We start from the raw sequence: 288358 nt of genomic DNA, 5'->3' as shown, positions 1-288358 counted from the left end.
TAGCAGAGGGCTTGAAGAGGAGGAGAAAGAAGGGGTGGGTGAGTGCATCCATAACCAGCACCTAAGCAAGCTATTTCCATCTCTCCAATGCCACAGCAGATAAAGCAAATTGCAGTTATTTAATTTGTGCTTGGACAAAGAAGAATGGATTTTTTTAATTCCTGTTTTCCATCTGAGAATCAACTACAGAAGTAAATGCACCATAAGGGGCAGTAGAAACCACAGCCTCTGCTTGCCTCTACAGGAGGGGCAACAAGGGTTTTCCATCACACACCTGACTCCTTTCTGCAACAAGATACAGCCAAAGCTCTCATTCATCTTCCTAAATCATATTTGTGTTGGATAGTTTCTAACAGCACTATTTCCATTCCTATTCTCTACTACATTAATGTAAGACAAGCATGAAAAATTATTTGTCTGTCTTTCATCCTGTCTCCTTCTCCACATTATATTTTACCTTCACTAGAGATGTACCTGATCTGAAAATCCCAGTTGAAGACACTGAAGCCCACACTGGCTGGAAGTTTTAACTCTGATGCTGACTTAAAATATGAAGCCATGGTGCAAAAAACTGCTGACTTTTAACAAGTTTAATACCTGTCATAATGTTCTGATCTAACCCTGCTGCTCACATTATTTAACGACAAGTGAACACTATGCTGAACCAGAATGCGTGCATCACCTGAAAACAGACTAAGTTCGATATCCAGAACTGACCTTCCAGCTCTATTTCTATACACAATAAAAGGAAACCCAGAATCCCAAATAATATAAACTTTTAAGAGACTCCAATATGAATTCAGTTTAAATTCAAGTGTATCAGAAAGAAAGAAATACATCTAAAAGAGCAAACTACCCTCTCTTCTCTATCCTGGTTGCTTCTCTGAGTTTGCTTTGATTTTGATCCTTAGCTTCACATTTCACATTGATTTTCATGTTCAAACAAAGGCATAATCCTACCAAGTTCCTCTGCAGATGATGTTAAAACAGAAACCATGTAAATAATTTAATTTTTTTCGTTCAGTAGCCAACAGAAAAAAAAAAAAGTTAGTGGTTATTGTTTTGGATCCATCCCAAACTGAAATGTTTCCACATACTCAGCCAATTAAGACAGATCATTTGAGATTAAACAAAACATTTCATTCAAGCAGAAACAAATCAGGCAGACTTAATAATGCCAGCAAGCCAGAGTCAGAAACCAATCAAGAAAAAAACAAAATTTCATGTCCCTGACCCTGTGTACCAAAGGTGGTGATCCTTTTGCTCTTGGATTGCAGATGACTTGCAAGCGGTCCAAGAACGGCTCCCATGCCAGGCCTGGGTATGTGATGGAGCAGGACTGGCTTTTGCGGGAATGTGCTGGCTCTGTCCTCCAAACCCTTCTCTAGGAGAAGAAAGGAGCCAGCTGTGACCAACACTGCTTGCCTGGATCAGTGACAAGTGACATGTTCAGCCTCAGGGAACTGTTGTCAGCTCCTGCCTGTGAACTTCTTTCAGAATTTCCTCTCCTCAGCTTTTCAGTTACAGAGTTTTGCTCCTTGATTATGTGAAACAAAAAACATAGCTCATAACAACGTTTCACCTTTTCTGTTGGAAAATCATCCAAAATATAGGTTACCTGAGCATTAGCACTGCCCTGTTCACTCCAAGAAGAAGTTTTACTCTAGGTCTTCATCCCATGAGTAGACCAAAGCAGTAGGCCAGGACATCGTGAGACCAAACCCAGTTCAGCAGACTTTGGTTTTATGACTAGCATCCAAATCACTTTGTTAATCAAATTCAGATATCAAATGTTTTTTGGAAATATTACAATAGTTTCCTAGGCCATATTTTTTTTTATCTTGTACTGTCTGAAATAGTACATTTTGAGAAGTAAATTCTTCACCAAAAAAAAACCAATGTTAGTTAGATATTTAAATTTCTAAATAATTTCATGCTTTTACTTTTTATGAAAAAAAAATTGGATGATCATGTTGAAACTCCTTCTGAAAAAACAAAGTAAAACAATCTTTAAGCTTAAGTATAACTATGGGACTGGTCCTCATTTTTCCTCTTCCTATACAACTTTTTCTTGAGAAGAAAAGCCTTGAATTTTAACATATAAATTAATGACCACATAGACAAAAAGTAAACACAGTTAGTAAGACCGGTAATGGAACCACCATCCACATGAAGTGTACGTGTGTGAGCCACCAAAAAAAGAAAAAGGTTAGTACATCTGGTTTTTTAATACAATAAAAGACACCATTCTTTATTGGTCATTCCTTTCAGAAGTGCTTCTGACAGCCAAGTTTTGTCAAACTGTTGAATTTAATAAAAACAGGGGAAATTGCATTTTTAAAGTTCACTTAACGCTCAAAGTGCAACGCAGATGTTTAACTCACTGCAAACATCAACATTTTGTTTATTTAACAAAGAGCTTGAGGGGTTCGTGTGCCTCTGCGTACGCTCCTTTCTGAGACTACTCCCACTGATGTCAAACTCTCCTGGCTTGTAAATTTGGCTTGACACTGACTGCACTGCATCAATTGAAAGGAGGAGTGTGAGGCTGCAGGCCTGTGAATAAAACAAGGTATGCTTCCACATCCGCAGATAGCAGTTGCCTAAAAAATAACAGCAGAGAGATGAAGGAGAGAACTAGAATTTCTGCAGGAGGTTAAACCTTCTTTTGCTGGTACAAAGAATATATTCATTTTTCCCCTTCTAAAATAAAATTCAGTAGCAATTCAGAGTTGTATAATTAGAATTATCCAATATCAGGGTAAGTCAAAAGGCACAAAAAAAGGTGACAGTTGTAAAAAAGGCAGGCAAATTTTCCATCGCGTTTCACCTATCAGAGTCTTTGTGACCCTCTTCTCCTATACCTTTTCTCTTAAAACCTTATGTAGGAAAAAGCACGGCCTACTCACCCTGCTTCCTTTGGACAAACTGCTTCTGTTCTGAAGCCAAAAGTATATGCACAAGCACATTGTACTTGTTTCTTCTATTTATTCCCCAGGTCCATCTTCAGCCTGGAACCTTGAGCTACCAAAAATAATTACTAAGTCAGAGGAGAATCCTAGTGGGATGTTCATCATTTAAAATAAATGAATAAATGGTCCTTGACCAGGACAGCCTTCAACTGCCCAAAATGTTTCTGCAGCGGTGTACCACACTGGTTGAATATCAGGAATTAGTCCTGCTGAAATATATGAAAAACATTAACAAGGTGATAACATCACTTCACAACTGTGCAGATCAGTTACCAGGATTATGTTCCTAATTCAGATTCACCTTACAAAGGAGCTGAGAGAAAAGCAGCCTAAGAACAGACTCTTAGTTACGGCAGCAAGCGAATGCATGCTGGAACGCTACAAGCTTTTGGTTTTGCTTTGCACATAATGGAAATGTTGCTTAAGAGTTGTTGAGCAATCTCCTGTAAGGAAATTCGTGATTATGAGAAACCTTTTCCTAAGGGATTTTCGATGTTTTGGAAGATGTTATATGCTTTGATTTGTGAGGTGTTTGAACTTGAAAATGTTTGGGGGTGGGGGTAAAAGCTTTTTTGTTTGAGTGCTTGTTTGTTTTGGTTTTGTTTGGGAAATTTTCTGCACTGTAAGACCAATAAACAGTTATTTCTCTAACTTTTTTCCCCCCCAAGAGAGGTAGCTTCTGTTTTGCTATGACCTCCTTGACTGCACTGATAATCCAAAACCCAGCATAAGATGCCTATTTGTACATTGCACAATTTCAGGCACTTTTGGGATGCCACCAGACTGCAGCTGATTCGGAAACAAATGAAGTCACTGGGAACCTTTTCCCTGACCTCACAGGGCTTTGGGAAAGCCTGTGAAGATCATTTCATTAATCTAGTAATTTCTCTTTTGAACGTCACCAGGAAAGTTGAAGCACACAGGTATTAAGATCTCAGGTATTAAGATCTCACTCTAGAAATAATGACAGGTTCACTGTTAAAGGGTAAGGTAACATGCCTCAGTCAGTCTTTCTGGTCCCCTCTCCAGTTCCTCATGTTTTGGGAATCTAATTCTTTTTTGGGGCTCTGGTTGTGTCTTTTTGTCACTATAGGGCGAAGTCCCATGTGGGAGTTGTCCAGCATGAAAGTGTTTAAATGAACACACTTCTACTTGGTCTGAAAAGTGCCTCCTCTCAATGTGGTTTATTCTCTGCTTGCGGTAGTGTCTAATTAATAGAGGACACTATATTGGACTACCAATAGAGGTAGCGTCCAATTAATAGCAATTTAACAAAAGTAAGTTTGCAGTTATGTTTACACAAAAACGGCAAAGTATTTTTTACCTCTCAAATTGTTTTAATCACTTCCTTTCCAATAGGAAATAGGATCCATAGCATTCTTCCTTTCCAATAACACAGTAGAGCTCATAAAACAGTAAATAAACTGTCTCTTGTCTACTTGGTAGAAAAAAAATATTGGACTGCTGCCATCTTTCGGTTACACTCTACGATAATTGCCATAAATTAGAGGTTGTTTTCTAAACCACACACAGGAATAAAGTATTCTCAAGACATTTATGAGTTTGTTGTGGTAAAGGGAATTCTCTAAATAAATACAAATCCAGGAACATTTTCTCTGTAGCCACTAGAGTTTCAGAATCAACTTTGGTGTATTTGTACAAAGATCTATAGGAAGACCTGCTTGAGGCAACAGAATTTCAGGACACTTGAAAACAAACAATAGATTTTAGATTTTTTTTTAATTACAGACTCATCACTAGATGACTTGTGATCCTTGGTTTTGCATTTCGTTCTTCACTTTGTAAAACTATTTTGTATTTCACCACTTCCATGAATATATAGCTGTATTTTCTGAAGTCTTTACCAATCTGTCCTTATGATGTTTGGGACTTAATATGCTCTCACAGACCTGAATTATCAGAAGCCTTGAATGCTGACTTTTCTGATGCATCCAAGTTAAATGGCAACACGTGGGCAGAGTTAGAGACCATAGAGAGAGTAAGCACATGCTCCCCATTGGTTTTGCCTTTACGTCAGCCGATGAGCAATGACTAAAACTGCAAGCTTCTATCACTGGTCCAGCTCTCTCGGACTGGAAATACATCCAACAGCTGTTTCATTTAGGAGACGAGTACACAGTCAATGCAAGGAATACAGTTTACAAACAATTTAGCAGCTGAATGAGTATAGGTTGCAAATCATCGTGTCAGCTGGAGTGTTTCAGAAAGTGTTCAGGAAGATGTATACAAAGCTACTTTTCTTAATTTCAGTGAGAAATCAAGATGAGAGCCTCCTACTTCTTGGCAGTCCTTTGATAAACAGCAGAAGAGATAAAAAAAGAAATTATTGCAACAAAGCTGTGGTTTCCTGAGATTCTGTGATAATTCCTCTAGTCCACACTATCTGCAGCTGGAATTTCACAATATAGGGACAGAACATGCCTTTTCATGCTCAAGGTGCAGAATATTTACCACTTAGCCTTTAGCAATATATAGTCTACCATGCACCCAGCAGGTATCTCTGATTCACCTAGAAAGATATGTGTATGTGGTACATATATCCTAGTTAGCTAGCTAAGACAGTATTGACCCCAGTTAAACGTAGACAGATGTGGACACCTGATACATCTTTTGCACTCAAAATCAGCAGGAGGACAAGTAAGTTAGCATCATTCAGTGCATAAAACCATTTATATCATTATGGGGCGGTTGAAAAGAACTGATCAATGCCAAAAGCATTTCAAAGCTACATTTTTAGTGTGCCTGGAATATGATGGGACTAGTTTTATTACTGTTATTAAATATATATGTTAAGTTAGTGCTCAAAAGTACTAATCTAATCAGTTGTGGAGATGCTTGGGCTTGGTAGTGCATAACCACAGGTTACCTATATCCTGCCAGGCTTACAGTCCATTTGATCAAGACATTTTTGTTTCATTCATGAAGCTATAAAATGCAGTATATTAACTAAACCCTTATGTCACTGATGAGGAACCTGTGGCACCCAGGTCAGAAACGACAAACGGTGCTACAGTCAATGGTATGCAAGCACAAATAAAATGGCCATAGCTGCGGAACAGCCTCTGGATGCCAAAAGAAGCAAAGGTACAGAGAGTGACCTGGAGGAATTAGGGTAAGAGGCAGGGGAATATTTTGTGCAGACGTAAAAAGTCTTATCCATCACCGATTAATTCTTTTCCATCTATCTGGAAGCTTTCCCAAAACTGACATTTAATTTCAAGGCTCAGAAAATATGTTTCTTTCTAGGTAATTACTTTCTCTAGTAATAAATTTAATAGTAATAAAGTTAAATACAGCAAAACATCTTCAAATATCCCCCAAAATTAGTAGGAAGCAGGCTTTCATATATGGCTCTAGATACAAAGCACTGGCCTATCCCGGCCTGTGTAGAGATACAGAACTCACTCAAAGATAGGTGTTGCACAGAAAATGCTAGCATGTCTTTAGGAAAACACAGATTGAAAATATCTGTAATATATATTGCAGTCCTATAATATGCTAGTTGTACTTATTTCAGTGTATATAAACTCACGTATTTAAAATATATAATCTACCTGACCCATTTGATGGCTGCACCAAGTACACGTGCAACTTGCCCCAGCCAGACCAAGGTGGTTGTTGATGACATGCAAACAGGAGAGAATTCCAGATCCAGACGTCCATGCCCAGTAGTGACACCAGCTGTTAGAAAATAACATCTTTACCCTTTTTGAACTGGGCAAAATATGTTGTATAACAAACAAGGACATGAAATACAGATATTTGCAGTGGAGTTTTCAGTGTCACTTCTCAGGGAATAACTGTGCTTTATATAGTTGAAGAGTTCTACCAGTGAAAGAACAGAAGTTTGATATAGCAGCTTGTGACTCTACAAAGGAATAAACAGTCTGCACTCGCTGTCAAGCTGTGATGTTATTATAGCACACCACATTGAAAGAGCAAAAAGCAGACTTGCTATTAATTTCAAACTTAAAGAAGGACAAGTTGAATTTCTATCAATAAGGAATGAATGCTTTAGTGATGATTTTCCTCTTTAATTTCAAGGTTCTGGGAAAGACTTCTATGAATTTTCATAGAAAACAGAAGAGGCCTTTTGATATGAGAGTGGCCAAATTTAAAGTATTTTTCAGTTTAAAGTATTACTCAGCCAGCACTGCAGAGACTACCTTTGCTTTAATTATAGAATCATAGAATCGTTAAGGTTGGAAAAGACCCTTAAGATCATCGAGTCCAACCGTTAACCTAGCACTGCCAAGTCCACCACTAAACCATGTCCTCAAGCACCATGTCTACCCTTCTTTTAAATACCTCCAGGGATGGAGACTCAACTACTTCCCTGGGCAGCCTGTTCCAATGCCTGACAACCCTTTCGGTGAAGAAGTTTTTCCTAATATCCAACCTAAACTTCCCCTGGCACAGCTTGAGGCCGTTTCCTCTTGTCCTATCGCTTGTTACTAGGGAGAAGAGACCGACCCCCACCTCACTACAACCTCCTTTCAGGTAGTTTGAGAGAGCAATAAGGTCTCCCCTCAGCCTCCTCTTCTCCAGACTAAACCACCCCAGCTCCCTCAGCCGCTCCTCATAAGACTTGTTCTCTAGACCCTTCACCAACTTCATTGCCCTTCTTTGGACACGCTCCAGCACCTCGATGTCCTTCTTGGAGTGAGGGGCCCAAAGCTGAACACAGTACTCGAGGTGCAGCCTCACCAGTGCCGAGTACAGGGGGATGATCATTTCCACGGTCCTGCTGGCCACACTATTCTTGATACAAGCCAGGATGCCATTGGCCCTCTTGGCCACCTGAGCACACTACTGGCTCATGTTCAGGCGACTGCCAACCAACACCCCCAGGTCCTTTTCTGCCAGGCAGCTTTCCAGTCACTCCTCCCCAAGCCTGTAGCGTTGCATGGGGTTGTTGTGACCCAAATACAGGACCCAGCACTGAGCCTTGTTGAATCTCATACAGTTGGCCCCGGCCCAATGATCCAGCCTGTTCAGGTCCCTCTGCAGGGCCTTCCTACCCTCCAGCAGATCGACACTTCCACCCAACTTGGTGTCATCTGCAAACTTACTGAGGGTGCACTCAATCCCCTCATCCAGATCATCAATGAAGATATTGAATAGGACCGGCCCCTGGGGAACACCACTCGTGACCGGCCGCCAACTGGATTTGACTCTGTTAACCACCAGTCTCTGGGCTCGGTCGTCCAGCCAGTTTTTAACCCAGCGCAGAGTGCACCCATCCAAGCCGTGAGCAGCCAGCTTCTCCAGGAGAATGCTGGGGGAAACAGTGTCAAAGGCCTTACTAAATTCCAAGTAGACAACATCCACAGCCTTCCCCTCATCCACTAAGCAGGTCACCTTGTCATAGAAGGAGACCAGGTCAGTGAAGCAGGACCTCCCTTTCATAAACCCATGCTGGCTGAGCCTGATCCCCCAGTTGTCCTGCACTTGCTGCATAATGGCACTCAAGATGATTTGTTCCATGACCTTCCCCGGCATCAAGGTCAGGCTGACAGGCCTGTAGTTCCTCAGATCCTCCTTCCAACCCTTCTTGTAGAGGGGCATCATGTTTGTTAGTTTCCAGTCATCTGGGACCTCCCCAGTTGACCAGGACCGCTGATAAATGATGGAGAGAATATAAGACTCTGTGTGAATTTACCAGGTTGTGTTGTGGATTTCCTTGTAGTGCACACCCGCGAGGCTCACGCTGGCCATAACTGATGCAATGGACTATGCTTTCAGCGTGGACATGAGCTTGATGTATGTTGAATACTAGAAATTAGACAGTTCATAATACAATTTACACTACTTCAGACTGTTCAAGTGGTGCCTACAACGTCTCTTCTCCATAGGTCTATAACCGGTCACTGAGCCGAGAAAAAAAAAATGGCTTTGTGGCACATTTCTGAACATGGCAGTCTTAACCACTTTGTTTCAAGTAACCACAGCTGACGTTGATGAACTGGCATTACTGCTGAGGAAAAGCTGCCCAGATGCACAGCTGCAGGAAACGCTGAACACAGCTTGGGATGAAATGGGGAAAACAAAAGAGCCATTTGCAGCTCTCAAATCTTTAATGTGGTCTACAGCGTGATTTGAAGTAGTGGCCACATTTCTCTCCCTTACTCACAGACCCCAACTGGGATGAGGAAAAATATGGTTTAGGGCAAATTATTTTTGTCATTATTGGGTTAACTACCTGTTACCCCAGCTGAGAGGACCTGTCAACTTTCCAAACATCAGTGGTACAAAAGGACTGACTGGGGCTCTCAAGCACATCTCAGGACTTTATAAAACAAACAAACAAAAGCAAAGAAAAATATACAAATACACAACATTATCCTTCTCAGTATCTCCCATATTCGTATCAGCTCGACCAAAAATAAAGATCTAGACACACATACACTCCTGCAAGTAGACAGTGCTTTTTGGTCTACTGCTACTCATGGTTTTCCTGCCAGTGACTGATCTAATATAGTCTGCTTAGCTGGCACATAAGCACTAGTTCAGCTCCTTCCCCACCTACTTTCCTCCATCTACATCTACAATTCACAGATGCCCTTGAAGATTTTGGCTCATTTGCCTGCATGTATAACAGAGCAAATACAACTGTGCATGGGTTATATGTATTTCATATGAGAAGTTCTCTTGCAAAGGGCATTTAAACCTGTAAAGTTTGAGTTCCTAGTAGAAACTCTCTTCTTAGATAAAGGAAGTTCAAAGTAAGAGCAAGGTTTGACTCTTTGTAGGTTAGGATACTGGAGACGGTTTCTTTCTGTTTTACTCTCTCCCACTGACCTGAGACAAATAAAAAGCAGGTTCAGAATCTAACCCAACCTGCAACAGTGTACAGCTGCAGAGCAAAACTGCTCATGTTGATTGGTGGCCAAGAATAAACAGGAAAATGGAAATTACTCCACCTATGTCCCTCAGAGTACTTAGTTTTTTGGAAGCCTTTTCCTGTAGGAGACGCTTTCTTCTGCTGATTTACTGAGAGTAAACTACAAGCATCAGCAAAGTGATTTGTGCCATGCTATGAAATCACAGTGATATATAATGGTCTAGGAACAAAAAATTGTCTAGGAACAAAAAGCATTATACAAACTTCAGAGCTCTTTCTGACCACAAGTGAAAACCCACATTTCTTCCTGGTGACAGCAGTGTTATGCATCTGTACTTACAGAAATGTGTAAGAAATAACTGTCAAATTTGGCTGACATTGAAGCAAATACCTCCAAATATAGGGGGTGGGAGGAAAGAGAGGGGAAGAACACCAAAACATCTTTAACTGTTGAAAGTACCAAAAAACCTCAGTTCTACATCTTCCTGAAATATATGTCTGGTCTCAGTTGATATAAGAATGACAGGAAATGGAGCTTGGGAGGACCACAAGCAGTCGTCCAGACCTTCACCCTGTGCACCACCTCCATGCTGTCTTGGAGTAGTGTGTCTCATCTAGCAATGCTTTCCTAGCACATCCTAGAACAGATAGCTGCTTCCTAAAGATATCCCAGTCATGACCTAATTAGTTTTGAACTTCTTAATTCTAAGATATTTTTGACTGAATTAATGAGCTATAAAGAGCTGAATTGCAGCCATGAGCTGAATTATACCAACCTCCACCAAACAATTCTCTTCAATCCTCCATCTTTCAAAGGATGAGGGCGTGCCAACCTCTAGAAACCAGTTATGTCAGAAAAAATAGGAATGAAGCCCCAAGAATGCTAGTGAGCACAGTATGCAGCCCTTTCACAGAGTCAGGGTTGTTTCTTGCATCAACTTGAATGAACGAGAGGGGGTTTTAACATAATCTTGTAAGCAAACGATACAAATTCAAAATATCACAGAGAATGCCACTGTATCTAAAGGATACCATTAATACGGCACTATGAGAGTAAAGGAAAAGAAAGAAAATTAAGAAATAAAACTGCAAAACAAACAACAAAGGAATATGGAAGAAAATTACTGTCAGAGGAGGAAGCATTTTGTATTAGTAGGTCACGTTCATTCCCACTTGCTTCTGAGCAAAGCAAGGTCTTCTGTGCTCTTTTCCAGCAGTGCCTGCAGAACTGCAATGCATCTGCCAGAGCCAGGCTGCTTGGAGTCGTTCAGTATTTTGAGTGGGAACACAACGCAGCAGAAAGCAAATGGGGGGATCACGGGAACTGACCAAGCATCCTGCACTACAGCAGTTCAAGGCCTCTGAGCAAACCCAGGCTGAGCCTTCGTTTAACTCAGATCGAAGGCTGCAGCAGCCTCTGGAGCAGAATAGAGACAGTCAGAAACACCATGATTTTATCATTACAGCAAAGGATTATCCCACATCTTCCAAAAGCACATTTGGGGATGCTGCTCCCTCACGCGCGCTTTCTCTCAGCACTCTGTAGCAGACCTTACTGGTAATGCACCGGGAAAGGAAACTGCTCCAAAGACAGAACATTACACAACAACATTCCACTTATGTGGTATTGATCAGATGCCAATTATGTATCATTAAGTATTGTGTTTGGATAGTAAATCGGGCAGACTCAGCTAAAATAACACAGCTTGTTTTACTAAGTCTTTATGTAAATAAAACTATTGTACTCTTCCTATTCCATACTTACTGCTTCTCCCTATGGGCCAGATTCTGCCCTTCCTCTACTCAGTAGAAACCAATTTCATAAGTTTTTCATTAGTTTCACAATGTACATTTCACAACATACAATAGTCACAAATTTGACCTTTCTCCAGCCATTTTCTGCAAAACATCTCTCATTCTCTGTGAGATACAACCATTTCTTCATCACTTTCCCTGAAGGCAGAATAAAAAAGACACAGATGATATGTCATTTACTTCCAGATATACAAAATGTTTCCCCAACTCCTAAATGCAATGCCATGACACATCAAGGATCCAGAAGGACTAGTGATGCTGTTGTGGTCTATCAAAGTGCAAATGGAGTCCAAAGTCAGTGCAAGCTGTAGATAAGTATACCAACCATCTTTGTAACTGAACAATTAGACATCAATGGTAAATGAAATCCAAATAAACTTAAATTAGGAAGTCATTCACTAGCAACTATTACCAAACCAAGAAGGTTCTCATATATTCCCCAAAAATCAACAGGCATGGATATCTAATGTCTGTACTAACCACTTTCTCCACATTGTGACTGAAAAAATGAGCATAGCTGGCTTTTTGGAGGGGCTGCCTGTATTTACACAGGTCAGTAGGTTGAATCAGCCAACTAGCACAGAACATATCTTTTGACCAGGAGACTTACCTGTGCAGATTTCAGTAAGTACTGCCAACAACCAGTTAAGAAGGTAGGCATTATCTTGCAGAATTACGAAAGTCTTCAAGGAACACAGTGTAAAGAAATCTAATATCAACTGACTGCAAACACCGTAACTCAGATCACATAGTTTGCACGCCCAATAACTGTGAAGAACTTGCAAGAGCAAATATTTCAAAAATATGTGTTGAAGAGACAGAGGAAAAATAAATAAACATTGGAGAAACTCTTTGCATCTGTCTTATAGCATACAGAGCGTTACTGAACATGGTCCTACCTAGTGACTTTGTTAACTGTTCATTTTTGTGCACTGTTGTGACAATAGGTAATTAGTTTCTCACTGCATGGGCACTGCTTTCCAAAGTGAAAGTTTGCTTTAGGGAGTTTGGTGATGGAAATGAAGGAGACTGATCACGACACATACAGCAAAATCCTGCAGCCCAAGCATAAACTCAAAATTGCGAACAAAGTGACCAGTCTAGGAAATGAATGGGACTTGGCAAGAGTGACATTTATAGCACTGACGTAAAATTAGACCTCAGGCCGACTCTGCTTTATATCAAGAATCATTTGTCCCATTTGTCCACTGACAAAAATTGGAACATAAGCATTGCATTAGACTCACTCATTCTACTCGTAAATCTCATGATATATGAAAAACTGAAACAATATCACATTTAGTAAAAATACTTGCCATTTGAGAGGTATATTGAGGTGTCTTCAATACACCCTTGGATGTACTCTTCAAGCAGAAATGTGCATATACATCCTGTGTAAATATTGGTAGTGAACAGTAGTGGAATCCCCCAAAAAACAGCCAATACACAGAGTTGGTCAGACTCATTGGAGGTGCATGCAGAAAAGGAAGAGATGAAGAAAATAAATGTTCATATGCTTTAAAATACCTATTTCCAGATCATCGTGCATCAGTTCAGACTGACCGTTACTGAGATGAAAGGTAAAGTTACTTTAACACCTATTTCCTTCTGTCTGTCTCAAACACTTCCCCCTTTCCTGACGACCAAATCTCCACTTATTTCACTTTAAAGCTCCTCCACATAATTAATTTTCAATTCATTTTCCATATATTTTTTTTACTTCTATTCACCACTAACCAGCCTTTGATTTCTTTTTTCCGTGCACCTCCTTTTTTTTGTCTTCCATTACAAAAGAATGTCACACTATGCCACTTGTAAGACAGTAAACACCTCTGCCAAATGCAGCTTGAAAAGGAATAAAAAAATTCCAGCACATTTTAGAATTAAACTTTTGGACAGAACAATCTTTCCTGAGAATGCTTTGCATTATGAGTCAGGTCTTTAGGTCTCAGTCAAAGACCTAAAAATGTGTGACTGTCTTCAAGACAAATTTATATCAAGCTAGGATCTTGCATCAGGCTCGGGTGCACTTTTTGCTACATTTTTTGTATAGACAGCAATATTGACACAGGAAGTGTAATGATTCCCAATTTCACTCATGCTATGTCAGGTAAAGAGACTGTCTTCTGGACAGCTGCTCACAGTCCTAGAACAATTACAACAGTTCATAATGAGCAATAATTTTATTTCAAACTGTTCTCAGTGCCATTTGGCAGTTAGGAAATATTTCCAGGTCATTTCAGGGATTTCAGATAGACCCATTTAATTCTGGGTTGCTGCTAGAGATTTCAGCGTATCCCATGCACAGATGTAGTATTTCTAGCAGAGATGATGAAAACCTTCCATTTTAAAATATGATATTTCTGCATTTTGGATATTACTTGGTAATCTGAACCACATTAAAGTAGAATATATGTTTTATACAGAATTTTATTGACATGCTTGTCTCAAGAAGGGTAAATACTCATACATCTTTTGAAATCTTTTCATGGACAATGAAGAAAATGGTTGTTCCAAACTGCAGGATGAAAAATGAGGAAAAAAAGGATGAAATAAAATAACAGAAAGGTCAAATTTAAATGTATCTAAAAAGAAGTCAAAAGAAACTTTTAGGAGCCATTTATGGCTACTAGATGTAAGTGATAAAGATGGCAAAGCATAGGATACATTGGTAGATGCTAGAGAATAATTTTTCCCTGTAAATACTCACCTATATACAACTGGAATTACACTCGTTTCCTGATACAGCATTCTGATCATCATCCTGAGTAGATATAGCAAATAGCTTCTATCTAAAGTTTAATCAAAAGCATGCTACATATTACCAAGGGTTAAACATCTGGAAATTTCTGTTGTATCCCATATGCTATATCACAAATTTTATTCCAGAAGCCTACAGAGCACTGGAGAAGTCACCTGAGAGCAGAGCCAACATTTGCTGCAGGTAGCTACAGTATTTCTATCGACCTTAGTGGGCACCACATCTGCTTGCAAAGAAGCCAGCTGCTGCTGGCTACATTGCTCAGAAACCTGGTAGCCAAGACTTTCTGGAGGTGTGAGCAGGGGTGAAGAAATAATGTTGGCAGCTTTATCTATAAGTTGGAGGTAATGGTACACACTGAGACTTACTATGAAGGAACTTGTGAAGACACATTGGCAGGTGGTGGTAAAACAGTTGAACAGGAAGGCAGTAAAAAAATTACAGGGCATTACTATATTGCCCAACTTCCAGAGAATTTTACCAAGCTTCTGCAGTGGTTAAAAACTCTTATTGTAGACCTAGGCAAAGAACCCTGTTAGTGTTTGGAAAGAATATCTGTCCTTTAAATATGTTTTCATTTCGTTTGACAAATGTAATCCTCCTGCACTGTTTTGTTGTAATGCACAAATGAAACTGGTGAAGCAGAAGGAGACTTTTTTCATTAGGAAACATGAAAAAAAATTCAGCTGAAAACAGTCATTCAGACAGCATAGTCAAAACCCGTATTTCAAAGGACAAATAAAACCAAGAAACAGAAAAGGCTAAAGTGGAGTTAAAACCTAGCAGAAAAATTCAGCGTCTCTGCCTTTAGGACATGTATTAAATATAGATGATATTCAAATGCATTTTTTTTTTTTAATGGCTTATACTAACTGTATGTGGGGAAATTGTTTGGGGGTTTTTGTAGAGTGGAAGCATTTGTAAACAAAATCCCAGACTCAGCAAAAACATCCATCTGGATCCCATGCTGCACAAAGCTGAAGCTGGATGTTCATGGTTGTGTAGGTTTGCGCAGAAGAGAAGACAGGGCCAGGCAACAATTGTATTCCTGAATTGGCCTTCTCAAATTAGACATTTGCTTCTAATCACAATTGTCAAGCTGTAATAAAAGGAGAAAAATAAGAACTTTTAAACAATGCAGTACAGCCATGTAAAAATTTTCTTTTACTTATAGAACCTTGCCCCCAAATCCTCCCAGGTAAGGAAAAAGAACCAGAACATCTGGAGTTTCTAGCTGCCTCTGAGAATGACCAGTTGTGCAATTTTTCTACCATGCAAGTAAATTTTTAATTTGTGCCTCTGTTCTCCAAGTTGTAACATTCCCACATAATATTTGTGACAGATCTGATGGGTTTCATTAGCTTTGTGTTCTCATGTGCTGAAAAGTTTAGAGAGTTAGACTTGAACAACAGAGATAAGGCACAAGAGCAACAAGCTCTATCCATACCCAGCAAGAGCAGGATGCAGCAGTAAATGGAGCTCTTTCACGGCCATAAAGAAGTACAGACCAATTAAAAGGAAATTGTAACTTCAAACTGAGCTACACTTTTCCTTTGCACATCTCTTGCCATGAAAAGAATGAGTGTAGCTTGGGACCTTGCCATTCTGTCACCCTCTAGGAAGAAAAAAAAAAAAGGCGCAAAATTATGTAAACGTAATTCAAGTATCAGGTGCAGGACTGAGAAAGAGCATGGTGATATTCTGAAGAAAGGCACTTGTAGCAGAGGAGAAGCCAGACTGCAGATCATTTGCTTTGCCTTGTGCTGCTCAGTTGCATGGCTTGTAACGGTAGAAGAATTCATTCCACCGGGCACGTGTCCTAGTACACACAACTTCTCACAATATCCTCACTGTACCCACTTGAGGAATAAGAAACAACTTACTTGAACATGGAACAATTGTAAATTAACATATAGTAGCCAAGCACAGCAGTAACACACTATCTGTTTCCCTGTCTCAGTTACAGAATTCCTGAGGGCAAGCAAAATAGCTTACAGCTGATGGAGGTCTGAAGGCTGCATATGAATCATTCCCTGTCTCTTGAGCGTCCTGAGTCATCTTCATTGTGAACAAAACAATGTTATTTATTTATTGCCCATCACTGTAGCATCTGGGTGCCATGCAGAGTCTAAAATCAATATGCTGGCAGGCAGAGCAGTACAGCAGAGGCTCTAGACTATGTCAGATGGTTGTTAGATGTCATTGTTGTTCGCACCAGATTTTTTTGCTTTGCTTTGTCTTTTCCTTCTGCTGCTGTCACTCTGGCAGTTACAGTAAGTTGTTGAATTTGTCCTTGCTTTCCCATTGTTTGAGATTCTGGATGAAGTCAGTGACTATGCAGAGCTGAGAGCTCAGCCTTGCAGATAAGCAAAAAGAGCTGGGGAAAATGGTATGGGATTTGTTGGTAACATAGCTCCAAATGCTGTCATGTTATCAGCTACCATTTTCATATCATCAAAGCCAGTTTCTAGTTTCTGTTGTTTCTAGGTGTATCATTCACATGTATTTTAATGGAAAGTGAGTTTTCAGACAGTGATTTCCAATGCGTTTACCTTTCACCAGATAAACCCGTTATGCCTTTAGTCATTCACATGATTATGTGAGTAGTTAGAGAGCTGCTTTTTCTCTAAACAAATCTTTCTGCATTTCCTTTGGCAATGATTCTCTCCTCCATAAACAAAGAAAACCATGTAGAGAACTTTACTAAAAAAGGGAACACACCATACCAAGAATGGATTTCAGGACTTTTCCCCAACTTGACATCTTATTAATTTTTATTTGTTGGATTTAATCTTCTCAGCCTTCAGATTTCAAGTCAGTTGAGATATATACTTCAAGGTAGAGATGTCTTTAAAAAACGTGCTAAGTATCTGTAAAAAAACAGGCAGGACAGAACAATAGGACGGACAGTAACCTTTACAACATTTCTAATAGTTCTTGCTTCTAGCAAGTCTGAAACTTAATAATCTCACCAACTTTCAGTAGCTCTCATACTTGGGATATCTGAATTTTGGAGTGCTCTACATGAATATTTATGATTTGTTTCCAGAACTACTCAATCCTGCTGAGTTTAATGGAAATCCCTAAGTATTACATTCAAACATGTCAACAGATATCCCAGTTAATCACACATACACACATTAAAAAACTCAATACGCTCCATACTGGAGGACACTCAAAAAATTTGGACATAAAATCATCCAGTCCTCAGAACAGACACTGACAACCCACAAGTATGAGGCCATTGGAAATGCTATATATGCAAGTAATGATTCCCCACATAGAAAGTGCAAGAAATCTTACTGACTATTCTCTGTGATTTTGAAGCCTGGAAGTCAAACAACTATTTAAAATCATTGAGCAAAACCAACATTTCAACAACAGAAGAAATAATCCTATGAGATTCACAACGGGAATTTTTTGCATTTTTTCTTTTAATTTTCTTTTCTCCTTACTTCCTTGCTTTAAACAGCATGGCCCCCATTCTCATATGATTTATTACAAAAACCTAAGAGGCAAAAGGTTATTCTGGTTATCTTGGTTAAGAGCTTTAAAAGGGCACCCAGAAAAATCACAGCTGGAGGAGCCCTGAAATTCCTGCGGAGAAACGGCAGCAATTTGGAAAGGGACTGCATTGGCAGATAGCTCCATTAAATCTCTAATTTCTGTTCCCCCATGAATACATCATTGTCTAACTTCTCCCACAGAGGGGAGTACAGGGCCCTAGTTGTAGGATTTAATTATTTTAACAATGGCTTCTCTCTGCATTTAATTACATTAGCACACAAAATGTACTATCACCTGAAGCAACTGTCACCCTATCTGTTGGTCCTAAAGGCAACGTAGGGATAACTGGTTGGAAATAAATTTTTCTGTAACAAGCTATTAGGCAAGGATGTGAGAAATAGAGATTTCTCAAGAATACAGTTACATTATACAGTCTCTTCCATCCTTTCATCAATGTGTCTCACAGGAAGGTAAAATGATACACAGAAAGCACATCAAATGAATATAATTTCAGAAGAGCCTTCTGACTTAAAACCAGCTATTTCATGCAGTGTGTTCTCACTTATTGACAGGCATCAAAGCAAGGGATACCACTGCGACCCTAATGCCAGATGAGTAATGTCAGCAAGAAGAGCTTTGTCAGTATGTCAAAAAAATTAAGCCGTTCAAACTTCCATCAAGGGAGATAGAGGGGAAAAAATTCTCTGATCTTTTTGCTTAAGATGCAACCACTCCATGTTCCTGCACTCCAAAGGTTGTCTAAGGAACTGGGGGAAATGGAACAAGTTAGAAAACATGGTAACAGAATATGTATTTAAAGAAAGAATAAGCTACATTTTCCTTAATGATTCCCACCAACTCTATTCTGCATTCCCTTTCTACACACAGCAGAGCACTGTTCCTCTGCACATCTCCATCCACCAGCTCCCCCTGGGTGCTCGCAACTTGGATCAGCAGTGACCAACACAGTTCAAGGGCTTCTCTGCACCTCGTAGATCCAGGTCACAGGGGGCTGCATGGATTGGTGCTACCACATCATCCAGTTTCAAAGTTCATTAAGGAGCTGTGCAGACACAAAATCCCTAGAATATTCTCATTTCTGCGGCTCTCTCATCCATTATATCTCAGGCTGAAGTGGGTCTAAACCATTCCTCCCCCAGTACAAAAAAAAAAAAAAAAAAAAAATCAAACATGCTTAGGGTCCTTCTGCAGAATCTGACCGTTCCAAAATGACTACTTCATCATCTCCTTCAGCCTCTGTAGTGCTCCAAGGGAACATTATCCTCAAAATCCAAGTACATTAGATGATCCCACCAGAGGACTGTGCCTAGGCATGCGCAGCTCACCATGGCTATGCCTTGCTGCCAGCCATTAACACTGGTAGCCCATACAACACAGCTGTAGTAAGGTTTAAGGTCAGTCCTTGAAACCTACCATGAAGACAGGATCCAAAACCAGCCAGCCATCCTGGGCAAACTTCAGCTCCTTGTATGTGGTGGGTAGATTGACAGAGGCAAAGGAAAAGCTCAGGATGAACACCTAATATCTGAGCAGCAGTAAAGAATTGCTTCCTGGATGACCTCTCAGCCAGACCTGTCTCTGCAAGGGCTGCCCTCTGTGCTCCTGCAAAGTCAACCATTACCCACAGTTCAAGCCAGAGGCAAGAATTTACACAGCCAATTTCTTTGCAGCCTTTCAGCTATGATTCAATGCCTCCTAACTGAGACATATGCCCAATCTATGCCTGATACTTTGGACCAAACAACAACTGGCCAGAAAGCTTTCTGACCACAATTCATGGTCACAATTCACAATTCAGTTTAAAGGCAGTCTTGCAATGGAAGTTTAACTTATAGCTATGCTTTGCCCTTTTCAATAGGAAGAAGACTGAATTCTCTCCCATTCAAGCCACTAGCAAAATTCAGAAGAAATCTGACAGATTAGATATTGTTTGCTGGACTGCCATTTTTCTCCTCTTTAATACACCTTGAATTTTTTCTTGACTATTTTTACATCATATTTTGAGTATAAAAACACCACAGTGCACAGAAAAAATTTACAGATACTACAATTTAAATTTATCTTTTCAGTTATTGTAGTTTCAGAGCTATATCACACTCTATTATACACACAGCAGCAGACAAAAATTGAACCCACTGATTCTGTGTAGTCTTCAGCCATCTAAAAGAAGTAGATACTTGAACCAACAATTCAAAATTTATTTTCCATTTGGTTTCAAGTTCAGGTTAAGGAAACCTCCTTTTAGGGACATTGCAAAGTAAATTTTATTCTTTCTGAGAAAAGAACTTCCTGTGCATGTTAAAATATGCCAAACCTCTAGCAACTCATATATTCTGTTCCCACAATGTGGGGAAATTTTTCCTTACTGTCATTTAGGAATGTATTTTCTTTCAATTGTTTAATTATATTCAGAGGAACCACATTTTGGCAATTTTAATTCCTTGGTTTCTGGAGCAATTTCTCATAGGGCATACCAAAGGAGAGGAAAAAATGAAAATTTAAAATACCGCAAAGCACACCATTACCTGACAGAAGTTAATGCATAGTAAAGGGAAAGAGTTGCTGCTGTGCATGTGTATAAGTGAACTCAACCAAAGGCACAGATAGGGAAGTTAATGTAATGAGACATTATTAAAAAAGGCAGATGATCCTCAAGAGCTTAAAGACAATTGGTGGCTCTTACTGATCTGAGGTGACTCTTCAAATGAAGCTTTCCAGGGCAGTTTCTCTGTGAAAAATTTCAAATGGCCAGATAAGGTAAGGCTTTCATGCCAATTTGTGGAGATAAATCAAAGATTGACCAGAAAAGTAATTTTGCAATCATACAAAACATGCTAAAGTATCCTAAGAAGAGACAAAACAATTATATTCTGCAGAACAGTATTTTACTGTTTTGGGTTGATCTAAAATTTTCAGTTTCGTTTTTTACCTATTTATACTTGGTAATACATTCTATTCCTCTTAACTGACAAAAACAAATCTAGAATTTCCATTTCAAAAATGTTAAAGAAGGTGGCAAGCGGCTACATTTCAAACTGTGAGTGCCACTGGATTTTTAATTACATGTAAATAAATGCAAAAATACCTCATTATCTGCATCTCTGAATAGAGCATGCAGTTTCTGGGATTGCATATGTATGGTAACTGCATGCAGAAATGATCAAAGAGCTAAACAGCTCTACAGTAGGGTGCTCAATTACTCACTGGAAAAGCGTGATGTAAATTGGGCTGCATGAGCCACAAGTGCTAAGAGCTTGGCTCAGACCACATCTCCTGTTCAGGCACTGTTTGTACTGAAACATAATTAGTTTGTTATATTGCTCATCTTCTAAACACTGTGTGTCCGTTACAGAGTTATGCCCTCTACACTCAATGTTCTCTTATCTGTTGTGCTCTTGTTCTTTATTACCAAGTCCTGAGCACTCTATTCCATCTGTCAACACCAAATATTATTTGTGTTATGTAAACCATAAAAGCAGGTTCAGTCCTTTCTGCATTCACTGTCTGTATTCACCTCGTGATCTATGGATCCACTCAGAAGTGAATTACTACTGAATAGATTAGTGGTTTGTGCTATAGTACCTATGCTACCTTTCAGGGTATCTGGATGGATATCTCAGTGTGTAATTTGCATACATTATGACAAATTATGTAAGATAAATACTTTTTTTTAAAAAGGAATTTAAAGGAAGGGTATTCAAATAAAAAAAGAATATAAACAGGCTATTTATATTTTAGCCATTAATGGACAAATAAAAAAAATTAAGCATATAGTTCTGAAAATGTTTTATACATAGAATTTTAGTATTTTATGTAAGATGTCATGTTATTATAGGATGTAACTTTAAATTGCTTAGAAAGTTTAAAACTTTTTTAAAAAAAAAATCACTGAGTAATTTCAATATTATTGTCCTTTGCTTTTATATGAAAAAGACAAAAAGTTTGACATAGTACCACATCAAAAACTTGATGGACAGCTTAGTAATGTGAAGGAAAGCATGCTTAGGAGTTTGTAATTCTTCTTCATCTTTAATACTATAGATCTGAAAGTGCCAGATCACCTAAAACAAAACCTCAGCAAACAAAATAGAGTAGTGTGTATGGAAAAAAAAGTAATACAAAGTCACATTTCCACTTGATTTATTCAGAACATCTTTAAAATCACTTGACTTCCAGTTAACAAGAGCAGGCTGTGTATGGTCAATTACTTGCACAGAAACTAAGTAGATTACCATTGGCAGTATTTGATTGTGAAATCGAGTCATGAAATAGCATTAACCCTTGTTATGTGTTCTTAAAGAAGAACAGTGGAAAAACAGGTAGTTTAGCAACAACGCAGATGCTGCCAGACAGAACTCAGACAAAAATTTCAGTAGTGCACTATCAGCCTTTATAATACAAGGGCTGTGCTATCTGGGAAGAGTAACTAGTATTAGAAAGAAACGGTAAGTAAACGTATACATCCCTATATAAGGCTGTTCTGCAGCATCTGTTTAGATATCTGCAAACGAAAGCCAAATAGTCATGAAAAGATGCTGCAAGGATATTTATGAAGTTTGCCTGGACCTGGTTCCTCAGTAACTGACGTGACAAAGGCAACTAAGAAAGCAATGAAAAAGGCAATGAACGCATTTAGAAAGTGTATTAAAATTAAAATTATTAATTGAAAACCTGAGGCTTCGCTATACATTTCCTAATTCAATCAGAAGAATTTATAATAAAGAGCAATTTTCTGTATTACCATTCCCTGGCAGTTAAAGGTTGCAAATAACACTGTGATACTGTTTTCCATCCTCTGCTTCATTTTTCATTATTGTTTCGGTTTAAACACACAAGCCATTACTATATGGAGTAATAATAAAAGGATGTCTCTAAATTGTAAGATAAGTTTTCCTTTAATAGAAAAATTCTATCTTCAACTCTAGCAAACCACACTACGAAGGCCACCTGCCCTGCAGCACCCTCTCCAGCCAATCAGCACACTTGCTCTTACTCATGCTTGGTGGTTATTGATTAAGCTTTTTTTTTTAATCTGGTTAAAAGACTGCTCCAGCACTCGGCAGGCATCCCCCCAAACATACTTCTGTTAGAAGAAAGGGACCAAGCTTTGCTTTTTGTGCTAATCTTCTTCCACCACCGTGTCACGGTGTCCAGGGTGTTCTAAGATCAGTGTGCACCAGCTCTCCCTCTCTCCACTGACGGATGCTGCTGCACTGCACCACCAAGCCCTTCCTCAGGGCTAGTTCCCCAAATTCTGGCACTACCTTGGCACAAGCAAGTACAGCAAACCAGTGCTGACTACTACAGTGACCAGAGAATTAGACACAGCCCAGATGAATATACCTGAGACGCCTGCAAAGATAGCTACATGCAGAAAAGAATAAATCTACAGCTGAGGATCCAGAGGAGGGCCTGTACTAACAGTATCCTGTGACTCCCAGCTCCCAGTACTGTTAGGACCAGTATGGTATATCTTACAGGATGCCTACAGCATTATACTGCACTGCCGGCCACTCTCAATCTACAAGGACTTCTCCCTCACAAGTACCAACTCACAGCCAAACATTTCGATTTGGGCAGACCTTCGAAAGGAATTAAATCCAGAGACTATGCAGAATGAACAATTACAGATTTCTTGGCTATTCACACTATTCTGCATCCAGGAATTCTCAGCAGGAATAGATGATTTAAAGCAGGGTTTTCATGAATAACACTGAACACAACAAGGAAAGCAAAACAAAACCATAAGATGGATAGAAATCCTTTGCTAGCTTAAAAACGCATGTGTCCCAGATTGATTGGTTAAAGCTTCTTTTTCTTAGCTTCTGGTATATTTTTAAATGACAAGACATCAGTCTTTTTGGGTCATAAGCAGGATTGTCAGCAGGACAAGCCAACCTCAGATTCATTCTTTTAATCACTTTTGGACAGAGTACATTTCTGTAGCATGTTCTAACAGCTTTGAGTACAGCTGGGTAAATGCCAGGATGCTTGCTAATGAAAATTAATTTCGTACTGTATTCTGTACTTATAGCATCATTTCACTTGGAGAAAATGTTTTCAATCAAGATATCAACTTCTACAGAATCTTTTCTAACACAATTTCAGCAACTGCATTTCAGCGGTTTGTTATGGGCTTGAGTTTTTCTTTCCTGACTTGAGGAGATATAATCTCTTCTAGCTTTCAGTGCTGGACTATGGAACCTGCAATAAAGTGCTCAGACCATTTTTTTCCAGAAAGACGTAACTTCAACCCAAATGAGCCAAGCAAATTGTGGACATAAATTTTTTCACTTGCACCAACTCATGCGGCACTTACCTGTAATCATGCCAGAGAAGAAAAGCAGTGCAAATGCAGAGAGCTGAGCAGCATAGTTAGCGCTGCACCAAACCATTATAGAATCAGCCTAGTGGAGAAGCTAAAGATGGGCTTATACTTTATTTCAGATCCAGCCAGGCCAATATGAGAGACAATTACCCCAGCTGCCTGTTGGGGCACTGGGTTCTGCAGTGAGGGAGAAGCTTGCCTCCGGGTGCTCCATGATTAGTGTCAAGCAAAATCAGCAGTGGTTAGAGTTATCTTGGCACGTTTGCTTTAATAAAATAGGAGAGCAATCACATTACCTGCATGACTGGCAGAGAAGTCAAATCAAGAATGAAGAGTTAGGGGCCAGAGAGTTCTTTCATTGGCCCAGCTGAACCAAGATTGTCTAAGCAGTAGAGATGCCCTTGGATCCTTTCATCAGTGTTCCTTTTGAGTTAGACAGATCATAAGTCTCGTTTAAACTTAACATTTACAACTTTACCACTATTCAAACTGAAGGCTGAAATCCCCTGCCTGAAGTCGAGTAGTAGGCTGCACGTGTATCACAAGGGGAACTAGGGTTCAACAAGCAGATGAGGTTGTGTCAGCCCTGGAAATTGCACTTGTTCTACCTGTGACAAATATGGAATTAGTGAAGTAGCAATGGACAATCAACCATATATAAATGTATTTATAATATATGTAAATATATTACAAATATTTATGTGTGCACAGTTATTATTTTGATAACACATTTTTTTATCATAAAGATCCTTTTTTAAAAATGTCTTTTTGGCCAACTTTCAAATACTGTTTATGGTAAATAACTCATCATTTCTTTTTATCAACTATATTAATTTTAATTTATTTTTATAAATAGCTCTCTAATATATTACTAACCTACTACTTAGCTGGTAATAAGAAAACACTGTGTTCTGCAGCCCTTTCCCACAGAGTAAAATGGACTTTAAATATGAAAAAAATAGTTGAAAATAGTGAATGCGAGCCAAGAAAAATATTACTGCTATGGAGAGAAATACAGACTTATCATTTTGCTTTTTAAAATCCTTTTTCTCAAACTTAAAATATATTGGAAAAAGGGAATATGCTAAACTAATCAAGAATTCACAGTGAGATACCAAATGACAGAAGCAATTCTTTCTATTCCCAGAAGGGACTGGGTATGAGACAAAACTGGATGTAGTAAGAAATTTAGGCAGGACATACAGCAGGAGAATTAATACGCATTTAAAACAAAGTTTAGGGGTAGACTGTATTTTCAAAAAGAGGAAGAATAATTCATCTCATTTATTCTTTGCTAAGAATTAGAGTAATCAGAGTAATAACTACACATTTTTAGTAGAAGCAAAGAATAGGTATTGTGTGCAAAAGGGATAATGTCCTGGAGACTTTTGTACCATGGGTGACAGCATTAAAAATAATTGCCCAAGCCTGCCGTTCCAAAGCAAACTTCCAAAATGCAAATAATAATGTGGACCTGAAACAATGATTCAGGACCAGTTCCTCATACGAGTCTCAGCAGAGAAATTATTTCTTTCTTGCGAGTAAAACATACATAAAAGGAGAGGAACAACCCCTTTATGTTTGTCTGTCCTGCCTACTGTGACTAGAATCCCACAATGGTGTCAAGAGTAGAGAAAGCTCAGTTTGTTTGGAGCAGAAGAGTACCGTTGGTTTTACTATTTCAAAGTTGTTCCATGGTCAGAGCAGTAGAAAATTGCATTGTCCCTACCTGTCATGTGTTTATAGGGAGTCTAGAACTGGGAATCAGGGGGGTTTTAGCCTAACACCTCAAATCACAAAAGCATAACCCTTTTAATTCAGTTGGTGACTCGTACCTTTTATCATGGCAAGTGAGTGCCTGTCTTTGCTTGAAACTAAGTGATAAACATAGTTTTAAGCATATTTCAAAATGGTAGAAACAAGATGGAGTGCTATGATGATTATGGAAAAAAGCCACTGACTGGATCTTCACTCACACATTATAGCAAAAATGGGCATCACACAATCATTCCAAAATACTAGCATAAAACCCACACAGCAATGAAATATAATTCAAGCCATGTGAAATCACAGGAACAAACCACAATAGATCATACAGCATATAAAAAACTTCAAACCATTCTATTGGCTTCATCACTACTCAGAAAAACATAGCTGACTTTCTTAGAGTTGCTCAACCTAACTGTCACATCCCTGAAGATGTAGCCACAGACATCAACATGTGCTGGCAACTCTTAGACAACATAAGCTCTCCAAGAGTAGTGAATCCATAACCTTGGTACTGACACATGGCAAGACATGGGTTACCACATCTCTGCTCTTCTTTTGTAAGCCACGTTAATTAAACTACTTTGTGTACACAAAGTCCTTTTAACCTCACACCATTGTTTTACTGGGTGGACAGCTCCTCAGACTGATTACCTGTGGTTACACTGCCTGAAACAGTCACACCATTGGGTACTCCTTCCTTTTTGCCTATAACAGATCCCAGGTATACTCCTGGTATTATTAACATTGCCCCTGCTATCAAGTACAAGGAGGACAGCGTTTGGAGGATGAGTAAGGACAGCAGAAAATGACCAAGTTGTTTACTGTTGTATCTTAACAAGGACTTGTTGGCTCTATTGTGGTTGTAAAAAAGATAATTGCCTGGTCCAACCATGAGATGTCACTATTTTATTTTATGCACAAGCTGTGGATGCCAGGAAATCAAGAAGGTTTGCAGTCCCCAACCAGAACTACCATCTGATCAGAGCAGCCTAGTCCTTCTGGACAACTTACTTCACAACACTTAGCACAAAGACAATAAAGGATAAGGATTTTACATGCCACATTTTGGTCATACTAACAGGTCTTTTAAGTAACAGATTCAGCTTCCACCTGCAAATGATATTCTGGAAACAGAACATGTGTAGTTTTACCACTTTATAATGTCTCTGGGAGGAGGATTATAATAGAGACATTTGCTTTGCATAGATGCCACCTCCTGTAACAGAAGGACAATGATGGGATGGTAATCACTAGGCTAATATATGTTCCATGAAGTCCATTAACAGCTAAACAGCTACCAGTGCAGGCATCTTTAGGAGGCACTGCACTTGTTTCTGGAATGGGCCCTAATGTCCGCACATAGCTTTATTAACAAATGGAGCCACATATAAACTGTGGAGTGAATTCAACAGCTGAGAACACTGTCCTCAGAGTAACATGAAATATTATATACTTCAGCTTTCTAGCAATATCATTCAACATTTCTTATTCTTTCCTCACCTTTGCAGTTGATTCTTTTAATCTCCGGACAATTTGCCAGTCTAGGTAAAAACCAGATTACATCTCACTTCCACGTTAGGTTCCCATCCCCTATCTGAAGGAAAGTATTCATCTCTAATTTGAAAACACAAATATTTCTCTTAGTATTTAAAACTTTTAGAGAAACATCTGCCTTTGATGCCTGAAAATTCATGTTATATAGCACAGTGCCCACCTTTTCCCAACAAAGATGAAGTTATTGTCCAAAAAGAAACCCTGCAAAACTGATGCTTAGGAAATACCCAATATTAACTTCTCCAGCAACTGGGTCAATGAGTTGCAGAAAAATAATGCTTTCTTAAGGTCATAAACTTCAGCACATTCCCAGCAATCACTCCGGGATGCACTGTGACTCAGAGATGTGCCTAGGACTCAGATCACTTCCTTGGCTTCCTTTGGCTCAGGCATGTGGCCATTTGCTTTTAACCCATCACTACCATCCTGCATTTTCTCAGTTCTTTGGTCCATGAATTAAAAAACAGGGGTCAACTCAGATCACATCTTTGACAGGCAGCTGTGTTCTTTAGCCCACACATCATCACCTTATTAAAGAGTTAATAGTATAAATACTAAATCTTATCAAGAGCACACTGAATTTAACAAGACTGTAGCTATTGGTTTATCTGGATCTTGGGTACAACTCCGAGATCTGTGGAACTCCCCAGTATAGTAACTCAGTACTACACGTGGGAGACTATAGAGTCAGTACAATTACTGCGGGGTCCCAAAATCAATGAGTAAGTCTTTTCAGGAGGAAGCAACACTATGGGAGCTGTTCCACAACCCAGGGTGGGATTGGTTCTGTAAGGCTAATAGATGTTAAACACACTGAAAACTTCACTTGCTCATTAAAATAAGCATCTGTTACTGGGAATGCTCACTGCAAGTAGAAAAATCATGTATTGTTTCCACAGAGATACTTTTCAGAGCAGATGAAAAATCATGGAGTTCATACTCTTTCTTATTCTACTCTTACACAGCAGTACTCTACAATACTTTCCCATGTCTGGGAAAATCCATACCTACTATAGCAACAGAGACATATCTTGTGATACTTGCTGTCCTCATAGATTTTCTTTCTTTTGTCTCTGACAAAAGGCATTTTTTGACCAATATGAATGATGACTTAAATGATCTGGTCGGCTGATTTGCCACCATTTCAATTTCTTTCCTCATACCAGTGAATGAAAACTGGTGGTGTTCCTTTTCAGAGGTTCATACAATTTTTCTGTTTCCCAGTGTAAGTTAGGCAGTAGGTTATGTAACACGAATTCACATTTCAGAGAGAATACAGTCAGAAATTTGAAATGCAAGATAAGGACACCAGATCAAACTATAAGTTACTACACAGCTTTAGTGAGCTGTACACAGTTTAGATGTATACGCAGCAAACCCTAAGTAATTCTGAACTGGGTCCAGATTAATTTCCCTATTTTGTAAGCCAAGATGATCTTTTCAACAATTGTGATCTGACTTTGGAGATAATTTAAAAAAAAAATAAATATCCACCTTCTTGCTTCATTAAAAACATTTTGACACAGTTGTTCATACTAAAATATGAATAGTATTCTCATGTCATGTTAGACATTCAAGCCAGCATTAAAGTCTCCAACCAAAATCTCTGCATTCCCAGTAGATTAAACTCCATTATGTTGCAAAGTCTTTGTAATGAAATTATATTGAATAATTCTACTGTTTGCCAATTATCAGCATTTCCTGTAAGCATGTTGTTTGTGTCTACTGAAGCTCCCTCAGTGTAGACCATATCCTGTAGCCAGGCATCTCCACCTGAAATTCCAGTTAGAAAAAAATAAAATAAAATAAAGAGTTTACAGATCTGGATTCTGACAGACCGAGGACAGAAGCTGTGGGGACTCTGTGGAAAGTTTTTGACCAGCTGCTTTCTTTCTCAGACCAAGGAAGTTCCAAATCTCCATTTCCTGTTGTCAGTGGATCACTCCTGCCATTATTTCAATGAACATATCCTACATGACTATTGGAAATACTGTATGCCAGGTTTCCTAAGTAATTCCTGAAGCCTCATTCTCATTTCTTCCTCAGTCCCTCCCTTTTCTCATAGTAAGGGAAGTGCTTAGCCTCTTTTGGGTTATGATTCATATTGCATGTTGCAATAACTTTTTTTCTTTTTTCTAAATATAATGGCCCCTTGAATCCATAGTCAAAATATACCTTATCACTGGTCTAAAGCATTCCCCACAAAAGCCAAGTATGGTCACTTGCAACTTCCTCCTACTTCATTTTGCCATCAAATTCATTAATGATTCAACAATGATTTCTGTGGCACTCCTTGAATTATGTCCTCTCCCCTCTATTCTTCTTCAAAATGCCTCATTCTATGCAAAATTTAGAGACCCTACTTTTCCCCCTCCTTGACACCTTTGATGCCGTGAACAATGGAAAAAGTCCTTTATGGAAGCCTTGTCACCGCTTGTATTTCATAGCTTGATCTTCTCTTGTTTCTGCTCTTCCTTTTGTTCCATCAATTCCTCTTTCCATAGATCTTTCGTATTTCAGACCCTTTTGATTTGAGATCTTGGTAAATCATTCAAACTCTAAGCTGGTAACTTCTCTTTCCGCCTCCTGTCCCACCCCCACCCCAATTCTGTGCTAACAGTAACAGCAGAATAAAGCAACTAGGTAACATGCTAATGTTAAGAATATAATTAAAAGCCATTAAGAGGTTTCGGTTGGCTTTCTTCCCAGTTTTTAACAGTAAATCAGTACATTTTAATCATGAAAATAATATATTGCCAGTTTTCAAGAGAAGTGCTTAGCTAAAATAAAACCATAGCCACAAGGATATTAGCACAACAATTTGACTATGCACAACATGTTTGTTATTCACAAACTTGTCATACCATAAAAGACACAGTGGATGAATAACACAAGAAATTTAATATCTTCTGTATGGTAACACAGGTACTAAGAATTATTTGATCATTGTGTATAATAAAAGTATAATATATTACAAATCTTTTTTTTTTTTTTCCTAAAGATTTTTTTTTTAACTGTTGAAAAACTGATTTAGACTAGAAAATGAAGAGCAGCATCACATTAAGATGTAAGCACAGAGCATTCTTAGTTGTATTAATACTTATCATCTTACAACAGTGCTTTGAAACTTAAATTTTGACAGAGCTCTCTGACTACTTCGATACCAATAAACAAACAGGTCAGGGAAGAGCATTAAGCCCTCACCCACAACCACTCATGCTGTTAAATTCCTAGCATGCCCCCTGGCAGAGTTTTGACCTTCAGAAATCAGCACCTTCCCAGGCAGCGCCTGAGCGCAAGACCAGCCACAGCCCATGTTGAGGACTACTCCCAAAATGCAATTTGGATGGTGCCACCCTGTTTTGAGAAGGAAGTCAAATTAAACACATGATATGATCTGTGCCACTCCAGTTGGTCTCAGAGAGTGGCCTAATTTTCCTTTTTGGAAAGACAGTCTATTGTAGTAGGTAAGATACATGCATAGACCAAGAGACCACTAGGAAAGTTTACAACTTAAATACAGAAACCTCAGAATTAATTAGAAAGAAGCATAACCATCCATTTTAATGATCTCCTAATTTCTGGTCCAAGGTTTTAATGGCAGAGCCATCTTCTTTGATTTGTCTAATACTTTCCATTGTTTGCAACTCTGCCAACATACAAGATTTTCCTATTTCTATGTTTGACTCGGGCTTTTATATTTTTTTATGTATATCTATATGCCTATACACACACATATGCATATATTTCCTTTATACATAATATATTCATGCTTGATCCTACCAAGCACAAATCAAAAAAACAATCCATGAAATCAAGGTTATTGCAAAACATCATTGAAATAAATAGAGGTACGATATCTGGAACTAAATCTCATACTTTGTGTGAAATAGATTTGGCTGCGAGGGTTTGATTTTTGTTTTCTGTGCCACTGAAATACAAATAAAACAAAGTGCTGGAAATAGCTTCATCTCCTTTGATTGTACCTGTCATTAATACATTATTTAACCTTTTTCAACTTTTTTTCAACATTAATGAGGACATCTTAGGTAAAAGGAGACAGGGAATACATAATCAGAAGACTCAACTGCTCCCCTCATATGAGATGAGCTGTAATTAAATAATGTTCTATATTAAATTGAACTAAATTTAAAGAACAATATTCTATTGCCAAGACTTTGATATACAAGGGGTGGCTCTGAATTTGCTATGAGCCATTACCTTGCATATCTGCACAAGGAGAAACTCAGATACTAAGATCTATTTAATTTATTTTTGTAGGAAATTATTAAAATATGAATTTCCCTGTTGTTTAATTCACTCTAGGATATACCATTCTTTAGATATGGCCCAGTTATTACCATGCCTGCCTCACAGCATTCCTTTATAAATAATTTTTTAAGCTCACCAAGCTTATATCATAGAATTATTTTAATGTGTGGTATTATTGTGGAAGTTTTGCCACGAAAAATAACTATAATAGGACTGCCCTCCTCTATAGCCGCAGCGGGAAATACATTTAGCAGAAGCCATGACTTTTAAACATAAAAGCATAGCAATGGACATTGAACAAAACTAATTGTTAATTATTTATCAACACAGGACTATCAAACTGAGTATGTAAATTTACACTATACTGATAAAGAATTATCAACGTTTCAAATTTAGCAATACTATAAAAAAAAAAATGTTATGAAAATAACTGATATTTTGGTTCACTGGCTAAAGCAAAGAGAAAAAAGCTATTTTTCAGAATCAGTCTGATGATAAAAAGTTTTTTAGAGGTTAATCAAAACATTTAATTCTGTTCAAAGTGTTTCTTTTTCTTGTGTTTAAGCTACTATTAAGTTTTGCAATTTTTCAAATAGTATGCCATTTCAAAAGTAATAAATACTGAAACATTTTGACACGTCTTAGCTAGGGTTTCTTCCCACACACACTTGAAGAAAACTATTCATAACATTCAACCCCAAACCATAAATAACTGTGAATCTTACAAAACTGTGACAATTCAAAGGATCTGGGAAATTCCTGATAGGGCTGGAAAGTTAAATGGTGACATGGGTTTATTAACAGTGGAGAGTTTCAGAGAGAAGCTTCTAAATTGAAGGAGGCAGAGAAATTTTTAGGAGCAGTGACCTGTTCCTGTGTCTCCCACTACCAGGTGGTACCTTAACTACTAAACTATAATTTTTGCTTCTTTGCTACATGAATCTTTTTATTTTTTTTTCCAAAAAAAAAAAAAAAAAAAAAAAAAAAAAAAGCTTATCTTTATAGAAAAACTAACTTTCTTCAACCTTTTCCCTCGGAAGCTGTTAGTTCAATTCCCTTTAGTCAAGGGAAAGAACTACACCTAGGCTTCTTATTTTTTTATTAGCTGTTTGATGCTGTACTAAAGTACATTTTCAGTACCAGCAGTAGCAGGATGCACTGTACATACTCAGAAGAGGCAAGTCAGCAATTCAAATAGCATTTATATACTGTTTTTTAGGTAGCTGGCATTACAGAACAGCACTTTGTTGCAATCCTGCACAATCTTTGCATGCAGGATATTTTCAAACAAAGACTGTTATTAAGAAAGCCTCAGAAATTATGTTAGCTTTCATCAGTTGATAACTTCACTTATATAGCTAGTTTATCTTGCATGATGTGATAATAATAGCCTTAAATTAACACAAAAGCAGGTTAAAGTGAAATATCAGACCGTATGTGGAATATGGACAGAATATATTTATTACCACAGACTGGAAGTCTAGATAGCAGTATAGATTAAAATAGTACCGCTCTCAAAGAATGAAAATAACAGTGTGGTCATAAAACCTCTGCAAGCAAGGAACAAGAGTCTTTGAACGAGTTACAGAAGATAGCAACCAATGAATTTCACAGGAACTGCAAAAAAGAACATGATTTCAAACCACTATAATCACTGAAAGTAACGAAATAAAGAATTGCAACTACATTCTCTTCTAAAGCAAAATTGCCACATAGATCAGCGAAAACTTTCTCTAGGGAAAAACTTGAAGTACTGGAACAAATTGAGTACATATTTTTGAAAAGCTTGTTGAGAAAGCAAGAAGAAATTATTTGATATTTTCAAGGTACCAACAAAATCCTTACACCCAATTGTTTTGAAAGCTTCAAATTACTTCCCCCACCTCCCCCTTTGCACAGTTTGCATAAGGACTTAGCAAAGTGAAGGCCATAATGACTAATTAAGTGAAGATGGAAGAAAAATAGGCCTCAAAAACCTTTTATTCCCCAGTCTAAATAGTATTTTAAATTAAGGAATCACATTCAAATTCAAGTGTTGTTCAGGTAAAGTGAGGGCATTCCCTTTAATAAGAGCTTTAAAATAAATTTGGCCCTGAAAAAGCATTGGGAAAGTAAACTGAGTATTTCTGCGGAATCCAGGCTGCTGGAGCGTGAGTGCAGGGACAGCAGGCAGCCGGTGCTGGGACACTTCTCTCGTTCTATGCCCAAGTCAGCCTCATGTCTCAGTGGCCTCGGATAACCCATCTCATCATTACTACGTGGAGGCAAAGCAAAGGCTTCCATCCATCTTTTGAGGAAAGTGACTGTTATCAAGCTATGCCAGAAGTAGAGAATTAACTATAGGTAGTTACATATTCATGCCTACTTTAAGCCTCTCCCCCAGCTAGGCATGCAGCAACAGATCCCGTCTCATCCCCAGACTAGCCAGCTGTGCTTCTTTCAGCCTACATGCTGGAAAGTTCAAGTTTTTAAGCTGCGCAGACTATAAAGAGCAAGATGTTTGTCATACATGGCTAAGGCAGTCTACAGAAAGGGGCAGTGTCCTAACTCCTTTTATTTTCTTGATTCACAGGCAACTCCAGTGATGACTAACAAACACACTCATTTAGATTCTGTCCTAAAGAGCACAGTTATTTACATTGCTCTTTATCCACTCACTCCAACAACAGCTGTGGTAGAATTCCCACTTTAATACAGACAGACAGTTGCCCTGCATGTTGTCTCTCTTTTCCCTTTATGGCTTGACCTTCAAGAGAATCACTAGACTGCAAAAGGAGAGGCCAGCACAATAATTTGTAGTTAATAATTTTGTTCCAAATTCATATTCTTGACACAAAGCAGCAAAATGAGATCTAAATGCCTGGCACTAATTTTCTATTGAATACACAGGAAACCTAACAAAGAAAAATGTAATTCTCTGATATCTTGCTGACCTCTCCATATGTCTTCTCCAAGACTGAACCATTGCCACAAACCCGGGTAAATCCAAAGCTAAATAAGTGCAACCAATAATAAATTCAAGCAATAAAAGGGGACCATTCCCTCTCGATTCAACATGTATAGATATGAAAATAGGGGATTTACGTTTATGCGTATGTTAAAGAAAAAACAAAAGAGAAAATCCTGCAAGGCTAAAACAAGGTGGTAGGATATGTAATGCAGAGAATCCACTTCTAACTTACTGCTACTCATAGCCTAACCTCAAAATGAGCTCCAACTTTTATTTTACGCATGGCACAATTATCTTGTGCAACTAACCTCTGTAAGGCATCATAAATATAAAGAGATGAGTAAGGCACACCAGTACTTTAGTAAGGTACGTGAAGTCAAAGTTTCAAGAACAGCCACTGCCAAAGAGAATAAAAAGATTTTCAAAGTCATCCCTAAGTCTTCAAGGCATACCTTGAATGAAATGTCCGATGTGCAGCTCTTGACTCTTACAGGATCTCAGTGTGATGAAACAATGATTCTTCATTTGCTTCAATAAGTCATTTTTTTTGTTGAAGTCTCTCCTACTTTTCCATTAAAATCCCCTTGGAAAAAAAACTGTAAGAGTGTTTACAAACTCACTTATCTTCAAGCTGTTAAAAGCAGTTCCTTATATGCCTGAGTTTAAACACACACAAAATATTTGCAGGATTAGGGATTTAGAGAACTGCTGGATAGCTATAAAAATTGTTTTAGCACTTAGTGAAAAGTGAGCTTTAACAATAAGGTGAAAAGGAACATTCTAGATAATGGCTTGCTCTTTTGAAATAAGAGATGATAATTCCTACTATCATTTTATGAGGCAATGATCTGATTTTTGAGAGCATAGTCTTGACATTCTAAATCTGCATCATAAAGCCTCGCTGCTACAGCTGCGAATTTGCTTTCACTTCTTCTCCATTCCCATGTTTTTTAAAAAGAAAAGATTCTTACTTTACTGAAATGACTACGATATAAAACCAAAAATGTTTAGCTATTAGACCATGCAACCAACAAGTCATTTTTTATCTTTTAATATTTCTATGGAACTGCAGTTTGATGGATGCAGAATTTTTCTCCTGGGACATTTCAGAAGTGCCAGTGAAAAGTATTACTGAATTCTTCAAGGACTTTGTGAATTCAGTTTTTAAATGGTGACCTATCCAAACCATCTGCTCCAGCTGAGGCAAATGGCATCTTCTTGGTCTAGTTATGAACACTCAAAATTACATTTGAACTCATTATAATCACCCAATATTTCAGCTGTAAAATTCATAGTCTCATCCTCATTACTTACCATGAACAAATTTTTCATCAATCCATTACTTTAAATGGATACAGCTCACATGCAGAGACATTTTAATGATGAACAGCTGTGAAACTATATACACAGTAGACAAGTCCATAAATTAATAAAAGGTATATGCACCCATTTTAAAAAATTAAATATCTGATAGCTTTGTATATACATTACACAAGTATAGCTACAATTAAAACATACTTCTGTAGCCAATGATAAAAAACAAACAAACAAACAAAAAAACAAACAAACAAACAAACACAGACCAAAAACCAGTCAAGTATCTGTCTATGGAGCTAGTTAAAACAATTGAAGATATTTCCCCAAGCTAGTCTCCCACCTAGCGCCTCCTGACCTGCAATAGCAGGCTGGGTGAGTATTTCTTATCTGCTTCCCTGCAAAGACACCACAGCTTAAACAACCTTCAGCTGAACTTTAAAGGCTGATGAAAGGAAATTTAAGCAAAGCCAACTAAATTGGTAACAGTAACAGGTGAGAAGCTTTCACATGATCCCCTTGTCGAGGTCCAGTTAATAAGTGTGGTGATCTCCATCTGGCCATTTTATACCACAGCAGATGCTTCTAAGCAACTGGTTTTTGTAGTTCCCCTTTACAAGCTTACATCAAAATACTGTAACTACAGCAGTTATAATTTGCACATTCTATTTTCCCAATGCAAGTTTGCAGATAAAAATTTAGTTCAGGTTAAACTTTTCCAGTCCTTGTCCAGTTTAGTTTAGTACATTTAGTTTAGCACATTCGAAAACTAAATTATTATAGGATCAGATAGTACACACAAACTTAGCCCAAACCAAGAAAATGTATGAATAATAACTGAATACATTCATCTAGTAGAACTTTTTAAGGAGGACAATTACAAACTTGTTAGTGATGATGAGAACAGCAAAACCAGCAACTGCTTCAAGATACCACCCTACCCCTTCTTCAGCCATTAATCTCCTTCTCTTGGAGTTCATCATCCCCACTGAAGATCTGCCAGACAAGGAGTGCTCACACAAAGCACCCTTCTTCAGTACAGCCAGTAAAATTAGATAGCTTAGGCTGATCATCTGTTCCACTCTCAGCTATTGCTGCAGCAATCCTGCTTCTCCGTCTCACTTGGACAAATTCTAAGCTTTGCATATCATTCTTGCAAAAAGTCATTCTACGCTGTAATGGTGCAAAGCAGTACAAAAATATCTACATATTGACTAATGTACTGAATCCATAGCTAGCACTAACTGCATGCAAAGCTAAGTATTAATATGTTGTAATTATGTTCACTATCCCAGATAAGACACATACTAGGATCACTGCCTTGTCAGCAAACACTGCCAGGTGGGGAAGGACAGGACACTGACTTTCCTTAGGACAGGCTGGTCCTCCAAGTTGCAGAATCATTGTTCTCATTCTCTGCTTTCTTCCTAAAAAGGAAGAAAGCAGAGAATTCTTCCTTTCTTCTTAAAAATAAGTTTTATTTCATTTTCATGTCAGACCTTTTCCTCTTGAATCCTTGACCTGCTATCTGTGATATCTCCAAAATTACACTTACAAATTTTTACTTTTCTTACTTTGTGTGGCTTTATCTCAAGTACTTTCTCACTCCTTAACAAGAATTTTCCCATTGTAACTGATCCGAGTCCCCACAGTTTAGCTGGACTAAAAAGCTTTGAATCCCAGCTGAACCCCAAGGCTGAGGGTGGAGGAGCTGGGAAGCTGCTCCCACAGCTTTGTATATACATTACACAAGTATAGCTACAATTAAAACATACTTCTGTAGCCAATGATAAAAAACAAACAAACAAACAAAACAAACAAACAAACAAACACAGACAGGACCCACAAACCTTTCTAGGAGGCAGCCTAAAAGCTAGTCCAGATCTCTGAAATATTTATGTCCCTTGCTGGTATCACCTGTGACTTTAGCAAGACCTTTTCAGCTCCCCTAGCCTCCGTATCACAATGAATCGGTGTAATGATATTTAAGATCTCGAGCTGGAAAGCACAACTGAAGTCCTGTAACTGACATGTGCCACTCTTCACAACATGAGTTCAAAGTTTCCTGGAGTATCTCCATCTTCAAATATTTGTTTTTATACACACCAGTGAAAAATCCATTATATTACTGAAACTGAAAGCCTTGATGAACATAGGCATCGCTAATTATCTCTGAGCTTTTTCAAGATCAAATGAACTTTTATTAGAAGAAAGCTCTTTCTCAGAACTGAAAAGTGCAATTATACTTGTAGGAAACAGGAGTTGTTTCAACATCATTCACCTCCTCCTATCTGTTTGCAATACCAGATGGAGATTTATTGGAGATGAAGGTACAGGGAGAGCAAGGGACAAGCTAAGGAGAAAGCAGGTAAAATTCAGTACATTTTTTAATACTGATAACATAGCTCCAGGCTGAACAGCTTATAGCAAACAACAGTATAGCAGTAGAAGTAGAATACAGTAGAAAAATAGGCAACATGCGTTTCTCCACATAACAGCTTTGCTGTTGAAAAGAAACTAAAAATGTTTCAGAAGAGTGTTTCCCCTCAATGGAGTTTAATTCAAACTTCCAGAATACACAGACCACAACTGCAGGCCTGATCCAGCCAGAAGTATGCAATTAATCATTGCAGTAATAACTGTACCATTGAATCTCCTTTACAGGGTTTATTAAGTTCTAAAAACTGGGGTCTGATAGTGTTTTAAATAATGCTAGTAATAAAACTTCTGCTTCATTTGTATTAACCATAGGCTAACTTTTTTTCTTACTCAACCTTATAGCCAAGACAAACAAAAAAAACCTAACAACTAATACTCTCACTGATAGCAGTTGTACCTCTGACATCTTCCTGCCCATCCCAGCATTGTGAGGCTCTCATCATTTCACACTCAGCACCTGTGATAGCCAAGCTGTCTTTCTGTGGCTACAGAGGCGTAGGAAGGCAGGGGATGGATGGCTTGATGTACGCCCAGAGTGTCCCTCAACACAGGGGCAGAGGCAAAATGGTGCCCACCCAAGCCCAGGAAATAAGTAAACACAGCAGATGGGGGGACCAAACCACATCTAACCATAGCTAATATGTGCTTTCATGGGCCTTTCTCCATCAAAGCATCAAGTATATATTCATTTTAACACACAGTCAAAAGTAATCATGATGCTTTGCTGAATTAAGTTCATAATACATAGAACAAGACTTTGGGACACTGTCCCCCAAGTTATCTGTCAAAGCTCCTTCCATAGTCATGGAAAGAATTAAGCCCATCAGAGTGGATCCAAAACAACCAGCAAACTGTGAAACTGGCTTCTTGTGTAGCCAGGAGGAGTTCCAGGAAAGAGCCTCCAGAAAACCTCCCCACTTATGGGCTGGATAATAAAATCCATTCAAAGGAAAGAAATTCCTAGGAACTTACGGTGTTAAGAGCTCAAAGACTCAGACCTTTGGAAAACAGAATAAGGAGATGCAGACGCATCCATCTCCTTTCAGAACGCCCCTGTCTCTCCTCCAGCATTGTCGCTGAGGGCAAGGCATAACCAGGAGCGCTGTGTCAGGGCTCTGCACAGGCAGTCACCGTGAAGGAATAAATTGTGTTGAGAAAGCAGAGACTGTCGCACGCTGGGGAGGACAAGAGGAACAAGAGGTGCAGCAGGTGAAGGCAGAGGTGGCTGCTGGTCTGAGAACAGCACATGAGGTGCATACTCCTTTTACACAGACTCAATTTTCTGTCAGACATCAGCTTTGGTAAATTCTCCCAGAAGCTGCCCTAAATTAAATTCCAGGACACATCAGTAATGTCCTGCACTTCATGCAGCCAAGGTCCCTTGGAACCATGCCCTGAAGTTACTCCACATGTTATCTAACGTATTTCGTATCCTGGAGGAGAAACCGTGCTACTTTATCTGTGGCTAATCAAACAAATTGGTTCCAGAAATGATGGTCACCAGAAATGCATCTAGTACAGAGTGACCGATGCCTCCTGTCTGATAAACAAACCTGTGAAAAGAGGAAATCAAAAGATGCAGATATAAACATCTGCAGGGTTCTGAAGTAAGCACCTAGATTCCACTTCAGTCCCATTTTAGGAAGACAAACCTCTATGGGGACTCGTCCGTATTCCCTAACAGATCATAAAATTTACATGATATTCCCCAGCACCAGCTGACTCAGTAGGAATGTTCAGTCAAGCTTCTCCCAGACAAAAGCCAGCCATCCTCATTTAGCAGGATGAAAACACTGAACACATTTGTGCAGAGAGTCTTCCCTCCAAATCAGTACACTCCAGACCCAGGCAGCATGTGAGCCTTGGCCAGATGTGTGAAAATGTTAGGTATTTGACACACCACCATCGTATTTCTGCATCCTAAACAGTGCTTTATAAAATCACTGGGTTTATACATTTTCTTTCAGCAGAGCTTAGATGTAAGCTGTACTGCAGCAGGACAACATGCATACTAACTTGGGACTTGTTTCCAATAGGCCATGAAATTACCAGAAATACTATCATTCATCTCAAAGAAAGTGGAATCATGATCTTAAAACACTATTTTAAACTGAAAGGCTCTAGGGGAAATTTTTCCAGAAATGCTTTATTGAACCTTGAAGTTTTCCTGTGCAAACATACACAGTACTTGTAACATGGGCCATCTACAGCTTCTTGAAGTTAAACCCAGGCTCTCTCAGGCACCGGACCACAGCAGCGCTCTCTCTCTCTCACAATAGCTCTTGGCCTAGATCAAGTTCCAGCAGTGCCGAGCTTCTCAGATTACAACATGGTGGCTAAGAAAATGCATCGCTGTACCTCATTCCAGGAAGTCAGGGGTTGCCCCATTTAATTACTCAACAATTTGGCTAAACTGTTCTTCTCCAGACAACTTTAGTCTTTCCCTACTGCTCAGATGTATTTATCACCTAAGATAGCATCTGGATTTTACATCAGGAATGTTGCAACATCACTGAGGTCATAGCTGATAGAAACCCCTGCTTGCTCATTGAAGTTCTCTATGCTGGCTTGAAACAGTGTGTAAGTCCAGAAATGTATTTTAATCATGAATTTAAAATAATTTTACAAACACAAAGGTTGTTCTGAAACAGCTACATCTCAAGAATAACTTGTCTGCCTTCATTCATCAATGTATTTTCTTTCCAAAGTAGACCTCCAGATTAAAGAAGTAATGCAGTAAAATTCAATTCATGGTGGGGGAAGCAGGTTTTACTAATTTTTGCTAAGATCTGAAAAAAAAAAAAATTAAATGGAAAAATTCTCATCACAGTAATTTTAATAATTTACCTTGCTCAGAGGTACTGACAGGGACCAGCCACCTCTGTTGTAACTCCTTTGTTGTGTGAAGCTTACTATTCAGTGACATGAAAATGGTATTTAACAACTGTTATGGTAATGCAGTGATGGAGAGCCACTACAAATAGTCTTTCATTTTTCTGATTGTTAAACTTTTGAGTTTTACAGTGTTGTCTGTTTGCTGCTGTCTTTATTAGCTCAGCTGAACTGATTTTACATTCAGTTGTTAGAAATTTATTATGACTCATCTTATACATCTGTCCTGGTTTTGGCTGGGATAGAGTTAATTTTCTTCCTAGTAGGTGGTATAGTGCTGTGGATTGGATTTAGGATGAGAATAACGTCGATAACACACTGATGTTTTACTTGTTGCTAAGTAGTGTTTACACTAGTCAAGGACTTTTCAGCTTCCCGTGCTCTGCCCGGTGCACAAGAAGCTGGGAGGGGGCACAGCCAGGGCGGCTGACCCAGACTGGCCAAAGGGCTATGCCATACCGTATGGTGTCATGCTCAATGTATAAACTGGGGGGAGTTGGCTGGGGGCCAGTGATCGCTGCTCAGGGACAGGCTGGGCATCGGTCAGCAGGTGGTGAGCAATTGCATTGTGCATCACTTGTTTTGTATATTATTATTATTATTATTATCATCATTACTATTATTATTATCATTATTATTATTATTTTCCCTTCCTTTTCTGTCCTATAAACTGTCTTTATCTCAACCCACGAATTTTACTTTTTTTTTCCTGATTCTGATTAAGTAAATGCAGTTTCACATGGGCAGCAGAAGAGAAGTCTTTTAAGTGACGTACTATTCTTTCTCTACTATCATCTGAGGAAAAAAGCACCCCACCACGTTTAACAACATCACTCCAAAGAAATTCAAACTGTTGAACCACAGAGGGCTGGCGTTTACAAAACCAGATAAAAATCCAAATACGTGTGTTGCAGAGCAGCTTTGCAGCACTAATCACTCACTAAGGGGTGAACAAGTCTGTCTTTCTTCTCCCCCTGAAATGCAAACATTCTTTTCCATTTAGAGAGAGACACACCAATAAAAAAATAACAAACCCTCCATTTTTAAAAAAATATTTCCCTTTCTTATCAGCAGTATGTCAGCACTAGTTAGCTTTTGCCAGCTGTCATAGGCTGCCTTTGAAACAGGTACCTCCTCTCATGATGATTTGGAAATGCCAAAACAGAATCCTAAATGTAAAACCCAACAAGAATATATATGAAACCAGAGGTAGCAGAATACCTGCTTTTCTACTGTATTTTTGTTCAAGAAAAAATATTAGTCTTCCATGACTGGGGAAATAGAAGAGCTCTATCTTCCAGTGATCACTAAAGAGATAAAAAGTCTCTTCCCTACAGAGATACTGGAGAATGAAGGGAATAATCCACCCATGAAGCTGCAGCACTGACTTCACCATAGCCCTTAGCTCTGCTGATCCCTTCTTCAGCTCCTGCTGGCTAACCCACAGCCACAGGGAGGGCATTTCCTAAGCGCTGGACTCTGGCACACCTGAACATGAATACCAGAAAGCCTTTATCTCTATTCTCTCTTACTCATCTCTGTCCTACAAGGGACTTGGTTCTCTGGATGCAGACTAGGCCTCTAGAGGATAAGAGGAAAAAATTTCCCTTGTGATTACACTTTCTGCAAGTTGTTATCTTGCTGAAAAATTTAAAGCTGAAAACATGCCCCTTTCTTCATTCTCAGATGCCTCAGATGCACAATTTAATGAAAAAAATCAACAACCTACTACATTTCATATTTGTGATCTGTTTTTTCTTAAAAGAAAGTAAAAGGCACATACTGCGGCTTTCAGGAACAAAGGAAGCTGTCAGTAATAACCATGCACGGTATTATATCCAAGGATTAGCCTATTTGAGGCTTTATCAGGAAACTACACGATAATTAATTGGCCACAACACTGAGTTTTGAAACAGAGGTTGAGTCATGTTACAAGAAGGAAAGCAGAGTTAGTTACTGCTCCAGAGAGCTCTTAAGTCAGTAGGAGACTTTAGATCCTTATCCCTTTAACATAAAACTGATTTCCCACAAGTTGTATATAAAGACTGTTCTGTGAAATTAGCGGTCAGACAGGATTTGTATGTCACCCTGATATTTTCCAGATGTAGACTTTGATATTACCAAGAAAAAAAAAATCAGCTGATTCAGGGGATCCTCAAACTAAACCTCAGTGCTGCTTAATTTCTAATGTTGTATTCCTTTTGGCAATGCTAACTTAAACTCATAAACAATAGGGTTGTATCCCAGAGAATGCAGCGTGCCCTCAGCCACAACTGAAAGCAATAGGAGCAGAGCATGCTGAGCACCTGGCAGGAAAAGTCCTTAATTAGCACCATTTGGAAAGCTGTAATATGAGATCACTCACTCTTGGCTCTTAAGAAAGAATATGAGGTGGTCCAGAAGAGAAAATGTACCCAAATCAAACACATGTGTTGACATATACCATTACCTTGCTGATTTAAATAAAAAGGGTAAGAATTTATTCTTAAAACTATTCTAGAATTGTCCTGTGTTTTAGGTATAATTCATGTTTACGCATTAACACAAGTTCTGTGCAAACTACTTGTGTTCTGTTGTATGGATTAGAACCATGATAAACATTGGTAACTGTGTCTCATTCTAAAAAAGCCATACTTAATTTGACATGACCGTTCTTTTTTTCTTTTTTCTTCAAAACTCTTTATGCTCTTATGCGAATAACAGCAACAAATACAGAATCATTTGCAGAGTCACTCCTTGCATAAATGAAATGACCCTTTCTTGTTAAAAAGAGGAAAAACAATTTGAAAGGAAGAAACAGTTTGAGGTAAACCATAAACAGACAATGGCTAGAATTTCTTCCTTGTAATCAGTTTGTAATTGAAAACTCCACAAACATGACAGGCTGCTTATATTCTGAAGAAACCTCCTTCTCCTCTCTAGTGCATGGTATATAATTCAGTGAAAGAAAATACCTTCGACAGTCTCAGACCCTCTCTTCTACCACTTCATCTTTGATTGTATTTCATTTGCATTGAGTAACCACTTTCCATCCTTTTGCTGAGACCATTTATCTCTCCTTTAGTTGGAGCTCAACTTCTTCCTCAGGAATGCAGCACACCACAGCACAGAAGTTACATGCAAGCATTCGTCATGCCAGTTTAAGTGTCCAGTGTTCAGTTCTGGCTGGGAAATTCCTACATTTCATTCAACTTATTAATGCATGTATGTTGTATGAAAAACAGTTAATATTTCTTCAAGGCTAAGAAAACTTACATGATTCTAAAATCAAGCAACAGAAAGAAAACCTGCTGTGATTGCCTATGGCTCTTAAAAAATTGATCCGTAGTACTTGTAATTAATAACACCTCTCACTGACATGAAAGAGGGGAGATTTTTTAGAAAAAAGTTTCACATAGTTTTTTCAAATTACATTTTCTAAGAGGAAATAGAGGACAAAACAAAGCGACTCTAGTTGCAATTTTGTCTCCCTCAAACCTTCAATACAACCGTTCTCCTGTGCCATGTTCCTGATTTCTACAATGACCACCACCATCATGTGGATAATAAAGCAATCTTACTTGAAGTAATATGGTAATTTTTTCAGTATGCTGCTTATTTTGACCAACAGACTGCAGTAGAGCCAGCTTCTTTATAGGCTAGGTGATGGCTGGTTTTGTGCAATGATTAAATGATTTATGGGGTCTCTCTTCCTGAAGCAGTTAAATTAAAAAAAAAAAAAAGTTCATTTGCCAAAATAGATTTTTCTGTGCCATATATTATGTTTCACATTACCAACTTAAGATTATAAATCTGGCAAAGGTCATTGGCCATCTTGTCTAGATGCAGCCAAATCCTCCTGCTTAGAAATGTTTTCTTACAACTTCACACGCTGCAGTGCAATCAGCAGATCCAACCTCACACCTAAGCTAGTATCAGTTCTTCTCATTAATGTTGCACAGTGTCCATTTTGATGCTAATACTATGAAAAGACAATGTAAATGCATACAGGGTCATCTTTTAAAATAAAAATGCAAGTACAGATAAGTCAGTTCAGCAAAGCATAATTTCAAGGTATAAAATGTAACAATCTTAACAAGCAGCCTGCTCCTATAAAACCTGGATTCTATTCAACCTCCAGGACAATGCCACTAAAAAATGCCATCTTAAGGACCCCAGCAAGAGGCTACACACTCCTATTTAGAGGGGTTTTTGTTTCATTTTGTGTTTGGTTTGGGGTTTTTTTGAAAAAATTATCAATAACCAAATATGGCATGATTCCAATTCCAATCAGCAATACTGTTGTCATTGAATCCAATCTGGGAATGTACTTTTCATAAAAATACTTTCAACCTTATTTATCATTGCCTTACTCACTAACTCAGTTGACATCTATTGCATCAACTACTGCAAAAGCAAGAATAAAGCAGGACTCTCAATATCACCATCATCATCATCATCTTGGAAATCTCAATACTGCTTCATTGACTTACTACCATGAGCTAGTCACAGACCTACCTAATAGTCAGCTAAATACTGAGCATCCTAGAGACAGCACTAACAAACCAGATTTAATTCTGAAGACTATGTAAGGATGAGTAAAAGGGGGAGAATGGTACATATCAAAACTTATGTCGTGAAAGAAAACAGTTACCAGATCTATAAAGTGGTCTTACTAGACAAGCAGGGACACAATGTATTCACTTGCTCTCTTCCACAGGAAGGGTATGTAGGAAACAAAGTAACTAATTGGTTTATAAGAATTCTTCACATTACTCTTGAAGTATGTGCTGGTTTTGGTTGGGGTAGAGTTAATTTTCTTCGTAGTACTTAGTATGGGGCTGTGTTTTGGATTTGTGCTGGAAACAGTGTTGATAGTACAGGAATGTTTTAGTTACTGCTGAGCAGTGCTTACACAAGAAGCTGGGAGGGGACACAGCTGGGACAAGTGACCAAAGGGATATTCCATACCATATGACGTCATGCTCAGCATAGAAAGCTGGGGGAAGAATAAGGAAGGGGGAGATGTTTGAAGTGATGGCATTTGTCTTCCCAAGTAACCGTTACACTTGATGGAGCCCTGCTTTCCTGGGGATGGCTGAACACCTGCCTGCCAATGGGAACTAGTGAATGAATTCCTTATTTTGCTTTGCTTGCATGCATGGCTTTTGCTTTATTTATTAAACTGTCTTTATCTCAACTCATTAATTTTCTCACTTTTACTCTTCCAAATCTCTTCCCCATCCCACCGGGGGGGGGGGATTGAGCGAGCGGCTGTGTGGTGCTTAGTTGCCAGCTTGCAAATAAATCATTTTCCTATATAAAACAGGGAGACAATTGTGCTTAGCACTGGGAAGACTGACACACGCACACACCAGTTGGCTCTGTTAGTGTTTTAATTACATGACCCACATGATCCTGATATTACTGTCATGATAGAGCTCTATCAACCCCATACGAGGACCTCCCCAGATTGTTTCCACCCTCGCACTCATAGTATTCCACTCTCAGTCATTGCAACGGGGCTTTTCCCAGTAGGGGAAGGGAGAATTATCGCACCATGAGATCATGGTAACACAGCCACAAAGCAATGCCAGTACTCCTCCACTGTTATGACATCTTAGGCTAGGATGGATGTTTCAGATTTCAGAACTATGGACACTCAAGTCAACTGGCCAGATGTTTCATGACTCCTTTTGGATAAGCTCCCAGATCAAACCTAAGCAGCCTAAAAGAAGAAACTTTTTTTCTTTTTCTCTTTTTTTTTCTTTTTTTCTTCTTTTTCTTTCTTTTTATTTTTTTTCAACTGGAATGTCCTTTATCAGTGTATCCCTTTTCCTAATTGGCTTTCTAACTATAAAAGCATTTGATCATAGTGCATATAAACTGGTTTAAAACATTCCCACTATTTTAACCAAGTTGAACTTTATGAGAACTCTTTACAAAGTTGGCTTATATTTTTATTGACAAGGTAGTTATTGATCAGCCTTGTGTGTCAGAACACACATATTATGCTAAAAATTGAAACACTTGGAGCTGTAGCAAGAATGACAAGTTGCTGCACAACAGCATTGTTGTAAAGTCAAACAGCCCACAAAGCCACAAGCAACTTGCAAGTTTGTAAGGATATGAAATCAAAAACATCAGAAAAATTCAATGTCAAAATAAACCTCCAGAGCTTGTTTTTGCTGAATGCAAAGGCAAAACTCGAAAATACAACTAAAAGGGTCATAAGAGAGAATACCTCAGATGGCATAGGATGGGCTTTTCTCTCAGCTGAGTGCAGACACAAAATACAGTGCACTGGAACCTGTAGATCAGACAGTTCTTGTCTCCAAAGAAAAAAGCAAGCAGAAGAGAACCAAAAACATCTCTAGAGTTTTACCCAAAAGGCAGCAGGAGCACATCTTGAATTTTCTGCTTCATTTGAATGATCTTTTGTTTAGTTTGAGAGAAAACACATTAGAGAGGTAACGTAATAGGAATAAACAGAACACTATTGCATGAATGCTAGAGAGGAGAAAAGATTCAAAGAGCAATTTAAAACTAAATTAATTAGCAAAAATTTTCATCTTCAAACCTTCTTTCACTTAGTTCTTGACTCCATAAATATTTTTTTCACTTGATTATAAATAGACAAAGTTGTTATAGAGATAGAAATCAAGCAAATGCATCTTTTAGCACATTCATAACACTTTGAAAATCACATGCTTCAAAGTGAGAAAATCTTTGTCAGGAGCTGCCAGGTAAGCCTGAAATTATAGCAAACAGCACTGGCAAAAAAAATATGCATAACTTAAGTGGAAAGGAAAATAATGGTTTTAGATGCTAAAATGTGAAATAATTCTGTGACTTCATATTTAATTTCCATCTACTGACCTTTTCCTATGAAGGGAATACAATCCAGTTTCTCTTTATCTCAAGAACTATCTTCAGACACTCTATTTTTAGTGTCTGTCTTGTAGAGATCTTTTCCAATTGGAATAATTTCATTAGAGAGGACATTCAGCTTATGGCCAGGAAACCAAGACACTACGCCTTAACTTTGGTTTGGTCTTTGGCAAATAATGAAAACTTGACAGCTTCAGTTATCCAGCTGTAAAAAAGAATTTTTTCGAGGCCTTAGAGGAGAAGTGCAAGACATTGATTGTGTATATTGATTTATATCAACTAAAAATAGGATTAGAACCTCTCCATTGAGCAAAATAAGTTGTTTCCCCTACCTATTGAAAGGGCGATTGTCTCCTCTCCATCAATTCTCTCTTTCCCTCCTTTACCTCTTCATGATCTGGAGGACTCATCCTTTCTCAGTTTTGCTCATTCTTCTGCCCTCCTTTCTGTAATAGTGAATAGTGATGATGACGTTTGCCTCTTGAAATGAGGAGCAAAGGAAGGTGCCTGCTGGGAATAATCTAGTCCTTATCTGCGTGCATAGTAGTTGTACCCTCAGTTTTCATCTGAAAATTATTTTGTCTGAAAACTCAGTCATCTTCCACGGGTGCTGCTGACATTTGTGCCTTCCTCCAGAGAAGAAATAATTCTTTTCAAAATATTCAGACAATCTCATGAAACAAATTGGAACCTGCCATGTTTCATAACACAAGACAAATGTATTTTCACTAACCATACGGGAATCTCTGCTTAAGGTGCTTGGAGTGAGCCTTCCTAAGACAAACAGAAGGTTCTGTGAAAAATTAACAAATTGACCTTTAAAATCATATTTAGAAAACAAGACAGCTGTTGAAATAAATTCAGTCTAGTTACACTGTGATTTATTTAGCTGTATAACCTTGCAGTATTGCACTGTAACCACTAGAATTGTCTATATCTTTTCAGATATAATTGATAGGCCTTTTCCTTCACTTTGCTGATGAATGTCCACTTTACAGCAGCTTTGCACTAATGCCTTATTGATATAAATCAGGTCTTCTTTCTTTGTCTTTATTAAAATTTCCAAATTCCAGACCACTTTTCTGTAAAAATAGCTGCAAAACAAAGCAACCTCTCCTGTTATACAAGTCATCTAACACGACTCAGGCTCTCTTAAGTCTTCAGGTCACCTTCCATGGTCCATTCTTCCTAAGTCTGTTTGGCCTCATCCATTGTTTTCACTGTGTCCAGAAATATACTGGACAGTCAGTAGACTGTCTATTGAAAAAATTTCACCACAGTTCACTTTACTCTCAAAACATTATACCACTTCTCTTTTCCTCCAATCTCAGGCACAAAGCAGTGGGAGGAAGCACAACAGTGAAGCCTCCTCAACGGCACAGTGTAAGAATTTTGCACTTTGGTATTTTTTGTTCACACAGGTTTTCTGCTGTCATTGTAAAGATGAGCAGGTGTCAGTCAAGAGAGCACGTGAAGAAAGGATGGAGCCTCAGAGAAGTGATGTTTTCCCCTTAAACCAAAGATCCTAGGGAAATCCTCAGGATCCATTTCTTTCTACTACTTGTGAAGTAAACTGAGAGATGCTGTGGCAGAAACCAGTCTTTCCAGGCTTCCTCCAGCTCTAAAGTATATGGTACTCAAACATCTTTGCAAGCAGCAAAGCATAGCAAATGATACAAAGAGAATTAATCTCCACCACTGCTAAAAATGTCATGTCTTTGTTGCTATGGTTTTAATGCCTTAATAATGATGCCTCCTCATCTCCTCTAGTAACAGATTTGCCGTTATGTATAGTACAGCACTTTTAGTTCTGAGTACAGACCACCTGATTCCTCCACAATACAGACGTGATTTCCATACAACAGAGTTAGAGCTGCTGTATGACCTCGGCTGCAGCTGTGAGCTGGTATGCTGTGCAAAGCAAAACTTTCTCCCAAGGCATCCAGCCACCATATCAACTCTTCCAAAATCATTGCATTAAGCTCCCCACAGTTTTTGACCTGGACAATATTGTCTATCAAACTTTTGCATATATGAACAGCAGAAAAACAACCTAATGACCTCAGTAAAATTTCCATTGCTCTTAGAGAGCAAGAGACTGTGCACGTGAGGCAGAATAAGCGCGTTTACAATAACATATTAAAATATAAGGTGCATTTCAGAATAGGACTAAAAATACAGATCAGTCAATAAGCTGCAAAACACCACAGACAGAAGAAATTCCCAAAAAGTCAGGATCAATAATAATTGTAATACCTAGTATTTATAAGACTTTCCTCAAGATGTGCAAGCATTTTAAAATAAGAATTTACTTTTATTTAATATTGTTATTCCTAAGTGGCAGAGAAATAGGCACCATATAGATTATCAAATAGGATATAATTTGTAGAGCTAGAAACCTAGTTCCATGCCTCAAAAACAAGCTCAGTGAAAACAGTTCATATAAAATTAAGTTTTTTCCCATAATCAAAACACATTTTACTTCTACTCATAGGAAAGTTAAGTTTATTTCTGGATTATTTTCATTTTCTTCAGTCTTACTGACAGAGCCTTTGTGGTACCTGCTGTAAACAGATAATCACATAACAAAATCCTGTTCATGAATTCAAACTCTGTCTCCAAAGCTGGTCCCCATATTCCCGCTCTGGAACCTCAGTCAATGTCTCATTGTTGATTACCTACCTCCCTGCACCCAGGAGGAGGTTTCAGCCATCTTTTCCTGCATGGATTTTTTTTTTAATTTTGTTTCAGGTGTTCTCCCATCCTGGAACTGAAACTATTCTGAAACGTTTGAACAGAGCAGTCATATCTCCACTTTATCCTCACTTGCTATCTAAACAACTTGAAATCTTTTAGTATAACTCATCAAATATTATCTCTTTTCCTGTAATCCAGTCCCAGTTCAAATGAATCTTTCTTAAGCAACAATAATAAAAGCAGCAGGTACCATTATTGTGTATTACCTGACATGTACAACAACTTGAATATTTCCTTGCCTTAATCAGCAATGCCTCCCTTGGTATTTCCAAGAAAGACTTTTGCTTTTTCATGCCTGTATTACATTCTTGGTTGAGTAACTTTGTGAGTGAGGAATAGTCAAGTTTTCCTTTTTGTCTGCCGTGAGTGTGTCTGGCTATTCCCACTTTATAGAGAAAAATCAAGTACACAAACTTTTGCTTTGCTCTATTAGATTTCTTCCTGTCTGTATTATGCCCATGCTAAAGGACCACCAGTTCTTCTTTCATAATATTAGTACTCTCTTATACATCTTTTATCTCTTTCTGACTTCCCTTGGCTTTCAAAAGTAATTTTAAATCATGCATTAAAATAACAGAAATGTGTCAGTAGTTGTTTTAGGTACCTTCTAGCCTTCTAGACCATAGGTCATATCTTTGCTGTATTTTAGCTCTAGTTTAGCAGATTTGAGAACCAGCAGATGTGCACCTTAACATGGCAGTTTTTCCTGTGTGCTGGGGAAGAGCTGGAATCACTATGCCTTTCCTATAGGTGACCCTAAGGTTAGGGTTAGGAGAAAGAGAGTGTGTAGTTAGAAAGTACAACTCAAAGCAAACTAAGGGATGATGCTACTATTACCTCTGAGCAGTATTTAATCTCTCAGCAGAATGTGGTCCCTGGCCTATAAATCACCTTAGAGTTCAGGCTGAAAAAAAAATGAAAGTCCAGAGCTACATTTGCAACTGGGGATGAAAATGTGCTGCAAAATGAAACTGAGCTGCAAAAGTAATTCTGCAAAAAGAGACTGTCTGTTCCCTTTGAATACATTAGCTCTGTATATTAAATTTATACCTTGCTTCCAGCTGCAGCAGCATCTGTACTCTTATTTTTGTCTTTCTCAACAACCGCATTCAGCAGGGCTAACATAACTATCCCATCTTTATGAATTATGACCATGCCTAAGTATTAAGTCCCTTAGTCACATCCTAAATGGATTCAAACAATGCAATTTACTTGGGCATAAAGCCATCACTGTTAGCAAACTCTAGCTAGTACAGGACACTCCAGCTGGTCTCCTCAACAACTGAAGCAATAGCAACCATTCTTCACAATCTACATTCATTTGTCATAGAACAGAGAGACAAATTCTAGACCTGAGCTCTTCTACTCCAGGCACTCGGTTTCCCAAAATAGCACAATTAAAAGATGACTGAACATCTTTGAAAAGATGTTTGAAAGACGGTACTCCAGCTCCTCATTTTAAGATATTCCTTAGAAATAAATGACCTTTTCCTAAGGCCAGTCCATGCCTGTAACCAAAAGACGTCACAAGCCTCACCATTCCTTACTCCATTGCAAAGTATACATCTCCAGCTCACATTCTCTAAGAAATACTCAGCAAAGTTATATTAAAAAACTATAGATATTATCCCTCAAGGGGATGGCAGGAGAGAAAGATAAAAACTACACACCAGCTTAGCCATTTCATTTAACAGGCTACTAGAAGTATTTGGTTACAGTGGTAGACACCTATTCAGTTACACAGCTGAAAAGAGTCATTGTTCTTCCTCAAAAGGATGTAGCCAAATTTAAGTGTGTATGCACAAAATTAGCTTCACCTTTTTGAACTACAGTGGTCCAGTCCAAATCCTTTAAAGCCAGTGGAAAGGATCCCACTCACTTTAATCAATTTAACTTGTCCCTGGACTTCTCTTCCACAGTTTGTAAGTGAGTGGAAAAGAAAAATAGATTAATACAAATCACATGCTTGTACTAAGTAGACTTCCAAGTCAAAATAAAAAGCTGTCTGTAATTAAAGAAAAACAAGAGATAAACTGGAACTTTTTTGGAGTCTAGAGGCTCCAAAATAGCAGGACAAAGACTCCTGGGGCATTAGAGAAAGAACAGCCTAAACAGACTTAGGGAAACTGTTCTTTCTGGACCAAGAATGCTAGATAGAGTTTATAAATCTGTCCAAGTCATTTTCTCATGGGACTACAAGTGCAGGCTAAGAGTTTTGGTTCAGTTGTGTTTTTCAACTGTAGGCAGATTAAGAAAAACCTTTCTCTCAATGTATTTTATTGAAGGAAAATTAAACAATTCTTCTTAACACATGAACTTATGGTATTTCAGAAACAAATGAGTAATTTTAGAAATAAAGTAAGAAATCTTAGTTCATATTACAAAAGTGCAGAGTAATAAAACTGTGCAGAAGTTCTGGGATACGGTCTTCATGAAGCGACTTGCTTTCAGAAGCAACTCAACTACGGTGACGTGCTGAATAGATTTTTGTCTCTGGAAACAATCTTGCATGAAACAGGTTAAACCCATCCCTTGCCCTAACGCATTTCTCCTTCTCATACTTCTGTGTATGACATTACTAATACAGCTACCAAACAACTGAGGCAAGGCAGTGCCCAAATGTTTTGTTTGGATTAGGCAATGGTAAGGTCTGAAAGTTTCCAATATCATGCATGTTCTCCACTGGTATTCACGTAAACCTTAACTTAAAAATGGACAGATAGCAATTTATCTGACTGAGAATTCAGACATGTTAGTTTGCATTTAATCTTCAGAACATGTTGGTTAACAGAAACATCAAGACAGAAACTAGCATTGGAAGGAAATCAGCAAACACGAAGTATAGATATGAAAGAGGACAATATAGACACAAGCATTTTATGTTGCGTGTTATTGTAACTTAGTTCTTCTTTACTTCAGTTAGATTTACTGGAAAGAACCCTGAACTTCATTCAGGATAAACATCTGTTGTACCACAATTACCTTCTTTGTTAGGTGACAACCGTAGATGAACTACACACAGAGAAAAAACGACATTACTGAGGTTGCAAAGCCAAACTCTCAAAAGTTAAGAAATGCCAGATTTAAGGTTGCCTAATGCAGCTTCTGTATGATGATACAAGCTTTAACTATGCAATTGCATTTTTTTCCCAGACCTCGTGCACTGCACAGGAAAGATAGCTCTTCTGTCAGAATTTCTTCAATATTATGTTTTCTACATATTTTTTCCGACATTTTTCCTCATGACTTTACTTGATTATAAAGCCTTCAAATGTTTCATGAAATAACCGTTACTGCACTCTAAAAAGAAAGATGTCATCTTACAATGACAGACACATTAAGAAAGGAAAGCAGAAAGGTTAAACAGCAAGAGCCAGACCTGCAAAGCGATTTCACTCATTTAAATAAATAGGAATTTAAGCACGTAAAGTAGGCAGCTCAAAATTAAATTAAAAAATTATTTATAAAAAAACCACCAACAACAACAAACACCCAACTAACATCATAGGATTTGGGAACTTAAAAAATTAAAGTGGAAATCTATGCTATTACTTAAAGTTATTTATTCTAGCACATTTCTGGAAGAGAAACCATGTTATCTTGTTTTTAAAAGAGATGTATAAGAACTGCTGTCCCAGCACGATTCAGTGCACAGGAGCAACATCATCAGTTTTGTCTGTGCCCTGCTTCTGAGGGCTGCTTCCCCTCTGTTTTGTCAGAAAAGTGACAGGTCTGAAGTATCAGGCAAGTTTAACAAGTGGTTTTCAGGCAGATCAAATGACCCTGCGACAGAGTAGAAACCACGCTGCTTTTTAGTTGAGATTTTGAATTTCCTTTTTTTCTTTTTCCAATGATCAAATGTAGCCATATCTTGAACAATACTTTGTACCTTTGACATTTAAATCTCTGTAGCCTTTAAAGACAAAGCCCAATGAGGCAGGAAGGAGTCAATAGTAGCCATTTGTTGATCTAGTGCTTCTGACTGAGAACAGCCCAGCTGATCAAACACTGCAGAAAGTGGAGCCAGAGTGAGTGAGGGTGAAGCAGAATGCGTTTGTCTCCTGAAAAAGCACATTAGACCCTGTTTCCATCCATCATTTTGAGACCCATCTTACTTTTCACTTAAAAAAGCTTAGCAGAAGCAATTAAATACTATTATGTTAAGTATTTACAGTGAAACAATAAGCCTTCAGAAAGTTACACCACCTGCCAAGTTCTGATCTTTTCACTGGTCATACAAGGTGAAATAATGAAAGAAGTCGGTGTTCTTGGGAAGGTAAACAGCCCTTTTGCAGTAGACACTCCCAAGGTAACCATACCTGAATTTTTGCTCTCAGTTCTAAAAGCCTTACATCTTATCAATAAATCAAGTGAAAGGAATAAAGCAAGAAAATGTAACTGGAAAAATTATAACTTGGAAGCATATCAGACAATAATTTGTGGGTATGCTCAGCTCTTGCAGGAATAAAATCAGAGGTAGTTCCGCCATTGCAGTACTGCATGAATGGGGGAAAAAAATAAGAAAAATATCTTCTCCTGTTCTAAACAGTCAGCAGCTTTATTGGTTATTGGTTACTGATCTGATATTGACTGATCAGTCCATTGACTGTAAATGAGAGCCAAATGGGGCTAGAAGAATGCTGCAGCACTGTGCCTGCACATAGCAAGCAATGTACTTTTCAGTCAAGAGGTCACAAGGCAGGGCAGCAGGCAGTTGACAACTTTTTACAGGGTCTGAAGTGTGGTGAGCTGTAATGACCACAGCTCTGAAGGGAAGGAAAAAGATCCACTAAGGCTGGGGGATATTAAATGGCTGTTATACAAAGCATTCTCAAAGCATTCAGGTCCCACCATTTCTGCCAAGCTACTGAGATTTTTGAACTGGACTATGACCAGTCTGGATGGCAGAGGTCACTCTTCTTTCTCAAGACTGCCATATACAAGTGGTAGTAAAGTAAGATCTTTTTCTTCAACCCAATATTAAATACACTACTAAGCACCACAGCAAAAAGAAAGGCTATCTCAGCCTTCATTCTGCAGAGCTCCCCATCCATCCAAGCACACTCTGCGCCTTCTGAAGTTCAGCAATTCTGCAATGTTGCTCAACTGCCTTATGCTGAAGAACTGGAAGAGAATTTCCTGAGGGTAATATGTCTCATTAAAGGTCCCACCTCGACACACACAGCCTCTTGAAGAGGGGGAGCTGGCGCTGATGGGGAGCAGGGTGAGCACACTCGGTGCTGCTCGCTAGGGCCACCTGCAGCTGCAGCAGCTCCTCCAGGATGCTGCGGGAGCAAAACACAGAAGTGTCATGAAGATAGCCAAATGGAGAACTTGGCTCTTCCAAGTAAATGAGTTAATCTCATGATAATGATTTCTTACTGTATCTGCATGGATAAAGACAGATATGAAAAAAATAGCCTGCCAAGTCACATTTACACAGACAATGTTGCTTGTCAGTTCATACTGTTCAGAGGGCTAAATGTGACAGCCATTTAGCTTGACTAATTAGCAATGAGATCTTACCTGAGTACCAAGTTGGCCTTGCGCTTCCTTGGAAAAGTTTCAAAACCATATCTACATGAAATGAGATGATAACCACCAGTGCAAAGACGATGCTTTTCATTTTTTCTGGTAGCAAAAATAATTTAAAACCACCGAAGCAATGAACAAAAATAATGTGGCTTTGCCAAGTCTCAGCGAAAAACCAAGAAATCCACTGATAAAAATCTCATTGAAGTAAAGCCCCTCCAGTGAGGGCAAGAGGGCCTCACAGACCTATAAAACAAAATTTTATAACCCTCAATTTATATCCCTCCATTTAGAAATGCTCTTCCTGCTAATTGTAGTGAGTCAGCCTGCCTCTCTGTGTCACTTTAATTATTTATATTGTAAATAATTGTTTTCTTTGCTCTTCAGATAAGTAAAGTATATTTGCACCCCTGACTAAATAGGAAGGTCTGATTTATTGACTTTGTTGCTACATTAATATGTAGCAGCATTAGAAGAGGGAACGAAGAAAATTAAAAACAGAAGAGCTATAAGATGACCAAGGAAGTTTCAGAGATATAAGCAAGACCATATTCTTTATACTAGCAAATTTTGTGCTGTATTTAAAGGATGTGACACTATGATTCAATATCATTGCCAAATTGGAATGATTATGCCTGTGAATCACTCATTTCAAAACATAATTCCTACTTACCTTGAAATGCAAAGAATGGAAAATCTAAACAAATAAGGGCATGTGGTTTCCTGGTATTTTTCCATAACATGCAATGCATTGGCAATCAAAGACATGACAAAGCACAAGGGACACAGAATTTAACACCGCCAAGGAGAACTAAATTTCAAACAGGTGTGGAGGGTGCAGAGTCTGCCGGCTATAATGACTTAGGAGAACACGTCCTTAACGCAAGGCCTCTGAAACCCCAATATAATGGGATAAAAACAAACTATAAGAAAACTCTCTTGCTCTGCAAGAGAATAGGCTGTTGTTCAGAAGGAAGGAAAGGCTGTTCGTTTTGTCACTCAGAAGAGATGGACTAAGAGCTGGCAGAGGACTATTTTAAGGCAACACCTCAACAGATGTAAGAATTGTGGAAGCCACCCTGAGACTGTTTCTGCTTTTGCTCAGCAGAGCAAAAAATGTTGCTCAGCCTAGTGTTAAAAAAATTCTGCACAGCAGGAGTGGTTTGTTCATCATATATTTCCTGATTCTGCTTGGATATTTTTTAATTATTATTTTATCAACTGGATGTCCAATTTGAAATTTATAAATAGTCCCAGGAGATAAGCCAGGACTCCTACTTTTCCCTTGTCATCATCCCTAATCACTAGTGAGCTAGACTCCTTTTTTTTCCTTAAAAGTTGAGAAAAAAAATAATTCAACAATTGTTCTTCATAAAACAAGTCACCTTCTAACATAAAAAAGATTTCTTCACAAAAAAGAATCCACTAAAAAAATACATTGAGAGTAATTTTAAGAGGTTTGACTCTATTTTTAAAGACTAATTTCTGCATCTCCTTGATGCACCAGGGTGAGGTTCTTTTCCAAGTTGTTTTTTTTTTGCCCACAGTTAACTTTCCATAAGTTATCCTTATATCCACTTGAAAATTCATTTTCAATGCCTTCATGTAATTCAAAATCAAAGTTGGGGGGTTTTAGTTTTGTTTTTTTTTAAAACAAAACAAGAACAAAAACAACAAAACAAAAAGAGAACTGCATCTGGTGTCAGAAGGGAAATCTGCTCAAAACATTTATCATACCAAAATAAAAAAATTGTGCAAAAATTATTTCTGCTAAATCTAAGCACAGCTGAATAGAGGCACAACATGAAGACAAATGAAAGTCAATAATGGTAAATGCAAAGAGCTGTAGGTGAGGAGGAATTCTCTCAATTACTTCTGCACATTGTCAAGTTCTGTACTGATCATAAGTGCATAGGCAGAAGATGAGGTAATCACTGTGCACAGATTAGAGTATCATCTGCTCAGCTTATACCAGGTATAGAAAGCAAAAAAAAAGTAGGGTTCATAAGAAATGAGATAGCAAATACTGGTTTTAATATTATAGTACTGTTATGTAATCTTTATATTCGTTATATACACCACTATGTGAAATATTAGGAGGCACTGTCACCTAGCATCTAAGCTGGGTTGCTCAAATTAGATCAGGTTCTCTAAGTCAGTTCTCTGTTTGAAATGGGTCTTCATAAGGTCTAGAAAGAATAGATGTTTACCAAGAGCACAGGAACATACAGAGTAATATAAGACAGGATGGAAAACAGAAAAGATAACAATCCCTCACCTCTTGTTCAAATTGCAGTGAAAGTAGTGAACAAAGTTCTTTCATTTCAGTGACATTGTGATCAAGATGCGAAGCATAGATGAGTCACCACTAATTGACAGCAGACAGGAAGAACATCCCTGACTTCCCCCCAGCCCTGCCCAAAACCAAAGTCACCTGTTATTCATTATCGGTTTCTTGTACAAAACTTATGCATAGCTTTTAAAAAACAAACACAGGGCAAATTATGGTATTTGTCTGATCTGGTAAATCAATACTGTGTTTCACATGACTGATTCTGTCTACTGATAAATAAAAACTTCAACCCACATTCAAGACTAACGCTTTTATTTGAGCTTGTGATTAACTAACCACATTGTTCAGTCTGTCTCTATGTCCTGGGTCTACCCAGAAATAATCTACAGAAATGTTATAATAAAGGTTATCCCCATTGATTATCTTTAAATCTAGTTGATGGAAAATGCAATGTCCTAAGGGGAAAAAAACCAAAAACCCTCTCTAGGGAATGCCATTTAAAGAATTTCAGTCAAATGTTGACTGCTGCTCCACTCCCCCAAAAGAAAGTACGTACCCAGGACATGTTCACATAGCATATCCTCTGCCAGTTTGGTCATGTCAGAAAGTTCCCTGGGAAAGATAGAGCATACATGGCCATACCACCTCCCTTAGTGAGCCAAAAATAAAAATCTGAATAACTGCAGCTCCAGCACAAGCGTCAATAACAAAATATTTCAAACTGATCTTTTCAGTTCTGGACATTATCTGATTGCAGATTGAAATAATTTTTCAGTACTGTATAAACCTGCAATGAATATCTTGCAATTTTCTTCAATTTTTTGTTCTATCAATCAGACGTATGAAGTCTGAAAAGGATCAATATGCAGGACTTCAATATTGTCACTGTCTGGCCTGCTCCACTTAGGAAAAACAAGCAAGCCCCAAATTTCTCAAATTAAATCTCTGCTCCAAGTAAGAAAAAATTATAATCTGTAAGAAACATAAATGAAATGCAACACTCCTTGACAATGTGCGAACAAATTACTGGGAACAATTTTACTAAACTCTTTCATCTTCCCATGTTTTCTTTTGTTTGTCTTAATGTCTAACAGCTTTTATTAAATTCACCTCTAACTGCTGCGCTTTCCATGATAGCATTTGTTTTCACTTGAAGCTAGCTTAAATGAAATTAGCAAATATCAAGCATTTCTAACCAAACCACATGTATGACAATCACACTTACTAAGCAAAGGGCCAAGTGGCAGATCCTACAGTCTGGTGCCATTAAAACCGTGACTCAGGCATGCTGATCCAGTCTAATTCCAGAACGTTTTGCTTTCTAAAATTAGTGATGTTAAATCCATGTTTCAGATATTGCCTCAACTCACTAAGGAGGCATACAATTATTTTTATTGACTATAAACCTTGCTAAAAGAGGTCAGGAATTGCTTTTTCCTTGTTATTGCCAGATATCTAAGTTAAGATGTATGTGCAACATTAAAAAACATTATTATCCATTGGATTTATTAACTAATTCATATGAACCACAATTAAAATAAACTGAATATATTTCTAGAAATCTAAGTTAGGATTCCTGCTGCTTTTCATTATGAAAACTAGAGTAACAGTTTGAAGGTTCAAAAGATTCATATTAAAACTTACATATCTTATGTCTACTAAATAAACTACTTCGTAAGTACTACCAGAGACCAGTTGCAAAGCAATCTCTGTAAAGGGACAAGAAGATGTCTCTGCACTTATTTTTGTTTGACCCAGAATATTTCTTTTAAAGCATCAGTTTTAAAATCCAATCTTGATTTTAAAATACAGAAGAGAGAATCCACCAATGTTTTTTATGTCATAAGTGGTTAATTAACCTCAAAACTGGCAAGATACATTTTTCTTTGAATCTGAATTGACTTTGATAAACTTTATCCTTCTCTCATTAAAAACTTTTTTGTATGTTTTATCAAAACTAGACTAGCAAATCTGTTTTCTTTGTGATCAAATTAAAGGGGTCTTCACTTCCTCTTTGATCTGCTGAGTAGGAGTTCCTAAACCCTTCAAACAGAGTAATGGAAGACAGACAATCTCTTCTCAGATATTTGCCAATCTCTAAAGTATTGAGAAAAATAAACATGTAGTCCATGAATAATTTAACATTTCTTTTCAAAAGGAGCTAAAGATTACCTAAATAGAAATAAATTATTCAATGAAAAATTTCTTATTGCCAGCAATTGCAAATACTGCAAACCTACAGCATGTGCATGCATTTGGTTCTCGGAAAACCTGTGACTTTATGGTAAAGTGAGCAGTTAGATCAAAACAGGCAGCATTATACTAAACTCATGAAAAACATACCTCTTCAAGCACTCACACTCTGTAGCCATTATAGGTCATGGATTTACAAGCAACTAGTATAACAATGATCTAAGAAATCTGTGTGCATTTCATATCAGATAAAATGGAAACAACTAGATCACTATCATGTTTTGTGTGATTCCAATATACACAGCAATTGCTTCTGCTGCTTAATTAGGACAGACAAAATTTAAGGGTCAGGTGGGTACTCCGGTGTTGATAAAGGACACCCAGAAAAACTAGGCAGTTTCAATGTTAGACTGGACCTGACTTCACAGAACACCATAGGACTGACCTTTCAACCCAGTTCAAGAAAATGAAACTAAAAGAGACACTGGATGAAAAGTTAATGAAGAGTACAGTCACACAATCCGTCTAGGTATATCAGCACCCAGGGTTAGCAGTCTGCCTCTTTATTGAGGGAGTACAGGCTCCAAGCTTTGGTGGGTACCAAAATTAGCTATGGAAAGATGGACAATCAAACCAATGACTTCATAAGGAGCAGGCATGGAATAGCTGGACTGTTATATATTCACATCTGAGATTATTCCTATATTCTTTACAAGATGTTTACATTTAGGTCTAAATAAATGTTACAAAACCAAAGCGGCAGGTAGGGAATGTACCTACTCAAGGACAAAGCCTGTAGTCAGGAATAAAGAAACAGGGCATCTAGTTGCAATAAACCAGAAAGCAGCAGTATTTCCAGCAGCTGCAGAAAAAAGTAATCTTCATTTGAAGGAATTCAAGGGTGCAGAGAAGACAACAGTCTCCTGGTACTAAAACTGCAGAACAATGAGCAGGAAGGAAACTTTTCTTGAGGAAGAAATGAAGAGAATTCCCTCTAGTTGTGAAATGCCTGGCAGCATCATCTCCTGCATGCTGAAACATGTCTAACTCAGAAAGTCTAGGAATATGCAAATGAGTGAGAGCCATTAAGATTAAGTACCAGTTCTTAAGGCAACACAGGATAATGCTAATCTTTAAGAATTGCACTATACTGTGCTTGGAGTATCAAATGGAAGATATTTCAAGTAACTAAATTATGTGTATTTTTAACCATTAATTAACCTGTTCTAAATGACATTTCTCCAATTAAATTGTTTTTAACATTTATTTAGCATAACCATCTCTTTTCCAAATTTGCCACGGGTTTTTGAGGAAGTTTCTCTTAATATCATTTTCATTTGCACTCTGTGATAGCATGGCTTTTTTCTAGTAGCGATCTAATTTTGATATTCCAATAGAGCAGAGCAACCAAGCAGAGAGGAGCAGCAACGCATTAATGAAGGGTGAAATATTGTGTACATTTGCATTCTGCTAGATAACCCACGGCAGCAACCTATACTTTCCCTGTTACTTAGCAGTATCTGGAGGTAGCTTGTTGTTCTGGTTTCAGCTGGGATAGAGTTGATTTTCTTCCTAGTAGGTGGTATAGTGCTGTGGATTGGATTTAGGATGAGAATAATGTTGATGATAACACACTGATGTTTTACTTGTTGCTAAGTAGTGCTTACACTAGTCAAGGACTTTTCAGCTTCCCATGCTCGGCCCGGTGAACAAGAAGCTGGGAGGGAGCACAGCCAGGGCGGCTGGCCCAGACTGGCCAAAGGGCTATGCCATACCATATGGCGTCATGCTCAGTATATAAACTGGGGGGAGTTGGCCGGGGGGGCAGTGATCGCTGCTTGGGGAAAGGCTGGGCATCGGTCAGCAGGTGGTGAGCAATTGCATTGTGCATCACTTGCTTTGTATATTATTATTATTATTATTATTATTATTATTACTACTACTACTACTACTACTACTACTACTACTACTACTATTTTACTTTATTTTAATTCAGTTATTAAACTCTTTCTATCTCAACCCACGAGTTTTCTCACTTTTACTCTTCCGATTCTCTCCCCCATCCCACCGGGGCAGGGGGGAGTGAGCGAGTGGCTGTGTGGTGCTTAGTTGCTGGCTGGGGTTAAACCACGACATTTGCACAGGAAGAGTTCGCAGACCAACACTTACCATTACTCAGAAATCAGCTGTATGAAGCCACGTTTTTACTGCCTCGAGTCAAAAGCACACTAATCCCACTGACGTGGATTTTTGAAATTGCAAAATGAATCTAGTAATCGCCTTTTTCATTATTGCCTCATACTGGTTCAAGGTATATGAGCAACATTAAACACATTATCGGCTCTTAGCCTTATTAACCAATTCAATGCAATAAAAACAAAAGAGTTAGGACCACCATTGCTTTTAGTAAAAAAGCTAGAATCACAAAAGAGAACTTGAGAGCTCTTCGTTAAATTGATATACTTTGCGTCTGCTAAAGAAATAATCCTTTCACATGACGAAAGCGCACAGACCAACCACTGAGCAATTTTTTTCACAACAGAAGGATAGAATGGATCATTACAATCTTCCAGTCTGACCTCCTGAATAAATTGGGCCATAAGACTTTTATGTATTCATCTTGTTTGAATTGGAGCATTTCCTTCAGAAAAGCATCCAGTTCAGGTTTTAAAATGTCCAATAAGGGGGAATTTATTACAGTCTTTATTAAATCATTCCACTGGCAGATCAGTCACACTGTTTAAGATGTGCCTGCTTGGAATCTAAATCACCTAGACTTAAATTTAATTGCACAGATCTCATTATACCTCTGCCAGCCAGACAGGAGAGCTGCTTGTATCAAATCTCTGCTTCACATACAGTCAAGCTGCTCCTTTATCTTCTCCTTAATAAACTTTGCTGGATCCCACTGCAACGTTTCCAAAAGAAACGTTTCCAAATCTCAGAGTTCCTCTCTTAGACCTCCCTGATTAATAAACTTCCAGACCTGCATGTGATATTCCAGTAACCATTGTACTGTGGGTAATTACAGGTTGAACAATTTCCTATTCCTCTGTTCAGACAGCAAAAAAATCACCTTTATAATGTTGCAGTGGAAGCTCCCTCTCCCCCAGAGGCCTTTTCTGAGTCATTGCTTCCCAAGACAGCCTTCCCTCATAGAAAAAACACTTTCCTGTTTTGTTTCCAGCAGCATGATTTTAGCTCTAACCATATCAAAACACATATTGTTTGCCTATGCCCAGGGCAAAATGCAATCATTATGTGGCTGTGAGGTTGCGATAGGCCCGGCTGTACAGCCACATACACATTACCCTATACCTGGGAGCACATGTCACATCGTGCTATGGAGAAGCTTCTCAGGGAAGCCATGCAAGAAAAAAGCCATGTCACCAAACAGACCACATCATCCCAAAAACCCACCTCTTCAGAATCCACTGTACTTTCAATCTTAGTGTAACCTCTGTTCATTATTTGTAATGTTTTCTACTTAATCACTCCTGAAATGTTAGACCCAAGGACTAAGAAGCATCTTTGGACTCACACAGCCGCTCACTGGCAGTAACCCACTACCAAGCACACACTGAGAGCAGCCAGCCAGCTCTTCATCTCCTAGTCCATGCTGTGCTGATTTCTCCTTTTGCTCCTACGGAAGGGGTGACCATATTACATCAGTTAGTTTTCCCTTGATCAGATTTAGAGATGTAAATCTGCTGCACAAGAAAAGCAAGGAATACACCAAAAATTACTTGAGAAGCACATCCTCTGTTTGCTCATCCCATGCCAGGTCAGACCTGCAGCTTCATAACTCTGCACCCAGGGGCCCAGCAATGTGCTCGGGAGAAGAGGGGAGCTCCTGGGGAGCAGGGCAGGGGAGCAGGAGGGGGCAGGGAAGGCAGCAGGCTCTGACATGTTTATGGCTGTGGAAAACACACTTCTCCCAGTCCTTTCCCTAATGCTTTGGTGGAAACCCAGGAGAAGGGCAAGTTCAGAGGGTTGGAAATCTCCCTGATGAGTATAAAGAGCACATGAGTGTAATTCATGACTGGAAACAGTATCTTATACAATTCTTGTATCTTATACAACAATTCCTAAGCAGAATTTATTGTCTTGACAATGTTGCACTGATACAAGATGATTTGGAAACAGCTGCAAAGCATTTGCTAAGGATAAAGCCAAAACAAATAATTAACGAAAGCATGAGCTCACAAAGCTTTGTCTTCACAATTACAACCTTTAAAATGTAGTAGTCAACTGAAATATATTTCTGCAAATATGGGAAAATTTATGGGGGCCTGAGAGGAAGAATTTAGAATGAAACTGAAGTTTCTGCAGTACATACTGGCTGGCACTTTTGTTAGTTACTTACTAAATCTCAACTTAACTTACTTATTTCAGAGTTTCAAATGTGTTCTGATCAATGAATTAGCACAAAGAACATAGTCCTGGTGTATTTATGAAATAGCTAAGTACCCAGTCTTTCCATTTAATTAATGGTCAGTATACTTGCAGTTAAAGGTAAACCTGCACTGCATGTTAATGTATTTATATGTAGTTTTGCCTATGAACACATCTTTTAAAAAGAGGAGAAAAAAGATTGAAAATAGAAAATACAAGATTTATTGCCTTTAAACATAAAGGAGAGATATATAAAATGGGCTTAAGAAGTAATCAGAAATTTCTGCAGATTAAAATGCCTGAAACATGAAGAGACGCTCACTCTCTGCTACCATTTAAACTAGCTTTTATATGTATTCACTGTGTTGTAGATATCCATAACATAATTTTAATGCCTGACAAATACTGAGACCTAAAAGACCCTGCATAAGTAATGGAAATCATTCTATGGAACAGAAATACGGCTCTAATAGTATTTTTAATGTTCTTTAAATTCTTTAAGTGTTGATTCTGAGAGAAAATATTTAAAATATTTTAAAATATTTTAAATCTTCAGTCTTTCAAATAATTTCCAGCTTTTACATATATAATCTTGGGAAAAATTAACAAGGATATGCATATCTCTGAGTATTTCTGGTGAGGACAAGGAGGGGGGTTAATATCCATAGTAAACAGAACAGCTGTGGCCTTGAAACCGTCACGTGAAAATGTACATCAGGACATGCATCCTCCAGCAAAAGAGTCTCCAGATCGCAAGGAGGCTGTGCAATAACTAAGCAGCACTGTATTCCAGCATACTGCTTTCCAGCTCTCCTGACTCTCCCAGTACGCATCCCTCAGATGCAGGGCACCGTTTTGACACTCCTGCTTTCCTCAGTGCTGGGGGAATAAAGGGAAACGTTCAGAATGAGCATCAGTCATTTTTCCCAAGTATAATCTCACAGCCAGCACAAGAGAAGATGAGATCCATTCGCTTCGACTCTCCAGAGACATAAACCCCATTTTGCCAGAGAAATGTATTGACTAAAGACAATAAACAAAGAGGATCTGAACTTATTCAAAGTAAACTGCTGTTTAGCCGCCACACCTGAATCAAGAGCTTCCTCGAAGAATCACTTGGCTGTTTTCCTTCTGATTTTTAATTTAGATTTGGATTAGTACATCTGATCTTGTTTTATTTAAACAAGGCCAAGAACAAAGGGATAACATAACCATCACAGATTAAGTCAGAAACATTCAGTTCACATATTCTGTTGAAAGCAGTTGTAGTTATACTTCTGGGATACAGGAACAAGTATACATAAATGCAAGGCACCAAAATAGAAGCACTATTACCTTTAAATCATGAGACTTACACCATCTTACATAGGAAGAAGACATTTCTCATAATAGAAAGAGCCACCAGGAAGCTTACAGATAGGTCAAGAAATGGCACTTTTGTTGTTTGAGTTCTTTTTTTTAACTGAAGAGAATTGACCCATTAAAGCACCTTACCCAGCAAAATAGTAGAGCCTTCATTTCCTGAAGCCCTTTATATCGCTATCCACACATTTCAGAGATATGCTAAGAGCTCAGACAGAAATTACGAGATGGATGCCAGAATTACCAGATCAGTACTAAGGTGTTATGCAAGAGGCTAGAATTGCCCAACTTTCAAAAATGACTGAAAGTTATTTTATTGCTCTGACTGGATCCTTGATAGTATTTCTGTTAAGTTGGCACATTCAATGAACCAAATTGGAAAAATGGACTTTTTTTCCATTTCTTTTTTCTTTACATTTTGGCAAGCTCTCTGCTCTAATAAAAAACACACCTTTTTACAAACATTTCTCTCTCAGAGGCTAATAACGATTACCTTGTATGGCAGTTGTTCAACTTATCCAGCCCTGCTATTAAATTTCTATGTGGTTCACTTTCACACATTTGGCAGATTGTCCTTTTTCCAGACCATATTTTTCTAATCGTCTTTTGTGCTTTTGATGCTTCATATCTTTCTAATCTTTCTCCTATTTTCCTTTTCCTTTGTCGATGGTTTGGGTCCCAGCCTTTGGCTGCAGCATGTTCCGAAAGCTGTTTCTCGGAAGATGTCCTGATATAATCCTGGGCTTTTGCCCACATAGTCTGCTCACATGGCTTTATAACAAGAGCCGGGTATGAAACTGTGTCCAAAAAAAAGAGAAAGAAAATAAAAATTTTGGTAGTATTTCTACTCTAAATTGAAACAACCCCAAGATCTTATAAGGGAGACAATCACATATTCTACCAACTTGCTGGAGGGTATTTGCCAGGGATATGACCAACCTGCCTCCAGACCCTCTTTTCGACAATTATGATTAGGGAACTGAACCTCATTTTTCCACTTCGGTTAAGTGCACGTCTTAAGTCATTAGGCCTTCTAGGTAGATTGAGCTATTCTGCTTTTTACAAGTAATAAAATATTTATTTCATCTTCTTGACTGTGCGCCTTGCAATGAAGTGATTGGCTGTTCTCTGGCTGAAGGAGTGCATAACTCCCTGTATAAACAGAACATCTTCAGCTATCAAACTGAATCAAATGGTTTTAGAAAAAGTTTTGATTTTGACAAATCAGATTCTTCAGTTTAAAAAAAAAAGTCTCTCAGACCAGATTTATCAAAAGAATAAATCTAGCTTACCCGTAACCATCTCAACCATTATCATTTCAGATAGGGTGCACTGCAGCACTTAAGCATGTTTCAGATATCTTTCTAAATAGGCATTGCCACTTAAGAATATGGGGAATTTCACTTACAGTACACAGTAGTTATCTGCATGCATTTTAAATATTCTGCTGCCTTCACATTTATAATCCATTATAACTCATTTTATTTTCCTATTTCTAGCAATATATTAATAATTTGGCAGTTAAAATTCCCGTCTTACCCACACAGAGTAAAATTGCCTTTTCCTCTGATTCAGTCTGATTGCCTCTGTGAGATTGTTACTAGGCCATTTACCCCATCACTGCCTCAGCTGCATGATGTGTAGAAAAATGATAGCGTATAGCAAGATTTACTATGGAAAAGGACTGTAAGATTTAATAGAGAAAACATTTTAGAGGGCCAATTGTACAGGGTATGAATTTACATAACCCACTGTTAAATGATGCATTTGTATACAGCATGCAAAAGTTTGATTGATACTGCATTCATTCAATGATAAGAGAGGTGAATGAGAAAGCATTCCCCACCACACCAAAAAATGCTTTTTTGAACTTGAGTTGAAAAATCCTGTTCCTCTACTGCCAGAGAGCAGGCATGCACCAGAAAGGACTGACACAAAGATGACAGGGAGTACCTCAGCCTTTCCCGCATCCTCCATCAGCAGGCACTCCCGCAGCCCTGTCCTCCCTTCATGAGCAAGTGCAAGGTGTGCAAGCCAGTCACTCCAGTGATGCAAGGTACCATCTTCTGGAGCTCACCATCACCACCACCTCCCTGAGGCAATTGGTCCCAAAGTGGTGCCCCTGGGTTCCCAGCATGCCTTTTCACATCAGTTGCTGCATTAGCTGCCTAGTCCCTGTTTGCACACCCCATGCACAGCTCTCTGGTGAACAGTAAGCCGGACCCAAGCCTCTTCTCTACCGGTCCCACACCCTGATTGCCTTCCCAGCTGGCTTTCAGTTCCCAGATGGAATAGACCCACCACATGAACAGTGATTTGGCTGCACGCTCCTTTGTCCAACGCCATGCTCCAAGCAGGAAACCTAGGCAGAAGCCCCACATGGATGCAGAAGCCCAACATTCGCCCTGGTTTTGCCATGTTAACATTTTCACTCAAAAACTTCAAGGAGAATCAAATATATTAAATATTTTTATCAGAAGCTGGCCCTCCTTGCCCCCCCTCTAAGATCCTTGCAAGAGAGACTGCTAGAATTGACCGAAACACAGGAGTCACTGAAAAACTTCAGAGTGCTGCTGGCTATACCCCATCTGCACAACAGCACCTTTCCTCAGGCACTCTGGACAAGGCCTTATAATGCTACTTCATGCTTTTCAGGCCACATGAGAGCTGCAACCATGTCATTTGGGACTTTCCTTGGGGGGGGGGGGAAGTACTCCAAAAGATCTCCATAGTGCAGATCAACCTAGTATAGAAGACTTGAGATTTTTTTTTCCCCTCCAGAAAAAACGATGTCATCATTGTTGTTTCAGTTTCATCAGCCATACTTAAAACAGATTCAGGCAAAGAGGTAAAAAAGTTTTACTCTTATGAGCATGAACTCTTAAAGAAATAAGTAAATCCACAGAGAAACTAGAAGTAGGACTGATCTCTAGGAAAGGCAAGTAAGTACAGATCAGGACACCGTGGAAGACACTGATGCCTCTTGCACTGAGACTAAAGCTCAGAGGAAATATTCATACAGTGGCATACCTTATTTTAGCCATTTTTATACTTTGTCATATGGTCTTGTTGAAAAATGAAAGGCCTACATTTTTAATTTTTTTATTTGCTTTTAATAATGTTGTTCTACTCCTTTGCTCTGCCTGGAAGCAAGACACATATTCCACTGTGAAAAAAGGTCATTAAAAAAAAAAAAAAAAGAGGTGAGATACCAGATCAAGGTTAAAATAAATGAGGCCCAGTGGAGATATTAGCCAAGTGATAACTGCTCTAATGAGCTGAGATTTTTTCCTGCAGGGTATGAGTTACTCTGTGAGTCAAAGGAATATTTTTAAGTGACAAATAAAATGCCACAGAGGAATTAATTGTTGCATTGTTAACTACTGATTACTCATACATATCACAATATGTGGCTGAGTGATGTCATCTTTTAAACTCCCATCCCATATGAACATAATGAGGAGGTAATTATAAGAAGCTGGCTGGAAGTAATCTGAGGGAAGAGGCATGAAGCAGAAACTGCTGAAAAGTTGTTTTAATCTTGTCAGAGAAGGAAGTGTCCTTCCACATTTTCCAGGAGAAATTATCTTACCTGCATCTCCATGAACTCTGACAAAGCAGAGCTCGTTTCTTTGTTCCCATATGTTTGTAAGTAAATATAACACTATTTTTTCTTGTAAATCATACTGACTAAGAGCTGATCATACAGATCAACTGAGGGAAAACAGAGCCTAGGGGAAAAACCACTCAGGGTGAAGGCAGATCTGAGTCGTGCAGCTCACTCTGTCCAACATGTTCTGTGAGACACAGGCAAAATGTTGAAAATCCTCATTCCCTGTGGCATTTGGAAAAAATCTACTGTTAATCCCTAGTTTTCAGTTTCCTGGTTATATTGCATTACGCTTTTGTCTATACATAGCTAATCCTGGCTTAGATTAGATGCTTTTCAGGACAGATGCATCAGAGTAGATTAATATACTTCCTCAGACAGTGGAAACCTGATATGAAAATCCAGGTTTACTACACTACAAACAATAAAGAAGAATTCTTTTGCCAGAGAAAGTAAATATATTTCTGTTCCATAAATTGAAGTGTTTAAATAGAAACATTTTTTGCTGCCTACTTAACCCTGTCATCAATCATCACCCCCTTATAAACAATTCATGGTGATGGGCTGTAGAAAATAAACTTCTCAAATTCATAAAACCTGCATTGTCTGTCCATTTAAATGTATCACAGGACCTGTTTTCTGTCTGCACAGTGACAGTATCAGGTATAAATAATTTCAGTTTGTTTTTTAATGTTTTTGAGCCAGTTGCCATGGATTCTAAAGTACTTTCTGTGATGATTTTTGAGGGTAATATTTTGAGAAATGTTTATGACAGACGAGGATCTCTTGCAACAATTCAACACTCTAGCTTAATTTTTTTGGCAATTTTTTCTACATGATGAGATTTAAGAAGATAACAATTTCAGAAGATACATAAAGAAACAGTATGAAATCCTAATTAATTATAATAAACAAGTTTTTGATACCCACCTCTGTTTCTGTGTAAACTAGCAAACACCAATTTGGTAAACAGGAAAGCCAAGGGATCTTGGATGTGAGATCGTGGGAGATGGAGTGGCACTGGGAAGAAAGAAGATTGCAATCCTGCTATCAAGTTCACAGTCCAAATGGTTCAAGGTTATTCATTATTTTATTCATTCATTTATTCTAGTGCTCTCAGTAACAGAAGATTCAATTCTTTCTGCAGTAAAACAATTCAATAAAAGGAGTTTAGTGCTAAGAGTAAAATGGCTGAATTGCATACATAACGCTACCTGTCTCATACTAATCCTAGCTGGCTTTCTTGCTAACTATTAGGCCTTATTACTTACTCTGGATATGGGAGTGAAGATTTAATAAAACACTTCCCAGACTGCTACTTGCCTTAGAGCTGAAGCATATAATGTGGCAGGATGGTAATTATTATTTTTTTAATCAGCCAACTTCCATGCTCCGATATCGAGATGACTTTTGCAGTTGCATTTATTATGGTGGAAACATAATAGATACTAGGCAGTCTGTCGTTCACATACAAGGAATAAGAGACCTGTAAAAACAGTGTGATAAGACCATTCTTTCAGACTCAGGAACAGTGAGGCCTCAAATACAAGATGTGGCTCGGAAGAATAGGAAAACGGGCTGTAGTGCAAAGTCTGACAAAGGCTAAGCTGGGTGGACAAAGAGACTCCCTTATTGTTCAGTGTTGTTTGGCAAGCTTATATGCACAAAGGAGAAGAATGAAAACTGTAAGCAAACAAAACTGTCAAAGGCTTGATTCTGACATGGAGTGAAGATGAAGAAAATAAAGCATGTTGGAGAAAGCAGTTTGGAAACAATGAGCAAAGCAACTATCCCCCGCCCTCAAACCATTGAAATAAACCAGGAATTTACACGCTTCACTCGTGCCATCAATAGCTCTCTTAAAAATAATGCAGCAAAGCTGTAAATACACATTCAAGCCCTTCTGTGAACATTAACCACCTTCTTATGAAAACCAGCAGTGACTGCAGTTCTTGTTCATCAAGCTTACGAAGCCATATTTTTATGCAATGAAAATTGTTGTCATTAAGAAATATTGCAAAGTGATCAGGCTGATTATCACACATTCCACCTGCAAGTAATAAAGCAGCACACTTGCAACTCCACTTTCACATTTCCAAATGCCAGATAAATAAGACATAATAATGATTTGCAACAAATCTTGAAAAATATTCTCTTCTCTATAAATACTATTGAGACAGGCTATTTTCTTGCATATGTATTAATGCATTTAATTGAAAACCCAAGGCAGCTGTTACACTGCTATTCATTTTATTATGGCCATAAAAATAATGGATGTTCAACACAGAGCTGAATACAGATTACAGCCAAAGCTATTTACTAATTCCTTTTCCCCTGATCACTCAGCAGACTAACCACAAATCTGAACGGCCAGAAATACAGCGGAAGAGCATACTGTAGTGAGTCTAGCAGGGTACAAATCTCAGACATTTTTGTATTTACTGGGGATTAGAAATCTAGAAAATGGAGAAAATGGTGTCCCAAGCAACACTCTGCAGCATGACCAATGGACACTACATTGTCTGTACCCTTTCTTCATTCAACCATAGCTAGATGCGAAACAGAACTTAGCTCTTCCCCCTCATATGTCCTGGGCAATTCAGTGCCTACACCTGAATATTGCTGAAGACCAGAACTTCTCTCAGAACTTCCCTCAGCTCTTCCTGGGGGTAGGATGAAACCTTGGCAGACTCCTCCTCTGCATTCAAAAGTGGTAGTGCTGGCTTTAAGCATAGGCCTAAGACAGGAAAGTTACTGAAGTGCGCACACAAAAATCAGGATCCAGCTGCTATGACCAAAGGAAAAGTCAATAACCCTTGGTGGAAGCGATCATCCCAAGCCACAGCAGGAGTAGCAAGCTTAACTCTCCAGAAGCATTTCCTTCCCTTCCCTGATACCTCTCCCCCTTCTTTTGACACACAGTAGGAAAGCCTTGGCTTAGCCATCTCCCTTCACACCTTTGGAGCAGCAAAATCCAAAATCGCCTACGCTGCTGAGAGACCTCAAGAGGACTTTGGCATTGTCAGCCAAAAAGGTAAGTTCCTTCACTCTTTATAATCCTATCAGACTTTTCAAAATCAGTGCATGTTTAAATGAGCCTGGGAAAGTTTGAAGCACCTGGTAATTCAACACAGTCAACGCAATTCTTGGGACTGGAAGGAATCTGCTGGGGGATCACATCTTGTTTGCTGGTACTCCAGCAACTATATCATACAAACTCTCTTCATAAAGGTTGAAGTTCTGCCCTAAAACCAGCCTGGTTTTTGTCCCCAAGCAACCACTGTTCCATTTGTGGTTAGAAATCCTCCTTAGCGTTTCCAGACTGAAGGCAGTTCATGGCCACGTAATAGGCACATGTATTTCTGGCAATGCGGTTGGTTATCTCGAAGAACTCTTCCTTCTTCAAGGTTTTTACCATCCTAACACCCTTTTTTATTGTTTTTACTGTGCCAAAGAATGCAGGTTCTTCAGTTTGATCTTTAAAGATTCTTGTGATCATCTTATTAGGCCTTTTTTTCTAAATCTGTCCAATGTTTAAATAAAGAGGGGAAGCCTGCAGTGGGCATATTGTTGTGGATAAAAATCTCATCAATGGCCTGGATAACAACATTACCTCCCAGCTTCTTCTGGATTTCCTCCCTGTGACGCACACCACAGTCATTTTTTCCCCAGATGCAGCCCTCTAGTGGCTTACAGTCATTCTATGAATGACTAGTGCATCAAGATATTTTTCATCTGTCATCTCAAATGAAGATCTTCCCTCAGTTATTAGTCCCTGAAGTTATGACCTTTCATTTTAAACTATTAAAATTCTATTAGCAAAATTTTAAAGGCCATCTTCTTGGATAATATTCCACTATTCTTTTTAGTCATGTTGTCTTTCCCAGTTTGTGTCATCAGCAATCTCATTAACCTAAGCCTATTCTTTGTACCAAGGTCTTTTTTTTTTTCTTATTTTAAAAAAAGAGGTCAGTCCCAAGATCAATTCTTGAGAAAGTCTTCTGGTAAACTTTCTAGCTCAATAGTTTGACCATTAGCACAACTCAAGAGAAGAGTTGTTTACCTCTCAGGCAATGCTTTAGCTGCCTTGGACATTATGGACCAAACCATCAATCTGAGCTGAGTTTCATGAATCTTTCCTTAGTTGCAATTCACTCCAGCCAAGAACCTTGCCAAGAAAGTCGCACATTCAATAGATAGTACACAGTTCACTATATTTGAACAGGTAAGTAACATTAAAGTTATATTCACTTATCTGAGGTAAGTATTACCTCATTCTTTACTAAATGAGAAAACATTTGTATTGGTATCGTGTTTATCTAGAGCTTCACCTAGATTCACAATGCTTCTGGTCCTGGAAAGAAGTCATACTTGTAACTTTATAACATGTTTTGATCATAGTTGGTCCCTTTCTTTCCTGGTTCACTTTGTAGACAATGAAAACATATCAACCACGAAACATTCATTTTGTTTTGTTAACATAGGAAAGACAAGGTCAACCTCAATTTTGTAGTCCTACAATTAGAATGTGTTCACTACCATGCTGTTCATGCTAATGACAAACACCCATTGGACATTTCAGGTATTCTTACCAACAGAGTTGAAATGTATGTCATTCCGTGGATCAGTTTCTGTACCTGATAATTAAAAATTTAGCCTACCTAGAGATACTTCAAAAAAGACTTACTGGTTTCAAAACTTAAGCTCAGCAATTAAAATTACCTGTAAATATACTCATTGGAAACAAAATCCACATTGTGAAAATGTGGATGTTTGGAATCAATCTGTGAAGGGTCTTGATAGAGATTTCAATATTATGAATGCCTGGAGAATATGACTTGCAACGGATTTACCGTGCTTTCTTTCCTGTTTCAAGCCAGAGATAGTTTATATGTATGAAGGACAAATTGGTGCCTTTACTGGAAGAGTTGTCAAGTGAAAGGATTAGACAAATCGTTGTTAGATCATCTGTGTTACAAGCACAACTTGTAACCGTAAGTCTGTAGTTAAAAGCTTTTTCCACTAAACTAAAAGTTTTCCTCCCTGGCTGTTCACCATTCTGTAAACTTTTTTCCTTATTAAAAGGACAAAGAAAAAGATTTGGGAATACTTAATAAAATAATCTTTTTAGTAAGCAGAAACTTGCGTTCTTAGATATTGCCAAGTATCGTGGTGCAAGATGTTTCTCCAATTAGAGCTCATCTGAAATTCAAATACCTTATTTCTTTTAAGTTGTTAATTAATGCAGTTCATGCTCCAAAAAGAAACATTAATAATAAAATATTTAACTATTCATCCCAAAAGAAGACAGGAAAAAAACAAGTCAATATAAAGCACATTTAGTAATCAAAAATTGGAATATTATAGTGAATCTTGTTTTCATGCTCCCTGCCTCTGTGAAAAGTTCAGACATGCAATGGTTAGAGAAACACAACAGAAAAGCTTTGGGGACTGTTGTTTGTAGCCTTTAGGTTCAGACAAACCTATCTATCTCCCTCCAAAGATAAAAAAAATACAGTTAATTTCCAAGATAAAACACCCAGGCTTACAAAACTTATTAGGCCTATAATTTATATGCTACAGTCATGAGCCCCCATTCCTAGTAAACATTAACAGGGCAGGATAGCAGGTGCACCTTAGGAAGCAGTCAAGGAACCATAGAAGCAGGTCTGCTGACCAAAACTGCTGGGGCCGAGTACTCAACATCCACACTAATCCTGTGTCAGGGATTTACTTTGAACTAGCTCTAGTGTGACCTGCTTAGTGGATCAGGGAAAGGCTGTGGATGTTGTCTACCTAGACTTTAGTAAAGCCTTTGACACCATTTCCCACAGCATTTTCCTGGAGAAACTGGCTGCTCATGGCTTCGACAGGCATACTCTTCACTGGGTAAAAAACTGGCTGGATGGCCGGGCCCAAAGAGTTGGGGTGAATGGATTTAAATCCAGTTGGTGGCCAGTCACAAGTGGTGTTGCCCAGGGCTCAGTATTGGGGCCAGTCCTGCTTAATGTCTTTATCAACAATCTGGATGAGGGGATCGAGTGCACCCTCCGTAAGTTTGTAGATGACACCAAGTTGGGTGGAAGTGTTGATCTGCTGGAGGGTAGGAGGGCTCTACAGAGGGATCTGGACAGGCTGGATCATTGGGCCGGGGCCAATTGTATGAGGTTCAACAAGACTCGGTGCCGGGTCCTGCACTTGGGTCACAACAACCCCATACAATGCTACAGGCTTGGGGAGGAGTGGCTGGAAATCTGCCCGGTGGAAAAGGACCTGGGGGTGTTGGTCAACAGCTGGCTGAGTAGGAGCCAGCAGTGTGCCCAGGTAGCCAAGAGGGCCAATGGCATCCTGGCTTGTATCAAGAATAGTGTGGCCAGCAGGACCGTGGAAATGATCGTCCCCCTGTACTCGGCAATGGTGAGGCTGCACCTCAAATACTGTGTTCAGCTTTGGGCCCCTCACTACAAGAAGGACATCGAGGTGCTGGAGCGTGTCCAAAGAAGGGCAATGAAGTTGGTGAAGGGTCTAGAGAACAAGTCTTATGAGGAGCGGCTGAGGGAGCTGGGGTTGTTTAGTCTGGAGAAGAGGAGGCTGAGGGGAGACCTTATTGCTCTCTCCAACTGCCTGAAAGGAGGCTGTAGCGAGGTGGGGGTCGGTCTCTTCTCCCAAGTAACAAGCGATAGGACAAGAGGAAACAGCCTCAAGTTGTGCCTGGGGACGTTTAGATTGGATATTAGGAAAAATTTCTTCAGCAAAAGGGTAGTCAGACATTGGAACAGGCTGCCCAGGGAAGTGGTTGAGTCTCCATCTCATCAAAGACGGGTAGACATGGTGCTTAGGGACATGGTTTAGCAGTGGACTTGGCAGTGCTAGGGTAACAGTTGGACTTGATGATTGTAAAGGTCTTTTCCAACCTAAACAAAAGAATTCTAGTCTGACCCATAGACTCAAACCCCCCTTAGCGGTTGGAAAGGTTAGAAGCTAAAGTATCCAGCCAGTGCTCTCCTGTCTTTACTCATTGATTTATACCCCAGCCAGTCTGGTGGGTATGTTAGGAAACTGGGGAGAAGGAAGATAGGACCAGTTCCTCACATGTAGCAAGTGATTACCCTTATAAGTGCAATGGCATAGCACTTCATCTTATGAGAAGAAGCTCACTTTCCTTTTCTGATCCACTGCCCTGTCTGCCCTTCTGTGAGCCCCTGTGCTATGCACGGTTTTATGTATCAGTTTTCAGAGACTACGCTCAGCAAACACGACTGGGACAGCAAGATTAAAGGAAGAGAGACAAGGATTTGGGAAGAAAGGTTTGGATTTGTTCCCGTGGTCAGTCATGTTCTTCATCTGAGCTCTTGGAAAACTTCTACCTTATGCCACAAGCTGGGGTTACCTGTTGAGCTTTTGAACAGCAGTTACTCTTTTTTCCACAGTGATGGTCTCCTAATAACTTACAAAGCATTCTTACTACGTGGTGATTGTTTTGGCATGACTTTCAGACAAAAAAATTTACTAGATATCATCTTCTCTGTTACTCTTCAGCATCCTACACACAGGTCACTGCAGCAGAAGTACTGCAGTAATGACTCTAAAAAGTGGAACTGCCAGATATCCTTTCATTTCAAAGAAAAGTAGACATTTATTTCTCCCTGATTTTTTGCTCTTTCAAATACTATATAGTAAAATTAAGTTTATGACAACTTGAAAATCTGCATTAGTTCTCAGGGAACTGGGAGAACCCCACAGACTAATGAATAAGCTACAAAACCAACAGCTACATTTTTCTGAAAGACCTCTGACATAGCAATAGAGATTTAGGTAAGGATTGCCATTATTTAAAGAAAACTGAAAGAGCTGTTCACAACCTCTCTGTTTACAAGCAACAAGAGTTGAGAGAAACGGCAGCCTAAACACATCGGGAGGTTGCTTCTGTTCAATCTACAGACCTTGTGGTGTTCTACTGAAAACCAGTGCATGTGTTTCAATAAGAGAGATGTATTTTCTTTACATTTATGCTGTCTCAATCTTTTTCTTCTTTTTAGCTGTCGTTCCCTGAATCTTACATATACCTTTCCTGAGGACAAAGTCTGTACTGCAGGCTGCATATTTTTTAATCAAAAGATTGTTACTATTTACAAGTATCTCCAAGAATTGCTGAAGATTTTCCCTATCTTTGACCTCCAAGCCTATAAATTTGTTCAGATTTTCATAAACTCAATCACAAATCTTTCAAAGTATAACAACATCTAAAGGCAAAATGCCTCACAAACATAGAGAGTCAGAGAACTGGAAAAGAAAACAATACTGAATATAAATTTCACATTAAGCTCTTATTGCTAGAGTTGAGTTCTGAAGTTCCTGGCAAACATGCATTTGATTTCAAAAGGACAAATAGTCACCACCTTGACTTCTAATTGTTCTGAAATATCTCCTGGCAGAAAGAAAAGTAAGAGCAATATATCATTTTACTACAATATTCAGACTTTGGAATACAAATTCTCAGAGCTGTTTTCATGAAAAACGATATGCAATTTCAAAAGTAGCAGAAGTTCACATTAAAAAGCAGAAAAAAAAAAAATCTACAATTTGCTTTTTTGTCATCACAGATGGCACTTTAAAAACTTTATACCTTGCTTTACATCTTGCCTGATAGCATTTTCTTAACAAAATATGATAAATTAGCTTAACTTTAAGATTAATATTTCACTCTCAAATACAAAGAACAAGATTTTCAAAGCTTTGTTACATTTATCTAAAAAAAAAAAGGAAATAGACAAATCGTGAAGAAAATCATATACAGCAATAAGAATAGATGCATTATTCAAATCAAGGTGCAAATCTGAATAGCAGACAAGATTTTCCCAAATACAGTGATTATATTAATAGCTATTTGAATAACAACTGTATTATGAATAAGGTTGCATAAAATCAAATTTAACTGAAGCAACATCTGGCATACTAAAGACGTCACAAAAGATATAGCTGTAATTTGCAAAATTATTTCCTTTAAAAGTGTGAAATATTCATCGCTCATCATATTTCTAAGATTATGAGCTCAGAACTTTATGAACACCAGATTTCATTAAATCCCCTTGTTGCAGCTAAAGGCTATTGCTTACAGAGAAATAGTGGTGTATTTTCCGTCATCTTGACTATAGCAGTAAGTCTGGAAGTAAAGGCACAAACAATTGCATATATTTGCCAACTCCCTGCAAGCTGTGCACCAAATTATAAGAAGGAGGAATCAGTTACTTTTAGAATAGCATTCAGGCTGAGCTACTACCTTGTCTCATTCCTCCTCAGATTTTGAGAGGACTATTCACCAACATTCACCTCCACCTGCAAAATGCACCAACAAGATGTTTATAGTCCTACTCTGATCAACATTTATATTAACTAGAACTAGTACTTCAAATGAATTTGGGAGAGTTTTGTAGTGACATTTAATGACATTTTCACCCTACAAAGCATGCAAAGGCTTTAGTGTCGTTATTGACTAGGTTTTAAAGGGATCTGCAGGCTGTATTTCCATAGTAAAACAACATTAATTTATTACACAAATCATTACAAAGAGCAAGCAGTATTTATCATACTTTATAAGGTAGTGTGATTTTCATGTGACAACTTATACATGCATAGCTGGAAAATGCAAATAATTTAGTGGTATCATATCTTATGTGCTGGAAATAGTGCATGCATAAATAAGAACGCAGAAAAATTATTAAGATATATCAACATACTTTATTGCAGTAAATGCTAGTAAAATTGCAATCACTATTTAAATCTTAGTTTAAAATTTAACCACATCCTTACAAAGTTTCTTTAATTTTATTTTCAAATTTTACTAAAATTCAAATTTTCTTATAGAAATTGATAATGATCACACCTGTTTGAAGATACAGATAGATTTCATCCCACACTGGTGATATGAGGCACTAGTACAATTAAGAGAAATTTTGACACCTTTGAACTTCTTAAATACAATAAAATGCATGACCTCCATACCGCTCTATACTACTCATTTCATAAAAAGGAATAGCTATATTATGAGAAAGCCTATCCTTAAATCAGAGATACAAGAGCAAAATATTCAGAACAGCATTTATAAAATTGGAGACTATCCCCATTGAAAGACCACTGAACAGTATTTATAAGACTTCATGCAATATTTCATAACAATAAGAAATATTCACTTATTGTAACACGGGCAAAAGACTGAAGTGGAGTTTAGGAGCCTTCCTAAATAACATAGTAAAGAGAATGAGGACCTGTTCTCTCAATGATACTTCAAATGTTATGGTTTTAGGAAAAAAAAAAAAAAAAAAAAATCAGTGACATAGAACATGTAAAATTATTGGCATAGTCTTTATTTTACAGAGATCTCTGCAAGACCATGAAAGACATTTTCCTCAGAAGTAACTAGGTAGTGATTTAGAAAAAACTTTTGTAATACCCATTATTTCATATGCTTCTGCGAATATAAAAATACTAAAAAGCTCTGACACGTTCCCATGTCAGGCCCCACATTCTTGTTCAATTTCATTTTCCAGGACACTCGTGGCATGTTATTTGGCTATAGTAATCACTTGAAAGTAGCTTTTTCTAAACATATGAGCAACTATCTGTCTTGATTAAAACAAAGCACAGTAAAAACAGATAAAGAATCTAGTTAAGAGTAAAAACAAAACTTATTGCATTGCTCTTCACTAAATACAGTGTGAACAGGAGGATAAATGCAGGCATAGCAGATATGTTAAAAGAGACAGTTCATTTTTAATAATCTGAGACTTATTAGTAAAATATTATCCGTTAAAATAAATGTTTATGTACAATATAGTTGGAAATCCTAACATCTAAAATTAGCTTAATGTATTTTTCAGGGTTTAGGCATGCATTTTCATCCAAACTGTGATTGTTTGTGACTTTACAATACCATCTTCCAGATTTGAACACCTTCAGTGTGTCTCCTTTGTTGCCATGTTGAAAAAAAACAGACAACAGGGGAACTCCTTAGGATCTCAACAAATCATTTAGCATATGCAAAGATCAGTTAAGCACTTAGTCATACACTAGTCTCCAGTGCCAGATTACAGATATTATTCAAATATATGAATAGTAATCAAAATTAACGTTTATTTCTTCCTATACGGTTCCTATTGCAATAATATGGCATATGAATAAAGCAGTAGCTTCCTGGTTTAAGCATTTCTACTATACTTACTCATCTCAGTAATACCCAGACAGCGTCTATTGTGACTCAAATGAAAGCAAGTCTTTTTCATTCGAAGACCTGAGTTCTCATGTTTCAGAAGAATATTTTTTTTTCCTGAACTCAGGTTCTTCAGAAACAGGGTAGCTTTTTCTCAGCTCTGTCTACAGAAAAGACTACGTCCAGGCCAAACCGTAAGAAAACCTAAGGCTTCCGGTTTTCCACAGCGCTGTGTATGTGAATACATAAGGACAACAGAAGACCAGGGAACTGCAGCGCGTAGCTAGGTAGTGTTTCAACGAGTTTATAAACCTTTCTAAAGAAGAGATAAAATAATCCAAACTCTTTGTTGCATTTGTCTAATACTCTTCAGAATATTGATATCAAAGTGTATGTACAATAAAAAATACCTAATTTTCATAAAATGTCTGTATAAATATATCTCCTTGACACACGCCTCACAGTGATTTCTACATGTAAATTAAATGTTTGTTTTAAATGTGTAGTTGTCAGAACTTTGGGTTTATCTTCATATTTCCATTAGAAACCTTCCTTTGCAAAAGAAAGTTGCAGATAACAATATTTATACAGAGCACCCTGGATTCATATCAATAAAAGTATTGAAATTCTGATGTACATATTTGAAAATAATTTTTTTATTTTCAAATAGGAATTGATAAACTGCACAGTTCTCATTCTAGGCGTCCTTGCTTAGCATCACCTATTGCTCCCCACACATCAAAGACAAACTCATCTGGAAATGCAAAGTCTCCAAGAGTTTCATCCAATGCCACTGCAAATTCATCTGGGTTTTTCTTGTCTCTTCCAGCTTCCACCATTGTTGCAGCTAAAAAGCAACAAAACAAAATAATGTAATTATCATGAAAGTGACATCTAACATATATGGCCAAGATAGTTTTTGAATGTCTATTTTCAAAACCAGGTAAGGTCATCTTAGGGAGATGTAAAGCTTACCTACTGAATTTAGAATTCAATAGGAATTATGTACTTAAATCCCCCCACACTAGCTACATTCTGCTCTGATAAACAGGAGAGCTTCCTTGGAGTGCTCTTTATATATTCTTCTGTTTGTTTGGCAGAAGTTTAATTTTTAATTTAACGAACCTTCATTTTACTCTTATTAAATTGTATTCTGTATTCATTACTGGAGGCACATGAAGTATGGGTCTAAAAACAAGGTTAAGCACAACTCTTCTGCAATAACAAGACCCATGCCAGTTCATCACCAACAGTAAGTTTGATATGAGCTTGCTGATGTAAACCAGAAGATCAAAAGGCAAACCTGAATGTTCTTCTCCCCTAAACAACGAAGAAAAGATCTCAACAAGTCAGAGTTTAAAGTGGCCACGTTTTTCATAGAAAGCCAAAAGGCACAGGGTTTGAACATGGAAAATAACATACAGCCTGCATAATAGATACATGCGACCAAGCTAGTATGGGTTTGCTAGCAACAACCCATGTTTTACGAGTTCACATGCTGAGCATGACCTGCATTTAGAAAGGAGTGATGATAAATGGGCCTAGAGAAAACACCCGAATACCCTACTTTAGAAAACAAGAATTCAAATACTAGGCTCAACTTATGTGCTGTGTAAAATACAGAGAAAAATAAAATCTGATTTGTTAGGTATTGGACACAGTATGTTTGCAATTGCCTGAAAGAAGTTGTGCTCTCAAAAAATTACCATATGACATCAAACAAATTTCTTTATTTTTTCAGCTTGATTTTATTTCATTTTAATTAACTTTAGCTTAATTTTTTAACCCAAAACACACCTCCAGGTAGTAAAGAGACTGAGGCCTTTATTGTGAGCCACACTGTTTTCAATACCATCCAAACTAAAGAGTAACTAATTTCAGTGCATGAGTGTGCTTCAGTTATTATTACCTCCAGCTCCGAAAAGCAAATCTTTAATTTATAGCACCCTCAAGGCTGGGAAAGTTTGTGCTTATGCCACTATGAAGTGAAAAAAAATCAAAAATTTCTGGAAGTCTCAGCCAGGTGTTTTGAATTGTCCAAAAGCATGGGAAAGGCATTGCTGCTGTGCACAATAAACTGGAGCCACCAAAGACTAGGAACATCTTTGTAACCAGGAAAGTTAAAGCAGAGAGGTCTGATATAACAGAGTTAGACTCTTGATATCTTGTATACCCATGCTCTATGGCATTTTCTCTTATTTAACACCCAAGTATCAGAATTTATCAAGTTCTAGACTTTAGTTTGGAAATGGCTACACTGGAGTTGCTGCTTAGGGGTCAGTCCTTAGCTGCTGTGCTCATCCCTCACCTTTAGCCACTGCGTAGCTTCTCAGATTCTAAAACAAATTACAAGTCTATCCCAAACAACACTGGATGCTGGCAATCCAGGGACATTAGAGCAAATGAAAACTGTGAGGGCTCAAACCTCTCAGTCATGGCACCTGCACCTCCCTGAAGGACGAAAAGTGTCAGCACAGGAGTTTCTCCTGGTTAAGCTAGGCCAGGGGAACTACTAGCAGCAGGCTATCATGGTTTGAGGGATGCAGAAGACTCTGTAAAATAGGCTCAGCACAAACAGCACTGCTGAATACAGTTTATTTTCTGAGCTGTATCTCTGCTCCACAGCCTCTGTTCACATTCGCAAGAAATTATGGTGGTGTACAATAGATGAAACCCTCAAAGTCTGCTTAATTTTGTGGTTACTTTACACACCTGCCTTATTCTGCAAGGTGTCCTCCATCTTTTGTTATACATCAAGTAACCACCACTTTCTTCATGAACATATCAAATTCAAGTCTCGCATTGAAGGATTTGATAGCTTCCAGCCTTTTCTCAGAGGGATATCTGAGCAGAAAACTTGTATTACAGTGCCTGAGAAAGGGAAGGAAGTTTTGAAGCCACAGCAGACCATCTTCACTGGAACAGTCTGCCATCTACTTCATGCACTGTGTTGTATCAACATGGCAAAATCTCTCTGATAGAAAGGAAAAGAAACTTCCCCTGCTCTGAAGGTTTATTAAACATATTTAATATTATTTTGACTGAAACTCAGCTCAAGTTTATTGACAGTTATGAACTTCTGGCAAACAGTGTTTGCTGTTATGCAAACTTATAACAAGCTGTGAGCAAACTTGAGCCATATTCCACATTGTAGACGTCAGCAACAGTAATTCAGAAGAAATTTGACGTTTTGGTTTTAACTATGTTCAGACGTGAGGCTTCAAACTGAATCGCAGCATGCCAAACTACACAAAACAGTCCAAGGAAAATTTACATAAAACTTGACAAATTAAATGCTGTGATTGAGACAGTTCAAGTGTAACCAAGCTTCCCAGGCACCACTAGTGGTTCTCAAGGACTCTCAAGACCTGTTTCCCTGCCAGAAGAAACCCTATCCCTGTTGTGTTGATTCTTTCTGTGTCCCCTGTGAAGTTCATGGGACACTGACTCAGAGAAGTCTGGATGGGAAACAGGCGTTAAACAGGGGACTTTTCCCAACAAGCGAAAGACAAATATTTATCCTGTCAACACCACCCTATATCCCCTGACACCATGGCATAAGAAGGTACTCACAGAGGAGCCACCCTGAAGGTAATGAGGTGAAGGGTGTAATTTAAATTTCACAGATTTCTGGATATGAACCAGGATATGAAGTTACTCTATATAGACACTGGGAGAGGGTTGGAGAGAGAAGAGCTGTGCAAGGTGACACAAGAGCAAACGTGTCTAGATATAGTTACTCAAGATACTAAACAAAAACTGCCATCAACAGAGTGAGGATCTAGACAAGCATTCCAGCAGAACGAGTGGGATCAAGGAATTTAGCCAGTTTTAAGATAAATTGGTCAAGACATATGAAAGAGCCATAAGACACAGACAGCAGCGATAAAACAAGACAACACAGCATTATATTACAGTTCAACTGCCCTACTTGAAACCTCAGAATTACACAATAATAAACTGTCATTAACAAAAAATGTTACTTCAAACACAATTTTCTTTAAAGATTGAGCTGCCCACATTATGAAATAGAACCTTAAAAATAGTTTATTATAGATTTACCAAACTTGAAACCAAAATCTACTAAACTTAGATAATCAAGACAACTTTTAACCCCATCAAGCAGGAGTCAGAATGTCACCACCATGCAAAAGCAGCAGCCTCAAATCAAAGTGTTTTCAACTGCATTGAGCAACTGTAATCAGCACTACCAGGGTACATTTAATGTACTATATTTATGAAAGCACATTCCCCTTTGCAGATTCACCTGATGTAATGAAATACGCTTCTGTGGAGAGACTGCAGGATCCTGCCTGCGGGGGTGCACGTTTTCGACAGCTTGGTGCTGACCTCTAGTGTGAGCAGCCTCGTATTACCGCGCAGCAAATCCTAATGCGAGATGCCAGCCATCCTTCCCGACTGTCACACACAAGTTGTACCACTGATGTACGCGAATGTGCAAAGCTGAACCCTGCTTCGCTAGCTTCATACACACAGGAACGCTACAGCTGACCAGTCTTCTCGATCACCCAGTGTACGTATTTTTATTTCCCCAGACAGTTAACACAGACATGGGATGGCATCCCCTGGTCGGCACAGCTGTGCAGAACACGCATGTTTACACAATGACATTTGCAATGCGTAATTCCCAAGGCAAATCAAAAACTACTGCTTGCCAAGGCATTTAGCAGATACTTGCCAACTTGAAGAAAACTTTACTGGTTCTCGGAGGGTGACAGCTCCGTGCCAAATTGCCTTCATCCCCCTCCCTTACCCCCACTGCTTCTTGTAACAGCTGCACAATAAGTGATTACAAGAATTTTATTCCAATAGAATATTTTTCCACACTCCAGATAGCCCCAATTGTTTTCAGATTTTTTTTTTTTTTTATAAATCTCACTTCAGGCGATGCTCAAACCTGAGAAATTTTTACATAAAATGTGAAAAGTTCAGCAAACTTAAAAGTGATGAAGTCTTTTCAACTTCAACTGAGAAGCCCAATATCAGGCTTCCCAGAATATGAACAAAGTAGTATGTTGGCTTTTTAAACCTCGCCCCTTTAAAATAACTTCAAAGATCTTTCACAAAATCCTTATTTTCACTTTTGATAGACACATGCAGCACAAGCCATGAAAGCTACGATCTGCCTGCTATTGTTACAACCCACCTTACATAGTGGTTTTGCTACCTATACCCTATCCTGTAACTTCTAAAAAAACTTTTTCACAAGTCTTAACAGAAACTTGAATATTTATTTAGCTGTAATGCTATCAGAAGCTTTGCCTTCATCAAAAGCTAACTATTATTATTATTCTGGCCTGACACTTTAAAAGAGCTAGAATTCACATTCAACTTCCTTAAAACACGACAGAAAATGAAGCATGTCATTGCAGTTTCCAGTGTTTAACATTACTTGGATTTAGTTTCATGTTGAACATTGTCAGATCTGGCTCTCAAGGAACCATTAGAAATATCCTTTCTTCTTGTTTCTTTTTATTAAGCACTAATTCTTCTTGAAGTGGAGAAGTTTTCTAGTTTAACTAGACTTGCTACCTTTCCCTTTTTCACAAAACTCCCATTATTGTCTCAGAGTAAACGAACAGTCATAAACAATATACCCCAGAGTGTATACAATAAAATCCTTTGAGAAAGGAAGCCTGGCAACAGAAGGAGCAGAAAACAACAGATTCGGGGAGAATATCACTTTAGTCGAAGCATTTCAAGATAAAAACATCTATCCAATATTGCTGGGTTGGATTAGTGAGCCAAGAGAAGAAGCTTGGGTGACAAAAAGTTTAAACCTGTTAGGACACTTTGACTAGACGGTAAGTTTGAAAAATAAAGTCAAGAGTGGAGAAGTAGATTTGAAATTTTTCTAAACAGAGATGGAGAATATGCGAAGATATGTAATGTCTGACAATATTATAGGGAACAACAAAAAGGAAATAATCATCCAAAAGCATAAAAACAGAACAAAATATCAGTGGAAGAAGAGCTAGCCAAAAGATGCTGAAAGAAAAAATTTGGAAGGGAAGCCCTTTTTGCCATTATTTTTCCATCAGTAGCATTCTGGGGTTGGATCCCATAGATCCAGGCTTCTTCCCACCCAGAATCTTTGGGATCAACTACAGTCTGTAACAATTCAAGCCTCACTGATTTAAAAAATAAATGCCAGCAGTATTTTTCACTAACACTGTTTCCTGAACCCCTCCTATTAATCGACTGTTCACATTCCTTTACCAGAAAGCACTGACAGGGTTTAAAATAACCTGAATTATCTCTCAATGGCGCATTTATGTTCTAAAGAAGGCTGAAGTCAAGCCTTGGCCCAATTTCTAATGTGCCCATAAAATAGCTGAGCAATATATTTCCAGAGCCAAGTGTCCCTTATGCAGATTAAGTCCAGTTTTCAGTAAAATAAAGAGGTAAAAAGGTAAAAGTGCATTCAAACGGCAGGTATGTAAATCTCAACAGCATTTAGATCTCTGAAAATAAAAAACTGTGCCAAAAAAAAAAAAAAGTGTATGCATTTCCATTAAATGTTTTCCAAGCATTTTGCTCCAGCTTAGGGATTTGTGTGTAGATTTAGTCAGCCATTCTTGAAACTGTCAAGATACTCAACTATGCAAAAATTAAGGGCTTTATCTCATCTTTAATTCTGTCTGCAATTTTACATTATTTTTTCTTTCCTTTCTTTCTAACTTCTGGCTTAAAACTGGGGCACTGTCTTAGAATTCAATCACACCGTGGAAGTGTCATTTTAATGGAGATGAAAGAGCAATATTAACTGACATCCAAAGCTTCTGACAAACAGAACTGCATGGGAGCGAGCAATGATTGAGATCTTAATCACTTGTCGGCTGTCGCATTGTGATGACTTGCATTTTCAACTAATCTGGCTTGAGTAATGAGTGAAATTTCTAGCTGAGTGGTGATTGGCATTCTCTGAATGAATCCTTTCCTCATATTTCATTTTCATGGGTGACTGATCACATCCAGTATATGAAAAACTGACATATGTTAATTGAACAGATTTGTGACAGGTGATTAGCTCTCCTTTCCTAAAGAGTCCTAGAGCTGTTTAATTGTTGAAAAGTGATAAAACTTTTTTTTTGTCATCACTGTTGGCCCTCGACTCCAAGATTTGAACTTTAGGAAATGGCTTCAAAGGTGCAAACTAAAGCTATGTGAACCCTGTAGTCTTTGATTCCTGACAGTTTCTCTTTGTTTCACTGCCTTTTTGAGAGGAAGAAAAGGAAGAGGTGAAGGGCAAAACAACAACCCAGTTGGGAAGAAGAGCCTATCTTTGAGGACAAAGACCTCTTCCTTCTTTGAGTATTCTTTTAAGGCATTCTTTGAAACTTTCCAAACTACATATTGAAAGATGAAGGACATTAGACCTTTGGGGGAGAAAAAAAAAAAAAAAAAAAAAAAAAATCAGGGAATTCATGGGAAAACTCTATCAGGTGCTTGGCAATCAGCTCAGCCACATGTGCTGAAAGCTGAACTCCTCAGTCTGCTGTACAAGAGCCATCCCATTACAGTACTGAGAGCCAAAACCACAGGGAACACCAGTTCCCACAGGAACTTGGAACTTGCTTCCCTGTCCCAGAGCAGGACATAGCACACCTCAACATCCCAAGAAACCATGCTCTGGCCTAGGATCTCAGGGTTCTGGGCTATGGACACCAAAACCATAACACCTATAGCTGCTTATTCCTGTAGGGCCAGGAGCCTGGGGACCTTGGAGGTAACCTGCAAGGACAGGAGCCTCCAGAAGCACCAGCTTGAGCTGGGACTGTGATAACTGCAGGACAAAAACAGCTCCCCGAGGGACGGCTGGCACGAGACTTGGAACTTTGAACCCTGAGCCAGAGACGAACCGAGCAGCAGAGGCTCTAGAAGAGCAACAGGACATGGGACCCTCCCTAACCTAAACAGAAGGTCAGCACCACACAGGGCTCCTGGGAGCGTATTACATGGCAGAGGCATCACATATTAGAGTTACCAGGAAGAGAATTTTTGAGATTTTTTCATTTTCTGGGAACTGGAAAGTTTAGATATTACCTACAAAACAGAATTCACAAGTTTTGAGCAGCTCTGCTCTCTCTTCTATGCCAGGAAGCCCACCTCTACCTTAGGATGGGGGACAAATAATACTTTACCCACAATTTTTCCTGTGAGAAAACTAGTAGAAGCTGCCAATCAGATGCTTGCCGGTAGAGGCAGCCAACAAAGGACTTTTGGCTAATCAGATAATCTCCTATTGTTCTCATTCCTCTGTGCTAACTGCTGCCTGTCCAACCCTCCTGCTTTGCCCTTAGCTTCATGCCAGACCTATTTTCTCTTCTGCATTGCCTCCTCTACTTCTCTCATAAAGCTTTCTTTTCAAGATCGCTTTCCATTTAGCTTTATCCTTTCCTAATTCTTGGCTGATTTTTTTGGATATTACCATAACAATAAATACATTCCTCTTTGTCTCAGCAGTTCCACAAGATCATATGAGGACTACACCCAGCCACAGCTGGATACAGAGGCACTTCTTACTCAGCTATACTGCAGCTTCTTCCCATACAAACAGAAGTTCCTATTTAGTTCTTGTCAGATTAACAGAGAGAAGCAACAGCTCCAAGGACAAGTTTGGTGTTTTAAGGAACTTATGACACCGGTATTAAATAGTTTCTTTCATTATATATTGACGATCATGACAGCTAGTAAATATTCTGGAAAATTTCCCATGTTCTTCAGAACACAGCCTTTAGAGAATTTGATAAAATTTGTGCAATTAGTCTGTCAGTTCCCTTGCTATGAGGAAGATTTCAGATTCAAACTTCAGTGATCAACTTTGATGTGTCTAAGCCAAGGGGCAGAAGAGCAAAAAAGCAAAATAGACATGCTTATCCTTAACAATCCTTAAATGTGGTACACACAAGCTCCACTAGAAAATATATGCCAGAAAGAATACAATGATGACATTTAATGGCTAGCAGCTAAATAATTTGTGCAATAGTGTATAAATAATGTGCAGGAAGAAGAGAGGATTAATTAATTACATCATAAAGCTTGTAGTGAGAGATTCTTTTATCAGAGACACATTTGCAGAAATACAGGCAAGTTTTTGAGACTGCATGCTGGACAAATTTTGCTTCACTTACATTGAGAGACTAGTCAATAAATTTCAGACTACAGAAAATGAGAAACGGTTTAATCTTGTAGTAATGTATCTATTAAAAACTCACCTAATTCAAGATCTCTTATCCCCATGTATGTTTCAAGAAGCTCATCCACTTTTTTAATTGCTTTTTCTTCAACTTCAGTTGGCTTCATTGAAATAAAGGGAGAAAAAGAGCTAAAGTATGATTATATCCATGCAGATTTCAAAATAACCAGCAATTCGCCACTGATTATCCTTACTCCCATCCTAGTCACCTAGACTTACAAAGCCTACAAGTAAAACACGTTATTCCACTCTTCCGCTCTTCTCACAAACCTGAGCTTTCCTCTTAATGTCAAGCCACACAGCTCTCACATTCAAACTAAACAAGGGCTTTACATCTCCTGACAATACGGATCTTCATCAAATCGTCATCAGCTTTAGAGGAACCCAGAATAAATAACATTTCTTCTTCCAAACCCTAGTCCTGGTTTTACACATATTCATGTCAACGTATGTTATTAGCCTCTCCTAATGACGGCCCTTACACCAGCCCAGTACACTTTGCAGTGTCAGAAACAGAACCAACTCTTCAACCGTCCCCTCCTTTTTTTCCCCTTCTTCCCTCTTTTCAACACTCCTCAGTCTAATCTACCTTAAATTCATCCATGTAATCAATGACATCTAAATATAAGCTCTCTGTTTCCAGATTGCTCAGCCCCATCCTATCCCTGCTAGTCTTCAACTTTATATAAGCATTTCTCCCTGCAGAAGGCTGTTGTCATCTTAAATCCCGCAAGCTTTGTAACATCTAGATTTCCCCTTCCTACTTTACCTTATCAACCTTGGGGAAGAATAAATCAGGTGCTAAACGATTAAACTATTGAAGGGCCTCAAGATAACCATACCATTTCCTCCACAGTAGCAGGGCCTTTGGTTCTCAGCCGAAGTGTTTCTCTCCCTCTGGAGATTTTAGCCTCTGGCAGAGTTCCACCTTTGGATCTTGGTTCCAGCTTTTCTAAAGACGAAATAAACAACAACAACAAAAAGAAAAGAATACAAAACAAAACTAAGTATATGGTATGTCAGAATATGATGTATCTGCTTCGGCTATTACATTACCTTCACTTTTTATTCTAAACAAGATCTAGACATATGTAAAAATTTAATTATAAATTAACTGTATTCTAAGTATAGCTTTGCTGACAATTTCTTGTCTTGTAGTACTTCAGACCAAATCTCTCTGGCCATGACAGAAACTATTTTTCATATTCACGTAATTTAAATCTAGAGTTTGTGTTATGAAGTCTTTACTTTGTTTCTATTAATTTTTCACCAATTCATAGAGGGCTAGCTTGTGACTGGTAAGGACCAAGTCTTTAATTCTATGCTACACGCCTTGCCTAGAGTAGCTGAGGCAGCCTGTGTGCACATGGTAGAAAGATATCCAACCAGTAAATTATACTTATTTCACATTCTGCTGAGAGGAAGAAAAATAAATTTAGTAATTTCGCACAGAGGCTTGTCTCTTATTTCTACAGCCTCACAAACTTGTGTTGAAACTAACAGGAATTCAGCCCCTACTTGTCTAGCAGGATCTGGATCTTGCTTGTCATCTCCTCTGGGGCTATTCTCAGCATGCTGCAGCTTAAACACTATCTTGAATAAATTTGTGCCTAAAGCCTAACTGCACCTAAGGCTAGAGGCAGGATATTCTAACCTACTGGGCACTGCAACTTGTAAAGTAATTTCTGTGGGGTAAAAAAATAACATACATCTTCCAAAAATCTGTCCAAAAAGCTCTGATTGCCTCTTAATTCAACGTCAGATAAAAGGTATTGCCATGGAATTAGCAGGTTTCCTCCGCTACATCATAGGCAGACTAAAAGGTATCTTAATCACCTGACTAAAGTAATTACTATTAAATAATGGCTGAAGTCATCAATCAAATCAATTCTGATTTATCCTGGTCTTTACAAATAGACTATGTAACACATTCAGCATTGAATACAAATTATAGACCCATATTAAATAGGTATTCCTATATTACTAATTGCTATACTACATGTATGCAGTACTACTTTAGTGTAATGTATAACATACACATTTTCTTAACAAGAACATCAACTTATATCCAAATGCATTAGAGATTAACTCACAACCCTCATTGTTCACAGAAGCACTAAAAGCAAAAAGAAATCTCAAATTTCTCTCATTTTCAATTTCTGCTGCTATTCTGACACCAAGTGTCAAGACTGGTGTATGACAGCAGTTGTAAGCTACTAACAGATAAAAAAAGATTTGAAAAATAAACATTTTGTACTTTTGCTGCTGTGGTGAAGATGGTGATTTTGAACTTGCTATTAGTGCAGATGTGCACAAGGACACATACACACTTATAATTTAGCAGTATTTTTAAGTTTTTATTACAGAAAAATGCTACATGGTTCAGGGGGGCTTATAAAAAATTGAGGGAATAAAAATTAAACCTCAGTCTCTAGTTTGACTCCTGAGCTAAACCTACCTTTTTTTTTTTTTTTTTTTTTTGAAGTTTACCACATTGATAAAATTAATATACATAAGGATTAGCAGTAGGTATGCATTCCTCCTATGTAAGTATAACTTTCTCATAGCATGCAGGTGGTAGGTACAGAGCTTTGCCATACTGCTTTCTTCCAATTCTGAGTATACCTGCTGTATGATTAGAGATCCACAAAAAAGTTGGAGAGAGCAGGCAGGCACGCAGCAAAGGAGGTGCTCTAGGAAATCCCAGAGAGTGTTTTCTGCAGCATCCTTCTGCATTAGAAAGTGCAGTCCCCAGTAAAAGGTACAGAAATAGAAAAATCTGACACACAGATGAACTGGGATTACATATCAACAGAGGAAAAGAGAAGAGGAGGTTCAAGGATCAGCACATTAATGAAGTGATCCATGCTTTAAAACTGTGTCTATGAAACAACTCCTGTACTTATTTTGCATCATCATGTGGTGGCAAAGGAATCGAGCAAACGAGAGTCAGGCTGAGGCAGCCCACACCAGGATGACTGCTGGAGAAAGCAAGATGGAAGAAAATCCATTCGTACATTTCCCACTTCAAAGAAAAAACCCAAATGTACTTTCTCGTAGCAGTTATATTACCTTCAGTGGACACCTGGCTGCAATCTGAAAACAAACTTACAATGCAGTTCAGTGTTGGGATTTCAATATCCAGTGAACAAGGTGGACAATCAGGTCACTCACCAAATGCTTTCATAGGCTCTATCAACTCCAGCTTAAACATCTGACCTTTCTCCAGATCTTTTAGCATTTTGGCAACTTCATAATGCCGACGATCTGACACATTTTTTCCATTTATAGTCTCTATGTGATCACCCACACAGACCATTTTGGTTTGGTCCATAAGACTACCTTCTTTGATTCGCTATTGTTTTAAAAAACAAAAACAAACAAACAAAAAAAAAGAATTAGAAACATTTCTTTAAAAGGTAACAAGGTGACACCACAGAGTTTCAAGAATGTCAGTTAAAAACATCAATAGCGTTGAGCTTATTGTACCAGCAGTGCATTTTGTCGATAAGATTTTCATAAAACATATTTTGGAAAGCATTATTTTTCAAACAAATTATTTTAATAAGCATCGAATATAAAATCAACAGGAAAAAAAAAAGAATGCAATCATACTTTAGAAATTCAGGCTTCTGAATAAGCTAACATTTTTGTGCTTTAAAACTGAACCCAAATGTGTCAGTAATGTGAATGTTTAATTGAGTTTTGGGCTTTTATTTTCTCTTCTCAAGTATGGTTCAGGGACATTAAAAAATGTCTCTGATATACTAAAAAATAACATACTATAAAGGGCTAGTATTAATAAGACCCATCTATAGTGATAAAACTTCTACCATTTTCCTCATCAAGCTATACAGCTGCATACTAAAGTATTTCCTCTGAAATAACAATAAAGAATAAGAAATTCTTCTAAATGCCATCTCGTGGAATACAAATACAAATGGTCTAAAGGCCAGAAAATGTAACAGAAGTTAGTATTTATAGTTTTTGTGAAGCGGAATTTAAAAAGTGAGGAAAAACCACCAATCTTTAAAAGATCTCTATGATATAGCATGTCAATTAAAGGACACTTAAAATTTCAGTGATTCTGTTTATTGTTGCTATATGCTGTCATATTTGTTTATCATGTGTCTAAGTCATGTAAGCCCTTATCTTATGGCTATTTAATAGAAAAGCTATAACATAGTAGAATATCTTGTATTTTGTAGAGGTGTGAATTTCATTCTAATACCTTCCCAAACAATGTCCTTTTCAATAAAGACTGATGTTGCTCAGGCTAACTTTGAGTGAGATAACATTTAGACAACAGAGATAAACATATTACCACCTACTACTATAACACCTAGCCTAGCTGCATAAGTATCTCAGAAACCTGCTTCTAGTTTATGTGCGCACGTCTGAGCCCACATATGTGCCTCCATTTGAGAGAGTCAGTGGGAAGTGTGATAGTGCTCAATGTCCTATAATACACTGCAACAATTTTTAGCTTCAGGCTGAGTTTAACTCTTTCTAGCACTTTTTTCTTTAACCTAGATTAAAACGAAAAAGAAGCCTCATGGTGAATGAAGAGTGGGGTATCGTACCCATGCCCGAAACCAGGTCCCAAACGCATTTCTGTTACCAGGTGCCAGGATTCAAAAGCGTGCCCACCAGACTTCAACTAATGTTTAGTCTGTGTGTTGAATTCATTCTCATTTAGCTTTTCTTCTTCACTTGGTTTCTAACACCAATTACTACAGCTCATAATAGGTTTCAACAACCCACAAATAGGTAAATTTAATATTAATCATTAATTAATAATGGAACATAGCAACAATTTTTCAAGGAAAGTAAATATATAAACAAAAAATTCTATCAAACTTTGAAGTAGAGACATTGTCTGCTTAGTCGTTTACCCAGACATCCAAGTATAAAAAAGATGCAGCTTTCACTTTTTTATATGTATTTTCTATGCTGTTTTAAAAAAATCCATTAGCTAATGTGCAACAGCAACAAAGTAAGCTCCTAAAAACTCCTTTAAACTGATGCATTCCCACAAAGACTGCACCGTATTCATTATACTGCTTATTAGCCTAGTACAAGGACAATGATATATTTGTTCAGACAAGTTTTATACAATTTACTGGAAATTACAGCTTGTCTTGCTAATGTGGTGGTTTCCAGTCTGCTCCAATTATGCAGTAGTCTATGTGATGGCTGTTCTCTCTCCCCATATTACCAACCAAGCACAGAGAGAGTAACGCTCCGTACAGTGCTGCACACGTGAACTTTAATCGCTGAAGCAGTGCTTTCAATGCCTTCTTTTAAAATAGCACATAAGCAGCAGTGTGGCTGAATGTTATGGGCTGCATGGATGCTACCACTAGAAATTCAGAGCTCTGTGTCTATAAACATAAAAATGAGGCTATGATTTTGCCAAACTGCTTGCTGAAACCTTCACTGCATCTCGACTTTCTCAAGTGTGATCTCAGTCACATTTTTCCACAACAAAGACAAGCAAATCTATTTCTAAACCACATCTTGTTTCATATCCGTGGTAGCTAAGGAATGAATAGAGAATACAGCCTCTCCATACAAGAAGCTCTGTTTACAACAGCAGTAAGAACAGTGATTGGGACAGCAGTAATCGAAGATAATTGCCAGTGCCTCACTAATAATAGATAATTGGATTAAATTAGAACAAAGCATCTAAAAAAAACCAAAAAATTTGATTAAGGTTCCTAATACCTAGTCTAGCAAGAAGGGTAGCATCATTTCCTCAGCCTCTACTTGTCTCAAAACATCTGGAGGTCATATAGAAAAGGAGGAGGAAAGCAATTATGATTAATATATTGTATATGTTACTGCCCATAGTTGCTACTCAAGTTAATTGTAGTAAATTGTGTTAATCCATATCCCTAGCACATTTTAATTCATCCTACCTAAGGCAACAGTATCAGAAAGCTGAAAAAGCACTGTACTTACACCTATTCTTATACAGCACAAAGGCATCTGCCCTGTGAACAGTCATAAAGACTGAAAGAACATGATCTCATTATCACATGAGAGACAGATGTTCTATAAGCACCTAATCAATGACATCAGAAAATCACTTAAAAAAGGAGGGGGCAGAGGCAAGCCGTATCTAACACCTACCACCTCAGGGTAGGTCGGAAAATACGATGGTCACACTGTAAAGCTGATACACATTACAGAAGCAATGAACAAATGTACTAATTTTGAATGACATGCAGTACAGAAATAGCTGAACTAATTTTGAATGATGTACCTAAAAAAAAGCAACTTTATTTTTTTACTTACCATATATATGATGATAAAAGATTTTCTAGTTCTAAAGGATCATTAAAATAATAATTAAACTTATAGTAACAGAAGCTTCTACAGAACAAAGTATTTCACTGGTAATCAAATTTACCTTTATAAACGCACATCCAGTTCCATTGTCTGTAATGGTAAGCCCAAGCACATCATTGGTTTTAAGAATTTCCACTTCTTTTCGTTGTCCTTTTATGTGGGCAAATATGAAATCTTCAAGGCCAATTTGTGCACCTAAGAGCTTGTCCATATCAGCTTTATGAGTGTTCAAAGTGCAAAACATGATCTGTGCAGGAGGACAGCAAACAACATTAAGTTTAACAGTATATTAGGTTTGGTGAGCTTGATAGGAAGTTAAAAGGAGAGCATAGTTCTGGCCTCTTTGACAGATCCATAGCTGAAATGATGATAACTCCCTTTCTCCAGCTGCCCCAGGAGAGGTGATAGTCTCCATCCACGCACATGACAGGAAGCATCAATAGTTCAAACTCTGCAGATAAGAGCTGGCAGGGAGCAAAGGAGAGAGACATATCTGTGTGAGCAGTCTCTCACAGCCTGTCCCAGCACACCGACTCTGATACAGGCATCTTGAGCTACAGCAGAACAGCTTGCTCCAGAGGTTAGAGTGAGCAAACCGAAGAGCCACCACCATGTTTTGCTTCATCGTTCACCCACCCCAAATTCCACAGGATTCAAACATCACTAGGGACTGCTTCAAAATATACCTGCTTGAAAGCAGATTCATGGAAAAAAAGGGAGCTCATCGAAACAAGAATGTCAGGAGAGAGCACGAAATGTTTTATATTGCTCCACATGTTCCACCATTAGCTCAGAGCACGTTCTCTCCAACAAGCTTGCTTAGTTTCCTGCCCTTCCTCCAGCCTAAGTGGGAGTCATCTCTGTTCCAGCTTAGTAAAAGCAAGAGTTAAGAAATAGGGCAATTTTTTTCTTCATAAATCAGCCTTTCTGAGGGATTCCCCTTCAGCACTGGCTGTTAGACACTTCTTTTTCTCCCTACACTTATAGTAGTGGTTCTTTAATTGGAAGGTTTATTGTCCTGGGCATAGGCAGGATGAGACTCACCCAGCTGTACTGCTCAGGAACAGAGATGGTGCTTTTGCCCACCGCGGTGCTGCATGGAGGAATTTGGCCAGTCCAGGCAGGCTTTGGACTTTCTGCTCTTTGAGTACGGGCTGTACTGAAAAGCCTAGCTAAAAAAGAAAAGAACAAACCCAGTGCTCCTCCTCACAGCTAGAGTAACTACGCTTGCCCGACTCCTTTCCAAGCTGTAGCCAGAGAGGAGTGAGAGCTGAGGGAGGCCCTGCACGGCCTCCTCCTGGGCAGCACTGGAGAGCACAGGGCAGCAGCCAAAATAGAGAAACTGTGCTCCAAGAGAAACTTGGAGAATCCCTAAAATCTACTTCACTGAGGCAAAGACCGTCCCTAAAGACCATCTTTCACATGCAATGGAAGCATGAAGAGAAGGAGAGTTGCCACCCCATTTGGCCCTCCAGCACAGGTGGCAAAGCCACAGCTGCAAACCATCAGACAAAGACTCTGCTGCCAGCAGGATGCATGTGGCTCTGAGAGGACGAGAGATAAAAGGAGATACTTTTCTACCCCCTGTCTATATCTGCCGGACATTATTTTCCTTCAGAGCACACCTTGGACCCCCCTGCAGCCACTGCCCACACCAGCTCCAAATTAGGAAACAGAAAAAGCAGTGCTTACACATGAAAAGAAGTACACAGCGGGAAGCCAGCCTAGCATTTGAGAAAAACAGCAGCAGGATGTCCCTTCAGTGTCCTTCATCTTTGCAGCCGCTCGAGCAGCCGTCCTTGGGGAGCAGTGGGCCAGCCCAGCTGCCCCAAAACCCAGGCACAGAGCTGTGCCCACGGCCTGCCGACCCCTCCAGTGCTTCGCTGGAAATGCAGGGTCTCCTCCTGCCTTCCCGGCTTCCCTCACTACCCTTGCACAAGTTACGGGATTTTCTGCACCAGAACCTTTTCCAAATACCTTTTCCTTCCTTCTGGCATCACTGGATGACAGCAGAAAAATTGAAATGAAAGTCACCAACCTATTCAAATCTATTCCAGGTGAAATGAAGGGTGAATACTTTTCCTAATGCTTTCACAGAGAACATTCAAGTTTCTGAAGCTTTCTAGAACTTAGATTCTATAACTGTGGGGGGTTTGGTTTTAAAAACTGGAAGTTTAGTAGTGAGATGGTGTTTCTTGATGAGGGGGGTCTTGTTTAGTTGTTGTTAAAAAAAAAACAAAACACCAAACTTCAAAGGCTAATTGCTTATCTCACATAACTCATCAACCATCCACTGCAATCTAATGCCTTACTTTCACAATGAGAGTCGTAACAGCACACCTTTAAAAGACATTAGTTTTATTCTCTCAGGTAATGCAAAGTTTTTCAGTTAACTAATACACAAGCAGTAACATCACCTAGAGAAATTCAGCTGGTTTTAAGTAGAAAATTAAATTTTATTTTATAAATACTTATCATCTCTAATCATCAGCATTTTTGTTTAAACCAAGAAGGTTCAGTTCAAATAAACTATATGTAAGCTCACGTATACATTTTCAGCTCTCTCTCAAGCTACATAATAACTTGGCCAGTTTACAACTGCAACTCAGTTCTTGTTCTTACAATGAACAACAAGCACTGTCTGTACATTTTAGACCTTAGCATCCTTCATCTGACCTTGTCAAACAGACAATCATCTAGTAACTACTGTCACACCTTTGAATAGATAAAATTGGCAACAGAACAGAAATGTGATATTTAGAAACTCGATCCAGAGTTTCTCTTTTTAGACCTTCATCTGGATGGCATTCCTACTACAGCCTATAAGTCTGCAGAATTTTCTGTGAGTCAGTTCTGTGCTAACCACAAGGCTGAGAGAGCATCAGCCAGTCAAAAATAAAACTTAAATCATTCTTTATTCTCTTTAGTGAACAACTGCTTTTTCTCAGAACAGATATATGCAAAGAGTAATGTACTAAAGATGTATCTACCCAGGAAAATATAGTTACACCATCTCTCAGTTACAGCACAGCTTTATTTGTACATGACTGAGAGCTGTCAATTCAAAAATGATATTTTTTTGTAGATTTTACATAAGTTTAGTATAGGTACCTAATAACAGCTTATATACTTAAATAATTAAACAACAGCTACTAGAGTACACCTTCCATTCACTGAAAGTTTGGTATATTTTTGACAATAATTTTCCCACCCAGAAAAGAAGCAAGAAAAAAACTGAATGTGCAATTTTCATTGTTAAGTCTTTTCTCTCTCTTCTTACCCTCAACCTTCATATGCATTTGATCTTTAACTCAGCATACCAGTGCTGTGACATGTCATGCCAACTTTAGCAAGACATTATAAATCATAACTGTTACATCAGTCATGAAGTATCTAGGATACCTCCTTCACTGAGAGAGTTATCTTGTGCAGCACACAGAACAAGGAAATTCCATTCGGCTGGCAGGGACAGGGGGCTTATGCACAACCTTATAAAATAGATTTGTCGGATATGATTACTAACAGATTATTCCCTGCATCAGTATTTTCAATAGGAAGAGACAACATTAGCCAATAAAAACAGGGTTACACTGTGTGTTATATAAAGAAACTGTATTAGCTAAGAAAAGAGGATTACACTATGTGTTATATAAAGTATATATGCAATACCATATTGCATATCCTATATATTAATTACATTCTCATCTTCCATATTAAGCCTACACCTTGAGAAGAACTCAAAAATAAGTTGACTGATAGATGACACATTCAGAAGCTATTAAAAGTGCTTTTAAAATCAGCAGCTTTCAACTTCACAAAGGAGATCATAATCACTTTCTCTAGTTAAGAGGTGGGGAAATGGGAATTCTACTTCTGAGCAAGATGTAACACCCACTGACATATTTCCCTATATACATAGGCGTCATTAGATCAGGCAATCACCAACACATTTTCTAGGTACCTTACTTACTTTATCCTCCCTGAGGAAAATGTGGGAGCCTTGACTAGCTGCAGCAACAGGAAGAGTAACAAAGTCCTCTGGTTTCAGCGTGCTTTTGCTACTCTATCAGGTATGCAACTTTGCCTCCCCAAATACATTCAAAGTACTACAAAATAAGCATTCGGTGGTTTATTGTTCTTTTTCTAAACCCAGAGTGCACAAGAATTACAGTGTAAGTTCTGCTATACAGCTTAAAAGTATTTAGAATACAGATCATCAACACAGCAAGCATCACACCTAATACAGGTGTGGAATTTAAGCACTGCTTAGGGCAACAGCAAGCAAACATTGTTGCCATAGGTTGGGAGGTGGTTTGTTGGGAGTGTTAAGTTTGTTCATTTAAAGTCTTTAATCTGTAGGCAAGATTGTGAACAATTTGTTTCAACACATAAGCATACACTCTAAAACGTCAAACAGTTTGGTGATGAGGATTTCACAAGCTAACCCTTTTCTCTAACCTCCTAAAATCCACTTGAGATTTTTTCTTGTAATAAGGTCCCTTTTATTCAGAAACCTAAGTTTCAGCATAGTGGCTTATTTTTCAGTATTCTCTCATAAAAGTTTAAATCAAACAGGTTTAAATCATACACTTCTACGAAAGTTTAATGCAGCACAGCCTCACAGTATACTTAACTGTTCAGCATGAGAAGGCAAGGCCCGTGGAACAACAGCCCAGACACAAGCTCAGCGGCTGAACTCTTGTTACGGGAAGAAACAGAGGGAGCTGCATTTCTGCCCTTGGTGCTACTGGGAAGGTCTCCCTTTTCCTGTATTCCCTTTAGGAAGCAAATTTCGTTCCACTGTGAAAGAAACCCCAGCCTCCATGGGCCCTTGACAGACACACCCGCTGAGCATGAAACTTACCTCACCAGCCCCACCATACTTCACCTTCCAAAGCAAACAAAATAATCAAAAGTGCAAACCAAAAACCAAAAGTCCATATAGCTTCTGTGGTTTACCATTCCCTTCTCATCTGATCAAGAAATAGCCCTGGTACAGTTAGACTTTAATATCCATGCTCCCAGTGCCCGATTAGCTACTTTGAATACTTTAAAGCCCTACCATGTGCTCTCACAGGAGCACACCACCACCAAAAGCTTTAACAGACCCACATTGTCCTTTGGTCAGTGCTCGTTTATTTAGCATACAGGCTGCACTTAGCACTTTCAGCCTTACAGGGAACATAACATTCCCTGCCACATTTTCCGATAGTCACAATGGAGTAGTAAACCTAAATGGCCAAGACTGTACACAAATACTTTTTCCAACTGCTTTTCCTACTTCATCCTCTAAAGAAAAAATGGGGGAAGTATTTTTATTATTTACACAAGCAGAAACATATACGTAACTGTGGATGGGTTGTGTTGTTAGTTAAGAATTGCATCTATTTATATTTTTTTTATTAGGTTTGTGCTTCCTTGTTGAAACCCTGTTGAAGAAATCAAGTTAAAAGTTAAGAACAATGTGATCTACCTCAAACAGCGCTCATATTAATGATACAGGCAATCCATTGCTAGAAGCTGTCTTCCTCCTCCCTGTGGAAAGAACATTCAGTTTGGACCAGGAAAAGAAGAAATGCTAGTCATGGTAAAAGTCAGAGAGGTAGGCAGAAATGCAGATATATATTCACCTAGGAAGATGGATGAAGAATAAAATACCTAAACAAAAAAAAGATAAGTACAGGAAAAGCCTCAGAAAGCTGTTACGGCTCACTCCTTCACAGATGCCTAGGAAACAACATAGGAGTGGAGGATTGTTCCCTTTGAAGTTATACCTGTCTTGTTCTGTCCCCATCCTACCCTATTCATGATCCAGGTCTGCACAGAAGTTTTTGTCAGTGTCTGTCCAACAAATACTGTGTTTTATACAAGCTTCGCTTTGTCAGTGTTGGCAGTCAGTCACAGATCCTGGAAAGGATCCTCCAGCAGAAGCTAAACTCAGCTGGTCCTGAGAGATGGGACACAAAGAGGAACTGAGGTGCTGTAACCATGCGGAATCAAAAGAAGTGACAGATTATAAGTATAGCTCATCCCAAACTGTACCAAAACACTTAAGCAGGAACTTATCCAAGAATCCATACCCTTGCCTACACTGCAGTAAACTTACATATCATATTAAATGTATTTACTTCTGCCACGGTTAGCCAAATGTTCTCTACACTGAGCTCTTTCTCACCCCCCCCTCTCCCCCCACTATTTTCCACCTCAGTCACTGCAGGGCAGAGATCCCTGTGATAGTACCTGTTTCCGAAGGCATTCAGGTATCACCCTGCCCATAGGCTTCAGCATAGCTAGGTCACAGAAACTTTCCTACACAGATAACACCTACAAATAGCATTTGAGTACCTCAGTGTATTTCAGTTTGCTGAGGTATAGGTTCTAGCATTATTCTTTAAACCAGCCTGTCTGTCCAAAAGCATCTTTAATTAATAAATACCATTTAAAATGTCTAGTCTTTCCTTACTTCCAGCAAGCTCAACAGTTGCTAATAAATTCGCGTTTCATGGCACCCCTTGCTATTCACTCATCTATCCTATTTTATCTTGTCCGTCCAAAATTTTGTCGCAAGACTCTCAGGTTCAGGTTCTTCACTCTGCTGTGCTACCTGTATGCTTTTGATCACTATTTTCATTTCGTATGACTTAGTTTTTTAAAGCCAACTGAATTTCTTGAATAAAAGATTTTAAGTTCAGTGCCTCCAGCAACAACTTTCCATCCATTTTTACCAATAAACCACATTTAAAAAAACAAACAAACAATAGAACCAAATAGGAATGGGACAGTAGAGAAAAAGAGAGAAAAGAAGAAACTTCTCTAGTTTAGCACAAGGCTGGCAATAGATGCCCATGAAACATTCGATGCTTCCTTTAAAACCTTTGGGGGTGTCGGATTATACATCTAGCAGGAGAAATGGGAGTGCACCATTCATACAAAATTGGTTTTCCTGGTGAACGCTGTTCTTTCTCAAGTTGGTGGAGCCAAAAGATCAGCAGCAAAAGTTCAACAGTGAAAGGAAGAAAACTAAAACAGAAGATAATCTGGCAATTACGAGAACTTGAGAGTAAAAGGTATAACTGGAGATGGAACAGAACAAAAGGAGAACAGCAGCTCAGTATGGAAAGAAAACAGAGAAGCAGAAGGTCAGAAAGCAGCTGGGAAGGTCTGGGACATAGGTGCATTGGCTGACAACCGGTACTAGTACTTCTTAATTACTTAATGCAACAGTGACTGGTTAAACTGTATTCACTGCTACTGCCACTTTTCTTTTACAATTTACTGTTTGAAATGCTGCCAGGTTAGGCCACAGCAGACTCTCAGAACAAAGTCTGTAGTAATAGTCTTTACTACTTTAGAAGAGCCAGCTACAAATAAGAAAACAACTCAAGCTGTATAGCCATATGCAGGCAGAAGGAAATGTTAGCACTTTGTTTCAATTTGCCACTCAGAGGTTAAGGTTCACAGAACCACATAGGAAGAACTTGATATGGCTGCTACCTTTTAACTAAGAGAAAACAATGCATTTACAAACACAAATGAATCATTATCCAAACAACTCTTTAAAACTTGGCTCAGAAAAAAAGATCAAAAAGGCAGCAGAGTTAAAAAAAAAAAAAAAATCCTGTTTCAGATTTAAACAGCCTCACTTAAACAGTGGGCCTTTTAAAAGTAATTACCTGGCAAAGCAGAAAACTTTCCAAACATCGCATTCAGTCGGAATTTTAAAATGTAGTCAGATTTAAAGCATTTATACCCCCTATTACCTTCATTCTGGGTATTTACCCTCATGGATCTATTGTTTGGTTTTTGGTGGTGTGTGTTGTGGGGGTTTTTTGTTTGGTTGGTTGGTTTTGGTTTTTGTTTGTTTTTTTTTTTTTTTTTTTTTTAAACTGGAACGAATCTTTACAGTCAATAACTCCTGCACTGGAAATAATTATTCCACTCGACAGTAACACAAACGGTTTGACCTAGTGCTTAAGAGTTGTGTTAAACAGCAGGCTAGCAACAGGTTAACTAGGATACTAGAGGTGTTTTGCCTAAAAGCATCGTTGTTTTTCCGTGTAAAAGTTAAACGCGGTTACGCTTGTATCCTTTCCCGTATGGTAGTGCTCGTTTGGAAAGAGCAAAAGGAATTTTTTCGCCCGCAAAATGGAAAAGGCTCAGGTCCACAACCATTTGCAAAACAACGCCCGCCGGCAGTCACCGCGCAGATCCGCCCCCACCTCCTTTCCGCGCCTCTCCGGGCCCCGTTCCGCCCCGCAGAGCGCAGCGGCCCGGCGCCCGCCGCAGAGCCCCCGCTGCCCCGGGCGATGCCCGGCTCCCGGCGGGGCGGGCCCTACCTCGGCGGGGTCGATGCCGAAAGCCTCGGCGATCTTGGCGTAGAGCTCGCGGGCGCTGCCGAAGCCCTCCACGCGGCCCGTGGGGCTGCCGTGCGCCAGCTGCGTGTGGAACTGCAGCCGCGACGCTCTCGCCGCCGCCGCCGCGGGGGCCGGGGCCGGCGCCTCGCTCTCCACCAGCTTGGAGGCCTCCTTGGACTTGCGCTTCTTGTGCCTCAGCCCCAGCGGCATCTTCCGCGCCTGTAGCGGGCTCCCGCTCCCGCCGCCGCCGCCGGCTCCCCGCGCTGGACTCTGCCCCCGGCGCCGCCCCGGCCCCGCGCGGCCATGTCGCCGCCAGGTGAGGCCCGGGCCCGGCCGCCGCCCCGCCCCGCCCCGGGAGCCGGCCCGGCCGCGGCGAGCTCCCGCCCGCCCGCCCCGCGGCCGCTGAGAGGAGGCGGCCCGGCCGCGCCTCCTCCCCTGCCCGCTCGTTGCCCCGCTCCCCTGGCAGCTGCGGGGGGGAGCGGGCTCTGCCCCGCCTGTGCCCCCGACCCCCCTTCAGCCCCGGCCGCAGCGGCGTCGCGCACCGAGGGCCCCCCCAGCCCCCCCGGAAGCCACAACCGGCCGTAACTAACGCAGAGGAACACGGATTTTGTGCTCATACAACCAACCAACCCTTCCTGTCCCGGATACCGGTTAGGAGGGGTTTGAGTGTTTTGTTTCTTTTCTGAATGGAAGCCCAGGGCACTTTGAACTAACCGCACCAGGAATGCCCAAAGGCTGGTATGGTCCATTTTCTGGCCAAGGCATCTCTTCCGCTTTTTTCTAATTGTGTATTAATATAAAGTGTACGCTGTAAAGCGTATTTATATACATTTAATATACCTTTCCCTTATTGTGCACAAACCCAGATCATAAAAAGTTTATCATTTTTCTACTCGCTAGTTCAGGAATTTCTACTAATAATGAAGTACTAAATATTGATCAGAATAGGTTTATATCCAGTATATAAAAGCAAACATGAAGTATACAAGGACTTCAGCCAACTCTTGCTTATTTACCACAATTGTACATAGCATACCTATAAACCTCTAAGGATTAATAAGGCGGTCGCTATATAAGCAAAGTTTAAGAGGCTTCCTACTGAACTGGACAACAGCTTTGAAATACTGAGATTTAACATATAAATATTTGAAAAGGTGTATTTTCTAACATTTAGTAGGTTTTAAATGTTTCCTTCTCCACCATGGAATAGAGAAATGTATTCTATAGAGCGAGTTAGATGTTCCCACGTTACAGAAGACGTCTTCTGTGCTCCAGCAGAAAACTACACTCACCTCAGTGGAATTTGCTCCATTTTCACTGGTGTACTGAATCCACTCAAGATGTGAAGAGTGGAAATTTCATGAGGCAACATCCAGCACTTCTAAAGGAATCTGCTATAAAGCTGCAAAGAGAAGCAGCATTGCCTTACCACATCTTCTGACTCTCAATAAAAAAGAAAAAACCCTAGGGAGGGGAAGAAAAAAAAAAAAAAAAAAAAAGGATTCTGGCACATTGAATTAGACCAGGTGGGCACAGAGAAGTGAATTATGAGGAGGCAGCCCGGAGTCAAAAGTTCTTAGCATAGCTAATCAGAGAGTACCGAGAGCATCTTAGAAAATACATACAACTTCTAAACTGCTCATGTTGTTGGGAAAAAAAGGTTTGAAGCCAGTTTGATTTCAGTCTTTCCAGATAGCATATGGTAGATTTAACTGAACACTCAAAAATGCCTAACTTTTATCCAATTCTAATCTAAAACAATTGGATTCGAGATTGTTATATTCTAGTCATTTCCACCAATAAAAAAAACACCACAGAATAAACTTACCGTCACACTTTAATAGTTGATTTTCCAGTCCAGTGTGAAACCAGAAAACAAACCGAATATTTCTCTGAACCTAGAGAACTGTGTGTACTTTTTCCCATTATTGGAATGCAATTCAGACAGCATGTTGCCATAAATTGGATGAGATTGCAGTGAGATTAAATGAGATAGATTAAATAACACTACCAAACTATTCATGTCAATTCTGATATTTAGCGGTTTTTTTTCTGTTTTGCAATTTTAAATGGGCAATTTCTTTTAAAACATGCCATTTTCCATTTACTAAAATGTATTACAAAGGAATTGGTGACACTGACAAGTATTTGTGTCTTGCCTCTAGCAATCTTGATCTCTACCAACTCATTCCTTATCTTCTGAAAAGATAATTGAATCAATGTTAAAAAAGAGTAAATACTGTTTACCATCATTATTGATGTTAACAATTTAGTTAATGCGAATGAAGAGAGTCAAGTTTCCATATAGTGACATACAGAGGTTGTGCAGATTTGCTTTATTTTAAGAACTCATGGACATTGACATAGCCCTAATTTAGATAGCTGTTGCAAAACTTTCTGCAATGAAAGCGTTCATGTTTCCATGTTTCATATGGAGATGGATGGAAAAAGACAGCTGAAGTTGTACAAGAACTATGTTGATCCTACTTACAGCTTGGAGCAACAGCATCAGCTTTTAACTATGGAAAGAAAAAAAAAAATGATGAGACCAACAGAGCGGACCAAATAAACTGAAGATCACATCGTACTGTTTAATACAAAGTGTGGAGTATGTATATGTTATCACTATTTACATGATGTAACAAGTTAAATGAAACCTTTTTGTTGTCGTTTAAATCAGAGGAAGATAACATTGCACATATGCTAAATTATTCTTGAAGGCCAAACCTAGAACAGCATCTACATGAAATTGTCATAGCAGCCCTCAGCTTTGGCAAGAAACTGTGAAGAAGTGTTCAGCTCTCAGTTTCACCTGTCCGATAACTGCTACATGCACTTATTTTTTGCTAAGTTGCAAATGCTATTTATTAGTATTGCTCTGATCATAGATTAGCAGTTTCAATCACTTAGATTTAACCGGCATAACAGAGTATTGACTGAGTGTTCTGCAGAGCTAGAAATAAGTCAGACTGCTGAGAACCTCAAAGAATAAAAGCCTGTAATGGACACAAGACGTTTTCTCCAACTACAACCAGTCCTGCTCTCAGGCTTCCTTGAATGTGTACCCACTAGGGAAATATCTGCCAACATTAATTAACACACATCAAAACTAAATCATTAATCCAAATAAGCCTCCAGCAATTCAGGATAGTTAGTATCCAAAAATTACTCAAATTTCACTTTTTGTAAGTGACATTGTCAGAGAGTTAACCATTTAAATAAAACTGTTAATAATCCATTATTAGCCTTCGTTTTAGAAGGAAAAATAAACCATGTATTAAAAAAAAAAAAAAGGAAAAATGGGTTTCAGTCTTTTCATCCTATGAGTATATTGCAGACTGCAGTTTATCACATTCTTCAGTTTCTTAGCCATAGTACTTAGGACGTGAGAATCGTGGCATGCAACAGCCATAAAGTTTGTGGAGAAACTATGTGGAATAGAACAGAGTCATGTTACTGGATATGAAATGCCACAGTGCTATACTGCAAACTATCGGTACATAAAATTGTTTCATTACATGTAATATTATCTCTCTCTCTCTTTCTCTCTCTCTGTGACTTAGGCAGTTCTTACCTGCAGTGTATTATATGTTTCTGGTCATCCATGTTCCAAATGAAGCAACTGCTTAAAAGAATTACTGTTATGACCAGAGAATGAAGAACTTCTTTTAAAGGATATTTCAGGGCCTTATCTTGTTTAGTCTAATGAAAATAAGACTGAGAAGAAACATAGCTGGTGTTTATAAGTATCTATGATAGCATTAAATTGATACAAATTATCTAAAGAAAAGAATGTGGATAAAAATAAAACTGAAATTTCCTACTTATAAATAATGTTAAAAACTATTTTTTAAACCATCAGAGGATACTGCAGAACAAGGCCTTTCAATAAGATTGTATTTCCTCCTCTATCTTAAGACAGGAGTTCAAATAGGACTGCCTGTGACAGCAGGGGACCGAATTCCATTACCAAAACTTACGGAGTTTGTCCATGCTACTATAAGTATTCATATTTTGGCTTTGACACGTGAAAAACATCAACTAGTAAAACAGAAAACAAAAATACATAGTTTTCCTGGATTGCTCTCAGAAGTGGTTCTAGGTCCTTATTACACTTGGACACAGCTTTTCTGGCAAGGGCTGCTTCTCATTGAACCCAGTTTATCAACCTTTCTTTGGATATAAATACAAGCAGTTGAGCATGCCATAAAGTACTTATTCAGGGAAGTGCTATATGGTATTTGAGGAGCTGGCTGGATAGGGATTTTGGTTTTTTAATTATGTAGGGCAGCAGGAGCGTGAAGACAATAATTTGTCCTTGATAAAGCAATCAGGCATGATTAACAAGATTGTTGTTGTATAGCTCCTCCCTTGGGTAAGCCAGTAATTCCAGGGGAACAAAATGAGCACAAGACAGTTATACCTTCCAGACCCAAGGGGAGTAACAGTAGGCCTCTACTTTTACTCTTTAAATAATAGAACTATTAATTGGAGGAACCTGAAGGAAACAAATCATGCCATCTAATAGTCCATTGCTGAACAATTTGACAAATGAAGAGCTGAGATTCTGTATTTCATGAGGAGATTAGTATTGCCATTTGCCCAGTTTGCATGCCAAACAGTAAGTGAATATATGAATACCCTGGTTCTACAGGATTTGTTCAGTAAGCAATATAGTAAGAACTATTAATGTCAGCCACAAAGGAGGACTAGCATTTACTGACTGGAAAAGGAAAATTGTCTCTTAATGATATCTACAGTAGCATGTCCATGTTCTGTATTTTTTAGGTCTAGCATATGAATTCAAGTGCACAGAATTTCATCCTGAATAATAGCAAATTTCACTGGTGGGGCAAAACCTATTCTACTCCCAAAGCATGTTACCAGTGAGTCAGACTAGCACGTAAGATGCACATGCTAGAAAGGAATGGAGTGCATTTAGTTATTTTACTGACTTCAGTTCATGAGCTGTCAGTTGCCTAGTCACCTCCAGACCTTCTTAGAAGCTTCATCAACTATATAAACTAATAAAGGGGGCCAGGAGAACCTGTCAGCATGAGAGCTGCCATAACCACTACGACTTGGAGCTCCTCTGTAAGTGGATCCCTATGGGACTGATACTGCTGCAGTCAGGGGAAGTGACTCTGGATCTGGCAGGGAGTGCTTTTCAAATGCAAGACTGACCAGATCTTCACAAACATACTTCTGGTCTTCTCCACAGTCATCCGAGTTCAGCATCTTTCCCTTCCACTGTGCATTCCACTCTTTCTGCCATCTGATACTACAGATACCATTCAGTCACACACATCATTCTCTCAAACCCCTATCTATGAAGTACTTGCTACTGGATAATCCTGTCAGCCAGACACACAGGTCATCAAGTATGCAAGTGCCTAAAGCAGTGAAATAACACAGTCTGCCATGACAGGATGGGAGACATTATGATTAATAAGCCTAGCACTTTTTAAAATCAGTCAGTTGTCCATGAACAGAGCAAAGCCCTTACGAAGGCTACAGACTTCACTCCTTTAGCTCAGTCCACCCTAGATATACAGTTGCTAGAATAGCATTTTAAGACTGCATCATCACATTAGTGAGACCAAGTCACTGGGGAGTGGCAAAAGCATCTTAAGGGCTTAAAGATTTGGGGTGTTTTCTAGGACTAAAATATTTTGAAAGACTCAAGAGGTATAGGCTAAGAGTAAAAAAAAAGATGTAAATATGTCAAGGATCATACAGCCTTAACTAAAGGCCAAGGAAAACAAGGTTTGGAAACCACTATTGTTTTCCTCTCTCAACAAAAACTAAACGCCAGCCAGTTGCACTTAGTGGGTCTCAAAAAAAAAAAAATTAACACAAAGCATGACTCGTTAATAGGGGAAGATTTAGTTTATGCAAGCACAGGGCTAGTGGCACTTACCAAGAAGCAGAACTGATTTCTTGGCCAAATACAACTCCCTTTCCAGGCTGCTGATTTATTTTGGAACAGGCCCTCAAAAAAAAAAAAAAAAAAAATCCACAACTAACAGCAGATCATCCAGTCAAGACAACGGTCTCCTCCAGTCTCTACGCAAAACTATGCAAGGTCAAGAATTTCATGATATCTGTGCACAGCTCAGCCTGGGTCTTTAAAACCAAGCCAGCTATAGACCTTTTTTTCACCCATGCTTTGGCTCTAAAGGTACAACTAAAAGCACTAAAGGTACAACTAAAAGCACTAAAGGTACAACGGGTCCATGAGCTTGATTCATTTACTGCACTATGCATCAAACTGATGGATGTCTCCTCCCTATGCTGGCCTTTTTGAGAATCAGACATGGATACTGTTTTGAGCATCTACTAAAAATACTAAACTATCGCATCTGTGAATTAGAACACTGATAATCTCATTTGACTGATTATCATTATACACATTGCTCATCTTCAGCACTCTTTGTGAAGTTTGGACTGAAGGTGACAGTGAAAATAGGGGTGAATACTAGAAGAGGACATACAAATGAAGAGAAAGCTTCCATCCTATGAAAGGCATTTCACACAAAGTTCATCCTATGAAAGCGAGTACACACAAAGTTACAAGATGAAGGGGGTAAGAACAACATTGGACACCCAACCCCAGTTAGAGAGTCTGTTACTGCCATAACAAAGTAAACAGGTCGGGACTCAAAACCAACCCAAAACCACATCATCTGTTCAACACACCACAAATAAGCTTCAACAAGTTTTCAGCATAGGTAACACAAAAAAAGGCTCAGTGAAAGAGTGGAATACTAATGTCCACATGACATTAGAAAGCCTGCTCTGGAGCAATCACAGAGTACCACTGCATGGCAGAAAGGAGAAACAGTTGTAGCGTAGCTTGCCCTGCTCTTCCAACAGCTTGAAGTTATCCTAAAGCTTGATGTTGGCGAGATTTAAAAAGGTTCTGTAGAAGTACAGGTTTTCATAGACTTGTTGAATGAACTCCTCCAAAGTAACCAAGTGACTTTTACTTTCTATGGCACCTAAGCAACCTTCAGGAGATCAAAATATCCTTCTTGTCCCAACTTCATGAATGTCCATTTTATTTTTGTGTATTTCAATAGTTGGAGATATAGTAGGTGACTGAGTATTTGCCTCCTTCTCCCAAGTAGCCTTTATTAAACAATCAAGTGGGTTTTGAAACAGAGCTTTTAAGCACATTTTTTTGATTAGAAAAATATTAATTTTCGTGAATCCTGGATTAAATAGATATTAATGTTCCCTCTCATATTTTGAAGTAATTCCACGTGCTGTTTTCTGAAACATATGCTTTGTTACCTCTCCGTAAGAAAAGAAATACAAGCATTTCATACCAGTCCTATAGTTCTGTATTTTGAGCATGAAAACAGTTGGAAAAGTTTAGTTTGCTATACATATATATATATATACCTTTAAATACACAAGATACTGCAATTCCTCAATTTAATACTACTCGTCTTACCTGAAGATGGTTACAAAAAATAGTCCTAGCTGCTGTAACTTTTTTTTTTTCTTTTTCCTTACAAGTTGGACTATGGTTACAAGATCTGGATTACAAAATGCTCAATTCCATTAGCTTTTAAACTGACAAACAGGTATTTTAGGATGATATGCTTTTAAAGTCGTGTAGCTTATAGCATCTGCCACCATAACAAAAGATAAGAGAAAGTTAAAAATCAACCTTACACTTTTTACTTAAAAACCACATAGGAAATGCAATACGGAACATACTGAAATGGGATTTTTTGGAACAAACTATATATTGTGTTAACGATATGTGTAAGCACTAAGCAGCAAATTTTCTTCCTTTGTGACACTGCTCCAGCAATTGTTTAGTTCCCTGTAGATTTAGGACTACAACTAACTGACACTGTATGAAGAGACCTGCAGTTGAAAGAATGACTTCAACAGTATCTCCCATAAGTTCTATTCCTTTGACTAACAGAAATGGGATTCTTCTTGTGCTCATTGAGAAGTTATTGTAAATTAAATCCCAATTTCCGTATGATTTACTTTCCTGCAGAAAATCATGTATATGAAGATAACACTGCTATTTCTTAAGCTACCTAACAGAGCAGGTAACTACTAATTTCCACAGGCAAAAGGCTGACAGCAAATCTTACATATTTTCTTATGAAGAAAAAAAAAAAACCAAACCAAAGGAAAAAAAAAATTTAAAGTGTTGTTAAAGCACTGTATTATAGTTTTAAACTGAAGTGATAAAGCATGCCTGCAAGGCATTTATTTCACCAAAATCATGCCACAATGAAGGGAACCAGCCCTATTACTGTATTATAAAACTAGACTATTATAGAGGGCTCTCCATTTCCCTATGCACCTTTTAACTCTAAAGACAAGTCACTCATATTTGTATACAAAAAAGACTCAATTCAAGCATACGAAAGTTTATGGGCAATCCCTATCCCACTTTGTGTCTTAAGCAAACTTTCCTTTACTTAGGACCTGGGCTCTTCTGTCTTCTTCATGGGAGTAAAGTTCAGCCTTTGAAAATAATGAATACTTGAGATCAGCATGATCTTTAAATACCTGCACTAGCCAAATGCTTTTACAGTGTTCTTTGTGCATCTTTCCACTCAAGCATAGACTTACTCCCTAGTGATTTAAGCTGTCACATCAGTACCACCCATCTTTGGGCTAAGGTTCATCTGCAGAACAGGGCCCTTAGCACTTTTCACTAGACAGTGCTAAGTCCAAGTTCACAGAATCATTTAGGTTGGAAGGAACCTCTTGGGATCATGTAGTCCAACACCCCTGCTCAAGCATGGTCAGCTAGAGCAGGCTGCCCAGGACCACATCCAGCCAGGTTTTGAGTATCTCCAGGGATGGTGACTTGTCTACCTCTCTGGGCAACCCATTCCAGTGTTTGACCATCCTCACAGTAAAAAGGTGTTTCCTTGTGTGCAGATGGAACCCTCTGTGTTTTAACTTGTGTCCACTGCCTCTTAGTCCTGTCACTGAGAGCTACTGAGAAGAGCCTGGCTGCCCCATCTTCATTCCCTCCCATCAGGTATTTATTTATATGCAGTGGTAAGATCCCCCACAAGCCTTTTCTTCCCCAGGCTGAAGAGCTCCAGCTTTCTCAGCCTCTCATACATGGCCCTGTGCTAGACCTGCTCCAGTAAGTTTGTATCTTTCTTGTACTGCGGAGCCCAGAACTGGACACAGTACTGCAGGTGCATCCTCATCAGTGCTGAGACTAGAGAGGAAGGACCATCTCCCTCAGCATGCTAGCAAAGCTTTGGCCTTTGTTGCCACAAGGGTGCATTGCTGGCTCTCAGTTTGTTGTCCACCAGGACCCCAACGTCTTTCTCAGCAAAGCTGCTTTCCAGCAGTCAGCTCCCAGGGCATACTAGTGCCTTGGGTTGTTCCTCAGGGAGCAAGACTTTGCATTCCCCCGTGTTGAACTTTGTGAGAATCCTCTGTCCAGTTCTTCAGCCTGTAGATGTCCCTTTGAAAGGCAGTACATCATCTGGTGTTACCAGCCACTCCTCCCAGTTTTATATGATTTACAAATTTGCTGAGGATGCACTCCATCCCATAATCCAGGTCATTAATGAAGATGCTGAATAGTATTGGCCCCAGTATTGAGCCACAGGGTACACCACTACTGAATTGCCTCCAACTGGACTTTGTGCCAATGATTACAACCCCCTGTGCTCACTCATTTGGCCAGTTTTTAATCCACCTCACTTTCCACTTATCTAACCTATACTTTTCAGTCTGTCTACTAAAGTCAAGGTAAACAACATGGACTGTTGTCTCATCATCCACAAAGCTAGTCACCTCACTGTAGAAGGCAATGAGCTTGGTCAAGCACAATTTCCCCTTTGTAGATCCTCATCACCTTCTTGTCCTTCATGTGTTTGGAAATGCTTTCCAGGAGGATTTTCTCCATCACCTTCCCAAGAATTGAGGTGAAGCTGACTGGCCTGCAGCTCCCCAAATCTTCCTTCTTGTTTTTCTTGAAGATAGGAGTGATACTTGCTCTTTTCCAGCCTACTGGAACATCTCCTAATCTCCATGACCATTCAAAGATAATTAAGAGCTGCCTTGCAATGGCACTAGCCAGCTCCCTCAACGCTTAGGGGTGCAACCGGTCAGGCTCACAGACTTCCAGTTCAAGTGCACCCTAATCTGGTCCTCCACCACCAAGGTTCCTGACTTCCCCTCTGGTCTCAGGGGGCTGGAATTCCTGAAGGCTTGTTTTACTGGTAGAGACTGATGCAAAGAAGGCATTGAGTACCTCAGCCTTCTCCCTGTCATTTGTCACCAGCTTTCCTGCCCCATTCAACAGTAGGCCCACCATTTGCTGTTTATAGCATCCCTTGCAGAATCCCTTGCTGTTCTGCCTGAAGACTGAGGAACTACCCCATAGCAAATGGCTACTCTTGCTCCTCAAGCCACAATGCCCTTTGCTAGACTCGCAATGCAGTCCTCACACATTCTGGGACAATAAAGAAAATGCTTTCATTCCACTGGAGGGTGGTTCAGGAGTCCAAGCTGATTTTCCCAGCCTATGCTTTGTGCAGTGGAAGGAAACATACCAAAATGAGATCTTTCATGTTTTGCTCTTTAAAATATTTATACATTTGTGTATTTCTACTACTATCTCCAATTTCTGTATAAATGGGTAATGTGATAGATAGGGTAGGGATATAAGAAATAAAGTACTTGGAGGCTCAAGTACTGCATCAGAAATATGCGCTGACTTTGTAAAAACTGACTACATTTTACATTAGTCAAAATAATGAATAAACTTTTCTGATTAGGAAGATGTAAAATAAAATGAGTGGTTTTCCCTGTAAATTTTACTGCAGAAGTCACCTGTATGACTTGTACTTAACCCTTTTCTTCTCATGCAGCATTACATATTTCCCCCCACCCATCCCACAAAACAAAAAAAAAAAAAAACAAATATTCCACTAGTTGTTACAGATTGCACTTTTAAAGCACAGACTTGCCAGTCTTCTGCATTTCCAGTGTCCTATTTAAACAGTTGACATACACAGTCTTCATCTTATGAAACTGGAAGATTTCGCCTAAGTACTTCTTTTGATGCTGGAGAAATGTTATCTGGGAAAATTACTTCAAACTCTATAATTAAGTCTCCACGTTGGTCAGGATTTTTGGGAAACGGCAAACCATATCCTATAATTCTTCTTCTCATCCCAGGCTTTACAACTTCATTTACTGTCATGGGTATGGTTCTTCCTTCTATCGTTGGCACATTGATAGAGCTGCCACACAAAGCCTAAAGAAAGATTGTATCATGAGAAAAAGAAATTGGTCAGAACTTTATTTGTACCTACAACTGAATTTGGATTATCTAGAAAAGACTAGCATTCTAAACAGTATGTCCACTGTGCAATACTGAGATGTCAAAATTCAAATACAGTGTTCCTCTCTTAAAAAGGGAAGGCTTCAATTCGGTAAATTCTGTGATATTCAGTGACAATCTTACACAATGGCCACTGGAGGGTACGTGAACTTACATATCCTTCAAAGACTATCAAATAATAAGGTAGTTGAGCACAGAGTGAACTCTTCACTCATACTTCTCTAGAGATGTCCAGCTTCTCAGTTTCAACTAGAAATTTAGAGTCCTGTTCCATTTTTTGTTTGTTTACCTTGCACAGGGGTTTACTCTAATACACTATCAACCTGTATTATATCAAATTGCAGAACATTTAAGTGTTTATAAGCAGAGGCATATCAAATTTCAGAGCCTTCTTAGGTGAGCATTTGTGATGCTTAAAGAAAAGCAAACAACTATTTTGGTGCACCAAAATTAAAACATCACAGACCTTCTCCTGCTTTATCCAATAGTTTGTTTTCATTACTAGGATCCCTGACAATAACATTTTGACCCCTCCAACTTCACCTGATTCAGCACACTTACTGATAATGTCCAATTTAACATAACAATGCAATGAGTCTAAAGAGGCTTTTATCTATGAAGGAACTATATTACCCACATCAACATTAAATATTGTCTTTTCTACCCTTCCTCATCCTATTTTAGGTGCTTCACCTCACTTCAGATGTATTTTTAGTTAAGAATCCTTTAAGAAGGGCATTGATAACGTACACAAAGAGCTTAAAACGCAAGCAAGAGTTTATTTCTCCACTTAATGCTAATTAAGAAGAAAAAAAGAAACCCTGCATCACACACACTCAGCTACATTATCTCTCAAATGACAACCATGTCAAGGCTTCAGACCCTTAAGGACTCTGCTCAGTTGTCTTTCTGATTTTTCCTTTTGAAAGCCAATGTGTTTTGACTTGGAATGGAATTTTAAAAAGCTATACCATTTTTGTTGTTATATATAGCTCCTATACCACCTGTTCACAATAATTTATCCTCATGAAATCAATCTCTATGTACTTTGAAATCACACTGAAATAACTTATGACATAAAAAGGCAGGCTTAGAATTTGTTGGCAGTGGAAATATTTAAGACATTTCTACTTTGTCCTACAGAAGTAGCAATCATATCACAGCAGTGAGGAGCATACTATATTGGATGTATTTATTAATTGTGTTTGTTACTTCAGCCTAATATATATTTAGCTAGAAAGGTAGAGTATGAAGATTTAAAACATATCCACCTTTACTCTTATCCTTCCACCCTCATTCTCTTCATCTCTATAGCAAACAGCTTGAAATAATACTCCATTTTTAAACAACTATTGGTTCCACTATAAATCACTGTGGTCTGCAGCCACACGTTGACTTTACAAGAGTGAAACAATTAAAAAAAAAAAAAACTAAAAACTTTACTACTGCCATACAGCTTCTGCAGCATAGCCGTTGTATCATATTATAACAGGTTGAAACATTTAGAGTTCTACCAAAACAGAAACTTACCTCCCTTAAGCTGATCTTAACAGGATAGATAATATTTGATCCATCTCTCTTGAAGTGAGAGTGAGGTTTATCTTTAATGATAAAAACAATATCAGCTGGAATTGTGTTAGGTGTTTCATCACCTTCTTTTGGAAAAGTGATTTTGGTGCCTTCTTTCCATCCTCTTTTTATCTCAATAGTAAGAATTTTGTCCTCTGTTCGGACACTTCTACCATCTGGGTTAAGCCTTTTACGTGAAATCCTCATCCTTTTTGTGCAGCCATGGTAGATCTCTTCCAATGACACTTTAAGTTCATGGATTACAGGGGGATCTTGTTTGCGACGTAATTGGCTACCAACTGTATTCCTTTCCCTTGGAAAACCATTCATACTAAAACTAGTGAAGGACCCAAATGGATCGCCATCCACCTCCATGTCTTCAGTGTCTCTGCCACCAGGCATCCTCCTTCCAAAGAAGATCTCAAAAGGATTTGTGCCACCAAAGAAAGCTGCAAATGTAGCATGTGGGTCACCATGGAAGGAGTACCGGAAGGTACCACCCTGTCCATCAGGTCCTCCAGCTCCTCCTTTCAGACCTAAATAAGACAAATAAGCGAATTTAAAAACAAATCGAATATTTGTATAAGCTTTCCTATTGTAGAGTGTAACGATATCAGAACTGACGAATCTTTGCAGTAGAGCGAAAGGTCTCCTTTTCAATGAGGGCTCACCATCAGACTATGCAGTACCAACTAGTAATTGAATAGCTTGAACAGCAACAAAGTTTCTGAAGCTCTAGAATGACTTCTACTTCAGAAGAACAAGTATTCTGACACTGACAATTTTATTTCATATGATTAAAGCCAGTTATTCTAAGAATTAGCATCTTAAAACAGAAGACAGGTCTGCTTGACTTGATCTTTTCTTGTTCTGCAAAGTCTGTTGGGAGTTGCATTCCTCTTCAAGATCACTTCTGGGGAAAATTATGCAGTATCATATGCAACATTTTCCATAGTCTCCACAGCTCAGCTTTAACTCAGTGTTAATTAGCTTTACCTTGCTTTCCTGCAATTCAGTTTGAATAAAAGGTAACATCCCAATAGTCAAGCAGTCATATGCTTCCTCAATGTTTAATTTAGAATCCCCAACTTATCACAGCTTGCGTTCCTATGATATAAAATAGGTAAGAAACTGGGGAACTCTTTTCAATGCAGCCACAATAAAAATAGCTTGGAAGTTCCTAAGACCCATTTGGGTACAAAAATCTTGCATATACTGTCACAGTGTCTGTGAAAAAATCAGAATGTTCTCAAATAGCTTTGTTCTTTCTCTTCTGTCTTCCACAAGGAGAGATCTACAGCTCACTTCTTCCTGATAAGACTTCCCTTACAATTCTGACTGGAAAGTCACTTGTACTTCCCGCTCTCTCATTCCAAACCCAGCTAAAATCATCTTCTTAAATGCCTCTTTCCCAATAGGTGATCTCTAAGTATTTCGTCATAATAGTTAGTGCACTGACCATTTCAGGATACCTTCTCAAACCTTCAAGATAAAAGACTGAAAGTCTTCTTAAGAGACTTATTTCTAAACTTAGAATGTTTGGTTATTTTCTTTTATTTTTTTCATGCTTACAGCAGCTCAGCCCTACAGCCCTATCCCACTTCCATAGCCATAAAAATGTGAAGGCTTACATTAATGAAGGATGCATTCCCTAAATTTGAAAGAGGGTTTTGGGGTTGGTTTTTTTTGGCTTAGTGTTTCAGACCTTCTATTCATAAGCTTAATACTGGTTATCAACAGTAACCAAGACATTAGAAAGAGAACGCTTTCCCCATCTCAATACCAGACCATATTAAAAGTAATTAGCAACACATAGTACATCCTTCTGTCACAGTACTGTTAATGTCAAACAAGCAGATCAGTGGATTCAATTTGTGATAGTAGAAGGACACCTCCTGGAATAGCTAGCCAAAAGTTACCGAAGGTACATCAAGTTCTTGGCTGTAAAAACACCGAGGTTTCCTCCATCCTCCCACCCCACCCCCTGCCTTTCCCTCAAAACTACTAATTACACTCTCAGATGCAACTGAAGAGCTTAGAGAGCAACTGAGGAGGCATCAGAAGGTATTTCCAGATTCGCCATTCTAAAAATTCATACTTTGCTTTAATATTATGCCCCAAACAAATAGAAATCTATGTTTTGACATCTGTCTTCAAGTATGCAATACTCGGATGCCAAAGGCTGCATTGCTTTATATGCTTTAGTTCAAGCTCTTTGGTAAAAGTGACTAAAATGGTATTTTGGGAAAGTAGTTAAGATGAGCTGCTGCACAGGAACCTAAAATGCAAATGAATCGACAGAATAAAGAGGTTTATAATGACATACAGAAAAGAGGCAGGGGGTGAGAAAGAAGTGCAAGAAGGCAAAAGACCCAAGAAGCAACAAAAGGCCTCTGGCATCTACACTTTTTTCCTAGCATGTTTCAGTAACAGCACTAAAGCTCTGAACACATGCAATGGAACAAAAGACCAAAAAACCTGCATCCTCTGTAGAAGCTGAAGGTCTTCTACATGAATTATGGATGTTAACAATTGTATTAAGTCCTACAGATAACAGAGGACCAAATTTTATTACGCATTCATAAGAGCCCACAATTTTCCCCCAAGTACTGCTATTTAAGTGTCCTCCTTTATATTAGTAAAAAACATGGCCCTGAGTGAACGACAATGAGTGAGTGGACCTACTTGTCACAACGGAAGTAACTATTTCATGTGGAATTTTTGATGCCTTACATTTAAGGGGAGGGATGTTAATGACTTCCTCTGTTGCTCAACCATAAGATTGAAAGTCACGTTGGTAAAAAATAAAAAAAAAGTCATCCTCTCCAGATAACCATTTTAGGATAAATATGACATTTCTGAGGCCTCATTCTCTTGGCATGTTATCACTGTTTACAATTAAAGCTAAAAAATTGTTCTGGTATTTCATGACATCAGCCAAATTCTTTCCTCTCCAGGCACAAAGCCAAGGACAACTACGGACTGGACACCTGGGCTTCTGCTCAGAAGGACTGCCCTGCCTAGATTAAGCAGACTGCCCTTCAGCAAAAATTTAAGAAAAGAATACATCTCTCTTGAACTGCACCTCAAAAAGTGCTACGGCAGGGGAAGACAGCAGTAAGAGATCCCAGCAAGCTATTTATGGGTCATACAAACTTTTTCAATTCAGTAACTTTTTGCCTGTTAAGTATTTGTTTTTTTAAAAAAAACATTAAAACACATTAAAATAAGAAATTAACACTAGATCAGCATTAAAACTCTGCAATACATTTTGCATTAAAAAAGCTGACGAGTCAAACTTCCAAGCAGTACAAATACATTGCCTAAAAATCAATACCTGCCATGTTTTCATGTGTCGTTTATGTTTATTTTGCTTCATTCAACATAATGAAAGTGACTGATCAAAGTATAACAGAGACATACATACCTTCCTCCCCAAACTGATCATAGATGTCTCTCTTTTTGGGATCACTCAGCACTTCGTAAGCTTCTGCAACCTCTTTGAATTTTTCCTCTGCATGGGGAGATTTGTTCTTATCTGGATGCCATTTAAGCGCTTGTTTTCTGTAAGCCTTTTTGATATCCTCTTCAGAAGCCCCTTTTTCAATTCCCAGTATAGAATAATAATCTTTCCCCATCCTGAGTGCTGGAGGAATTCAGATTTTCCTTGCTATAAAGAAAGCAGTGTCCAGTGTCTTAGCAACGCAGAGATGCTAGAGAAGGAAAAACAAAAATCGAATTTGGAATTGAAACAAACAGAACTATTACAAATCAACAAACTCTCCGATACGTTAAAGAAACACTAGACAGCTTCTCCGTATTTCATTCCTTCCCCTGTTGCTCATTTATAAATAATTATACACACTGGACAAGACACAGCCCTCTTTAGAGTCCTCCCATCTACAGTACGTGTCTCCGCTCTTTCTAGAACGACAAATAATACAGGACGTCACTTCCCCGACTGCCCCGGCTGAACGGTCTGCACAGCTTTCACTCTCTCTCACACACACGCATGCGCAGGCACGCACACACACACACACACAGAAAATGCTGAACTTCTATTTCCTCCCTTCTCGAGCAACTAGAAAGTTTAAAGGTTTAATAGTGTGAAGCCTTTCACCACCAGGGCTGAATCCAGTCAGCTCTAAAGCCATAACTGCCCCAACAGAAATGCAGTAGCCTGCATAAAGCAATTATAGCATTTTACTTCACAGTTTCTATAGAGACAGCTGTACATATAACTGTTTTCCAAATATATCAACATGGATTTGTACCCTTTCCAGCAAAGACTACAAAGTATTTTACACCCAAGTTAACTACAAAGCTTCAGAAAGCATAACCTCATTTCTTTAAAAATAAAATTAAGCCACCCTCGACCACAGTTGACTACAGCCATGTACTGTTAAGCAGTAAGACACTGAATCTGAGCAAAATTACCAGTTTACCGCAACTCAAGCCACTCAGGTATAGCAGACCAAAACTGTTACCCCCCCGCCCTGGCCTCCTTCTACACAAAAGGCAATATCAAGACTATTATACAAGTACGGCAATATATCAAACAAATAGCTTTCATCTGATGAGGTGTTAATAACAGAAAAATATCTGGTTCCTACACATTTTACAATACATAGTACAAATTTTACTACTGAAGTATTTCTCATGCTCTGCAGAGGGAACAGCATGAAGTTGCAGCCTGCAAGATTTCTTTTGGATCTTAGTTAAGAGTTATAGATCAAGAAATTATCCCTACTTGTCAGTATGGCAATAAACGTCAAGATTGATTAGCATAGCTTGAAAAATAATTCCTCCCTGGAACAAAGTATTAAAATACAACAGTTTTGGTCATATCTAGAAGTTATCTGTATGAAGACATTTCAAGGCTCAATTATGAAGTTACTTGTATGAAGACAATTAGGCTCAATTGCCTTCTTTCTAATGATAAAAAAAGTTTAAGAAAGGCAGCATACAGCAGCCAAGGGACAATCAAATTCAAGTGGAGAACACTAACCTTCTGATTCAGGGAGCATTATATTTGAAGTTTTTTTTCCAGAACCTGCTCTAACTTAAAAGGGGGCTGATCAGAAGAGACAGAAAATTTCTCCCTAACTAGAAAGTACGAGAAAAAGATTCAGGACTTCCCTCCCCCCACCCCCCCATCATGTGTCGCTCCCCCTATCCCTCACATCATATCTATTCTTTTCCAATTTCTGTAATAGAATTTACTAGATTCCCTATCCAGGGTTTGCTTAATTTTTTTTTTTTTTACATTCTCCTTGGAATAGGGATGGCTAAAGATGAAGACAGAAAAAAGATGAGATTTCATCACAGTATTTGAGAAAGCAAGAACTTTTGCATATCTGTAGTTATCATTTCAAATGTAAGAGGCCAAAGGGTACTGAAAGAAGGAATTGGCTCCCCTTGCCACCAAATCTCTCAGGACTTACTTGCATTTTTGGAACACTGAGAGCCACAAGGTTACAGAATCAATTATCTTTACAGCTGAAGGAGGTAGTTGTTCCCGAGATCCACATGGAATAAAGCTAGTCTTTTACTAATCACCCTTTTCTTTTTATCTTTCTTTGAGAAGTGCTACTTTTGTTAATTTATGATTAGTATTTCAGATAAATTCTTGTAGACCCATATCCTAAATTCAGCATTTTCTCTACTATAGAGTTCTGAAAGCAGTAGGTACAATAGCTTGAATTAAAACAGGACTTCAGTTGATTTCGTGTCATATATAATACCACTCCTTAAGAAGCTATTTACTTACATGTGTTTTAGTGGACAGTTTTAACCTTAGTACGCTCAAGGAATGGTTGCAAATATGACAAATCACCATCCAAACCCAGTAGTTACGATACTCTGAACTACAACAGCAAACAAACTTCATCACTATTGACAGAGTAAGATTTAGAGCAGCCTTAAATTCTCTTGCAAAACTAGCAGTACAAGGAGTTGTCACGCTCAGCTGTGCTCCCATGGTATGGTTAGAGCAACCTCTGGTGGGGTCATAATTTACACCACTTGAAGTATTCTCACCAGCAAGTGTCCGAGAAGGACCCCGTGATATTTGTGTCACTGTGATGTCATACAATAGAATTGTCAGAACAGCAATAGCTCAGACTAGTTTCAGGACTGTATTTTTCATTGTTTTTCAAAATGTCTGGTCAATTGAAGTAACGCCAGCTTAAAAACCAAAGTATAAGAAATTTTCCTCTTTGAGGATATTCCCCCATTTTGTAAAACATAGTAATTAATTTTCCCAGGTTTCATTAAAAGACCACACAGTCAGGATTTCTTCTTAAATCAAAAGTTTCTTCCCAAATCAAAAGTTTCTTCCCCTCAAATGTCAAAACTTACAGAGCAAATTCTGGTAACAACAAAAGTTACACTGGAACTTTTTGCTTACAATCAGAGTGAGTAAGTGTTCAGGCATCCTTTCTCTCCCTACAGAGGGGAACATGCTATTCTGGCAAAAGTGCCAAGTTATACCCTAATTAAGGTAAGTTATTCCCTAAAAATGAAATTACTTAAGATTCTGAGCGAGATGTACAGCAATGACTACATTACTTCTACTTCCTGCCCTGCACGAGATCTTCATGCCAGAATGAATTTACAGTCTGGAATCTCATATCTTCTAAGAGCTGATGGGATAACTGGAGCACCTCCTTCCAGAAAGGATGCTCCTTCTTTTTCTTCATGCTGCGACCTTCCTTTTATCATATAATCAGAGATCTTTTGGAAATACAAGTAGGCTGCAGTTCCTCACATGCTTATCAAGTTCTTTAAACAATTTGTAAGATTGAGAAATATGACCCTCAGAATTAGTTAGAACTTTTTTTTTTATGATTATTATTATTAAAAGACTAGCACACACAAGATGAACATCTAGTGACCATGCTAATGATTGTATCTGATCATACCAGCACTTCTTCAGACAGTGAAAGCCATCTGGTAAGTGTGGTAAGTGTGGTAAGTTTTACATCTTCCAGTCTTCTTGTATTAGAGCAGTTTCAAGGACAGATAATAAATCACAGCTGCTAGATTTTTCAGAATTCTGAATATCTGATCTTCGCAATTCTTTATTGTTTATTTTGTCATTTTATCCCACATTTGTCTTCAGTTATTAACAAAAGAAAAGAAAGGAAAAGCCTTCATATACTCTCCACAACAAGGACTTCTGGCATTGCAGTCCCTTCAAATAAGCACAGATAAACAGAAAACAGAACAGCTTTAAAAAAAAAAACCCTACATATTTAGTTTTACTGCTATAGTCCTATCTTCCCTGTTACCATATACACCTAGAAGTGGAAATATTTAAAAAACTCTTCTAGACTGTGAAAAGATTCCGCTTCCAATACGTTTGAATAAGATTTTTATTTTTTGTTTAAATGCCTGCATAAGTGTCCCTTACAAAAACAGAGAGGCCATTACGTAGTGTGCGAAAGATGACCTCATTTATGGGATTATTTTGTTCTTTACAAGTTTCTGCATTTCTACCTTGAGGTCTTCCTCCTTCGTAGTAAAGCTTAGAAACATCACAGGGCATTTTGTCAGTAAACTCCTTTCCCACAGTCCTTGCATTTCAGTCACCTCATACTTCAGTGTCCAAGTACCATGAGGCACCTGCACTGTATGCACAGACACTCATGCACAGTTCTAACCGCGGCACACTGGGATTCGTGCTCTAGTTGGACTTTTACCTTTTACTTAAAGGGGGGGTGGTTGCCGTGATTTGATTTGTTTAGGGAGCATTAACGGCAGACAACCCGATAGATCCTCTGTAGCCAAGGCTGGCCTCAGCTGTGACAAGCCAGAAGTAGCGCATCCTGCGACTTACTGAAGCCTCCCAGAAGCAAGCCACTAAACTATATATCTATAAAATTAGTAAGGTCATAATTTAGGACTTTGATTAACAGTGCTCCTGAATGAGTGCTAGGCAACTTCTTAGACATATAAATCCCAGAATGCACTCAGCTGTGACGCCACCTCAAAAACATAACAGATAAAAAACCCACCATCAATTAGCTACTTTTCTTCCTCATTCTACCACATCAACATTTCTCTGACTGATATATCATATTATGAACCAATTAATCATCTATACCATCAGTTCTTTGTTTACACAGTCTTCAAATACAATACCTGCATTCCATTTCAGGCATATAGAGGAAAAAGTTTTTCTCATCACTGTAGTATCGAATGGTTATCTGTGAAGCTTTTGCTGATAGCGAATTCTGTAAACAAATTTTCTGCAAAATTAGGCAATCTCAGATGTGTCTTCCTGTTTTTATAAGCTACTTTAGGGTATTCTTATTATGCACTAAGAAAGTTAGCAGCCTGTATTTGTTCAGCACTTCCTTACATCAGTGTTATTTGTTACACTCCAAATTAAAAAACAAATACATAAAATGGGAATTTCAGTTGAAGCTTTTTAAAGTTGACTGGGGGGAAAAAAAAATCAGTGCGTCTTCAACTGTAACAAATTACTAAAAAGCCAAACAGACAATTTATTAAAAAATGTTATTAATTCTCAGGAAGATTGAATAAAATTTTGAAATTATACAGAACTTGCCTAATATAAGCCCACTCCTATCTACAAAGGATTATCTATGTTCTTTGATCATAAAAAAGAAAGTGACATTCACTTTTGTAATACAAGACTTCTTTTTCATCTAAAAATGTTTACAAAATATACACTAGAAAGCTGAAAATTTTTCCTTCAACAGTTCACCTTCACTTCTGAGACTGAGTTTGACTGCTCATATTCAGCATTCCACTTGAGTTAGTATTTCAGTGAAATAATTGTTGCTTTAAAGTATCTTTCCCATTATTCTCTCTGAACAACCATAGCTTAACTCACATACCTACGGACAAGCACTACACATCCTAAGTTTGGCAGAACAGTGGGAGCAAGGTCATACCACTTCCAAGTCTTACAACAGTTGCATTGATAATACTAACTTTGAATTAGTTGCTTTCTTTAAAGAAGCCTTCATAAGAACAACTGAAATAAATTAAGGAAACATTCACAATAATAGTTACACTGAACTCAAATTCTAGATTAATCATAAATTAGCACCAGTATAAGGTTATTTTAAGGAAAAGCTTCTAAGCAGAACACTGTCATTATTCCCTGAAGTATCTGAAGTTGAATAAAAATCCTTATTATTTGCTTTAAATTAAGCCATTTCTTCTGCATTCCTCACCTATTAAACTTCAGAAACAAAACTGAAAAAGACAGGACTAGATCACAGAACAAGTTAAAGAGCAAACAAAACCACAAAGGCAAATTCCAGACAGATCACAACTATAAATACACATGTGCACGTAAATGTCAAGGCAGAGGAGCCAAATCCCTCCCCAGGAAAAGCTCTATCACAATTAAGTATCATAATATTTCCAAACCCACATTAATGAACAGAATAAACTGACATTTGTCTACAATGGTTTGAAGAAAACACATCCATAGATAGAAAAGTTTCCTATAAGATCATCCATTATTTTCCCAGAGAAAAAAATTTTGACAATGACTTTTCTCCCCACCATCTTTAACTGTATGTAGCTGTTGACTGAGCTACGTTTATACTTTTGGACCATGAATAAGACCTTGTACATGCAAACCCCAATCATTAATTCATTAGAGTTTCACTACAGAAATATTCAGTAGCTGGTCTCATACACAGAAATAAATTTTTGAGTTTACAACAGAAGCAACAAATAGTTGATTTTTTTTTTTCCCTATATCTAACAGAAAATGCAAAGTGAAACCTTCAGAGTGTAAACAGTTTTCTAATCAGCCAATGGCCCTAAAAGAAAAGCTTCATTCAGTCACGCACTTCGTACTCAAGTAACTACCCAAATTTATCAAACTTTTCCTTCAGTTCTCTGCAAAAACATGCTGCTACTGTGGTGGAAGTAAAAAGTTCATGGTACATAAGGATTCTGGGGCTGATTTTACATCTAAATAAATAATCATAAAAGAAAGTGAAATACCACATAAGAGTAAAAAAAATTAATAGAATTATAAAGTTGCAATAGACAGCGACATTAACTTTGTTAAACAGCATACTTGAGTAACGAGGCACACTTACATTTTCATATTGCATACATTGTGTCTTTGAGACACTCTGCTTGTTAAAGATTCAAATTGAAATGCACCCCGAGGTATTTACCAGTTAGTGTACTACATACATCATAATTTCTTTCCTGAGGCACGTGCAATAGTGCAATTTAATGCAATTCACTGACAATTGAAGCTTACATTAAAAAGACTTGTTGAGTTTTTATTTCCTCACAGATTAAAAAGGAAGAAATGTAGCGGGATAGGTACAGTCATGCTTTACAAAAACATCTGGCCTCTATTAGATATACCTAAGTCACCGTGAAACAGTACTTCATAGGACACATACCTACTATACTTTCTATATTTAAAAGTCCATAGTATTGTCTGGAAAGATCTGGTCTGATTATTTTTGGTTCATGAAGAGATATTAAATGAAAGTGCAAGATACAAAGTTATCCAGGACAATTAAGTTCATTATATTTAAGTTATACCAGCCCTAGTATCAACAAAAATATTTTCTGTTTTATATTGGCAGTATCTGCTTCAAAATAATGTTTATAATATTACTAGAATATACATGAAGTTATGCTTCTGCCAACAGGCCAAAGGGCATGTTTTTAAGGTCTTCTGTGGGAAAGCTTCCTTTAAATATACATTTCAGAGTTGACATGAATTTACAGCTCAAGTTCAAATGTTAAATCTCAAAACACATACTGCTATCACCCAGAGATATACTGTTACCACTTCTGAACTTTCAAAATGAATTTTTAAGCCTGTGATTCAGGCAGCCTTCAATTTTATTTGGAAAATCTACACAACAAGACAGCAGGCACTGTTACCTTTTTTTTTAGTTAGTTTTATTTTTCTTGTTACTTTTGTAACAATAGACCAAAAGCTAGACATGCTATGTACAACTGAAAACATCCCTCATATTTTCACATTAAAACTTACTATCATTTATTATATATTAAGTTATAGGGTTGGGTTCTTCTCTTCAGAAAATGATTATTGCCACTATATGTACGATGACTTATGTAGAAGTACATACAATACTAGAAAAAGAAAAAAGAAAATAAACTGATCTAAACCTCAAGTAGATTTTATATAAAACGTGGTTACAACTATCTTCAAAAACATGACTAGGACACTAGTAACACATGCAGACTGATCCTTCATCACAACATAGCAAACTTATATGTCATTAACATAAAGAATTGCTTTCTCATACCTGATTCCTATCTACGAAGTCACAATCTCTACTATAGCTGAAGAATAAAAATACACTTGGAAGAATTTTCCAAATTTAACTTTCCACTGCTGAGAGGGAATGAACACCATCTTGCAAGTAGGCAAAGTTCTTAGGACTCAGCTATGATGTACTGCATTAAAGAAAACGCAACTAACTCCCCCTTACTTCACAATGGTGTGATTAACTACTTCAGCCAAGTACCAGACTGCACTTAGAAAACCAAACGGAAACATACAAAGTATAGTCACAGAGCAACACACGCACAAAGTATTTTCATCTACAGATTAAGGTCTCCCTCTTCTGAAAGAATACAGATTCCACAAGTGCTTTTCAATTCCTTACTTAGATTCAGTGTCCTTTTCAATTCCCACCCACATAAATTTTATGTAAAAAAGCTTCTTCAAAAGAAGCTGATTGGTCAACCAGGAAAAATGCCAATCATGCAAAACATTTAACAGGTTCCCTCACATTGCTGACTACGCCTATTTACCACACTCGGTATTACAAACTTCAAGTAGTTAATGACATTGTTGCCATACGTACTTTTGTAAACATCTATGTAGAAAAGTGTACTGTCTTGGTAAGGTGACCCATCTTCTCACTGTTGTTACACAAAAAAAAAAAAAAAAAAAAAAAAAATCAAATTCATAAGGAAGCTGAAGTTCTGTTTCCTCCAAGACAATGTTCTGTTTTGACAAGTTCTGCACAATTTACTATTAAGTTATCAGTTTGGGGCAAAGAAAGCAGAAAAATATAGTAGTCAAAGTTCTTCCTTTCAGTTTTACATATAATAAGCCTGAATTTTTGTCCTAACTACTTTTAGCTCTGACTGCTATCACTCAGGAGTTTATCCAAGACTCAAGGAATTCTGTCCTGAAACAGCCCATATGCAAATGAAGAGTTAGACTTAATCACGCGTTTATCACACTGTACCAGTCAGGTTTCTCCCATGCCACCAACCTTCCCATGCTGGTTATATAACAAGTAAAGATGTTTAATATGATGAACAGTTTAAGACTTCGTAATTGCTCACTGTTTCCCTCCAACGCTAGCTCCTTTTTATTTGATTGTATTAATGTTTAAGTTTTATAGCCTTTCTGGTTATTGTTTTAAGAAACAACATACTGCTGCAACACGAGTCTCTCAGATTTTCAAGTGCTAACATACTCAGACCCTGAATATGTTTTCAATATTGTCACACAGGAGTGTTTTATTGGTTATATATATGCTTTATACATATGCCATAGGCTTCCATGTTACACTTTTCTCAGCATGAATAGTATACCACATAACAAAACAGATACTGCTTAAAAAAAGGTAAAAGTAGTACTGATTAATACTGATCAGTGTCAAAAAGAATAGAAGATTGCTTGGTAGCCAGAAAAAAAAAAAAGGCAGATGAAGTGTTAGGAGTTACTAGGAAAGGAATAGAGAACAAAACAGAAAACATTATTATAGTATCATATGAACAGTACAGTAGCAATAGTACATCTACACCATAACACTGTGCAGTTCTGTTCCCCTCAACTTCCCAAAACCAAGTATAATTTTTTTAAAATGTTCAGAGAAGGACCATAAAAGATGATCAAAGATATGAAAGTGCTTCCACATGAGAAACAACTGAGGAGGCTTGAGTTCTTCAGTCGGAAAAAAGACAGAAAGAAGTCACAGAGGTCTACAAATGACAGAGAAAGGAGACCGAGACATGAACAGTTCATGGTTTACTCCCATCTAAGCCAGAGCCACTATGTGAAACTAGAGGAAGCCCGTTTCAACAATAAAATTAAGAAGTTCTACAAGTGATAGAATTCCCTGCCAAAGGACACTGGAAACTCAAAAATGGCTTCAGTAGGACACTGAAAAAATACCATAGAAGAGATCCACTGCAAGTTCCTTGGCAGAGAAGCCAGAGCCAGAATTCCCTGAGCTGCAAATATTTGGAAGCTAGGAAGGTGGAAAAGAGGACCAAGCTTTGCTTTATTCCAACCTTCCCTGAAGCATCTACTTAGGCCCACTTTCAAACACAAATTACTGGGCTAAACAGACCACTTAATGAACAACCAGTTCAGCATTCTCCAGATGAGCACCCTCATTAGATTAATAATAATCTCAATATAATGCAATTCACCAACTTCCATGTTCTAAAGAACGAACACTTTCTAACACAGAAGCTTAAAATGGGAGCATTGGCACTATGTAATCAACCTCAGTGACAGACAAATGCTGTCCAAATGTATGGGTTCAGCCAAGCGCTAGAGGTCTGCTCCAACTAACATATTAGAAGAAAAGTGTTTGGGTACTCTACTCTAACATGCTTCCTTGTCATATAACTTGAGTATTGTTCTGTATATGTTTTCAAAAAAACATTCAACTCATTTATTAGTACTGCCAAGGAAAGTTGGTGGGGGCTTTTTTGTTTGGGGTTTTTTGGGGGTTGGTGTTTTGTTGTTGTTTTTTAGGGTTTTTTTAAACATACATAGACTAGAGGCATTTTACTTAAAACTGACTTTAAATAACAATCCAGGGTACCACTTGCAACCATGCTGCCTCCTCTTTCTCTCCTGCCACCTCTCCATCTGTTCCTATGAAACAAAGTACCAGTTGCCTATAGGCTCTCAGACAATTCATATATTAAAAAAAAAAAAATTTGAAAACATGTAGACCTCTACCGTCATTTTCCCACCTGCAGATGTGTTTATTATACAAACCTGGGAAAATTAATATTAAGCAATTAACATTAATATCTGTATTGTTTTCCATCTAAGTGAAATAAAGAGGGGTGTTGCTTAAAATAAACAGACTTTTTAGAAACAGGTATTTAGTAACACTTGTAAAGATGTTTCTAATATTCCTGTTTTCAATAAAACTGAGGTTTAATTTGACATTACCACTGGATGGATTCAGCCCCAGTCTTGCAGCACAGAAGAGGCAGAAATCTCCCTACAAGTATAGACACAGAACAGCCAGCTCATATGCTACTCGTTCTGCAGTCTGGCATTCTCCACCCCACGGACGAGGGCCAGCTGGCACAAACCAAAGTAACATTTGCTCTGGGCTAGCTGAGACTGGACACAAGGCCAGCCAGCTCAGACCCTGGGAACTGTGATTGGCTCCCTACCAGTTCTTCCACCAAATGAATCCTGGTGTAGGAGAACTCCTGTGACCTAATAGTAGTGCTATGTACTGATTAACAGGAAAAGGACAATGGAAAAATAGTGCTAGTTTCCACAATAACCCTTGCTGACTTTCCTTCAAGAAATTGGAACGGAAAAAGATTTTTTTAAAAGGCATTTTAAACGCATTTATTTCAATATCCTACATAAAGTTAGTTATTACAACTACCTTATCACCCAGGAAACATTAGGATGGGCAGACTGTTTCATTTTATATCTATTTCAATAGAAGCAGCATACAACAGCTCCTCTTTTAGCCTTTCACCTGTAGAAAAGGGAGGGTATCTGCCACCTACAACAATTTATTGGCATTTACCTTAACTATGGCAGCAATTCCTTCATTCACAGCAAAGTAATCCTAAGGGGTTTCTTCCACCAAACAATGTAATTAACAACCTTTTGTCTCGCCAAAGAGGTGGCAGCAGAGAATTCAGGACACTTGTAGAATGAAGATAGTGCTTACAGGTTAGCTCTTGCTAAAAATTTCTGGGAAGTTAGCACTGGCATGACTCAGATATGACCTGATCTGAACCTGAAGTCTTTCTTTCCAATGGTTCTCAGCCTACCACTTAAGTATTTGGATTCATTCTATTTAAAAAAAAAAAAAAAAAAAAAAACAACAGCCTCAACACACTGCCAGTTTGGAACATAACACATTATAGAAATATTTTCCTAATAGTGAATAGACTCTACAGCTTTGTACTGAAGACCGATAGGCTCATCTAGGGTTGTACCACTACTTCAGTCATGTTCCATAATTAAGGAACAGACAGAAGTCACGTCTGCAAGCCATTTTTTCTTCTTGCAGAAGTATTAGATTTTTTTTCTGGCAGTTAAAAAGCTATCAGTAAACAGAAGAGCTGAGAGGAAAAAAAATTAATAAACATGACACTGATCACAGTTATGGGTCACATATACAAGGTGGGAGAGGGAGGGGTAGGTGGAAGATGCCTGCACAATCCCTAGCCACACTCTACTTGTTTTGGGTTTTTTTTTTTTTTGTTTTTTGTTTTTTTTTTTTCCTGTAATAATGACAGAAATTAATAGTTTCCAGTAGAAAACAAACTATTTTCTAAAGTCCTGACGAAGAGAGGAACTGCAAAACAAATAAATCCACTTGGAAAAGCGACCCAGCTACATTGTATTGTTTTTAATTGCCGTTATACTCAAACAGATGAGGGTTATTAATGCATGACCAAATAAGGAACTGCACACATTTTTGCTGTGGACATGTGATCACACTGTTCTTACATAAGCAAAAGGAGATGGTCACACTAGATGCTTTTTCCAGAGTGCGCTCGTCAAAATCCCACCCAGCTGCTCTGATTCACGCAGCTAGTTTTACACGCAAGGCTGAAAACACACGCACTGAACCGTTGTATAAAGACAGGAATTTGATAAGGACACGTCAGAACAACTCTGCTTAACCTGAAGGAATGTATGTCAGCATACCTAAACTCACTTGATTTAAGTTGAAACAATAAGAATGTACTTCTGTTCACCTACAGAAGACAGAAATACAGGTAGCCCTAGTTACATTTATCAGAATCTGCTGTAATAAATGTCAAAACAGTTGCTCATTAGTCTTTCAAATGTTTCAAGCACATCCCACAGCTCAAATCAGGTTTCATAGTTGGTTTTTTCCCCCTTAGTCAACCTAGAAGAGTTTTGGGAAAAGAAGATGGAAGAGGGGAGTTTGCAACTACATTACAGTTAATCTCTTAAGTGACTATTCCTCTAGATTAAACCATGCTAGGTAAAGAAGGTACAACATGGAAAGATGAACAATTAAGTAGAAAAATGTCTAGGTGTTGTAAAGCAATAATGTTTTAAAACGATAGCCAATTTCAGCATCTATTGTACTAATAGACTATAGAAATTCTGTAGTTCCATGAAAATTTTCCCTCAAACTCATAATAAAAGTTCAAACTTTGCATGGTAGCAAGTCCTAGAAAGACATTTCACTGTAGAAAGTGACATATTTTCTTTTTAACCTTTTCTTTGTCCCTTCTGAAAAAATGCAGTACAAAGAACAGTGATGAATTAGAGGACACCTGCAAATAAAATGTATCATTTCCATGACTATTTAATGAGAACATTACACAGAATCAGTTCACTCACAGGACGTAATCCTAACAGACAATAACCTGTGCAAAGGAAGTAAAAGATCTCCTCTTTATATTCTCCACAGAAAATACCAATCCATAGTCAAAAAGTTTACAGGTGTATGGTTTTTTGTTTGTTTAAGCTAAACTTACGGAACCTCCTGTTTTCTTGCTCTTCAGATCAAGTCATATCATGACAACTACATCAGTGATTTTTTGGAGTGATTATCTGAGATTAACCCAGCAACATTCATCCCTTTCCAAGTCTATGCAGCGCTGTTACTGAGGGCTCATTTTTAAATACAACTGGGATTTGATGATTATGCCAAGATACTTTTAACCACCAATAGATACTGAAATGGCAGACTATGGCTTTCTCTTAAGAAGCCTCTGGATATTGATTTATTAAAGAAAAAATATCCTTACACATTCACAAACTTCACTGCAAACATTTATTTTTCTCAGAACATGCATGTAACCCTTACAATAAAGTTTAAGAGGATTTTCAGTTTGGATAAGCTTGTCATAATCATGGTATTATGGACTGAAGGGATTACTCATTTAGAGCTTCTAAAGCATCTCTTCCATTTTGCTTTCCTCACCCTCAGAAGAGACCTACCTTTCTATGCTAGGTTTGTTTTTTTTTTGACTCCGTGATAGATGCAAAATTTGGTTAAAAATGAGGTGCTCTGACTCACAAATTAACAAATAAAGATGTTAGCTGTAATTAAACAGTATCAGAAAGAATATTAGTAGGGATCAGGGCTATGTAACAGGGAAGTACACCAATCCCTTTAAAGTAATCAAGCTTTTCCCACTTTGAGATGAGAACTCTGAACATTACTGCCTTAATTCAATAAAATATATATTTACACACTTATTAACAGGGCTTGAATGCACATTCTTCAGTGCTCTGCTGATAGAGGAATACAGTAGACACTTCTGTCCCCTACAGCTACTATTGCAGTAATTATTTGTTCTCCCTTTAAAAGTCCTCCAGTCCCCATCTCTGCCCTTCTTAACCCCCATTCATATGCAACTTCCATGCCTAGTTTCATCAACCAATTTATTTCAAACAAGGCCTTTCACACTTTTTCTCCCCAATCTGGGAGGAGTTTTGCAGATACTAACAGCAAACAAATTCTCTGGGCTCTTGAAACTTTCCTTCCCATGACATCCACACAAAAGCATCCAACCCCCTTGACCAAGTAGGACGCTGAAGACTGATGACCATATTATCACGCTGACTAATATTATCCAGCCGCCTTTGTGCACTACATTCATTCTATATGGTGAATCACTGTCTCACTGCATACTTCAGTTGTGTTTAAGGAAGAAGTGCATGTTCTCCGATTTACCCTTCTGTGTTTGTGACACACCTAATGCAATGGTGGCTTAATGCAATTTGATAGCCTTCTGTAAGCTAGTCAAAAGCTCAGAGGCTAGGTCATGTTAATCTTTCACTGCTCAACTGTCCTCAAGCCCAGAATCAAATTTTCCAGTAGACCTCAATAGAAACCTTTGGGCAAAGACCCCTTCTTCCCTTTTACGTTTTACTATTAAATTTCCTTTCAGCAGCTTCAACCCACTTCTAGCTTTAAATCAAATACATATGAAATAAGATTCACAGGAGTAAAATGTGCAAGACAAGTGCTCTAAAGAATCTACAATATTTACACAGCTTTTCTTCAAATACTTAATATAGTAAAACATTTTTGCTAAGAAAAGCAGCATGACTAAATATAAGCTAAAAACCCCGAAAATCTGGGGTTTCTTGAAGCTTACTATAATGAGGTTGGTACACAGGGGACCAAATAGGGGCTTACAGAGCAAATTCACTCTTGCCCTTCCCCCAGAAGCCAAGAGGAAAGCTGTGTTATCATCACTGAGTGAAGGCAGATGTGACAGCAGCTGCAGCAGAGCAGGCTGCCCTTCCTCTTCAACACTCCCATCCCCTCCCACAAATACTTTTTCCTACCCCCTCCAATTCCTCAGTAGCAACCCATGCCTCTGCATTTGTCTGGAATGAAGCATAATAGGAATATTTGCTGACTAGGAAGACACAGCTGGCCATCACCGGGATCATCCTGGGTGGGTGAATTCTGACAGGAATCTTACTATTTCATTCCTGAAAACTGTTCCCCTTGACCCTCATATCTCTTTCAAAAGAGAACTTAATTATGAGCATTGTATAGATTTTGTAGATAGTTTAAGTTATGCTTTAATATTACTGTTTTTCCACCAATACATTCTCTTTCAGATATAAACTGTGGATCCGAAATTTGTAATTGCTACTTTGGTGCACATGTAGTAAATATGAAAGCTCAGAACAGATCAACAGTTGTTTGGATATAGAGCACGTGCTGAATCTTCTCCCAGTAGTTACTTAAGGGAGTTTTCCCTTTGCCAGTGCAGGAGCACCAGCTGACAGTTGAGATCTCAATCAGTCGATCTAAATCTCCCAAAGTGATGAAATCATCAGAAACCAACTGCAAATTTCGCCACACCAGCAATGACCTGCAGAAAGTATAGCAGGCAGATGTACAGCTATCACAATGGCTATCCTTCTCCAATAGTTAGAGACTGTAATCACTTTTCCTATGTAAGTGTTTAGCGTACTGAGGCAAAGCTAAACAAAACACGATACCCAGAGAGCTGGCAGAGGCAACTTTATAAGAAATGTAATCCTTTAGTTTATGACCCTGTTTGTAATACCAAACCACTTCTTTCAGGACTGCCTTACCCTTCCGTCTGGTCACCACAGATTAAAATTGAAGTCAATTGTTAAAGGGAAAAAAAACCCCAAACAACCCAACAACAGAACAGAACTGAATGCAAGCATGCATTGAAGTGTCTTAGGTTATGCAAGGGATTTGGGTCAGTTCCACACTTTTACCTCTATGCTTTTGCAACACCTGAACTAGCTAATTTAGAAATACCGAGTACCTTTTGGTAGAAGTAAGGATTCTTTCATACACACAATATTTGATTAAAAAATAAATAAATAAAAAAACCCACAGAAATATGGTTTGTTTGTAGTTTTTTGGGGTTTTTTGGTTGTTGTTTGTTTTTTGTTTTGGTGTTTGTTCCCCCCCCCCCCCCCGAACTCTCCATTACTTAAGCCTGTGACAATCCATACTATACATAAAAAGTTTTCTGACTTGTCAAGAGTTTTCATTTGAACTAGCTGTTTCTCAGTAATTACATCTACCGGAATGTTATAGTTGTTGTTTTCAGTAATCATTAGACTATGGCCTGAAAACCATGAGAGATGTCATTATCTAGGAAGTTTAGTTAAGGGAGACACTTTCCTCCAATCTCCAAAAGAAATACTGAAAGGCATTTTAAAGCTCCATATTCTCTTTTACGTCTTATGTTATCTACTATCTAATTATTAAAATTCTACAAGATAAGTGGTAGAAGGTTACTATACATCCTTTAATAAGACTGAGTTACTGTGGAACTGAGGCTTATTTTACACAGCAAAATAAAAGTTCTCTTGCTCTAGCAGCACAGTGCAAATATTTGCTTACCAATCTACTACATTTAATTTCTTAAAAGGCAGATTTGAGAAAACAGCCACTGAGTAATTTTTGCAAGTGAGAAGGCAGAATAACCTGGCATATGCTGCTGTAACAAGTCAGCAAAGCATTTGAAAGAAAATTGCAGTTAGCACTGTTAAGGGGTTGCATCCTCACCCCACTTCATTAAGACATTAAGGAGAAGGAATTAATCCCATAGGGATAATTTTCTCAACAGAAGTATCATTTAATAAAGGGAAATGAAGATAGAGTGCTTAAGAGACAGGGGTTTCTAGCAGATGGGTTCTAAGTGCCATCATGGGAAATACAGATAGAAGCAACTCTTTAACTGTTGATAAAGGTCATTAGATCAATTTAAGAACAGTGAAAATAAGGGCATAATATTTATATAGTATATAATATTTAAGATTTTACTCCTCTGTAATTTGCTAAATTTCATGTTCTAACCTATCTGAAAGGCCTAAGAAATACAGTGACTTCAAGAATTTGGAAGATTGAGAAATCATATATACACTAAATATCTTTCAAATGAAGCGTCACCTCAAACTGTAGTAAAAAGCTGATAAAAAACTCCAAAATTAACATTCACTTATCATTAGTTGTTTATGAATGCAACTAGAACACTTACAGTACCAGACAAGAGTGTTTTCATTAGCCCAAGGTATTATAACTGCTTAAAAATATCATCGGTGTTATATAGCTACTGGCTTGTCTCACAGAACTTAGCAAAGAATCATTATCCCATTTCGCAACAATAAAAAGCAAAGTACGTAGATGCTTCACACCTTCTAATAAGCAAAGAGTCACAAAAGACATAGCCAGTAGCCAGTCTTAGCTTCAATGCATCATAGTCAACTACTATCACTCGACTTACTTATTTGCATTGCACAGCTGGTATACATAGCTAAATTCTCAATAACAAAGGAAATGAAAAAAAAATAGTTCAAGGTCAAATTATTCTTTAGAAATAGCAGAGTCAAGCATGAAAATGAAGTTCCCACTTTCCAAACCTATTTTTATTTCCCCCCTCCCCCAGCTAACACAGCTACATTAATGGAAAGTACATGCTAATTCTTCTGAAAAGGCTTTTTCAGCAGAAGTATCTCAGCAGCAAGTTTCACCTAGCTCTAATTATACACTGTAATCTGCCTAAAAGCATGTAGGAATTTTAATTTTGTGGAATATATTAATCTTAAAACCCTTTTGAGCTATACTACTTCAAAAGTCTTATAGAAGGGAAAAAATCTAGCACGTTTTCAGCTTCCTTTGGTGGAGTTATCTGGACTGGAGATGCAGGATAATCTGACCTCAGCAGCACCACTGTGTCTTAAGGTCTACTAAAATGAACCCATTTATAAACAGCCAGAACTGAAGGGACCAATAAGAAACCAGGAACTTCTTAAGGCAGCATGGAACTACACGGCTAGCCAAAAGAGAAGACAACAATACGCATTTTCTTATACGACTTCAACGGAGTTGCTCCCTCCCTGCATATAGCCCAAAACCAGCCAAAGTCCAAAACAACAGTTCCTTCATTAAAAGTACTGACAACAGAGAAGCACAGATTCATTTAACCTGGAAGAAGCCTCCCATACTTCAGTTTAAAAGTACATATGTTTGAAAAAAAGCATGATATTTGTGCAATCCAGGAGCCCATGAAGAAGCTATAGTTCGATGCATATAATTTTTTAAAAATTGCAAAGCATTCCCTCAGAACAGTACAGAAAACAGTTGTACAGCTTAAATCCCCTTCAGTATTATCTAGTCTCTACCGCTATGACAGCTAAGTAGATATTCTATGACCTTATCTAGATGTGAAACCTTTGCAACACCGTCATCCATATTCAGCGTGACAGTTCATCCGCACCAGGTCACAGGACCTAAACAGGGCCCAGATTACAGCACTACTAGCTCCAATTTTTCATTAAAGCTTGTGTTTGCGCAGTCAGAAAAAAAAATCCCCGCAACTGTAAAAACCGTACAATAGCAGTGATCATTTTCAACTAAGAAATAAGCAATCGTGGACGCTGCAGGAGGAATCAAGCGAAGCTCCCTGACAGGTGAGGGGAAAAGGCGCGGCGGAGCAGCCGCAAAGCCGTCCAAAACAAGCGACGGGCCGCGCCCGAGGGGCCGCGCCGGGCAGAGGGAGCGCCGCACCGCCGGCCCTGTCCCCTCGGCTCAACTCCTCCGCCTCTCCGCGGGGCTCGGGAACGAGCCCGGCGAGGCGCCCCTCGCCTCTCCAGCTACCGTAAAGCCCGCACCACCAGACGCCAAGGTTTCTCCCCCAGGAACGGCGCTTGCACGATCTTCCCCAGCCGCCCCGCGTCACACGGCGGGCACGCTGACAGCGCCAGGCGGCCGCGCAACGCCAGGCACCGCGGCGCGCCGTTACGAGGAGCCCTTCCACAGGGCACCGCCGCGCTAAGGCGGGAAAAAGGCCCGGCTTCCTGCTCCGCTCAGGGCTTGGGACAGCACCGCCGCTACCCCCACCGCCCGGTCCTCAGCCGGCCCGGGAACTGGCAGGAACCAGCCACCAGAGCGCCAAACGCCACCCCAGGCGCAGCCTAACGCGGGCAGGCGGCCACGCCGCAGCCGCAGCGCTGCCGGTCGCCCCCAGGCCCCCTTCGCTTACCGCCCTCCTGCACTCACCCGGCTGACGCCGCCTCAGACGCCCCCCGGGCCAACCTCGCTCCCGGCAGCCTCCGCGCCTCAGGCGCGGCTCCCACTCGCACACCCACGGCTCGAAAACAAATCACGCGAGATCTGCCCCGCGGCGCCTCCCGCGCAGCGCTGCACTCCCCCCCCCCCCCGCCCTTCCCCTCGCACCACGTGACGCTCCCAGCCCTATCACCGCGTGTCTCTAACCCCCCCGCGCTACCATGGAAACATCGCGAGCTCGCCACCTCCCCCCCGCCCTGGCCCCGCCGCTCGGGGCCTGGCGAAGCGCCGCGAGGTTTCTTCGCCGTTCTCCGGCAGCCCTATGAAATCTCGCCTGAGGTCTCGCGAGGTTACGCTGCTTTCCCTCCCCCCCCTCCCCGAGCACGATGCCGCGCAGGAATGTGAAAGGCTCCCGCCCGCCGCCATTTTCTTTCTTTCTTGGCAGGCAGCGAGTGGGGCAGGAAGCGGTGGCTGAGCGAGTATGGCGGACTATTCCACGGTGCCCCCTCCTGCTTCGGGCGCGCCCGGGGGAGGCGGCGGTGGAGGTGGAGGAGTGAACGATGCCTTTAAAGACGCGTTGCAGAGGGCTAGGCAGGTGCGTGCGTGCGTGTGTGTGCAACGTGGCTCTGCCAAATCAATGGGCCCTCGGGTCCCGGGGCCTGGAGGCAGCTGCTGACCAGGCCGCGGCGCCTGAGGCACGGGAGGAGTTGGCGGGCTGCGGCCTGACGACGCTGGGCCCTGGGGAGACCTGAGGAGGGGGCCCCTCCGCCAGTACGTGTCTGCGGGGGGGGAGCTTTGTCCCGTCCCCTCGCCCCCCTCCGCGCACGCCGTGGGGAGCGCCCGCGCTGCCCGCCCGCCCTGCTCGGGCGGTGAAAGGTTTTTCCAGTCAGACCCCGGCTCCGCCATTGGCCGCTGGCAGCCTGGGCGCCCGCAGTGCCCCGGCTCGGCCCGAGGTGATCCGCGCCATCGCGGGGCGGCGGGGGCGAGGGAAGCGGCGCTGCGGGGTTCCTGCCGCGAGGCAAAATCTCGGCCGGCGAGTAGCGGCCCGCCGCCTTATCGGGAGCCCGGCGCCTTGCCGGGCCGCTCGGGCGGCGGAGGGGCCGGAGGGAGGGCGGCTGCACCGCCCGGCCCGTATTGTGTTCCCCGAGGCGCTCTGGGTGCCCGCTAACCTGCTCAGACCGGTTGGGGAGTGCTGCGGCCTGCGGAGCGAGGGCGGCGAGGGCTGTCTTTTCGGAAGTTCCTTGTCCCGAAGTTTTATTTGTACGTTTTGCACCACGGGCGATGTTTTCTTTATTTCTTGGGCAAAATTTTCGCCTTGTCTGGCAATAACCCGTCACGGTTTTGGCAATATTTGAAGACCCGGTGTAGTCGGGACTGCTGAGGTTTGGAATAGTTTTAGCGGTCAGGCCCTCCGTGAGATACCGCAGTGTTTTGAGAAGAATGGGTAGAAAAGGAAAAGCCCCTTTTAGAAAAAAGTTTCTGGTGTTTAAAGGGCAGGGGGCTTGGGTTTTGTTTTTTTTTCCCAACCAATGAAGAAAACATAGGAAGCTTTGCTGTTGAAGGATGAGCGCAAGTCTCCTTGAAGACATTAAAAAATAAGATTTCTGTGAGCAGAACTGTTTCTAGCAGCAACCTTCTATTTACTTATTTGGGGTAATTTTAATATGCATTGTCTAAATCGTTTAAAATCGTTTAGAAGACCGGGAATGAATGAGGGCTGACTGATTTTTTTTTTTTTTTAAACTCACAACATCTGCCTTTTGTTTAGATTGCAGCAAAAATTGGAGGAGATGCTGGCACATCAATGAATTCAAACGACTACGGTTATGGAGGACAAAAAAGACCTCTTGAGGATGGAGGTATGCACTTGTTACTGCTGCATTTATTTTTGTTGAGTACGACCACGGTGCCAGAAAGATTGCAGGTGGTTTTTTTGTTTGTGTTTTGTTTGGTTTTTTTTTTTTCCATAGCACAGCATAAAAACACTTTGTTCCTTGTATAGATCATGACATGCTTTTTCATTTTCAGTTTAATGGGGAAATGTGTTTTAAACCATTGTGCACTAACTAGAAGTGAATGTAAGCCTATTCTAAAATATTTTAAATGTGGTTTAAATGCTGTAAAGAGGAAAATGTATGCTGGGGAGGGGGGCAGATAAATTCGTGGTTGAGAAACTGTTACACAGGTATGTCATTTAAGTCTTTTGTTGTTATGTAGGACCGATTACAATTTCTAAATTACATTTAGAGTAGGAGGTGATCACTTCTTAAATTTGATTGTTTCATATACTTTATTATTGCACAATTTCAAATAGAATTATTAATGCATTTCATTGTAAAAGCATAGGACTTTAAAAAAAGACAGGAAAGTAATTTTTCTACCTTGTAGACACTTTTGCTTAGTGTGGTATTTAAGCCTATAGCATGTGTGAACCCTGATAAGATCATATTTAAATCTTCTAACTTGTTGCAGCTTTTTGGATTTGCCTTATACTGCAGTAAAGTTTTCTCCTGAAATATGTGTGTGTCGTGTTCTGTCTCTTACTAAGCAGCCAGTTTAAACTTAACAGGGTTTGATATGTTTAATATACACACAAAATCCTGGCTAAATTGTGGAAAGAAATCTCTTGAGCTTGTTGAAATGTTCTCATAGGTCTCACAAAAGAGCAATGCCTTTTTTTCCTTTAAGAGGATTGAAACTCAGTCTACAGAATGTAACTAAAGCTTTATATCAGGAGTTCTTGTGTCCTGTAATAAAATTTTTTTTTTCTATTAACGGTGAGGTTTTTAGTATACAAAAAATGAGCTAATGATGCTTCAGATGATATATGTAATGTATTCTTTTTATTTTATGTGTAGATGGCTCTTGGACAAGTCCGAGCAGTACAACACACTGGGAGGGAATGCCCTCTCCTTTTAAAGGCAGGAATTTTTATTTATTACCTGTGTTTAGTATGTAAACATGACATAAACTAGTGGATCTTTCTGGATTGACACAAATATTTCTTGGAATATGTGTCTGAGTTTTTGCTGCACATAAATTATGGTGGTTCATATAACCTTTATTTTGGGGTGGGAAGGAAGCATCTGAAGTCTATCTTTTCAGATATAGGTTAATTATGCCTTTTATTCATTTACTGTACAGAAAAGATTTGGATGGTAGTGATGTAGTTGCTTTAAATCTGCTTTTTTTTGAAGTTTTATGCTATGAAATGCTTGATATTTGGACAGGAATTTCAAATCGACATTCAGATTGAGATTGCATTGCCATGTGATACTGTTGTATTTTCAGATGTTTGATCTAAATTTGTGGTCGTTGTCAGAATTTTTTTTTTCTTTAAATCATTGTTGATTTTTGTATGGATTTGATTTTTTTTTCTTTTTTTACTATAGAAGCATCATTAGCTTGAGCAACCAACAGAGCTAAACTTTGTTCCTTGTCTTAATTAAGTTTCAGTGACTGGGTATCTGTGAGCAATCTACAGTGTGTTCTGAAAACTGCCTTTTGTTAAACTACTGAATAGACGATATGGAAAAACCTAACACCTTTTCAGCTATACTAACCAAGTGCTGAGTGTTCGTGAGATTTTCTTTTATTCAGATGATCAACTCCCTGAAATTGGAGGAGAAAAAAAAAAAGAAAGAAAAGGAAAAAAAAGGAAAGGGGGACTAAAATACACTGGAAAGTTACAATTCACACTAAAAGGTGTAAACACTTCTTGAATTTCCTGGCAAAAAAAATTAAAAAAATCTTAATTTTGCAGATCAACCAGATGCTAAGAAAGTTGCTCCTCAGAATGACTGTAAGTAATTTTTATTTTGTTGCCAAAAAAAACTAAACAAGTATAGCATTGTCAGAACAAGAATTTGAAACAGTGTTCTGGTAGGTGATACTTGAATCAGTAAGATCAAAAGAATGGCTGGGGGTTTATGTCTTATTTTCTTGAAGCAGTGCATGTTTGCTTTGTAAAACTGACAATGTTGTTAGCAACAGCGGAGAATCTTCTTAGTTGTTTTTAAACCTCTTGATAACACTTCTTAAAAAGTCAACTTGGGCAAAAGTTGATCCAATTAAGTTTTATTATCAAAGGAGAAGCTTAGTTGTAAATGATACTATTTGTTTGAATTTAATTTTAATGATATTTGTTTATAGCTTTTGGAAATCAGCTACCACCGATGCATCAACAACAAAGGTAAGAGTAACACTGCATCTTATGTAGAGTTTTATTTTTTACTGAAAGAAAGCAGTTTCAATAAACTTTTCTGAAAAAGTGGTATCAATGCATAAAGCAATTACTCTGTATGTGTGATCTGTTGAAATTTCAGCAAGTCCCAAGCCAAACACTTAAAATGAATCTACATTGTGGTCTTTTTCTCTTCACAGCCTAGGCTGTGCGTCAAGCTTAGTAAAGGGAAAATGCGTTGCTCGTTTTTACTACTTGAGCATAGGTAGCGTAATCAGAAGTTGGAAGCAGATCTGAAGGGGGAAGGGTTGACGCTATCTTGTAAACAAAAAGGAAAGCTAATGGATTAAAAAAAACAACTCAGATTTAACACAGTGTATTGCTCAGTGAGCTATCTTTGCTACAACTCAGTAGTTTTCTCCACTCATTTCTTCCCTAAACCACATGCAACTATTATTCTTATGCTTTGGCTGGTTTTGGTAGATGAGATCCTGAAATTTGTGTATTTTCAGCATACTTTGCTGCATATACAGATGGAACTTAAAATGCCACACTGGCCTTTTCTGTACCACACATCTGTTAACAGTAAAGAAGAGGAAGGAAAACTTAAATCAATTTGTATTATACTTGAACTTTTTGTGGTCACTTTTGTATATTGTTAGTTTACGTAGTACTGTGCTTGCATAATGACTTCTGGATAGAGGCAAGTAAGCCAGGGCAATAGTGGGGGCACTGGCTTTCTTTAGTTTAATGGGAGGTCATATATAAATTTAATGCCAGTTTGGTCTCTGAATGGTCGTTGTCTTTGTTTGATTTAACATTCTCTGTAGGTCTGTGATGACAGAGGAGTACAAAGTTCCAGATGGGATGGTTGGATTCAGTAAGTAGTATGGATGTGCTGGTGTAGTATAGTGAGGGATGTTAGCAGATGCTGTTAATACAAATAATCTTTCTATATTTTCTTTTTCCAAGTAATTGGCAGAGGTGGAGAGCAGATCTCACGTATACAGCAGGAGTCTGGCTGTAAAATACAGATTGCACCTGGTAACTATTTGTGGGGTTTTTTCCTTGGTTATTTTGCTGGGGGTTTTGGTAGAAAGTTCAGAAGGCTGATCATTGCTTCTAATTGCCTGAACCTTCATTTAAGGTGTAATTTAATGTTTTGTGCCAATTGCGATTATCACGGTCTAAAAAATGCAAAATGCTGTAATACACTGATTAGTCTACTTCAGTGACGTTCCAGTAGTTTGTATATTCTGTTTCATTTCATAATCTCTTTCTGACTTAACACTACTGCTAAATTGGTTTTATTTTATGACTGTAGATAGTGGAGGCCTGCCTGAAAGATCATGTATGCTAACTGGAACACCAGAGTCTGTTCAGTAAGTAAAACAAATTCTGTGTGTTCATATTTAACTGTGTAATGCACTTCAGTTTTTAGATCTAAATATAAAGGCTAGATAGCATGTCTATAATACTGTTTTTCCTCTGTTGAAAAGGCAGTTGGGTGACAATTAAATGTATACATAAGAAAAAAAGCCCTGAACCTGTAGTCAGATCCCTCAACATACTTGGAGTTTTAAGACAAAAATATGGAACTTCAACTTTTCAAGTCCAAATCTTGTTGTAGATAATATTTCCCTAACCATACACTGATTTCAGCTTGAGAAAGGTGTGCTAAAAAGAAACTCTTTAGTAAGCATAAATGGGAAGATCACAGGGAAAATGTGGAAAATGAGTAATGTGTGAGAGTAGGAGTTACTCAAAGCCCAGCCCATCAGAGTTCTTAAATGTCTTTGGTATAAATTAACATATACCAGAAGTTAGGAAAGTGGTGTCTATGTAATACCTATCAGCAAAGTTTAACTTTTGCCTTCCTGTGTTCAGGGAAGAGGATGATAGCAATGAATTTTTTTTTTTTTTTTTTTTTTTTTTTTTTTTTTACTGGCCTGGAGAATATATAACCACTTGAATACTGACTTGTCCTGACCTTGCTAGGAAAGATCTTAAGTGTAGTAGTATATTTGGTATTACCTCATTTATGTTAGCTGCTCTTCATGTTTGCAGGTAAGGCCTGCAGCTACATGTTTTCCTTTGGGAAAGTAGTGTGGCGTTCTCCTCTTACGTGGCAGCCAAGCAGGCTGCTATTAATGAAGTCATTCCTTTATGGGAATTTTCTTTCTAATTATAGTTTATTCTGCTCGCCTGTTAGAGGGAAGAGTTTTTAACTAATGTTAGTACTGTAATCATAATTTTACTCTGATGGCAACTGACTTACATCTGTGGTGAATATATACTTGCTTTGTCCACTGTTTTGGTAACGGTTAGAAGTATAAACGTCCTTACTTTGCATGCTGAATCAAGCAGCAGCTATCACAGTACTTGGTGTTAAAGCCAGGTTTATTTTACAGTCTAGGTTTTTTTGCCTTTTTATAAAACTTAACATAAAATAGAACTGCCTTAAGATTGGCTGTTAGTAGGTTAAAGAAAAACTACTGTCAAATGAGAGGTTACCTGAATTACTACTGAAATTAAGGAAAGTTAGAAAAACCTTTCTGTCTGGTGATTTATTGTTTTTAATGCACTAAAAAAGGGTAAATTTTAACAATTTCCAATCTTCTCATTAGCATGTATTTTTTTCAATATTTTAAAGGACAAGTTTTCCATCTTTTGCTCTGAATTAAGGTTTGATCAATGTAACTATATTCAGGGATGATGGTCATGTTCGAGGAGGTGACTGACTTACGTGTGTTTGGTAAAGAACCACCTTTTGTATTCTGACATTGGGGTGGTTTTAGGTCTGCCACATTATCTTGCAATTAGTTTCTTAAGTTACTGTTACAGATCTACTGAGTTTGCCTCATATTTCTTAGTGGTAGTAATTATATTTCTTCTGCAGAAACTTCAAATTAAGAAAAGAAAAAATTTCCAGGCAGAATAGGTGTGGGCAAGTGATACTTGTAGGAATAAGTGTATTTATAAATGTATGTATCCCTCCACAGATCAGCAAAAAGATTACTTGATCAGATAGTTGAAAAGGGAAGACCTGCACCTGGCTTTCATCATGGTGATGGACCTGGAAATGCAGTCCAAGAAATTATGATTCCAGCAAGTAAAGCAGGATTAGTTATTGGAAAAGGTGGAGAGACAATTAAACAATTACAGGTGTGTCTTTTTTTAAACATGTGATAGTATCGAATGTGGATTTGGGTGGGTATTGACTTTCCTTTTGTCAAATAGGAGCGGGCAGGTGTCAAAATGGTCATGATTCAAGATGGTCCACAGAACACTGGTGCAGACAAGCCCCTTAGGATAACTGGAGACCCTTATAAAGTTCAGGTATGGAGTCCTTCAGAATTCAGAGCATTTTAAAATCCATTTGGATGTTGCAGTACCTAAATGCACTTTCATTCTTCTTTTAGCAAGCCAAGGAAATGGTGCTGGAGTTAATTCGTGATCAAGGTGGCTTTAGAGAGGTGCGCAACGAATATGGGTCAAGAATAGGAGGAAATGAAGGGATAGACGTAAGCATGGTTGAAAAACTTGTTCACTGTATTTTGAGTTGTTAACATTAAAATGTTAAGCTGTGTAATACCACTGAAAAATCTTAAACAGATACCAGAAGTGGTTGTGGCATGTAAGTATTACTTGATCATTGCTGAAATTATGACTTTAGATGGCGTGCAGCATTCACTTTACGTTACCAGCAGTTCTGAACAGTTTCAGCTAGCTGGAGGTTTTTTTTTATCAAATAAGCAAATAAGTTTTATGGCTAAGTACATAATGTCATAGAAATTGGAGTTTGGCCTTCACTGAAGAATATTTTAAAGTCCACCTACTATGCAAGTCATGACATTATAACTGTTCATCAGAGGTGAGGCTGAAAGTTTCATCTGCTAGAATCTGCATTTTAGGCCCATTAGAACTTTTGTTCTTTCATTGTGAGAAGCATAATACTCACTGGAATTGCTGCCACTATGAGAACTTGCAGTGCATAGGATCTCTTTCTTTTTGATGCTTTCGTCCAGTATTTGTTAGGCTCGATATTAAAAAATTCACACTCAAAAAGCCTTAAGTGACATAGGGCTGGCCCTAGTTTTCTGTTCTAACATGTGACCTTTTAATTGTGTGAATTTGGTAGGAATATTTGCATCATTGACATCTTGACTTCTTTTTTTTCTCTTTAAGGTTCCAATACCACGGTTTGCTGTAGGTATTGTAATTGGAAGAAATGGAGAGATGATAAAAAAGATACAGAATGATGCTGGTGTTAGGATCCAGTTTAAGCCAGGTTGGTAGTATGTCCATAAGTTTCTGTGAATTGAGTAAATTTACTGGATTACATATACTAGAATAGTTCATTTTTATTCCAGATGATGGAACAACTCCAGATAGAATAGCCCAAATCACAGGGCCTCCTGACAGATGTCAGCATGCTGCAGAAATCATTACAGATCTCCTTCGAAGTGTTCAGGTTGGGTAATATGTTGTTTACCATTTAAACTCTCCTGCCAGACTTTTGGAAAGGCTTAAAATTTTAAAAATGAGTGCGTAACTAAAGAAAATAATTTAATGGTGTTATTTGAATCTACTCCAAAGTTCAGTCTGGAATATGAATGTTTGCTTTTACAGTTACAGTTTTGCAAGTTTCAGGATGATCATGATAATACTGATACAGAGTCATGGCAGTTCTTGATCTGACTTGTTTTAGACCTGCTGCTTCTGTTGTCTTGTATTAATAGCTGATATGCTGTTACTTTTGGTTGTAATTGGTGTTTAAAAGACGGTTTAAATGCTTATTTTGACGTGAGCCCTACCACTGCATTTACAGAAGGCAGACAGAAATTACATCTTTGTACATGTGAAACTTTCTGCTTTCTTCTATATCCTTTCCTTCTTCATCTTTCATATGCAGAGTTGTACAGAACATCTTTTAAAATGTAATTTAGGTCTTCTGGAAAAGAAACTATCGAAACTATTTGAGTAGTAAATCAGTTTTTTCTTAACAAATGATGTGATGTAACTAGCTGGCATTAATATTAAGTTTGCAGTAATTTTTATAAACATGTTAACTTGTTGCTTTTTGTTTTTAGGCTGGTAACCCTGGTGGACCAGGACCTGGTGGTCGAGGAAGGGGTAGAGGCCAAGGCAACTGGAACATGGGGCCTCCTGGTGGATTACAGGAATTCAATTTTATTGTTCCCACTGGCAAAACTGGATTAATCATTGGCAAAGGCAATATATCTTATATATATATGTGTATCTATATGTAGTTAAAAAAACTCTCAGCTTTTCTATTTGTACAAATAGCCATACTAGAGACATGTTTCAAGAGAAGCCTTTGCAAATAGTTTCATGTATAGTGCAGCAGCATAATACTGCTAAATCGTAACTATCCTAATATTCTTTTCAGATTTTCAGCACCAAAACACATACCCCAGTAGTTAAAATTCAAGAACCAATCAATTTATCTAACCCATTTTTTTTAAAGTAGTAAGTACTGAGTTACATTGGTAGTGTTTGGTAGATTCGTAGATGATGTTAGCTTGCATTTGATACAGTTAGCTTGCATTTGATACTGCTTGATGAGCCTAGCGTTATTGCGTCTGTAACTCACTCTTGAAACCAATTTTCACATATTCCAGTGAAGATCTTTTACAGTGGAGTCCTGTAACAATTTCTTATGTATGTGTTTTTTAAAATAATTACTTCTCAAATAATTTTGTTTTTAAAATAATTTACTGTATGCTTCTAAATGAAACCCTTGAGTTATCTTAATCTTTTGTTTGTAACATGTTTTCCAAACACAACAAATAGGCTGACATAGTTCAGTTCTTGACCTGTAAGGTTGATTGTTGTTGGTGTGGGGTTTTTTTTTGGTTGGGGGCTTTTGGGGGTTTTGTTCGGTTGGTTGGTTTTTTAAATGCCAAATTACCCCTGTTTTGACAACTTTATGCCTACTAATGATACATGTGACTTCTCAGGATCCTATAAGAGGAGCAACTAGTTTAGGGAATTTAACTTTCTGATTTTAGTGCACTGCAAAAAATGTGGACTTCACCATCTGGTCAGCTGCTGGGCTTGGGGTTTTTTTTTTTTTTGTCATCTGTGCTTGCCTACTGCTCTATAGGGAGGTTAGGCTTTAAGGTTATATTTACTGATAACTGTGGGTATTGGTTGTTATTCATGTGTAATCTTAGATCTTTACATGAATGGAAAAAAACAGACAACGTTGTAGGAATTCTCTGCTGTTCTTTCTGAATGACAATATTGTGGTCTTTAATTTAAAAAATAATTGTATGACTAGTTTATTGCAATCAAAGCTCTATACTACACCAAAGAGGCTTTTTTTTAGTTGTTGTTAGAATGCTCTTGTATCGCTTATAAGAATAGGTGTCTTTTCACTTCTCTATCTTAAGCTTCCATGCAATTGACTTTCTCTGACTTGAATCTTAGTATTTTCGCTTTAATGCTTGTCATAAAAGCTGTATGTTGCATTGTAGGTGGTGAAACTATTAAAAGCATAAGCCAGCAGTCTGGTGCTAGAATAGAACTTCAAAGAAATCCTCCACCTAATGCGGATCCAAACATGAAGATGTTTACTATCCGTGGAACACCCCAGCAAATAGATTATGCACGACAGCTCATAGAAGAAAAGATTGGAGTGAGTGTATAACTATATTTCGGTTTACTATTATAACAGAGTAGGAAGTGAGTCTCTTTTGTGGAGGCTTTTCTTCTATTTCACTTCCAAATTACTTAAATAATAAATTGATGATAATAAATGGTAATCTGGATTTAAAGTAATATAAACATAATTTGATGCACCAAAAGAAGCAAAAACTTGAAATGGAAAGAAACGGTTGTTTTCTTCAATGTAAGATAGTGTATTTTTTAATTACGTATTCTTGAAGATGCCCGCTTGTGTGTAATGAAAAATTTGATGACTTCAAAGATATTCTTGATGTTGTTAAAGCTACCAAACTGTGCTTAGTTTTCCAGTCTCAGTGTATTTACGTAGAGTTTTAATCCAAGTTCACACTCTTTAAATTGACTGCGCTTTTGTTTGCATGTGTATGCAAATTTACTACCTGTTTTTCCTACCTGATCTTACAAACAGATTTAATTAGCAAGATTGGCCAGATTTAGATGTATCAGTTTATTTTAAAACACTGATAGTCATGTTTTAGTTTGTGGGGTTTTTAATACAACTTGTGGAAAAATCCATTTTATTTCCTGAAGAAAGAACTAAAATAAATGCAGCTTTTTAGTTGCTATTACTGCCACGGCTGCTTTGAACTTTCTTCTTTAACTAGCCATAAACCTAATTAATCTTCAAAATGACTGTTTTCTCCAGGGAAGTGTCTTAATTTAAAAACAATCAAACCTTTTAGATTATATTCTTGAAGTGTTCAGACTTGTGCTTCCAAACTGCTGAAAAATGGAGAACTTCAAGGTTTATTTTCATTTGTGTGCTCTTCTTGTTACAGGGTCCAGTAAATCCATTGGGTCCACCTGTTCCTCATGGACCCCATGGTGTTGTTCCTGGCCCACATGGACCTCCTGGGCCACCTGGTCCTGGTGCTCCCATGGGACCATATAACCCAGCTCCTTATAATCCAGGGCCTCCTGGCCCTGCACCTCAGTAAGTACTGCTTCAGCTAGCTTCCTTTTTTGTAGGGTGACCCTGGGACTGGCTTTCACTGTATATGTATGAATTGATCTTTTATAGTGGTCCTCCAGCTCCGTATGCTCCGCAAGGATGGGGAAATGCTTATCCGCACTGGCAGCCACCAAATCCACCAGATCCAGGTAAGAAATGTCACAGTTGTACTGTAGTGTGGATACACTTTGAGTACATGCATTTTGTCCTTACAAGTATATATGTTTCACAGTTCATTTGTGTCACACTGGTAAATCTGAAAAAGCTCCTGTTCTTCAGGCTTTTCCTTACTGATTGTCAGTTTATGTGTGTCTTAGACTTCCCACGTGTTGCTTCTGAGATGTTGAAATTCAGTTGTTACAGTTAGAACGTTCTTCTTTACTAAACGTTATTGACATTGCATCCCAATTTACGATATGTTTTGCAAGACTCTTGATTAACTGACTTTGTGCAAATCAGTTCATTTTTCTTGGAATGGATGTTTTTACATAAAGTTCTTTAATGAGGATGTTTTCTTTCCCTAATAGTCAATGACTTTGTATTTTATTTTAGACAGTGCCCCTTACAATCTCACTGATCCTGACTTTGCACAGTTTATGCTATATTATATATTTCTAGCTTTTGTTGACCTATATGAGGATTGCTTCTCAGAGTCTTACACAAATGTATTTTGTTCAGTCCTTTTTGAGGGATAAAACTTCTGTTGAACTGCTGTTAATACAGTAAAACTAGTTAGGATTGTGTATTTTGAGCTTTTGCTTATAATAGCTTTGTATTTTCTTCTGAAACCCATCTTTGTAGAATCTGTTTCTTCTATTTCTGTTTACCTTTGTGAAGACCGGGAGTTTTTACCTAATTACAACTTCCCAAAGTTTTAGTATCCTGCTTTTCTTTAAGTTATATCCTTTGGTTGGACTAGAGCGTATGGGGAAACGGAACTCCAGTCACACAAGGCATGGTAAGGCTAGATGCTTCAGTCACTCATACCTCATTTGTTTGAGGTAGAGCTTCTTCAGAACTTCAGCCAAAAGATCTCAATTTTATTTTTGTTATAAAAGGAATAAATATTTTCTGATACTCACTGGTCCTGACACAAGTTCCTTTAGTGAAAAAGGGGAGGACTTTGGAGGATGTTACAATCTACGGAGAGTTCTATTCATGTTCAAGTCTTTCATATATCCTTTCTTGGCAAAGAACCACTTCTGGTTTCGTTTTCCTAACTCTTACAAAAGGTAGCTCTGCATGCATTCAGTTTAGTATTTAAAAATGCCTATTGTTATTATTTAAAAGTAGAATGATTCACAGTGACTTGAAGTCTCAGCATACCAAAAGTGTCACTTAATCCAAAACCACTGCCAAAATGTTGCAGCCTTTTTCATGCCAACGTTTCATTTTTTATGAAGTCATTTATCTACATAAAGATCTGTAAGAAAAATGGTAAATACTCACCTTGGTGTCATCTTGATGATGATTTTATAACCATTGTTTGGATAAATACTCCTTAAAAATCTAATGAAGTTTTCCTGTGTGCAGTTGAAGGTGGTGTTTCTTTCAACTAGCATTTATTTGTATGAGTTTTGTACCGTTGTCCACTTAGTTGCTCATTTCAGTGTAACAAATGGGTTATTTTAGTATTTTTTTCAGAGGTGCTTTCTCCAGATCCATGCTTGCCTCTTGTCATGTGAAAGTGGAGCTAGTTACTACAGTCAGATTTCTTTGGAAATTTAATGAATCCTGCTCTGTTCTTCTATTCTAGAGAAGTAGCTACTAAGGGGAAGGAGGGGGGGAACCAAGCAATGGCTTATTTGATATTTGCAGGTAACCTTAGAATATAGTACATATTAGTTTAAATCCACTATTGTTGATGGAAGCAGTGTAATTTAAAAAGGAAGCAGCATGTTAACATTGTTTTCTGTATGCTGATACTACTGTGTGCATTTTAAGTGGTTACATGTGACTTTAATGCTAAATGAAATGCTGCAAGAAATCTGTTGTGTTGTGGATCTCTTCTCCCTGAATGCCTTTTTCAGGCGATTTCTTTTTTCTCTTCCATTAGTCACTGCCTTACCTATTTTGTGTTTGGGGGGAAATACACTGCCATTTCCATGTGTAGTTATTCTAAAGTATCAGTTGTGTCAGTGTCTTTACGTGAAGTTCTTTCCTCAGCTGGCTGCATTTATTTGCAGATATTTTTATTCTTCAAGGATGCGAATAATGTTAAAGGATGCTGGTTGTGTTATAGAACATTACATTCTCTAACAGTAGATTTGCAGTTTTTGCGGATTGCCGGTCTTGTAGTGTAATCAGTCTCTGTGATTCAGCAAGAATAAGCCATTCCTAAAGGCTATATGTGAAAAACAGAGAAATAAGGCTCTAGGAAGCAGCATCGTTGGCCTACCTACATATAGTTAAAAATAAGGGAAGCACAGAGATAGCTGCGGAAGATGCAAGTGTTGCTATTATTATACTAAAAATCTGTAAGTAAACAGTGATGCTTTATAGCCATGTTCTCATGTTCTCAGGGACTCAGGTTCTTAAAATACTATGTGTTTCTGTATTTTACTGTTACCTTAAAGTTTAACTGACCAGCATTGCAAATGGCTAGTAAGATTTGTATTCTTCTGTTTCAGAAATACGTATTTGGCATGCCTCCTCTGCCAGTGTCAGGTTATAACAAAAGTAAAAACACTGAAATTGTTTGGTGCTAGAATGATTCATTGGTGCTACCATTTAGTAACATGATTGTTTAAATAAACTTGAAAATCTGTTTCTATTTATCACATTTAAAAATTAATAAGTGACATTGTAGTAGTAAGGGTTCTAGAATGATTTTATCTCATCAGTCCTATGAAAGTATACTTTGTACAATACACTTGTCTGAAACCTGATCAAAAGTTTGTGCTAGAAAAAAAAGATACTTCCAGGATGTACATGGTTATTTGGTTTAGATGGATTTTTCCTTGGAGGGAAATATGACTGCTTAGGACAGGGTTAATTCTGTTCATACTACTTTTATAAATGCTTATGTTTTGTTTTCATAGGTAAGCCAGGAACAGATCCCAATTCAGCAGCGTGGGCAGCTTATTATGCTCACTACTATCAGCAGCAAGCACAGCCACCACCTGCAGCCCCTCCTGGTGGACCAGCTACAACCCAAACTAATGGACAAGGTAGCTGTTCAGTAAAATAGATAAACTTCTCATTGCTGGGGGTGTAGATGCCCCATTATTTTTTATTGTTGTCTTCATATCTTGGGTAAATTGATTGTAAGGTAGCTGGTTTTCTTGGAAAACTCTTGCTTACAGCCTTCAACATTGCTTTTCTTAATTTCAGCAGTAATAAGGGTAATGTATTTATCTTGTAATGTACTCCAAAGAGAATTTTGCTGCTACTTGGGCTGACTTAATTGTGTATACATAGTGCGGTCAATTATAAAAATGGAACGAGGCAAACTGTTGATTGTCATTTGCTTAAACAGTTGCATCACTTCCCATGGTTTAAGGACAATTACAATTGTAGTATTTAGTTGTATAATTGTTGTGGCTGGATGAGGCTTACCACTTAAATTTTGAGTAGTATTTTGTACTGTGAGTGGTGTGCATTTCCTGAATCTTGAAAACTCGCCAAACACTTTAAACAACTTTTTGTTTCTTAGTGGTGTCTTTTACTAATTGTTTATATTTGTAGTAGCATGTACCACAGAGGCTTATAGTGTTAGATTTGAGTGATGGTATTTGGGATTGGTACTGAAAAATTCAGCTGATTATTTGTAAATTGTTCTATGTGTGAAACAAAACCCAGTACTTTTATTTTGACTATTTTTATTGTAATTCAGGAGATCAGCCAAATCCAGCACCAGCAGGGCAGGTTGACTATACCAAGGCCTGGGAGGAATACTACAAAAAAATGGGTACGTGTGCTTGTTTTTTTCTGTTATTGCATAGTAGAATGTTTTAGGAGACTTGTGTATCTTTTTCGATGAGATGGGTTTTTTACTCCAAAAAAAATAAAAATGCACAATCCGTGTGTCTTCTGAACCATATACTGCTAGAGGGCCTGAACCCTGCAGAAAAACAGACTTAAAAATTTGTGTTGTGTTTAAGGCATTTATTTGTATTCATGCTAGTAATTAGCTTTGCAAAAATACTTCATACCTAATGAGATGTCTATATTTGATCATTGGGAAACAACATATTTTAAATACGTCAATCTGAGTATTTTTAAGTATATTTTTAAAGTATATTTCATAAGTTTTGGAATTCAACTTTGATCTACTTTTATGAAGCTGTTGTTTGTCTTGTTTGGTAGCAGTTTCCTAATGCTCTTAAGATTACAGATTTTTTTTTTTTTTTCTTCCTTGTAACTGGCTTTCTGTGTTCCAGGTTATTAGAGCATCATAACTAGCTTTCATTTATATCATGCCCTTTTATAAATAGTACTTGCTTTGCAGCACTTAAGAGCTGTGTTTAAACTGCAGGTTATATGTTGTTGATGGCTTTTTCAAAATATGTTGCTTGAGCTGACTTATAAAACTGAAATGTATTTCCTTGTTAAGTTGATGATCTCATCATTTACTGAATAAGGAAAGAATGTGTGGTCTTGATGCATTGGCAGAAGGTGCTGTTATCTTTTAAATCATGGGAATGTCTTGCAGGTCAGTGTCTTGTCCACAGTGTCCTCCTGTGGATATTGTAGTTGATACAGATATGTACACTGAGGACTAGTGGGCTTATGAATGCCAGTGCTTTCCCTGGTATCTCTGTTTGACCTGATGTATAGCAGCATCTAGTGTGGGTTTTCTGTTTGTTTGGGTGTGAGGGTTTGGTGAGTTTTTTTGCCCTCTTGCAACTGCACCCCGTTTTCTCATGAAATATTAAAAAGCATTTGGAGTTAAGATTAATAGCATGTTTAATTCCTCTTACTAGCCTTCTGCCAGGTTGATCTCAAATTATTTGTCAAGACATAAATACCTTTTTTCTTCTTTATTTTGGCACAGCATAAGTGATGAAATGAAACAGAAAATATGTAATGATGATTTACTTTAAGAACTGTGTATCAGACTAAGAAAATTGCAACACAACTCCCAAATGTGATTTTTAAGATAGGATGGGCCTTTCCATTTTTCCCTCTTCCTGTTTCACTTAACTACTTTTCTTCAATTTACTGTCTCTGTTAGTTCAGCTCACGTTCTGAAATGCCAAGTTACGGTTTTTTTCATTGCCTTTTTAAGAGTAATGTAATTTGTTGGCAGGGGCTCTGCCATCTTTCTAATTTGCTATCTCTGGAAGGCAAAGCCTGGGTTGCGCTAGTCTTGCATTTGCTCTAATTAAATAATAGCTAGTTATAAGGTGTTGGGATAGAGTCTCTGGGAGCAAGACCAAAGAGGAGTGTGAACCCAAAAAAGGTAGACACTGGGAGATTTAAAGAATTGCTCTTAAAATGCAAAATTAAAAAATCCCAAGGCAACAATCAAATAAGAGGAAAAACAGATGAGCAGTTGTGATCTTAATTTCTTTTTCTAGTTCAAATTGAGTTCTTTGCCTGAAGGAGAACTCTTGATGTCTGCATCTGTATAACTTGACTGTGGAAATCATGAGAACTTTTTGCTTCTTCAGCATGTTGAAAATTTTGATATGGAAGATAACATTTGTCTTAAGATCCACTTAGAAAAGAGAAAGAACTGACCAAGTGAGGTTGAAGGGCAGAGAATTCATGTAGAGTTGATGTAGTGCTAAATAGAGGTGTGTTTTCCCCACCTCCTTAACAACAATGTTAAGAAGTAGTAGAAGATGTGATGAACAGGAAGCCTGTCCATCAGCAGGTTCGTGTGGTCCCCGGGCTCTCAAATACAGCTGCGACTGTGCTTCCTACAGTACTGTAATGCTTCTGTCCCCGTTAACTTGCGCAAAAGGGGGAAGGTAGGAATTAAAAGTCACTCGCTCTTCGACTCCTCTTTCAGATTTTTCACAGCACAGATAATTACACAAACAGCTTTTTTGGAGAACTGAACTGAAACTTGGTACTTGCTGAGCCTCAGCAGGTTTTTTTTTTTGCTGCTGAAGAAAACTGCTTTGATAATCCATGTGGCAAGCTTAGGAGGGTGACAGTACTGAGCTGAACAAGTTGGATGTGATACTGCAGTTGGTGCTCTGGATTTTCTCATACTTTGTTAACTATGAGTGATCTGACAACTCTAAAGCACCCCTGAATATTCCCATCAAAACCATTACACTTTTCCAAAGTGGCTTTCTACTGGTGCAATGTGGCTCGGCTACACAGAGAACGCTTTCCAGTGTATAGAACAGTGACTTGAAAATAACCTTTTTTCCAACTCACAAATATAGTGGCAAAGTCCATCTCCTTTTTCAGACTCTTGTTCTGGTCAGGGACTATTGCTTTGAGTAGCAAATACAATTAAAAATAAGACTGGAAAGCTAGTAAAATTACTCATGTGCACTGGTAAGTTACTGTACATGGGTCTTGTAGGTGACCCATACTATCTATTTGCTTGGTAACCTACTTCATAAATTCAGATAATTTGTTTCAAATTTCTCTTGAGTATTACCAGGTTATAAGACAGTAGTTTAGCTTTTGAAGACATATAGATGCTGTTATCTTGAATTGGAGACATAGTATTTTTATTTTGCCCTACAAGAGCTAAAATAAAGATTTGCATAACTGGACCCTAAAAATCTCCCATGGATAACAGTTCCCTCTAAACATGAAGTCATATTTTAGTAAGTGATCTATATGTCACCGTCGGAGTTTGTAAGTTTATCATTTGAAGTCATTCTACTGTATTGTGGGCTTGATTTATAGTTGAGGGATTCCATAATAAAATAGTTGAACTGTTCTTTAATGTTTCCTCAGCATTTTAGCAGGAAAGAGAACAAAGAACAGTTTTCTCTTATTAGAATCGCCCTTGATTTGAGTAGTGGAAAAACTGTAGAATCATCTGGCATTTTCTTTCTTAGCCTTCCTTAGTGGGGAGGTGTTCTGTGTTTCTTGTATTTCCTTTGTATGTAGTTGATCGATCTTGTTTGTTAGTGTTCTGAGTTGAATCTGGATGTCAATGAGCATGTACTGTTTCAGTGCAGTTCTGTACACTGAAAGGAAGTTTTGACTAAATTATTGAATTCCATGTGTAGGTTCAGAATTACTTACAGTACTTGGTAGGAGAATGATGCAGCTAAAATGCTTTGAACTTCTACTAACCCATTTCAGGACAGAAGTCCAGTTTGACATCTTTGAGTAGATGTTAAGCTTCCTCTATTTGATTTATTATCTGAATTTCAACAGTGCTTTGGGATAGCTGGCTGAATGTCAGAAGATTCTTGGGTTATAATGCACAAAAAATGCCTTAGCTTTGACATTCAGCTGCGCTGGCAGCTATGACATAGCTAAATAATCTTTAAGTAGAATTATTATCTCATAAATTAATAGTGAACTTACAAAAAGCGTATACTGGCATAATTTTTAACCATATTAAAAATCATTTTGATTAAAATAATTGATCAGAAGAATAACTTTCTAAGTTGTGGTAAATTGTAAGTTTAAATTGTAAAATGTTATTTCAGCTCTTGAGATTTGAAGACATTTAAGTAAATTCTTCTAGGAAAACAATGGCTTTACTGTATAACCCAAAAAGCGATGGCGAGGTTTTTTAATATATCTACAGTGTAAATGGAAAAACTGTGTAAGTTGTATAGAGGGTTGGAAAATGGAAGATTGTATTTTGAAGACGTTCAGTGTAGTGCTTTGCCAAATGTTCAGATTGACTGCTCACACTTAATGTTCTTGAGAGGATTGGGAGAATATACTTACATGTAAGAGCAGTGTGGATAGCTGGTATTCTTCATGTGAATTTTCTGTGTAAAAGTATTTAAAAAAGAAACAAACAAAACCAACCTTCTGTCTGATACCCTAGAAAACTGTTCATTAGAATCTTTGATATTCATGTTCCCCAGAAGGTTGCTCAGTGGTCTTGTATCCAAATAAAAGGTAAGGTGGTTTCAGGTAGGACTGAAAACTTTCACCTCTCATTGTGTGGAAGCTGCCCCTTTTTCTTGGTAGCAGAACAGAAGATTAGGTGCACCTGTAGGTGTAGAGGGTGCAGGTTTGCATTTTCCTTGGATTTATTTGATGTAGTGTGATTGGATGTTGTGTTTTGGGTTGGTTTTTTTTTTCTCCTTCTAGTATCCTAGAAAAAACTTGGGGAGATGGTGGTTTTTCAGTAATATCCTAATTCTGACTGTAAAACTTTGATTTTTAAAAAAATAACTTTTTAAGAATGTAATCACAAAAATGTCATATCATAGTAGTAATAGTTCTGTTTTGGAAGTTCAAGAAACTTAAAATGAAGCATTCCATATAAAACTCTTTTGTCTGGGTGCATGTAAGTGTGAGGAGAGATGATTGGATAGAGGATAGAGAGTGGTGTTCTACTTACAGTCAGTTACATTCTGCAGTGGTAACTGCAAAAACACCTTTCAGATAAAAAGTGAAGGTGATAGTGGTAATAAGTGGAGTGTGTTTGATGTTTCTGAAATAAGAGAAGGGAAAAAGGAAGTAAAGATGTCTGCGACAAACCTTCCTTGGAAGAATGGCACGACTGAGGTCCTAAAAAGTTGGCTGTAATTTTCTTTTTATACACTAAAGAGTCCTTGTATATTAATCTATTGCCTTTATAGAGTGTTTAAGCTGCAAATTGATTTTGTTGGAAGGACTGATAGTTCTCAGCTGTACATCTAGGAGAGTGTGTGTGTCGACGTGTGTGTGTCGACGTGTGTGCCCACTGTTACTTATAGAGGATTGGAACTTAAGCCAAAGTTGGAAGGAGAAGTTTCAGGACCATATTCTGTAGTGGATTAAATGTTTAGAAAAATTAATGCTCTTTTTGAAAAATGTAATCTGCAATAACCTAGCAGTTGCATTAAGGAGGCCAAAATTGGGGGAGTGAACGAATTGGCATCTGGTGAATTAATCAATGCAGTCTGTACAATAAGATATCAGTCTAGGTGGATTACAAAACGTAATCTCGCCTGTTGACCTGTATTTTAATTTAAATGCTACTGGGTGTTCAGGTCAGTTTGGGTCAACTGTCTTTAAAGACTTTTCCTCTGGAACATGATTCAGGAGGCGGACAAAACTGTCCTTACGGTTCTTCAGTTTTGCTTTACATGGGAATCATTACGTTAAAAGAACAGGATGAGTGGTTAGGTAAAAAAAGCAGCCACAAGATTATTCAAAAGCCTTGGAGGAATATTGCAAGAAGCTAGGTGACGTTTGTTAGGCAGTGAGATTTGGAAATTTTCTCATTTCTCTTGCAGCAACAAAGCTATGTAATTTTAATTACTTGTAGGTCAAGCAGTTCCTGCCCCTGCTGGGGCTCCGCCAGGTGGTCAGCCAGATTACAGCGCAGCATGGGCTGAGTACTACAGGCAGCAGGCAGCATATTACGCCCAGACAAGTCCACAGGGAATGCCACAACATCCTCCAGCACCACAGGTATAAAGTTCAAGTGTTTTTTGGCTGGCTTCCATTTCAGTGGTTATAGATATTTTTTTGCATGTCTCCTGCTTTGTTACCTTTGGAGTATGCATCTTTTTTTCTAGCGAAATAACTATCAGAATAATTAATAGATGACCTTGTTTACCTGATAACTTGAGTTCTCTATCTATCCATATGTTTGGTGATGATGTTTTTTTTTTTTTAAAAAAAAGAAGAAAAACTTTCTCCTCCCAGGGTTTTGAAAACCATGCAAGAAGCCACCACCATTTACATTAACCAATTTTTCTTTCTTAAAGGCTTCACTCCTGAGTTAGCTCGATTTAAAGGATTTTCTTTAACTTTTTGTGTATCTCTTATGTATCTCTTCTGCACAGGGCCAATAATAAGAAGTGGACAATACAGTATTTGCTTCATTGTGTGGGGGAAAAAACCTTTGTTAAATGTATGGATGCAGACGCCTTGATGAAGATCTTAATTTTGTTTGGTTAAAAAAATAGTGTTTTTGAAAATGTACAAAATATCTATCACTACTGATAGGAGGTAATATTTCTGTGTAGAAATGAAAAATGGTTTGTTTTTAGTATTAGTGTAGATGTACACATTCCAGCAAATGTATTTGCAATTATGTGGTCAATGCTTTGTGATATAAATGTACTTTTTCAATGTATACTTTATCACTTTTAAAATGCCTGTTTTGTGCTTTACAATAAATAATATGAAACCTCCTGTGTCGGTAAGTTGGATATGTGGGTATATAAAGAATTATAGGATTGATTTGCAACGCTGAATCAAGGTACCTGTACACAAATGAGATTTTTTTTTCCCCCTCCCCCCATGAAACCTTGTTGAGTTTAAAAACTTGTCGTTAGCCTGTTTTTCCCCTCTTGCAGAATAGTTGTAGATGGAGGATCTTTCATTCATTGTATTTTGCTGCCTAGCATCAGTAATCTTGATACCTTAATTTTCTTTCTATTTGATTAAAACTGCATGTGTTTAAGAAGGTGATCTTTTGGCATACTTCCATTGCATTAACAGTGAAATTTCCTTTTATACATGACCACTGTTTCAGACCTGTGCAGCTGCTATAACAGATAACTTTTGTTTTTAATTGAATACTTCAAAACTGTTCCTGCGTAACTATTTTATGGATTTTTTCAGACTAGTTATAAAATTTATTTTAAGTGTAATGTGCTTAAGCCTTCAGTTTGAAGTAGTCCACTTCAAAATTCAGTGTAGAAAAGTCAATGTGGTATGCATAGTAGTTACAAAAATTGCATCTGTCCTTAAAACGCTGTTTTGTTTGAGTGGTGGGGAGTGGCTGAGAACTTCCTGCAGAGCAGAAAACTTCTGGTTTTGTAAATACTGAAGTATTTGAATCAATTGATTAATTTTTTTTTTATATTGCTCTAATGCTCATACTAAAAAGCTGATTCTCTTGAAATCCTATGTTTGCTCTTTGCATATTTATTGGCTCTTTGCATATATTAGACTACATGCAATACAGTCTGTCTTGCCATTGTCTTGTTGAAGTGCAGGTTTGATCCAGCCAGTATAGAACTAGCTCTATAGGGGTGAGGAGGACTGTGCTGTGTATCATCCTTGATTGTTCCTTCAAGGAGCATTGCACTGTAAGTACATCAGAATGACAAATTGATGAACTGCAACAGTATCTTTTTGTCAATGTTCCACATAATGAAAATGCCATACTTGTGTGACTATTATGTTGGAATACAGTGCTGATATCTTAGGAAATCATAATTGCTTCTTAATTGATAAACATAGGTTTGCGTATATATATATACATATACATAATATGAGCTTTGTGGGTAAGTATTCCTGAAACGTTTAGCAATAGCTAAAGAAAATCATGTTTCTGTTTATCTGAGTAATAGTGTTTTTCATTAGTACTCCTGAGACAGCTGTATCATTCAGTGTTTTAAAGTATGCATATCGTAACATTGAAGTCTTTGGAACCACTTGTTAGACAGAAGTTCTCTTTGTCTTCAGATAGTTTGCAGATATGTAGTGATGTAGGTATGTTTTAAATAATTCTATAACTGTTACTTGCTTTATCTTTTGGAACACCATACTGTTGCTTTGAGAATAAATTTTTTTAGGGTGGCTGCACAGAGAAGTAAAAGTTAAGGCTTGAAAATTGAAGTAGTTTATTCAGGTAATTAGCAATGTATGTATTGTGCTGTAGAAACAGAAGGAATTATTTTTATCCCTTTTAAAATTAGGAAATACTCTGATAGCTTAAAAAAGGCTAGGACAGTATTTGCTATCTTTAGTGTAGGGTATGACATTTAATAGTTCAGATATTTTGCATGGTATTTTGTAGATAACCTTATAGAATGGTGCATTTATTATGTAGTAAACTGAGCAAAATTAAATTCACTGGATTCTTTATCATTCACAAAATGGAGGCTGTTGATTTTGATTCATTTAAGGTATAAAATCTTTATTAATTGCAAACAGTGCAATTATTTATACTTCACAGTGCCTTCCCAGACCTTCCACCTTAGGTTCTGCTGCAAAAAAGCAACAGGTAAGCACAACCTAAGGAAGTATATAAATTAATATATTTCAGTACATTAATGTTGTCCCTGTGAGATCTTTGTGGTTGTGTATTGAAAAGCAATCTGCTGCTTCCCCAAATGCATTGTTACTCATGGTTCCATTTCAGTGGAAAGTCTTTTAAGTTTTTAAACAACTGTTTATATTTCTAGGTAAATATGTATCTTTTTTTTTTTTTAGAAAAGATTAGTAGATTGCAGTCATTAAACTTGATCAGAATAAGTAATTTTTGTTATTTCTCCTCAAATAGCTAATTGTTGCAATTAAAGAATCAAAACCTTTAAAAATATGCAGTAATTACTTTGGTTAGAAACTTCAACAGCCTTCACAAATGTTTTTTATAATAGGGCACTATTCCCACTCAAACCAGTAAGACCTAAATATAAAGAATATGACTTCTTGTTGTTATCACTGAACTTGGTAACTTGTCTTACAGTTATAGTGTGTTAGTGGAATTTTTAGATAACTTAGTTTGCTTATTCATACTTGACGTGATAGGAAAACAGATTCTGGAGTTTCGGAGATTAGTATGTTTTAACTGAAAAAGCATGTGCACCAATGTTGACAGTACAGCAAATAATATTTTATCTATATAGCAGTCAGTGTATCCTGTTTCTTGATACTTTAACTGAATTGCTGTATATTTTGATAGTTTAAAATGTTTGTATGTCTTATAGATGGTCTGGTACAGGTTTTTGTTTCTGGTTTTTGTTGTTGGTTTTCTTTTTTTAGCTTAAAGTAAAGCAGCATCTATTTGGTTTTTTGTTGATTATTCTGTTTCTAAAATGTGCTGCTCCTCTTTCAAAGTCCTGCTTATCTGTACATCAAAGAAAAATATTCAAAAATACTGCCTTCATTTTCACACACAGTGCTGAAGATGCTGCAAGCACCAAATCATAGCTCATAGAATCAGGTCCTGAGATAGTTACTACCAGTAAAGAGGAATCCTTTGAGTGTATGCCATTGGTGAGCCGATGAGCATGGACCATAGAAGGGCTCCATGTAGAAGGTAAAATTGGCAAAAACATAACAGATTTGAAATGTATCCCATACATAATGGTGTAGGGTATAATTTTTGTTTTGATCACTTTTCATTCTTTAAAGTATTATTTGTTTGACCATAATGTTCCATAATCTGTTAAGTTTTTTAAACTGTGATTTAATAATATGAACCATCTATTTTAATTTATATTCTTCTAAACAGCCAAGCTTAGATATATTGAATTTTTGAACTAAATTAATAGTTGTGCTTTAGTTTTTCTCAAGCCACTTAATATTTCATCTGTAGTTTAATATGTAACTTCATTTTTGACGTCAGAAAAGGTTAGGCGTGTACCATTTGGATTTTGATACTGTGAATTTAGTGTTGGGGTGAGTCATTTGTTCACTTCCTTTTACATGATACTTTTTTCTTCAACTGTTGTTGCTAAAATATCTTAACAGTCTTTACAATTGTAAACTTAGCCAGGGGGAGGAGATAGAGAAGAAAAAAGCCAGTTCATTGGAATGTTGCTAGTGCGTGGAAGATGAGATGTTCTTGTGTGTAGCATTTGAGGTGTATTGACTTCCAGCTTTCTCACTGCTGGGCTTACAGGCATGCTATTTTGTCCTAAGCATAGTGTTGATTTTTCAACTCTGTCTCCAAACTCATAGTTCTTAGGAGAACAGAAAATAGATGATTGGAGTTATCCTGATCCAAAAAGATAACTGGACTTGTTTAGAAATGTAATGAACTTGTCCAAAAGGTGTCTTTAAATGTTTCCTGCTCCCCTCCCCCCTTAGAGTTCCACAAATTAAGTAGAACATGAAGACTACAAAAAGTTTAAGAAGGAAGCATGATGTTCAAAGTAGGAAAAGCATTTTCGTATCACTTTCTGCAGCCTATACTTTATAGGACATGAAATTAAATGTCAGGTGGATGATCTTCAGTCTAGCATGATCATAAGACCTCTATTTAAGCTGTCCAGGCGGACAGGATCATTATTCACTTGCACAGCCTATCTTGAAATATTTCATCTTTTTACTAGTGGTGTTTTATTGGATGATAGAAACTGTTTCTCCCCTGTTCTCTTCCAAAGTAATTTTTAAGTTTTCCATTGCATGCTGAAAGCTTTTTGGTTTGCTTTTTTCTGGAAGTGGGGGGAGGAAGGGAGGACTGGGCTTTTCAGAAAGCATACAGTTGACAGGATTCCCTCTTCCCTAGTAATAGCTTATAAAATTCTTATGTATGCACAAATATTTCTCTTGCGTGCATGTGAAATGCCTTTTCGTCCTGAGAAAAGTGTTCTCTGCAGAAACTACCCGTGTGTAAAAAGAAGATTGGCTTTAAAAGGCAACTGTGATGGGAACAGTGTCTTAGGGAGATGCAGCTTGGACTTGAGGTAAATTGAATGCTTTACAAAAATGTGGTTTTGAGCTTGCATTGACATTGTATGTAATATGGGTACACGTTAACTGTATAATGTTTTTTGTATGGTTTTTCTCAATAAATGTAAACTGATGGATAATAATAGCAATGTTTTTGTCTTCTTTATGCTTGTATCCCTGCCTTCGTTAGTTTGAAATAACAGGTTCAGAGGAAAGATATTGCAGCAACTAGTACCTCTGTGAATGAACATCACCCACATGAAATGAAGTAAAATGTATTTATATGGCTATTAGGATAAATACTCATTCAAAACATGCAGCTTATTGCTGTTGTTTTTCCAAGATGTTTCTGAATTTGTAACTATTTTATTGAGGCAAAAGAGTGACTTCCAATAGGTAACTATACAAAGAGCAGTCAGCAGATTCAGCCACAGGAAAACTTCACTTTGAAATGACTGCATAAATGTCGTTTGCTGCAGCTTACCTTGTCTTTATGTTAAGGCTTATAGACATGTACTTTAATTTAAAATGTGACTGTTTGTAAAATTGTTCCTACAGAAGCGTAAGCTAAGCTGAACGATTCAGATGGTGTTAGCACAATGATATTAGTGTTGATATCAAGAGGTCTTAGAGAAAAATAGTACAGTAGCCTTAAGAAGTCAATGTTTAGCGATGCAGCAATAAATTTATTGCATTAAGAGAGAACAAAGATTGAGAAGTTAGGCACTTTCTGAAAATACTTTTCTTAAAGCTTGCTTCCTATCAGCTTAGCTATGATGGGCTTATATATTGTCACCAACTGTTCCTGTATCATTTAAGCAATGAAAAAATCAGAAGTTTTACAAGCAAATGTTGGTACTATAAAGACTACTACGAGCCTTACTGAGACTATTTTTACTTTTGGATTATCAACTGCATTGGTTGACAAGAGCATAACAGTTTAAATGCAAGCCCATTTTAAAACAAAAGAACTAAGGCTCTTTGAAACAAAACAACGAAAGTGAGCAGTTATGTCATCTTTTATTCTTTAAAAATAGTACACTGGGGTTTTTGAAAATCATCAATAAGTATTTCCTTTTGCCAGTTCAATGCCTCTGGGATAAAGTAAAACTGCTTAAATATTCAGTGTTCACGCAAAATATACCAACAGATTTACACTACTACACAAGTTTCCAGATTGTGTATTTAGCGTTATACTATTACACAACAGTTGGTCTTCAAATGTGGGAGCACTATTATAATTCAGCTTTTTCCTTTAGTTCATCTTTCCTACACTGATTCCTTCTTTTTAGCCTTTAATACTAATTTTTGTATTGAGCAAGGAACCTGGACACTCTCACAATTTGAAGGGTATTCTTATCTGATGCAGGAATGACAAATCAATGCATATCCTTGCTTGCTTTAGTTGGCCCCATCAGAGAAAGAGATGATGCAGTAAGAAAGTTTTGAGGGGAAGAAAGATTCCAGCTAAGGTAGAGCATTAGTAGTCATCAGCTAGAAAATAAAAGGGTTAAAAGAAACAGACAGTTAGATTTTCATAATAGGAAAGATGCAAGAAGACTACTTGAGAATTAAGTGAATTAAAATGCTAACTCTTACTTTCAATGGTGAGAATACAGGTGCTAGCAGCTGTGCCTCTGTTGTTGACTGCTTTACACATATATTCCCCTTCATCTTCTGGGAAGGTTTCTGGCAAGTAAAGGCAATAGGTTTCTCCTCTTTCAATATACTGATAGTCCTCAGAGTCCTGCAACATTTCCCCCTCAAACCACCATGTAACTTCAGGTTTTGGTTCTCCAGTAATTTTAACTGTAAATCTCACTGGCTCGCCATCAACAACTGATGTGTTTTTCAGTGACTTCTTGAACCAGGGAGCTCCAGATCGAGCTTGGTCCTCCTCATCTTCGCAAGTAGAACCATTAATAATGCTTCCCTCTTCTTCTTCTTCCTCTTCCCTTTTCTGTTTTAAAATAAGTCGATTTAGAACATTTAAAGTGGCAATAGCAGTCTGACTGCTAATGATAGGTATTCGATTACAGAGAAGTCGCCACGTTTCCGAGAAGGGGAAATGCCACACCTGTCCTCACTAGATAACATAACGCACTGAATCTGGATATGGAACAGGCAGTAAAATGGATTTTAATGAGGCTGGAATCTTGGGGTAAAATATAGGCATGAATGTAGATTCCATGTTCAGACTATTCAAAGGATACGATGGACTTTCTTTGCAGTATCTCTCTCATACTCTTCAAGAATATGTGAAAACACCAAAAGCTATTTTACGTTATTGCAGCAACTCACAGCAGCTGTTAAAACAAGTATAATGTTCCTTTTGTACGTCTGGCAGCGTTGCCATCAGTGGTAATCAGAAGCTAAGTTAAATGACACTTAAAGCTGAAGAAAAGGTACTTTGTAATTTATACCTTCTGTAATGCCGCATCAATTTCTTTTTGTTCAAACTGCATGCGTAGTAATTTCTGTTCTTCAATTCTCCTCTGCTCCTCCTCTTCCCTGGCTCTTGCCATTTGCTCAAAACGGGCCCTCATGTTTACTTTATGAGTAAATGGAGCCTCAGATTTCTTGGCTGGTCTCACATCTACCTCATCATCCTTGGGGGAAAAAAAAATTAAAAAATAGGACTTAACTCATCTATTACCTTTTAAATGCATACGATAATAAAACTAGTTTTGTAGAGCAGTAGTTCTTAACTGAGCAAAGCCACCCAGAGTCCTGTTTTTCTCAGAGGTTTGTTTAATGTTGGGTTTAAGATCAAGTCTCGTAATAGCTTATCCCAGGGATAGGGCAAAATACTTGCAAAAGTAATCAAAAATGTTAGGTAGAAAAATACTGCTAAAGATTTATTGTCATATAGAAGTTGAATACTGTCTCGTGGCAATGGTAAATCCTTAGTGACTTGGCTTTCATCCATGATGGTATGGTGGCTTCAACTTCTAACACAGGTTGACCTTACAGAAACATAATTACAGTGTCTGTCATTAAATTAAAAGTTCAAAAATAAACCATAGGCTTTGAGCTGATACTGAAGTGACTGACTGCTGCGGATAGGAACCTCAGAATGAGGCTCAGATCAGGCTTACTACTGTTAAGTTTCCTGCACTGCCACGTGATTATGTCATGAAAGCTCACATTGGTGTTTTGGGTCACAGCGTGTAGTGTGGCTGTATTGGTTAGACTGATAGCTTCATTTTTTTGTTCTTCCCTTCTGAAAAAAATGTGAGAGGTTCCAATCTGAAGCATAGATAAGTAGGCATCCTTCTCTGCTCTACCCTGAGAAATGAGCAAAGATGATAAAATGACTTGATCTTCAAATGGTATTGTTTGGTTTTGGTGTTTGGTTTTTGTTTTGTTTTGTTTTTTTTAATTCATACAGTGGAGAATGAATTAGAGTTCAGAAGGAGAAGCAATTCATGTGATGATTAATAGATTAATTCTCAAATATGAATGTTTCAAACCCTCGGGCTGGCAGGTTTCAGGTTGTTAAGATGCTGAATTGAGGACTCGGAGCAGAAAAACAGATCTCTGCTTGACCAGATGACTGATAATAAATGGGTGCTGTTTCCTGTAGGGGTGCTGAGGTGAGGCTTCCTCATGCATCCAAAGGAGGAAACAGGAAGGAAGGGAGAAAATCCGTGTGGAAATACAGCATACTTTGGTGAAAGCAGCAGCATTGTCCGCTCCGGGATCATTAGTGTGCTACTTAAGTATATCATTAACATCTGCAGAATGCAACTTACCTCTTGAAATTTTTCAGCTTCCCTTTCTCTTATTTCTTCATCCATTGCTCTTCTCTTAGCTCGCTCTTCTTCAATCTTCCTCTGTATTTCTTCTTGAGACAATTGTCCTATTTTTTCAAACTTGCTTTTTAAGTTCTTTGCCTGAATAGAACCACTTCTTTTTAGCTTTATTAATTCTTCATATTCTTTGCTTAGCTCAAAGGTTTCAGACTCTTCTTCCAGCTGTTCAGAAATTACAGAATGTGTAAGATGGAAAATGCCCGAGTTACTTTTACTACCTGTTCTCCCCACAGATAGGTGTAACTTATTACACTTGAACAGTTCTCTTACTTCTTTGAAATCAGCACAGAGACCTTTTCCCTCTAATTTCTTTTTTTTTTTCCCCCCCCCTCACTATTCTCAGGATTACTGCATTTGTATCACATCTAAACTAGCTACAGATTTTAAAATATTTTGCTTGAATGTACCCTTTGTTCAAGGATTGCTGTCAACAAACCACGCTTCACAGACTCCTAGCAATGCAAAATACTTAGTTGTCCTGGATCCTTAATTTACCTCTCTAACTTACTTGCAATATGATAGGAAATAATTTTCTAAAATATAGCTGCTTTGTTAAACAGAAAATTATTACTTTTTTTTTTAATTCGGTAAAAAGCAAATGAGATTTCAGGATGTCATAGCTGGAAAAGAAATGGCAGTTCTGGATCCCATAGTCAGACCACGTCTGAAGCTGTAATTGTTGATATTTTACTCCCTCCTTTTATGACCTCTGACTGACAGTAAAGATGGATGTGCATTTCAGTTGGATGTCCCTGTCTCTCCCTTCTTCCCCAGGATGTAATACAAAATTTACTTGAACAGTTCACAATCTAGAGCCTTTATTATTCACTCTAGCTTTGCTTAACAAAAATAAATGAATAAATAAATGTAGTCCTCTAACATTTAAAAGGGAATTGCCACCCACAACCAAATCAAATCGAAGCGTAAAGTTCATGAACATGATGTTTTAGACATCTGGTATGCAAAGCAAATTTCGTGTGTGATTTTTTAAAATCAACTGTGACAGTCTTCAAACCCTTGATACGCTGATTAGAAATAAGTTGAAGCCACTGTAATTCTTTCCTAATTAGTTAACACAGCATTCCCTTGAGGAAAAGCAAGAATTTTGCTATTTCCTACTTTCACTTTTGTATATTCATTTGGGAACTAGATGTTTCTGTTTTCCCAATATTGTAACTATTACACAGTTGTTTTAGTAATACTGTAGAATTTTTAGAAGTGACTGTAAAATAAAATTACAAATCTGAAATCATGTTTTTACTTTAAGGGTGGCAAGGGATAAAAGCATTTTCCTGGTAGATTAGTGATAAAAAATATGTATCTTATACACAATGTTACAGATTTTAGTAATTAACTGAAATGATCTATTATATTTTTATTCAGAGCATGCTTTAACATATCCTTTGATACACAAACCTCTCCCATTTCTTGTCTCAGCTGTTTAAATTCTTGCTTTTCCATTTCCAACTTTTGCCTACGCTCTTCTTCTGTGCGTCTCTTTTCTTCTTCCATTTTTTGTCTCAGCAACTCCTCAAAATTAATTTCCAGTTTACCAGGGATGAGAGATTCTTGAGAAACTGTTTTAAACATTTCTGGCGATTCATCATCCAGCACCTGCTGGAAATTCAGAGCATTAAAGATACATCCTGACCCCACCTGTGATGAAATCGCAGCGTTGCTCAGGCGCTTCTAGTTCATAAAGATGATAACCAAGTATTTTGCCACATCTGCCACAGCACAGCAAGGTGCAATTGCGAATGTGGGTATTCCTCTAGTGTTTTGGGAGGGAGTGTGTTTGCGGGGGGTTGTATTTGACTTTAGCTCTTTTATTACTACAATGCTAAACTTTTATAATGAAGATGAAGGTGTTGATTAAAATGCGGTCTTTTTTGCAAGGTGATGGGGAGGATGTCCTCTAAATGCAGCTTTGGGACCCGAAACAATTCATTCCTGTTTACTTCACAGGCTGGCATTAGGCAAAGCGCTTGTCTTTCTTTAAATGTCATTGCTCTTAATGCTGCAGTGCATATATCTGTTATCTTTTTCTACGCAAACTGAATTATATTCCTGTTCTTAAGCAGTATTAGTATTCCCAGTAAGGGTAACTGAACGGAATTTTCTACAAGAAACTCCTCTTGTACACAAATTGATGATACTACATTATGTTGCCAGTTCATTGCTTTGTACAACCCGACAGCAAGGGTTTCCTCCTTCCCCTGTCCTTTTCTCAGGCTTCAGAGTAGGGTTGGGCTTTGACGGTCATTCATCAGCAGTTTGCTTATTTACTTGTAGACTAATTCATCAGAAGATGGTAGGGCCTAGGAAAGGCGATTTTCATTACTTCCAAAAGCAGGAAGTGTAAGAACAAATATTTGATCAGGCTGAATTTGTTGAAGCAAAGCATTACTAAAATATGAAGCTGTATGCTACAAAAATGGCCAGGTAGCATGACATAAGTTACGCAGGAAGCTATTTTAAAATAACTTCTTGATAAAAACTATATAAATGTAAGTTTGTGCATGTAACCATCTAAACTTGTTAACGGAGATTGTCTCAGCAGGGACATTCTGTAGGTGAATGTGTGAGATGAGGTCAGATACCGATTTAGAACTGTGTGGTGATGTGGCTTTAGGCACTATTTAATGAGCGCATGTTTGAAAAGCCTTGTGGCGAGCATCGAAGAGCCCAGTGTGCCTTATATTGCAGGCATTCCCAACAGGAGTAATCAGTCAAATGCTAGAAAGAATTAAAGGAGCAAAACTTTCATTTGAGAAAGTGTTTTGACTAGCTTTATAAAGAAACATATTTTTTAAAAGATTCTTCAGCACTCCCTTTTCTGTTTATGGCTACTTACTGCCATTGTAACTTTCACTGCTGTTTGTGCCATCGTAGTTCATACCGCTGTCTTGACCGCTTTCCCCATACCCTTTTTATTTGTCACAGCTCTTTCAATAGTTTTTTTGGCCCAACCCCACTCAAATACTGCTATCCACTATAGATTTCCTTCAGATTTTCCCTCTGAGTCAACTTACAGCTGGCCTTCAGCCCCACCATTCCTTCCATTCTTCATTCGTTTTGCATAATGAGAGCATATTTGTTGAAATTGTGTTATGGAGAACTGAAGTCAAAAAAAAAAAGCTGTAAACTATTTCCTGTAATGAAAACAATGCATAGCCACATAGTTTTCAGAGGCTAACCACAGCTATATTAGCAAAGAAATGTGAAAGTCTCCTGCTTGTGATGCATTAGTTCATATGCTCATCGCTTCAAGAAGATACAAAACAGTGAATACAAGAAGCATTAGCTCAAAATTTACCAACGCATGTATGTATAAACTTTAAAAGCTGTGCATATGAGCAGAGACTAGCATCTGTCTGTTCTGTATTTTTGCATCAGTAAGTTATGAAAAGACAGTAAGCCAACTTATTCCTGATTAAAAAACACAGGGGGAAAAAAAAAATCAGCTGAATGGTGTGATGCACAAAACCCTTGTGGTTAGTTCAGTAAATATTTTAGCCATGTTTTGTGAACTAAGACCATACTTTTGTTTCTGCAAAGTGGGAACAGATGGTAGTGAGAAACAGTCCTGTAATAACCACAGTTTGCAGCACAGTCAACCAGTTTTCAGTGGGCAAAGTGACTGATAGGAAGTAGAACTTTTTTTTTATTCGTGCTAAGACAGGTTCTTTATGCAGTCCCTAATGGATGTGAGAGGAATGCTTCAGTCTGAAAGCGATCATGTTGATGGTGGGAAGCATGGAAGTATAAATGTAGCACAAGTAAATGTGAAATAGGGAGATCCTTCCAAAAGGAGGTGGCATTTGTGTTTTCCAGCAACAGTATTACTAATTCTGTGTGTATACTTTCAAAACTAAATTAAAATGAATAAACATGGAAAAGGTTCTGAAATAACTACTTAATTTAAATACTTAAATAAAAATGGAATGTGACGTTTTATTACTTCTGAAAGAGATGACTAATGTGTTCTTCAAATGTTTAAAAGCACACCTGCATTACTGCTACATTGTGTAGCTGTGGAAAATAGAGAAGGCACGGGCTTATATTTTCTGTTACAAGTAACAGAAAACGTGGTCTTCATATTCAGGTTGCTAATTAACAGAAAATTTTCAAACACGTGTATGCTGAAACTACATTTTCAGTTAATTTTTTAAATTACTGAATGTCTTCACTGTCTGCTGTTACAGTGCAATCGTAGACTCTGTGCTGCATCTAATGGATTAAACCCTGTTTAATCAGTGAGATTTTTCTTGCTCAGACACTTGAGCTTAGGTTCTTGCTACACTGAGGCAGAAAAAAGACATTCTTAAGAAAGCACAAAAAAACAGAAGACAGCACGTACTTTCTTTGCTTTCCTTTAGTTGTCTGCTGGCTTTTCATAAAAATTGTAATGGCAGAAGTCCAGCAGCACTTTTTTTTTTTTTTTTTTTTTCTAGTGGCTTTAGCTTCTATTTTCTGTCTTTGGAGGTATGGACAGACACTATTTTCCATGATTGCTTACCGGTGTAATATCAAATATAAATTTACATTGTAGTTTCTCTGGGTATTCCTTCAGCGTAGAGATCCTGTCTTTGGCCCAATTTTCAGGCAGAGGGAGCACTACTAGCAATATTAGTAGTCATACAAAGTTTTAATTTGTCTCAAAAACATTGCTTTTGAGTGATGAAGAAAATTTTATTAGGCATGCAGTTGCTCTTTCCCAATAAAACCACAGAGGGGAATGTAGGAAGACACTGCCAGGTGGGCGGGTTATTCCACAGTTCTGTATAGCATGTCTTTCCCTTCCTTTTGAAACAAACAATACTTAGTCTTAGTTGGTAGTTGTGCAATTTAATACTGTATTTCCTAACATCCACTAATAAGCAACTGGCTTATACCCAAAAGCTTGTTGAAACTTAAAGTTGTTGGAATAAGCATGAAGAATACAGTGAAAAGATCCATGCTAGTTATTTTTTATAAATAACATTGTTGCCACCCTCTGAAATCAGGCATCTTTCTCTGCTTACAGGTAGCGTCAGTGTGTCAGTCCTAGGTCCGTGAAAATTTGTCTGAAATATAACCTTAAATCAAATTTTAGAAGTCATTGTGTATCACAGAGATCTGTATTTGTCTAAGGAAGTTCCATATTATGACTTGTTCTAATGGTAAAAGCCACAAGTTACTTTTTCTATTTCTCTGAACAAGCAATGGAATACAATAAAAACATCAATTAGCTGGGTTCAGCCGCCTTAGTGTTTCCTTCCTAAGGGGCCACAGATGACAATAAAATTTGTACTTGCAGTGAGCAGTGTTCTAGTATGTCATTAATTATTCTTTAGCTGGTAAGAGCTGAGTGGTGAACACCCTGTAAAGGTAGGGAGATAAACTTGGAGAAGTAAAACGAATTGCTCTACCCCCGCAAAAAAACCCAACAAGCCTTCCTCATGAAACATTTTGCTTTCCAAGTTTGTTGCATCTAGCATAATAATACCCATTGGGCACAATATCTGGTTTTGACTTAAGTATTTGAAATGCTCTCTAGGCTTGCTGTGAGGAGGGATTGTTCTGTGATGATTTCTGGTAAACGAACTTGCTTGGTTTACCCCCTACCTTCTAATAAGTAGTGAGGTGACCTAATTAATGAAGGAGTGGAAGCATGCATTCCTAACTGTAATTAAAGCTTTTTCCTAGAGCTGCTTTCTAGTTCATCAGACACTTAGGTAAAAATTAAACCATATACTGAACAAAAATGCCATACCATGTTCTTCCTTGCTTCAGCAAATGCTCTTTTCTCCTCTTCTATGCGTCGTCTTGCATCTTCTTCTGCTTTCCTCTTCTCCTCTTCTCTCCTCTGTCTTTCTATCTCCTCAAAACTGAGTCTGAGCTTACCAGGACGGAATTCTTTAACAGAATTTTCAGATTCTTCATCGCCACCTTCATTTATCTTCAGAGAAGAGGAAAAAATAGAAAGGGCTTACCCAAACATAAAAATATTCTTTATAGTAAAGAAATACTCCATGAATTCCTTTCTGATCTTTTATAAATGTTTTTTTTCTCCTGGGGAAAAAAATATATCAAGAGTTTGGTTCCTATAAGAAACATTTTAGTCTTGGTTTTAGCCAGGGGAGGGAGAAAAGAAACGTATTTCAGTATCCTATATGTAGCTTCTACAGTTTTTAAAAATCTGTTGAGTGTGTAATTGAAAGAACAATGTGTTATCAGGAAAAGGCTGAACAATTAAGTACATATTTTGCGTTTTCAGGGTTGGATCCTTTACTGTAAATTGCTCCTTATTCACTTTCTTTACATCACTTTCATAGACCTTTATACCATCAAGTCTTTTTGTTTGCATATAAATTGTTTACACCAAGGCACTTAACCAGTTAAAAAAAAGCTATAGAGTTTTATAGCAAAACTAAATCAATTAACATTTTGCTATTACTCCAGACTGAGATTTTTGTTTCTTTTCTTTTTAGACATTTAATCATCACTGAAGAAAGGGAACTGAGATACTCTGATCTCTTCACTGTCGCTTGTCTCCAGTGAATACTTACCTGCTAAGAGAAGCCTGTGCTTTGCAAACTGCAATCAAGAACAAAAGAACGAACGATCTTCAGAAGACATCTCAGAGTACTTTATTCGTTAATGGAGGAAACTGACTGGGAACTGTCAGAGTATTGATATTCCACATTTCTGTATACTGCAAGCAGCCCTGGGACTGGTATGTGGGGTAGCCAGTTAAGGGAATTACAGAAATCTTTTATTTGGAATTCATAGGGAAAAAAGAAAGAATTGAAGGAAATTAACTACTGAACTCTTCCTTTAAGAAAACTTTTGACTTCAAATTTTGACAACCACTGGTATCAGATAAAGCTGCATGTTAGAAAATTTCTTTTGAAACAGAGAATTTGTAAATTACTTTATATTACTTGGTTAATAAATGCATGCACATAAGGGTGGGAGATGTGAACAAAACTTCAGTTAGAACGGCTAGTGACTTCATGAAGTTCTCTCTCTTTATTTTCATCCCTCTTCTCCTTTGCTAGTATCCCCTGCCCACCCCCAAATAAAAAGAAAAAAGTGCATTATTGACATAATGTCAAGGTTATTGGTATGGAAAGGTTAAGTGATTTATTGGAGGTGTGGGTGGAGATGTAACTGCAATGTGGGGATCTGCCTAAACCTAGAACCTTCTCAATTTTGGACCAGTTAGGAATTTTCAGTGTTTCAGCTTCTTGGACGTTCTGTGTTGGGTTTTTTGTTTGTTTGTTTGTTTTTTCTCTTGGAGAATATAAGTTTCTTGAATGTTGAATGTTTTTGAAATACAGTCAACATAGTGATCTTGAGCTGTTTGTCCAAGAATGTCCATTCATAATTATACTCTTTTTAAGTTAAAATTAGCAAATGTCTAGAAATAATATTTTCAAATACTTCATGGAAGATTAAAATCTCATTTCTCATTAATCTTTGTATGTGAATTAACAAAGTCATAATGATCATGATTGTACAGGGGAAAGAGATTTAAATACAGAACTTAAATGCTTTTGGAAATGGAGTATAGTAAAGTGAGGAAATATAGAACTAAACTATCTGGTATATCTTATGTTAATACTAAGTGTATGATTCCCTTACTATGATCAAAGAACAAACTATAGTGAGGTCTGTTTATAGTTGATCTAGAATAAGTCTGGTTTATGATAAGGAACACATACAGAGGCAGTTTTGCAAGTAATAGGAATTGTGAGCTACATTTCTGACAATTTGGGGCTTAATTTAGTAATTTCTAGTATATTGTTGTTTACAATACATACAAGAGAGCTGACCTGTCTTTTTTTCCCTTTTCTCATGAGAGGAAAGTTGCAATTGATGTATTTATAAATAAATATGGGAATAAGAAATAGCATTCTGTTACTACAGAATGTTTTCATCAAAAACTGGTTACTGAAATATCTGAAGCACTATTTAAGAATAAAACAGACAACTAGTTATCTTCTTGAGAACTTACAGCTTAAGGTACTACAAAGTTTAGCTCTAAAACCTGCTAAGATTGCTGGCAAATTTAACACACATACATTTCCTGGTTTTACTAAAAGAATATCTAAAGCATTATGCCAGTACGGTTAGTGAGTTAGAACTAAGGTCAAAAATATGTCTTTCAAAAATTAATGGTGATAGAATATTCAGACTCTTAACAGCTTGAAATATGATTAAGGAATAAGAAAAAAGAAGAATCAGATACAGGAAAGAATGTAAAAGCATATCCTATGTGAAAATTCTGTAACAACATGAACAAAACATGTATTTACCATTCGCTGTCTAGCTTCTTCAAAGGCACGTTTTTCCTCTTCTAAACGCTGTCTTGCTTCTTCCTCTGCCTGCCGCCTTTGATTTTCCTGTCTTTGTCTTTCAAGTTCTTCAAATGTTACTTTCAGCTTACCAGGAGACACAGGCTCTTGTGTTTCGTTGTCTTCATTTTCACCCTGCGAAAGAAAAATGAAATAGTTATATCTTAAATAATAGATATTTATTTCTTAGATATTTTTAGATGAGTGGTTTACCATGACAAATGAAAGGCACTTGGTTTCCTTAAGGAATTGGTTTTGTTCCTCAGATTTTAGCTTCGTTTCTTCAGCCTGTCTTTCTCTGTGTTCTGCTCTCTCCTTTGCTGTGTTCTCAAAGTTTATATTCATCTTCCCAGGTGTTTTGGTGGGTTTTACAGGCACTACTGTAACTAGCAGTGAATCATCTCCTTCCTGTCCAAAAAGATATTTATTATATTTTCATAAAGCTTGACTTCTAGATGGACTCATTTCTTAATGAAACTGTGTTTTTTACCTTTGTGCACCAAAGCGTCCAAAAGAATTACTTGTATTAACAACAAGAATAAACCCATCTGCCTGAGGCAGTCACTAGTTTTCTTGTAATATCTGAAGAGCATCAAGGCTGAATTACATTTTAAACATAACTGCTGGCAAACTCCTTGATTTCTTTACATATTTTCATTAACTGTTAGTTATAAATATTCATGGTCTGGAGAAGAACAGGTGAAACTCTGAATACATAGCAACTGCAGCCACACTCTAGTTCCAGTCTTGCATTTAGTAAGTAAAAGATACACTGTGGTTGGAATAAGCTAGTAGTTCTAGAGAGCAATGTGTAATTTGTCAGGCAGAGTAATTTTTTTGAAGGATGTTGCTGCTTCAAAACTATTTTCACAGCTTACTTGCCAAACTACATTTTACCCAGTTTTTTTTCACAAAATACCATGATTAACAGGGATACTGTCAAATAACTTAAAACTAATGTTTTTTTTGGTTTTTTTTTTGTTTGTTTGTCTTTCCAAAACTGTAGTAGGAATGTGATTTTCTTGTGTTAGTGAAAGACAATAGGACCTTTGGACCTAGGTTTCTGAAATTAAACATTTATTTGCAAGACTTATAATACAAACCCATATAGTAAATTAGTCAATTTAAAAAAAAAAAACAAACCTGAGTAAGGTGTTCAAACCTCTGTATATTGACAGAATCCCCTTTTAATTCCAGGTTTAAGGCAAAGAGCTTTTAAGATGATACTTTCCAAAGCAAGAGGACTTAGAGTATCATTGCCAGTATACCTCAAATTATTCTGGTGGCTTTGAATATTTACATTTTAGATGTTTTTAACTAACCACACAGTATTCACAGTAAGACTATTTCAAACTTAAATAAACTCACTTCAAGTACAGACATATAGTTCCATATACTTAAAAAAATTGTTAGCTTCTTGGTTGAATTTTAATTAGGTATTTGTGTGCCCTTTTCTAAGTTTTCCCAGCCCAAATTACAATAATAAAACAAAGTGAATAAAAATGTAGGTGAACATTTCTTTAAAAAAATCTGATTACCTCTGCTGCTGATTCAGTTCCCGTATTGTTAAAGTCATCAATCTATTAAATGAGAATTTCATATGATTACGTTACTTTGGCTCTTTGCCTTAGATTTGCAAACATAGAACTGGAAATTCTTTTTGTATCAGTGATATGTATGTAGCACTTAAATTCACAGAGATGGTGATGACTGAACCTTCGTTGGAATACTTCAGATAGGTTAGCTTGTTGAGGAACAGGGAACATGACATAAAACATCACACAGAAAGTATGCTAAAGCATTCTTAACACTTCAGTGATGAACTGAGAAGGGTACTTTAGATGTCCATTCTTCATTTAAGCATTCCAGAATTGTGTAAAAAGAAAAAAAGCTAAAGCAAGCTCATTGATTATTTCTGATTCAAGTGACATTGTCTTCCCCTCAACTCCTGCAAAGCGCCTATTGCTGTATTTGCTTCATATGGTGCCTTTATATGTTACCATCTAAAACTAACGTACTTTCTAAAATTCTACGTGGTATGTATTTCTGCCTTTCAGAATAGATTAAATATATGCTAGATGCATTTCCAGTTAAAAGTCCAGTTTTAACAATGTTAAAAGTCTTAGTAGAAAACGCTATCCAAGTCCTTGTTGAACACTGACTCCTCCTAGAGCACCGTTTTTCTTTTCTTGCAACAAAACCAAACTATCTTTTGGTTAAATAAAAATTCGCTTATGGTTCTAGTCTGTCATTTAGATGTTCACTCTCACTGCAGTATTTGCAGCACTGAAGAAAACTTAAAAAAGAAGTTAAATATGATACCCCAATGCAAAATTCTGCAAAAGACAAAATTTGCTTTATGGGCATCAACAAAAGTTGGAGTCTGTTCACATATCTATGCAATAAAGATTCACAAAGTGGCAAAGGAATAAAACATGATCTGAACCTTCACGATTTATGATTTTTACTGCATTAGTATCTTCTCATTTTTGCCTGCCAATGGCATGTTCTTATTTCTTCTTGCTTGCCTTAGTTCATCTATCACTGAACTGTATTCACTAACGTATAAGCCAAAATTGTCTAAGGTAAGGGTTGGTAAAATATAAGAAACATTTTAAAATTAGTTTAGTAAATTCTATAAACTCTTGTGTACATATGACACCAAAATTTGTGCCTGATTCACATTCCTACCAGGTTTATGCCTGCCTGGTTTCATCTGTAACTCAAGTTTAGTGCTTAAAAAAATTGTTACCATAAAGAAGGGAAGATGAAGATTCTCTGAACATTATTGCCCACTTCCATCCCACTGAGCATCTCCCATGTAAACCACCACTATCAGAAATCTTAAGACCAAATCTTTCTGACCAATACAAAACTTTTTTTCTTGTGTTGATTGTTTACAATTATATCCTGACTACTGTGATCAGATGGACATACCTCCTGTGCTTTTTTTGCTAATTCTCTTTGAATTTTTCTTTTCTCAATCATATCTTGTTCAATTCTGCGCTTTCTTTCTTCTTCCATTCTTTTTCTTTCTTCTTCTTGCCTTTGCTTCTCCATTTCTGCAAACTTGCCTTTAACAGTTCCTGTGAATATGGAATACACAGTTCAGTAGTTACATCTAATACTTATCCAGTGAATTATGTGGCCTTTAAAATCGGGCCTCTCTTACCTATTAGCTTTGGAACATAACCTTTTTCTATTTTGGATGATTTTGCATCATCGTCTTCATCAGATCCAAGCAGTTCTTTCATCTAGTTGATGAAACACAGAAAGTAAATTGTCTTTATACCTTAAATAAAATTCCAATATTACTGTCTTTAAAATAATGTGAAAAGATTTTCACATCTCTTATTGAATATTAAAATAACACAAAATATTTGCAAAGAAAATAACCTCCTGCTTTCTCCTGTTCCATTCTCTCTCTCTAACATATTGTTCTTTTCTTCTTTGCTTTTCATCTCTAGATCTCCTTTGATTTCTTTCTTCCCTTGCTTTCTGCATAGCTTCAAATTTATCCTTTACATCACCCTTGTGAAGCTTGGGCACATAGGATTTTTGGACGGGTTTAGATGAAGAAAGCAGAATCTTGGTGAAGAAATAGAAGAAATGAAGATAAGAAAAAGAAAGTTGAAACAGATGGACAGAAATATTCTGATAGATTGGATTAGAAAGAATGTAAGAACATAAAACAGAAGTACATTTGGGATTATGAACTTTGTGCCACTGGCCATCGTCTCTAAGCAACATTGTATTTGTTCATAAATAGTAATAAGTACTAAAATATCCAAAACAACATTTAGCATTGTATTAAACTTAGGCTATAAGTAACTGTAATGAATAGCTACATAACTAAGTATATTAACTTATGTACATTTTCAATTACTATGGCTTTAAAAATTAGATACGGATTTATATTGTTGCTTTGAATCATAAGCAGTCACCAAAGAGCCTCTCTACCCCTAACATTTAAAACAGATATAAAGACACAGACATCTAATACAATATGTATGTTTTCTTCTGCAACACTGCAACAGCCATATATGGTTTTTAAATAAATAGTATTATTTGTTCATTTAAAACTTCCAATACATTATATACTCACTTTTTTAATATTTAGAGAAACTCAGAAGTCCAGTGATTTTATGTTATAAAGTGTCGAGATCACTGGACTTGCAGGACTCCGGTATTGACACAGCTACTGGACACTTCTTTGCCAATGCTTAGTCTGTGCGTGTCCAAACAGCAAGAGAAGTTCCCACTTTTCAGAACTACTGTGAAGTTTTCTCTCTTTTTACTGTAATGACTACAGGAATGCTCTCAGTACAGTAATGCTGAGAAAACTGGCTGAAAACATTCCATGTTTCATATCTTCCACCCAAACCCATAGTTTTTGTTCCTGCTTTTGTTCCTGTTGTTCAGTCAGCCTATGTAGAAGAAGAAATATTTGCAGTAGCCTAATATTTACATTTTAGAATTAGATGTGGATGTTGCCCTGAATTTCTCCCAACGTTTGAAGTTTCTTCATATTTTGTTACCTTTATTTTGCCTGTTTTTTTTTTTTAATAACACTGAGAGCATATTTCACAGATTCCATCAAATTAGATTGTTTCCTTAAGCTACTCTGAAGTGCCCTTCAATTGTCTTAACACACCAGCAATACCAGCAGACTTCCAGTATAATTGTTTGTCTTTTACAATCGTTTGTCATATTACTCTTTTTGCAAGCATCAGTTGTAAATTACTACATTACTTTGATTACTTTAAAATTGGTACATACCTCAGTTTTCTGTGCAATGTCATTCATGGCTACTGTATTGTGCTCTGCACCTGGTACGTTTAAGATTGCTTTCAGTTTCTACCTGAAAGAAACAGTTGTCGTTATATTCCTTTTTTTTCTTTTTAAATGGTGCTTTAACCATCTTCCTGTAAATAAGTTTGCGTAGGCTGAAATCAATGTATCACAATTTCATTTGGTCCTTTGAGGCTTTTGAAGACATGAATAGGTTCTAAGTATGCAATGGTAATTAAAAGAACAAGCTTATGATTCACTATTCATGCTCATAACCCCTCTATGTAGTCCTAGATATTGGTAGATACTGGGTTTTAATTTCCATTTAGAAAAAAAAAAAAAGAAAAAAAAGAAAAAATAACTTGGAGCCAAGCTCTGGCTGCTCTGGCTGGTGTGTTACGAAACTGTTTTTCTCAATACTCATGCTAGCAGAAAGGAATGTGCTCTGCACCTCCGCCGCTCCGCTTCAGTCTGATGGATGAGTCAGTGAGCTCAGGTTGCGTGAAGTTTACAGAGCGCTCCGGCCAAAACTCCGCAGCCTGCTGGAGACGCTGCTTCGCCTTCATACGGCCGAGAGGAGGAAAGATGGCCCCGTGGCTGGGGGGACCTACCTGCGTTGCAGAGATGCAGCTGGATCTCCTCCCTGGGTGAATGCTCTTGCTTGAGTCTCAGCCAGGCTGGCAACCCTCTCAGCTCTTCACCCAATATGGGAATACAAAATAAAGCTTTCCTTTCTCCTAGGGCTATCCTAGGGAAAACTAGCCCTAAAAACTATGAAATGAGTTAGGTAAGCCACATACATACCTTAGAGAAAGTATTTATATCATTTAATTGTGGGCTGGAAATTGCACTGCATTTTTTAAGAGAGAAATGTTTCAAATTTTAAATTACGCTGTACTTTTTAGGAGCCTAACAGAAAGGCGCTTCAAGTTCAGGACAAGCCTTTTCCTTTTTTTTCTCTCCCCTTTTTTTTAAATCATCAGGTCTATCAGAGCTTGTGGGAGGAAGGAACTTATGACATGACTCCAGTGGCATTTCTCTCTGTACTGTACCATGCCCTGAGTCCCAGGCAAGCCTAAAAACTCAGTGTGCCAAACGTGGTGCAAACAAACGGACTCAAAGGCTCAAAGTGAAAAGGCTAGAAAAGTAGCTTACTACTGGAAGGGACTTCTCACTTGTGGTTTAGAGGAACTGAAGTCAGGGTATCTCATGATATGGAAAGTTAAGTTCTTAATAGTTCTTAGCCTTTACATTCTCTAATTCTTAATTACAAACAGATTATATACATGGGAATTTTACATGGTGTTAAAAATAATGAACATTAAGAGTTGCTGTTATATCAGCTCTTTGAAAATACACCACCGTCATCAGTGCTCATTGGTGCTGCCGTTGCTATACAGATCGGATGAGGTTCTTAGGTATCTTGGGATGTTCTTCCAAAGGAAAGCAATCACAACATACGAAATGAGCATTTAGCTACCAATCCCTGCCCTGATTTACAGATTCCAAACTCTTCAAATTCAGCTTCAACAGAGGTGTCCTGGAGAACACCTGAGTGTTCCTTTTCAACAAATGAGTATGGAAAGTCATTCCCCCCCCCCCCCCCCCAAACCGGAGTTGACAAATACCTCATTTGTAGACTGATAGGAATCCAAGGCATTTCAGTTTGTCACTTGTGAACACATGAACATAAAAGTACTAAGTTAGTTCCTATTTAGCCTGTTTCGGATCAGCAACAGCGTGTTAAAATTCTGTTGTGTCTAGAAAGGCCGATAACTTCACTAGTATTCTTGTGGTCTCAAGGTCCCCATACGCTTTAATATGTGTTTGCGTATTATGCAGTTGGGTTTGCACCTCTTTGTAAGCTTTAGCTTACTTCATGCATGTAAGTAAAATCCCCATTGTGATCAGTATAACCTTAAAACTAGTTAAAATCCTTTGACTTCCTCATTCTTCTAAGCAGGTCTGAGAGAAGTTCTTCTCTGTTCTCTTCTTTTGCTTCTCTGCTATGTTAATTTCTTCTTCCCTACTCATGGCCGATAGCCTTGTACTTAAGCACAGAAGCTGAATACAAGTTTTAGTGCGTGAGCCCATCAGAAAACAAAGGAACATCATGCACTGGTACAATTCATGCACTGAAGTAGCCTAGGACATAAAGACCTTCTAGCCTTCATACAGGGCTGGAGCAGAAAAGTAAGTCCCAAAGGTGATCTTTCACACGGAATTCCATTTCACCTAAACACCTCCAGTGAAGGTTACTGCTAACCTTCACTACAGCAACGTACCCTATCTATGTGGCTCCCTCTGAAAGTCATTTGAAAACTGACTATTCCAAAGTCTGATTTGCTTATTATATGCAATTAATTGTAGGAAGAAGATTATGTTTCCAAGTCTAAGAACACAATTTAGCTTTTGAGCTTTCGGATCAACTTTGACTTGAACCTTTCTGATGGCTCTAATTACTTGCACCCCTTGACAGTGTCACTAAGATTGCTGACAGCAGTGAGACCTTCGCTCAAATAACCAATCTGACATTTTCTTTAACAGTGCAAATGTTGGAAGAAATTTTTTTGCAAATTCCTGCTGTCTGAACTTCCAAAAACGTGCAAGTCCCACAGGTTGTGGGCCCTCAAGATGGCAGCTACGTTTCTGGCATTTGGATTACTGCCATATCTGCTATTACTTTAGGCTACTTTCCAGTTCTTTGGCATCACTAACTCTTAATATGCTTGAAGGTTAGCCAGCTGGCTCTAAGATATTTTGCATCTGCAAGTCATCCTACCTCCACCTTTGATGCTAAAAGATAGGCATATAAAGCAGTAGGGCATTACTACACATGATACCACCCATGTTCGCACTTTCATCTCTCTCCGTGGCAGTGAAACCTTGAGCAGGAACAGCAGCAGGACCCTGCCTCAGGCACCCCTCAAGGCAGAGGAGTAATTTCCAATAAAGACAATCCAGTACCTTTAAGAAAAAGAGCACTCCTTGACTTTTGGCTTGGGTCCGTGAGGCAGTGACCACTGCTTCAGGAACAAGAGTGGATTGAAGCTCCTTCGTATCTGCCTTATCATTAGGAGAGGATCTACACAATGTTGCTTAGAAAACCAAAGTGGCTAAGAAGTACTGACACCTCCAAATCGTGGAAGAACAGTGCCTTCATCATCTGCCAATAGCTTTGCACAAAGTATGAGGTAATAAATTGTCCAACACAAGAAACTGATATATTTTATTTTCTAACAATAGCTACTTTTAAATAAGGTATCTTCCTACCAATTCCCTTTTGAGAGGAACTAGGTATATATTGAAGTTGTATATATATCTCCTTGTTTTCTAATAAGAATTTTCCCATAGAGTTCATCTAATACAAGTCATGCTTATTCTTTGAGGCAACAAGAGTCTACTTGTATATGTACTTCGGAAAAGATTTGTCCTCCTATTATGAAGCTGTCCAATCTTAAGATTCAATCTCATCTTCTCTTTTATTATATCTTACATTTTCTTTTATTTCCTGAGATCATGTTTCCTCCGATATGTCTTGATTTGTTACGATCATAGCATTTTTTTAATTTTTCACACAGACTCCCTAAAACCTTACTTCAGGCAAAATAATCGAAGTGAACAAAGAAAACTCTTAAGGTCCCCTTAAGGGGACGCAGAAGGTTTCATGGCTCACAAGTCCCAAAATCCACCTCCTTAAATTTAATTAATTTCCATTTCTGAAAGGAGGTCGGACTCCACGATTGATCAAAAAATGTTGTGAAGCTTTGACCAAATAAAAAAACCTCCCATAAATAATAAAAATCCCCCTTCATTAGAAAACATAGAAGTTCTTGATTTTCAGTGGAGTGATTAACATCCTCACACGAGATGCAGAAAAATACCAGCGTTTTCCTGAACTGAATACTACTCTCTACAATAGGAGTACAAAGCTGGGACTTTAAAAAAAGTCTAGTTCCTCTGTGATTTCTCCTTTCGGGAGGCCCCCCTGCTGTCCTATGGCTACTGTGAGTTATAAATAAGCCCTTCACGGCACAGCCCAAGTTACGTTCACCATCTGTCTCCTCTTTGTGATCTACTTGCAGGGAAGACTCCATTATATAAGAAAAACATATTGTGAGAGTTGGAAATTCACTACTTGCAGCCAAAGCACTTCGGAGAGGAAAACGCAGTCCACAATGTTAAAATATTTAATGAACTATTACATCGAGCTGGAAAGAGGAGGGGAAAGAGAGCGATGTTCAGCATTTATATCCTTACTGTAACTAGTCTGGAATGACACTACCAGTTGTTGTACTAAATTACAGACACCAAAGCAGATACTAAAATTATCGTGCATAGGGGAAGATCCTGAACTGGCACAAACCATCAGCTCCACTGAAGCCAATGAGTTATGACAACTAACACCAGCTGTCTAAACTTCACATTTTGTAAAATACAAAACTACTTCCACTCGCTTGTAGTTCCTTCATTAAGTCTTTATAATTAAAGACTAGAATGCTTACCGATAATTGACCCAGATAATTCAATTTCATACACAATCTTTTCCTCAATCTTTGAATTTATCGCACTTCAACATTTATTGAGTCTCATATTATAGTAGAATAGTCCTTGCAGATATGATGTTTTTTATAAAAACTTATTTATTATAAAGGATTTTGTCTATGTCTGTTTATATAACTATAAATACTCTTGTCGTGACAGTGCCATGCAGCCACTGCTGTGTTAAAAAAATAAAATCACCCTTCTCTGTAGAAAAGGTCTGTCTGTTAATTCCTTACTCTCTTCAGGTACTGTTACGGGGTACAGAGGCTCCAGAGCAAATGTAGCGGGGGCTGAGAGACTGCTCCGTTACGGGGGAAGCCCTGCTGAGATCTTCTGGCCCATGATTTCATGTTCCAAGATATCTGCTGATCCTAATCATGAGTGGCAGTAAATTGTGAACTGAGGTCCCAAAGAGAAAAATCAGCGTATTTTGCCCCATGCCATAGTTCCTCCATCCCCCACTGTGTCACAGCAGCTGAAGAGAAACGGTATGATTTGAGCTCATCTCTTGTTGACTTCACTGACAGGACTTCAGAGATCAGGGTACTGAAATGTGGGCTAAAATACTGGACATGCAGCACTACTGCAATTTGCTGCTTCTCTTCTCAGATGACAGGGCACAGCCTGCCTGCCTCTTCTCTGAAATCCTCATGGTCGACTCGGACTGAACGCGGAGCGGTGGTCACTGTGCCCATGCTATGCCTCTGCCGCAAAGGAGAGGTCTCCTGGCTTCCTGGAGATAAGCTGCTGCTTCCACTTGACCAACTCTACTCTGCTGGTAGCGCCGATGCCCACAAAAACCAGACCGTGTGCTACACCTTCATCTGAGGGGGTACGGCTGCCTTCAGTGCTCAGTAAAGGGTTGCTCCTATTGCTTCCTGAACTGCTCTTCCGCCGTCCTTAACCTGCAGCCCCGTTCCCCCACAGCTAGCTTCCAGAGGGCTCGGCCGCCGCACCGCTCCTTGTTAAAGGAGTTTCAAAGCTGAATGTCCAAGTACAGTAAATGACAGGTTGTCTGACTTCTTTCACTGAAGAAACTACTCATTTAAAATATTCCAAATGCAGTCAGAAAAGACTATTTCTTAGGCATGTCTTAAACCATCTCACCAGCTCCTCTACTTCACCAGACTTCTACAGGTATTAGACATCCTCTCATACTTCCATGTGTTTCTTAATACACTCGGCCCTCTTATGACTAATTATTATTTTACAATTTCATTTCATTTCTTTGCACGTTTTGCTAAGAGATCTAAGGTCTCCTAAGACCTGAAATCTAAGGTTAAGGGTTCTATGTTTTCTAGCATGCAGCTACTTGCTGATTAGTTTTCGAAATACTAATACATTTCATTAAACGCGCTTTTTTCGCAGATGTTTTTTGTCTTAGCAGAAGCTCTTATTTACTTAAAACAAACGCTATAATAAATCGTTTGTAAGCTGTCACGGAAGCCCAGTATCTTCTGCCAAGGCACACTGTCTTACCGCCATCACCTTAGGATGAAGCAGAACCTAGAAATGCACTCAGTACACCCTTGCTGCTGAAGACCACACCAACAAAACCGAACTCCTCTTTACGTAGACACATGCGGTTTATGAACATATGGGATTTCCAAGGAACTTTTATTAAACGCACATCACGGAGAGGCAGACTTACGACGGGGACGGCACGGCGCGTCCCCGCGGGCTGGGCGCGTCCCGCCAGCCGAAAGGCGCCCGGCCGCCGCCCGGGCTCCCCGCTTGCCCCGGGCCGCCTTGTGCGGGGCACGGGGACGCGCCAGCTCCGGCGGGATTCCCCGGCGGACACAACCCCGACCTGCAGGAATTTCATTTCAAGTCAGCTACGAGTCGCAGCCGTGGCGGGCGCAGCGCCGTGCCGAGTCCCCGGGCCCCCAGGGGTCCCCCCCGCCCCGCCGCCCCCGGGGAGCCCTCGCCGGCGGCCGCCGCCAGCCGCGCTCGGCACATCCCGTTATCCCTTCCCGCGGGGCCGCGGCGTCCCACCCCAACCGAGGGGGCCCTGGCGGCCCTCCCCGCCCGGGCCGCGGTGCGAAGGGGGTCGCTTCCCCCGACAGACCTCCGGGCTGCAGGTCCGGCCGGCCGCCCCGGGGGGAAGCGGCCGCCGGGGCTGTGAGGGGGCTCCCTGGCGGCGGGGCCGTGAAGCGGCGGAGGAGCCGCCGCGCCCGCAGCCGGTCGGGCCGAGGGGCGCCGGGGGGCGACCAGCCCGGGCCCCGCCGCAGGACGAGGAGCGGGGCAGCAGAGCGCGGGGCGGGCCGGGCGCGACGCGGGGCGGGGGAGCCCGCCCGAGCCCTCTCTCCCACCGGCGGCCGGCGGAGCCGCTCTTACCTGTGAGCGCTGCCCCGCCGCTGCGGCTCGGCGCGGTCCCGGCGGGCGGGCTGGCGGCTGCGGAGCGCCCCTTGGCTGCGGCCGCCGCTCCGGCGCTGCAAGTTTCCATAAAAGTCGCGACGCGCGGCCGGCGCCCGCATTCCAGGCGAGCCCCGCGCCGCGGCAGCTGTCCCGGCCCGGCCCGGCCCGGCCCGCCTCGGCCCCGGCCCTGCGGCGCGGCTCGGCACGCCATGCCCGGCCCCTCGCCGCGGCGGGGGGCGCAGCCCGGCCGCCCCGCCAGGCCCCCCCCGCCCCGCCGCGGACAGCCGCGCGGGCCAACAGGCTTATTTTGGGCTGGAAGCACCAGGGAGCTATAAATAACCGGGGAGGGAGGCCGCCGCTCGGCGTGCGCCTTCCTGGCCGCGCCGTCCCTGCCGCAGGGCAGCGGGCGAGCGGCGGGAGAGCGCTCCGCGGGCGGTGCCGGCGGAGGGGACGGGGCGCCGCAGCCTCCGCCGCCCGCCCGCTGTGACCTGCCCGCGGCTGAGGCGGCGGCAGCCCGGCTGCTTCAGGGCCGCATCCCCAGAGCTCGGTGCCTCGGGTAACGGCAGGGTCCCGCCACCCAGCAGCTCATTACCACCGCGTACTTACGACTACCGCAGCCTCGGCGAACCGCCGCCCTCAGCTGCCGGCCCCGGAGCGGAGCGGGCGGCAAGCGCGGGACTGGCGGAGAGCGCTCCGCCGCCGCTGGTTCGTGCCCCGGCGGCGGGGAGGCTTTATACCGGCCGCGGCCAGGTCCTGGGCCGTCGTAAGGCACATGGAGAGCAATCGACTAATAATAGTAATGTGACAGCTAGCTGGTGGAGCGGAGAGGAATCGAGCTAGCGCCAGACCTGTGAGACGGGGAGCGCGCTGGGTTTAAAGCAGCGCCCTTCTCTGGAAACTTTACAAAGCAGAGGCAGAAATGTGATTTTATTACAACTGAACACATTCCTTTTCCTGCTTAGAGACGACTCGTTTCCTACATGTTCAATAGCAAAGTCTCCAGTCCAGAACTTTCTTCTTCCTATCTCACTTGTACTGCGTCTGCGACAACGGAGCCTAACTTTCAGCTGGATCATAAATATTAGGACGATTACCACATGACCTTAGGCTTTGCGAATCTCAACAATGGCCATCCAAGTGAAAACACAAAACGTGTTTGTCTTCTGAAGGCCAGCGCAGGAACTTTCCCCCAGTGCCACCCTCCGAATAGCTGCACTCCTATTTCTGAAGCGAAGGCACAAGGTTTCAGTTAAGGTAGGGGTTTCGACTCTCAGTAAAATAACAGTTTTCAGCAGACGAACACATATAACACATGAAACAAATCTGGGTGGATCAAAGCATATATACATTGCCCTTCTACAGCAGTAAGGATTAAACACTTTATGTTCTTCATTTCGTTATTTATATTACCCCACAAAGGAAGTCTTATTCCACAACTGGAGCTGGCTATAGCAGTTTGGTTTGGAAACAATCCTGGAAAAACTCATCTCCTAAAACCAAGGAAAGAGGCAACAGCTTGGCATAGAGAGATGAATGCAATTCAACCATTCTGCTTCGTGCGATAGGCAGGGATCTCGCCAGCTGAGCAACCACCGCCCGGGTCGCACCACTTGAATCTGCTTCGCCTGCATCATGTCCGCAAGCCACGATGGCCACCCTTAGGTTGGGGGTTTCTTCATTTATTAAGGTGTCTGGCTGAATCACTTTTTGACTTCCAAGACTAGAAACACCAATATTTGGCTTTTTGATGGATCACTGGCCTATGTATTGACAATTTATCAATGCTGTGAACCATTTAATTGAAGCAAAATTAAACAGGTCAACAAAATCAGTTTAAACTGGACAGCTCAAAAGCTGTTTCCATTCTGTTTCTTTTTCATGTATAAATTTTGTAATAGTTGTTTTCTGTCGGATTTCAGGGAGCAAACTCAAGTTTTAGATACAGTTACAGGAGCAACAGTCATTTCACTGAATTATTTTATTTAATATACACAACTGCAGTTCATTTAGGCAATAGAAAGTTCACAAATACGCTTACTCTGACACTTGATTTGACATGTTTAGTTTGATAGAAACCAAAGACTACAAAAGTGAAGTATAATAATTATTAAGAACACATTAAAAGTGAGATTATTATTACAACTAAATTACAAATGATATAAATATTTGATTCTTGTCTAATCCCTACACATTCAACATTTCTGATCTTAGGAGTACAGTTATGGCAGAAGAGGATGGCTTTTAAATTTAGCTTGTTCTTATTAGCGTTGGAAAGTAGTATTCAAAACTATTTAAAAATTTAGAGATTATAAACTAAATTCTGATTTTGCTTATGAATTCACTAAAGTAGAATTGCACCACACTATCGTTGCTTTGGTGCAGCTCTGGCACTTGTGTTTTCAAAGATGGTGGACTTTTGAAATTCTTAAGCCATATGGCTGGTCATCAACAGATATTCTTTATATGCCTTCTTAGCTAAGGTGCATAAACCTTCGGTTGAAACAGAACCAATCCCAGTTCTGTGTTACAAGGAGACAGCTATCTCCCATTTAAATTCATAGCTCTGTCTCTGGAGTTAGGAAGGACAGAATAGATGAATGCTTTTTGGGAAAAGGTCCAGAGAGACCCAAAGGAGATCAAAAGCCTCCCCACACGTACCCGCGCATTTCCCTCCTCCCCTCTCTTTTTCTCCCTTCCCCTCTCTCTCTCTTTCTTTCTTCCTTTCTTAACTGCTTCTGAATCAAATAATTGTTGGTGATATCTTACAGCACCCAGATACTGTAACTCTTATTTTGGATGCAAAATACATCCGTCCAATTTCCAACCCGATTCTATGGACTCTTGAGACCTCTATGAGCGCATGGAAGTGCTCCTGATTTAAAGGGAGACATTTGTTTAAGCCAGATATTATCAGGTTCTTACTCATTTTCTAAATATTTTGGGTTTCATTAGACCTTTTTCATTCTTCTGTTTAAAAAAAAAATCCTTTCAGTTTCAACAGAAGATTGACTTTTAAATTATCTGGAAACATTTATAATCTCACGTGCAACGTTGTTGCACTTTCTCCAAGAGCTTTTTATAAATAATATGAAAAATATTATTTATATACTCACTCAAATATACATTTCCTGCTGTGAAAAAGCGCGTTTCGGTTTTTCTGTGATGAATATTAAGGTGTCATTTTCTTCGTATCATTTTATTAGACCAGACAAATCACAGCAGACAGTTTCCTTTGACACACTGCAACCTCCAGGTCGTAGGTTTGCTGTGGAACATGCCACTTTGTTACTGCTTTTTCCAGCTATTCCTATTGATTCGGAACCCAATGAGACACCTTACTGTTCCATCCAATTCCACTCATAGACTTGCAAAAAGCTGCCAACATACAGATGCTTTTGAGCAGTATGATCGGGGGAGATAAGTATGTTTAAGCTAAGTGAGATGGGTGAAAAAACCTTCACATTCTGTGGTACTGAAGACATACTTTGCGGAGAAAAATATAGGATGGAGCATGGTGCCAAATTCAGCGACTTGAATGGTGGAAATAGGCCAACAGCAGCACTTGGAATTTCTGTTTTATTACACATAGAAGCATACTTTTTTTTTTTTAATAAACTGTAATCAGTTGGCATTTCACACAAGTCATATGACACATCTTCATTACTTTTATATTTATCAAATGAGTACAACAAAGGAGGAATATGTCAGCTTCAGTAAAATCTATGGAATTACACAGATCTTCCTTTTCAAATACCATTGTTTTGGGTTGTGTTTGCAACAAAAGTTGAAATGTTTCTAATCAATGTTTGTTTCAATGTGCTAGATTTTAACAACATGCTTCTCAAGTATCTGAATATTTAGAATTACTCTGTAATTACTTACTCTGTATTACTTGACACAGCATAGATTCTTGCGGGCTGGCTTTGTGCGGCAAAGCATATGTAAGTGTAGTTAAAAGCCTAAGCTAACTATGAAACATTGTTTCAGTTTACAGAAATTCAAAGATTATAGATCATCATTATTTATTACCTCTAGCACAGGAAAAAAACATTACTGCAAGTTCCCTCATGCCTCCTTACTGTGCTCTGCCCCTATCTAAAGCTCAGGGTTCCATACCCTGAGCCACAGTTTTGCATTGCACTTAGACGGCCACAATTCCTTACATCTCCTCTTAAATAGACACCAGACTTCCTAACAAGGAAGGGAGGAAGACGGAAATGCTTTTAATTATAAAACACAGCCTTCGATTCTGTTTCATGATTAACAAATCTCATCATACATCCTTATTTAAAAATATATTTTGAAATGCTACATATGAACTGAGAATGGTATTAGTTTATTTACCACCACCATATAAAGTAGTCAACAGTTTTAGAAAAAGGAAAAGTTTTAAATTAATTGATGAAGCTAGCATAGCTTTTTGAATATAAATAAGTGCTCTCAAACACCTTCATGATTTTTAGCTATTTTAAAACAAAGTAAAAAATGCATACTGGAAGTCATTCCTGCTCAAATGGTGCCTGCATTTCCTGCATCGCTCTATTACACTGTAGTACAAAATGACTGCTTACACCCACACGAATGTAATTTCAGGCCAGTAGCAACATGTTCAATTTTGTGAGTGTGATTACTTTATTGCACGTGTCACATGAATCAGAGACTGCATATACCCCAGTTGAAACACCTTCTAGATCTAGACACACAATGATTTGGAGACTGTGTAATGAACATTTTGTACTGTAAGCCTTTAAAGGAAACAACTCCATCAGCTTCACTTACAAATTATCTGTGCAAAAGTACAGCATTTAATAAATAAACTTTACCCAAATATTACAGAAAAAAGCTTTGGGATACATTAAGTATAAATACAGTGACAGCTGAGCTGCAAATTTAATTTAGGTATATACAATAATATGCTCACCAGTTCGTTTTGCGGATGTACATTTAACCTCCCTGAGTCCTTTTCCATACTTAGCGACATGATACATTTTCAGATGCTTGCTCAGTAACAGCAATGATAGCTTCGGCGTTAGAGAGAAAGGTGGGAAGGAGTACATCAAAGTGCGCTCCATTTCATTTGCCATGGATTTTAAGCTTACTGTACTTTTGCTTCTAAGAGCCCGCTGGTCATGACATGCCCGTGACCGCTTACACAAGAACTGACGTGTCTTAGCGAATCTGCTCCAAGATAGGCCATTAAAAGTTCAGTGTGTCGGATTAATAATTGCATAAGATCTTCAGCCAAACTCTCCATAGTTGAGTATCTCACCTTTTCAAAATCAAAAATGTCTTTGAGGAAGAAAAGCACTTGATCCTAGTGGGGAAAAAGAAGGAAAAAAACTTGTATTCACTTACAAGAAGGAAAAAAGTATGCAACACTAGCTATTTCTTTTACACGTTTCCTAAAAACATCCATTTATGTATTCTTTCGGTGCTAAGATAGGAGTGCACTAAAATAGACTTTGCAAAACAGTTCTAGACTTAAAAAAAAAAATTAATATGAAAATATTTATTTTCATGATTTCTTACTGTTAGTCTTAATCTTAGGAAAATGCAAATGTATGCCTCTAAATAAGATCCTCATTTCTTTTAATCTGGAAGATTTTAAAAAAAAAAAAAAAAAGATAAGTGGTAATTAAAAAAAAGTTGCAAACCTTGAAGAAGCAGCATAGGTCATAAAGGGAATTTCTAGGGCCCAAAAAGCCCCACGCCAGAACAGGGCTGATATGTTCGCATATAGCATAGAAATGTGCAAAAAATCCATCAGGCACCTAGTGATGTAAAAATTGTAGACAAAAGTTACACACTAAATTTAGTACAAATCTCTATTATATAAAATTAAATCTTCAGAAAAGCCTGAAACACCTACTACTTCAGGGCAGTGGTAACTTGAACTCCTTTAAGTTATATGGCAACTGTACCAAACAATTGTCATGATTTTTTTTAGAAAAGGTTCTTACTTCAGTGGTACTTTGTATTTTAAATATTTTAAAGATTCATCGGCATAAGCTCCAAAAGATCATGAACAATCTACTCTGACTCCCATATGACAGATCAGATAATTTTATTCAGTTATTCCTGTTTGAGCCCCTATACACTATGTATAGCTGAAACTTGCAAAAAAGTAAGCAAACTGCAGTTTTGAATGGAAAAAAATTACACCTTACAAGAATCCATCTTTAAATCTAAAGAAAAACAAAATATCTGTGAATGCCCATCCTGTTGTCACTTTTACAACCTACAGGCACTCATAAAATATAATATAGTATAAATTTAATACCATATATGGATGTACAGTTTATTTTATATACTCATATATTTATCATTTTACAACATCAGTTAATTTATAAAATCATAAAAATAGAAATTAATCATAAATTAAAACATAAAATACCACATAAAGAACTGTCTGTAAGTAAATTTAAGTTCATCAGACTCCTTGTGGTAGTTGGTCTCTCCCTAACAAAGACTGCCATGGTGCTTAACTTTATCCACTTCCGAATGACTGCAGCCCTTCGGCTGGGGCTGCATGGCTGGAAGGCGCGTCCCCTGGGTGGTGGATAGGGGATCCCTCTCTGGAGGGTGCACTGGATAAAACTGAAGAAGGTGCCGCGAACCAACGCAGCCTAAGGGAAGGCCACCCTGACAGAAAAACCACTGGCCCTCCAAGTCATGGGGGTTGGGCAGGAGGCCAACTACCTCCTCCCGGAAAAAAAAAAAAAAAATAAAAAGTTGCAGAAACGATGAGCATCAACTCGGAGATGGAGAAAATCAGTAATGAAGTGAGGAGGAGGAGATGGAACTGGATCGGTCATGTCTTGAGGAAAAAACAACAGAAGACTGCGCTGTGGCCCTTGGGACTCCAGAGCACGCAGCTGCAGACCGATCGAAGTGGAAGAACGATGTTCGCGCCTTGTGTGCCTCCTGGCACTGAGAGAATTCAGATTCAGATTCAGAATGACTGCAGCAGCGCTGATGAAAGTAGTCCCAACGAGTAAAATTACTCACACATTTACAAACTTATAAATATTTAGACTTCAGTATACAGAGGAACTACAGAGTAAGGTAGTTGTGCATTGAACTAGAGATGAAAATAATAGGTTACTATAACATCTATTTTGGAAATATAATCCTTTTATATAAATAGATCTTTTCTACACTAGTTTTATATAAAATTTCCAATCATATTGACACAGGGATGTAACATCTCAAATCTTAAGACATGAGGACCTTTTGCAAAATACCAACTTACATTGGAAGCTACTTTTTTTACGATGAAAGATGTCTTTAGCAGCTAGCAGTCACGTAAATCGCTATTCTTAGAGAAAGGTGTCAGTGTCAATCACTTCAGCAGAGATTCCTCACCTGTGGTATGCAAAACCACTTCTAATGGCTGTGGATGTCCTGCAGCAAGCCTCAACTCTGCTTTTGGACTGGCTGTTACAGAGATTGGGCATTTGCCTCCTAGGTCTAATAAAAGCCTCCAAAGGTGGAAGTAAGGAGCTGCTGGCGGAGAGGAGTTCTACTTTGAAATCTGCAGAGAGGTCAGGATGCAGAAGGAGGCTGCAAAGAGTTCCTGCTGCTGGCGAGGAAGATGGTACTTCAGGTAGGTAAAGGGACAGGACTGAATTTTATTTAGCTGTGGAGATGATGCAGGGAGATGGGGTTGAGAATCCTAGTGTAAGCAGGTGAGGTACAAGACTAATAAGTCTGCAAAAAGCTGAGGTACGTGTGTGGGGCCATAAGTCAGAGAAATTACTGTCACCACTGTTGACTGGACCTAAACTAGGTTGAAAATCTTCCAGCTAAGACTTTTTGCTAAAAAACTGATATTAGGGCACCATGAGCTAAACTTACACAATTGGCAGCCTCTTGTCTAAACTAACATGTCTACAGGATTAAGGGTTCATCTGTAATTTATTTTGCCAAAGCTACAGGACAGAACTTCAAGTTCTTAGGAGCTGATCAGTAACTTTGGTCCACATAATTTGCAAGGCAACTTACCTTCATTTGCTGTCTTTTCTGCTTCAGTACTGACCAACAGCTTGAAGCCACAGCCTAAATGTAAAAAAAAAAACCAAAAAAAGCCCAAAACCCTGCGTAACTTCATTATAAGAGAAATTATCTTTCATCTCAAAAGAACTGATCTGCAGAATACTGTATTTCTGTATTTTGGGGATTTGTATTTTCTTCTGTATTTTGGGGATTTGTATTTTCTTCAGTTTCAATCTTGTGATAACACAAATTTTAAAACTATAAAACATCAGCTGATACAAATAACTAATTTTATATGTAGTTCATAGTTGTGATTTTCAGATCTCACTTTGCAACATTTTCTTTAGTTTAATTCAACTGTAATTTGGCATCCTTGACTGATTTTACAGTTGCAACAGTTAGCAACATTCACTGGGTTTAACTGAGGACCAGTCTCTCATACACCAAAGTGCGTGCTCAGACAGAAGTAACTATTTTAGATATTAAATAGCATGTGAACACATTGAAATGTCCTTTTTCATTTTAGCAAAAACATTCTTGCAATAGCTTCAGATTCAGCTAAAGAATTTTGTCCAAATATGGACCTGTGAAATACAATACACCTTTTTCTTTCCTCTAGAGGGAATATTTAAATTGAAAGAGAAAAATAAAAGGAAAACTAGCAGTTTATAGATATAAATGGATGAAATGACTGTAGTATCTCTACCAGCTGACCACAGCAGCAGCCTGTATGTCTGTAACAGAGGGATGAGATCTATCTGGCAAATAAACAGGCACATCTGAAAAAGCATGAAAGGTTATCAACATTTGAATGCCTGTATTGAATTAATTTACTTTTGTTTGCTTGCACTTTTGTGCCTTATGGCTGAATCTCTGGTATACGAACCAAAACATGTATCTAATATCTAAGATGTGGCTAACAAACTTCCCTTCTAAAATTCTACTTCCTCAGAGAAAACTCCTTTTTGCAGGACAAGTTAAAGTATTTCCTCCAATACTTTCAATCATTCTACATATTTTGGGCCCAGACTTGTAGCTTTTAAATTGCTATTACGACAAAACCTGATAATACAATCTGTTTATTTTTTCAGGTACGTATTCAGTTATATAGGAAGCTGAATTAGACTTTACAGTGAGGAAGGATGATGTAGTTTCTTTCCTTCAAAATTAATGCTATTATCAAGACAACATACACAGTTTTTATCCTGCAGTTGTTGTATTTATTCTCGTTTTTACATTGTGCTCTAAGAACATAAAGCAGAGATCGCCAGAAGAACAGTTTCGGCATATACAGCCATTTTATATCAGAATGCTCACACCGATGTTATATTGATCATACCATCTACTTATTGTAAAGTACCACGGAATAATGATTATGTGAATTACATATAAATACTTACTGTTTCTTTAAAAGAGGAATTTAGCCAGCGGTTATTAACTACATTCTGTATAGATATTGGTGGATTTTCTAAATCTTCAAATGAATCCATTAATATGAAGTCCAGAACAACATCATAAAAATTCAGGTTTTTCACCTATATTAAATCAGAACATGATCTAAGTAACCTAGTTTCTCTTTCAGCAGTGGAATTCAGCATGCACCATATTCTAACTGTATATTAACATGCAGATTTGTAATTGTTTTTAATGAATATTAAAGATACTCTGTCAGTAAAGGAGAAGTTAGAAAAAAATATTATGTGCTTTCTGGTACTAAACTGCAGCAGTGGATGCCATTTCTCTAAATCAGCAATGTAAACGAAAAAGAGTTGCCTTTCCCACAATTCTGAATGGTAAAAATTTATTTTTAGATGCTACGGTTTGTATAATTAAGGGTAAAAGCACTTTTCAGAAATCCAGACTCACTCCTCTAGCAGCAAGTTCCATTTCGGTATTATCCCAGTGATCTGTTTGTTCCAAAAAATGTATCATTTCATCAAAGACATCTTCAAATTTCTTTGGATTCTGTAAAGTAAAAGCAAGGAGCATCAAGCAAACTTAACAAGAGAGATGGTTTATTTACACCGGAAAGTGAATTCTGGTACAAGTTACATTAATAATAAAACATTAGTTAAAAAAGGCTTTTACCTTTCGTGCTCTCACAATTAAAGCAGACAAAATTTTTCGTCCACTTTCAGCAAGAAATATTCTGTTTGCTGTTTCTGAAAGAATTATCTAGAAAAGATTTCAGAAAATATAGACATATTCATTCACAGGTTATACTAAGTGACCTTAAACACATCAATCAAATTTAATATAATTATAACCACGAGTATAGTAGGCCAGCTTTTAATAAGCCTTTGGTGCAAAGGTTCCAAAGCTAATCACAAAACTGGGACTCCTCTGCAAATACGTCCCATTTTAGAATTATAGAAATGTAAAAGCAACAAGAAAATATTTAATTACAGAATATGTTTTAACAATACCTGTACAGGTAGTGCATTGATAGTTTCAATGCCATGTACTTCAAGCTTAACAAGATAGACAGACAAATCATTCTCCTTACTATTTACCTGAAAAGCTTGTCGAATGCAATGAAGCTTAGCAAGGAAGTCACTGTCTCCGAGACATTCAAACATTTCAGTCCTATATAAAATAGAAAAGTTTTCAATGACCATTAAAAAAAGAAGCACAAGAAAATTCAACTAAGTCTAATTCCTAGAAAAAATACCTAGTACAAGTAACTTCTAAAAAATGAGTTCTATATAGAATATTGAACTTTAATTCTTGCTTTTCTTGGAAATAATTAAGTAGACATAAATCAATACCTTAACACTCGTGAATAAATTTTGCCTTCTTCTGCTAAGTGCATAGCTTCTTCATACAATGGGCAATGGCAAAGGGAATCTAGACCATATGTATTACGAATCTCTCTGTGCTCTGTAAGCTGAAAAAAAAATTTTTTGAAGTTCATTAAAGAGATTTATCTTTACAAAAATTATGTTAGCAAACAAATTAAAGAAGTTTTCCTGATATTCTAGTGAAAGATACATCCTTTTCTGCATCTGCTTAAAACAAAGGGGCAACACTCAACTAGTAAACAGAAGAGAAACACCACACTGTTAACAAGACTGTTACTTTGTAACTTTTAAAATCTGAACTCTAGAGTTTCAGGCTTCAAGTTTCAAAAGTTTAATTATTAAAATGGGGGCAGCTTAGTTTTGTTTTTAATTTGCCTAGTAAAGTTTTTAATTTGCCTAGTTAAATCTAATGGGTCTCAAAGCTGTTTAAAAAAAAAATTGTCAGAACGCAAAGTACAGATGATTGCATCATGCAAATCTTTAGGAAGCTGGAAATAGTAACGTCCTCCCACCCCTGTTTTTGTTTCACTGGTAAATATGTCTGCTAGTTACCAAAGCATATCGTATGAAGCATAAGAATCCAGCATTTTACTACAGGCTCCCAAAAAGGTTTTCATTATTGGCGGTTTTAATTTTGTAGTTATCATATAAATTAACATCAACTCATAGACATTTTCAGAGCAAGAAAAAACAAAATCAGATTAAGAAATCGAAGCACATAAATACTAGAGAACTCCTGTTTACAGGACATCATATTTAATCCACAAAACAATAGCTAGCTACAATTTCCACTACAAACATTACCTCATATTATTAATGATTCCAAAAAAATCAGAGGCTTACACATCCTTCAGTTTAGTTAATGACCAGAAAATGAATTCTAACTATTTTTTTTAATCCTTTTTTTTTTTAATATCCTGCATGAGGGAAACAAACCTGTGCTTCTAGGCTATAAAAACAGAGCTTAGAAACATCTTTAAAAAATAATTCTCACAATAATTGAACTATATAAAAATAGTTACCCTATATCTTAGAAAGATTAAAAAAATCAGATTAAAATATAACTTCATGTTAAACTGTCATTAAAATTTTCAAAGAAATATATGCTGGAAAGTTTTTCCTATCACTGAGGACATACAGGCAAGTGCTGGCATGAGACTTCATAAAGACATTAAGAAGTATGCTTCCAGTGTGTCTTCTCCACACACTTTAGTTGAGCCAATTACAGCAACAACAGTTTGGCCAAGTAGGCTTGCCTGCTAAAGGGGAGAATACAAGCACGTGCCAATACTTATTTTTGTCCATGTCAACGTTTAAGCCCATGAATAAGTTACAGAAATTTCAGTACAGAGTTGGTGTTCTGACAAGCGTCACACATTGTTAGATGGTATGTATTTGCTGGAACTTGCACTGATGTTTTGAATCACTCATACCAGTATCTTTTTACTGTAAGCAAATACATACAATTCCTTTCACAAAATTGTCAGGTTCCATTTTAAATTGACTTGTTTGAGTGAAAACAAAAAATAAAATCTGTGTTCCTATACAGATTTCTATAGAGTTCTTGAGACTCAAGTGCTGGGATGATAGCTATGGAATAAGTGAAGGAATAAAAGTTTTAAGGTCAACAAAATGTTATACTTAAATGAGTAGTACACTTTCAGCTTGAAAGTATTTCCATTTTAAAAGTATGTATTTGTTTATCGGTTGTTTTGCTTGGAAGAACAGAGTAGAATAAGCTGACTTCCTAAAAAAGATCTACAGCTATTAAGGCCAAAGATTTTATTCCAATTTAACAATATTAATCATGGCATCAAATTGTGGTTTGGATTCACTAATTCAAAAAGCCCACCTGAAAATTTATGTTCTTATTAAACAAAGGAAGCCACACAGCTTTTAATGGAAAATATATGTGAAAATATATAGGAAGGATAATTTAACGAACTGGAAGAAACATAAATATATTGATTTCTTTCAGATATAAGAAATCAATATACATACAGACAGACACACACACGTGTATATATAGTGTAATAGTTAGAACAGGTATAAACAAGAACAAGTGAGAAATCTTTACTCCAGAATTTGTTTTTCTACATTATGGTTAAGAAAGTATTAACCGTGGAACAATACATACATATTTTCCAAAATAAAGACCAAAACAGAACATAAATAAGTACACTAATTTATTTCTTACCTGATCCAGCTATTACTGAAGCCATAAAACATTCCATTTACTTTATTTCATTTGCAAAGCATGAGAAGAAATAGGTTGTGAACACATATGCACTTTGTAAACAGCTGTCCCTCTCTTGGAGGTTATCATTTCTGTGGTAAAAGGGATTATATTAGTTTTCTCTAGTGAACTTCAGGCAAATCACCTTCTTCAGATATTGAAGCAAATTGACTGACTGTGACTGAATTAGGACTCGTGATCTCTACAGTTAGATGCAGGTAATCTCCATCTGCTGCCAGCAAGCCTGAGATGTTATCATCTTCAGCACACGAAGATGCCTGATCGTAGCCTTTGTGGTTACAGATTAGCATAGAATCTGATACCTGGGAGTCGGGTGAGGCCTTTGATTATATTTAGCTTTTTTTTTTTTTTAAAAACTTCCTCTCATGCTAGCAGATGAAATAAAATAGCTGTGTTACTGTTGTAATGCGTATTATTGAGCTCAAACAAAGCAAGCAGTTAAATCAACCAGCTACAAAGTAGAACGGTATAACTATTCTTCTGCTGAGAAGATGGTTTTGATTACAGATTGAAGTTAGTCCCAACCAAGAACATTTGGAAAGGGGGTGCAAATTCCTCTATCACTGACTTCTCTTAGCATGCAAAAAGAGGAGAGGAGAAAAAAAACCAAAATAAACTGAAAACCAGAAACTAAAACGACCTCTAAGTTTAACTAGAAAAGGTGATTTCCAGACAAGCTCTGAAGCTGCATCGTAATGCTCCTGGCATCATCATGGATTTTCTTTTGATGCTGTCTAGTATTTAAAAATATATTTATATACAAATATTTTATATGTAGATATAAACAATGTATATATATGTAACATACAGTATTATATTTTAAACGGTCTTGCAAACATTCAGTAAGGGCCATTCTTTTTGAGATGAAATAAGGTGAAAGCTTGCCTATATGAACATCCTGGTTCAAAATAAAATTAGTTGAAGATGCTCCAAACACACATGCACATTTCTAACATAGCAGAGTTCAGCTATTAGAAGAATGGACAAATGATATACAATGTTTAACAACATGCAGAGCATACAACATTTTCTAGATAAGAACTTCTCAAACTGACATCAAAAGGAAAATTAACTCTTTCTTGTAAAAGTCTCCAAGGACTTGTTACGTTTGAGGAAAATGGTGGAGAGAAAGGTTAGTTTTAAATGAGATGGTTCACTATAACTACCTTATATGAATTGGCATGCATTCGTGATATGCATTCAGGTACCTGCCTTTTACTGCACTATGTACCCCTTTGCACTGCATAACTTTCCTCAACATTGGTTCAGTATTTATCAAAAATTAGCAGAAAGCCCCAGCATCCCACATCTTGTCATCACAGTAAGGTGGACTCTTGAAAGCTCCTTGAGTCCTTTCTTGCCACTCTGTAGTGAACCCTTCTTTGCACAGTGACTGCCATTTTGAAACTCTTAATGCACCACTAACAATGAAAACGTTGTCCATGCACAGCTACCGAAAGTGCTGGTAGCTGTGAGTAACACGGAGGCTTGTGACGATGGACCTGACATGCCAGCCTCTAAACATCTGCTGTTTCCTCAGTGCCGTGTGGGGTTACATGAAGAAGAATATGAAAATGCAGACAAAGAAGAGTTGAAAAGATGTATCACCCTATAGCAGCAATCTAATCTTGTAATGCTTTACTTCTACCCATTCAAGACTCAAGAGAGTAGTTGGTGACCACTGCACAGGACATTTATGATGACCTGCAGTGGATACCTAACTTCATTATGTTGAAATAATATGTACATCTTCAAAACTCCAAAGCTTGGAGTGATAACTTGTGCCTCTACACCCAGTGCTGCAAAGCAGCCTCTGAAGATTACAACATGGATTGTTTTTGTTCAGATGCTAATGAGTTTTCTCTGGAGAGTTCCGCTTTAAGGCTGCATCTGCCAGTAAAGAGATGCTGAAACCATTGTTGTAAAGCATCAAACCTCTGGAACTTGCAGTAGTTTTTAAGCCTGGGGTTCCCTGACTGCTCTGGTCTAATGAACACACTCCGTACTCTTATTTGACACCCACAAGTTGTTTCTTAATAAGTAGAAAAAATTCTCAGCTGTGCATCAAGACCTTATTGACTACAAAAATAACCACCTACATGAATGTAACAAAAATAAACAATGCTAGACCTTTTAGGAATTCTTGCTTGCTCCCCCTAATAAAAAGGTCAATTTACTGGCACAGTCAACATTCCTTACATTCTGAGAAACTATGCTTATCCTATATTAAAAAGGATGATGATGATCTCTTTCTCTGGGTATCTTTTAAAAGAAGATTTTTTTTAAAAAAAACATAAGCAGCTGCAGGATGAGTGTGAAACATTTTGGGAGTTGGAAGATGTGATAGTGGTTACTAACTAAAACATTTGAGAAGGTACTTTAATAAACTGAAATGATAAAGTGGTGTGTTCTTCCTAATATCTGGCAGAAAACAGGAAGGAAGTTCATGTATTTTCAGGAGCTCCTTCTATACTTACTTGTATATATTACAAGACATCTTATACATTTTCTTTGAGGAAAACACATTCAGAACATGATTTTATCTGAATTATTGCTGCAACTTTATTAATTTTAAGCATAATGAAGAATGTGAATTCACTATGTTGTGTGCATCAGTGGTACTACTACTCCTTGCCAGGCAGAATAATCCTAGGCTATGTGCTGTGTCTGGTACATAGGCTTTTCCCTACATAATATCTACATGGAGGTATTAGGGTACAAAAATTAGTTCAGTGCTAATATATGGGATTTGTTACAAAAATTATTTCCCAAGAATTAAAAACTGTATAGTATGAGCAGTCACCGTATAGGAACACACAGGCTATTAGATGAAACTCCTCTTTGTCCTAGAAGTGAAAACATTTAATATACTATGCAAATACCATACATAGCTAAGGTTTCTGTTAGAGGACAAGGATCAACTCCAGATTTTTTAATTTTATTATTATTTTTAAAGCTTTTAGAGCACCATTTAATGACTTGTTGGCCTAAGTCCTCCTATTCATAGCCATACAGCAAGCAACCACAGTTGTCCTTGGAGGGAATCAAAGGAATCCAGTTCTCGTTGACCACTCTTCATTGCCACATGGAAAACCTTTCCGCACAATGGAATCTTTTTAACTGGGACTACATTTATTAGGATGCAGGAGACAAAGAATGGAGAAAACAAAACAAAACAACACAACACGAAGCATGAAGTTTGAGAAATTTGTTAGAAAGGACATAGGAATGGGAGGTGTTTCTCAAAGTTCAACAGAACTTTTCTGTTGCCTACACCACCGCCGACATTTATTGGGAGGTGGAAAGCTTCTCATGATGATATGAATAGACAACCTTTATTACTGGATATCGTGCTTCACTGGACACCATGAAATCTTTTGAGTTTGCCCAGAGTAGAAGGCAGTGGTTAGTGGTACTTCAGGTACAGGTTCTTCAAAGAAACAGTATTACTGTTAGCAGAATGAAAGACTACAGGGATTAATTCTTTCCTCTCTTTCTCCACGTGTTTTAAGACTATAAACATGAGGCACCTCCATACCTCATTAAAGTTGTTAGAATAGGGAGCTCCTTACAAGCTGCTACCCAGGGCATGCTAGACTGCATGACTGCTGTACTACATTTGTTTCTGAGGTAAGACAATAACCCACGTCAAATTTGACAGATGACATGAACGTGGAGGAAGTGACCAGGATGAGAATAATAAGGCCTGAGAAGATCAGATCAGTGATTGTGGTCACACTTCTGAAGGCAGTCAGAATACAGGAGGGCATGTCTCTGATTTTTGAGATGAAACAGGGAAAAAAACAAACTAAACACATCACTTATAAATGCTATAGGAATGCACCTTACTATTACTTGCCAACATTATTCCCTCTGGTATTCCCTATTTCAGGAAAGGAATAAAACATCTATCTGGACACCAGGAAAAAGGTAATGCTAGCTTTCAGTAGGTAGGCAGGGCTCTTTTTGAGCACTTTCTGAATCTAAAATTCAATTTCAGTCACTTTGAAGGCTTTGGTGCCATATACAAATAATTACTGGCATATGAAGACTGATGTTCTTTCCCTGTTATCAAAGCCTGCTGCTTCCTGCACTGTTTTGTTTTAATAGATTTCAACTGAGAAAGAGACAACCTTAGTAAAGGAATTACTGATAAAAAAAAGAGCAGCTAAGGCTTTATTCACAAGTCTAAAAAAAAAATCTCCTAAGCTTTGGATTGAGTTAACATTTTAATAAAGAAAGCAAAGCTTATTTGGTAATAGAACTACAGATTCAGCTCTAGTCAAGATATGAAAATAAGACATGATAAATGCATGTGCACTGACAATGGAGAGGCAGCAACAAAGCTCACTGTCAGGGAGAGCAGGAAAGAGCTTCTATCGGAAAGATGGAAAAGAAGCCAAGAAAAAGAGGGTAGAGACCTTTATCTGGCACACTCACTGCTGTATTATTGCCAAAGGTGGCAGCTATTTTGATCACACAGTAGGTGAGACAGCAAGAATATTAAAAGGATACTAACCCTCATAATCACAAATTGGTGAGAGATGGTCTCAAATAGGGAAGAAAATACCATTTTTTATCACAGTACATAAGTTATCGATAACTTAATTAGGGCAAATGGTTGTGCTTACCATCCCTTCTGCAGTGCCTCTGAGAGCCTATGTGTGTTTAGGAATGGAAGTCTGTCTGGGCTTGGGGATGGCAACTGTCTGTCTAAATCATCTTTATAATGATTCGGGCACCTGTGTATTGTAGGTGTCCAGACTGGCACAATTCTGTATGAGAAGTCATCAAGTGCATGGTCCTCAGCATCCTCTTGATTATCAGCCACAGCCAAGATGAAGTTTTGGCATACCCTACTGCTATCCTGTAGAGCTCATCAAAAGGGCATGTGATTTAAACTCTGCCAACTGTCCCAGTTTTGTACAGTTCTTTTCTTGAAAGCCATCTTCCTATGTTTTGTCCTAATATGACACAGCACAAGATTCTTGTTGCCTCCTAAGCAGTACCCCTATCAATTTCCATCAAAACATCTACCTTTGTCTTGTTTTAGGATTCCCCGTGTCTTTGCTGTTATCTCTCCTGAGGGCAGTGAACTAAATTTGACTTGACTGTGTGTCAGCACTGAACATGGGAACAGCTTCCTGTCTTTAAAACCAGCGTCACACTGCTCCTTGGGACAGGCTGCAATGTAGAAGGAAGATGAGTAACTGTCAACATACAGTTCGTAGCATGATATGACCACAAACAATGCTGCTACTTTGTAATTTCCCAGAAGGTGAAATTACTAATGATTCCAGTAGGGCAAAATCTCACAGCACTATACACACTTACATGAATTTCAGATTTAAAAACTTTGCTAAAAATTTCTATCAGCACACAAAGTTTAGGATAGTTACTAATATTGTAACTGCAATCAGGGAGCATAGGACAAAAGAAAAACTGCCTATTTGCCCATTAGCTGAGACATATCCAAAGCTGGAAAAGCCTCAAACCTCTTAGCCTGAAACATTCCACTTTGTTGCAAGTGCAAGAATAACAGAATGAAAGAAGCAGATAAGCAAGAAGAAGCTACCTGACATCATCATGTCTAGCATAAAAAAAAAAAAAAATCTGTTACGTCAGTTCTAATCCAGTTACATCAACGTAATCACTGTTCTCTACTAATAGCTGAAATACACTGAGAAGTAGTTATTACTCCTTCTCATTGCCATAGCTATTTGCAGTACTAATTTAAAGCGTTTTCCCCCCAGAGGACAGACAAAACTTTACATCAAGGTAACACTATATTTATAAGCGAAGACCAATTCACAGCTTTATTTTACCTGCACCACACAATGATGCCCCAGTAGCTACTACTAGAGAGCTAACTGGCCCTGTAATTTAAGCCTAGTGGCTCATATTTAATCCAGAATTTTGATGGTGTTCTGGTTTGAACACCACACTTCAAGTTGTTTATGGCTTTGTTAATCTTCAGGACTCCTTCTATCAGCTCAGAATTTTAATAGATTCTTCAATAAAATCTGAGAAAGGAGATCAGAGAGCTTGTTCTATCGGCAAAGGTTAGAACAGCTGGAAAGGAAGAGAAAATCTTCATAACTTTGTTCTGGCAGAAAGAGTTGACAGAAGTGGCTTTAAAGTATCAAAATCTGGAGAATATTTTCAGAATATGTTAAGACAATTCCATTGCCAATTTTGACTCAAACATTTCTGTAGCAAATACTGAGACAATTTAGCTTCAGGATAGGATGGTTATTCCACTGACGTGATACATCCTGGGGTTTTCGGGTTTTTTTGAGTTTTTTTTGTTTTTAAGCCAAGGAACACAAATGAGCATAATGGTTTATTCCCATCTCCACATACTTGCAAAAACACTAGGAAAGTTCATAAAAAAAACCAAACCAAACAAATCCACCAAAAAAACAGATACAAAGTGTAAAAACTATAATGGTCTACAGCTCCTCTCAAGAGCAGATAAGAGTCGAAGCAAGCTTGAATTGTGGTCTTGTCCAAATGACAGGAAAGAATAACCAGTCTCTGTAGACACACTCTTAGTCAGGAATAAATGCTAGGCATACCATCACAACTTAATGTGAATTACTAAATCAAGATAATCAGAGTTTAATGTGAATTACTAAATCAAGGTGGTTTGTGTCATGGAAAAACAAACAAACCATACAATAGACAGTCAAAAGATAATTGCAAAGAACGTGTATGCAATTCTCTCTCTTTTTATAACTGTCTGAGTTTAGTAGCTTAGTTGTAGTGCATACATGATAGCAGTATCTAACACAGAATGTATCTATTGAGACCAACTGCCTTTCCTGTAATTTGGAGTGCTATTCAAGATCACTTCAGCTCCTGAGAGGCTATAAAAGGAGATATTCCTCATTCATTTGTGTGTCACTGTATATAAAATTCTTTCAAATACTTCAAGGGAGCTGGAGCAGATTTCAGCTAATAGACAATGCCCTGTTATCCAAAGTTATTTCTTTATGTATCCTTTGTGGTCTTATCCAAGAAGACTGAGGAAAGTTAGATAAGTATATTATATTGTGCATGGAACGTACTAAAATAGGTAGCTGTCAATTTCTAATAATTCCCTCTCCAAAAAAAATGAAGTCCAAGAAAAGACAAAGCCTTCTTCGTACATCTTTATATTATGGTAAGGGAATAGGGGGGAAAAAAAAAAAAAAAAAAAAAAGAGAATAGAAAAATGCAATTCATGGTGAAAGGAACTACTATAGCCTCAATTGATTGTACTTCTTCACTCATGAAAATCTGATATATTTTTCAAAAGCAACTTCTTTTTAGAAGTTGGGGAAACATTCTGCCAGTGAACCACAAAAAAAAAAAAAAGATAATAAGCAAATTGAGCCCAACTTCATTACTTGAACTGCTAGGAAGCTGGTTACAACTAAGCAAGGAAAGCTTCTTTTTTTTCCCCATAAGAGAAATGCACTTTGCTTACAATAATTAGCAAAAAGTTAAGATTCTTCTGTTCACTGTTCAAATAGACAAATGAATCTTTAAAGAAGCAATCTTTAAGAGTCTTACCTCAGCTGTGGAAACAAAGGAGTCAGTTGATGCAATGCTTAATGTATCTCGAAGGCAGAAGTCATCTGTATTATCCTTTACAGTAATGTCTGTATTTTTATCTTTAAAATAAAAAAAAAAAAAAAATCAACCTGATTATTAGACTATCAGAAAATTCCATTTAAGTCTTGAAAGTGTGTTTCATGTATACTTTAATGTAGTGCTTCATTTGGAAGGCACAACATTGTACTACTATGAGAGTAAATTCTCCTATGACCTGCTAACATATACAAAGGGGACTGTATTTTTCTGTCTTTAAAGTGGACTTAAAAACATCATCCACAATGATGAGAAAAGAAAAAAATATTTCCCCAGGGGTTTTGCCTTTTCTTTGATAGACTTCTGAAGATCTCTCTATCTAAAGATATTACTTTGCTATATTGATCTAAATGCTCTGTTAAGTTTTTAACTTGGCTGTGTCATATAACAAATGCTCAGTGTTTTAGTAACCAAGACACAGAAATAAAAGCTATTAATAAAAAATAGGTTTCAGCTTCACTTGAATTCGTTTCATTTTCTACTTCTCATGCCTTTTTTCACTTGCTGGTTCTTCAGGAGAGCAAGTGAAGTTTTTAATCTTCTCTGTATCCTCTTTCCCCAACAAGCTTTTCCATTGAAATAACACCTCCAGAAGCATTTCCTATAGTACTTGAATTCTTAACACCTTTAAAATAACTGGTATTTTGTGCTTAAAATCATCTGCAATGCGTTTTCTCTGTTTTCCTTTATTTTATTCTCAGATTTCAACTGTTGCACATATTACTAGCATACATGGTTTTGTTTTCACCGTACAGACACACTTTCACATAAGGCAGTAAGGCAGACTTCAGCTTGATGTGCCCCATATTACATTCTCAGTAGAGCACAGGACTTATTTTGGGTTACTTTACCTTCAGACATTACACATGTGTTGCTAAAAGTCTGTTTTATTTCTAACAGTCAGCAGCAACCAGCTACCCAATGTCATCCAGATCTGTTGCTACAGCAATACTTCATAAAAAACACTGTTACATAGTGAAGTGGCCAAATGCCAATATACTGGAATGGTTTACTCATCAATTGAAATGCTACAAATCCACATAACTTAACTATTATTTCGGTGGTTGTTATGGTTTTATTAGCTAGGACTTGGAATGACAGCTCAAAAATTGCACATAATAATAAATATCTGTCTTTGAGACTATTCACTGAGGGGAAAAAATTATTAAAAGTTTGGACAAAGATTTTACTAGATTGAGTTAGGCAGATTCCAACTTGTAATCACAACTTCACCAATATTCATGTGAAAGTCTCTGATTTTTTCAGATCATTCTTAACAGTTCGTTCTTTTTTCTGATCTCTTAAAACCAAGAGGAAAAGTACAGCAGCATTCAAGTTGGTTGAGAAACAATCACATACTGGAATTTGAAAAGCTGGAACAGAAAATCAAACTGTGGTTTGTAAAGCATTTGCTTGAGGTCTGGTAAGAGCAGACAAGTAACATGATGTTTCCTTCTTATTGCTAGCTCATAATTTACATTAATCCCCCTCTAATATTACATTAAATGCTTTTCTAATATCACTCTTTCACATAAGCAGTTGCTGAAATGGCAATAATACTGTTAAACATAGGGTACTACAGGGATGTATAGCCTGGTTGCAGATTTTTCCATTGAACCTCTCCTTTTGGCTACGTTGTTTTCCATAATAAATTTGCAATTAAAACAGAAGTTTCTACATCTCACAGTTAGAAAAGCCCTCTAGCACCTGGTTCAAGTGCAATCCAAAGAAATATTATTTCCCTGGTCCTCCCAGTCTGTAGGCAACATGCAACACTTACTTCATGAGAAATAAACAGCTACATTCATAAGTAGCAATGCAAATTACAAACTCCCACAAGAGTAAAGCGTGGACCATACTGATAAAGATCTTACTGGTGGCTTTAACGAAGATGTAAGGACCCAACTCTTAGGTACACAAAGCGCAGCTGTCAAGTAGTCTCATATATCAACTTATTCACAATCCTAGAACGTCTCCACCACCCTCATAGGGAAGTCCCAACTGTACCACGGACTGAAGCCTCAAAGCCTTTGGGTATTGTCTGATAATTACTGTGCTGTTGCTGTTATATGAGAGTTTATAGCCCAATGACAACCTATCCCCAAACTGACACGCAAGTATTTAACACTGGGCTATGTGACTGATTATATATAAATGAGAATAAGGCTATTTAACTAAAATTTATTCTGCATATATGTAAAAAAATAATTGGTGCAAATGAAGGAACCACAGTGTTTCCAGCCCAGAATACCACAGCATGAGAGGTTCTTCTATAAAGTTGCATCCAGCCTGCTATAGATTACATGAAGCTCTTTTGAATACATCTATATTTGCTGAAAAGTCATAATTCCAAGTTTTCTAATATGGGCCTAAAACTGTCACCTAGCCAGTATGTTTTTAACATGTTAGTTGAATATGGAATATCTGTGTTTTCACTCAAAGAAAATTCTCCCTACTACAAAAAAGGCACAAAATTTGCATGTTATTACAAAAAAAATGGATTAAAAAAAAGGTTAGTAATGCTGAGTGAAATAATACCTTTGGCAAGTGATATGTGCATACAAACCACAGCCTCCCCAAAGAAAAAAAACCAGCTTTGTCAGCTATTTCTGACTTTCTGGCCACCACCACCCTAATACCTTAAAATACCCTTAGCCAAGCAGCTGCTTATCAATACCCACACTGTGCAGAGAGCACACTATTATGAAAATGTTAGGGTGAAAATTAAATTACAGCTGGAGCACATACCATGCAAGTACCAGGAGAACATTCTTAGACACAAGAACATGAAAAAAAAAAGAGACAGCAGCACAATGAGGCTCCGGGAATGAACAGCTGCAGGAGGTACCCACCCACCAGCGGCTGCAACTGCTCGTACAGTCATCCCTAGTTCTTATGTAGCCTAATACCTTCAGGAAAGGAATACTAGCGAGTATGTGAGCTTCAAATATACTTTACTTATCTGAGAAGCCACGGAGTTATTTTGGGTTCATTTATATTTGTAAAGAGGATGAAGTAGAGTTTCAGACATGACACTGACAACAGTAATTGCCATACAGACTCTTGGTTGCAGTGCCTTAAAATGCATACGTGGTTCTAAAGTCAAATTAAGGGTACTAAAAAATGTTAAGAATATGGAGTATTGCTAAAGCTTGTGAAATTAATCCTAGCTTTATAAGATTTTGCAAACAACTATCTATTTGAAACTAAGCAGGCTGAAAAAAAAAAAACAAACCAACATAAAAAAACAGGAACAAAGCTACTTTCACATCTATTCACAGAGTACTTACTAATCTAGAATATTTGTCTTTGCTCTGGTAGGTTCATGTGGTAAGACAGACCACAAAACTAACCCTCCAAATTCTCAGAGCAAAATCTGACCTTAGAGGTGGAACTGCACACAAATTAACTTTTAAGAATTCAATTAGGAAGTATTCACCTTAACATAATGTTTTAAAATCCTGAAAAGTGTTTATATGTTATCCTCCCTCCAACCCTGAACGAAACATGGCATGAGTTCGCAAGTGAGTTTGGCACTTGCATGCAGCGGTTAAAAAAGGAAAGCAGTTACCCACTGGCAAAGAAGTCACTGGGAGTTAAGGAATTTCGTTCTCACTGTCACTGTCAGAGCCATGGCTCCCGATTCTCCCCAGCCCTCCCGCTTCAGTGGAACATCAGTGCTGTTATACATCACAAGCAGGAAAACAGGATGAGAGAGACTTGATAGACTCTGAAGATGAGAAAACCTAGCAAAGGAATCCACTTATGAGAAGTCAGGATACCCCAAGAACAGGGTCCCAGTATTCTGCCAGGCTACCGCACAGTCAGCCACTGCGTTGTATGCCAGTCAGGCCCCTTAGATGTGTGGCTTCATGCCTAGACAAAGCAATGACAATAATGAAGTTCAGAGAGCACAGAAGCATGAATTACTACATAATTCAGTTTCAAGAGAATGTGTCACAGTCTTCTAGCTAGTCACAAGCGGCACAGTGGTTTGTCACCACTGTTGCTGAAGCATCCAAAAGCAGCTTTATTTATGTTTATAAATAATCATAACTCTGAGAGTGTTGACTGAATATTCATTAAAAAAATCATCAGTCCTACCAAGTAGTCACTAATGTATTACATAAAGTCTTACAGGATGCACCTAGAAAGCAGTGACTTTTACTTTATGTCATCGTTATAAAAAGAAAACAATCCCAACCTTCAGAGGGCACCTTCTGACAATCGGGTTGTATAGCAACAGGTTAAAAAAGACAAGCCAAGAATGGAGCAGGGTGTCCACACAGACCATTATGGATTTAACAGTTATTGTTAAATTATGAGTTTACATTCTCCAGCAACACAAATACCTGGGTTCAAGAAAGCGCCTATAGCTGGAGGCATCTCACCTCACTGTGTATAAACAAAGCTGTTATTGATGTCAGCATAAAAATATATTTCAGGTCAGGGTCTTCTAAAAATATCTGACCAAATCTTGTACTCTACCAGTACATCAGTATGTATCACGAGTTAAACATCTCATGGTTCTTTCTTGGGACCGCTCTGATGCAAACTGAAGCGACAGATTCCTTTAAAAAAAAACAAAACAACAGTCCTCCCACCCCTATAAACCCACAAAAAGACACTCCACTGCTGTACCATCATCCAGCCTGGCTGTCAGTATGTGCTCACGCCTCCAGCAGGCCCCCGTTGTGAACACACAGCTTCTGCTCACCAGTATTTAACGAGGAATTCAGCAACCAAAGCAGTGGTCTAATGGAAAGGAACAACTGGGGAAAATGGAGTATGGGACAGCACCAAGTACTCAATATTTGCAATTTCACCTTCCTCCTAGTACTCACAGACTTTTTCAAGGTAATCTTTGGCTGAGCTAACTGCTGAGGCTTCAAATTATATCCTTAACAAATACCTTAGTAGTTTTCATGCAGAGAATAATCTTCTGGTTTTGTGCAAACAGAAGGCCAAATCTTACTCCTCAGTAAAAGTTGACTCAACAGAGCCTTCATAATTGTTTCCAAGTACAGCTATAATCTTCAAGGTCCACATAAAAGCCTTCCACTACAATACTCTCACACAGGTATAAAAAGGCCCATTTTCCAAGACACTGGATGCTCACCTAATTATCATTACGCAAAACACAAGATGTTCCTCATTCACACTGTGTTCTGTATTTATTACTTTGATGTTACTCTTAAGACAAAAACAGTCCAGATGATTAAAAGCTGAATTAAAAGCATGTGTATAGATGACAGTAATGGATTCTTCATCTTAAATATAAATAAGTAGAGAATGCATATAAAAATTGAGTAGTACAATCCATTAAGTTTACATACATAAGCAATAAAATCCACCTGAAAACTGAAAGGTACTGATTTGCAATATTTGTCATCTGGAAAAAGGTGCAACTTGCCTAAAATAACCTTATAGTCTTCAAGAGATTTTCCACATACTTTGGAAAGAAATAATAGCAATTTCTGAGATGTTTATAATAATTTGGTTATTTTCAGACCTTGGAGATACCGACTTTGTCCATAAAGTTATATTATCTGCTGAGCACCACATGTTTAATAATGTATAAAACAAAACAACATGGCTACTGCTCTTATATTCTAAAACAGTAAAATCAAGCACTTTGAATGCTCTCATCTAGCAAAGGTAAAGACAGCACAAAATGCTTGTGCATAAGCAATCATTTTAGTCTCTCCAAGTAAAAATCAAATATACCTAAGAAAGGAATTTAAATATAATTTATTTCCTGTAATCCATAGACACAGGTACATTAAACAACTCAAGAGTATTAAGAAATATCATATAGCTTTGATATTCTGGAATGGTGATAAATCAAATGATTCTTTCAAGATTTAAATCTGCTAAACAACCCTTCCATAAATTTGATAACTGAATTGGAATATTTTCTGATAGTTGCAATTTTTTTAAGCAAATAAATTATCAAAAGGCTCGAAATATTATTTTGTTATAGAGAATGTGACCTGTGAAAGCTGTCCCTGCATCACTGTGGCATGCTTTATCGTAAAGCCAAAACCTCAAAATAGAAAGACCTCACCATGAGGAACTCTGCCATTCAAATCTCAAGGAAGAGGCAGAATAAACACATGTGGTACTAGATTGCTGAAATCTGAATTTTAAGAAAATAAAGCAGTATCTAATGTGTATTTTCTAACCTGAACGAACACATCATATATGCTGACAGCTGAGAAATCAGCTTAGTAAACACAAAATAAATGTATGCATATGTTCACTTCTCTGCTTTACTGCTCTGACTCTGCTTGACATAGACATCTGATTCGGAAACAGATTTGAGATGTATATCCTGTGTAAACTACGTGTCACTGTTAGGTCTCTCCCTATCATACAGCTTTTTGTTTCTTTGAAAATGAAAACTTACTCATAACTGCACATTATAAGGTTCTACATTTACACAGGGTTACAATTTTCTGCAGCTTCTTTTCTTTACCCTGAAGCTAAAAATCAGTGGATCTTCCCTGATTTTAAGGTTTAAATCCCTATGCTTTACAGAAGAATTTGATTTCTGACCACCCTCCTGTTTTCAAGTCTAACAGTTTAGATAACAGTTTCTGTACTTGTATTTGATTTGACAGAGAAGATCTGGCAATCAAGTTTGCTCAGCTGTCTATTCTGGACAGAGTCTATTTAGGTGGATGTGCAACACAAAGTTGTCACTGTTTCCTCTTCATAGGGGTACTCCATTCTCCTGTAGAACAGAAAGCATCACATCTATTTTGTCCACAGCAAAGTCTAGTTTGAATTCCAGTGCTGCTTATTTTAAAATGTAGGCTGTCCACTGGGGATTTATAGCACAGCACTGTGAAGACTGCCAGATACCTTAGTCATCAGATTTGAACGTCACTGCCTTTTCTTAGTTCTTCACATCCTAAAAACAAGCACAACCTACCACTATTTTTGGACAGACACTTTCTAGTGATGATGGAATGGTCTGTTCTACCACATTCAGTGTGATAGTACGTTAACTCATTGTGATGCAGAACAGATTCAAAATGCAATGTCATATTTACAGGAGAAGGAAGTACCAGGTTAACTTTGAGGCTTACACATATAGAATTAGCTCCTTTCATACCCTTCCTATGTTAGAAGCCTCCATAAGCAGGTTAGGTAGAACAGTCTTCTCACCAGACTTGAGAAAGGGGTCTCAAAAGTAAGTGAACCTGTCCCTTTGGCCTCAGTTCTACTACACCTGTGTAAATCTATTGAAATCAGTGGGTACTTAAGGCAAGATGTTTACACAAGTGCATTACTAACAGTATTCCTTGCTTCTTTCCAAGGCAGTTCACTGCCACCTTCTTGGCTTTCCCACCACGCATCTCTTCATCAAAGAGCAGATAGTAGCACACACAGTGATGAAAAAGGGCAAGAATAACCAGCAACTGTTGCTCAGCTCCTGAAACATGCTGCTTTATAAAGCTTCCTGATTTATTATATAAGAAAAGAAAAGAGTAAACAATTTATTATGCTAGCATATAGACTATTTTGCTGGACACAGCACAAGGGTATGGGACCATCCAACATGTTCTCTTCAAAGTAAGATTTTAAACACAAGATTGCTGGAAAGGTTATTCTTTAGCCAGTATATTACGCTTCAGGGATGCTGACATTTCAAAGTAAGTGAGGCAGACTGACAAAAGGAACCCACGACATATTCATTTGTTCTTCCTTTAAAAGAAAAATACACCGTCTAGCAGTTGGTAATTCCGCTTACATGTATGAAGACAGTATCAGAAAAGAAAGATGGATACCTTTCTATCCCCAGAATTGACAGAAAGATAGAAAGACAGAAGCAACTATATAACTGGTGATCGTCAGTGAAATAAACACCAAAAGATGCAAATATATATATTTGATTTGGACTAACATTTGGATTCTGTATTCAGAATGGAGACTCTAGCATATTTGACACAGGCAAACTCTGCAGGGACAGCATAATAATCCTAGTCTTCACTTGAATTTCAGGGCAGAACTGCCTTTACGGAATTCTGCAGACTCCAGTGAAACTGCTCGGGAATGTGACTGGCTTCTGCAAACCCAGCTGCACACAGCATACAGTTTAAGAACCTAAATTAGCAAGACACATGCTTAATTTTAAACAATAAGACTTAAAGGATATCTTAAGTGCCCTACTGATTGGGGCCTGCTTGCATTCCACTTGCCCCCGAGAGTAGGAAAGAATGAGATAAGAATCCTTAAAAAGTTGTACTGAATGAAGAGTTCTTCCTCTGGACCTTTAGTTTACTAAATAACACCGGTTACCAAATGTAAAGTAAAAAACAAATTAATAACACTATAAGGTTACTAATGCATTAGTAACAACATATTAATACTTGAATTATAGTGTAAGTAATGATTAGTGCAACCTGACCCTGGAAGATAACTTTACACTGGATTAGTAGCTACTCAAACAGATGTAGTTGAAGCTGCTATCTAGTGAATATATTAGTTATCTGTGGTAAATTAAAGTAAAATAAAGCAAAGCTTGAATAATAAAGAATATATGTAATTTAAGCTACCTGGAAATATGTGTATGTTTACCTTTAAATACTTGCAGCATATCTGCATGTGGAACAAGGGCAGCTTTAAACAGCAGTAGAGAGAATAAAGCCTGATGTGATCGACATGTGCTCTTGAATCAGCTACACTACAGCACTTTGCTACAAACCGGATTATTAGGTAAGGTGGAACATAGTGCACAGACCAGATATCCCACAAAGAATTAGAGGATTGCCAGTAATTTGTTAAAAAAAAAAGTTTAGCTTGAGCCACCAGAAGGTAAATAAACCACATCTCAAACAATTTTTTGTAACAGTTTTAAAATGACACATAAATAATAAATTTTACTCCCTCTGTTGTTATTGTTCACAGAACCTTTTGCTATAACTTTCCACAGAAACAGATTTACTCCCACATATAGGTTCAACTTTGAAATGTTTCAAGCTGAAACAAAAGTTTAGGAAAATTGCAAGATATAAAAAGGCCTTTAGGAATGAAATGCTTACACAAGCTATGTGAGCCTCCCCAGCTATAGGGTAAACAATTAAAAAAAAAAAAACCTAAACTATATGCCTGGTAAATAAATGTGTATTGCTGTAGCAGTGGGGTATGGCTAGTGCTAAATAACAAGCCCAGTAAACAGCAGTCGTTGAAGACTCTGCTATGTGGATATGCTACAACCATTTATGCCAGGCTGATGGGTCAGAGCCTTTGACTTAAACAGCAGCAAGATTTAAACATAGTAGACACATCAGTTAAGAAAAGTTGTTAGCTTTTGCACATGTGCACACAGACACAATGTTTTCATTTTAAGGCCTTGAAAATATATTGCAGTCAGAAGTTTATCTATTTTAGTCCTAACTGAACTATTGAATTAATAAAGGAACTATAGTGCAGAGAGCTACATTTGCTGATTGTATACGATTCTGTCAATATTCCATTTTGATACTGTGCTCAAAAGCAATCAGAAAAGCTCAAAATGTTGTTTCTGCACTTTCAAGATTAAGCTACCAAGCTAAGAGAGCTGATTACCTCTTAAGTCTTTTCAAACTCTAAACTATCACGGTCTATATCTCCCCCAGCCCATTCTGGCTCTCCTTCCTTCTTTTTGCCCAAGAATGTTTCAGACAAGCCTCTCAAAAATAGACTTTAATGCAAGAATAAATTGTTTTAGTAGAAGTTCTAAAACAGGAATTAGCCTTATGGGCCAAAACATGTTCTCAATCATCGGTTTATATAACCTCACACTGCGATACGTCAGCCAGAAAAATAAACACTTATCCTGCTCCACTACTTGAGGTCTGTCTGGTATGATTTTTCCTGCCTCTGGAACATTTATACTCACAATGTATATAAACACATAGAAGTTAAGTGTATATACATCCTTTTTAGTAAGAAAAAGAATTTGTAAACTCTAACTTGTTAAGAATATACCACAAGATCATGTGAGGGGAGGCGGGGGGGCGGGGAAAAGCAACTTCTGCCTTTGGAAGGCTGTTTCCACTTATTCCATACACCACTTTCAAAAGTGTTCAAAATGAAGGCAAGAGGTTATTAAATCAGGCCCTTATGTGTGGGGAAAATGATCACTTTTCTTTACACAAAGTTAACTATGTGCACTTTTTTAAAAGGTTTAAAAAAATGGAGAAGCTATTGACTAAACCTAAGCCCTAGAATGGCCAACAAAAAAGATGCAAAAGGAACGCTCAAAAAATATGCCTTTAAAGTAGTGTTAGGCATGTGTGTTTGCTGTTGTGGGGTAAGTGATACACACATAATACAGCATGGGTTAACTAGTCCTGCTTGAGTAGTATTGTGGGGCACTAACTGCGTAAACCGCTGTACAAATGTTCCTTACTCATGTAAAGAACTGGAACAGCTTCATTGTATTTCCCCCTTTTTATCAGGGATTTAGAATTGATGGGCAGAGAAGAAAGGAAAAAGAGAGAGAAAGTAATTAGAGTTTGCCCGGGTAACTATGTGGAACCAAAAAGCTCATGCTCAGAAGAGATCCGGGGAAAGAGACGATTGCAGCTGCTCACATGTTGTAAGGCACAAGCAGGAACAGTTGAGAAATAGCAGACGGATTTTGTGTTAGGAGGACTGAGCAGGGAAGCACAGGAACAGCTAACTGACCAAAGTTTGGGAAATTAAATCAGGTAGGTGGATTGTGGCTCAATTATGAGCAGCCTTTAGAGTTAGAAGGGGGATTAGCTTGTATTTCATTTGAAGAGAAGCTCCTGAGGGAGAGAGCTTAAGGGAAAGGAATAATCTGGTCAGAAAAACAAGGGTGATTTTTATAAACAACAGTTAAGTCTATGTGATAGAAGCAAGTTTTAAATGGACAAGGCAAGACACGAGAACATGGCAGGAGTCAAGAAGTGAGAGAGACAAGGGCTTAAACAGGAGTTTTGGTGTGGACAGAAAGAAGACAGGTTTCAAAGATGCCATTTAAGGAAAAGCAACAAGGTGTATAAATAGCCTGCACGGCTGGATCTAAGAGCAAAGCTGTTGGGCAAATGGTAACAAGGGTCCTCAAAAATCAGAAACAGACTCTCTTTCTGATCTTATTGGGAGTGGTTTTGGAAATTTCTATCCATATCACCCCCCAGCTAACATACAGTAAGTGACCTTGAGTTCTCCAGCTCAGTTGAGTGTGCAGTAAAATAGACTATCTTGAGCCAAAGCTGAAAAGACTTCAGCTAATCTGTTTTACTATGCAATGAAATGGCATCTAAGCTTTAGCTTCTAAGATAAACACAAACATACACTCCAAGCGATCAAATACCAACATAAAGATACAGATTATCAGATACTAATCCTTTTCAGTACCAGTAACTTCACTGCAAGTCCATGCAAAGCTATTTTGCATTTTTAGTATAGTACTGCCAAAATTAAGAGTGTTGCTGAGAAAGCCAAGCATTACAATCTTTTCATAGACACAACATTTGCAGAAATATTTTTGTTTACAGCTTTAAGTTGAACTTTTAACTACCAATCTTAATCTACTATTTAACATGCTGTGCTTAGGTGCTTTCTGGTAAAGAATTTTGCTGAAGGTGATTTAGAAAGAAAGCATTATTAATATTGGACAAATATGCCTTTAAAGGAAAGTCTTAAATATTATTGATAGCAAAAGACATACCATCCAAGTAAAACATCTGCCCTTTGAGTATCTATGGCGAGTCAGAAACAAGGAGTTGCAGCAATGAGTTGCAATACTAGACCTCACAGTAAAATGCAGTAAGCTTCAGCAGTTACTGAAGTTCCCCAAACTGTAATAGCTAAATTATGTTCAAAATATGCATTATTTTTTTAAAAATAGGATTGAAATAACTTTTCTGAGCTTTTTCTCAGACTTATTAATATAGTTTTCTTTCCTTTGTAAGAGCATTTCTTGGGATGAATATATTTCCACACTTAAAGAAAAAGCTATTGTTTTCTTTTGTTTCAATTTGAATTCTGTTTCATCCACTAGAAAAAGGTTTTGTCCTTCTCCAAGAAATGAAGAGACCATTTAATGTAAATTTATCTTCAAGGAACACAAAGCAAAAGTTTTCAAGCAATCATAAAAAGTTAACTACTTCAAAATTATTTTATAGTATGTACCACTAGAGCACACCTAAGTGAATTCGTACAAATTGCTCCCCTCCTCATTGGAGCCCGAGAATTAGAAACATTTCTTGTGCATAACCAAATAAAACATAATACTCTCAAACTAAAATTTTTCCATTAACATTTCAAAGGCAGGAAGGAAAATATAGGCCCTAGATATTCATCCACCAACAGTAAAACATTATAGAAGTCTGTGTTAATAAAATAAATAAAAATAAGCTTTCAACAACTTAATTGATTATGCAAAGATTTTTTTGTTTGTTTTAAGAGCAGCTGGAGAAAAGGTTTCTAATATGTAAATATGTTCTCCAAAGAGTTTTGTCACTAGGTTAAAGGCTGCACTCATTCTCTCCAAAATGCCAGGCATATCTTTGAGTGTGAGAAGAAAATTAAAAAAAGAAACAGACAAACCTTCCAACAAAACCATCCAACAACACAGACCTTTGTGAGAGATCTTTTACTGCAGTAGCTCAAACAATTCATTTGTTTTAAATTGTATAATTAACATAAAATAAAAAGTAAATATTTTTAAAATAAAAATGTAATCAATGCATAAGTTTTAATGTTACTATCAAAAAGTTTAGGGGCCAGTGTACACAAGTCACCATTAGTTTGAGTGCCAGCATTCCTTTTTACAGTAGAAATCAAAATAATAATATGAAGTATTAGGAATTCAGTACTGACAAGGAGCCCCACAATTTGAGAATTTTCCCCTCTGACCCGCAATTCTGCTCGTAAGTACAGCTATTGTTTCTCTCCTAACTCTTTGCATTCCTCTCAAGTTAGCTCGACTAACATTGCAGTCTGCTAGAAAAGATCTAAAAAGAAAAAAAAGGAAAGGAAAAAAAAAAAAAAAAAGAGAACTTTCTTGAAGGACAGACTACAGAAAGTATTGGAAGCTTTTAACCCTCTACCCCCTCACATTCACCACTCAGAAATAACATGATGAATATTTTGTTTCACAGTTTTCTGCCAATTGCCTCCTTCCTGATTCAGTGCAGCTTATGCCTGCCTCAGGAAAGCCTGTTTCTAGGCTTCTCATGTTGTTCCACAATCCTAATAGGATCAGCATAAAAACAACAGCAGTTTGGCCCTACATATTTGTTTTAACTTCATGTCCAGAAATATATCTGCGATAGAAATCCTATTTTAGCTTGCTGGTTTATATGATAATTGTGAAAGTCCAGCAGAAAATGTAACAACAATGAACATAACTGAGTTCCATTATTTCTTCTATTTAAAATGCAAGTCTCTTCCAGGGCTGTATTCATTGTTTATATCTCAACAATAGCTTACAGAGTTGAAAATGATTATTTGCAATTATTATTATTATTGTTACTATTAATAGAATTTTACCCACTGGGAGAAAAGGTATTTACACCTGTATCTTCTGCACTGATAAAAGTTGAATATTTAGAAATATCTGGAAGAGAAAATATATAATTTACATATAACTAGGAAAAAACACCCCAACATTTATAGATGCTAATTTACACAACAAGAATCAAACAGAAGGCAATTAGACTACAGCATGCAACCACTTCAAGTGATGATTGCCTGCTCTGACAAGTCACCTTTTCCCTGTCATGGCAAACAGAAGAGAAGCATTTCAGGCCACATCAAGAGAGACAGTGGTTGCAGTGACAAGCTATTGTATTCCAGCAGGGTCTCGGGTAACACATTCCTGACTATCCCATGTAGCATGTTACCATAGTCTCCTCCAGAAAGCTATTTCCCAAAGCTGGTTGGCAAATTATTTATCATGCTAAGCAACTTCAACTAGTAAGTGGGATCACAAAATGAAAAGCAAGTCTGTGGTATGATCAATCAGTGGCAGCAAGAAGATCTTAATTTCATTAGGTAGAGGGAAACGATGACCTGGGAAGAATAACATTTAAGAATTTTGGGAAGGAGCAACATCTGTAACTAGTAGACAAGTAGGGTAGAGAGTGGTTTCAGGAGCCCCACAAGTTTGACAGAGACAGCTGAAAACCAGAAATTGATGGAAACTTTTACCTTTGTAAGCTTCCTTCCTGACCAAATTTGGAGCTCATTATAACCCAGGGTTTCTGAATAAGAAGTGCTAGTCAGATATTTATGTAGCAAGTCTTTTGATAACACTTGATAGCATTTGTCCAACGGTCAGATCCCTGTCTCCAGCTGTGGCTAATCACAAGTGCTTCAGACAGAGAAAATCAAAGAAAAATCCACAAACTATATCTAACCATGATGTGTATCAGAGAAAAAACAAAGCAAAACATTTTCTGATTACAGCTGTGGGTCAACAGTTGAAACTCTGAAGCATAAGATCTGGTTATAAGCATTCTAACAACAAGCTGCAAGTGTTATGAACCTATTAAGGACAATGAAGGCTTTTTCTTGTTCACTCCAAGGCTCACGAAAGAAGAAAAAATAGTGGTAGTAAGGGGAAATGCTTAAATGCCAGAAAGACCACAATGACCATTTACCCCCGAGTCCATCCCTTCCTCTCAAAGAGGAATAAAAACATCCCTCAAAACAGCATTAAAAAAAACAAAACAAACAACTTTGTCTAAAACACTGAAATACCCTCAACATGCTTTAGAGGCAACTTCAGAACTTAACTTGTTTCACTTGAACAACCAGAAATGGGATCTAGTTATGACTTTGACAACAAGGTCTACAAATCCCCCAGCACCACATACCTTCTTCATGTGTAAGTAGCTATTCAGAACAAGTAAGTCACCTCTCAGTATTTTCTTCATTAAGGAGCTGGACATACGCAACTGAAGCCACATATTAGCTTGTTTTTCCAAAACATGGATCATTTTTATGGCTTGTTTTGAACTGTCTAGTATTTCCATATCTTCTGAAATATGAACAACAGAACTGGACACAGTATACTAAAACCATACAAAACCAAGATCATATCTCTGCCTCTATGCTGATGCTGTCCTTTTCACATAGCCAGAGATTAGCGATGGTCTTATTTTCTACAGCACTGTGCTGAGAACTTACACTGACTGTGATGCAAAGTTTTCCTAATGCATGCCAAGAGTTTCTTTATTATTTTTCTTTTAAAATCTCCCATCTATATGTACAATCCATACTTCCCTGGATTCAAATGTAATTTGTTAGATTGTAACCATTTAAACAGATAATTCAGATCAGTATTACTAATCTTTCCTTTTCATTAATTCAATGTTTTTAATGCCCTAAAAGATCATTTTTTATCAACTTCCAGCTCTACAAATCATTTTATCATCAACTACATAGCTGATAAAATTACAGCATTTGACCAAACATCTTCCCTAGAGAGCAAACCTTTCCCTTAACAGTGGGCAGAAGTATAAACAAACGTTCATGTCAGTGAGCTAATTATTATCATCTAATGTATGCTGTATCAATCCCCCAACTGCAGATCTCTCAAAAACCTACAGTCCAAGAAAAGCTAGCTACCATCAAACCATACAAACTGGCACTAATTACACCTTTTATTATGTTGTCTGTGGTAACAGAACTGCAAATTAGCAACTCTATAATTTCACAGGCATGACTCTTAACTTGGGTGTTGGAGTTTTGGGGTTGTTTGTTTGTTTTTTAAGATTTGGAACTAAACTGGTGATTTCCCAATCATTTGGAATATTTTTCACTTTTCAAGATTAGTGAATAGCAAAATATGGATTAGTGTGCTTTCTTTATCTAGCTTCTTTAAGAAGTTTTGGGTATAAATCATCCAGGACTACTGATTCAGATTTAGCAGATACTGCCTCTTTCACCACAAATGATACACATTCCTGTCAGTGTCAAAGATGTATACACAGTCCCGATGCATTTCAAGTACAGAGCAGAAGCATCTTTATTTCTGTTTCTTTTTTTGGAGTAGGATATTATTCTTATTCTTAGTAGTGTAAATAATGCTGTACTATCCTTCTTTCTTTTGGCCACTGGGATTTAATGACTTTCTTGGACTTGCCTGTTGTTGTTGGTCTTGAACCCTTCCATTCCTGTTGTTCTTAATATATGCACATGCGCATGCAGACACACACACAAAAAGGAAAAAAGTGATCACTGTTTATACTAGCACACTTCCTAAAGAAGTAATACAAAGCTTTGAACAGAAATGAAACAAATAAGTATTACATGTTAACATGCACATTTTGAGGTAGTAAAGGAAAGTTTGTTGATGGCAGCTATCCTTTTCTTTCACTAGATTACCAAATACAAAAAAAAAAAAAGGAAAACAAAAAACCAAAGGTAAAAAAAAAAAAAAGGGAAAAAATAAACCTGTAAGAGAACCTCTAGGATTCTCCCAAACATACTTTTCTGTCTCTCCCCACGGAAGTTACCAAAAAATGTCAATCTCAAAAACATCCTACTTCAAACATTCATACACTACACTCAGTGTCATATCGTACAGCAAAATAAATTATCTAAGAAATTTTAAGCAATTAAATGTTTTTATATCAAATACCGAACAAAACCATGCTCTGTATTAAATCTTCCAAGGGCCACAGTGTTTGAGATGTTGTTGTTCTGTTCATATTCTAAAACAGTGTTCTGAAATAGTGAAGCATTTTCTAATATATTACTTGCTGTTCAAGCCACAAATTCAAGATAATGTTGAAAAAGCCCCAAATCCTGAACAGTGAAAACACTACTCACTAAACTACTTCATTACTTGTTTTCCTCACTCATCTGGGCCAGCACAAATAAAATTCATAATAAAGTAACAGACATCTACTCAAGAGATCACAAATGATTTCTACAAAGGACATTTGAAAGGAATTCAATTCTCAGAACATTCTTGGTAAACAAGAATCAAGTCGTCACATCTAGAAAATAAAATATCAATTTAAAATACTTCCAGGGTAACCAAACAAAACAATAACTAAACACATTAAACATCAAACTGAGTCCTTTGAATACCATTTTATTAATTTTGCCTGAAGACAGAAATTACAAATAAACTTCTAATTTAATAATGGATATACACTGCAACTTTATTTAGGGCTTAAGGTTTCAGACACCAAGATAAAACATCCAAATGCTTTTCTGCTTTAAGAATCACATTAACAGGTGTACGCAGATATGTCAGAAAGCCAACTCTGACCTAAATTTAATTCCCGCCTTACTCAGAGCTGTATTTAGCGGTTGCAGGATAACACAAGAGATGAGAGTACTGCCACCTCGTGCCAGTCAAGCTGAAGCCTAACAAACAAGACTACAGACTAATACTAATCCGAGAACATGTTCTGCATTTAAAATGTGACAGTTATTTGAGATCAGATGCTTGATCTTGAATTATGAAAAAGCGTGATAGTATCAGTCTTTAAGAACATCTTAAACCAATTCTTTAAAGAAAAATAATCAAACTATCTGTATTTAATCAACATGTCTGGCAGCAACGACTCTTATATTTGCCATTATAACATCCTAGTTTTAGTCAGTCATAACTGTGATAAACTTCAATCACCAGGGATAAGAGCTTTGGTAATGGATACCTGTTTCAGGCTAAGTCCTTCTGGTTTGGTTTTGTTTTTTTGTGAATTTTTTTTTAGTTATGGCAGGCAAAAAAAACACAGTACATGCATACACAATTTGACTGTTCAAAAGACACAGAAAACTTCTTTTGAAATGCTCTAATACACCCATGCTATAAAAAGGGTCATATATTCTTACTGCATAAATATTTAAATACCCAAGTTAACATAAACTTTAGAAAGCAGAGGGAAGTATTATGAAAATTCTGAAGTATACTGACAAGCCACAAGGAAAAAAAATTCCTCTCGGTCCATTCTTATCTAAAATACAAGCACTACATCAAACATTACATAATAATGTAAAGAACTTGAATTTTTTTCTGCTTATTTACTGATAAATATAATTCTGCTCAGTTGATATTTCAGTGACTCCCCCGCACAAGAGTCATTATTATAAGCAATAAAAATGTAAAATAGGAGTACTCACCAATATCATTAGCTAGAGAAGCAGGATCAGAGGCCCCAAGGGTGGCCTCAAACTCCTCCTGAAGACGATAAGCTCTTTGAAGAAGGGATTCAAGCTTATGAATGAATTCAGCACTAATGATATCCTGCAAGAAGAAAGACATTAGAAGATTTTCTATTTGTTTACAGTCTGTAAGATTCCTTTGTAAAATCTAAGAATATTAAGCCTTCAAAGAGCTCACTATGCCACATAAATTTCCTACAAACCACACAAGGACACTGTCAGATTAATATTTCAACATCCAAAATATATACACTTTTCTAAACATAGACATATTTTATTTACTATAATAAAAATAAAATCTAAGTTTTAAAATACTTTAAAGTTATCTGTGATGTTTACTGCACTAGAAATAATGAAAGCCATACAGGTATATGTTTATTTCAAAATATTATTAGCATTTAGTTCATAAGAACAAAGGAATATTAATAAAGTTCAAGCACATTATTTGTGGATATGCATAAATTCATCATCTTTCCCCAGATCTTTATCTTTGCTAAGCGGATACCCTCTCACGTAGTAATAAAAGAAAGCGATGACCCAAGAGATTTTGTGCAGGGAACTAGAATGCTTGGTAGCTTGATAATACCACCCAGAACCAAACACTGATGCAACAGCAATTGCCAAAAAAATAAACAAACCTAATTCTCCCTCCTCCACCCTCCTCCAAACAACCAACAACAACAACAACAAAAAAAAAAATCAAAAGGAACAAAGTTAGATGCCCTTTAAAACTCAAAATTTGAATTAATTCCCAGTTTTGGTAATTGAATTAGAAATTGAAAAGATTAAGGCAACAAAACGCAATGAATTGTTAGGGCAGCAACAGCAGATTACAGATTGAATATACTCACTTCTACACTTTCTTCTGCAATTGCATCTCCTGCTCCCAGCTTAATGGAACCACAACTTGCTTCATCTTCAACTTGCCTGTTACGGAAAGTTAGTGCCTGCTCCCATCGACGCAGTGCTTCTTCGAAAAGCTCCATACCTAGGGGAGATCAGGAATACCTCCATTCCATCCAATACACAGTTTCCATATGTATTCACATTTTAGAGTCATAGGAAACTATGTAGCTAATAGGTATGATTACAGCAGAGATGCAAGTTTTTAAAACAATAGCAATTCCCAGTCTAAAAAAAAAAAATCTGCCTTTTTAATAAGATAAAGAAGTTCGTAATATGATTAAAGCAACAATGGTCAGTGTATTTTTCCTATTTAGTTTCTAAAATAATTCCATGGCTTACTACTACAAATATAGGAATAAAAAATTATGTATTTAAAAAAACTAACTCTAGATCAAGTAAGATTTCATTATTTTATGGAAATGTTCTTACACACGTGCCCACAGGACACTGTGAACGAACACCACAATAATATTGTGTAAGTGTCACTTTGCCACAAAACCAAGAAATTATTTACATTCATTTTTGGTAGATGCTGAATATTCTTATCGTAACTTACCCATCAAATATAAATTTTCAGGTGTGGTCACTGGAATATTGACAAGCTTAATATCATCTTCATCTGCTTTATCCCAGGAATTAGAATTGGCACAAGCACAACTGTGACAAGAGGTGGCACTCTGAACCTTAAAAAAATAAACAATTTTTTAAGTGTTGTTATACAGAGTATCCTTAAAACTACATTCCTGCCAGAGTACATTACATCCAAGTTATCTATCTAGAAACTATTTTTACTATGTAGCAAGTACTACATAGCCTTCTCAGCATCTCTAGCCATCTGTGCAACTTGTTCAGGGAAGTTGTTCCAGCTCAGTGAAACCATTAGGTGCATATGCAGTGCAAGGTAACAGACATTCGAGAGCCTTAAAACACTCTTACTTACCGAGGCCAGACTCTGAACTGAACCGGAGTATTTACTGAAAAGTCCTCCATTTGCATAGATACAAGGCTGAGATCCTTTCTCCTTGGCAGAGCTCAGAGAAAGAGTCAAGTTTTGCCGACTACTGGAACAACTAGAACCTAAAAGATACAATGTTTTGAGTTTGCAGCAGCTTTAAAAATCAGTGTATCTTCTGTTAGCAAGATCTATCAAGAATTGCATTTACTCTTTTAAATAACATCCAGTTTAGAAGCAAACAACAATTATTCTTTTATCTTCAGTTCTATATGAGAAACTACAAATTAGAACAGTCAATATCTATAACAACAAACATGCAATTGAGCAGAATTATTTTCCCATCCTATAAAAATTTAAATCTGCTTTTCTCAGTATTGAGACGTCCACAAAAACTGCAAACCCCATTGTTAATATACTACTGATAAAAAAGTTTTAATCCAAATTCATGATTAAAACTTCAGCTTTGAGAACAAGACCAGCTTATTTATAAAACATTGTAATTATGTTCCTAATGTGCACAATTTCTACTTTAACAATTCAAACCTACTCAGCATTAAAGCAAAATAGTTTTACTACTACACACTGTTATGCACACCCATCCCCTCACACCCCTTTTCTTCCCCTCCAAGAAAACAAAAAAAACTTGTGGGTTCCTTCATGTACCTTTTTCTGATGCAGCTGCTTTGGTACACTCCAGTACTAGATGACTTGGTTCCCATGGTGGCACTTTCTTGTTTTTCTTTCCACGTCTTCTTTTAAAATGATGGGCCAGAAAAATAACAGATATTGCACTCACTGCTGTTACTGTGAACAGCTTCTTTAAGCCAGGGGAAAGCTTTATCTGAAAATAAAAGAGAGTGACTTCATTGGAAATATATGCTCCTTAACTCCCACCTTTCCTCCTACCCTCCTTTTGGTGTGTTCAGCCTAGGCTATAGCTTGTCTGAGGGAGACAAGAGATGCTGCTCTCACATAGCCTGAGAAACAACCAGCTCTGAGTAAGGACATAGACTAACTATTTCTCAAAATTTGCAATGGCCAGTAGGTGAGAGAGTTTACAAAGGGACTGGTGCGATAAAGTGAGTGGCTGCACTGAGACAAATATTGCAGCACCAAGAACTATAAGGTATATTGCAAATCCACAAACTATGGGGATCTAAGTAAATGACTTTCAGACAAACTACTTTTTTATTATTATTATTTCTTTTTAATGCCAGGACAATGCAGGGTTTCAATTAATTCTCTAATAGCAAAAAAATACGGAGAAGAAACTCACCCTTTACAACTAGACTATTTTATTGCACTGTAAAAGAGTGGAGGATCCAAAAGCTAACATTTGCATGGTGTTTCAATTTGGGAAGAACATGTATTTAAACATATTTCTGTAAATAAACCAGGGGTTTCTTTAATTGTTATGTTTTATTTTGGATGTAGATCAGTCATAGGTTTACAAATGTTTAAATTAGCAAATAAGAACCATATATACAAGCAACTGGAATTAAAAGCCATTAACAAAGTTTATAAAATCCAAAGGGACAAGATATACAAGGAAGAAAAGAGCCATTTAAGTGGAAGCTAGTGTCCACATTCACAAAATCTTTAGGAGACGTATGCTGCTTGAGAAACAGACTGCTGGGAGAAAACGAGATCTGCAGTCCTTGGGGCTAATATGGTGTTTCTGTAATATGTTTCCTCATATGAGAGAGAATTGGCCACACAGACTACCACTGCACTCTGGCAGTCCCTGGTTGCTGTGCAATTGGTTAATACTACCTGAGTTGTGTAATTTAAAGAAGCATTGAAAGCTTTGCTCTGCAGTGAGTTTGCAATCAACAAGTCGAACACCTTTGACTTGAGAACCCTGTTCTTAGTGGTACTGTATGTTGACTGAGGCCGAAAACCTAGCACTGTACTCTGCAAGAAAAAGGAGATCCCTGAAACACAGCACAAACACCTACTTACATAAGACTGCTCTATTTAACAGAAAAGCGTTCATAACCAAATAACCGAGATTATAACATTGAAGCTCACAGAATTAAATGCTAGAACTAAAGTTTCAAAGAACTGTAAGTGGATTTTTTTAAATTTGTCTGTGCGTACAAGCACGATCATAAATAATTCAATGGTGAAATGAAAGCCTCTAAGGAGGGAAAAGTTAATAATTGTACATAATGGAGTTGCACATGGTATTTAAAAAGGATATGAATATGCTGCAATGTAAAAAAGTAATCAGTGATCTTGCAGTGAGAATTTTCAAGTACTGTAAATACAGAAAAAACGTGAAAATAATCAGATGCAGCTAAGACAGAATATCTCATTCTGGTTTTATATGCAGTAAAACTTTGAAAAGCATTTTCACACAAACATGAAAAATGACATAGCTTTTGCTTACAAGCATCTAATTCAATAAAAATAAAATACAGTCATATTAAAGACATGGGTTTTAAAAGCAGAACTTTATTAGGACCTGCTAATATGTAATTTTTTAAAAAATATTATTGTCATTCCTAATTATAAACATTTTTTTTTTCTTTTAGTTATCCTTGTCAATGATTCAGCATACACAGAATGGTAAAAACTGCTGGACCATATTTTGTACAGCCAACTAGAAACCATTTTTTTTTTCCTGTGTATTATGGCATCAGAATATGGCTCACTCTTCAAGAAATTTATTCTCTAAGGGATACCACTGAAACCTTAATATTTTCTCAAGTAATTCTGACTTATGTCGCTCTATCATTTATCACATATGTAGTTATAGGCAACTAACACCTCTCTTCTCCGAATTGCTAACACACTTACACCTCGCCTCCCTGTCTTTGACTTGAAGGTACTCTAGGGACAAATCTTATGATTCCCTGCAGACAAGGAGTATCAGCTTCACAACACTTCCAGCTTTCGTCAACCTGAAAACTAAGATCATAATGTACTCTTTGCCCTGATTTGAGTGACTGCTATCCATATTGCTATTTATATAGTGAAAACTAGCCTATAACAATGAAAGGAAATAAAAATAAATCACTCCAAGGCCACCTATAAAAGGAAATACTGTGATTAATAGAGCCTTAAGACTTTCTTTGAAGATCTTTCCGTAAGTAAAACACACAAACAAAACCAGCAAAAAGAACTGAACAGGTTTAAAAAACTGCCTGTTTTTAAAGAATCACTGCCTTGTTTTAGTCACGTGCCACTTATTTAATCAAACAGAAGTGACCGGAAAACTAGACCAACAGATTCTTGATTTGCATTAATTATAATTCAGATTGCCAGTACCACTCACCAAATTAATCTAGAAATTATTTCAGACCACACTCAATACTATTATTCAAAATTTAATGACAGTTACGTTTCATTTTTAAATACCTAAAAAAATCTACAAGAAAAAAGACAACTTGAGGATTTTGATATTTGAGTTGATGAGAATCATTGTGCTGTTGCAAAATGAAGACATATAGACATTGCAGATAAAGCAATCCTTCAGTCAGATGCACGATGACGGACTAAGCATTTATCGGCAGAAAAAGAAAAAAAACCCGCTTGTTGTAGTTCAGTGTTCTAAATAAACTAAAAATCAAGATATTCTGTACAAATTGAATTCATATTAAGCTCAGAAGAGCAAGTACAACATCGCAATTAAATTTGTAAACATATATCAAAAGTGACAATATTCAGATAATGTATACATTACCTGGTTAAGAGAATAATACCAAGAAAGGGGAAGATGAAATACCCGTAAAGCTACCGTCTTCAGAGAAAATCGTGCCTCAGTAACAGCTTCTTCTGACATGGCTACTTCTCTCCCATAACCTCATTAAGTGGAACTATCTTGAATACAGTCACAGATGGTCTCTGGAATACTCTGTCAAATGAAGGATACACACTAAATTGTGCAATAGAAGCCCAGGACAGCTTTCTTTTGCAAGCTCAAATCTTTTACATAATGGGTACATGACTTGTTTGATTGGTGTTTCTGAGTAGAGTCAAGGCTTGTGCTTAATGAGAAGAGAGCAAATTTGCTGGCTCGGCTGGGGCCTCATTCATTCCAACTGCTCTGAGCAGAGACCCGTATATGTATCACCAGCACCTACAGAGCACTCAGTCTGCTTTTATTAGCTGCCAGTTCACTTGTTATATCCTCTAAATCATACGTGGAAACAACCCTGTTTCTAAGATCACTGCTGTTGGAAGAACAGCTAAAAGAGTTAAAAGACTTGAGAGCAGCCAGAAAAAGTTTCTCTCATTCAGAGCTTCGATTTTTTTGCAGACAGATGACGAGCAATAAATACTATAGCCTGACGTCATCCCCCGTTAAAAGGCACACCCCCCTTACTCCCTGATGCCAAGCACCAGGCGAAGCCCCTGACGTCCACGACCGCAACCGCGGCACGGCGTGAGGTGAAAGAAAAGGGCGGGCCCCCAGCCGCGGGAGCGGTCGGCTGTCACCACCGGCTGTTCTCCCCCCGCCGACGCCTCCGGCCACAGGCGGGCTGCGCTGCCCTGCCCTGCCCCGGAGGCGCTTCCTCAGGGCAGGAGCCTCTCCCCGCCGCGGGGCCCGTAGCCGGCCCCCTTGGGGGCAGACGCCACCTCCCTCCGGCCCTGCCGAGCCCTCCCCAGGCGAAGCAGCCCCGGCATCACGGTCGGGGGTGCCCAAGCCTTGCGGCGCCTCGGGCGGGCGACGGACCCTCAGCCCCCATCCCCGCCGCCGCCCGGGCAAAGGCGGGCGCACCTCTCCCCGGGCCCGGGCCGGCTCCCGCTGCGCCTCGGTTACCTGCCGGGGGCCGGGGCAGGCGCCACGGGCAGCAGCCACGGCCCCTCGCGGGCGGCTCCCTTCCCGCACCGGCAGCGGCTAGGAGACCGGGCAGGGATCTGCTTCCGGGCCAGCGAGAAGCGGCCGGGGTCGGCCGGGAGGCAGCCCCTGTCACTGCCACGTGAGGGTGACCCGCTCCGTTAGGAGTCCGCGTCGGCCATCTTTACACAGGGCAGCCGCCTTCTGCAAGGTGAGGTGAGGGGCTGGCGCCGCCATCTTTGTGCGGGGCAGCGCTCACGTGAGCGGCGGAGACGCTCCGCGCCGCCATCTTTGTGCGGGGCGCGTCCGGCGGCCGGTGCTGCCGCAGCCGCGGGCGGTGGGCGTCTGGCGGTGTGAGGAGGCGCCGGCGGAGCCCCGGCCGCGGCCTGGGCGCGCCCCTTCTCCGCCACGGCGGCCTTCTGCACCGCGGCGTCCCGGGCGGGGGAGCGCTGCCCGCCCGCCCGCCAGGGCCGCTGTCCCCGGAGGGTGAGGTTCGCCATCGGTGCGAGTCGCGGGGCTCGCCGCGGCCCGGCTTAGCTCCGGGCCCCGCGCACGGCACATCCTCCCGGCTGCTCCGGTAAGACGGGGAGAGTCCCGCCGGCGGCGGGGAAGGCGGGTCGGGTCTGGCGTCCCTGAGGGGGGCCAGGAGCGCGGCGGGCCGTGTCTCCGGCCGGTCTCAAAGTCCAGGGCGGCTGGGCCCGCTGGGCGTGTTGGCAGGGTGATGGCCGCCGCCGGCCGTGGCCGTCGCGGCGGCCGGGTCGCTGCGCTCCCGGAGGGCTGGGCGGGGGCCGGGAGCGGCGTGCGGCCTGCCCGCCTCCCCCGCCGGGCCGCTCGGCTGAGCTGCGGGGCGATGGGGCGGCGGTGCCCGGGCCGCCCGCTCCGAGTCAGCGGGGCGCCGTGCGGGGCGGCCGGCAGGCGGGGTGGGTACGGCTGCCCGCCCGCTGGAAGCGGCCGGGGAGGATTGAATCGACCTCCGCAAATACCGTCTAAAGCTGAAACGATGCGGTGACGGTATCGTAGATACGATGCAATTCCTTAAAACAGTAGTTTACCTATAAATTACTCTGTTCGTTCCCAGAGGTATCTCCACGCTTAGATCTCTGTGTACGGGGGATGAAATAGACTGGAGAAAAAAGTCTGGTGTAGCACCGAGTGGAAAATCACTGTAGACTTCTCCTGTGCGCAGGCAAAGCCTCAGTTAGGAAAATCCTCTTAGAAACATAAAGGTCAGCTAATGGGTTTCGGAGTTAGGATTTAAAGTGGTGGAAGAAAGAAATTAATCGACAGTCTATATACCTTAAAAGGCAATCTAAAATGAAAAATGGCTAGCCCTGTAAAAGGATATACCCTCAACTCAAGCATTTTTATTTTTTTTTAAATTACCTTTCTCTTTGGAAATGATACTTCATGACAGAAAAAAAAAAATCTAGTGAAAGTGACTTAAAAAATTGTGTCTTGCTTGGATGGATAGTTCTTGGGGCCTGAAGAGAAGGACCAGGTATCTTTCATCAGCTTACTGAGTATGTTTCTGTCATTTACTGGGAAAATAGCAGGTTTTATTCTAAATAGATAAAGTAACTTTTCTACCAGAGTTAGTACTGGTGGTGTCTTTCTTTCCAAGAAAGTGGGATACTTGTGTTTAGAGTTGATAGATTTAAAAAGGTAGAAGTAGGGAGGGAGGGGAGATGAAAATCAAAACCACCTACTGATTAACAGAATATAAAGGAACTTAGTGCGTGAAATTAATCTTAATCTTCCCTATTTCTTGACCTAAGAAGACTATTCCTAAGTTTAGTAACAATATTATTCACATACATTGTTATACTAAAGTAATTTCTGTAATAGTTGTCAAAAAAATCCAGTAAAGTTTTTAAAGAGCAACACAGTTCCTTAGAAAACTGATAGAAAAATGTACATCTTAAAAATCTGAATACGTATGTCTAAGGCTGTAGCTTCAATGGGCATGTATAGTTTGGAGTGAATGCTGGTGGCTTTTTTCTGAAATGTGAATAATATCTATATGACAAGTAATTACTGAAGCTGCAGATCTCTTTAGTATTCTAAGTAATTAAATGTTCAGATACAAAATTGCACCCCTGTGTCACTCTTATTTTGTTGTCATAAAATGAAAAAAAAATGTTAAATGCGATTGTTTTAGTGCATCACAATAACTGTGAGTGCAAATAAGAAGCCTGAACTTAGATCTTACTGGTTTGATACGCGGTTCAGAGCTGTACAGGCAAAATAATAAAAGCCTATAATGAAGATACAATTACTGCTTCAGGTAATTGCTGTCTTCAGAATAATCCTTTTGTTCTTAAAATCTTCTACCAGCATTCCCTAACTGAACCCTGTAAAATGATCTGATAAAGTGGCTCCATATTTAGGGACATCAATGGATTAAAGATATATATTTGTTTATTTCAACATCTGTTGAAGTATTAACTACTGTAACTAGGCAGATGAAAACATTAACTTTAATTCAAAATTTTTTTGAGAGAATTTAAAATCTGTTATGTTTCTTTAGGGAATATTAGGCTCCCTGCATAAGCCTAAGATAATTTTCAAGATCAGTTGAATTCTCTTAGTGTTTGATGGGATTTTTCTGTGTGTGTGATACTTCTTCTATGGTAGGCACCACACAAGTCTGTGATGCCATGGAACTCTGCTGAATAATAAATAGATTGCTGGTCATGATGCTTTAAATTGTGGTTCACATTTCTCTGATGGCTCACGTGAGCAAATGGTTTTTTCTTAGTGAATGCAAAGAATAAAAAGGAACAAAAAAAAGACTGGTGTTCAATATAAGTGTTACAGGCTTTTTTTTTTAAGTATGACTTGCTATGCATGCACTGAGCAAAAATGTATTAAGTCCTTCTTTTGAACATTAAATTATTCAGTTAGTTGAATGATGTAGTATGATGCATTGAGATAGGTGGGCTGAAACAAACCTTTTCAGTGGAGACAATGGAGACAGCTAGGGGAGAACAAGGGAGAGGCTGCAAAGTTCTCTCCCAGATATATGGGAAGCATTTGATGAGAAGCTTATTGCATGAATATTATCATGAACAGTTAGTGTGAAAACTTGAGTTCTATTCACAGTTAAGTTTTACTTCGTTCTTAACCTCATAGTGAAACAAAGATGCTTCTTGTATCCCTTGTATATTGTCCATGGTTTTCAGCTTATGGTTTTTGTAAGGTTCCTGTGAGACCATAGAATACTTTTGAAGGGTCCATGAAACAGTCAGAAATAGTCTTGTTACCACTGGACACATGATTGTTGTCTAAGAATTCCTGTCTTGATAACAATTTTTTAGAGTTCTTCAGCCTGAGGAAGGCTGAAATTTCTGATATAGATTCTTTCCAGAGCCTTTCTCTGTCTTTCTAATACATAAACTTTTGAGTCAGGAAGCCCCAGAGCTGGAAAGGATTCGGGGAAGCTATATGTTCTTGTAATATTTTTATTCTTCTGTAGATGTCCTTTGGTCAGTGGGGGAAACAGGATACTGGGCTAAAGCAACCTTTCATCTGACCCAGTAGAGCTGCTCATATGAGATCATAGAATCATTAAGGTTGGAAAAGACCTCTGAGATCATTGAGTCCAACCGTTAACCGAATTGTCAGGTCCACCTGTAAACCATGTCCCTAAGCACCACATCCACACGTTTTTTGAACACTTCCAGGGACTGTGATTGCACCACTTCCCTGGGCAGTCTGTTCCTATACCTAACCACTCTCTCTGTGAAGAAATTTTTCTAATATCTAATCTAAATCTCCCCTGGCACAACTTGAGGCCATTTCTTCTCATCCTGTTGCCTGCTACCTGGGAGAAGAGACCGACCCCCACCTCGCTACAGACTCCTTTCAGGCAGTTGTAGAGAGCAATAAGGTCTCTCCTCAGCCTCCTCTTCTCCAGACTAAACCACCCCAGCTCCCTCAGCCGCTCCTCATAAGACTTGTGCTCTAGACCCTTCACCAGCTTCGTTGCCCTTCTTCGGACACGCTCCAGCACCTCAATGTCCTTCTTGTAGTGAGGGGCTCAAAGCTGAACACAGTACTCGAGGTGCGGCCTCACCAGTGCCGAGTACAGGGGCACTATCACCTCCCTGGTCCTGCTGGCCACACTATTCCTGATACAAGCCAGGATGCTATTGGCCCTCTTGGCCACCTGAGCACACTACTGTGTGCTCAGGTGGCCAAGAGGGCAAATACCTAGATATTTAGGTACTTTCCTAGTACAAGCTATCACATATCACAGGGGGGCATGAAATGGAGATATACTCTAGCTTCAGAACAGGAGTGTAAAATGGAATGTAAGAGAAACTACAAAAGTAGATTTTTTTTTTTTTTTTTTTTTTTTTTTTTAAATTACTGAAAATGCAAAGATGTGACTTTTGGATGAGGTCAACGCAATGCAGAAGCTTGTGAAAAAGAAGACGTGATAATGAGATACATCAGTAGAGGAAGATAAGCAATCTTTTTGGATAGAGTAGGAAGTGGTGAAATGGAGGAAGGTTAGTGAGCGAGGGAGGGGCTCCCCTGGGCTTGCTAGGATTTAGAGAGATGAAGGATGAATCATGGTTTGTAAATTAATTTCACAGTTTTAGACTTTAACATAAAATTTTATAAAATGTGGTACTGCAGCTAGGTGTATTAAGCTACTGAGGTTATGGCAGTACAGTGAGTTATCACGGTTGCTACAGGATAGAAGGAGGTGTGTAAGAATTTTGTTAACAAAAGGTGAGAGAAAAGCCATTCAGCTCTGCCTGTATAATAACGTATAAGGAATCTATAACATGAACTAGACATTAACAAGGGATGCTCTCCATATGAACAGGAATAGGGACCACATCCATAGGGACATGAGTTTCAACATGCTTTAGTCTTTCTGATCATTATTATGAGGAGATGCAGACTGCACCAAGAAACAGAATCTGGCGTGAGCAGGACTCCTGGGTTTGGGTTTGTTCAGGACTGCAGGTTTGGATTTTGCAGTTCCAGGTGTGAAAAGTAGCTATTAAATACAAATCTGGTAGCGTGAGGTGAAGTCTCCACTTCATTTATTGCTTTGTATTACTTGGAATAATGCATTCAAAAAGCTTCTTCCATAAAAAAATTAGGCCTAAAGCTTTACTAATCCATTATACCAGTCTTTCTAAAGCATTTGTGTTAAATCAGCATTAATTCACACTGATTTTTTTTTTTTTTTAAGGTTGTCAGGGCTTTATTTGAAACTCGTCCATTTTTAACGTTTCAACAGACCTTGCGAAATGTGCAAGATGAAACATACATTCATGTTTCCATTTCTGTTCTGAAAAGGAGCTTTACAGTTCAAAGCAGAATTGCTAATGTGACTGAAGTTGAGGAGGTTTGGCCTGAAAAAACGTTGTTTTCATATCTGAAGTGTCTTTCAGGAATACTGCCCATAGATTTCAAATAGACACTGAACTGAGGAAATACTTCTCCAGCTTCAGCTTATATTTGAGAGTAATGATTTTTAAATGTCATGCCATTGGTCCAGGAAGAGAGTTTAGACCTCATCTTGAAAAAAATCCTGAGTTATTAATTTGATGTAGTATTTCCAGTCTTGTGAGATAAGTTCTTAAATGTTTTATTGAACAGCTGTTAAAAAGACTGAGATACACACACATACTTGAGTATATGTATACATGTTATATGTATAATAAATAACTTGTGTGTTATTTATATATAAACAATTGTTTATACATAAACAAAATATATTTCAGTATATATGCAGGTATATACATGCATGTATATAATAAATTATATAAAGTATTATATTATTCTGATACAAATAATATATAATAATATTATTTGTTTAGCAATGTTTGTAGGAATAATATAGACTATTTATACACATACACACACACATATATTAAAAAAACCCTTTGATAATCAAAGGGAACTGAAATGACTCTTGATTCAAAGGGATCTTATTGCAAGGCAATGGAAGTAAAGACCAAGTCAAAGATAATAAACTGAAAATTTACTAGGAAGTAGGTCTGAGGTGGCTACTAGGCAAGGTTTGTTTTCCCCCATGCTGTCAAAGCTGTAGGTTACTTAATACTCAAAGGAGTGATTGGTCGTATAGCGGAAGGAACAGACCTAAAGCTGCCAAAGCAGGCAGGCAAAGTGGAAAGAGACATTGATAACGGTGCTAAAGGCTGCAAACAGATCAAGGAGTGTGCATCACTGAGTTAGAAAGGAAGTTTAGTTGCAAGTCTTGATAAGGGAATGCTAGATTGGACAGATAATAGTTGGGCAAAGTAAGCTTAAGATTTCTTGGGCTTTAGAGAGATTGAGGCATCAATACTAATTGTTTAAGTGACAAAACTGGAACAAAGTTCTTGGATGGTTCTTATCTGCATGACTCAATTGGAGTATTTATATAAAGAGAACATTACTGAGTTCGTTATTTTCTTTCTGTAAAACATCATAGTGTTCTGTGCAACCATCAAAATAATAATGACAAAGTGATTGTATTCAGCATTCTTTATTTCTTATAAGTTTCTGTGTCTGCATCAGAGACCTTGGATGGACAGAAAGACCTCAAACAAGAGAAGAGCTTGCTGAGTGTTCAGTACCACATGTGAGTTACAAGTTGAAGTTTGCTTTTGGTATATAATATGCCTGATTGTAGAATGTGTCTTTGTAAATAAATAAAAGCAAGATAAAGTTTCCTTCTCCTTTGACAAGCAAGTCACGTGCTCCTGCATTTTAGCCTTCACGGCTTCAGCACTCTTCAGGACTGTTGCATAAGATCTCTCTCCAGAATATACAGTAAAAGCCACCATAAGTTCTGGGTAGGATTAAAAACTGTAATTTTTATGTCATTGGGGTGCCATGATAGACGCCAGGAAGTTAAATAATTAATCCAAACCAGCTCTATTCCACTCAGGATTCTGTTAGTTTATGCCCTAAAAGTCAGAGGATTTCCTTTTAGAAGTCAGCTGTGTTTAGTTTGGACTATTGGATTCTCTTGCTGTTAATAAAGTTATTTATACTAACTTGCTTTTAAAAGGCACATTCTTTTAAAAGTTATGCATATGTTGCATATTAAATATCTGATACTGCTGCCTACTGTAAGGAATTGGATTTTACTCTTTCTTACTTCTGTTGACAAGTGATTCCCTGGTCTTGAAAATCCCAGCTACAGGATCTCAGAAAATACAGCTTCTGAAATGTCATCGCCCGGCAGCAATTGCCCACACTTGGAATCAGTTGGTGAGATAACAAAAGAGGAATTGATACAGAAATCTCATGTGAGTTGTAGCAGCTTACTTTCTTCCTATCACAGTTAACTCTGGTCGCATATTTTAGCTACATATCTTGTCATGTATAATTAGTTTTAAGATGCATTTAAGTGTTAAGCATGGGTAAAATCTTCTGTACTGGAATAGTGAGGTTTAAACGAAGTATGGGAAGAATTATGGACTTGATAAAACTGAAAAACTGTTTTTCAGTATTTAACACTTAAAGAGTACCTTTCCCAGCAGTGTTTTCCAAAGCAAGTGGTATTTTAATGGAAATATTAGTTAAAGGAATTAGCATAACACCAATCTGAACTTTATTTTCAGACACTGCCATTATAGCAGTTAGTTATTTGGAATATTAATCTAATATAGTATAACTGACTTGACTTCAAGTAGAAACTGTGACAAAGAAATTTATGCTTAAGTTTTTCTTGGATAACAGTTCACTTTTTGATGGAGGAGCCACAGTTTGAGAAACTGCCCCTACCTGAACTCTTGGTTTCCAGCTAGTATTAATAAATGGAACAAAGGAGGATCTTGTAACCGATTATAGTAGCTGTGAGGTGATGAAAAGCCAAACCTTTTCTGTCCATGGTGCTAAATTTCTTTATCTGAAAAGCGTAACAGTTAATTAGCTGCTGAGGCATATAGCATTTCTCTAGTGTTGCATCTTTTTTGTAAACCTTTGCAGGTAGTGTTGACTGTCTGCAAATAGGAATATGCAGTTATAAGTTCTATCACTTTCATTTCTTTTTATGTTAAATTGATAGGAAAGACCAATTCTGAGGATTTTTATAATAATGTGATGTGATATATGTGTATGCTTTATTTAGAAGAACAATTTCTGGTTTAAGATTAAAACTCAGAGAGAGATTCAAGGTTTTACTAGAAAAATATGCTGATCTTAAGATTATGTGAAGCAAAACAAAAATTGAGTTGGTTATCAACACATCCTTTTTTCTGTCTTAAAATTATTCAGTTGATACTGAGCTTTACAGTATTTTTTTCTCATTTTGTCTCAAAGTTGTGGTTTACTGGTGAAAGTAAATGAAATACTACTTTGCTTGTGTGTTTAATAGGGCACTTGTCAGGACTGTAAAGTCAGAGGACCCAACCTTTGGGCATGCTTAGAGGTAAGTTCTGTTGTTCCATAGTAGGGTAGATAAAGTTGGTAGTATTTTTTTGAAGAAACAACTATAATGAAGTTCTTTAAATTAGTTTCTTTAAGTTATTGTTTAAAAGCAAAACCTCTTGTGCAGTTTTTTATTTTTAAAATTATTTACCTTTTATCAGGTACATATTTCTTGTAATTTAAGAATACTGTGTTCAAAATGAGATTTTGGGTTTTTTTTATAAGAAAGTAGCATATCAAGTTTCTTCTTGAGTTATGGGGGTTTTTTAGCTCTTAAGTTTTTTTTTTTTTTTTTTTTTTTATATTTTCCCCAGGTCTGTAGATCTGAAAAATAATATATTATTCCTGAATTAAGTTACTTTTTATAGGCCCCTCTTGGGATTTGTATTAATAACATCTAGCAGTAAATGCTAAATTTTTACAGCATGAAAATATGTAGACTTTTTTATTCTTAAGCAAAACAAAGAAAAAACTCATTTTGAAACTTGTAGAAGCATATATAAACATTCTTCAAACTTTGTATGAGTTTTGTACAGTCTTTACCCTGTATATAGTTCTTTCTTAAATATACTTTTGCCTTACTCTTCTTGCCATCTACAAAAACCATAATTTTCAGTCTGTTTAAAACAAAAAGCTCTGAAAATGTTGCTTCTGATTGATCTATGATACCAACAGGAAAGTATGTAGCTAGTTTAGTTTTTCAAATGTCTTGTGAGTTCTTCAGACACACAGCTGTTTCCAGAGATTGAAATTTTGCTCTATAGGCTTGACTTCATTTCTTGGCAACATTTGTCTTAAGTCCTGTCAGGAAGATGTCTAGGCTGAGATGCCAACCTTTAGGTATTTTTAAAAATGTACTTCATTAGTTTCCATTTAAGTGGATTATGGTAACAGTTAAGACATCAGATTATTTTGCTCCTTCTGTCAATAAGAGAGAGAAACGAAGGGGAAAGAAACAGTGTTTAATGTCTTTTTGTTACATGGCTTGAAGTTTAATTACATATAAAAACCTTCTTGGGAGTAGGAAGAGGTGTTCAGGGATGTGTCAGCCTGGCAGGTGGGGAAATGCTGTGAAGCTTAAAACATGTTTTTTATTTCTCACTTAGAGCTCTTAAACTGTTACTGAAAAACTTAATTTCATACCAACATTTCCATAGGAGAGTTTTCTAATTGCAGTAGGACACTTAGTGTCGTGCTGTGATATATCTCCTCTTGGATGAATTGGCATCTTGCCTTCACCTTTTTCAGTAGAAAAACATGGTGAGATCCCAGCATGTTAACTCTCTGTAACTTAACCAATATCTGTGATTATTTAATATAGAAAATTGACTGTGTTCAGCTGCTATTTGATTGTATAAATTAACGTGCTTAGAGTTATACACATAACATGCTCTACCCTCTTATGTGATTGTCTTGACTCATGCAAATGAGGAATTAATGCAAATTGCTTGAAGACTGGCAGCTGCAAGATTCCACACTCAACTCAGCCAAATATGTTTTGCGATTAGCACAATTAAAATCAACAATTATTTTGCACGTTATAACTAGAATGTAGTAAGTACTTAACCATATAGTGCTGGAAACTCTTACTTGAAAAAATAATGAATTGTGAAGTAATACTCTGATAAGTAGGCACTGAAATAGGGGTATACAGGCATTTTTTGTGTCAGTGTGTCATGTTCCGAGACTGTTGCAATTCAGTGTTTTAGACACTGGGCTAACTTCATATTTTCTGTAACAATCTCCACCAAATCATGAATTGTAAAAAATACATGTTGACCTTAATCTGAATAAATATATCAAAATGGCAAAAAACCTATATTCCAAACACATTAAATGTCTAACACTGCCTGCCGGTGAGAAGAGTTGAGTTAAATCTTGCAGCATTCTTATTTGCTTTAGGTGATATTTATTTTAACACTCAATTGTGCATGTCTCTTGGTTTGTGTAGGACTCTGCAAGTTTCAAATTTAAGTGAATTTTAAAGGGACTGGCAGTATGTTCCTATTCTGTAAGCCTGTTTGACACCCCTTTTTAATTCTGTATGCTTCTTCGTATCTTGCTCAACAGAACAGATGTACATATGTTGGCTGTGGTGAATCCCATGTTGATCATAGTACCACCCATTCCCAGGTATGTGTATTTGCTAGTAATACAGTTATTTGAAGCAGTGAAGTAGAATTAGAGAACTTTTTTTACTCATTTTAGTGAAGTCAATAACCTGTGTTAGCATAACTGTTTGGAAGTTTGATAAGCTATGATTGTTTTTCATCTACAGAAGCAGATCTTACTAATTTAGCAGTATGCGAGTTCACAGTCTTTGTGCAGCTGCATAATTATGTAATTCTGACATTATTGTGCTCCTTATAAGAACATGGTGAAAATTAAAAAAAGAACAACAATTACTGATGATTTTCAAGATGCGTGGACAAAAGAATTCTTGAGTATTTCAGCTTATATGTAGTACTTCACTACTTCAGTCTAACTTTCTAGGATTGTGGCTGCCTGATGGATAAGGGGAGGGAAGTTGGATTAATGAAGGTGAGAGCTGAACAGGTGTAAGATAGGAAGTATAAATTACCAGAAACAGGTGCTTTGTTTCTGCATTATGCTCCCTGTTCCAGTGCCTACAGATGAAGAACCTGTAGACTGAGATGAGCATGTCCTTTCATGCTATGTCCTGATTTTGGATCGAGCTCGGTAGGAGCAGTGGCGTGTGTGCGCTATGTTCCCCACTATGCCAAGTTCTGGCAAGGTTGGACAGCTTCTGAGTGCATCTGTTTGGGTCTTAAACTCACTGTCTGTTCTGTGCACACTTGCCAAAATGAAGCAAATGAGCTATGTCATTCTCTCTTAACAAATGTACTGGGGATGGAGGGATGACAGTTTTATTAACCTGTCATTTCAGAATTGGTGACTTTCCGATTAAATTAAATTCTTGCCATCAGTTTACAGTTTGTTTGTCAGAAAATACTTTTAAGGTTCCACACTGAGCAATTTTTTGTCCTTAAAAATACTAAAAAAACCAAAACCCTGGTGAATATTAAAATGAACAAATAGCATATACCAGGTTTTTACAAGAAGTATGCTTTATGACTGCATTTTGCCACCACTCCTGATTTTTTTTTTTTGAAGCAGGGCCTCGAGCGCATATTTATACAAATCAATAGTGCATTAATATAACTCTATTTAAATAGAATTTTTTTTGCCAGCTATTTAAGCTGAATCACAGTTCTAAAACCTTTACAATAGATATATAAATGAGCGGCTTGTAGTGCAATTCGGGAACAGATGGTCCCTGAATTTCTTGCTTACAACTTTATACCTCTTGGCTTTCTACGGTAGTTTATTCCTGATTTACATGCTGTTTTAGCGATGTTATGTACTTGCCAGGTAAGAGAAAGGGAATGGATAGTTTGCTTGCTGTCAGTGACATCCTTGTCTTGATTTTCTCGTTACTAAATTTTAATTTCTGGATAGTAAGGCCTCTTCTGGATTTTTTTTCCGCAGTGAAAATCTCAATAAACTCACTAAAATGAGAGGAACAAGGTTGACATGAATCAGTTTATTTCTGCTTACTCCAGTTTCCACCAGCAAGACTCCCTGTACTGCAAATAATCATGTTCATTGTGTCCACTTCAAGAAAATTAATAAGCTGTTGCTCTGGAAACTTGTAATTATTTATGCAGCTGAAGCTGCAGAATCAAGCATATTCTCATGATTAAAATTGTCTGAGATACTTATATAATCTGATGGTTTTTAGTAGGGGGAGGGCTACTTAATGAAATTGTAGCCCACATTATATATGAAAAATGTTGTTCTTGTACAAGGCCTTATTAAACAAGGGGAGGAGGGACTTGGGCATCCTGCAGTAGTTGTAGTATTTCCCTAATTTCTGGCAAATCCCTCTGTCTATAAGCCTGGCTGGTGCTGATATACAAGGAAGAAATACAGGAAGGATTGGTGGAAATACTTGGAGGATGATAGCAGCTGTGTACACAATCTTACAGTAAGCAAAGAGGTTAAAAAATGAAAGATGATGATTAGAACAGTAAAAATATTCTCCATCTGTCAAATTTTTATATTGCTTCACAGCATGAAGCTGTCAGCAAGAGAACTGATTGAGTCTAGAACGTTTGTTTTGATATGAGCACCTCTTGCTGTACCTGAACTAAAAATCTTCTCTTACTCTTCTGATTGATTGTTAAATAGCTTGAATTTCCTACTGCAAACCAGTAGAAATAAACACTGTCCTTACTGTAGAGGAGGTGGCTGCCACTGTGACCAATAGCAGACCTTCCTGGAAAATTGGTTTGTTGTGAATTGTAACACTTCTGCCAACAGGCTTTCTTCTTATTTTTGTAACTACACAGAGGCATGTCAGATATGACAGTGGCTTAGATTCTCATTGTACCTAGTTGCTAATTTGAGTAACTTGTACTAAAAATGAGTGTTGTATAGTTCATGCTAAAATTCCAGTAATTGAATTGCTATTTTTTAATATTTCCACATACATATTTGTTTCATTGTTGAAAGATTTAGAATTTTAATACTTTTGTTCTATCTTGCATGTAGCAGTATTTTGTTATTCCAAATCTCTGAATCACACTTTTGCTTTTTCTTCTGTTTTAGGAGACAAAACACTGTCTAACTGTCAACCTTACTACACTCCGTGTTTGGTGTTATGCCTGTAGTAAGGAAGTATTCCTGGATAGAAAATTAGGATCTCATTCTCCCCTACCAAATGCAAGACTGTCTCACCAAGCACAAGAAAATAGCGTGCAGGTATTTTTTAATCCAATGAAACAAAGGCAGCTGTAGCTTTGCAGTAAACATTGTGTCTTATCTCAAGTGAGAGACTGACTTTTCCTCCTTTCTTGTGCTGAACTTTCTATTAATTTCTCTCTATTTTTATAAAATTTCTTCAAAAAGACCATGTCCAGCTTCTGTGTTCTGTCCGTGTACTGCGTGCTTCCTAAGAATGCCTTTTTTCATCTTATTGTCTAATTGTTTGTAATCTACAATAAACTGTAAAGTACAGAAAAAGCACAGGGTTAAATTTAAGGTTACAAGATTGGAATAGTTCACCTGTGCTTCCCCGTTCTGTCAGCTCTTAAAAAAGTTATTTACAGAACTCATTACAGTAATTGCTGGCTAACTTACAGGGCGCGGCAGGATGCCTTAGTATGTGTTTATGAATACTTGCCTGAGATACAAATTCATTCATACAAGCACAGTACTTTTCGAGAAATATATGCTAATTGTTAACCTCATTCAGCTAGTAATATAAGACACTTAAAGGGATTCCTATAACTTAGTTTCTGATGTTTAAACATGTCTAGTTTTCAGTTTTGATAAATGACTGAAAAGGTCTTGATTTTTGTGTATGTATAGGTGTGTGAGAAAATTTTTACAGTGGAGTGGCATACACACAAACCCTCCCGAATAGTTAAGAATTTAACTACTATGCAGACATTTACTAAGAATGCAGTACTAACCTGTGTGTATTCTATAGATGTGTTTAATTTTGGTGTAGAATGACAAATACATTGTGTTAGATTCATGTAGAAAAATATGTATGAAACTAGAAATCAGGAGAATGCTAATAGCGTTCTGTGGCAGTTCTATGCCAAGGAGTATAAATATGCCAAGGAGAAAAATACGGCCAGTATCTGGGAAGTTGATATTAGTTGAGTAAAACACAGGCTTCAGATTGTAGTGTTTTATATGATTATGGCATCAAAGACAAGATTTTATAAAAGTGCTTAGCTGTTCCTAACTCCACATTTATTAGCAATTAACATAGTAGCTGAGGAGTAAGATAATGAATGAAGTATTAGCTAGTATTGGAGACAAGTTAGAGGGGAAAAAATGAGCAAAGCGGATGTTACACAGAGAATTTTGAAATATACTATTTGCTTGTCTTGTTGGTCTGCAATTTCAGAGAGGTTTGTGTAGGTTTGGTTTGTTGTTTTGTTCTCTTCTCCGGGTTACATTAGTCTTCACTGGCGTCAGTACTGTTCACTCTGATAATACCTTTTCTAGATAAGTGTTGTCTTGGAGAAAGTTATTTTGCAATTTCTTAAGTATAATTGGCATAATGCATGTATCTGAAAAAAGGTATTATTTGTTTATTGCATATTTAATGTACTTATATAAAAATGACAGGTAGCTCAGTTAAAACTGCCACAAGTACAAGTACGGTATTTCTAAAATTAGGCATAGAGGTGTGGAAGAGATACCGTGATGCGCAGGTTGGACAGAAAGATGGGTAGGACTATCCTTTAATATTTTTACTTCAAAGTTTAGTATTTAATATGGACGTAATCTGATCATTTTCTCATAAAATACCAGCAGCTCAATTGGAATAGTACCATTGGAATCTTTTTTTAGATTTCCATTGTCCAGAAATTCTGGTGACTTGATATAAAACTGAGTTCAGACTTCTGAACTTCCATTCTATTATATTGAATCTGTTTTAATCTTCCAAGAAAATGTGTATAATATACAGAAAAATCAGTAGAACTTATAAAGTCTGTCAGTTTGTTTAGAACTTTTATTTATATGCTCACACAAAGAGCTTGTCATGCAATAGAAGTCTGCCTGCCTAATACTGTCTCTATTTGCACATTTTGCTTCCAACAGTTTAATTTGTCTTGGTTAAATGTAGTGAGCCATCTGGTGGCATATCAAAAACATATACACTGAGTTTTATGTGATGACTACTGTGTTAGCTTCTCACTGCTGGCTTACTGTTTGTTACCCAAGGGAAAGATATAGTATAACTTGCTTTGTTTTGATTCTTCAGCTGTTGTCATAAAATCATGCAATGTTGTCACTGCTAATCTGAAAACAAAAACGTGGGGTTTTTCTTAGTAAACTTTATCAGGGTAGCTGTGGAATCCTATTATTCTCATTTTAGGTGCAGCGAGATTTCAAAATACATTCACGTAATTTTCAGTTCCTAGATTTGTTGGTGAAATTATACGTAAGCTCAACTAAGAGGAAAATTGATAAATACAAGTAAATATACTTTTTTCTTTTTCTCCTTATAAGGATTTTAAAATACCTAGTAATCCCACACTGAAGATTCCGCTAGCAGCTGTATTTGATGACTTAGATATAGAAGTGGAAGAAGATGAGTTAAAGACTAGAGGTAATAAAAGCAAAATCCAGTGCTTTATTGCCCTTTATTGCATGTGTATGTCTCCAAGCCTGTTCTCCAGCTGTATACTAGTTCTGTTCTAAGTGGAACTGTTTCCTATTCTGCTCCAACTAAGATCTTTAGTTGTAGTTTCACCTTTATTGCAGCAATCTTTACTTACCTTCAGAACAGAGGATGCGGTGATAAATGTAGTGCACCCATGCAAGCAGCAACAAAAATAAGAAAGCATGTTGGAGTAAAGTTCAATTTAGCTGGTGTTCTAGTCACTCTGGTAAAAGTAGTTTTTTATAAAATCTGTTCTAATGTTTTCTCCTGTCCTAAAAGGTTCCTGGTTTGAATGCTTTCGTGCATTTTGGGTAACCTTTTTCTGAGCCTGTAGTATCCCAGTATGGGTTTTTGGTTTTTTGTTTTCTCCTTTTCAGTAATGGATTTCATGTACTGCCAAACTTTCTGGTATAAAAGGTTACCCTACCCTAGTATTAAACTATTGTGAAGATGAAAATGAGAGTGGATGAAACCCCAGTGAAGCCTTAATTTCTCATTTCATGAGAGAAAATAATAATTATTGTTTCTTACAAGTCTCAAATTGGTATTGATCATTTTAAAAAGGATATGTGTATTTGTTTGTAAACGAAATATTTCTAACTACCATTTTCTCAGAAAAATCTGACCAGCAGGTTGTTAAGAGATTGTTTTTGAGATGCTAATGCATATGTCAAGGCAGTTTGTTTTCCGTCAGTGATGATAAAAGAGTTATTCTAATTTATGGATCTCATTTCTCCTTTACTCATCTACTACCAGCTTTCCATCTCCTAAGTCTGCTGGCATTGGCCAGAAGACCTACTTTTCCCCTTCTGTTGTCTGGCACGATCTTTCCGGATATGTCACTACCCCACTAATTTGCCATCTGCCCTTAAATCATTAAACCATGTGTTGTATTTCCAGTTAGTTTCTCCTACCAATGTGTGTATTTGTGTATCTTCTTGTCCTGTTAATATTTTTGGGAATGTAACTTGCATAGCAGTAATATACAAGTAGAATTGCATGAGAGTTCCCAGTAGTATTGATGTGACTGTGTTAATACATTTCTCAAATTTAAAGGAAAAAAGTTCTTTAGCTCCATTTTAACTTCGTTCTTAAAATTTCTTTTGAAATGCTTTTGATGAAGCTAACATTAGAATATATATTTGCAAGAAAAGAAGTCTATTGCAAAACTTTACTTGCAACACTGCAGGCTGGAAAACTGTAGTGAGAGTATCTTCCTGATATATCTTCTGCTGTTAAAAAAATAAAATGAAAAAAAAAAATCCTATGACTGTTCATACTTTCTAATTTCAGTAAGAATGACTGTCCTTTTTTGTAGCAGAATCTGGGCTTGAAAATAAATTCTGTGGGGAAGTCTAAACTGAGCAGTCTGTGTATAAAAATAAGGGTATATAATTGGCATAGAAAAAGCCTGATCGTAGGTACTTATAATTCTGATTCTGGGATAATCGCATGCTGAGTAGGTTTTGAATGTTTAGCGTAATCTGACTACTAGCATGAACTTGAGACAGAAGAATGAAATCTTCCTTGAGAAGCTTTTGGTAATATGATTAACTGTTATGAACGCAGCATAGCAAAAAAATTAACTGAACAGGTAAATTGTTAAGTTCAAGTAAAACTTAAATATTGATAAACATATTTTAAATTACGATCTGCAGCTGTCATAAAACATAAAAAGTTAGTAAGATGAAATACAGTCTGCTTGTCTGAAGTGTTTTAGTCAGCCAAAATCAAAACACTTAATTACTTCTTCTAGTTAGATTAGTATTCCTTTAGGAGTCCTATGTTTCTTTTAGTTACAACTCTGCATTATAATTGGCATCAGAAGTGTTACATGAGTATTTTAATTAGTACATATTTTCTAGGAAGTATTTTCCTTAATATGTCCTGTATTGGATTAACAGACTTGCTGAATATTCATTCTGTTTTTCAGGTCTAACAGGATTAAAAAATATTGGAAACACTTGTTACATGAATGCAGCTTTACAAGCTCTTTCCAACTGGTAAGGAAAATGATTGTAAATGTAATTCTGTCTTTGCTTATACATGCATTTTCTCAAGATGGACTTAAGGATTCTGAAGGGCTGCACTACCATGGAAGGAGACGTGTATTTGTTAAATCTCAGTCTTATATACTACAAACAGTTGTGTCACTGATAGGAAAAAAAAGTATTGTGGTGTATGGGGACTCAGCTTTTTCCCTGTTTCATTCTAATTCCTCACTGTCCTAAATAAAAATACATGCAGTTCTAGAAAGGAGAAGAAAATCTGATAAAAGCTATTAAATTTGTGGGTTTTTTTTTTTCTGCTACAGAAGAAATCAAAGGAAATGCATAAGAATAAACACTAATTAAAAAAGAGACATGTTAAGATCAAAAGGTCCAAATTCAGTCCTTACAAGCGATGCATCTGGGACATTCTATGCTAAATCATCCTAGGAATGGCTAGAACACAAAATCTTCTCATCCCATGGGGATACCAGACAAGTTCACAAAGGAGAAATCTACAAAAGCTGAAGAGATAATAGCACTATCCAACTCTGAAGTTTCTTGTACTCGAAATGGTTAGGAGGGGACAGTACTTGAGCATATATCATATATGCTTAACTGTATGCATCTGCTTTTGGCTGCAATCCAAGGCAGGATACAGGCCCAAATAGACCTCACTGACATCCTTTGTTGAGGCAGAGGAGAACTGAGGCAAACCTCTCTAGAAGGTGAAGTGGACAAGGCATCTAATCATGAGGAAATTATTCTGTTGACATATGCCAAATTTTGCAAGTATGCTGGGATATCTCCTTTCTTGGATAAAAATAGGTCCAATATGTATGAGGGATTGTGACTTCAAAAGGGGGGTTGAAGGGAGAGAAGTGAAGGAGTATGTGAGTTGGTAACACTGCATGAAGTAAACAAGTAAATAATCATTTAAGTGTAAATTATTTACCTATAAATGTCATGGAGCATTATTGGATCCTAGAGAAAAGAAGATTTGTTTAAGATGCTGTTTGTGGACTAGGCTTATGGTCATTGTTGCTGTAGTGGTACATGTGTACTTCGGTGATGGCTAGTAGGAATTGCTTTGAATTTGAATCCCATTAGGCAATTCTGTTGCTTTAACAAATGTCAGAATATGTTTGAGGAGCAGTGTTGCTGTACTGCTTAAGTCCTACTAGGAAATGTTTGGTTGCAGCATTTAAGGATGTAGGAAATGGAATTGTTCAATTACATAATAGTATTACTCTTTTTTTGTTTTTAATAATCTTGTATGAAATGCATATTTCCTTGTATTTTAACAACCTGAAACAAGCTGAAAAAAATACTGTTTTTTTCTTTTTAATCAGCCCACCTTTGACGCACTTTTTTCTTGACTGTGGAGGCTTAGCCCAAACAGATAAGAAACCGGCAATTTGTAAAAGTTACCTCAAGCTGATGACGGAACTCTGGCACAAAAGCAGGTATTACATCGTTTTGGTGATGAAATGATTATAAATAAACTCCAGAGTCATGAAGGATGTATTAATCTGTCCTAGGTTTCTAATTTTTATTTTGTGTGTATCACAGAATTCCTCTTACAAATGAAGGAAGGAAAGACTAACTTGCAGGATTTAAACGCTCCTTATAACCTGTTCTTTTCCATATCTACCAAAGACAGGACAAATAACTGATGTAAACTGTAGTGAGGAAGATCTGACAAGAAATAAGATGATAAACACTATACAAAGTAGCATTAAGATTTTAAAAATAAGTTTATATCTGCCAGAAATACACCTAAAATGTTTAACTACTTTATCGTCTCTGTGTCCTTCATTCTGTATCAATGTTTTATCAATTTGTCTTATTTCTTTATATGGAACTTCTGTTATCTCTAAGAAAATACTTCAAAATATAAGTACAAAGGTAAAGAAACAGTAATTGTGCATAGTGTCAAGAGTATGTCTGATTTGTCGTGTGATTCTCTGACAAGAAATGTGGCATAAAAGTCCTGATAGAGTCTCTATTTCTGTTGAATGACACATTTATAAAAAATTGTACTGTTAATTATTGAAGACCAATATTATGTTTGGTTAAGAGTAGTATTATTGGTGTTAGACATGTTATAGTTCAGTTGCAGATAAAATTATGATCCCAATAAAGATAGAAAATTCCACTTAAATGCTTACTTTTTTATGTATATTTATATATTTGAAACTTTTCTTTTCAGGCCTGGTTCTGTTGTTCCTACTGGTTTATTTCAAGGAATTAAAACTCTTAATCCAACATTTCGAGGCTACTCTCAACAGGTAAAACTTTCTGATGTCTTTTAAATCTGCCTAAGCCATGAAGTTATCTCTTATTTTTAAATTTAGTACTTAGGATACCATGCTTCCTATATTTGTTTAAAGCAAATGCAACATAAACTTTATTTTATCTGCTTCAAATGTAGATCATCTGAAACTGAACCATCAACAGTTAAGTCAGGTTTTATAGAATCATAGAATTGTTACGGTTGGAAAAGACCCTTAAGATCATCGAGTCCAACCGTTAACATATCACTGCCAAGTCCACCACTAAATCATGTCCTCAAGCACCATGTCTACCCGTCTTTTAAATACCTCCAGGGATGGAGACTCAACCACTTCCCTGGGCAGCCTGTTCCAATGCCAGACTAACCTTTCGGTGAAGAAGTTTTTCTTAATATCCAACATAAACTTCCCCTGGCGCAGCTTGAGGCCGTTTCCTCTCGTCCTGTCACTTGTTACTTGGGAGAAGAGACCGACACCCAGCTCGCTACAGCCTCCTTTCAGGCAGTTGCAGAGAGCAATAAGGTCTCCCCTCAGCCTCCTCTTCTCCAGACTAAACCACCCCAGCTCCCTCAGCCGCTCCTCATACGACTTGTTCTCTAGACCCTTCACCAACTTTGTTGCCCTCCTCTGGACACGCTCCAGCACCTCAATGTCCTTCTTGTAGTGAGGGGCCCAAAGCTGAACACAGTACTCGAGGGGCGGCCTCACCAGTGCCGAGTACAGGGGCACTATCACCTCCCTGGTCCTGCTGGCCACACTATTCCTGATACAAGCCAGGATGCCATTGGCCCTCTTGGCCACCTGAGCCCACTGCTGGCTCATGTTCAGGCAGCTGTCAATCAACACCCCCAGGTCCTTTTCTGCCAGGCAGCTCTCCAGCCACTCCTCCCCAAGCCTGTAGCGTTGCATGGGGTTGTTGTGACCCAAGTGCAGGACCCGGCACTGAGCCTTGTTGAATCTCATACAGTCGGCCCCGGCCCATCGATCCAGCCTGTCCAGGTCCCTCTGCAGGGCCTTCCTACCCTCCAGCAGATCAACACTTCCACCCAACTTGGTGTCATCTGCAAACTTACTGAGGGTGCACTCAATCCCCTCATCCAGATCATCGATAAAGATGTTGAACAGGACCGGCCCCAACACTGAGCCCTGGGGAACACCACTTGTGACCGGCTGCCAACTGGATTTGACTCCATTCACCACCACTCTCTCGGCTTGGCCGTCCAGCCAGATTTTAACCCAGCGCAGGGTGCACTGATCCAAGCCGTGAGCAGCCAGCTTCTCCAGGAGAATGCTGTGGGAGACAGTGTCAAAGGCCTTACTAAAGTCATACAGTTTGCAGTAATTTATTAAAAGCTTTTGGGCTAGAGGAAAAATTTAAACCCTGTAATTAGAAAAGCTTACTAATATCTTCCAGGTATCTGCTGCTATTCAAAGGAATTTTGCTGTTTCAATTAGCATGTTTCCTATTTGTGGAGTGGAGGATTAGAACACATGTTTTATTGTTCAAATGCTGCATGTAGCTGTAAAGTAAATGTTTAAATAGTAATCTCAATGTTTTTTAATTTACTCATTTATTTCTTAAGAGCCACATGAATTTCTGGAAAAGTAGAAAGTTGATCTTGATAACTGAAAAGGAACTGTACGGAAACTTGATTCTCACAGCTTTGAACACTGATGAGAATGTCTTTTTCCATGCACAGCAACACTTAATGAGAACCTTTTTAGGTTCTGCCTGGATCACACTTCAGTTGTATGTTTAGTGGGTTTCATGGCAACGATTAAAACAAAGCAGATTTTTTCATGACTGACGCTCTCCTATTGCCCAGCCTCACAAGTTGGGCAGCCAAGTGGGCAGCCATGTCCAATATTCAGGGAGAAAAAGGAATTCTTTTGCTCAGTAGGGAATGTTTATCAGTTAATCTTTGTCTCAAGGTTTGAGTCGTCTTTTTTTTTTTTTTAAGAGATTATCAGCAAATAGGCATATTAGATTCTTTTCTTTACCCAAATCCAAAACACAAATCTACAACAAAAGTTGTAGTTTTTAAGAAAAAGAATGTTTTCTAGTCAGCAGTTGTGAGCTTAATAAGTAATTGCTATGACGGATGGGAATGTTGAGCAGCAAAAATTATTGTTATGAACAACCAAAATACGAAAAGGAAAACAGAGGAAAACAGAAGCAGTGGTAGTTGCCAAGAAGAGGCTATTGTTTTCTCCCATGCTTGCTTTATTAGATATTCTCTATTGCCAGGAACCAAGCTGCTGCGTGGATTGTTGAAATTTGATGGCTTTTAAGATATTTCCAAACACAGATTAGACTTGTAGTAATACTTCATAGCTCTTTGTGGAAACACTGATAGTTCAGGAATCTTGAGAAGATTATTTGAGGCTTCAGAAGAATAATTAAGGTCTTGTTGACAGTATGATGCAATTGGACAGACGGGCTAAGTACATCATAATACTTTTTAATAAAGTACTTCCATGCCCAGTGACAGCAAGGCTCTGATTGCTTTGCTGAAGATGCTGCATAAGGTTTTAAAAAACTGTCCCTAAAACATTCTATTACCAGCAAAGCTAGAGTCTGACCACACTGTTGGTAGTTGCTTGAGTTACATTTATGTAACTATGTGTAAGCTATGGCAGTATTTTTGTTAAAGTTGTTGAAATAGGCTTTTTGGGGATTGAAGTGTTTTGGAGGAAACTGTTGTGTTAAGATTACTTGTGACATGCAGGAAATGGATGCAGGAAATAAATATGTGGTCTGAAAATGAAATTTAGTTTTAACATTAGACCTGAAACAGAGGAATTTACCTTATTTAACAGCTAGCTGTAGCTTTCATTTTAGTGATCTGTATCTTTTCCTGATATGACTTTAATATCTTCCAAATAAAATGGAATAATATTGTAAAATTGTTTAAAATCCTAGGATGCACAAGAATTTTTGCGTTGTCTAATGGATTTGCTTCATGAAGAACTTAAAGAACCAGTTGTAGAATTGGAAGATGCCCAGCCTATGAGTGTTGAAGACAGTATGGAAGAAGACAAGAGCCAGTCAGATGTAGGCTTTCAGCCCTGTGAATCCTGTGGTACCTGTGATAAAACAGAAAATGATGCTATTTTCAAACCTGTCTTAGAGGATCCTGCAGAGACAACCATGTTAATTCAGGATGATGATAACAACTCAATCACATCCAAAGACTGGCAGAAAGAAAAAATATCAAGCAACAAGCTTAAACGGTCAAATTCTATGGAGGACTTGGAAAAAGACACAAACACTGCTTCAGAGACCACTGAATTTTTAAATAATCAAGGAACTGTCAAAGTACAGATACACAGCAGATTCTCGGGTAATGCATTACTAGTGTGCAATTGAAATAGTCAAATTCTTAGCCAGAATATCTGTGTGAGTGGAAATGAGTTGAATACAGTAGAGAAGTGTAGGTCAAATAGGGTAGGTGGATTTACTTGTAAACAATACACCTTCTTAATTTATTTTTTCAGTTTAGGTGTTCTGAATTCAATTTGAATTCCCTTGAAAAGCCTAATATTTGTATATTGTAAGGTTTCAGATAACCCAGCAGAGTGGGGTTTTTTGGTTTTTTTCTTAACTTAAAGGTATATGAATTGAGATGGTGCTTCATTCCTAAATGTTCAGTGACTTGACAGTGTGGTTAAATAAATCACATAACTATTGTGTTTGTTAATTCTGCAGTACATTTTTTTGGTAGAATTATGAAATAATGCAAATATTAATTCCAGAGTACATCAGTGATGTCCACATGAATGATATGTCTGCAGCCCAGACCCCATCATCAAATGAAGGGATGAACACACGCTTATCAAACAGTCCTCCAAAATCATTCTCATCATGCTCTTCACTGGCACCAGTCCACAAAAAAGGTATAGGTCATTTATTTTCTCCCTCCTGGTACTGAATTGCTCTGTATTACAGTTTTCATTTTGTTGTATCTTGTGTCTTGCGTAGCAATACAGTGTAGTTCTTAGGGTTTTGTGGGGTTTTTTTGTTTGTTTGTTTGTTTGTTTTAAACCCCGATCCCCAGTGGGGAGAAGGAGCATTATGTAAGCTGGACATACAATAAGAATCCCTTTACTTCTGTAAAATTCTGATTCTTTTGAAGCATGAGTGGTATTTGCCTCTACTTTCGGAGGATGGAATAATACTTTTAGACAGCTTTCTCAGTTGGACTGGTTTGGAGAGACTCGGGAAAATGTGGGAGAAGTTAGTACCCACAGAAAAGTAATGCTTTACAGAGAACATGTGCGTTGGTTCTTCAGCAGAAGTTCAATAAGGCAACATTTTAGTTTATTAAGGTTTAAGGAGCCATGTGTACCTATACTGTAGATAGACTTGTAAATGCTAGCTGCTTTCTGGTTGTTACTGTCTTTGCGGTGTAGACTATTTCTTTTGGCATTTTCCACAGTATGATGTGTTTATCATCATCCACAATGTTGAGACTTTTGCCTTTAGATACAAGACAGTGCAGCTTTAGGGCACAAGGAACAATATATGACATTTTTTTTGCCCTTATTTGTCTAACGGTAGACTATTTTAATAAAAGCTTGTCTTTTGGAACATGCTTTTAAGGCTAGTATTAAACCAAACCAAACCAAAAAACTCCCACAACTTTAATATTGTGATCCTCTTTCATTCAATAGGCTGTCCAGGATAAGTTCTGAAAACGTTCATGTTATCCTTGTACTGCTTTAGCATTGATGTTGAATGGCAATGATTTAGTGGACTTAAATCATTGACCTCCTTTGTTCATTTGTTCAGCAATTTTGACACTGCATCTGTCTCCAGTTTTGGCTTTGCCGTTACAGAAGGGTTTTAGACAAACTGAAGTGAGTCTATCAGAAGAGGTACTAGGTGGCTGGAGCCTGTCACGTACATGGAGAGGCTGGGAGAGCTGGGTTTGTTCAGCCTGGAGAAGGAAAGGCTGAAGGGGAACTGTTGCTGTCATCACCATAATGGGTGGTTATAGAGAAGGCAGAGCCAGACTGTTCTTGAAGCTGTGCAGCAAACAGAAATGGAAGCAAGCTGCAGAAAGGAAAATTTTTATTAGATGGAAGGAAAAAAAAAAAAATCTTTCCATGGAGTGGCTGAATACTGGAACAGAGGTGGGAACCTAGAGGTACCTTGAGGTTCTTGGAGATGGATATTCCAAAGTTCAACTAGAGCTGCTTTGAACAGAGACTGTACCAGATGATATCCAAAGGTCATCTCTTCCAATCTAGACTACTGATTTTTGTCACTTCCTAATAATTTAACTCTTGGTCGTCTTTATTGAGTATTGAGGGAACAGATAACGTGTGCAGTAGAACTGACTAGAGATGTAGTGTGGCAGCTGTTTGCAAGCTTACAAGGTGGGTTGTTTGTTTTTTTTTTTTAATTCCCCATAATGACAGGGGAATTCCCTAGTGTGCCAGGACTTGTGTCTGGGGGCTAATACGTAATTACAACACACCTATTCCCTCCTCTTCCCTTTCCCCCTTGCTGAAAGCATGTGGTATCTGTTGGGTGCCACAATTCTAAGATGCCCCTGCTTGTTATTGTCTTCCATTTCTTCCTGCTGTTTGTTAGTGTGGATAAATGCAGCTCATCCTCCACATCACTGATAAATGAAGACTTTGGAACCATCTTGAAGCAGTTTAGTGGCAAAATAAGTGATTGAAAGGAACCTTAGAGAGTTCTGGGCAAAAGGCTGTATAAGGCAGTTTGTGTCCATGATAAATGAAATACATCTGATGCATTGTGGAAAAGAGGGTTTTTCAGATTACTTCTAATGGTTGTTCTTTCTGCTGGAGATACTTTTAAATTCAGACTTTTCTATTATTTTGGACATCTTTCTAGGTATGGGATGATACAGAGACAATATATAATTCTGCTGGACAGTAAAGAGACAAGAGTACTTGCTTGTGGGCAAACTCTTTATGTACAAAGGAGCCTTGGGAGGTTGTGTTCTATGTGAAGGATTTATTGGAGCAATTCAGTTTCTTTTTCACTGTAATTATTTCCATGTTTCACTGCCTATCTTGTTACTGGCTGTCAGCATTTTGGCAGAGTTTGCCTTTGACTTCTGCAAGACTTTTGAGTGGTCTCTTGGGTAATGTACTGACTCCAGAAGAGGTTTTGTGGTCTTCATTTTAGCCTACTATTCCAGTAATCTGTAGAGCCCAAGAGACTGCTCTGGTGTGTTTACCTAATTAGTAGTGGATTTGGGTGGGGTGCATACATTATTGGATTGGAGTTTTACTTTATTTTTTTTTTTAATAAGCTGCTGTTAGGCTGGACTCTAGGAGTAAATTTAGTCTACTTCAACCCACTGCCATCAGTGATACAATAAACTTGTGTATGAGCTCTTCAACCCAACATGGTTAAAACTTCCTGGAAAGACGTGATCAGATTAAATGTCAGATAGAATGTGCATTTTTAATTTATACCTTGGAGGATTCCTGCCAAGAGAAATCTTGTAGCAGCAGGCTGTAGATTTCAAGACTGGCAGTTTGAGTTTTACTTAAATAGAGGCAAAATTTTCTGGTGTTTGTCCCACATAAACTGCTTGAGGAGCCTACATGAATTGCCTGGTACTAGCAGTTATCCAGTTCTGTAATTTCTAAGAAATATTTTGTACATATAAAACAGGGCTTGGCTCATAATTTAATCCTAAATAGGTGTGATCTCTAATTAATTATGCCAAGTTGAAGGAAATCAGAATCCACTGTATCTTGATTTACTTTCAGCATTTTATTTTTGTTATTTTATAGTTTCAACTGTATCATCACCAAAAAGGAAGAAGCGCAAGAAGTACAGGAGTGTTATCTCTGATATATTTGATGGGACTATAATAAGCTCAGTACAGTGCTTGACTTGTGATCGGGTGAGTAAAGAGGGGAAGTTCTAGCTTTTAATATGTTTTTTTTTTTTCCTCAATACAAATACTTACAGTTTTACAAATACGGTCATTCTCTGGTAACTTTATTCTTTTGTGGCAGATTTCCTCAGAAGGTTAGGTTGTTTCATACTTGTTCACTCAAATAGTAATAGCAGCTACTACCAGCACTTTGTGTTTAGACTAGTTTGCTTTCATTGAGCTGGATATTTACTCAGAGCTGAAAAATAACATTTTGAGATTTGGCTTACAGCAAGGATGGAGGAAGAGGCTTGCTCTTCAACTTCGCTTAGGTATGATTAGTTTCTAGTACTGTTCTGAATATCCTAATGCATATCTGCTACTGTCGTAAGTTCTCAGGTACATAATGTTACAAAGAAAAGTAAAAGACAGTAGTCCAATCATACTGCTATAACAATCTTATCAGGTAGATTGAGGCTAAGAAAATTCATGTCTTTCAAAAAATCCAGGTAAAGACACTTACTTTTACAGGTTATATGAATCATTAACTGCTTTCTGAAGTTGTCCTCTACTGCAACATGTGGTGCAATATAGGAACAGTTGATTTTTTTCTGTACTATTTGCTCATAGAATTACTTAGAACAGCACACATGATCATTTTAAAAAAGTCAATTATCTAAACATGTCTAGTGGACCACTTTAGTTTCAAAGCAATAGTATCCAGTATTGGATATCCAAATCTTTGCATTGGGGACAAGTTTCTCAACATAAAGTTTAAACCTGGCCCCGATGCAGTTGCATGCCCTTACTGCTTCCCTCGCTTTAGATCTAAGAATACCGAGACCTCAGGGTAATCTGGTGAGCAAGTTCAAAAAACAAATAAGAGTTTTTAAAGTTTGCTTGATGTTTTACTCTGTGACTATGTGATCATTAAATCCAACATGGGAGAAAGAAAATGCACAGCTGGGTCTTTTTTGCAGTGGGTCCAGTTACATCAGGTCAAGATAATGTCAAAGGAAAATACTGTCAAAACAATGGGCTGAAGCTTTCTGAAACGAGCTTGTATAACAGGAGCCTAAGGCAAAAATCATAGTGCTTTGTATGACTAGTAGGAAGACAAGTAATTAATAACGACTTAAAAAAAAGTTTCAGTGACAACAATGTGCAAGTTCACTCTAAAATGTTATTTTTTTCTTCCTCTTTTTTTTAGAAAATGAATTCTTATGTATCCTTATTTATAATTAATTCACTACCTAGTGGAATTTTCAACTAGACAGTGACTTAGTAGTTACTGGTGAACCTTACAGAATTCAATTTAATTGCTGTTTCTCTTCAAGCTGAACTATTTTGTTTCATTTGTTTTCTTCTTTAGCTGTCTGTAACCCTGGAGACCTTTCAGGATCTGTCCTTGCCTATTCCAGGTAAGGAAGATCTTGCTAAACTCCATTCTGCAAGTCATCAGACATCTCTAGTCAAGGCAGGGTCATGTGGAGAAGCGTATGCCCCCCAGGGATGGATAGCTTTTTTTATGGAATATTTCAAAAGGTAAATAATATCTACCCTGTTCTATTTATTTATCTATTTTAAAATTCCAGTTTCTGCTCTTCTGGCAGAACATTTGTTGGTTTTCTTTCTTTTCTGTCAATGATGTTTCAGGTTTGTTGTCTCATGTGTTCCTAGCTGGTTTTGGGGTCCAGTTGTAACCTTACAAGATTGTCTTGCTGCCTTTTTCGCCAGAGATGAGCTCAAGGGTAAGAGGTTAATTACATGAACATGTTTCTTCTGGGTTTTTTTCCTCCTGACACAATAAGATGATTAATATCTTCTTAGCATCACGCAATTAAGCAAAGGCCACCTGCTAGACTGTAATACAGTCGTTCCTTGCTCTTATGGGATCATTCATTTCAAAAAGGTAAGCTTCTCAGTCAACTAAATATTGGAGGCAAGAAATGCCCATGAAAGCTGCTTTAGAAATGTCAAATAACTCTGAATTTGGTTTAATGAAATGGTATCAACTGAAGGTTCATAAAAATTTCAAAAACCACTATATTAATACTCATTCTCGTAACCTTAATTTGGACTTAGTAAATTATTTCCGTTGTAAATTATATAGCATTGTCTCTTCAGATTATGCTGTAGTGCCTCATAGTTGAAAGCATAAAGCCTAAGAACCTTTCTGTTTAGTTGCTATGTCAACACTCTTATGACTGTTAAATATTGAATGCAACCTAAAGATAAGTTCCCTTGAAACTTTTACATACCAAATGTATGCTCTGGAAGGGTAACTATTTGGATTTAGAAAATAATGGTGGTTTGTCTTCTCCCTGATATTTGCAGGTGATAACATGTACAGCTGTGGAAGGTGTAAAAAGTAAGCTGGCTTTTACCTTTGTTTGTTTTAACTTGTCTCAATTTGAGTGCTTTAATGCTTCTGTTAGTCAAGAGGCATTTATTTCTGTTGGATATGTCGCAGTGCTATTAATCTTTTGATACTACCTTATGTTCTGGCTGTCAGAAACTTAGTATTACAAAGGTGCAGGAGTCACAAAGCACTGACTCGCTGTACCATATTGCAAGCCAAATGTGCTTAATTCTTTTTCATGTTCCTTACAATTTTAGACCTTTGTAAATTGTTTTTGATAAAATAGAAGCTTTCAGCCCTCTATATTACTAGCAGGTTTTCATTGATATGCAGTAGGTCACTTCAGTGAAAGTTAAAACTTTTAACTTCAGTTAAAAATAAATAAATATACTATGGCTTTAAATACTAAAGAACCAAGAAACCAAAGTGGTCTGAAGACTGCTCAAAGCCCTTTATGGAAAAGGAGTGTTATTCCTTGCTATGTAACTGGTGATCTGCTGTAGGTAATTTCTTAAATAAACTTAGTTGGTTTCTTTTTTCTCTTTTGCTGAATAATCAGCTTTAGTGAAGCTTTAAAGTTCTTTCCTTTGTGCTAAGACAAACTTAGCTAGATGGAACTTGATTATCTGTACTTGCTGATTTGAATTTTTCAGCAGTACAGATTGTCTTCTGAAGTGTCATTGTTTGTATCATTTTGGCTACTCCATGTCTAGTCTACATTCCAGAAATATTTTGGGTTTACTAGTGTAATGTTCAGCTTAGACTTTTCCTGATCTAGCACAGTAAAATAAAACCTTTTCAGAACTAAGTACTGGTTATTTTGTTTTGTTTTTTTTTTTGCTTAGGTTAAGAAATGGAGTGAAATTCTGCAAAGTGCAAAAATTTCCTGAGGTACTGTTACTACATGCACTTTAAAGCACTTTTTCTGCATGATTAGGAATGTGGTAAGACTAATGAGTTGCATGGAGTAAATTGTGTTTATAATGTTATATGATGAAAGCATATCTTCATATTGGCATTTGTTTTAAGAATGTGAGCAATGTTTCATTATTCATCATGTAAGAAAGTAAACCTTGTACATGAAAAGCAAAGTTAGAAGGATGGGGTTTTTCTATGTTGTTACTGTCAGCCTGCAGAACTTATTTATACTGTAGATCATAGAATTAAACACCAGAGCCAGACTGGAAATCTTTTCTATAAGTAACGCTTGTAACTTTACGTTTTAAAAGTAATCCAGTCTTACACCTCAAAACATGAGTTGATGGCTGCAATAATCAGGAAGAATTAATGTCCCTTGTGACAAGATTGTGCAGTAGGTGCATTGAGGAAGAGAAAAGGTATGTTGTTCATTGCTGCATCAGTGTTAGTAACTGTTCAGGACTGTGGGGGTTTTTGGCTTTTTTTTTGTTGTTGTTGTTTGGTTTTTCTTTTTTTTTTTTATAATGTTGGTAAGATGTCTTCGAGAATTACAAATTCATTTCTAACTCCTTGAGCTGCAATTGATTTAAAAAAAAAATAAATTGTAGAACACAGAGCTTATAATAGTTGCCTCAAGCTATAGGAAAAAGTGACCCTTTGGGGATGATAAAAGGAAAAGATGGCATGCACAGTGTAGTTATTATATATCAAATAGTAGCATGTATAGTTCTTGAGTGAATCTGTCGATCCTTCTTACAGATATTGTGCATTCATCTCAAAAGATTTAGACATGAACTAATGTTTTCCACAAAAATTGGGACCCATGTGTCCTTTCCCTTGGAAGGCCTTGATCTTCAGCCTTTCCTTGCGAAGGACAGTCCAGCTCAAATAGTGACTTATGATCTCTTATCTGTCATCTGCCATCATGGAACTGCCAGCAGTAAGTATGAGGTTGATTGTTTGGTCTTTGCAGTTGATATTCACATCAGCACTTCTGTTTAAGGATGATATCTATATACTGAAGGGTAAATAGATGAGCATTGGTAGTTATAATGTGAAAGATAAATGCTGTGATTTTTGCCTTGAGCCATAAGATGGCTTGCTCTTAAAGAGTTGACACATCTTTGAAATTGTATGGCATACCTGAATAAAATTGTAGGTGGAAAAACGTTAACAGATCCTGGAATATTAAGTAAAACACCTACATGCATTATTGAAAGTGAACAGTATAAATATACAAATAATGTTACATGCCAGCAGATGACCAGTTGATCGGCTGTTCTACAGCTGTTGTTTGTCTAGAGTTTTGATGCTTTGTATGCCTTACTTTTTTGGAAAGAGTTCACAAAGCACCACAAAGATGCCAGTAATTTTTTTCAAAGATGTTCTCTTGGGTGATCGCTGCCAATTAACCCCAAAACAGGCAGTAACTGCTATTTATGGGTAGTGACGAGTAGCTGAATAAATGTCTTATTGCTATATGTTAAGCTCGTTCCTGCCCAAGTGCTTTCAGTATTTATAAGATTTGGAAAATGGCAGAACGAAAAGTTTGAAACCAGAAACTTCACGGATTTTTACAGAAGTTACCCACCCCCTCCTACTCCCCAAACTTGAGGTATCCATTGTTTAGATTAAGTTGTTTCCATTTTTTCTGGATGCTTTTTCATCTTCCCATTTAGTGCTTGCTGAATGATGCTTCTCGCAATCAGTTCAGTAGATATTTGATTATTTAATTATTGACAGTTGAAAATGTATTTAAAAATAGTAATAATTTAAAACATATTCTGAATAGTCTTCAAAACATAGTTAAGTATGGTCTTGATATCACGTAGCTGTTAGACATCTATGCTAACTTCTATTATAAAGCATACAAAAATTCGAAAAGAGTTCACTGTGGAAACTGATTAGGGTAAATTGTTCAGACAGTCTGATTTGAATATCATGGTTCAGGAGTGCATTCACTAGACAACAGGCTATTTGATGTGTTCAAGAACATGCTGAAAGTAGTGTTCAACTTTCTACTAGCTGATAGAAATTCAGAAAAAAAAGCTGATCCTGAGTTTGACAGAAGTTAGTATCCAGGTCCTGTCTGCTAATGATTTAATGTTTGTCCCATTTAAGACTTGGTTTTTTTGGACTTAGTATGCAATACATAAAAAGGAAGTAAAATGGGCAGCTCTGGACATTTTTTTAATAACTCTTGCTTCTCACACTCTAGGTGGACATTATATAGCTTATTGTCGCAACAATTTAAATAATTTGTGGTATGAATTTGATGACCAGAGTGTCACAGAAGTATCAGAATCCACAGTGCAAAATGCAGAAGCCTATGTTCTCTTCTACAGGTAAGAAATTAAAAGTACAATCATACTCATATTAGTCAGGTATGTAAATAACTTTTTTAAGCAGTTGAGCAGCTTTCAGAAATTAGCTGCCCCACAAGAATTATAATGGAAGAATCTGACGAACCAGAAAAGCCTATGCTGGAGAGAGACTTAATCCTTCAGTTATGTCCTTAACACTTGCTTTGTCACTGCTAAAACATGTATAGAAGTTAAAATGAAAATTAAATCTGCATAAATAAAGTATAGTAAGATGACTAGAAAGAGAACTTTAAGCAACTGTTAGAACTGGCCACTAATTACCTTGTTTTCAATTAAAGGAAAGGAATTCTGCACATGGGGAGGTTTTGCACACAGACTCCAACTGTTAAAGCTCTAAAGTGTATTGTGGAAAGTCTTTAGCAGATGGGATGTGAACAATAGAGGTTTTACTGTGGTGTAATTTAATTTCAGGGAATTTATAGGCTCGTCTTTTCCTGAAAGTTGAAATGAAACATGAGAAGTCATGTTGTTATCATCTTCAGTCTAAGGAATTTTTGTACTTGAAATAATAAAAGCAACTTAACTCAATTTTCAAATTCTAGATTTCTGGTACTCAGATCAAATTTCCACTAGAAGTTGACTGCAAAATAGATTGTGTCAGAGTTGCACAAGAAATGATATGTGTTCTGAGAATGTTTAAACTTTCATTAGGAGTACTTGTACCTGTCACTGCCTGAGCTAAGCCTGTAGGTCTGAGTCAGTAGGTCTTTTAAAAGGAATGTGGAAGTCATGCTGTATTGCCAAGAAAGAACACTGTACCTGATTGTGGGCAAACATATTAAAATAAATTATAAAATAATAGCATTCATAAAATTTGGTTTTGAAAAAGAATATACCCACAAAACACTACCACACACACAAAACAGATGTTCTTTCACTGCATTTTAGAAAGCTTAGTGGACATATGTATGCATTTTTAAATTACAGCTGGAAAGTGAACTTAGCTACTTCAATTTCATTTCCAGACTTTTAAGGTTTTTGTTAAATAATTTTGATCTGAATTTAAACAGGTAATGTATTTTAATTGGGTTCATAGCATTTGGGTTTTTTTCCTACTCTCTTAGTCTTGTTTTGCTATACTATAAATAGCCTTGTTGCTGTAGCCATTAGGTCTACCTGAAGTTTTTCTATCAGCTATTTGAGTCAAATTCGTCTCTGTAAATTAACTCAGGTGGCCCAGCTTTTGTGTAATGCTGAGTGAAGTTTCAGGTGAGGGTTTTGGAGGATGGAATGTATGGTTCAAACCTGCTTTCAGAGAAGAGATATTCTATTCAATCTAAAAATAGAGGAGCAGAGGTACTTCAGTTGGACAGCAGCAACAGCCTCAATAAGAACAGTAGAGGGATACAGGAGAAGTAGGGGAATTACCTGATCTACTTGCTGTTCAACCTTACTTCTGAGAGTAAGTAAGGAACATCCGCCCAAGGCATACAGCTTGCAAAGCTTTAGCTCAAAAGATGCATAGAGGAAATGGGCAGGTGGGCAGAGCCTTATCTTCTTCTCCTGTGGTAGTAACCACCTCTGCGGTATAGTCTGCTGTCTCTGTTGCAGTCCAACTATTTGCTTTAGGTTGAATGGAAACTGTCAGGGGTCTTTGAGCTGTTGAATTAAGCAGGCAAAAGTTCTCATAAGCATGATAACACCTGTGCCATGGCTTATCAGAACTAAGGACAAGCATAGGTTTAACAGAGCAAGTAGTCTTTGCTGCCCTTCCCACTCTGTACTAACTGTACTGACTCTTGTGACACACAGTTCTGTAATGTGACAGTCTAGGTTCCTCCCACACATTTAGATGGTGGCTCTGGCTGCGCATTAAAGGTGCAAGTTTTTTCACGTGGTAAGTCGACTACTTCATGCTAGTGGAACTTTGAAGTATAGACAAGGCCCAGATAACTTACTTGAAAGTACAATTTTCTTTTCACAAAGTAAATTATCTGTGCTGTACACAAGGATATACATTTGTTTAATGATTTCTATTTCGGTAATAGAAAGAGCAGTGAAGAAGCACAGAGAGAGAGACGGAGGATATCAGGTCTACTGAATATGATGGAACCAAGTCTTCTGCAGTTCTATGTTTCCAGACAGTGGTTAAATAAATTCAAGACTTTTGCAGAGCCAGGACCAATTTCAAATAATGACTTTCTCTGTATGCATGGAGGTGAGACTGAGTATCATTTAAAAAGAATTTGTCTGTTGACTTGCAGCTATATAGGGATGTACACTTGTTTTAATTAAAGGAATTATGAATATAGTAAGTTCATATTATAACCTCTGTAATTTCTTAGGTAAATTAGAACTATAACTTCTAAGTAAATGATTTCTCTCATTTTAGTAGCTGACTAGTTGGAGATGATACTGTGTGAAGTTCTAATTTTTTTTCTTTTCTCTGCACATTTGATTTTGTTTATAAGCTTTCTTGATTCTTAAAGAGGAACAGTTTGGCTTATCTGCTTGCTTCCTAAATATGTATGTTCTCATTTTTAAAAATCCGGTCACTTTATCACCATCCTTAATACTTTGGTCTGCCAATCTAAATCTTTTTCTCAGCTACATGCTAGAAGCAACAAGAAGGTTTGAAATCTGCGGAACAAGAAATTGGTCTGGTGCAGAGTATCCAATGCATAACAGTGTGGAAACAGAGTAGTAATTTTGTATATTTTGTATAGGAGCATAAAAATTTTCTTTGTGCTAAATGTTAATAAAAATGAGAGAATTACATTAAGAAAAACATATTTGAGTAAATATCCATATTTGAGTGCTAACATTCCAAGAAATCATTACTATGTGGTGTTCTTTTACCTATTTTCTAATAAAAAATACAGCTGTATTAGATTAGCAGTTAAAGGTGCTGCCCCTGTTGCTGAACCAAACTTTTAACATAGGAATGTTGTGCCCCTGTAGCAATTTGCAGAGTGTGTACATGTGAGCCCTTGTGGCTGTGCCTTTCCTTTCGCAGGGTTACAGCAGATGACTCTTGTTGTACGAGTGGCTGAACTACTAAATTTGCCCTATTCAGAAGAATTCCTGCATAGCACATTGCTGCTTACCATGTGCTTCAACTCACTGCTGCTAATTCTGCAAGCTCCTCTATTTCTGCCTCCCTCAAAATTTCACTACTTTCAAGCATTCATGTTGTTTGAAGTAATTCAAAAAGGTCTACAGCAAATAAGTGAATTTTGAATAGACAGTTTGCTAATGTGTTCACATGCATAAACAAAATATTTAATCACTCTAACATTTTAATTGTATACCTTAAGAAGCGTTTTTGCAATCAGTATCTGAAAAGGATTCTAGCCCTTTAATTTTAATCTTTCATGTAGTTTGCTTCTGCTTTTTATAAACTTTTCAGCCTCATAAAAGAGTAAAATTAGAGTAGTCTCTTTAAATACAGTAACAGATTATACTGTGGTAAAACTCATTTCACATGATTTCTCTGAATTCATTGAAAGGTTGTGGTTTGGTGTTTTGTTTTGTTTTTTTTTTTTTATTTAGATACATCTAACATAGTCTCTTCCCCCCTCTCCCAATAAAATCCACAAGTTGGTTTTTTTTTTTTCCCTGTTTCTGCAGGTGTTCCTCCACACAAAGCTAGCTTCATAGAGGACCTAGTTGTAATGCTACCTCAAAATATATGGGATAATCTGTATAGCAGGTAAGTTCTGTACTGTAACTGGAAAAAACCCAGTGATACGGTTTTAGAGCAAACATGTGCCAAGCAGCAACCACAGACTTCAGAATTACTGAATCAGAAAGATAGATAGATAGATAGATACACACTCTAGGCACAAAGCTAAGTGAAGGGATTGTGAATGGCCGATTTATATAATTTGCTTGTGCAAAGTAATGCTAAAAGCCTACGTAAAGTAGTGTGTTACTGGGATAATACTTGAGTATTAAAGCAATAAACATATATGGTATGTACATTGTGATACAAAGTAGGTCAGCAGAAGTACGCTTTGCAAGAGGTATTTTTAAAGAGCTCTCTGTATCAGCTTCCTGTTCTCTGTTGGACGGAGACAGCTTTTCTTTTATGTTGGCTTTGAATCCATAGCCTCAGCTGCCAGTACTGCTTCAAAATAACTTATATCTAAGCGTTCCCTATAACTATTCCACACTTTTTAATGTAGGTCAGGTATAAGTGCTTGCTTATAAAGGAGGGATTCTTACAAGAGGTATCTCCTTTTAAAGTAACAAAAAGCAGCAGAAGAGCTTTGCTGATGACCTTAAGGACTCAGTATTGCACTTGCATTAAATATTTTTAACTGTTAATTTCCTGCCACCTAAGCGCTATAACTAAAGGGTTGAGGTTTTTTTGTTTTAGTTTCAATGGACACAAGTGAAGAAAAGAAACAATACTATTTCCAGCTTATTTCCACTTTCCTAGATGTACTGAATCTTTCTTCCAACCAACAAAGGCATTATCTGTTTTCTGTATGCAGAAATATTTGTTAAATCTGAACGAAAATGTTTTTAAACTTCTCATTAATTTCCCTTCTCTATAAACTTTTTTAACAAGATGTCAAACGTCAGTCATTTGATAGAGAGGTAGAAGTCCCAGAGATGGCAGGGTCCTCCAGATTTTGAGAGTAATCTACTAGGTAGAAAAGAGGTATGAATTGTTATTGCTAACATTTGTCTGTTCTGTCTGGCTTCCTGACTGGCGGATGCACCCTTCAACACAGAGTAGCTCTGAAGCAACCACGTTTTGCTTTTTGTCTTGCTGTTATCTGGGAATTATGGGAGAGTACCATGGCTGCAGTGGGTGAGAATTTAGGGTGAGGAAGTCAACTATGGTGGAAGCTGACTTCTACTGAGATAGTATTAAGGAAAAGGAGATATTCGTCTAGGATGCCAATTGCCAGTCTGTGTCCCAAACACATTTATTTTGCTGCTCACGTGGCACTACTATTCAATTCCCAATACTTTGGGGTCAGAGTTGCTTCTATATAACATAGTATAATCCATACTTGACCTATTTCAGTTAAAAACTTGTGAAATGACCCGTGCAGTCTAAAGACAAAATGTCATCTTCAGAGGTGCAATTTAAGTGGTAGGTGAGAGGTGTTCCATCCCTCTGATCATTTTTGTGGCCCTTCTCTGGACCCGCTCCAACAGGTCCATGTCCTTCTTGTACTGAGGACCCCAGAGCTGGAGGCAGTACTCCAGGTGGGGTCTCACCAGAGCAGAGTAGAGGGGGAGAAATCCCCTCCCTCAACCTGCTGGCCCCACTTCTTTTGATGCAGCCCAGGGTATGGTTGGCCTTCTGGGCTGCGAGAGCGCATTGCCAGCTCGTGTCCAGCTTTTCATCTACCAATACCCTCAAGTCCTTCTTGGCAGGGCTGCTCTCAATGTGTGTGTATGTATATATCTCCTGCGCTTCTCAGTGCCCCTGAAGACTTCCATGTATGCAGTTTCACACAAGGAAAATAAGGAGAGAAGGGTCATGGAGAATAACTTTTTAAGAACAAAACAACAAACAAGTTTAGAGGCTGGTGTCAGGGAGGTAGCAAACTGATGAAGAGCCTGCAATGGAATAGAGGAACATGGTTAAGATAGAACTGGCTGGAACATTTCCATAAGCTGTTTCTTAGAGGCCTTTAATAAAATCACACATGGTGTATACATAACAGAATACTTGCTCACTGACATGTTCTTCCCATAGTAATGCCTTTTGAAGTATGTGATACTGCAGAATTTGAGATGGTTTGTACTGGCTTTAGGCAGTCAGAACTTAGAAAATGGTTATGTCTTAGGATGGATTACAAAATATTACTAGGAAAATAGATTATGGCGTTTGTGGGTCAGTGTGACTGGCATGTATCAGATTTCTGTTACATATTATAAGAAGCTGACACTTGCGATGTCTATAGGTGCATGATCTTTTTATGTGGTATTTTCCACAAGGTTAATGTTTTTTTTACTTTTACTGCAGGTATGGAGGAGGACCAGCTGTTAACCATCTGTATGTTTGTCACACCTGCCAAATAGAGTCTGAAAGAATTGAAAAAAGAAGGAAAAATGAATTGGAAATGTTTATTCGGGTAAAAAAGTAAACTTGTTCATTCTGCTTTTTGACATCAGCTGATATTCATGACTTAACCCAAGGGGTGACCAGAAGTGCATAGGTGATGCCTGTAGCAAATGGACTTCATTAAATATCTGTATACCTATATGGAATCTCTTTGCTGTTGGCAACAGTAACGTTCTTGTGATATCCCACATAACTGTTGATATGGAAATGTACTTATAGAAAATATTTAATGTGTTTCTTAAATTGCTTTTTTTATAGTATGGAAACAGAGTGCAGCCACATGAGCGGTTGTTCTTTATACACTGCCAGTGATCTGTTCTGTGCAATCCGATAAAGTTTAAGTGCAATAATACTGTGCCAGCAGAAAGTTAATCATAATCTTTATCTCTAGTTCTAATTTTAAAAATATCATTAGAGGCATAAACAAACAAATAACTCAGTGTGAAGGAAATACCTTAGTATTGTAATGGATCCGTAAAATTAATATCAAGCAGCTACTATATTTTCCATGAGTTAGATTACGTGCGTGAGTCTGATAAAAAAACTAGTAGTAATAATTTTGTAATTCTTAAACTAAAAATGTGTTTTGAAGTTTTCAGTGAAAATAAATGCAGAGATATTGGAGTCCCATTTCTGCTACCTTAATTCACGAGAGATAGAAAAACAGAATTGCAGCTGTTGTTTCAGTTCTGCCTGTGCTTGAATCACACTTCAGAGATTGTGTCAGCTTTTCCATATTTTAACTGCTATTTGAACTTTTTAGTAATTGATTTTTCTTTAGTCTCGGTTACCACTGGATAGTAATTATTATTAACAACATTGAGTCAACCTCATTTGCTTTAGCGATGAGTATTTTTCCAGTATGCACAATGATTATACGTGCAGTGTTGTGCAAGTATTGTTACTGGTTAGCAGACAGAAAATTCTGTTATCGTCTATAAAGATTGCTTTAGGGAATGATTGCAAAACATATTCTATCTGAAACCTTAAGAAGTTGTGTTGATGCCTTAGGTTCATGGCTTCAAGGGGGAAGTATAGCTGTATTATTACAGAGCTAAAACATAATGGTTTTAAAGGTTTAAGTGACTTTTTGCATGTTTCTTAATAACATTGTAAAAAGATCTGTAGTCTCTGAAAAAGAATAAAATGTTGAACTTCCTGAAATCTTAATTATAAAAAAAATATTTTTTTACAATGATAGAAACAAATTTAGTTAAATGCAACTGAGACTCTTTACTTAGCTGTTTTTTGTAATTTATACAGTCACGTTGCCTTGCAACAGAAACTCAGAAAACCAGTATGTGATTTTTTTTTTTTTTTTTTTTAAATTTTAAAATAGTAGGAACAGAAAATATTTGTGTGTTTTAAATCGAAGCAAAGAAGAGTCATGAAAAGTCCCAGTGTTTTAGTTCACCATGCCTTTCTTGGAATCGTACTGGCATCTGTTCAAAGTATTAGGGGAAAAAACAAACATAGATGAAGATATAGCTCATCACACAAAGAACCTTCCATAAAATTATGGGGCAAACCTTTCAAAACATTGTTTTATTTTATTTTACAAACCTAAGTTTTCTGCTTTCTTTTGCAACTTGAAAGTTCAGCCTTCACAGTAATTATCCAGTAGTGTTTGATGGGTAAGCACTTGTGCTTAAGAAGAACTTTTTGCTGTTTTCAGGATAAATAAATAAATAAATTCTCAAGTAAAGAATAAATCATCTTTTAATATGAAGGCTACCACTACATCAAAATCTCACCTTGGGAATGCACCAGGTCGTTACAGTTCTGATGGTCAGTAGTTCTTTAAAATGTTTGTAGCAGTGTAATAGTATGCTGTTAATAATTCCAGTGGTTAAAAGAATTCAGTAATTTAAAGAAAAAAAAAAGGGGGGGCAGAAAAACACTGATTCTTTTTCCTTTCAGCTTAATAGAGCATTCCAAGAAGAAGAATCTCCATCAACGTTTTACTGCATTAGTATGCAATGGTTCAGAGAATGGGAAGGATTTGTAAAGGGTAAAGACAGTGGTAAGTTGTGCTCCATTTCAAAATATGGGTAATTTTTTCTTTTTTGTTGTCATGCAGTGGTACTGTTTAAATTGTTTCTGCTTTTATAGAAGGCTGTAAGAAGAACCAGATAGAGAAGGCAACAAAAGCTCTTAAAACAAACATCTAAGACACAGGTTTTATAGGTTACAAATAGATCCAGGAACAAAATTACAGAACATAGTCAAATAATTCACAAGAATGGATAATGGGATAGTTGTGGAAAGAATGTTGCTTGTTTGCAGGGGGTTTGCTGTTAGCAGCAGCAGGAAAATTGGATCGAAGTACAAGGGAGGATGGATTTTGTGCAAACTGATAGATAATGCTACAGCTTCTGGGGGAAAGGTGACCTCACTGTCACAACCTAAACTCATAGATAAGTGAGTAACAACTATGATAATATCACTTTAGCCTACTTTAGGTGCCTCTAAAGTTTTGAAATGGAATCACTGATAAAATGTTCTACAGTCTTGTCCGAGCCTGCTCTAGGACAACTTTTCTAGGGTTAGGACTTAGGATTAGTTTGTGTTTTGCGTTGCTTCAAGACTTATTGTAATCATGAATGCTTTAAAAAACTTGCTCTTAATTAAAATTATTATTAGCTTTTAACAACTTAGAATGTACTGTTAAGCAGGACAAGAACAAGCAGTAATCAAACAAGCTATGTCTCCTTCCATGTGAAAATAGCACCTCCAACCTGCCGTTTGTTTTCAGCTCTCCCAATTTTAATCATCTTTCTGTTACACTAGATCCTCCTGGTCCTATTGATAATGCTAAGATCGCAGTAACAAAATGTGGAAATGCTGTGCTAAAACAAGGTAGGTGTCCACTATTCCTGCAGCTTTGGGCTCCTTATGATATATTTGCTGAAGTTTGGAAAATTTATTATGATTTTTTTTAACTGTTATCATAAAATGGCATTTCCTAGTGAATCTGTGTTGTGCCCATTTTGGGGGGAGCAGCTTATGCTTAAAATAGAGAATTAGTATCTGTAATAGACTAATCCAAGTACAGATGAGAGTGTAGAAGGAAGTGCAGAGTAACTTTAAAATGGTGAAAGTGTGCTTTGGCTTTGTATCACTTGGTTTAGTATGAGTTTTCTTAATGTCAATTGGGAGATGCTTGGCTTTTAAACTGTGTCAAATATCTGTATGTAGTTATTTGAATCTTGAAACCTAATTTGAATTGAGAGCTACTTCTGACACAGGGAAATAAACTGCAATAAATGCTGGTGCTCATTTTTTTTGCAAGTTATTTGCCACTGTACATTGCAAAAACTTCTTTAGCCTGCAAAGATACAGATTTCTTAGTTATTCTTCACAATCAGATGCTTAATACCATTTATTTGAAATGTGTAGGTACAGAGAAAAAAATTCTAATATGGCCTGCTTTATGAAGACTTTAGATTTAATATGAATATTTAAATTCATTGTAGCTCAGCTTAAAAAAAAAAAATTGCAGCATTAAGATTAACCTTTATTTAACTGGATTTTTTCCTGATTTAACTTAATGCTGCAGCATACAGTGGACCTACCAATTGCAGTTCACTGGGGGCCACTAGCCCCTGCATAAACCTCACCAGTTGTAAAATGTCAAGAGCGTATTTAAAAAAGAATGAGTTGTTGCACTCATGAGTTTTGCAGTACATTTTAATGATTTAAGCACTAATCTAGAATTCAAGTAAAAGCATCCCACTGATATGTAGCAAAAAAAAAAAAAAAAAGTTGTTTTAGAATCAATAAGTGATAGCAGATTAGCCAGTTGTTGACTTAACTTTGTCTACATTGGTTCAAATTAGAACTTGGGTAGAAAGGAAGGCGAATAGGCTGTGGAAAATTTGTCTTTTAAGTCATGAGAGAAGAGGTGGGAGCGCAACTAAATAGTGTACAGTATTACATACGTCTGTGATCCAGTGGTCCCGATCCCAGTGCTTAGTTTGCTGTGCCTGTTCAGTTAAACCCGACTGTTAGAAAGGCTGGAATCTGGATAAGAGTGAAGATCTGCTCCTGTGCCTGCAGAGATGGAGTTGGTTTTTTTGAGTACCTGAACCTAAATAAGTAAAACTGAGGTATAACGTCATTAGTACTGGCATAGGATCTGCGTCATGACTTCCAGATGAAGCTTTGCATGGTTGAGTTAGTGTAGCTAAACAAATGTGCAGCCCTTTGTACGCTTCCTTTTTGGAAACCTTTTATACGTAAAGTACAGTAATAGGCACACTGGAGCAGGTGGTGAGGACAGAAGAGTATAGGAGAAGTCCTCTTGTTACAGCACGCTTTTTTTTTTAAGTAGGAGGGTGCTGAAATTAGGCTTAACAAGACAAATTAATAGTATATAATAAGGATATTGGAGGAAAGTTGCTGCAGGGCAGGTTTTTAATGAGTTGCTTAAAGAAGGGGTTTATTCAGATAGAATAGAAATTTGTCATCTCTGCCTATGTTAGTGTGAAGAAATCACTTCAACTATATCAGAGAGGATCCTTGTGTTAAAACCTAGAGGGGTAAAGTGCTGATGCTCCCTTGCCCTTTGACACTATAAAAGGTTATGGAAAGTCAGAAATTATTATTGGATGCTGACCTGAGACAGGAGAAGGACCTCTAGCCAGAGGAACAGAATCATAAACAAAGACTTTAATCAGTGAACAAAAAGCAATCAGGCTGACCCATCAGTGCTACATACAAGGAGCATTAGTGGGGCTGTTAATGTTCTAATCGTGGTTTCTCTCTGGGGTTCTGAGAATTTCACTGTGGTTCTCGCACTTCTATTCTTTACTATCAATATTAATGTCTTTGATGAAACAAGAATCTTGAGTCCTTGAACTTTACTGTGTAATTGATGGGACTGCAGATCCTTACATTAATATGAATCGTTGTTTCCTGTGTACCAAGAGGTACAAGTTGTCATCTTGATTGATACGTATCAGATAATGTGTTTATCATAGAACCTTCATGTGTTTTATGCTTGAGGTGTGTTAAGTATTTGGATAGTTTAGAGCAGGTAGTTGTAAGAATCAAGAAGTATAAAGTTAACACAAAATAATGTCATTGGGTTTTGTAGTTGGTGTGAGATAAAGCACAAATTCAGATTAAGGTTTTAAATTTGAATCTATATTTTTTTTCTTTTTGTATCTGTTATGGACTTCAAAGAAATAACAAAAGAATTATTCTAAATAGTAATTAAAATTTTAAAAATGTTTTCAGGTGCAGATTCTGGACAAATATCTGAAGAAACGTGGAATTTTCTTCAGTCGATCTATGGTGGAGGTCCAGAGGTTATACTCAGACCACCTGTTCCTCCAGTAGAACCTGATATCTTGCAAACAGAGGAGAAGATTGAATTAGAAACTCATGGTCTGTAGCTATTGAGAAAAAGATGACCTTGTAAGGAATCCAGCTTCCTTACAAAATGCCCAAAATACATTCCTGAAAGTTTTATTCTCTTATGTCTGTTGGAGGCACAGCTCACTGGGCATTACATTAACTACAGAATAGTAAGTTGAAATATGTATTACAATTTGTTTAAATAGAGGCTGTTTCTCTGTTTTGGAAGGCATGTGGTTTGTACATTTTGGAGTGTTTGGTCAATGGAAAAAAAAGTAATTTCTGAACTTTTTGGTATAAGTCAAAATCCTGTTATATCCTTAGACTTGAAAAACGGGGACAAATTTAGAAATGTTCAATAACCCTTCTGATTCCTGATTGGGCTTCTGATATCTACAAACTTTTGCCTGTCTTAATTGTACAGTCTTGACAAGCCTAGGTATATGGGGAGTATATTTTAAATGGATTGCAATCAATGACAAAGAAAAAGGATTTTAATTTCCTAAATGCTCAGGAAAAAAATTCTCACTTATTTTGCACTGTAAGTATATGAAATGGTTAGTATATAACATCCAAATACTTACTGTATTTGAATGGATCAAACATTAGTGTAGATTGAATATTGTTTTAGTCAGCAAATGTCATAACTTATTACCTACTAAATTCTACATCTTATTGTAGTCTTCTGTAACTCTATAAACCGGGCTAGTGTCTTTAATAGTATATGTGACAAAAAGATTTAGTCTTCTCTAAGGTAATGTTTGAGAGCATGAAGTGTGAAATGTAAAATGATTATGGACATGAGTGATATAAATTTCAGAAATTAAATTGTCTGGTCTCTTGAATTACGTTCATAAACAGTTCCATTTTAAGGATTTTATTGTATTGTTAAAAATTTCCATTGGCATGATGACCTATAATGTCAGAAGCTGGATAAAATGTATATATTGCAAAACTTTACTGAATGATTCATATTGGAATGCAGAATGGCACTTGCTCTTGTTTTTGCCTGATACTGTTACCAAATGAGCAGAATTATTCAAGGCTGGATCAATAAAAAAAAAAAAAAATTAAACTGTGGAGGGGGGGGAGGGAGCTTTCTTAAACGTTTTACATTTATTACATTCATATAAAAGCTTTTGAATTAATGCTGTGGTACTGCTCTCACACCCATATAACGGTATTTCTTGACCACTTTATGTTCAGGCAATGATGTTGACAGTTCTAGCTCCAAACTAAGAAAATGCTGACATAGCATTCTTCTGGATAGTTTTATATCTGGTATAAAACCAAACTAGTTTTGAACTTTGTACAGCACTTAAAGCCATTTTGGTTAAAAAGCCGCCTATAAAGAGTCCTAGAGAAAGTGTCTTCTAGCCTTAAGTACTCGCTAATGTGCCATGTAGGAGTAGTCAGTTCTGTCTGAATATAAATCCCAGTATTTTCCTCAGCCTACCTGAGAAGAACTAGAGCTAAAAACACAGCAGTGCAAATAAGAGGGGTAAATGGACAGCAGCGTGAAGCCAATGATTATATGGCTGGAAAATGTTAAGGAAAACATTTTTCAATTTTAAACGGTATCACAGGTATCTCTTGGGCAGCCTGTTAAGTTTCTGAACTTGTATGTAAGTGTTCTTTAAATTCCAGAGGAGGTCATGGGGCACCGGCAGCTGAGAAGCCTTGCACGTAGATAGGTGTAAATGTAAAGAAGCAGTGAGCACAGACTTTTAATGTCCAACAATGCATTTGGACAATTTTATATTAGTAGATAAGGCAACTTGAAGTTAACGTCAACTTACCTCTCTATGTACAAGGTAAACGAACACATCAGTTACTGCTACAGACTTGTCTTACTGATTGAGGTAAAGTTCACTTGATTATGAACAGTCAATAGTAACTTGCTGATCTTGGCCTGTGGAAGGCTGTCCCACCTCCATTTTTTTGTCCTTTTTTTCATATTAGGGTGACTAAACTAAACCTGGATTTATACTGCCTTATTTTAACTTTTTTTTTTTTTTTGCTAAGGTTTTATCTCATTTAAGCTATTCTTAAGGTTCTCTAACATATTAAAACTAAATAACAATGAATAGGTCTGCTTAATTTAGGAAGAATTTTTCCTACATGGTGTTCTTAATTGGAAACTTGGGAAATATTTTCTTGGTTAAATCACTGTATGATGATCAGGTTTACCAATTTATTCAGTGTTTTCATTAATAATCTGGATGGTGGAACAGACTGCCCCTGTAAAACTTGCAAGAGAAAAATGGATTGAGTGTTAGGGACATCAGCTTGTTGGGGTAATGAAGCAGTTCTGTACTAAGTATTCTGGGTATTGTAGCAGATCAGACTAAGAGTTAAAATCCAGTGACACCAAAACAAAACCTGTTCTGGGTAATAGTAACAAAAGCATCAGATGTGAGGCACAGGAGGTAATTATTCTGCTCTACTTGGTGCTGTACTTGTTGTGAGATCTCATCTATACTGTTCCCAATTTTGGATGCTATATGATGATAAATACAAGTTGGGGAGAGGCTATTTCAGAGAAGAGCAACAAGACTCAGCATTGAAAACAGTTGTTTTCTCGCTTAGAAGAATGCTGAAGATGCAAGACTTCCAATGTGGAAAGAATTGCTGGATAATAGTGAACAATTCCTCTTAGATGAGTAGGAATATTTGCCTCAGCTTTAGCAATGGTGACTTGTGCTGGGTTTAGGTAGCCTATTAGAAATCTAGCAGTTTTGTCAATCTCTTCCACTGGGTGTCTAGGAATCCATAGTCAAACATAATCTCAAACTGTGATGCACATAGACCAATAATGAGACACTTTAAACTAGCAGTTTGTGAAATGCCTCTGTCACCACAGTAAAAGGCATCTTCAAACTACAACTGTTTGTCATGCTTTAAAAAAAAAAAAAGAAATCCTGAGTTTGCAGAGATGAAATAGATGTGTTTGTGTTCAAGACAGTTCAAAAGGGATGACGGTCTTGCTTTTAGCCCTTTGAGAGCTCTACAAAGGATTTTACACCACAGAAATGGAAGCGGCCTTTTAAAGTAAGACAGTGTGGGAGAACTCCAGATGGATGGCTTGTGTATGCTGGAGGGAAGGCAACACTTCAGAGTATAGGTAAAGGAGAGAAGCCTTTACTATGAAGAGCTGTCTGATTCACAGCAAAGAAAGAATGCATCTCAGGAAGGGGCTGTGGAAATTATTTTTTTCCATAAGCCTTTCACCAGACTATTTGGATTCTTTGTTCACTTGTTTCCAGTTGAGGAAATGCAGCAATGTGTTTGGGGGCCAGGGAAGCTGTCATTTCAAGAAGGGAAAAATCCAGTGGAGTCCTTGTTTTAGGCCTGGGAATCTAGATTTGAGCTGTTAAAAGCCTGCTGTTCAGTCTGGTAACTTTAATCCTCTCTTCTGGAGAAAACTCTAAATTTTTTAAGTTTTTTTGCAAGTAATTTGCTAATTGTTCGTCTGAACCCCAAACGTTGAGGAGAGTGCTTCAGATACTGTGTGATATAGCTGAACAGTATAATTGCAGGGAAAAAGATTAGCAGAAGAGCTATTGAGTTGCTTAGTAGTAAAATAAGGCACTTTTATAATACACTTCAGAGGTGAGAGCTGAGTAGTCAGTCTGCTTAATTAATAAAGCAAATAAGAATGACCTGCTTGTTAGCTGTAAAATTATCCCATGTTATGTTTTTACTGACTTAAAGGCCGGTCTCTTCTGTGACTGGAACATTAGGAAATGAAGGAAATTCTGAAGACAATTCTGTGATGCAAATTCATTGTTTAACTTCCGTAGTCCAGAAAGCTGTTTCTGTAAGTATAATCTAAATTAGTCTTGTGTCTAGGGATAGCTATATAGAGAGATATATAAATGCACGTAATCTGTTTCTCCAGTCTATTAATTGAACTGTGGCTAGAGCCACTACAGTAATTATTTTTGGTTCTATGTTGGAATAGTGATCTTGAGTAAATACATCCGATAAAGGTTGGTTTTTGTTTTCAAATAGATAAGTGACACTCAATTGGCTGCTGTAATGGGTGTCAGCCTTCCCATCGGTAATGGCCTGAAAGTTGGCTAGGTAAGTTAGAGACTTCGTACGCTGTTCAAAAGCTTTATCAAGATAAGATGAAAAAGGGCAAAAGCTATTTTTATTAATTCATATCAGACAAACTCAGAACCATTTTGATAACTCTGCATATTTTATTTGCACGCTGTTGTCATTGTCAGCTGTTGAGCTGCCTGAATGCAGCAAAAACATGTTTTAAGGTATCCTCTAATATCTTTTGACAAAAACTGCTGTAGCATAAGCTCTCTGTGCTGAGACACTACAAACCTGCCAAATCTGAATTCAAGGGAGAACAGCCACACCCATTGTTGCTACACGTCCCTGGCTGTGGTAAAGAGATCTTGCATTTTAATTTTACTGCTCTGTCTAGATATCGTACTATGACTTGCAAACCTACTATATGCAGCTGGGTCAATGTAAGCTAATTTATTTAGGTTTTTTTTTCTATTTAATTACTCTGTTTCTTCTCCCTGACGATATCATATTTGATGTCAAAGTTCTAGTCTGTTTAGCTTTGCTTGGGAGTCACATAGTCATGTGGGAATGCTTACCATTCTATCGACAGAGCTATGCTGATAGAAATTAACTTCTGACCAAGCTATCAAAGTAGAGATGTCAGAAGATTGGAGCTAACAAGTAGTAGTAGTAGTGTGTTAGTCCCTACTCTGGATGCTAGATGATGATGTACTATTAGAAGAAATCTGTCCTTCCACCAGAGTGCAACACTCAGTGACATCTGAAAGAATTTATGTTTAGAGCCTTTTGTAAATTTGTATGGTCACGTATTTTGGTAAAGAGAGCCCCAGAGCAGGGTAATATCATATAAGTATCTGTTGAGTTAGCGGTATGTCCCACTGACAGTGGGGTATCAGCATAAAGTGTTAGAAATACGTTTGGCTATAAAATATATTATGTGGATGAAGCAGTTTTCACTTGTGGAGCAAAAGTTAAATATGCCCATCTAGGCCTGAATTTTTCTTTTGAAATCTGGTGTAATTTGATGTGCTACGCTAATGCATTATGTAAGAATCCTGCTTCTCAGATTCAAAACTCATATAGTGATTGGCTTTTTCTAACACAAGATATCCTAGGTTTTCTTAAAAGGACTAAAGCCAAGAAGTTTTTTTTCAAACTAGCATTATAGGCATTTATTTATAATGATACTGCTAACATTTGATTTTTTTTTTTTTTGATTGATAGATTATCCAGTATTCATCATTTAAGTTCATTTGGAAAAGCAAACCTGAGACTTGGAAAATTTCCAGGAAAACTTACAGATTATCTGCTTAAAGGGGCAAGTGGTTTCTTCATATTTGCCATACAACTATTCTATACTGAACTAAGAAAATTCTGTTCCATTTATTCCTTTTGAATTCCCTATATACATGTGGCTTAGTGCAGTCTAAGCAGTTTTCTCACTGAAAACCTTTCAGCTCTTCATTTTGCCCAGGAAATGAGTAAAACAACTAGGCTTTTTCATTCTTCCAAACAGATGGCTTTTCTGGCTTCCCTCTATACTTAAGCCATCCAGAGCTGACAATTAGTAGCAGGAAGCAAAATAAGAGTTCTAGATTTCTGAAGTGTCGCAAAGAAAGACAAATCACTTTCAGTGTTACTTCGCAGAAATGATCTGGTTGCAAACAAACTTGGTTTATATTAGCCTTCAAAATCTTAGCAGATTAGAAAATAGCCTTGTTCAGTAAGAAACTTCAAAAGGGCTATTCTCACTAACAGTGAAAAGTATAACTTGTTTTCTTGAATATATTCTATAATGGATATGTAGCTGTTTAAAACATGTGACTTGACTTAAATTAAGAATAGCTTGAGCCTAGCTTTTGGCCATTCAACGAGGTGACAAAGCTGTTTCCCCATAAAAAACAGTGTGAACACTGCCACACAGTAAGAGGAAACGTCATCTGTTTATAATACGTTTAATTACAGCTGTTCGCTTACAATAGCAGAGTCATGTTTTCCATAGAAAGCCGGTATTATTTACTCTATCACAAAACTTTTCTCAATGTGTGTCAGCTGAGACATGCAGCTAGAAAAAGAAGGTCCATTTGCGAGAAACATATCACTGATGTGGCTGATAGGTTTTATGGATTCCTACTGATACTACATGCCAAGTCGCTCCATGACAAGTTTCCTTATAAGGGTCATAGATGGGTATATGTGTGGACTTAAGAAAATGCAGTAGGAACTTGATCACTCAAATAGGATGCTTATAAGATGAATAAGCAAAAAAATTCATTTTCTGACTTGTTCGAGATTGAGTTGATTAGCTAAAAGGGTAAAATTCCGGTTGTTGAAGTGACTGGGCATGAGGAAATACAGTTGACACTTGACTTATTGATTACATACCATTATGAAATGAACTGTCAGTAAAAAAGTAAAGTTGGAGTAATAGAAATATACTGGTTATTTATGCAGTTTTGATATGCCTTTATGCAATGCTAGTGAAACTCAAATCACTTATTTTTCTTACTAGTCATTTGTTCAGCAGCATGGGAGGTGCAAAAATAAAGTAGTCGCCATCTACAAATTGTTTTCATAATATAAATGAAGTTGAGAAGATTTCACTTCCAGATATGTTCATCCTTTTTCACTTGCAACTCACAAAGAACTTACTATACCTTTTGAACTTTAAAATCTATTTTTGGAATAACTTACAACATGAGAAAGTAACTCTTAAAGTACTTTGAGAAGAATAAAGAGGGCAGAGGAGGCATTCAGTTCTTGCAAGTAAGAAAAAACTTAGCTCAAAATAAATTGTCAGCTGTCAAAAATGAAAAATAGCATTTTTTGTCTTCTGTCTCACAGAACAATGCCAAGACCTTTTTGTCTTCATTGTTCGTGAATAGTTTTGCCTAGAAATGAATATTTTTCTAGGTGACTAATTTTGTTCTGTCCTGTGTGGTTTTTAATGTACATGCTAAAACAAGATGTCCTGGTTACCATGGTGATACATTGCTTCCCCACCCCCCCTCCCCTTCCCTCGGGTGTCTGTTAAAATGCCAAACCCAAATGAGCAGAGATGCAGCACTTGCTCGTGCTGTGAAGGCATATTTCGTTCCACCAATGTGCACACCTTCTCTTTAGGACCAGAAGTAAGATTACTTTGAGATTTTCTGCTGTAACAAAAGAAATGCACTCATACATGCCAAAATGCTAATTGATTGGCAGCTATTAATTCAGTTAGACAATATTTTCAATTAAATTTCTAGTCTAGTACTGAGGTTTTTATATTTAGACTGACTTTACTATTTAACTGTAGAAGCAAGAAATAAGACATTTATTTAACTATGAACTCTTCTTTGGTGTCCCATCTTCTGAATAATTTTCAGTAAGGGAAATGTACTCTCTCTTACCTTGTTTGTTTGTAGTAATTTGCTTTCGAACCAATGAGGGTAGTGGAGGTAATTTGTCTCTTAAACTACGTCAGTAGCAATCTGAACTTCATGTATGACCTTGACACTCAAGTGCAGAGGCTAGTCTTCCTGG

General features: G+C 37.8%; 6 protein-coding genes across 30 annotated transcripts; 2 read left to right on the top strand and 4 right to left on the bottom strand.

Annotated features, from left to right (window-relative positions):
- Window positions 1–80234: 80234 nt before the first annotated feature.
- GIPC2 (GIPC PDZ domain containing family member 2) lies at window positions 80235–105841 on the bottom strand. The gene is made up of 6 exons (XM_082313828.1): window positions 105589–105841; window positions 97314–97499; window positions 94073–94253; window positions 91741–91850; window positions 90918–90999; window positions 80235–82525 (listed from the first exon to the last, which is right to left on the bottom strand). The coding sequence occupies exons 1-6, from the start codon at window positions 105814–105816 to the stop codon at window positions 82371–82373; spliced, it is 942 nt and encodes a 313-aa protein (XP_082169954.1). The 5' UTR covers window positions 105817–105841; the 3' UTR covers window positions 80235–82370.
- A 6879-nt stretch (window positions 105842–112720) lies between these two features.
- On the bottom strand, window positions 112721–141441 carry DNAJB4 (DnaJ heat shock protein family (Hsp40) member B4). 2 transcript variants are annotated; one of them, XM_082313827.1, is made up of 5 exons: window positions 141316–141441; window positions 130390–130447; window positions 121959–122244; window positions 118493–119067; window positions 112721–116875 (listed from the first exon to the last, which is right to left on the bottom strand). In XM_082313827.1, exons 3-5 carry the CDS (start codon window positions 122167–122169, stop codon window positions 116642–116644), a joined length of 1020 nt encoding a protein of 339 aa, XP_082169953.1. In that variant the 5' UTR covers window positions 122170–122244; window positions 130390–130447; window positions 141316–141441; the 3' UTR covers window positions 112721–116641. The 2 variants fall into 2 exon arrangements, with proteins under 2 accessions (XP_082169953.1, XP_082169952.1); XM_082313826.1 differs by lacking the exon at window positions 130390–130447.
- Window positions 141442–141698: 257 nt separating this feature from the next.
- Window positions 141699–179730, top strand: FUBP1 (far upstream element binding protein 1). 14 transcript variants are annotated; one of them, XR_014228393.1, is made up of 23 exons: window positions 141699–141919; window positions 143093–143183; window positions 144183–144245; window positions 145088–145126; window positions 145477–145516; window positions 146338–146387; window positions 146480–146551; window positions 146832–146889; window positions 148510–148672; window positions 148748–148846; window positions 148930–149031; window positions 149696–149798; window positions 149881–149981; window positions 150601–150742; window positions 152011–152171; window positions 152998–153152; window positions 153240–153319; window positions 156212–156340; window positions 157006–157080; window positions 162532–162677; window positions 164211–164308; window positions 165181–165228; window positions 166127–166159. XR_014228393.1 is itself a non-coding variant. In XM_082314212.1 (22 exons), exons 1-22 carry the CDS (start codon window positions 141806–141808, stop codon window positions 177928–177930), a joined length of 2001 nt encoding a protein of 666 aa, XP_082170338.1. In that variant the 5' UTR covers window positions 141699–141805; the 3' UTR covers window positions 177931–179730. The 14 variants fall into 14 exon arrangements, 11 of the variants coding, with proteins under 11 accessions (XP_082170338.1, XP_082170329.1, XP_082170335.1 ...); XR_014228391.1 differs by lacking the exon at window positions 164211–164308 and adding an exon at window positions 177913–179730 and having other exon boundaries at window positions 165181–166266; XR_014228392.1 differs by lacking the exon at window positions 164211–164308 and adding an exon at window positions 177913–179730 and having other exon boundaries at window positions 165181–167638.
- On the bottom strand, window positions 168628–192214 carry NEXN (nexilin F-actin binding protein). Of its 5 annotated transcripts, none has more exons than XM_082314214.1 (14): window positions 192082–192214; window positions 184561–184642; window positions 183178–183369; window positions 182954–183035; window positions 182719–182867; window positions 181320–181361; window positions 179995–180189; window positions 179743–179916; window positions 177195–177380; window positions 172856–173056; window positions 171380–171601; window positions 170048–170233; window positions 169224–169584; window positions 168628–169118 (listed from the first exon to the last, which is right to left on the bottom strand). In XM_082314214.1, exons 2-14 carry the CDS (start codon window positions 184585–184587, stop codon window positions 169105–169107), a joined length of 2031 nt encoding a protein of 676 aa, XP_082170340.1. In that variant the 5' UTR covers window positions 184588–184642; window positions 192082–192214; the 3' UTR covers window positions 168628–169104. The 5 variants fall into 5 exon arrangements, with proteins under 5 accessions (XP_082170340.1, XP_082170341.1, XP_082170342.1 ...); XM_082314215.1 differs by lacking the exon at window positions 192082–192214 and adding an exon at window positions 191455–191600; XM_082314216.1 differs by lacking the exon at window positions 192082–192214 and adding an exon at window positions 191455–191595 and having other exon boundaries at window positions 184561–184638.
- Window positions 192215–195451: 3237 nt separating this feature from the next.
- Window positions 195452–237158, bottom strand: MIGA1 (mitoguardin 1). Of its 5 annotated transcripts, XM_082313509.1 has the most exons (16): window positions 236943–237158; window positions 235863–236033; window positions 232838–233015; window positions 232160–232296; window positions 231776–231902; window positions 231165–231301; window positions 230272–230395; window positions 212086–212186; window positions 202239–202357; window positions 201984–202056; window positions 201559–201645; window positions 201337–201435; window positions 200871–201005; window positions 199480–199533; window positions 197130–197246; window positions 195452–196789 (listed from the first exon to the last, which is right to left on the bottom strand). In XM_082313509.1, the coding sequence occupies exons 2-16, from the start codon at window positions 235959–235961 to the stop codon at window positions 196571–196573; spliced, it is 1806 nt and encodes a 601-aa protein (XP_082169635.1). In that variant the 5' UTR covers window positions 235962–236033; window positions 236943–237158; the 3' UTR covers window positions 195452–196570. The 5 variants fall into 5 exon arrangements, with proteins under 5 accessions (XP_082169635.1, XP_082169636.1, XP_082169637.1 ...); XM_082313510.1 differs by lacking the exon at window positions 197130–197246; XM_082313511.1 differs by lacking the exon at window positions 200871–201005.
- A 219-nt stretch (window positions 237159–237377) lies between these two features.
- USP33 (ubiquitin specific peptidase 33) lies at window positions 237378–281843 on the top strand. 3 transcript variants are annotated; one of them, XM_082313501.1, is made up of 25 exons: window positions 237378–237537; window positions 243489–243570; window positions 244106–244243; window positions 245314–245367; window positions 247437–247499; window positions 249999–250151; window positions 252423–252522; window positions 254510–254579; window positions 255917–256030; window positions 256777–256855; window positions 259782–260202; window positions 260615–260755; window positions 263642–263754; window positions 265100–265272; window positions 265408–265478; window positions 266065–266098; window positions 266935–266980; window positions 267767–267947; window positions 269226–269352; window positions 271380–271549; window positions 272962–273043; window positions 275324–275432; window positions 277343–277445; window positions 278213–278281; window positions 280664–281843. In XM_082313501.1, exons 3-25 carry the CDS (start codon window positions 244163–244165, stop codon window positions 280819–280821), a joined length of 2712 nt encoding a protein of 903 aa, XP_082169627.1. In that variant the 5' UTR covers window positions 237378–237537; window positions 243489–243570; window positions 244106–244162; the 3' UTR covers window positions 280822–281843. The 3 variants fall into 3 exon arrangements, with proteins under 3 accessions (XP_082169627.1, XP_082169626.1, XP_082169628.1); XM_082313500.1 differs by having other exon boundaries at window positions 265384–265478; XM_082313502.1 differs by having other exon boundaries at window positions 237519–237537; window positions 243507–243570; window positions 244132–244243; window positions 265384–265478.
- Window positions 281844–288358: the final 6515 nt, after the last annotated feature.

The sequence above is a fragment of the Platalea leucorodia genome (genome assembly GCF_965183815.1).
Source record: "Platalea leucorodia genome assembly, chromosome: 5".
Lineage (NCBI taxonomy): Eukaryota > Metazoa > Chordata > Aves > Pelecaniformes > Threskiornithidae > Platalea > Platalea leucorodia.
Note: the sequence above shows the minus strand (reverse complement) of the source record. Positions and strands in the feature narration are given on the sequence as shown.

Coding starts and splice junctions, on each gene's coding strand:
- DNAJB4 (XM_082313827.1), bottom strand. CDS start 122,169: ATGGGGAAAGATTATTATTCTATACTGGGAATTGAAAAAGGGGCTTCT. Junction 119,068..121,958: donor TGATCAGTTTGGGGAGGAAG/GTATGTATGTCT, acceptor TGTCTTATTTAG/GTCTGAAAGGAGGAGCTGGA. Junction 116,876..118,492: donor TTAAGATCAGCTTAAGGGAG/GTAAGTTTCTGT, acceptor ATCTTTCTTTAG/GCTTTGTGTGGCAGCTCTAT.
- USP33 (XM_082313500.1), top strand. CDS start 244,163: ATGTCATCGCCCGGCAGCAATTGCCCACACTTGGAATCAGTTGGTGAG. Junction 245,368..247,436: donor ACCTTTGGGCATGCTTAGAG/GTAAGTTCTGTT, acceptor CTTGCTCAACAG/AACAGATGTACATATGTTGG. Junction 247,500..249,998: donor ATAGTACCACCCATTCCCAG/GTATGTGTATTT, acceptor CTTCTGTTTTAG/GAGACAAAACACTGTCTAAC.
- MIGA1 (XM_082313509.1), bottom strand. CDS start 235,961: ATGTCAGAAGAAGCTGTTACTGAGGCACGATTTTCTCTGAAGACGGTA. Junction 233,016..235,862: donor GGTATTATTCTCTTAACCAG/GTAATGTATACA, acceptor TTTTATTTTCAG/ATAAAGCTTTCCCCTGGCTT. Junction 199,534..200,870: donor ATTCCTCTTTTAAAGAAACA/GTAAGTATTTAT, acceptor TTTTACATTTAG/GCTGTGGCTTCAAGCTGTTG.
- FUBP1 (XM_082314203.1), top strand. CDS start 141,806: ATGGCGGACTATTCCACGGTGCCCCCTCCTGCTTCGGGCGCGCCCGGG. Junction 145,517..146,337: donor CCGATGCATCAACAACAAAG/GTAAGAGTAACA, acceptor CATTCTCTGTAG/GTCTGTGATGACAGAGGAGT. Junction 153,153..153,239: donor CCTCCTGGCCCTGCACCTCA/GTAAGTACTGCT, acceptor GATCTTTTATAG/TGGTCCTCCAGCTCCGTATG.
- GIPC2 (XM_082313828.1), bottom strand. CDS start 105,816: ATGCCGCTGGGGCTGAGGCACAAGAAGCGCAAGTCCAAGGAGGCCTCC. Junction 94,254..97,313: donor CTGGATGTGCGTTTATAAAG/GTAAATTTGATT, acceptor TTAAAACAATAG/CGAATCAAAGAAGGTAGTCT. Junction 91,851..94,072: donor AGAGCCTATGAAAGCATTTG/GTGAGTGACCTG, acceptor TTTCGTCTTTAG/AAAAGCTGGAACCAAGATCC.
- NEXN (XM_082314214.1), bottom strand. CDS start 184,587: ATGAATGACATTGCACAGAAAACTGAG. Junction 180,190..181,319: donor GAACTGAATCAGCAGCAGAG/GTAATCAGATTT, acceptor CTTTTTGGACAG/GAAGGAGATGATTCACTGCT. Junction 173,057..177,194: donor CTGAAGCAAGGAAGAACATG/GTATGGCATTTT, acceptor CTGAATTTCCAG/CAGGTGCTGGATGATGAATC.